General features: G+C 39.0%; 4 protein-coding genes, 2 long non-coding RNA genes and 1 other non-coding gene across 8 annotated transcripts; 3 read left to right on the top strand and 4 right to left on the bottom strand.

Annotated features, from left to right (window-relative positions):
• Positions 1–17,650: 17,650 nt before the first annotated feature.
• On the bottom strand, positions 17,651–21,470 carry LOC116787564. The gene is made up of 2 exons (XR_004357328.1): positions 20,706–21,470; positions 17,651–20,610 (listed from the first exon to the last, which is right to left on the bottom strand). It is a non-coding gene; the product is annotated as an uncharacterized LOC116787564 (long non-coding RNA).
• Positions 21,471–21,659: 189 nt separating this feature from the next.
• On the top strand, positions 21,660–111,676 carry CDK17 (cyclin dependent kinase 17). 2 transcript variants are annotated; one of them, XM_032689303.1, is made up of 18 exons: positions 21,660–22,073; positions 58,579–58,727; positions 63,229–63,267; positions 70,896–71,060; positions 77,568–77,701; positions 93,771–93,896; positions 97,725–97,781; positions 99,266–99,380; positions 99,914–100,008; positions 100,633–100,695; positions 103,416–103,539; positions 104,541–104,661; positions 105,193–105,290; positions 105,553–105,658; positions 106,436–106,478; positions 107,484–107,574; positions 107,801–107,878; positions 108,299–111,676. In XM_032689303.1, the coding sequence occupies exons 2-18, from the start codon at positions 58,610–58,612 to the stop codon at positions 108,334–108,336; spliced, it is 1,611 nt and encodes a 536-aa protein (XP_032545194.1). In that variant the 5' UTR covers positions 21,660–22,073; positions 58,579–58,609; the 3' UTR covers positions 108,337–111,676. The 2 variants fall into 2 exon arrangements, with proteins under 2 accessions (XP_032545194.1, XP_032545195.1); XM_032689304.1 differs by lacking the exon at positions 63,229–63,267 and having other exon boundaries at positions 21,662–22,073.
• Positions 111,677–115,678: 4,002 nt separating this feature from the next.
• On the bottom strand, positions 115,679–154,015 carry ELK3 (ETS transcription factor ELK3). Its single transcript, XM_032689306.1, has 5 exons — positions 153,541–154,015; positions 135,418–135,626; positions 125,006–125,800; positions 119,927–120,049; positions 115,679–117,280 (listed from the first exon to the last, which is right to left on the bottom strand). Exons 2-5 carry the CDS (start codon positions 135,622–135,624, stop codon positions 117,182–117,184), a joined length of 1,224 nt encoding a protein of 407 aa, XP_032545197.1. The 5' UTR covers positions 135,625–135,626; positions 153,541–154,015; the 3' UTR covers positions 115,679–117,181.
• A 23,029-nt stretch (positions 154,016–177,044) lies between these two features.
• LOC116787438 lies at positions 177,045–195,367 on the bottom strand. Its single transcript, XR_004357291.1, has 3 exons — positions 195,114–195,367; positions 190,079–190,166; positions 177,045–177,264 (listed from the first exon to the last, which is right to left on the bottom strand). It is a non-coding gene; the product is annotated as an uncharacterized LOC116787438 (long non-coding RNA).
• On the bottom strand, positions 195,059–195,130 carry TRNAD-GUC. The gene has a single exon. It is a non-coding gene; the product is annotated as a tRNA-Asp (tRNA).
• A 38-nt stretch (positions 195,368–195,405) lies between the features above and the next one.
• LTA4H (leukotriene A4 hydrolase) lies at positions 195,406–211,095 on the top strand. Its single transcript, XM_032689037.1, has 19 exons — positions 195,406–195,576; positions 196,524–196,654; positions 198,728–198,848; positions 199,333–199,401; positions 200,118–200,222; positions 202,513–202,565; positions 203,188–203,260; positions 203,562–203,702; positions 203,914–203,937; positions 204,808–204,878; positions 204,991–205,102; positions 205,993–206,137; positions 206,219–206,322; positions 206,732–206,802; positions 207,350–207,404; positions 208,234–208,329; positions 208,847–208,929; positions 210,171–210,275; positions 210,586–211,095. The coding sequence occupies exons 1-19, from the start codon at positions 195,430–195,432 to the stop codon at positions 210,704–210,706; spliced, it is 1,827 nt and encodes a 608-aa protein (XP_032544928.1). The 5' UTR covers positions 195,406–195,429; the 3' UTR covers positions 210,707–211,095.
• Positions 211,096–213,935: 2,840 nt separating this feature from the next.
• Positions 213,936–227,609, top strand: HAL (histidine ammonia-lyase). Its single transcript, XM_032688831.1, has 20 exons — positions 213,936–214,313; positions 214,735–214,795; positions 214,965–214,992; positions 215,289–215,363; positions 215,462–215,534; positions 215,617–215,683; positions 215,868–215,905; positions 215,986–216,111; positions 217,489–217,628; positions 219,131–219,178; positions 219,760–219,907; positions 219,992–220,087; positions 220,203–220,261; positions 221,037–221,117; positions 221,950–222,015; positions 222,114–222,279; positions 224,290–224,424; positions 225,421–225,529; positions 225,630–225,699; positions 226,737–227,609. The coding sequence occupies exons 1-20, from the start codon at positions 214,067–214,069 to the stop codon at positions 226,893–226,895; spliced, it is 1,992 nt and encodes a 663-aa protein (XP_032544722.1). The 5' UTR covers positions 213,936–214,066; the 3' UTR covers positions 226,896–227,609.
• Positions 227,610–228,649: the final 1,040 nt, after the last annotated feature.

The raw sequence follows: 228,649 nt of genomic DNA, 5'->3' as shown, positions 1-228,649 counted from the left end.
TATGATCTAGGAGGTGGCCATAGCAACCTATGTGTTTTGAAGTTCATTACAGACACATGCTAAAGAGGTTTGGGAGGGATGTGAAGGAAACCGGCTCCGTTGCCATGTCCATCATCATGATGAGCATAAGGGACAGCTTAATTGAAAACATGAAAGTGATTGCTTAGAAATGTGAGTGAGCAATGAGTGCCGGTAGCCAGGGCCAGCTGGAGGCAGTTTCTTGACATTGAATGGAAAACGATCAATAGAGAGGAATAAGGCAAAGAAGTACTTGAAAAACTCATCCACGGAATTCATAGATGACAGTAAAGGAACTACCCTTCGAACTACTGGAGAGATGCAGCATCAGCATGCTGAATGATTGGAATCAGAAAACACTGCATTAGCGAGGCCAAATAAACGATATGGGAATCATCTACATATTATGGGTAAGATGCAGAAATTTTAATTAACTTATGACTAACGTGCCTGACTCATTTTACACAATGATTTTGTATTGTATCCCACCTGCTGGGAGTTGTGTGGATCCATGCCCAACAGGTATTGTGCGACTATGGGAAGATGTTAGCAGGAATCATTACAGGCAATTTGTATGCATGAAGTCAATTCCAGTGACAATGGCTATGCATTTAGGTGGGAGCAATTTAGGCTGAATGCAAGAGGAAATGGGTTCCTCAAATTTCTGTGGAGGTAGTAGAAAACGGAGCCTGCAATGAAAAGATACAGCAAAAAGGTGCTGATGCAGGGATTTAGAAATCACTGGGTACAGAAGCAAATTTTACAGGATAAATGAAATATGAGAACTTGGCTTGGAGAGCAATTACTGCTACATTTAAAGATTTTGCCTGTGCTTTGCCATGCTAACCAAAGAGCTCCCTATGATGGATTCCAGATGAGTAATAAACACTGGCCTCTTGTGAAAGGCAGCTTGTGCCACCGTGAGTACTGCTGGTGGCATCCGTTTCAAGTCCCTATGAAGTTCTGAGCTAGTTTGCCTCACTAGGTGGTGCTGCATCCCAAAGGGCTGATCTTCACATTCACGAGGTGCAGAGACAGCGCTTCACAAACCAGCAGTGCCAGAAGCTTCAAGGGGAACTTGAGATACTGGAAACGAGACTGCTCAGTAAAACTTTGCATATCTCTAATATTTTGCTAGCAGATGATGGCATGACTGTAATATTTGCAATTTGGATTAGTGTTTCAGCCATAGAAACAAACTGAGTCAAAGAAAACAGAGAGACGGAGTGTAGTCATTCTCCAAAGGGAGAGATTACAGAACTATGTAAAGATAAAGCATTAATCACTGGGAGGTTAACTCAGGGCGTAGCTGGGTCACACATGGAGAGTTCAGTCTAAAATTTACGTGTGAGCTCGACAGGGTGCAAGTGTGCATTCCGTGCAGGTTTAGTGTAAAGAGGGCAGTTCTGACCCTCTCAGCACCCAGGGTGGATCATAGCAAGGAACTACACCGCAGCAAACGCTATAGTATGTGTGTCATTCAATTCTGGATGCTTACAATATTGATTCCTATTTTACTGTGCTGGGGAAGACTCAAATTTACACTTCAAAGAGCCTCCATCTAACATTTAATGGGTCGGACATTTAATGGATCCCAAAGACAAAAAGGCTTATGGACAAATGAATGGAACGTTTTAACTTTGGAAAGAGTATAGATTCTTCAGAAGCATTCAGCTTGTATAATCTGATCTTTACAGAGAAAAACCTGGTGTGTGCAAAACAATAAGAGAGTGATGGCTACTGAAGTTGTAAGAGATAGGATAAATTCCTCAAAAACTTAAGTTTATAGCAATTTTTTGAATTACATACATCCCTACACCCTAAAAAACGTGATCTGTTGATTGGAAGGCTAATGATTTATTCATCATTGGTAGATGAACATTTAGGTAGTAATTTGAATTACAGTAACATTAGGGAGAAAGTAAGTGAGATTATGGAGCATTGGCACAGACAGGCTCCCAATAAGTGGAATTTAGGTAAATCCGTTGAACCAAGCTGAGAGGTTGTAGCAACCTGTGATTTAACACCACCAGGTCAGATAGGAGAAAGCTGCCTCAGAAACAGAAGGACCCACAAAGAGTTAACTTAGTAAAACCCGATATTGGAAGTGTCTGCTCTCATGGCTATAGGACCATGAGTATGCTTGTGTTGGAAAGGGGAAAAACTTTGCTGTTAACTCATCAAGCTGCCTGCTTACTTCTCATGTTCCACTTGTGTGAACAGCAGTGGTTACTAAGAGCAGACAAAGGGGGGAAACATTGTATGATCACAGCAGAGCTGGGCAGGAAGAGTGTCCAGTGGTATCTAGGCACAGGAGCTGAGGTAATGTCTGCTGAGCCCGATTTGGTGCATCAGTAGACATCTGTTTCCTATGAATAATTCTGAGATGCATGATCAGATCCCTTCCTAGGTGCTTGTATCAAAGGTACACCTGAATTATGGTGATTTTGCTGTTTGATATTCAGAGATAAGAAGTGGTCATGGATGCAACATGACAGTCCTCATAGATTTGAAAAAGCTACATTTATGTCATCTCTTCCGTGATGCTTTCAGGAAAAATAGTCTGAGTAGAAGTGATTCTGGGCCATCACTTAGCATCTTCAGGCTATTAGGCTAATGAAGACATGACACTTTAAAATAATGCTTAACATATTTATGTACTAGCATATTCAGAACTGGGATCTGCATTTACTGTACTTGCAGTATGCCTGCCTGTTCCTAAGTGCCAGTGGGAATCCACTTTCAGTAGGGAATCCCCCCTTTGAGTAGGAGTGCGTTGTTGGATTTAAAAAATAGAAGTAAATCTAGAGAAAGAAGCAGTGGCAGATGTGTGCTGATTCTTACAGAGAAATTCAGTTTGTGAGTTAGTCAAGGAAAAGAAGGTCAAGGAAACACAATGTCTTGTATGACAGTACAGCATTTGCTATTCAGATGGTATAGGGGAATTAGATATGTTACAAACTAGTAGCTCTAAGTTACCTGATAAAGGTCCTTAAAAAGCCATCAGATAGCTGAAAGAGATGAACTAAGTTGCTGAATGCCAGGAGTACTGGCACTTTATAAATGTGATGGAGGGAGAATTTGTACTGAGCTTACAAGAGGCAAAACGCACACTGGAATCAATGTACCTTTTAAATAACTAACTGTAGAGGAAGCAGAGACGTGCAGCAGACCTGCATGTTTACTGCTGTTGCAGCCTGTGGCACTTGTCTATACCTGCAGCTAATGAGACAGATATGGGAATACAGGGCTTTTATGGGCACCTATGAGAGATTATACTGTCATCATTTCCTTCCCGCCTTCATGCTTTAGGGCTGTTTGGTAATGCTGCTTGTGGCAGCTGATAGTGTCTTTAGACTCAGATGCCTTACTTAAATCTACCTTTACATTCAATCAGAATTTGTGAATTCCTAGCCTTATCTAAGGGCTACCTGCTACCTTTTAATGGAAGAGTTAGTAAGGAGATGAGAGATATACTGTCATGTTTTGACAGCATTTGTGTATTTTTTGCTGTACCAGGAAGAAACATGTCCTGAATTAAGATACATGTCTGATTGCAAAGGTACAGAAATGTGAAAAGATGGTGGAAATGGCTTATTTGGAACACAATACAGATAACTTTTCAAAAAAAACAGCGGTTCCAGTCCTTTACTGAGACAGTGACACATATTTGTAAAATATTCCAATACCATTCCTGTCAGTGAGCATTATACAAAATTTGTCAGACAATGGAATGGTCTTTGACATCTGGAACACAGATTAACAAAGCAGCTGAGACGTGTGTGTCTATTGACAAGCAATTGGTGGTCTTTTAAGATACGCTGAAAGCAGATCTGGGACAGTTTTAATGCAAGCGAATGCTAGGAGAAGGAAAATGCTAAGTTTTTACTTGAAAACGGTTGTTAGCTTCTTTTCTGATCTAATTCATCAGTGTTGGAAGAAGAAGGTAAAGAGTGATCAACACGAGAAAGAACTGCAATGACTGAGAACTGTGCAAGCTCCAGGTTCTTCTGGAGCTGCGTTAGAGTTTGGGGTGACAGTTGTCACTCTGTTTTGATGGTATCGTATGAAAGGTTTCAGTGCCAAACTCTAAAGATGAAGTGTCAGCTTTCAAGGTTATAACATAAAAGTTGTTGGGTTTTTTTTAATGTGAGTGTGAATGCTCACAAAAAGGTTTTCTCAGTTTCCTTTTATCATTAGGGAAATAGGCATATAGGTGAATCTCAGTTGACTTGCAGAAAATATGTTATCTGGGAGAAGTGACCTCGTTCAGTTGAATCCCCCCACACACACATAAAGAAAGTTGTAGGAGTGTGTAATACTTGTGTGAACAATCTGTGAGATTTGACTCACCCACTCAGATTGTATTGTTATGCACTGAGTGGGTTAACCAGTCTTCGGGAAGCGAGATGCAGCAGCGTTTTTATATAGCTGCCTGAGTTTGTCAGAGATTTAAATTGAAACACATCAGATTCTAAAATCTGCTTTACGGACTTAAGTACCAAAGGTAACTGTTGGATATATTAAAGTCCATTAGTGACTTTACAAAAATAGAAATCTTGCTTCAATGAGAGAGTTTGCCTACAATTCATGTTATTTTCTATATTTGTTTAAGACACTTTTCCAGTTTACAAGTAAATTCTACTCAAATAGACATCATTTGGTATAGTTTATTTTTTAAAGACTTCCAGGAACTTGCAAATATTCTGTCTAAGGATGTACTAATTTCAGTTCACTAGCAGACCATGGAGGAAAGTTCTTGTCTCACTCAGAGATCTTGCCTCAAATCTCAGGAAACTGTAAGGGTTCTTCTAATGAAGAAGCTATGCCTAAGGCTAGTTAGAGCAACAGTAAAGAAGTCTTGTGAAAAAGCCCTTTCAATCATGAAGAGGTGAAAGTCTGAACAAGATTTTTAGTAATATGCATGGAAACTGCATCTTAGAAACACACTAAAAAAGTAGAACACTTAGCTATCTATATAAAATCCTAGAGAGAGGCCTGAGCTAAAGACAACATCCAATTTATTGACCAGAGAGACAGGCAAGATGGTTCTGTTTTCTATGGAATGTGAACAAAGGAGTGGCAGAGAAGGACTGTGGAAATTATTTCTCTTTTAACTACATTCAGCTTAAGCTGATTGCTAGGTAGGCATCTAGTAACAAGATTAGATTTTGGAAAAAATGGTGACTTTTTTTTTAATGTATTTTCTTCATTTCATAAATATTCTCAAGATAAACTTTAAATGAAAGTATGGCCTATTCCAAGAAATAAATTCTGAAGATCTGAGTTCTGAAGATCTTCCCAAATTCTCTTGAAGCCAAATATGACAATGCATTTTTATTCATATTCTCCTGATGCACATTTGCTGTTTATAATTCTGAGCTGCTGTAAATGCTGTAAATAGAAATCTTCTTGGGAAAATAACACTATTGTTTGTATATATAACTCCTGAGTAGCCAAATGCATCCTTATCATAACACTTTCTCTGTTGTGCATTTGGTCTGGGAGTACTCACAGGATCAAAATAGACTCTTCTAGGAATTATCTATTGGCAACAAACAAAGGGTCGCTTAAAATAACCTGGTGATGCCCTTCAGTATTTTTAGATCAATGCATTTCTGTTCAGGCTATTTCTTACTGCGTCACAGTGTGAATTTTGAAACTTTTTGGCATCGTTACTTCCATTTGCCATTCTTATAGTTTCACACTCGCAAGAATATTTCACTCCAAGGTCAAAGTATCTGCTGATTGAGGTTTTTTCAAGCAGCTGACAGAAATTGTTTGGGGCAATAGCCTGACCTTGAACTAGGAGATTTAGCAGCCTGGAAGTCAGCAGTAGAAAATGACACAAAGTGGAAGAGCAGCTATTTGTTGATTATTAAGCATTGCTTATTCAAGGAAGTAGAAAAAATACCTTTGTTTTCACATAGTTATTTTGATTTTTCATATTTTTCAGTAATACTTTTTAAAATTTGCTATGTAATTATATTTCTAGTTTTTTCTTTCTATTAATATAAACCATTCTGAGCTTTTGATATATATTATTTCTAATAATGATATATGTAATTTTGTAATTGTGAGCTTTTATCTTAATACTTTAGAATTTTAAGAAAATTAATGTTTAAGAACAAGTAGTTGTTTTGCATTTTACATACACGCAAAAAGATTAAATAAAAATAAAATTGTAAGCTTTACCCTTTTCTCCCTCAGAATTTCAAATTAGCAAAACTGAACTATTGCCTTTTCTCTACATGATGACACTTTAGAAAAAACCAGAAATTGCTATCAGCACTTTACCATGTTTAATTGATGCAATAATAAAAAGTAGTTAGACATTGGCCTCACAAATGTAGATGAAATTTTGCTAGCGAGTTTTGAAAATTTTGCTAAAATGCTTTCAGGTAGACATATGGCTCTTCCTCTATTAGATATGGATATATTAGTTTTGGGGTTTTTTTACTCAGTGGATGTACTTCATATACTCTGGCACATTTTTTACATTTTGAGACAAAAACATGGTATTTGCCTTTGTACAATCAAAGTAAATGAGCTAGATTATATTATTCTTCTCTATTGTCAGCAATAGAGTTGCTTAATAAATTATGCTTAAAGAAGCAAATTTTGTTATGTTGTATTTGTATAATTCCATTATAAGACTGACAGAACGGTTCCTTAAAGAAGGCAGACAGAGCTTCCCTGAAGTAAAGCATTATACATCCGTCTGAGTTAGCATAAAGGTAATTCAAATATAATTTTACATCAGAAAAATAATCATTAGGTAGCAAACATGAAATACAATTTTAACATCGGGAAAATAATCACTAGGTAGCAAACATGAATTAAAAAAATCCATGATAATTTTTAGGTCTGAGATGCATCTACATTAGCAATTTGTTTGTGATCAAGAGTACACTTCTGAAGTACCTACAGTTCTGCACTTGTTGTATGTTACAGAATTATCGTGAGTGCATGAGTTGGACTCCTCTGAACAGACCTAAGCTGAAATGTGCACTCCACGAGCAAATGCAACATCTTCCAACTGGTACTGGCGATTCAGTTTCTGGGAATAGACTAGAACAAGTTCAAAGTAAAATCCCCCAAATGTGCATTATGTGAACATTTGGTCCCTGGAACTAGTTTCACAGTATAGATCTGCTCTGATTACACTGTTTTCCTTGTTAATACAGCCACAGACTACTTTGCTAACTGGGAAACAAAATTTTTTTGAAGCAGGATGAAAAACAATTATGCCATTTTGGGAGAGTTGTTTTTAAAAATATCTCTACTTGAAGACAGCCTTCTAAGACCTCCACTTTTCTTTGCAGAGAGAGGAGAGGGAAATGCTTACAAACTTTATGCCATAAGTTAAGCATTTTTTACTTGTGACAGAACTACATCTTCTGTTTGTCTTAAAGAGCTGAAGAGAAGATTTTCAGTGTTTCCTCAGTGCCATTAACACAGAGGACAAAACTGCAGTGATTATAAATACCTAACAAAACATGCCAGTGCATTGTGTATGGTATGGTATCAGTTTCAAGGTTAAAGTTTACAAATAGGGCCTATGCCCCTGGTCTGTAGTTTGTCTCATGGTTAAGTTAAGAAAAAAGGACCACTTCATTAAGCTCTTCTACAAAAAGTGCTCTCCAGCTCTGGAATTACAATGTCCTTATCTTGATATTTTTGGTTTATTTCCTTAAAATAACAAACTCTAATGTATCATGTACTTTCCTAAGAGCCTCCTTTTTTTCCAGGCTACTCTCCATATACCATCTACATATAAATGCTGTCCCTAAGCCAGAGACCACTGTGTCTGGGCAGCTCAGTTGGTAGGCAGCAGATCAGTCTCAGACTGTAAGGCTCAGTGTGACAGCTCTGTCCACACTGTTTCACTGCAATCATTTGCAGGGACTGAGAGACTAGAGAGCCTGCCCTCATCATACTGCAGAACAGCAGAGAACCCATAATAATTTCCTTAAAACACTTACTAAGAAGCATGTCTGAGGATAATGTTTATCCTACTATAATAATGGTCCTGCTGTTGGTTCAGCTATCGCAGCAATACCCACCTGGCCCTCACTCAGCAATATGTACATTCCAAGGAATGTGCTTCTCTGCAACTTTTCAGCATTTATATGATCTGTAGTTCACAGGAGCCTCATCACTCAGGAAGAGTATTCAGGTATGTTTTCAGGGAAGTGTAAGAAGAAAAGGAAATGAGTGGACCAGTGCCATAATGCCAAATCCCTGTTTCAGTGAGAGGTCAGATGACTCTGTTGCCAGTTCTGATCTGACATCAGATGCAGTATCTAAGCCAGCTCTAATCAGGCTTAGCCACTTGGCACATGCTGAACTGTGTGGAAATACCAAAACAATGTAATTACAGCAGAAGGACGTACCAGAACAGTCTGTCTCTGAAGTCGGTGTATCTGGGATCATGTTGTGTAGTTATGCTCGGGTGCTACTTTGCGTAGTGTGGGTGCACATTTAATGGCCAGTGTTCATAGTACAACAGGTGCACAGTGAAGGATCTGGTAAATAAAAGTAAGGAGATGACAAGATGGGAGAGACTTGATAATGGGATGCAGAGACTGCGATTTGATTTGGAAAGCTCAAGGGCTCTGTAAGATGCGGCATCTGGCATACAGGGAGAAGGGAGTGTAGTAGATGGTAGTACAACTTCTGTTGTAGTTGTAGAGGATGGAAAAGAGCATGTGAATGGTATTCTCTTTTGGTATTCTCAGGAGGACAGTCTTTCCTTAAGAGAAAAGAAATCATGCCTTGAACGCTGCTGGAAGTAGGTCTCTGAAGTACACCTCCAGAGGTTGCTCAGGGGAATAGTAAGAGACAGTCTAGACAGAAGAAGGAAATACATGAAAAATAAAAAATAATACCTTTTTCAGAATCCTTCCTGGAAGAGATACTTTCACTTTTGTATATGTTTGCTGTGGTCAGGATTTTTGGGCAAAGAACAGGATGAATTTAGCTATGGCAGTCCCTAGCCTTTATTTCTCAGATCTAAAATTGGGCAAACTTCCCTTTGATACCAGCAACACTGACTACTCTCTAGCTCCAGCTACAAGTATGATAGTCATGCTGGCTGCCTTCAGACATTAAAAGGGGAAAATGGGAGTTCCAGGCTCATTTTCTGGGGAAAAGGGTCTTAATTCCTGAGGTAGGTTTTGGTTTTTGTTTTGAGTTTCTTTGATTGGTTCGTTTGCTGGTTTTTTTTTTTTTGTTTTGGTTTGGGTTTTTTTAAGTTTTGGGTTGGGTCTTTGGTTGGTTTGTTTTTTGTTGTTGTTGTTGTTTGTTTGTTTTGGGTTTTTTTCTTTTTCTTTTTTTTTTTTTAAAGGCCTACAATTTCCATTATCTGAGGTGTTCTTTCGAGAAGCACTTGGAGTAGAAGTCAGAAAGTGGGAGTGCTGAATGGTAAGGTGAGGGGTTCAGGCAGCTCTCCATGCAGCAGGTGGAGCTCCCTCAAGCCTCACTTCCACTTTCAGAGTCAGAAAATTCAGGGATGACGGTGCCAATTATGTATGCTGGGTGCAGCAGAGATCTGAGATAAGGAGATAATGGTCTTCCTTATAGCAAGAGAAAGACAGTAGCTGAGAGCAATAGAAGAAGAAAGCAGGAAGAAAGGAAAAACATTTAGTGGGAGTAGGTCAAGGCATGATGGTGCTGGAATTTCAGGTCTTTAAACCTCTTCAACCTCTTCCTCTCTGGGGCTCTGTAGCTATTAATATGGAAGCAAGACACTGAAATGTAGAGAGACAGTCTGGCGCTTAGTCCCTGAGAAGTTTGCAGAGAGGGAGCTAGCTGTGGGAAACGTCCTCAAGGAAAAGTGTTTTGCCCTGAGGCTACAAATGGTGGAACATATTTTCAGTGTTGTTCCTAAGCAAAGGGACCTAGGGAGGTTCAGACCAAAATGATCTTCTCTGCATTAGTGAGCTGTAAGAGGTCCCAATGTGTTTTGGAAGGCTTGAAGATGTTGCTCTTTGTAAGTGTCATGGGATTACTTTTCAGGTTCATCCTGTTATAGCCTGAACGATTTGATAATGTCTACACTACACATCTCTTACAGCCTAGGGATGTCAGGATGTCTCTGTACTTCATTAACTTTCTTGGTAATAGGTTTATTACCGAGCTTTGGTCTGGTGACTGCATTTTGTGTCCTTTTTTTATTTCATTTCATTTTATTTTACTTTTTATTTTTAATTTTGCCATCTAGTGTAAAGTGGTTACAGCACTTTAATAACTGAAATTACTGCAGCATTTGGGAAGTAAAGAGTTGATCAGTAGTTAGGCTGAATCCAATTCCCTTTAAAAGGCCAGTTACCCAATGACAGGTCACCCACGTTTGTTACAAGCACACTGGTGGCTAAAGAAGCCAATACGAGATAGACACGTCCAGTTGCAAAAGGCAAAGACTCCTTAGGTGGTATATTCTGCAAGACACGATTCTTTCTGCGTTGTCTTTTTTCCTCAAGAGTGATCCTGTGTGCTTTCTCAAAAGCAGCAGCAGCGTTAAAGATAGTGTGTCTCCAGACCTCCTGATTGGAGGCCAAGACACAATTAGATTACTGAATAATGCAAACCACAAGAGACATTTACAGAGAGGAAAAAGAAAATGCAAGCTAATGGCTAGCTCAACCCTCATTAAATACAAAATACAAAATTTATGGTAAAGTTTCCAAATTCCTTAAGTGTCCTATATAGACTAAGGCCTTTGTTTCAAGCCTAGAGCTGTGCAGCCCTTCCATTTAATGTGCACAATAACTGTTCAGGGGAAAGGAGATTTTTGGATTTGCAGACGCGTATTTATTCAGTAAAACAGTCTCCAGCAATTGGTGAGTAAAGCTCTCCAGATTCTTTCTACCTCAGTAGGACCCGCAGAACTTAGAAACACAGTGATTTCTGAATTCCCTTCTAAAAGTCACTCTGATGTTGGAGACGTTTTTATTTTATCTCAACTCAATTTATCCTGGTCAGCACCTCAGATGTCTTCTTTGTTGTAGTTATTTGACATCCATCATCAGTGCACACTATCAGGCTGTTGTATTGCAAAGCACTAAAAATCATCATGGTGAATACTTGTATCCCTCCAGAAGACATTATCATTTTAAAAACTCCTCGCAGTGCATGCCACATGAGTATGTTTTAACAGGATAAACTGAAGCAAAACATATATCTTAATTTTACTTCTCTAGTTTCTGAGAGAAACAGGAAATACAAAAGGAAATTAATACATCCAGCACTCTTGGGTACAAATTAGCTTAGGCATTTGAAAAGCAGTCACACAGAGAAGAATATGTGCAGAGTCAGAGACTGCAGTGACCTCCCACACTGCGAAGTTCTTTAGAATTACTGAAATTATAAACAAAGTAAAAGCTCTTCTTTCTGAAACAGCCGCCTCGATGTCACTTGTTTCCACATTCCGGCTTCTGTCGCTGCATCCCACACTCTCTCTGTTGCTAAGTGCTTTAGGCTTCTGCAATATGTTCCAGCAGCTCCCTGTATCTCTCAGATCTCCAAATGTGCTATCATCTGAGAGCAGAATGTCTAGGTTTATCTGACATAGTAAGAAAAAAAGATTAAACTGTACAAATTACAGCTTCCTAAAGAGCACTAGAATTTTCCATATGAAAAAGAAAGGTCTTTGTAATCTTGCATGTCCTTTCATAACATTTTGTTAGAACATGTTTTCAATTCACTGTAGGATATGTGAGGGACTGTGGCACGTAGTGGCTCCTGGGAGCAGCTGTAACTAAATCTTGACTGTGACAATAGCTGCAGAGCGGACTGGGTACTTGCGAAAGCTTAGATCGGTGCTGCCACTGAACTGTGCAAATAAAGAAGCTCATAAATAAATGGAAATCACAGGAAAAGTGAAAAAAAAGAAATACAACATTTAAGAATTTACATAATTTTGTAATTATATTAGTAAATATAGACCTTACATCTATTCATCAGTCTGACTTGAACAATTGTTTGGTTTCTTCTACCCTCGTAGCAGACACAATAGTAGCTTCCATTTAGGAGAGAATGTTGTCACAGTTATTCACTTAGCTATATCTGTCTTTTTTTTCTTGGTGAGTAGGCATCTTACCAAGTGCCATTGTCAGCTTGTGTGCCTTTACCCATCCTAGGGTACAGTTCCACAGCTCTCCCTGTATCCTTGGCTACGGTACCAGTATTGTGATTGCTGGCAGGTTTTGCTGTATCTCTTCCATTCAAGTTAAGATGAGCAACATCAGCTCATAGTGATTGAAGAGCTGTTTTTAGTGATTAAAGAACTAACATATGTAATTAAACTGTGTGGGCATCCCCCTGATCAGATACAAGTACATTCTAGGTACATTTTTAGGTTAGATTTGGCATTTCCCAGAGCCAGCTCAAGGTAGAGGCAAAGTAGGAAGTATTTTCTTGAGAAAGTAATCCAACACATAAGGAATGGATTGCTAGAACAAAACAGTTGATACTAAGGCACCTCATTTTTCCATGGTATGTGTTTTGGGGTTTTTTTCTGGATTATATTTAGCCTGGTCACCAGAGCCAAACACCTCCACTATACATGTGTTTCAAAGCTTTCTGAGAAGAAAAGTGTTAGGTATGTGCTAGAGGACCTTGAGACGATGCAGCTCACACACTATTTTGGAACCTCTTGTCCCCATTAGCACTAGGTTATAAGTAGAGCAGATTTGAAGCAGAGCTGCTGTTTTCATTTCCTCCTTAAGGAATTTAGTTTGTATGCACCAAAACCACTTGGAGAACTGAAACACCACATGGTAAGTGGAGACAATGCACTATTGCTTTGAAACAAGTTACTAATGTAGACACAGCCTTTGACAGCTGCTGAGGCAGCAATCTGCTGGTTCTGCTAGGGCCTAGGAGAGAAGATCAGCTGCTTTAGGCTGAACCTGTTCCCTCTGTATAGACCACCTTTCAGTATCACTGCAGGCCTTCCTGCTCTTCTATTGGTGCTCTGTCTTATTCCTTTTCCCACATCCATTCTCACATGGGAAAAGGTCCCTGGCCTGCCCCATTACCATCTGTGTGGAAGGTAAAGGAAGTGAACTGTGGCTGCTGAAAGATGGTGCAGGCTGTAGAGTGAGGACCAACAGCTGCATGAGACCTGAGCATGGAAATGCCGTAGACAAAGAGAACTGAGAGAAGTGCGTCTCTTATTCTGAAATAGCTCACTTGCTAGTGCTGAAAATTTAGATTAACTACACAAATACAAAAGTTTTAAAACCATGTTTCAGCAAGATGCTTTCTCTCTGCCTCATTCTCCCTACATGGTTGGTAAGAAAATTTCTTGTTAAATCTGTCTGGTTTCTCCTGGTTCCTGGGCCTCTTCTTTGCCTCCAGACATGTTCTTTTAATAACTGTGTGCTGAGACAAGAGATATCTTGCCTCTGTCTTCATTCCCTCAGTTAGTCTGAGCCTGAGACCAAAGCTGATAACCACTCTTTTCCTTAATCAAAACCCAGGATGAGATGTTCTGTTGCTTGACATCTTAAAGCTTCTGTGAAGGGCTGGGATTAGGACATCCTCTACCCTACCCACCCCAGGTTACTTTGAAGCACAGAAAAATACTAGCCAAGGCAGGCAATATGAAGCAAATAACAACTACAGAGCAGTGCAAGAATCAGCTGAAAAGCACGCTTCATCCCTTTCTACCTGGACAAAGTAATGGCATGGCCCCCACCAACCATGTAAGGGACACATAGTCCCTGCACCACACTACTTCCTGCTTCTTTTCCCCTGAAGCACTGGTTAAACTATGTGGATTTTACAGTGTACTCATATACTCAACTTGCTAATAATCAGCTCAGTGTAAATAGTGACACAGTGCTGCAGAGAAGCCCAAATATCATCGTAACCATTCCCTTGGATCACTTCAGCATGGTGAGAAACAGAGAGAACAAAGATGCCAGAGAACAAACAGGTATGCTACAGCAAACATGGAGGAGCAAAATGGAGAGAAGCAAAACTGTGACAGAGCTGGTAAAGCTAGGGTCACCTGAAGTCACCCAGCTGGACCGATATGGTGGAAAAGTAATGCCCTACAGAGCAACTACAGATCCACAAGAGGTGACAGCAGTGATACAATTTTCAAGATTTTTCTATGTTAGAAAGAATGGGATGGAAAAAAATCAGGGGCAGTAGTCAAAACAGTTTTAATTCAGCTGACAAGGGCCAAAAGCAGTAAGTGTTTGTGTAGTTCATCAGCTAGCATCCAATTAAAACAAAACCAAAAAATAAAACTCCAGCTGTAAGGGACAGCTGTTTGACATCTTTGCTGATATGCTCCTATGAAGGGCAAGGAATAATGTGGGTAGAAGCAACCTGCAACTCACGTGTAAGATCAACCTAGGAAGCACCGAGACATGTTGTATTGCAGTGCTGTACCTGCTACAATTGCAGAAAGACAACTCTCCCATTCCCTTGTAACAACTACAAATGTCTCTTTAAAGGCAGTATACACAGATGCAGTGTATTCCCTGGACTCTATTCTTGGTATGTTACTAAGATACGCCTGTTTCTATGGAGAGCTTATTGGTGGGCAAAATAAACTATTTTGATGAATTATAAAAAAGATAAATTAATTTTTCAAAACAAAATATTCCATGAGAATGCTAGTGATATGAAATCACACTAATATAGACTTTCACGTACCTAGTTGCCTCTTCTATTATTTTTCTTTTTAATTTCTCGTAGACATTTATCCTAAATTCTGTATTGTCTAGAAACTGATATAAATTATTATCAGTCCTGCAAAATAGTTAACTAACTGTAATAGCCACCTATGTAGTGGCTACAAAAGCTCCCACTGAATATTTCTTTGTTTTTAAAAGGTAAGTATAATTGTACAGGAATTTACTGTGGATTATGAGTATCTGCATGACCATGAATATGCCACGTTGTGAAGTGAATAAAAGAGCTTTGAAATAAGAACAGTAAAGGCAAAGGAAGAGCGAACAAATAAGTATGTTAAATAAAGCTCAGCATTTAATTTTAACATGCTTCTGTGGTAACAGCTAGACTCTACAGATGACAAGTAATAGATATGTGGGGGGTTTGTGGTATTCCTGCTTCTTTTTTGTTTGTAGCTCTAATTATTTTATTCTGTGCTGAAACAGACATTGAAAAATGCTGCTCTTGACTTAAAGAACAGTTTACTTGATCAATCAGCGATTTGGCAAAGTAAGAAGCTACACAAAAAGAAATCAGTGAGGAATTTCACAATTAAAGCAATCGGAATTTATGAGTGACCTCTTTTTTTTATCTTTACATCTGTAAAAATTATTAATCTCATTTAAAGATGCACTTTGGTATTTTCAGTGTCAGAAATATTCTATAGGTTAGATATCAGTTTAATCAACCCTAAATGCATATGTAGGTATGTAAAGTTTCTCACTGGTACCTATGAGGCAGCATTTCTTTCCATGAGCAGATAGAAACTGCCATCTATATCCTTCTGGTTTTATGCCACCCTTTTTTCTCTCTCACTTGGTTGGAGTTTTCCTAATCTAGCACCAACATATGAATATACACATGGCTGCCTAAAGCAGGAAGATTCATAGAACAGCAAAATTAGTTAAGAGAAGCCTGACTGATCTGGCTGTGCCGATTTAAAAAAAATTACAGACCTCACAGCTTTTTCCCTCCCATGTGCCAGAGGGTGCCATCCCTGTAGGAGGTGTGGCAGAAGAAACTACAGGCATCTGACTCACCTGCCTCAATGTCCTCACTGGTGGTTAAAGCTAATTGCCACACTATACAGGGAAATAGATATGGTTGCCGTCTCCTCTCCCTCAGGGTGTAACAGCTTGCAGCAGAAGGGTAGGGCAACTAGCTGGGGCAGTAATGCATTAAAAAGTAACATCTTAGTTCTACCTATCTCCCCTGCATAGTTAAGTGTTGATAAGATTGTAAGACAGTAAAGGCCTTTGGCCTAGACTGCCAGATGAAGCCCTACATCTACTTACCTCCTAATTTCCTGCATCCTTTTTCCATATCTTCTCTTTTGCATTCTCTTTCATCCATCCCAGCTCTCCTTAGTGCTTGTTTTGCAAAGGCTATTTACCACTGACATCTCCAAAGCTACCATTGTAAATTTGAAAGCAGTCTGACAGCCAGCTTCCCATGCACAAAAACCCCCAAAATGTAATTGATTTGAGCATGCACACTGATCTCTAGAATACATAAGGAATTCTCTGCACATCAACAATATATTGTATACCCTTGTCTTGTGGCACACAGAACAATGTGTGCAGTACTCAGTCCTCACTGAAGTAGCCTATGTTTCCCTCAGCCCATTTAATTATGTCCCAAGATTTTCTACACCTCGTTTTATCTCCATTCACTATGCACACTGGTTCCATTTTCATGTACCTTTTCTCATAGTCTTCAAATTCTCTTCATCAGATTTTAGCTCCGGTCTCACTTCTTTTATTCCCATTCTACACCTTCCTGTCCAGCCTAAAAAAGATTAATTTGGGAGTGATTTGGTTTCATCTTCGCTGGAACAGATACCATCTTTCGTACAACAAACTTAGGTTTTATGTAGCAGGATCAGAGGAAAGTCATGACTGAAAGCACTTTCACTTAAGTCCTAAAATGCTCTGGATGGAGCAACCATTACAATAAGGAAAAAAGAAGTTTGACACCTATCGTCTTGTAACTGCAGGAGTCTCTGTGTATTTAGTACTTAAATTTCAAATTCACTAAGTATTTTGAATTGGCAATGTTACAAATGTTCTGAGATTCACTGATGGCATTTCTAATCAATTCAGTGAATAATGACTGCAAATTTCTATGAAGCAATTTACTTGTAATGAAGAAGAAAGAGAGATGCTTGCTATTCTGTCTGAGACACTGAACCTGCATGAAAGAAACAGAGGAGAAGAATAGGAGTCTCTTCCCTGGACATTTCATAAAGGGAGAAGTGTATCCATGAATGGTACTTGAAAAGGAGAAGCAGCATACACAAGTGACTAGTTTTCATTACCTGCAGATCTTCATTGTTTTGCTCAAAATCTTTTCACCAGTTTTAGTCTCCAACACAAAATGTAAACAAAAAATATATATAAAAAAATCTTTCTTTCACTAGGCTAGAGTTTAATAATGACCTATCATCTACAGCACAAACGATCTACAGAAAATACTTATCCATTTCCTATCTGAGTATGATAATTGCACTGGGTTGAGGTAGGCCTAATATCTTGTGTTTTGCAGGATGTCCTGCCTTTCAGAGCAGTAGAGAAATAAAGGAGTGCCTAGTGTCTGTTTGCAAACCCAGGCAAAACTGTACAAAAAGTCTCTCTCCATGCTATTAACTTCCTTCTACAAGGATTAAGCTGATTCTTGCTGAAGTCAATAGAAAGACTTCATTTACATTAGCCAGAGGAATCTCCAACTGGAGAAAAAAATAATCAAGATAAAGCATGCAATGAAACTAGATTTTCCACTAAAGCAATGCTAAAGATCCCACAACTGGTAGACATTTTGAAAATTCAAGTCCCAGAAACGCCAGATAAAAATAAAAGCATCAACTCGGTTATTGTAAAGATACAAAAATTATTATCTTCATGAATGATAAATATTCTTCAAAACTTAGTAATACAAGGTGTAAGGAAATGAGAAACAATATTTAGGTAGCATTCTGATAGGATATTGTGAAGTTACATACGGTAACTAAAAGGTTAAGCAACATAAAGCAAGAAAACAGTGACAATGATATGTCATATGTATGTCATGTCATATATTACAAATAATTATATGCTAATAAATAACAAAATAGAGATAGGGAATATGGATAGGATGACACAGACCTTCCAGTAACGGTAATTTCTCCAGCAGTTGATCAGTCTCCAAACACCTGTATTACTACATAAATGAAAATCTCAAGTGCAGATAATGACTACTCCACTATTTGCACTTTGAGAACACTCTCCTGCTTGGCAAAAAGCAAGGTTTACAAGAACAAATAGTAGCTTTCCCTCCTTCTATGTGAAGTATACAGTGCAACTAAGTCAATGACCAGTTATCAGTGGTCATTGTAGAAATGATGGTAGAAATCATGGTAGAAATGCTACAGGTCTTGTTAGCAGAAGAACCTTTTGTTTCTTGCAAGGGCAACCTCCTTCTTGTTGCTACTTCCTGCTTCCATTCATTCAAAGAGGAAGGGGTTTGGTCTTCGACTGAGGTAAGAGAATTTTACTTTTTTTAGCCTAAAGGCCTTGTACCAAATCCAAGTAACCTAGAAAACACTCTATATGAATACCAACTTGGTATAAGAAAGCAAGAAACTATCTTAATTTGATTATTTTAAATGGATTGAAGTTTGTGTAGGTAGAAGACAATCATTACACAAAGGAGTGCTACACAGACTAATATAAAAATAGCTCCTGCTGTGAGGAGAACAATAGCTCTGTTTCTTTTCTCGGAGCACAGATACAATTAGTTAGAGGATATTGCATTCTTCAGAAATTTTTGGCATCCAATAGAAAAAAACAATTGCATTTCAAAACAGAATATTGTATTTGAAAATCATTTCCTCTTTTAATAACCTGCCGAGACTTTCAGTCTTTCCCCTGCAAATGAACACATCCCTTGTAGTTTAGCACAATGCTTTCCCACACTGCTGGCTGATTGTGAGGTTGCTGACTCCTGATGCTGTGACACAGAATCCTGAGTTTGGCTTTTGGCAGGAAAGTAACTGCTTTCCACATACATTGTGTGAAAAATGCATACGTTTCTGTAAGGTTTCCATCTACCATTAAGTGAACTCCACTGATTTAACTCCTATACTTTTACTGTCACAGAAAAACTATGTACTTTTGTTCAATAAATGCAGAGGTAAAGCCAGTATGTTTATTTTCAAAGCAGGAAATCTCAGTCCCCTGACAGCACTGTATTCCTGCTGCTGGATTTATATTCTAATGGCTGATGTAGATTTCATCAGATTGTCCAGTGGCAATAATTCATTGCATGTAACCTGGGTGTATTCCATTCTCACTAGCTTAGAGAGCAGACCTATTGCACTCACCAGCCAATCCATCTTAAAACTAGTTTAAAATATTAATAATCATGGTTAGCTAGATGGAAATATGATTGATTGCTACATAATCTACTAAATAGTAAAACAAAGCAATAGATATAAAAGCAGGCCTATGGGATAAATTAATCAAAATCAGTGCCTACATTTCAAACTTATGTCTGTCACTCTGTCTTGCTTATGTACTATCTTTTGCCCAGATGTGAAAATCTTTGTCTCGGGACATGAAGTAGTGGCAGATACAATGACCAAATGGATATCAAGTGTTATACTGTTACAAACTCTCCTCTCTTAACTAATTATTCTCCCCATTACAAGTGAAAAACCTTAAAATACTCTGATTATACTGCGATCAGTGTTGACCCCTTGTTTCTTGGGTTACTCATCCTAACAGCTCTTTTTTTTAGTTTCTTCTTTTGTTTGCCATAATTACTTTTCCTGTCATAACAGAAGTATCAACAGCAAACATGGATATGTATCAAGTAAAACAAGCATATTTTACTGATATGTTTAATACTTAAAAATATGGCTTCATAAACTTCCACTTTCTCTCTGTACCTCATATATGGAACAGCATTTACTTGGATGTGCTGCAATAAATGCACTCATTGCTGTGCTGGCTCACGAACTTGCTTCACAAATCATGTATATAGTAACAAACTTGCACACTATCATTTATAATTATATTACTTACCCAAAATTGAATAAGATAAAACAAAACACACATCATCTTGTTAGCATTCAAAGATTAGGAAAACTGGTAGGTCTAGCTAGAACTGGTAGTTCCTGAGCTTTAAAGGAGATCCATAAGGAGTATCTTTGCATTACCAGGAAGTTCAAAGCTTGTGTGTCTGCTTTCCCTGTGTTATTAAAAATCCCACAAGTTTTGCAAATGTAAGGTAGCTATCCTACATCTTGAAAACATTCAGAAATACCTTGGTAGTCATGTTTTGTCTGTAGAAACAGCAAGTGTGTTTCTGAGTCATATTTACTTCTTTTTTATCCTAAACCAATTTCACCAGAGGCCTACATCAGTATGAACAAAGTGAATTTCTGTGCATGTAAGAAGTGGTTTCATGCTTGCACTCTTTTTTTAGGCAAGAGCAAATGACTTCTGTTTACTGGGAAACATACTCGTCTGTGTTCTGGTTTCCTCGTGCTGCTGGAAGGGTCAACAGAGCTGGAAGCAGGGGAATTTTCAGCTGGCTCTGCTCCTGTGAAGGCAGCTCCCACTTGGCCCTACTGTGGAGAAGGACTGGCTAGCATAAGCTGCGCATGGAGTTCCTCAAGATCAGGAGCTTGCTGCTGCTGCAAATTAATATATATGCTGGTCTCCACCTAGACAGCATAGTGCAGATCCACCTGCAGAATGAAGGAGCTTCAGCCTCCCTCAGCACTCACAGCAGTGTGGTGAAGCGAAGACCTGTAAGGCCTGTGAGTGAGTTCAGAGCCTGTGACATGACCTGGCATATTCAGCCAGTAACTCTGGTATCCACGAGGGTGGGCAAAGGCCCTGTGACACTGAACTTGAGCTGAAAAAGTAAGAGAGCAGGCACACAGTGAGGATCAGCAGATGTCCAAAAGGAAAAAAAAATAAACAATTTGCCAAATTCTGGCCTAAGTGTACCTATGATCTGGTACTTGGAGTTCAAACCCATGTCACTAAAATCACTTCAGATCTGGCCTTCCTGATAAATCTTGCTCTTTGCGTGGTGGAAATGTGAAAACCACAGATAGTGCAGAATAGTTGGACCTCAAGACTACCATTTAGGTTTTGTTCATTAACACAGAGCCTAAGAAATGTAGGGGTGGAAAGGGTTGAGCAGTGAGGAAACATACTGGATCACTTTGAAGGGAAAAAGATTCAAAGCACAGGAGGGCAGCGTAGTTGGTGCTGGCAGAGCGATCACAAAGCAGACAAGAGGGATGGTACAGGAACCATGAATGCAGGACATAAAGGAAATAAAGTACCGTAAGAATAAATATGGGGAAACGTGAGTTAGAAATCGATCTAAAAAGCCACACGGCTTCCTTTCAGTTACTGATGTCTCAGCCGTGGGAAGGGGGGAGCAGGGGGATGCCTCAGAGATGACCTAAATCGCCCCACAAACCCAAGACGAAACGCTGCCAGGAACCGGAAAAAATGAAACCAGCAAACGCCCCTTTCCCAGCCTGCCCTCCCCGAAACCGCTCGGGGAGACCCCTCCGTCGGCCACCAGCGGGAAGGGCCTCGGGGCGGCTTCCCGGGAGCCTCTGCCGAGGAGACCCACTTCCTCCCGCAAGAGGAGGCGGCTGCGCAGGGCCGCTGAGGAGCAGGGAACGGCAGCAGCGCCCCGCTCGGCTCGGCTCGGCTGGGCTCCCCCGCAGCGGGGAGGGCTGCCCAGTGAAGCGCTGCGACAGCCCCCGCTCCCCGCCCGAGGCATTCCCCGCGGTGCGGGCCCTGCGCTCCGCCCTGACCCCCGCGCTCGCCGCGCCGCCACCGGCTCAGCCGGGGCCGCCGCCAGGTGTCGCCGGCGCCCGGGCGTCCCCGGCCCCTCCTGCGCCCGGAGCCGGCGCGGCTGGCTCAGTGCGAGCGGGCGGAGGCGTCAGCCCGCAGCGGGGACGCGCAGCCCAGCCCGGCTCGCCTCGGCTCGCCCCTTCCTCGCACACCCCCGCGGCCCGGCTCGGCTGACGCTCTCGGCAACGTCAGCGGCCGGCCGGGAGGCTTCCGACCGCGGCCTGCGGCCGCTCTCCGGCGACGGCGGCGGGGAGCCGCGGAGAGCCGCGGCGAGGCGAAGGCTGCTGCGGCGGCGGGGGGAGCAGCCATGTTGGAGCGGGGAATAAAGTGACTTTCCTCGGGGAGGGAGCGCGGCCGGCGGCGGAGAAGGCTCTCAGGGCAGCCAGGGGACGGAGGGGTTCGGCTCCTGGCGGCCAGATACCGCTTCTGGGCGGAGGAGAAGGGGAAGGAGAAGGGGAGAGGAACCGCCCCCGGACCCGCGGAGCTCCGGCGCTGCTGGTGAGTGGTGGCTGCTCATTGTCTCCCGGCCCCGGGGTGCGCGTCCGGCTCGCGGGGGCTGTCGGCTCTCGGCCTGCGGTGCGTGGGACGTGGCGGGGGTGAGGTGACAGCGCGGCCCCGCAGGAGCGGGGGCAGCGGTGGGGGAGCGCCCTGCGGGGGGGGGGCCGGGGGCCGCCCGGGAGCCCTCGAGGACGGGCAGGGCCGCTCGGCGCCCCCGGCCGGGGTCGGGCCGGGCTGTGGGGGATTTCCGCTGCCCGGTGGCCGCTGGGAGCGGCTCCGGGGGGCAGCTGCGGGAGGCTGAGCCCTCTGCGAGGGGAGCCCGGGGAAGCCGGGCCGGAGGGGTGAGCCGGGGCTGCGAGCCCGTGAGCACCGCCGGAATTTTTTGGTGAGCCTGCGTTCGTCACCGTCCTTTCCCACCGCCTCCACTGCTTCAAGCGAGGCAGCGTTCTCCTGACAGCTCTTCTCCTCGCAGCCTCCGCACGTATGACACATTCGCTCCTATTGCAGGTTTCCCCCCACACGCACACCCAAAATATATAGGTTTCAGTGCGTGGTATAGGAGTTTTTGTGCCCTGAGCTTTGAGTTCGAAGATGACAGGATACGTGAACACTGGCTGACCCTGAACTTCTGTGAACTCCTCCCTCCTCTTCCTTTCTCAGATATGTAATGGCTTGAGACCAGTGAGAGCAAAATGGTTCTCTCTAAAGGACGGGGGAAAATCTGGTGGAATTACGTTTATTTTATATCTCATTGCTGTATTTGGCACTTTACTAATAGTGGTTAACAATATTATGGGTGTTATGAGCAAAAGGGGTATGAGTTACGTCATAGTCCAACTCAGTAATTTAAAAAGCATCCATTTCCTTTTTTTTATTATTTTTTTTTTAATTTTGGTGATTAACTTATATTCTTTTTATAATTTAACAGAAGATCAATAGCAACTTTCTTGTAGCTATCACGGCATAGATATAAGGAGAAGCCTGGTTGGACATTCTTCCATTTCTTCTCTTCCCCCTCCCTTCTTTTTTAATTGTATTAATTGAACTGGAAACTAGATCACCAAAGGTTAAATACTGGGAAGATGCAGGGCAGAAGAAAATGTTTATGAAAGGAGACTTAGTACCGCATTCAGCTTTGTTTTCTTATTAGAACTGGGTTAAAATGAAATAGGTGGGTATTTTATGTGCTTAAGATGTTAAAGAAATTGCCATATTGCTTTGTTGTAAGAATTCTGTGTTCTCGTACACAGCTCTTGTTATTTATATCTGCACTTCAATAAGTGACATGAGGAAAGCTTGTTTTGAATAATTAACACAGAAGTAACAGATACGAAAATGTCAAATTGCATGTTTGAAATGCATAGTGAAAAATTTCCTTAAAAATTGCTTGTGCTTGAAAAACAAACTGGATTTACTTCTCCAACATAGATAAACCATTATAATATTAACTTGGCATTAAAAGTGATACATAAATTGGAAAGATGAAAGCATCTTTTTTTTGGTGGCATTATTTAAATACTGCTTTAACAATAATGACTCTGACTTAGAAAAATCTGTAGGAAGCAGTGAAGTTCATACCTTTATTTTGCATATTGTGTGGTGTAACCCTGTGTTTACCTGGGATAGAGCTCTACACAAATCAGGAGGTGGGTTCTGCCTACATCCATACCAAAGAGTTTGCAAATTAGAGCCCGTGTTGTCTGAAGCAAATTATAGTTCAAAAGTGGCGAGTCATTTATTTTAAGCTTGGCTAAGGATGTGCATTAATTGATCTTTTTAATATGTAAAATGCAACTAAGGTGTAGTGAAATACTTGATCTATAATTACAAATATAATTCAGATTGAGAAACAGATCAGGACTGTGTATTTCCCCGGAATGGCTCTGGCTTCAGTTTCTGCCTAGCACTGCAGTGTGAAAATATGATACAGCTTATGACAGGGATGTTAACATGTTCTATATGCCTGTGTTACTGTTATGATCTGGAGCTCTTACAGTAAAATGGCAGAAATTTTTGAATGGCCTACTAACATAGAAAATCTTTGAATTTCTTAAATGACTACCTGCTGCTAGGGAAAAAACCAGAATGCTTCACTCCTCTTAATAAGTTTTGGTTCAGAGCAGTACATTTGAGTATTTACACCTAATAAGTGCAGTCGGGAAAGGCTTCTTTGGAATCCAATTCAGTGAACAGTCTACATTAAAATCTTTCCATGAATTTAGTCTTTACCCTCTTATCATGTTAATGGAAGCTGTTGATATTTCACATACTAATCAGCTTTTATTTGTTGTCCAAGGAAGCTAATCAGCTGTATTCTAAAAATGTGTATGTACTAGTTGTGTCCTTATTGAATGCATTATCTGGTAGGATGTGAAAATGGACAAGATCACGTCTAAAAATCAAGCTCAATAATAATGAAGCTTTTCTAGCGTAAGTTCACTAAACATTGCTTAAAGTTCTTAAGTTACAGATATCTTAGATTGTTAGCTGCATGCGTGTTAATGCTTACTTTTTTTAATTTTGCAGCAAGCTCTGAATGGCTGTTGAGGCAGCTGGACAGAACTGTGATCAGTGGCACTTCAGAATTTGATATAATGCACTACTGCACAACTTTAGCATGTAAAAGTGCTTTTAAAATGCCAAATGTTTACTTGACAGTTAGGCTTCACATCTAAAGAACAAACTAAACCAGTCTATTGCTGGTGATCACTGTCCTTTTTTTGCGGTGCATGTAATTATAGCAATGGCTTTCCTTCTGAGTATAAGAACTAAATTTTTTTTTTTTTGGTTCCTGTTCACATATTGATATAGAGACTTGGATGTTAGAAGTAAAAGTATTTTATATTTAAATATGTTGATCACTAGACAAAAATTTTACTTTTAAAAAAACAAGTCTGGGCCTAGGAGGCTTTTTAACTTTTTGAATATTTTATATCCTCTGTGTATATCTTCTGGGTCCTAGTAACATTTTTCCCCATGAAGCAGGAAAGAACAGGGCTTCCTCCAGAAATACCTGCTAATGAGGTGGGATGTTTTCTTTTTTCTGTGGATTTTGTGAAGAGTTGTGATGCCCTTTTAACAGCTTCAATCTGAAGAGTGAAAGTTAATGCTTGTTTGGACAAATCATTTTTTTATAATTCTGTATTAAATACAAATCCATATATACACACTTTTAACTAACTTGATGGATTGGCAATCCTTCCAGAGTTGTTGGTTTCCTGGATTCCTTTTAGCAGTGATGTCAACTCCAGAGTTTAGTAGAACTGGCTAATTAGAACATCTACAAACAGTGGTTTAAACCTCGAGTGATTAACCACTGATGTCACAGGGAATAAACAAAACTGGAACTTGGGCTAATTTGCTGAGTTGGAGCACAAGGACATTTGGAAGAGAGAAAAAAAAAGAATTCTTTAGTTCTGTGATCCAGTTATATGGAAAACAATAACGTTAATGGATACATAGATCAGGTAATGTGCATTGGACTGGCTTTTGATACATCAGTCCTGGCTTTTGCCACATCCTTGAAGATCATTAAACCCTATATTGGGGTGTATTATGAAATACTATAGACTCATTGATACTGGACATCACTGTAATTCTGTTTTACTGGCATATTTGGGCTTTTGTAGTCTAGTGCCTGCTTTTAAAGGATTAGAAATGTCATTCACCAGGAAACATCAGTTTATCTGGTATGGTGTGCATAAGCATGAATGCTGGAGAAAAAAGAAATGTGACAGCAGCATGCTCAGTGCAGCAGCAGAAGAAATAACTGTCAAGTCACGTTTAATTTTTCATGTGGTAGGACAGAATTAGGCTTAATGATTTTAAGAAGACTGAAAAGTATCCACTTTATAACATTTTTAACTAAACACTCAAGGGCTTCTCTGAATTTCGGGACAATTTTCTGGTTGCTTATTTCAGTAATACCTTGAAAATGCAGTAAGCTGAAGGACAGTTTTATCCTAGGTTTTGATTCCGACCTTTTTTCCCAATTTTTTCTTTTTAAATTTATCTTCTCTGGAGCAACTTGTTTTGCATATATTACGTTGATCTGGGCTATGTTATTATACCAGAACAAAGAAATGATATATCTTCTAGTTGCACTCCTAGCTACAGTTCTTACCTGTCTTTGATTTTAGGTTGAACTTGTCAGGTATCTTGCATAAGTGAATGTTACTTTCTGCCCTCTAATCATATTTCATTTAATTATAATCTGTACCTCGTAATTGCACTCCTTTCTCTGACTGCTGTTTTTTCCAAAGGTTTGGCAGAGTTGCACGATGGTCTCTGATTTTTAACATGTGTATTTTGTCAGCTTCACTAAGGATACTTGCATGCTTTCAGTTTGTGTTTTAAGTTGTCAGAATCATGACATTCTTTTCTTTGCTTGGTGGATTAGAGCATTTTGCAGGCACATAGCTGTACTGCTACAGTAATATCACAGTCATAGGCCATAACCTGCATAGTCTTTCAGAAATTTCTCTTCCTGAGTATTTCTGACTTCCTATTCTTAACCTATACGGAAGTATCTTTGTTTACATGTTGTTCAGGTACGTGCAATATGTCTTTATACAGCAGTCATTAAAGTTAACATTTAATGAGGTTTACAGTAATGCGTATTAATTAGTGTTCACTGAAATAAATATCTTTTTGAGATATGGATTACTGAGAATTAGTAGTCATCAGCATCATTATTAGTCATCAGCAAACCCATTGTCCTGTAGCTGAGAGAAAACTGTTTGGGTTAAAAAGTTACAGTCTCCTATAGGTCAGTTAACAAAAAATGTAAAGAAGCCAGTTTACAAAAGTATGAAGAAGTTGAAGTTGAGATCAGTTAATATGATTGATAAGAGAGGCCAAAGGCTGTGATGAGGAAAACCTGTTCTATGGCCAGCTATTGCAATAAGGCAAGGTGTATTTTAGGAGGAAATTGAATTCTAACAAAGCCACTAGCCTTTTAGAAGTGTAAAGAAAATGTTAGTGTTTGATGTTCTTAGAATAGTGCTGTATAGGTTGATGTTCATTAAATAGTGCTGTATTCATAAGTAAACCAGCTGATAGTCATATGTGGTTCTCTGAGACTTCCTTAGAGAACCTGAAGGTTTTAAACAGCTGCCACTGAAGTTGTGTGGTAAGAATTGTAAAAGTTGACAGGGCATTTTCTGGAATGGTAATGCTGCTTATATTTCTCAGTATGTCTCAGAACACTGAGAAATTGTGTCATTTTTGCACAATGTAAGGTTTCTTTCAGTGGTTTTAAAAGTTAGTAATATGCACAGTAATGGATATTGACAGAGCAGGAGTTTAAGTAAAGAAAACAGCTGTTGCTCAACATACATTTATAGAGGACCGATCTGGTTAAATTAACTTCTGGTTCTCTTGATAAGACTAAAAAATTTGTTTGGTATGTTGTTGATATTTCAGACAGGCTTCTCTGAAACTTTTTACTCGGCTGTTACATGGCACTCTGATTATAAGGAACTAGAATGACAGATCGAGTGTCTACATATGACATGGTTTACAATCTGGTGGATAATATGAATCGAGTGGTTAACTATAAATAGTTGCTGTTACGTAACTGGGTGTGATGAGGGCTCCTCATCATCAGAGTACGTTCAGGAAGGAGTGCGGGGAAACCTGCTCAGTGCCGGCTGCTGGGCATTGCCGCTGATGAAGTGAAAGCCAGGGACAATTGCTGGTCATTTTTGTAACTGGCAAAGAACTGCGAAAACAATAGATACTGCCGAAGGGGTAATTAGCACAGGGTTGGATGCTTGGTAAAATGGCAGTTTCCTGATTGTTTGCTTGATGTGGTATTTTATATCAGGCTTTAAAAGACTGAATACCATGTGCTAACTTTTTAAAATAAATTAGTTATATTTTGTGATTGAAACACATATAAGCAGTTATTAATATTACCTTTTAGTTTGGGAATTTATTTTGTAAAGGTTTGGAATAGTTTTTCGTGTATAATAGAGAACAGGTATTAAGTGTTGATCTGCATTCAGTGTGTGGGTTTTAGAGAAAGCTTTTATTTTGAAAATATAGTAATAGAAGTAATGATATGCAAGAGGAGAAAAACAGTTATGAAATAATAGATTGCATGTTATATTTCCATCACTTTTCTGTATGTCTTGGAGCAAAGTTGAATTTCTGAATGTAGAATTTGTAAATGCTCTGTGTAGGCCGAAAAAGATGTGGCCATATTTATGTTTAACTGGAGAAAATTAAGAAAGCCTTTTTTCAGTCTGTCCTTAGTTTATTATGAGCACAGCTTCCGCTGTTGTTTCTTTCCTTGTCAGGATCTGGTTGTCATAAACAGCAGTAGAATATTTACATATGGAAGGGGCTTGTTTCCTTCTTAACCACCATTCAGTCTTAAAGCCGTGTCATAAATATGTTGCTAAATTGTTTAAGCATCTCCTTGTAGAGCGTGAAGCTATTTCGTAATTCACTTTATTTATGTTTGCTCTGAAAGCTAAATGTAAAACTAAAGTCTTCTTATATGACTATGGGAGACTAAGTTTGAGCTGGTGCTGCCTGCGAATGACTTTGTTGCTCCACAAACAATTCAGCCTCTAATAACTTTGGCACTATTGCTCAAAGCTGTGGTGGTTTTCCCCTTCTCTGGCTACTCTCTCATCCCCACACTCCTGCCTTTGTACCAGCAGGTGTGTTGTGACTGTCAGGGAACCAAGGAGGTTACAATAAATATTTAGGTTCAACTTTACTTTTGTGTTTACATGTAAATAATAGTCACTTTCTGCAGAATCAATGGAAAACCAGCAGTTTGTAATTATTTATTTTTTTTAAATATCCTGAGCAGATGGGAGGGGAAACTTCCTGTGTACAGATAGGAAAGGAGGTGCTCAGCTGCTAAATATATCAATCATATATTCTCTACTAAAGTCTTTTAAAAATCATGTGTAAAACAGCAGCTTAGAAGCTTACTTTGGTACTCAGTAAGAAGGGAAATAATTACTGATAAATCTTACAAGATATATTCTTAATTTTTAGTATGAGTACATCTTTGAAGTGAAAGTTATAAAAGGCAATAGGAGTTTTGTTGTGGAAAATGTCAGTGCTGGAGGAAAGAAATCTAAGGAAACTAAAAGTTATATTTATTCTTACAAATAATATTTAAAAACTTAACTACATAAGCTGAAATTGAGCTACAGAAGGAGTTTGAAAAATTTTGGAACATGCAACAATGAAAAATCAATAACTATAGTATTCATATTTTAAAGGAGCCCAGTAGTGGAGATGTCCAGGGTCCTTGTTTTTTTGTTTTTTTTTTTAATTGATCACCTCTAGAGAGACCAAATGAGATCTTTGGCTTCATTGAAGCTGCAGTTTGGATGTAAAACACTGAAATTTACACTGAGCGTTCTTAAAGAGTGAGAAAAATGTCCTGTACAAATACTCAGGTAAAGCAATTTCAGAGGCAATTCCAAAAATTTAAGATTCTCCATAATGTTTCATTACCTTTGTCAATGTGATTCAGTAGGTTATGGCAAAGAAGCAAAATATTTTGAAGCTTATGCTGTTTACCTTCAGGATTAAACAAGATAAACAGCTTACAGTGTTCCCATATGCAGAAGTCACAGTATTTTTAAACCTGCTGCTTGTAATTCTGGGTTGTTTATCAGGGAATGCAGTTAACCTAAATGTTTTTTGGAGGCTTGTTTCTGATACATCTCAGTATAATTCTCAAAAACAAAGTGTTTGATCCATGAGCCAAAAAAACAGCTTTAAAATGTATTTAGGCAGAAGGCAGCTTTTCGTTATTAAGCATACTCTTTTTTATTTATTTTTTTTTTTGTTGTTCTGGACAGCACAGGAGAAACAACATAATTGGTTTGCTCAGTAGTTAAATGCTTTTCTTCTTGAATTATGCAATTTTAGTAATTTAGGAGCAAAGTAGATTATGAATTCTGAAGGTATGAATTTGATGTGCTTTGGTAGTAAGCTTAGTTACTGCATTCTAAAATGTTTTTGGTTTTAGTTTATGTATGAAGTGTTGAGTGCTGTTAACTAAGAGTTCTGAACCTGCATCCTTTAAAATGGGCTTGTTCTTTTTTTTCTGGTGGTTTTACATAATGGGAGTTTTGGTTTCCTGGTATTTGTGAATATTTCTTATAGTGGAAGAGGCAGACATTAGTTGAAGGCTTTAAGTCATTAGTTGTTTGTCATTGTTAAAAGTTATTTTGGGGATGAAGGGATAGCCGGTGATCATTTTCACCTGTAGCTGTGTCTTAACAAAATACCTATATTCTTCTTAATGATCTGTTTCTAGGAGTGGGTAGCTAAAACCTGGGTTTTTTTCTTAAATGCATATCTCTATAATCAGTAGAGAGAAACAGGTTCAGAGGGTAATCCAAAGATCTTAATATAGAGCTGTCTCTCTTTCCACATTTACCTTTGAGGGAGCCCATCACAGCCATTGTTTTTATATTGCAGCATTACAGTTGGAGCTGAATTAGGTGCTTACTTCAGAATAATTTTTCTTGCACGGGTAAGTGGAAGAGGTTTCCACAACTATCTGCAAAGTACTGGAGGGAAGAGAGAGGGCAGGCATTACACAGTCCATGGTGAAGAAGGAAGAGAGAGTGGCTGGGGGATGGAGTCAAGCATTTTTTTACTAGTGATGGGAAAGTGTAAATTGACTCTAGAACTGGTATGAAACTTTCTAAGTGCTTCAGGTCCCTAAAGATGAATAGAGTCCCACCCCCCTGCAATTTATGCATTTGGGTCTTTTAATATGTATGCAATAAAACCTGCAGACTTTCTTTATTCTTCACTTCTGCTGGCAAATGCTTAACATGAATTAAAATTCTAGTCATGTGAGTATTTGTGATAATCCATTTTAATGTTGAAATAGGTTCCTGAATGATTTGTGTTCATTTTATGTTTTGTGGCAATTTCAGAATCTAGGGTTGCAAAATAATAACTCTCTGGTGTGGGTTTTTTTGTAGTATGAGAACCTGGTTCTTAGAATATATGTGCTCTGTGATAAAGTAAGCCTAGTGAAGATTTTGGCATATCCTACTCCTGCAGTTGATGTTCGTTATTGACTTTTTAACAATATAATGCTGTATTAAGCTAATGGTAAATTTACATCCTTTCCATGATTGGATTGACATATCTGCTCTTGGTAACTGAAATTGTATCTTAATTCAGAGTTTGTTTTTTTGATTTTACTTGGAAGATAGGATATGAAGTCATTATTTTACTTCAATATTGAGAATTATTTTCTTGAGCTGATTGACATTATTTGCCAAGTTCTATGCTAGTTTAGATAACCTGTTGAAGATGTTATTTTAGGATATAACTGCAAGAGGCTTTGTGTAGTGACATTGCCAGTTCTCATGAGAAGAAGTGCATCACTACCTAAAGAAGTATGTAGGAATGGATTCTGACAATTTTTGGTTGCTTGACTTGAGGCTTCTTTAAGATACTGATCTTCAGGGTGTGAGTGCTGAGCATGTTTTGAAAGTCAGCCTTAACAGGATTGTCTGCAGAGGCCTGTTAACAGAGATAATACCCCATCAGGGTCGGAAAACTTAGTAAATTCTAGTAAATACTTCTAAGAAACAACTAAAGGAGAAGCAAAGATCTATCAAATACTAATAAGCCACCTCTACACTAACAAAATAGGCTAGCTTTCCTTTTTCTATGGCTAGATGTTATCTTGCTCTCAGTCTTTTATACCAATGTAAATGAATCTAACTGTGATTATTTAATCTACATTAATACTTTATGTCTCAGTCTAGGTAATTGCACAGGGCCTCTTCCAGTCGTATGTCAGATAGAACTAACACATACGTAACCTCACTGCTTCCAACAGGTCTGAAATACAGATTTGGAAAGCAGCCCTATTGACTGTCTTCTATAGGGAGTATTCTCTTTTAACTGCATTTGGTATACAGAGCTTCCAGTAGTAGACTGTTAAAAAAAAAAAAACAAACCACAAAGGTCTTTGTCACTGAAGGAGGAAAAAAGCCTCAAATGTCTGATAAAGCACAGGAAGCAAAATTGTTGACAAAGAAAATTCCTTTTCTGTATAGTCACTTTTATGAGAAGAGCCACACCCCAAAGGTAATATATTTAACTGTTGGTGGATCCTAGTAACATAATAGATTTTTTTTTTCTCTTGTATTCAGAGGTTTAAAAAGGATAAAGAAAATTATGTGGGTTTATATCCTTCCCAAGTTATTTGTGGTAGTTGCCACATTATTTGTGTTATGTTCTAATTATAATGTTTGCCTCTCCTTGATCGTAAGAGGCTTTGGAAAAATAACGTGTACGACTTTGTGCAGAAGTGGGAGACATTTATGGTGGTCCTATTATCTTGTTAAACTCCTGTCAAAGCTCCTTCCACAGTGTGTACAAGCCTAGCTTTTCTGCTAGGTGGTAATATTCCAGTTGGATTGAGTTATCATGGCTCTTTATCATGAAGTCTAGGAAGCTTTTTGATTAAGCAGTATGAAATACAGAGGAGCTGCACTCTGTTTTACAGCATAGAGATGCATTTTTATGTTTAATAATATTCCTCTCCCCTCTTTGGATGAGTAGCTTTGCTGTATTTTTGAACCAAACCTTAGGGTTAGCTGTGGTTTTATTGGGTAGCAGAGGGGCCAGACCAAGGTGGGGAGAGGAGTGCATAACCGGGGCCAAATGAGAGCTTTACAAGTAGGGCATAGTATTGCTGTGCACAGATATTACTGCAGCATGTTCTTGTGAAATACTGGGAACCTGGTAGGGTGGGGGCTTTGGGGTTTTCTTTTGGTTGGTTGTTCTTCATTTTTGGGGAGGGGTTGGAGGGGGCCTTCAGGTTTTGGTTTTTTGGTTGGTTGTTGGTTTTGGGATTTTTTTGTTTGTTTTTTATTTGGTTGGTTTGGGGTTTTTTGTGGTGTTTTGTTGTTGCTGTGGGTTTTTTTTCTTTTTTTTCAGTGGTGATTTTTAAGCCAGAGGAAGACCTAGGGGTTGTCTTAAAGCTTTGCCATCTGTGCTATCAATAGTATTTAGATATAAAAAGTCAGACATCTATGTTTATCTAGTGAAAAACAACATATGTAAATTTGCTCTTAGATCCTTGCAGGTTTTCTTTGAGAGATGCTGCATACAGTATTATTCATGATATATGCTGATTATGTGTTCTAAGGATAATTAAATGTTTTGAACTCAAGTAGGCCATAGGAATGTATCCAGGTATTCTTTTTTTTTTTTTTTTTTAAATTCCAGTCATGAAATGCTGTAGATTGAATAATAGGATGTAAAAAAGCTAGAGGTGATTACTGAATTGGTGGTTTTGATTGATGTCAAACCCATGCTCTGCAGCATCTAAACTTTTATGACGCAAAGTTTGAATTTAGACTAAGAAATGTTTCGTGTGTCCCAATGAATTGTCTTGTAGTGATACTTATTTAATCTTATCCATGATTCTGACACAATTTTCCATTGACCAGCCCTTTACCAGAACACTGTTCACATCTGCACCTCTATACCCATGAATGGAGTGCTGGGCTCACAGTTATGCTATGAAGTGCCTTGTACTACTCTTTTTTTAGTACCTTGAAGCTTTAAGTGTATGCGAGTTAAATACTGAGAATTCTGTTATTAAGGTTTAAAGTTCTGAAAGGCAAAAAGCAGCTTTTCTCTTTAATTTCTGGTACAGTTTTGTTAGCTTTTTTTTTGTCCAGCAACATTTTGGGAAGTGCTGTGTTTCCTTAAAAATGTTGGTAGGGAACATCAGAAGAGGCAAGCTATATTTTTATATACTTTTATATACCTAAATCTTTGCAGCTTACCTCTTTTTTTGTCCTTGACTTTTCTTAGTAATTTGACTTCTACTAGAAATGACTAATATTTGAATTTGAATTTTAAATGTTTAATTTTAGAGTTCTTAAGACCGCTTAGAATATGTTTTTGTCTGCTGTGTTGATCAGATGTCAAATCTGAAATTTTTGATGTTACTTCAACCATCTTAGATCACTGAGAGGCAAAGTTAGTCATAGAATCTTGTTCTCAGCCCAGGTTTTCCATACTGTATTCTGTTTTTTTTCCTACATACATTGTGCAGAAATTTATTTACTCAGATAATTCCATGAGATTAGCTGTAAGAATTTGTATTATAATAAAGATGGAAACTTGTAGCTTCTGATCTGGGAAAGTTATGTTTGAAAAAAATAGAAGATTGTAGAATTAGTTAGTTCTTTGTCATTTTGAGACACTACTTAGAGACTGCCATCTATTCTGTTGAAGGGATTTTTTATGTTGAATTTTTAAAGTGGTGTGCTATATAACTCTGAAATTCAAACAACTAGAAAGAGAAAACATGATCTATCTTAAATGTTAAATAAATTAATAGAAAAGAGAAAGGCACCTGATGGATAGAAGAACATTCTGACCTTGTAGAAAACAGAAGGTATTTAGGATTATAATAAGCATTAGTAGGCCTTTGCATATTTTGCTTAAGGGATCTCAAAGTAACTTTAACAAATGTGACCTATTTTTAGAGTTTGGTGTATTGAAAATCCTACTTATGATGTATTTGAAACTGTTTTTACTTGAAAAATGAAAGTTTCAGATATTCCTATAGTGAAGCATTCACAAAGAAGGAGATTGAAATTGCAATTTTATGCCTGGGTGAAATTTGTATATAGGAAATGAGATGTAAAAAAAGGCAACCACAGTTACTTTTGTTGCACACTTCATGATTAGTTAATGCACACTGGGCATGATATAAATGCATGTCTGGCATATCAGAATATGATTTATACTGTGTAAATCATAAATACTTTATTCAGTATTTTCACTGCTCATTACACAGAATTGTCTAGCAGCACTTGAGAGAGTAAATGAATTCTCCTAAGACACTTCTAAATGCTGTCATCAGCAATATCTACGTGTTTACATTCTCAACTGCATGGACCACTTTTTGAAATAATCCACTGTGTGAATAAAGAATATTCAAGTCTTTGTCATGCTAAAGTAGAAGTTTAATACAAGCACTAAATAAATTAAAAGTACTGTTCTTTTTTGGTAGTGAAACTGTCTCAAATTTAGACATCCAGGCTCAAAACAGCAGTTATTAATCATTTAGCTGGGTTAAAGAGGTAGTTGCTTTTAAAAAGCTCTTTGTAATTATTTAAAGCTAATTGTTTATTTTAAAGGAATAGGAACTTTCCTTGTATAAAGTGGTGTACAGTGCTGAAATTAACTTAATTTATACCAAGTGATGTACTGTTTATCAAAATGATGCACTGTAATTTAGAATCATTTAATGAAAATAGTATCTTCTAGGTGTTTTTATTTATACAATCAGATCAACATAAAATAATATGAATTAAAAACAAAAGGCATAAAGATGTTTTTGTTTGGTTTTTTACAAGACTTTATGCCTCTCTAGGTGTACAGATATCTGGGAGTGGCATTCCTGTCCTGGAGGGTGTAAGGCTGAATGAGTCAGGGCATGGCAGGAAGGGGGCTCTTTGTAGCCTGGCTGTGCCACGAACAGTGACCTGGCCACCATTGCTTCCCTTTTGGTGGCTCTAGTAGGTGCATTCTGCAATGATTAAATTAGCTTTAAAGCTCAGAAAAGCACCTTAAATTGTTGCATTAATCTTTCTACTAGGGATATTTGGTAAATTCCTGAGTTCTTGTTCCTGTCTGTATTCTCACTAACTTGGTCATTTGGTCTTCCTAGCTGGCAGACCAGTTAAAATGTGATGTTGGTACCACAATAAAGGTTTCTGTCTCTAACAAAGAGACTAGGTTGAGCATAGTGTGAGCTACAGGGAAATGAACATTTGCAGGATATTCACCTGTTTGCATCATACTTGTTTTAAGGATAGGTTCGAGAGTAGGAAAGTTTTGAAATGAGTGTGTATTTACTGTTACATCCAGAAGTCTTTGCTGGCTAGATTATATACCAGTATGGACAGGATCCTGTTGTGGTGAAGTATTTTCTTAGCTCTACCTGTCCATACAAAAGCTAGTAAATCTCTGTGTTACTCTGACTTAGGGTTTTAGTTCATCAAAGCTGTAATGTGAGGCACAAACAAAAACTTAGCTGTGATACTATAAAAAGGTTTCTTGAACTGAGGATTTATGCCTGGCACTATTCCCTGCTATTCTACAGATCCAGCAGAAAAAGTGATTGAAAGCCTGCTTTGATGGCACTGGTAAAGGTCTTTGTGTATAAAGTCTGGGCAGGAGTGTGTGTATTTGTTTTTTAGTACAAGGCTGTTCCGAGGCTGAACCAAGTTGAGTAAATGTTTTTTCCCCTGCTGTACTGTGCATGAGGCTGAAAACAAAGTTTTGAAATGGTTAACTGGAGATGGCCATGGGTCATTGCTTTAGTCTTGTCTCCACACTATTTTCCTTTAATGTGGTGGTCATAAGACTGGAGTAGAAAGATGGCCTTTTCCGTTATCTGATGCTCCAGGACAGGTTTCCTGCCCCGCAGACTTCAACAGAGAAGGATTCCCACCACAGGGTGGTAAATACACAGTGGTTTTCTCTCTGGATGGTAGCTTAATTTAATGGCGTTTAGAGGAGTTCATGGTTACCCATCTCTTTCTCTTAGCTCAGTTATTTGCTCTATATGCTCGTTGACCTAAGCATTAGTGTGCCGAACTGCTGATAATCAGACATGTACATTCCAAAAAATTGCACATTTGCAATTTGTCCTCCAAGATGCTCTGTACAGTAAGTGCAGTGTACTACATAATGGAGGGAGATGGTTAGGTCTTCTAGTTGACTTGGTGATTAAATTAGGTAATTCTCACAGAGGATACTTTTGACACTGGTTATAAATTAAGTGGTCACATGAAACCTGCTCATTATAAGACTAATTAATAAGAAACATTCTATACTTACACCTCATAACCTCATCTTGTTTTACTAAGTGTCACTTAGTATAATACATAATTAAAATATTTTGAACAATTTCTGGGGCATCATAATAAATTGTAAAACAAATTCTGTCAATCCTGTAAGTCATATCGAAACAAGCTGCTTTTTGAGCTTATTGTGCTGTCTTAGTGAGAATTTTTGCTGGTGGTTTACAAAACATGAATTGGGGCAGAAATTAAGTTCCAGAAGTCTGTTGAGCTGTAGATAGAGTAATTCTCTTTTGATAGTAGTAGAAAGACTCTGATCCTTATTCTTGCTTTTATGTCATTGTGAAGACTCAGTGTTTGAGTACAAGGGGTTCAGCATGGTATTTGCAATAGGATGTGTTTTTATTATACCTGAGAATGGAAAGTTTACTGTCGCATGTCTTGCTAGTGTGAAAGGCAGTATGTGTTTTGATTCTTTGCCTCCCCCCTCCTTTTTTTTTTTAATGTTCAGTTGGTTCTGTGTTACTGTGAAGAAAATATAATAATGTGTATTTTAAAGAGTTGATACTAGATACAGAGTGTATTTCAAGTGTTTACAAATCGTCAGGTTTGGCTTAAAAAATTAACTTGGTCTATGCATGTACCAACTGCATTGGAATGCCACTTGTATGTAGCTTAGATTCCAATTTGGGTTTTTTTATCTCAAAAGTTGTCCTTCTTCTACCAAATAAGGGCTTAGTTTGACGTACTGTATTTTGATATTTTATATCATCTTGCTGGGATACTCATGAGCCTTTAAAATGTTAATTTACTTTATATTGGAATTTCTAAACAACTGGAAGTATTTTCTGCTTGACTTTTGTGCTTCTTTCTAACTCTGTCATGTTTCAGTGGTAAGCAAGAGCTAATCTAGTCTGGAAGGAAGCAGGATACCTTGTTTACATAACTCTGTTGTAACAGATTTCCACAATATGCAGAGAGTATGTGTAGCAAGAATAGGCTTAAAAAGAGTTGGTCCCAACCTTTCTTTGCATTGTAAATCATATTTGAATGTTTAACCTGCAAATTTAATGATGAACATACATTTGAAAAACAAATCAACGGTAATTTTATTGACCCTGTAGATGGAAGATTCTTTAGTGGAATGATAGAGAATTTTATTTTGAAGTCTTGTTAGAGTGATCAAGAAGTGCGGAACACGGATGTAGAAAAAAGGGCGGCTCTAACAGACCGGTCAGTCTCATTCCTAGGGCACCCTGACTCTGTGTATGTTACTGACATTTAGCATGTGAGCTCTGCGATTTTTCTTTCCTCTGATATCTGATTTGGGATACGTAGTAAATTTCATGATAATTTTAATTTTTTTTCAAATTCAAAATTTAGAGCTTTTTCAAACAGGTTGTCAGGTAGTTACTTCAGCTCAGAAGTTAACTGTGCAAATATGGTAATTTGTTCCCTGTTGAAGGGAGAAACTGCTCTTCAGGCATCAGTTTATCAGATGGAGTATAAATGTGTCAGCATGAGTCCTGTTCTCTACATGAGTCTAAGATCTTGTATCTGTGTAGGCCTGCAAGCTCCATGTAGTTATGTTTGCATGTTCAGGATTTTTTTTTCCTAGTCTCTAATACTTAATGAAGTTCTTCAGGCCTACTGCAGGTACAGATTAATTCTTCAGAATATAGTTGATCTGTTCCTACTGAATTTATGCAGCATATGGGAAACATATTATCTGTGTTAAGGACCTGATTAGAGTTCATGGAAGCATGTAATGGCGAATTAGATGTTGGGAAAAGAGTTACCTCTGTGCTTGGCTTGTTTCAGATTTGCCTCGGTAATGTTTGACTGTCTTTGCTTTTTTGCTGTCAAAATGTCATTATTTGGATCTTTCCCAATGTTTTTATTCAAGTGATAGGGAACAGAAGGGAAGGAACTAATTGGTATGAGTCTGGAAAACATGCTCTGAATACCCATGCAGCATTTGTGCTTTCTTATCCAGATTTCCAGCATGTGAGATATGTGATGGCAGAAGCATCACTGACAATATAGTTACAGCTCGTGGGGAGTCCAAAATGTATTTTTATCCTTACTGCCACTAAAGCAAAGTGTGTGTATTTCTCTCCTTGCGGAGGTTCTCTTAAATTCTTGCTGTATAATGAGAAGCTTGTCTTGCTAGTTCATTAGTAATGGCTACATCCTACCATCTCTTTTGCCAGCAGGGGTAGGAATTCTTCCTACACCCAGGAAATAGGCCAGATTAATCACTGATCCTGTAAGACAGCAATTTGTTCTTTAGATTTTAGATAAGTGGTATCTGTAGGGGGCTAAGCAACACTGATGTTGCTGTGCAAAGGATATTTCCACGTAGGTCATCTGCTTGTGTTTGGACTGGCTTGCATGTATTGACGTTACACATGTGATTAGGGCATAGTGGAAAGCTACCTGCAATTCAGAAGCACCTGGTACCTTGGTTGCTTCACTGCAAGAGGCCAGGGCATTTCTAAAACTCACTAAAATCCTAAACTGTCAAGCTTATAATTCTGTTTGTGCTTCGGCATATTGCGAGGGCAGTATAGGTGGCAACACTCTGAACAAAAGCATGAGAGGAAATAGCTTGTGGTGGGTTGTATATAACTTTCATTATTTTCTGTCTGTACTGCAGTCACAGCAGCAGTGATACCTGAGCTGGCTATAAAGTAATTGGTTTGCATATTGCTACTGACAGAAGTCTTTCACTGGAAATGGTTGCAAAAAATGTTATAAAACTTTCTATGAAGTCTTCCAGTCACCTCCCTCCATGACTTGAAGGGTTTTATTCCCTGCAGGCTAAAAACCTTTCACTTTTCTGTGTTCCATTTAGCTTCAACTTTCAGGGACTAGAGTCAGTGTTTTTTCAAAGTTAATCTGTTTCTGGGTCTGTGCCAGCAAGTGATCAGTGAATGTTTATTTCCCCCTCACCCTAAGAATTTGCTATACAATTTGAAAATACAGTCTATTATGACATGTCATGCTAAGTTGAGATGTTTGCTGAGGCTGTGCAAAGCAAGAGCTTGTTTGGAAAATGTATTTTGTTGGATTGTCATCACCTGCTATCATATTACAAGTTTTCAAATCTAAAATTAAACTATTCCACAGTTGGTACTGAAATACACAATATCAAAATGTTATATGAGAAATAATATTTGACAATCCTTTTGATAGTCTTTTCTGTTCACTGTTATCATGCTAGTAGACATTTTTCTTGTGGGGATAGACAGCTTAAAACATCCTTATGTGCTCAGAGAAGTGTATGAGTGTAAGTGGTCATGAGCTTAAATGGTCATGATCTCCACTTGAATCATCAGTATGAGTTATGTTATAAAACTGGTTGTGTGGCATTGCTGACACTTCATTCTACTGAACAAGAAAATAGCTTGCAACTTCTTGCCTGTAGACCAAGCCTTCTTTTTTTTTTTTTTTTTTGCGCATCTGGGATGTCAGGTGGTTGGTTTTCAGGCAGTCAATTTTGCCTTTTTTCTTCTTTATTTGTTTAATAGCTTGATTATTTTGCCTTTCTCTAGACACCAGGTATCCACAAGCATAATGACTGTTAGCTCTAGTTGACTTTCATATTGTCAATCTAATGGCAAGATTGAGATAGAAGTTCATATAGAAAAGACAAATAATACTTTGCAAAAATGGAGAGGGGAAAAAAAATTAATCGATTTTTTCTTTTTTTTTTTTTTTATGTGTCAAGAGTATGAAGTGTATTTGTTTAAATTCAGATGACTTCTAATATTTTTAAGGTTAAGGTATAACATTTCTGCTGATTTTTCCAGTCTATAGGATGGATAATTATTGGTTCTTGGGGATCAGTACTTGGGCTGAATGTTTTGATGGTTGATAAAGAAATGGATTCAATATTTCAAATTTGCTAACAAGGTGGAAGTTACAGATTTTAGCCAGAAAAACTAAATCAAACGTGATCTTTATTTTTTTCAAAGAACTTGACTGCGTATATCTGTACTGTGATCCCTGTTCATTTTTTCAACTTTTCTTCACAATAATTTATTTGACTCAAGTTTGGGAACTTAAGAAAAATGATAAGATTTCTTACGTATTTCTTACGTATCCTGAAAAGGGTAGGATTTCCTACATAATTTACTCAGCATCTCTCAACACTAAAAATAGATCTGTGAAATTCTTGGCAATTTCTCATTGTAAATGTAAATTTTGGGTATTTTTATTTATAATAAATACTGTAGCTGATGTTTACACAAACTTTAGGCTAGCTTGGAAGTGGAAATTTTTAAAATCAAAGCTAGAAGAGGGGAAAAATCACTACTAAAAATATTTGTCAATATTTTAGCCTTAGAGTAGCTCATTTCTGATACTTTCAGTAGAAGCCTCTGTCAGATCATTATTTTGTTCTTTAGATTTCAGATCTTTGTAGCTTTGTTTATTTGACTATATCTATTTCTTTACATCCAGAAAGGTTACCTTCAGCAGTATGGGAGAACTTAATCCGTTGCCTATCTAGTGCAATCAGAAATAAGCTTTGACACACAAGGAAGAGTAGGCTAAAGAGCAGAAATGCATATTAAAGTACTCTTACATAAGGAGAGTATTTTTAAATGGTGCTGGCTTAGTGCTGTGGATTTTGTAAAAGCACTCATATGGTCTTGTAAACACATGCAGTTAAAAAGCAAGACTGTCTTAAGCATGAGAATTTTGGTTCTGTTGAGGTCATGGAGGGCTGAAAGACTGCTAAATCCATTGTCAGTGTTCTTTCTCATTTTATTTGAAAGGTTTGAGGGTTATTTACTGGGGTTTTTTTATTGTAGTTTTTACTTCAGAGCCAGGTTCAACTTGCATGCATTTTGCAAGAGCTTTCACAATTTCCTTTTTTAATGCTTCTATTAAACACGTTAAAAAATGAGAGAAAAAGACAGGCACACACCTCCAAGGCATACTCAGCATTCTGAAAATGCTTCTCGAAGTGGTGTCCATCATAATGGAATCTGAATCAGACCAGAAGCAACTGTAAAAGGCATTTACTTTCTTCCATTGTTAGAACAGCAAGATGTGAACCTCAGCCATAGAAAGAGACTTTTTCCAAGGGGTTGTAGTGATAGGATAAGGGGGAATGGATTCAAACGGAAAGACTTTAGGTTTAGATTAGATATTAGGAAGAAATTCTTTACTGTGAGGGTGGTGAGGCACTGGAACAGGCTGCCTAGAGAAGTTGTGGGCTGCCTCATCCCTGGAAGTGTTCAAAGCCAGGCTGGATGGGGCTTTGAGCAACATGGTCTAGTGGAAGGTGTCCCTGCCCACTGCAGAAGGGTTGGAATGAGATGATCTTTAAGGTCCCTTCCAACCCAAACCATTCTGTGATTGACAGAATCTTACCATAGAATCATAGTGTGGCCTGTTCTATAGTTCTAAATATGGCTTTGATATTTGTTTATGCTATTACATAAGATAAAATAATTGTAGCTTACATAATGAGGGAAAAAGATGGAAAAATTAATTAGAAAACAACATTAATATTTTATGCTTTGATATCAGGCTAGTAGTGGAATTTGTAGCAAGGTAAACTGTCCTGAAATCTGTGGGGGAAAAATGTTTGTGTTTCTGTAGTATTGATTTACTGACCACTTTACACCGTTTCTTGTTTGATTTTGATGTGTAACTATTCTGAACATCTTGCGTGTTTCAGTTCCTTGAAAACTTTCATCCTAGCATTGAATCCCAATTTGTCTGGTGTATGACTTAAATGATCCCTACGGAGAGCTGAAGATTGCTACATACAGTTGTCTAGAGCACATCCCTCTTTGAAGATTAGTATATAGATTCATTGTTTACATTATTTTCTTTCCAGAAATACTGTTTGTGATTGCATACTTTTCAACAGTAGCCATGCAAGTACAGTGAAAGAAGTTATGATTTTTTTGTATTAATATTTTTCTTGTTAAATTAATCCATTTGTGGCAAAATAGTGAGACTATTCACCTTTAGGGAAAAAAGCATCAAGTAGCTGTTTAAGTGTCTGTATTGCTATATATTTTTCCATCTATTCTTTAGCCATACTTGCTCTTATATATAATCAAATACTGCAAATGTTTTGAGTAAGTGTACCTTCAGTAATAATGCATTTATTTCCAAGCAGTCTTGTTGCTGTTGACTGACATTAAAATAATTTATAAAATGTGCAGCATTGAGAAAATGAACAGATAAATCAACAGTGATGGCCACATAGCCTTTAGCTGTAGTGTATTACTTTTCTTAGTGAAAAAGAATCTTTTTTGCTCCCAAGAAATCAATTCCATCATTAATATTTAGGCTTAAGGAATTTGCTATTACATGACTGTTACTGTATTCATCATATTTTATGGATTCAAACAAAAATTTATTGTAGGTTAATAACTTTTTAGTTGTAATTGCTTCAAAACCAGATAAAAATATGCATTGTGATAATGCTGAATTATGTAAAATATCAAACGTTCCTGTCAAATTGGCTGAGTCACATATTTCTCTCAACTTTTCTTTTTTTGTTATTTCAAATTTTAAGGAACTGTTGTGCAGGGTACAAGATAATTAGAAATAATAACACACTTCAGTAATTTTACTTGAATAGTTTCAGCTGCATGAAATTTAAATTGGCCATCTAAGCTAAGGGGCTGAACACAGATGGCAGAGTAATGGCTGGCTAGTGATCTACTTCAGAGTCGAAAGGAGTACTTTAATTTTACAGGCAAGAAAGTATAGTTTTGAAAACAGACTAGAACAATTCATTTTTTAGAGCAAACAGTTTGAGTAGAACTAAAACTGAATAACTTTCAAGTGTTTTGCCTTTCCTTTAAAATGTATCTGATTCAACAAAACCAGTAAATTTATTTGCAGCACACATTGAAAATTTCATCTAGACAGTGTAAGAAAGAGGTTTGTGTACTGCTCTGTTTCTTACTCTGTGTAAGAGCTGTCATTTGGTTTTGTGCTACCATCTTCATGTAAATCACAGCATCTGTCTTTTGCTGTTTCTGAAAAAGAAAGAAATTGTTTTTGGTTTACCTGCAAGGGGATGAGTTACAATTTTCTTAAAGAGACATTTTGAATATCATCTTATTTCTGAATAAAACAAAATTCCTTTTTGGGTTTTGAGGACTTTTGATAAATCTGTTCTTGTTCTTAGACTTTATTCTTCATTTTCTCATGGCCTGACTTCTGGTTTCTTTACACTTTTGGTCTTCCCACCTTTTTTGAGGATGGGATAAGTGAAGAGGGTACCAAAATAGAGCTTGCATTTGTGTTTTGGAGGAATTAGATAATTTCTGTGTATCTGTACTTACTATTCCTTTGACTAAATGTTCAAATGATTTTTAGATAGTAACCCTGCGTTGACTTAAGGCTTCCTGTGTGCAGTAAAGGAAACCAGACAGAAGATCTCTGGAGATCTTCTGTCTCATTCTCATTTAAAGATTAAAACTTGCCATAGGCACTTAAGGGCTCGCTAACTGGATGTGGCAGATCATTAATACATTTTATGATAGAGTAAAAGTGATGACATATCTTCAACCTTTCTTGAGTTATTCTTGTAAGAAGACTGCACAACTACAAAGTAGCCCAAACTTTGTCCTTTACTCTTGTGTGTCCTTCTTAGGAGTAATTTCTGAAGGAATAACCCCTTGAAACTAGACACATTATAGATATCTGACCAATTTTGCGAAGTTAAGAAGTAAAAATCGTGACATTGACTAAAGAGGAGAATGGTATCTTGACTGAACACTTCAGTTTTTGTTCCTATGCAAGACAGAGCCTTGGTTTCGAGATGGTCTTGGTTCTTAAGCTTAGGAGTGGTTCTAGTACATTTTTCCTGAAAACACTTGAGAATTGGGAAAGCACAGGTTTGGAAAATAGAAAATTTCATATTTTACTATAAACCTTCTTGAGCTGATGGAAATTTTTGAAAACTTCATTCACAAATGAAATTTAAAGGAAGGCTTTTAGTGTCTGAGGTGTCTTATGTTGCAAGTTGATGGAAGTTTTAATGCCTTCAGTGGGAGAGTAATTAAACCAACAATAGAAATTTAAAAAAAAAAAAGGAGAAAAATTTTAATCAGGTAATGGTGGGAAAGATTTTTTAAACAAAATACTAAGTAAGAACATCAGCCTGTAATTGGACTTCTTGAAGACCCTTGTTTCTTTGATGCCTGGAATAAGATTGCTTAGGGGGCTGTAGGGCTTTCTGATTGCTGTTTTACTCCAGAAGGCTGTCACTACAGCTATCTCTGTGCAAGCTCCTGTACCTCAGATCTCAGCTGCACCTCTAGCAATAGCTGATTTGTTCATTAGTCTCACTGCAGGATCACTCATCAGTGCAAACTTGGTCCAGATAAAGTGTAAGCAAATAATAACACTTCTGTTGACTTGATCAGAACATGGAACAATGCTGCTTTTCAGCTTTCTGGTGACTTGTACAACAGTTGATCCTCTGTTTAGTGTAGGTTTGGAACAGAGTTATACTTACAGTGTTTTGGACAGATTTTTGCAGAAAAGCTGGAGAATTCTGCTGCTTTGCATTGTGTGAACGTGTGGGCTTTTGATCTAGTAATTAGGCAGCATAATACTCAGTTTACTGTCTTGAAATGTAGCTCAAATCTCTTGTCATCGTTTTCCCTTTTTATTGGTGAGAAGACTTGTTGCATGCAGCTTACTCCAGTCCTTTCTCTCACTTCTTTTCAATACCTTGTGAGTCTCCTGTCTTCTTCAGTTTCTCCTCTCTTGTAATTTCATAGTTTGTGCCTGTCATTCATTGCCCATTGCATTTCCTTGCTCAAGCGTCATTCTCCAGTGGCTCTTGTTGCTATCTTATGGAAGCATCAATATATGTTTAACCTTAAAACTTGTTTTGTTGCAACTCTTTAAATTGTAGGTTCCAGAGTAACTTCTCTTAACAAGAGCAAGCTTGTATGTAGTGCTTCCCAATCTTTTCTAACAGATGTTTAAATATAGTTAGGATACTAACTGAAAATAGCTGATTTCTTTTTTCTTTTCCCTAAGACTGCAAGGTGATTGTGCATAATTTCTCTTCAGTAGCTTGTATGCTTTAATGTAATTGAAGACTGATAGGCTGAACAGACAATTGAAATAGCTTTTATATAAATTATAATGTGGAAATCGAAGTAGAGGTTGAGCAGTTCAAGTGAAGATCACAGCAAGTTTAGGAATGTGTTTTGATCATTATAATCTGTGCAGTTCTTGTATGTTTACCTGGTTGCTTGCCACCCTCAAAGATTTAGCTCTCAATTTTTTCTATGTTGTTTGGTTTCAGTAACAGTATACCAAGATAATACATATTTTTACTTGTTGTTTCTCTGAATTATTTTTTTTTAACAAACCCTCTTTGATTTAGCAAATTCGGTCTTCAGTCTTGAAAACCACCTTTGCTTTCATTAACCTGAGTTTGTTCTATGTTTTTTGTATAAAGCAAAAGTGAATATGCTTCTACTACAGTTTTAGCCAGGCAGAAGCACTTTATGCCTAGCACATCTGCTACCATCAGGATTCTCCTACAGCTCTTTTCTCAATAATGAAAGGAAATATTTCATAACCACATAACAGTTTATGTCTGTTTTATCTTTATTCTTGATAAATGGCTCCATTTTTGACCCTGCTTCCAGCAGTAGAGATAGCTAAGTTGTGAAGATCCAAACCTATAGGATCATAGAATGGTTTGGGTTGGAAGGGACCTTAAAGATCATCTCATTCCAACACCCCTGCCATGGGCAGGAACACCTTCCACTAGACCAGACTGCTCAGGACCCCATCCAACCTGGCCTTAAACACTTCCTGGGATGGGGGTCTACAGTGTCTCTGGGCAACCTGTTCCACTGCCTCACCACCCTCACAGTAAAAAGTTTCTTCTTAGTATCTAATCTAAATCTGCCTTCCTTCAGCTATAAGGCCATTCCCCCTTGTCCTATTGCTACATGCCATTGTTAAAAGTCTCTCTCCAGCTCTCTTGTAGGATCCCTTTAGGTACAGGAAGGTGCTATAAAGCCTCTCCAGAGCCTTCTCTTCTCTGGGTTGAACAACCCCAGCTCTCTCAGACTTTACGTGTAGGAGAGTTGCTCCAGCCCTCTAATCATCTTGGTGGCCTCCTCTGGACTTGTTCCAACATGTCCACATCTTTCTTGTGTTAGGGGCCACAGAGCTGGATGCAGCACTCCAGATGGGGGTCTCACAAGGGCAGAGTAGAGGGGGAAAATCCCCTCCCTTGACCTCCTGGCCACGCTGCTTTTGATGCATCTCAGGATACTCTCTGGGCTGTGCGTGCATGTTGATGAGACACGGTGAGTTCTTGTCCACCAGCAGCCCCAAGTCCTTCTCCTCAGGGCTACTCTCAAAATAATTTTTCTGAATTTCTGAAACAATTTTTGTAAATGTTCATTATCTTACTGTATTTACATTGGTTTAGTCCTGTGGTGGATTCTATTTTCAAATGAATTATGAGAACTTAAAAGTAGATGTCCTGAGCAATTCATGTGCATATTATGCAGAAGGCAAGTGTATGCATATCTGACCAGATAAAGGAAAGCGTGTCAACCTATAGTCGTTCCTTGGCAAGGAATCTTACAGTCTGTGGTAACCATAGCATTATATTGAACGAAGAACCTGAATTGTTGAGACAACAAAATAATTTTGAAGATCTAGGTTTTCATATAACCCTCAGGTTACTTAAATACTCTTGTAAAAATCCCTTCAAAAAGTGTTCCTTATAACCTCTGCTAGGGACATACAGGGTCCAGAGATGGACAGCGGAGAAACATCGTAAGTTTCACCAACAGTGTGGAATAAAAGATACAAATATCCCAAAAAACTGTTGGAGCAGTTAGATGGTCCCAATTGTTTTAAATGACAATACTAAACAAAACAGAGTCCTGAGAGAAAAAGAGTCCATGAGATTAATGAAGTCAGCTGATACCTAATGGTATTTAGATTTGCTCTCAATAGTCAAAGGCTGTGGCTTGTTCTAGTGAGTCATTCTGGTGCAAGAAATGGTAATGCCTAGAGAATTACTGTTAGAAATAGTACCTATATAACATGTACCATGTTGGGAAGAGAAAGGTTTGAGTTTATTTTGCTCTATGAATGTACAATATACTTTTATATGGGATATTGGCTGGACTGCAATCCAACAGTTTACTTCATATAATTAAAATCAGAAATGGCACAAATGAAGAGTGCATGTCAACAGTTGAGCAGAAGGAAGCATACACAGTTCAGTAGACAGATATGGTTGCTGTAACTAGGCCTTCATTAGAACTACTATTTCTTTGTAACTAGTGTAACTTAGTAACTAAGTTTACTTATTGATACTGAGCAGAAACATAAATTTGTCTAATTGTGTGTGTGTATCTTGTTTCTATGTGAAATAAACCTGTAGTTTACTGAAGTAAATAATAATAGTGGAAGCCTCTGCTGTTCTGTTTTATCATTCAGCTGATGAGAAGTTTAATTCTCAAGTCATGTTATAAAGATGTACTAAAAACACAGAGGACAGGGAGATAAAAAAATGACTTCACGGCAACAGTCTGGCAGATTTTTTTTCTGATGTAGCTCAGCTGGACTATATTGAGAGTTACCTCGTCTAGTGACATTATAATAACAGTTAGGGCTCTTTTTTCCTCCCTTGGAGTTTTACAGCAAAACTGCTTCAGTACTTCTCCAAGTGAAAAACTTAGTTTCGATACAGATGTGTATTAGACTATGATATTAAATGATGCCAAAGTAAGTTTCTTTAGGGAATTTGAGTCTCTGTAGAGGCAGCAATTTAAATTTACCTTTTCATAAAACATTTTCTGTTTATTAAACAAATCTTACAGTTTGACAGCTTTATCCAGGTCACTGACAGCAATAGCAATATCAGCCTATGCAATGTGATTAACATCCAGAATGGGAATTAGTTTGCTGTGGAAGAGTTTTTGGCCCAATGTTAGTCCTTGCCAGGATGAGACTCTGTAAGCATTAGGCTTTAACAGCAGAAGAATGCTGGTGTTTATAAATCGGAAGAAATTATTTTGAAGACAAATACAAAATGTCACTTCTTTTCTTCTTGCTCAAGAAACAAAAGAAAGCAAATGGATCTGCCCAGCACAAATACCTATTTCAGACCAGTGCTCTGTACATACCGTGTGATCCTTTCACTGCTGCTTTACAGAGATTTTTTAATAAAATATCTGTCTGTCCTTACTCAACCTTAAAACTGTAGCTTGCAGGGTCCTAGAGAAATTCTGATTTGTCATGTATGTGGGCCTGCTTTTGTTGACAATATCAGTGTTGCTTGCCTGGTATTAGTCACAGTTATTTTACCTTTTTTAAATTCTGTTAAAAAGAAATCTGGAGACTACTTGTCTTTCAGGTTTTGTTTGCTAATTCTTTGTGTCTGGTGTAATGGTATTGACTGACATTAATAGTTGTTACTTTCCTAGGTTTCCTATATATTAATGCTGTCTTACTGATCTGACGGTCACTTACAAATACATATTTTTTCCTTTTTTTATTTGTTGCCATTTGTCTCCTCTTTACTGAGTCAAGCTGAAGTCTTGTCACTCTCTCAGTTCTGTATAACCTGTTGTTGTTTCCTGATCTTCAGCTGGTCTCTGTTCGAGGTCCAGAAAACTTGTTTGGATACCTTCAGGTAGAGAATTGTTTATAGTAAGAGAAGGTAATGTGATGTTTTAGTAAGTGTCCTTTGATGTGCTAGACTGTTTGCTCAGTCTGGGAGGGAGTGGCCTCTCACACTGATTAACCAGAGTCGCCCAGATTACGTAGCTGTAATTTAGTTGTTCTGCTTAGTTTCAGAATCTGGGAACCTTTGTCTGAATAGCCTCAGTTACCTGGAGGAAGACCAATATGTAAGATTGTGAAAGACACATAGGGAAGAATTACCTGCACAGGCAAAGAAAAGGAACATCAAGTGATCTTTAGTCTCTGTATGTGTTAGTCTCCATGTAGGGTTCTTGTTTTTTAAGCCAACAGTGGCAGTTGTGACAGCTTGATGCATGGCAGTTGCTTTATTTTGTATATTTAAATGAAGATATAACTTTTTTTCCCCTGGCTCCTTGAACCCTGAAGAATACCTGTTGTAAGGCTGTCAGCTGCTCAGACTTAATATGGGAGCAGGATGTTGATGCAGGAGAAGTATAGAGACAGAAAAAGAGGCATTTGCATGTAGTTATTGTGTGATGGGAATCGTAAGGGGCTGAACCTACTGCAGAGAATGAAGCCACTTGTGTTTCATTCTATTTCATAGGCATTTGTTCTTGTTTTCCCATGTCATCTTTCCTCAACAGCATTTGCTGTTGTTCTTTATTTTGTTCACAGTTTAGTTTTATTTCAGATCTCAATTTTTGTTTAGCTAAGCTAAAAAAGCTTAAGGCAAAACTGCGTTTTTTCAGGCGACTTTTCTGGTACGCAGCAGTTCTGTCATAGTGCTCCCCGTGAGGACAGTCTTACCTTGGATTTGATTTGTAGTAGTGATCAGTACTCTACTTCTGTGGAGGTATTAAATTGACTTAAGCAGGCTCGTGCTTTCCTCTCTGCCTTGTAGGGCATATTGCCACCACCTTTTTGTTGCCAACGTAGCTATTTGTGAAGCCACTTGGAAAACATATGTTAAAACTCTTCTTTCTTTCCCAGGTTGTCAGCTAGATAATAATTTGCATTAGGAACAGTGCCTTACATGTTTAGTATCCTTGGCAGTGGATACTAAAATGATCCATGTGTGCATATTCAGTTGACCATTAAATGGCAGCATGAATACTTCAGACAGATGTAGCAACATTTGTCTGAATGTTATAACAGAACAAATTGGTGCCATGCTGAGATATCTTGACTGCTATGTAAAAATCAATACAGCAGAAAAAAATTGTAATTTACTTACTGTTCAGAGATTTTCTGTTACTGAGGAGTCTCTGAAGTTGTACCAATTACAAGATTGGAGAAGGGAAGAAACTACGGTAATTTGCGAGTTTTAAAAAATGTATTAAATCAGAGCAGTTTATAAGTTTAAGTAAAAGACATTCATGAATTCGAACAAATTTTTGAACCACAGTTCAAAGATTGTTTATTACAAGAATAAGTTTATTTACTGCTCCTTTGGAATTACCTTTGAAACACCTCAGTGGAGGTATTAAATGTGCTCAGCCTGACTATAAGAAACCTGTTTAGGCTCTTGTTTCTGTCAGTAGTTGCTTTCTTAGTTGTAGCTAAGGTATTCTATCTGTCTCTCTGTTACTTCAGGAACAGTAATTGTACCATTGACAATATTTCTATCATCAGAAATCTCTAGAAAAATACAGAATACAGAAAAGACTGATAAATCATATGAATTAAATGTCTCCAAAGTGTCAGTTTTATCATACCATTTTTTTCTGAACATCTTGTTTTATGTAATGCCTTCAGTGCATCAGATCTGATATGTTGCGTGTTACTTGTTGGAAAAATATACATATATGTCATCAGTACTGTAGAACATGATCTGTACCATGCTACTTATCGGTCTCTTAATTCACTAATTGAAAATTCTTCCAGTGTTACTATATTGTCCTTTCTTAAAAAAAGACAATCAACCAAAAAAAAAAATCAATAAAACCAAACTGTCAGTTACTGTGAAACAACTTTCTCCTGGGCATTTTTTTTTTAATCTTTTGCATGTACGTAGAAATGTAACAGAAATGCATTCAATGCTGTCTGTTTTTAAACCATTCATGGCTCTTTAATATTACTCTTAGGCACAGATGTCTGCCTACAGTAATTGTGGAAGGGTTTGATTTTACATTTGCTTTGGGGGCTTTTATGTCAGGCCTTTCTCTCTGGTTGCTTGGTGGGGATTTTTTTGTATTCACGACTATACAGAACGTGTACTCAGGTTCAACATGTCATAAACCCAAAAATTTGACATTTGTAGGAGAAATTGTGAGCTGTAAATTTATATAATGATTAGCCACAGAAAACTAATTTTTTATGACTGCCTTCATTTTGTCTGCAGTCTTAACAGTTACAAAGATTTTTTTTTTTTCCTGGGGTGAGCTCTCACTTGGTGGTGGTTAATTTCCAGGCGGGCCACCATAAAGTTTCCTCAACAGCTTCCCCACTTAATGAATTTTTGTTTTAAGAGCAAAAAGCCAAACTGTTTTTTTTATCTTGTTTAGAAACTTGTTCCCCTCTTCTTTGTTTATCCAAATCAGGTGTCTCTTTAGGTTTTTTTTGTTTATGTTGTTCTGGTGTCTTTGTTGTGTCTCGATGGTTGATCCAAGAATATTGAAGTTGAAAGCTTGTCATTGCCTTAGCTCTGGTGTTGTAAATAAAACTTTCTTGTTAGCATAACAAGAAGCAAATGTGGAAGACTCTGGTCATGGGAGTTCAGATGCTTACAGGACGGGTGGTGCTGGGCTGAGAGCTACTGGAGTTTGGGAGAAGGATCTTCAGTATGAGATTCTTTGATTTGATGCCTGAATTGTAATGGGGGGGGGGAAGGCGAGCCTTGACAAAATTGCTCAGGCTCACAAAAGATTGCAGATGCTTTTCAGTCTTAGAACCAACATTGTCTTCTAGAACCCAGAAGAGGTCTTCCGCTCAATTTTCTTCCAAAAACTTGCTGGTTTGCAAGACTGAGGAAAGTTGTCCTAGATGGCTGCAACATTGTAAATATGTTACTAAAATAATCTCAGTATTAGGGAATAGCAAGCTTTGTGTGCACAGCTTCTTTTTTTTATAATATCTTTTTCCTGAATGCTGCATTAAGGCTTAATACTTACTAATCAAAGCTCATAAAATTACAGATATTGCTTTTGGCTTCCACTGCTCACTTATCTTCCAGGATCTAAAGTTCTGTGGCTCTCTGGTAGTATTTATGCTACATCCATGCATAAATAGTTTTTGCCTTTCCCTTCAACAGAAAAAGGACTTTCAATTTATGGATCTGACAGCAAGTGCAAGAAGCTTTGCCAGTCAGCTCATTTGTTTTGTTGGCTTAAATGTCAGCCAATTTAACCAGACTCATACTGTGTTTTTTCACTTGGCACTTGAGAGAACAGAGCCTTTGATAATTAACATGGAGTTATTAATCAGTACAATCTATCTAATCTAGGGAGATCTATCAAATAGTATGTCTCTGGTGATTTTGGTGTTTGGTATGGCTTGAATCTGTGTGGTAGAGAATACATGTCTATATTGTAAAGAATGTAGACTTGCAGTGATTACTTGAGTAAAGTTTTTTGAGTCCAGAGAAAGAAGCATAGAATATGAAAAAAGGACTGCAAGATTGACCCTGTTGGCAGATTTGGTGGTTTCGTTGATTTTTTCATTCTTTTAAATTCTATACCAGTAGTTAAATATGCCTATGGTAATGATCAATATGCTTTTTAACTTAAAGGATTAATTAAAAAGAAGCCAAAACTCCTTCTATTAATTTCTGTCCTTTGCTACTCTTTAAAGGCAAAGGGATTGGGGGGGGGGTGAAGATACAGAAAAGTATTCACAGGCTAAATTAAATTAGAACAGGGTAATTTCCATATATTTCCTCTGTTTGCAATGGTTCTTCCAGCTGATGATCTAGATCAGGAGCTGAATATAGATGCTCTCATTCCCTTTGTGAGGAGCCTCTTTGCCTACATTACCTAGTAAAACTATCCTCAAGATAAGAAGTTAACCTTTCCTTTCTACCTCCGATTTTGAGTAATTGTTTGGCTGTGATTCTATAAGTACATAAAAAGGAGCTTCACCTCAAAAGTTTAGTTCCATAATGGATATTGTTTTATTCATAAGAAAAAGGCTCTGAGGGTCCTTTTGCCCTTTTTGCACTTGGGAGGTCAAACTAAGCTGTGGTATTTGACTTCACAGTTATTTTTCTTTCATCAGTAACAAAGGCCTTGTTTGTCAGATGTTTATCTGTACAGTGTCAGTTCTTTGACCCAATGCAGCATAAAGCTAATAACTTTTTAAGTAGCTGTGTTCCTGACAAGAGAGTCTAATTGCTGAGTCTGGTATTGTTTCTAAAGACTAGAGGTAGAAAAATGCAGTAGAAAATTTTCTTCATTGAAGTGAACAAATGTAAGTTGAAACAAATACGAAGAACAGATGCAATGACTAAGATGCTGTATTTATAATCCATTCTTGTAGAGTAGAATTGTGATTGTAAGGAAGTGTGTCTGTACTAGATGTGAATTTTATGTGTTTAAACTGATGGTTCATGATCTTGGATAAATTATCTATATACTTCTCATTAGTGTAATTAACAGTTTGCTCTGTATTTGATGTGCAACATGCTGATGCGATCAATAGTTTTGTTTTTCTAATTCAGGTAGATCAAGAACAGTTTATTAAATATAAATTACTTGATGGAAAGCTGGTTTTCTTTTTAGAATTCTTTTTTCCTTGACAGGTGTTTCCTGTTCCTGTTTTTAATTAATATTGTTTGCAGCACTTTAAGCTTTTCAGACCGCTCTTTCTGACACAAGGATTTCATATGGTGTGCTGTTACCTGCTTTCTTTGATGGCTTCTGCCTGTGGCTTTAGTTTGCCAACCTCCTTAGGGGCCATGATGCATCCATGCTGTTGCTCATGCTGTTAGGTAGGGTTTCTGATCCTCTCCTTTCCTCCCCACTTCAGCTGTCATCTTACAGGTGAGTTTTCCAGAACAAGAACTGCCTTTAGATGTTTGGAAAACACCTTATTGCCTTGTAAAGCAGCTTGTAAAAGCAGTCAAATAGCAACTTCAGTGTGTATCTAAGTTGAAAAGTACTTTTATAATGCTTGATTTCTATGTAGATGTATCTTAATGCAATATAACTTCTGGAAGCAGAAGAGTCAGCACTTAGACTGATGCAAAGCTTGTTGAAGTTGAAGGACAGGTTCCCTTTGACTTCAAAGGGCTTTGAATCAGCAAAATCTTAGTAATCTTGGTATTTGTGACCCTCCTGAAATAAACTGACTAAAATTTAAGCTGTTAAATAACTTAACTTTGAACATTTTAGCTGAATTTTTTTAAACTTACGGGGATTAAGCACACATGTTGTGTATGAAGGTCTTATGAATTCCTTTTTTCATTATCAAGGTACCAGGGGTCTGGGAGATTGAAGGAAGTGGTAGGGTTTTTTGAGGATTTTAGCCATTGGCAATCTAAGGCCTCTGATTTTTGGTGAACATACGAGTGCGGCATCTGATTGAGTTACTTCTTTTGGAATCAAAATGCTTTAATGTCTGTCTGGTATATAGCCAAGGTGTTGTGAACATCTGTATGTGCTGAATGTGAAGTGCTATACTACAGGCACTGTGGGAAGGATTGGTCTGATTCAGAGAAGGTGAGCCAGAACCCATATGTTTAAATCTGATCTTAACCTGGATGATTTAAAAGCTGGAGTTTGTTTTCAGAACTGTATTATAAAGACCACATTTAGAGACTTTGGGGTCAAAGCAGGGGTTTAAGACTATTGAAGCAAACAGTTAATGACAGTGTTGGAAAACAGAAAATGTAAATTTTAGCATTTTTTTCAAGGATTAACTTATGTTGCTTTTAAAGACAAAAAGACCAATTTTTCAGGGTTATACTGCAGATCTTCTGTAAGAAGCGGCAGTTCCTTTAATACATTGTTGCTTCCTTCATTTCATATCATATCAGTATAAGGATTGAACAAATATGTCTTTGCCAGCTTTTGTGGGTTGTACCAGATAGTATCATATGAGATTGCTTGTCCTCATTCTGTCTGCAGAAGACTAGAATTTGCCTTAGTTGCATTCAAGTGTATGCATCTATCTGCTCTGACATCTAAAATATTTGATTTGCATATTATGTATTCAGAGTAGGTAAATTTACAGAATAGAACAGTCAAGCTGTGGTTTCTATTCTAAAGCTAAATATAAAAATAACAGTATATTCTTCTCACAATTTTTAAGAATTTGGAGAAACAAAATTAGAAATTACTACATCTAATCATTGCTATTACATGTCTGTTACTAATCAAGTAACTCCAGTTTGGATTTAAATTAGATTTACTGTTAAAAGGAGGTAAGTGTGCATCTGTTATGAATTGGTGAAAACGAGTGCCAAGCAATCTCCCTTCAGTTTTGTTAAACTGAATTAAAAGGGACTTTTCTGCAAAATTGCTGTCATTTTAGAGAAACAGTGCTAGCTTTGGTTTGTATAGGTGACATTTTCAAAGCTCTGTTCACTGATGTCTGGTCTCAAACTACCAAGACTTAGCAGGCTCTACAACTTAGGCTGTGAGAATGAAGAAGTCAAAAAGACAGGATGTTTCCAAGTGCTCGATACTAGTCACTTCTCCTTCCATTCTTTTTTCCCCCTCTCCTTTACAAATCTGAATTAGCAAAAATACTAGTGCTTTAAGGGAGGAAAATTTGGTTTCATTTCTGTGAGCATCTTTTCCTTTAAAAAAACAGAATTACATTTTAGTAGAAGGAAGCATTCACTCACATGTACATTCCCACTCCTTATTCCTTTTTACTGTTAAATTCTTGGAAAATCAAGCTGTGAACTTATTCAGAATCCTAGCTGCTCCACGAAACATTCCTTTAACAGGAGAAATGTTGTAACTATAGTTAACAAAATACTTCCTTTTTTATTAGCTTGAGATTTAGAATGTCTCTTAGATTTTCTAATCCACCCATCTGTTAATTTATAGGTAATATTCTTCAGCAGTAGACCTTCTTTTTAATTAAAAAATTGTATAAACTTAAATACTTGCAGAATCAAAATCCAGGAACAGCCTGTTTCCCTATAAAGGCACCTGGTTTTTTGGTTACTGCCCAGGTGGAAAATTGGGAAGAAATTGTTGTGCTGTCAAGTAGCTTTAGGGTATCACATACCTAAAAATTGCATGTATCTTTTTGAGAATAATACATGTAGGAAAATGCAGGTTTCAAAGAAAATTGTGGGAGAATTGAGAAAACTACATATAAATGCTGTGTCCTTCCAAATATTTTACAAAACTAGGTTTTTAAGAGAAACAGGAGCCATTGTTTTTGAAAAGTTAAATGCAGAAATAAAACCGTTACAAGTAAGGTCTTTAAAACTGGTCTTGAACAGGAGATTTAAATGTTCCCCTTGGAATGTTTTCTGAAGGCAGGTTTTTAACAATAAGCATATCCTGCTTTTGAGCAAAATTACTTACACTAAGCCATGGCTTTATTGCACATACAGTAGTACATTAAAGGGACAGTTTAGAAACTGCTGTCTTAACTGTATCTCCATCAGTATATTTTATTTCCTATATATCTGTACCCAGTGCCCCACTATTTCTGCTTATACTAACTGTGGTTGTCTGAGATGTTACCGTTTTGTAATCCACCTCTTTCCCTTTGAATGCAGCCGTTGCCTTGCCAATGATTTTACTGTTCATCTCAGACTTTGGAGCTTATATCCCAAAGGTCTTCTTTTATCCATCCCTAATGTGTTTTTCTCTGTCCTAAGCAATCAAGTGTTGTGATAGTTTAGTCTATGTATGCATTCTCCCACCACCCGCAGCCACTTCCAGGTTTATTCCACCAATTTGTTCTCCTTTTTATTATGGAGCATCTAAACAAAGAGTAAGTTCCACAGCTGAAATGTGTATGCTTAAGAGAATGCTGTCAATACAATAAATGTAGATTTGTGGCATACTACTTCTTGCATTTCTCTGTTTAAAGGAGAACATCGAGGAAAATTTGATTTTGTATGTGAATTATGCATTTTGTAATGCAAAAAAGCTGACGGAGGGGAAAAAATACATGAGCTCAGACTTAAAACTATGCTCTGCTTGTGTCAGACACTGCACATGTGAATCTTGGAGGTTGTGAGCAGATGAACAAGTTACTGTGAAATAACATCAAGGCTGAACTGTCCATATAGACTGAGGAAGGACTCGTGCCTCTTGTCACGCAAGGGCAAACATATGGCACACCACAAAGTTCACTTACCAGCTTAGACTTGTGGCAACATGTTTATTGACCTAGACCTTTGTTATTACAGCTTGTTAGTTTACCACTTTCGATGGAGAAAGTGCCTTCTGCTTTGTTCCCAGTTTAGTCCTACTGCTCAGCTTTAGAGAAATACCTGTTTTGGTCACCACTGTCAGGCCTTGGCTGTCTTATTTCCGTAGGTGGGATCAGGTTTGAGAATTGCTTTTGTGTTTAAGGCTTTCAGCGTTGTCCCCTTCCTCCTTTTGTGAAAAGGGCAAAATATAGAGAAGTTCAGTAAGTGATCATCATAAACAAATGGGCTTAAAAAGAGAAGGTTACAGCCTCTTTCTGCTCAGTGGATTTGGTGGAAGAGGCTGTGGAGAAAGCGATGGAGCACACGCTCGTCAAGTTTTCAGATGACTGTTTGTTTTATTATCAGACTGTAAAACTAGTGATCAAATTAGCTGTTTTGGTTTTTTTAAAAAAACACAAAGATTCTCATTTTCCCAAACAGAAATAAAAATTGCAAAAGTGTGTGGGCATCTGCCTCTCAAGACATTCTTCTTCTATCCAGTAGAGTAATCTTGTTTTAAGGATATTGTTTTAAGGATAACTTGGATATTGCCTAAATTTTCTGTAAGCCTTCTTGCATTTTTATGTCAGGCAATTAAATTTCATTTTCTACTTATTTTTTCTCACTTTTTGTTGTTTATTTTTGTTTTCAGGCTTCCTTAAGCCAGACTTAATATTGATAGAATGAAAAAATTTAAGAGGAGACTTTCCTTAACCTTGCGGGGAAGCCAGACCATTGATGAATCACTGTCTGAGCTGGCAGAACAAATGACAATTGAAGAAAACAGCAGCAAAGATAACGGTAAGCATGTCTTTCACTTTGTAGAAAATGTAAGAATTTTGTCAGGCCCTGCTCAAGTGAGTGTTGCTGGGGTTTATTTTAGTTTTCGCAGCTGCAGGGACTTCCTTCCTAACCATTTCTTTTGGTTTATCTTATATTCAACTGCTCTGGTTATTTCAACAGGTTGATATTTATCAAAATATCAAAAAATATACAATATTTATCAAAAATATCAAAACAACTATTTATCAAAATCTACCTAAATTTATCTTTTTATGTCATGTGCAACAAGGCTCACAGATGCTCTTTCAGTAAACAAACCCATTGTATGAATTTACTGGGTCCCATATCAGCTCATATGGCTTCAAACTGAGTCTTTTCTCAAAATCATTATTTAGTAATATGATTGATACTAATTGCTTAAGTATTATACATAAAACTGTTTACCTTCCCATTGGTGGTGCAGGGCACTAGTCTGAATTCTGTCATCTCTTCACGTCTCTGTCGTACTTCTCTTCACCAATATCAAGGTGACTAGAAACATTCAGGATAACCAGCTTGCACCTGTGTATCTTACATAAGTCTTTGGCTGATCCCATAAACATACTAGCTGCTGTAAAGTCCACACTAATGATGATACAGCTTTTGAATGCAATCTGCAGTAATAATGACTGGAAGGGGTTTTGTTGCTTGTTCTGTTTCCTGGGCTGAAGCATTTAAGTCATATTTCATCTTCAGTGCTGACTAGTGTTATTTTTTACTCTGCCGACATCTAAGATTTTTCTCAATTATCAAGTGGTCTGAATTTTATTTTTCCCCCACTTCACAGCAATAAATAATTCTGAATTTTCTCACTGAAAACTGACAGGGCCGGGAAATTTGAGCAGAGGTAGAGGCAATGGAATTTGCCTTGCAGACATTTAAAACCCCATTCTAGATAAGTTGCATACCAAGGTTTTGGAAGTTGCATTTACCTTTGGCAAAACAAAGTTAGTTATGTTTTTCGGTTTTGCCCTTAATCCCTGGTATATTCGTGCTTTTGTCCTGTTTTTATCATGGACCTTGCCCAGTATTTTGGGAAACAAGGTTTATTACAACTTTTTATGTGTTGATACAGCAGGTCTGCTCTGAAGCAACAATTACAGTATTTTTACACTGATATTTACTAAGTCCTTTCTGAGACACTGGGTTGTCCCGCGTGATTTTATTTGTATTCACCTTAGTTACTGATGCATATTTTCTTCAGACCTGTATATACTTCTGCAAGATTGATTTCATTATGTAAATAAGTGCTAAGAAAACTATTTTCACACTAAGAAATAAGCATGAAAAATTGTTACCAGCATCAGTGAATGTAGTGGACTGGGTTGCTGAATTGATTCATTTGAAAACTGAATTCAGGAAGAATAAAAGCATTTTACTTTAAACTGGACCATGTCCTGGCTGTTAGCTCAAGAGACAGAGAACACAATAACTTGTTTACAGAAATGTGAGCTTATGCCATCTTAAACCATGTGTGAATCCATTTGCGGCTTGTAATATTTATCTGAGAATTATCCCAAACAGCAATACTTAGATGTCTTCTGCATGTTTGTTGCCAAACTGTGACGAGCAACTTCTCAGCAGATACTTAAAGTGATAAAAATACAATTCAAGAAAATATTTCTAATTGCAAATTTTTTGTTTAGCTTTTAGTGCTCCTTTTATTTTGCTTTCCATGTTATTTAATTGGCCAAAAGGAACTTCATATGCTAATATTATGATACATTATATGCTATGCTTATACATGCAGAATGTTGTTGATGCCTTAGTAGAGTCTTTTCGGATGCATTCGAGGTGTTGTTGGTCTCTTGAAAGAAGAAGAAATATAAACTGTACTTTTGCTGTGTGTAATCTTTACTCATCGTTTTCTGTCACTAAAAAAAGTTTTACTGACACTTGCTATCTTTTTTGGATTCTTACAGAATGCATTTATTAGTATCTGTCCTATCTTTGATCTTGCAGAGATGAACAGGATACTACATTATGGATTTTTATTTTCCTTTGTTTTTCCTGTCCAACCCTACTTTTCTTAGAAAGTAGGGTTGGAAAATGCTTGCTAGTCCTGCTTTTCTAAAGGAAGCTCTAACTTTGCCACAGATGAAGAGATTTTGGAAAGAGTAGGGTTTGGGCAATGAAAAGTGCTGGAAAAACAGTCAAGTAATGAGTACTCTCTTGGTGAAAGACAAATTTAGTAGAGAGCATGGCCTGGAAAAAAATCCTTCAGTGGGCATTTAAAAAAGTTGCTTAAAAAGGATTGCTTAAATGAGGATGGTTTGCCTTGGCATCTTATAAAATCAGAGTGATAAGAAGCCTGTACTAACTCTAAATATCCTGCTGGGACACATGAGAGGATGTAGTCTCTTGAAGAATATTTTATAAAGTGATAGCTGCATTAAGATCTTTAAAGTGCATCCTTTACTGCGATGGTGCTGGTCTCAGAAGGCAGGAGTAACCGTCTCCTTAGTTCTGCTTTTAGGAACAAACAGCTCTTTTACCTTGTGGAACAGAGAAACCCAAATGTGCCCAGTTTACAGGCTTTGAATCTGCTCTTAAAGAAACTTTAAAAGCACAGTTTAAAAACTTTAAAAGGCATGCCAATATCTTGATCTACAGAGAATCAAAGCCAGAGATACAAATAGCCTTCAGAAAGTGGTTCTTCATATATGCTTTATTTTCAAGCATTAGTACATCATCAGCTTGAGACGTGAGAGTTGAAGGGCATTGCAACTGTGCATTTTATGCCAGAAGTCAAGGCTAGACCCTGAACACTGAAGACCTTTACAGCAGCATTTTGTTCCGGTGTTGTTGTCCAATTTTGTTTTATTTTTTTTCTTTCTGGCAAATTGCTCATCTTGTCTCCTGTCATTCCATGCTGATGGCTGTGTTCACTGAAGGTTATAATTTTATACGTGCTAGCTTTTTTCCTTCCTTGGAAACAGCTGTGTTAATGGACTGTAGAGATTGTAGAGACTATGTCCGTAGAAAATCACATCTGTGCTGACCTAGTGTCCACGCTCATGTCCATCTGATTTTCACGTACATATCCCGTAAAATCTTTAAAATAAAGTTCCAGTTCAGTGCTGCCATTCCAGGTGTAGATCACCTGTACATAGTACCTTTTCTCATGATCACCCTTTTGCAATAACCTGTGTTGTTCAGTCCCCTGTCAAATGTTTCTTCTCCCAAACAAGTGCCTGTGATTTCAAATAACTGTTGCTCCCATCCAGAGGCCCACCTTGTCATTAGCTCCAGCTTTGAGTGGGTTGTTTCAAGACTGAAAGCACAGTACTCCTAATGCAGAACAAATTGTCCCATTTGTAGTTCACAGACATAAAAATAGATACATAACTTTTCATTTCTTTGCAGTACATTGATACCATTGAATCAGCTAACCTTTTGTATGCGATCTCATTTCATACACATACTCCTTCATCATGTGATGTCAGTACAATCTCAGTATGCATCACTCATCCACGAGCAGCAAAATGGGATTAGCAGGGATCAACCCGCATTGTTCAATGCAGTAGCACAGAGCTATTGCGCTGAATGTAGAATAACCATTAGGTTTGGTTTGTTTTGAACATCATCAAATTATTTAGTGACCAGAAACCTATATGTAATTAAATCTTCCTTACAAATTATGTTCATCATAATTGGCTTCTGGGTGAGGAAGCATTGCCAAATCATATGCATAAACCATAAAAATAAAGTGACCGGTGAAGTGCATAATAATACATCTGAAGCCTTATGAACTGTGGACTGTATGAAGTATACTTCGGGCTAGCCTTTTAGCTAAGTACAAAAGCTTTTCATGATCTCTGATGTTTCAACATATAAAATCAATTAGGTGGATTTGTTGTTTATTTTTCATTTTGCCATATTTTCATTCAGCATACTAACAATGTACCGGCTTGCTTTTTTAATTCTAGGTTCTACCTTAATGTATGTATTCAGATTAATATTAAAAATACTAAATGGTAATTTGTAGAAGTTGATGACTAAATTTGCTCCTGAAATTTTCCTTTGCCAATGACATACTAGTATAATTTGGCTAGAAGTAATATCCAAATCATGCATATTTTAAGCCCAATTCGGTGTAAAATTTATGCAAATACTTTAAATACATATGCTCTCTAATAAAAGCAGAAAATGTGGCTGTATTGTCTAATGTTATGAATTGCATTATCACAAACTCCAAGCATGCTTTTAATAATAATTGCAAGACGTGTTCCAAAATATGTCCACAGCTCTTACATTTATATGTAAGTAACTTGGAAAGCATTCTATTTTGTCAAGTTTTGGTTTTATATATAGATAAATACACACACACATAATAAACAAAACAAGTGAAGTTCTGATAGAAATGGCTATGTGAATTTGTAGAATAATATTTATCCCCATTTAGTCTGTTTTAGCTCGGTGATGTGATCATAGGATCCATTCTCACGAACACTTGCATAATTTTTTTGTAATTTTACAGGTGTGAGTAATAATGGAAGGATCAGCTACGGTAAAGTGCGTAAGTGTTTTTTAGGTTTAAGGCATTAATGACTAGTTAATACTCTGATAAGAGGGGTGAATGTTGATAAAAATTGACACATTGCAATACTGTCTTGGAACATCCAAATGCCTTTGTAGCTGTAATCATGTCGCCGCATACAGAGCTGAGAAATTCCCATTCCATCTGCTTTGTGTGATTCCTTGAGCGTGGAAGTAAAACAGTGTGTTGCAACATATTTTCAAGACAGTGTTCTTGAACTGAAAATATAAGCATAGAAATGCTTACTGGTAATAAATCAGTACATTTTTTCTGTCGATGTTGGAGGGAAAGTATCAGTATAAAAATGTGGGGGGTGGGAGGGAAGAAATCCCCAGAATTGCTAGAGCTCATTCGAGAGCTACAGATTACTGCAAGTCACTGGCAGTTGTCACAGCTAAACACTGCACCTTGTACTGTCCCTTGCACCATACTGACAGTGTTTTTATTATAGTCTGTATGTACCCTTCTGTGCTATGGTATACATCCATTTTTATTATTACTGTTCAGTGTGGTTTCTCCATCCCACGTACACTGCACAACATAGTGTTCTTCCCTTCCTGTTTTGTTTCTTCCCACAAAAGGTAGAGGCTCTGTTCATGTGTGGAAGTGCTTATGAAATGAAATGAGCATGAAAATTCAGTGCCTGAAAGCATGCTGCAGAAATTCATAGTCTTGGAGGGCTATGTGTAGGTCTTGTCCACTCATAATTGTCCTCCTTCACAAGTAGAATACAGGTTTGGCAGGAGAACATGATGCTTAGATGCAGAAGTGGACTCTCTAAATACACCAAATTTCTGTTAGCGTAGGCTCACTGATGTATATGTAGAGATTTGTTCTCAAAAGGTGCTCAGATGGAGTTTCTAAGTACAGAAAAGTAAAACACACATAACTAGCCAACACAATTTATTTCTGAAAGTAGGGCGAAAAGGAGCCGGATCCTCTGTTTCCTGGTTTGGTTGGCAACGTGGTCTCACAGATGTTTGCATTGGGAGTTACAGGGTAGCTGTGTGTGTGGATGCAAGGATAGAGGCCAGGAATGCTTGTATCTTGGCTATGATGCTGCCTCACATTGATCTAAATTGTAGCTAAAACAGTTTTCTGAAGGATTTGGTGTAGCGTGATGCCTTCTGCAGTTACGATTTTAAGCTGATGGTTTGCTATGCTTATATGATTTGAGGTACAGAACTACCATGCTTGTGTTCCAGTGCAGATCTGATGAGCGAAAATACTGCCTGAGAATTATTTTCTCAACACTATGAAATATGTAAATCTCAAAGGCAGGTTTTTGGCTTTGAATATATTTCACTTGATTGTAATCTTTGTCCTGGTATCCAGACCAGAGGCAAAACCTCACTGCGTGTGAAGTCAACTTTGAAAGGCTTTTTTTAGAGTGTTTTTTTTTTCAGATGGCTTGATCTCATTCCTTGCCTTGTGTATTATCTCTTGGTTTTGTAGTTTAAACAGAAGCCTTGGAAAAATGTCTGCCCTTTTTGTCCCAAATTAAAAAATAAACTTTAGAGGACATTACAGTGCCATTTTAGTAATTGATGTACTTCATTTCTCATCAAAGGTTGAAGACTGTGTTTTTCTGGGTTTCTGTCAGCATATTTCTTCAAATGTGCTGCCAAATTTTTTTTGCCCTGTGTCTTCCAAGTGAAGAATATTTGCTCTGGACATCACTGCTGCACTCAGATGGATAACTTTGAGCAATGGGAGGAATCCCTTGAGGTTTTGCTAAGTTTTTAATATTTTAATAGTCAGTATTTCAGAGGTTTCATCTTATTATTTAATGAATAAATACTATTTTAAGTGATATTGAGTGGTTGCTCTGTTTTTAGAGTGACTTAATGTTTTCCTGGGTATCACATATTGGAGCCCAAGGAAACAATCCCATAAAATAATGTATAAATACACAGTATTTTGTAGTGTTCCTCATCCAGCTCCTTGAGAGTACATATATAGAAAACATATTGCTGCTTTGAGTTATTTAAATATATCTTATATGGGAGCTGTCACCTGCAATCAAGTAATTTTACTGAGTGGATCTGACTGCCTTATAGCAGTATGATTAAGTATTGTACAGCACAGCATGCCAGCTCTAAAATGTCAGAAATTCACCTGCTTACGTTCTACACTTTCTGAAGAAATAAAGACCTACTTGACAACAGCTTCTTCAACAGTTTGTTCAAAATATTTTGTATTTCCAGTAAAAAAAAAAATCCGTTTTTATTGCTGAGGCACGGGTAAAATTTGAGTAATTATTAACAGAGCATACATTCAGATCAGTTAAGTGAATGTGTAGTAGATGATGCCAAAATATGATTAAGCTATATGACAGTGGCATTTGAGAGGCCTATATAAATAATCTTAAACAGTTGTCATAATGCATCACAAGCTTCATGAATGCAAGGCTGTTTAGAGAACGAATACTTAGTTTCACAAATGTAGATTTTTGACACTTTTTCATTCTCTATCAAAATGGAAAATTAAAAAAAACCCCAGCCTTCGAAGTTTTCTGGAGCAACGGTGAGGTCAAGGTGGGTGGAAAAGAAACTACGTAGCATCCTGACCTATAAAAACCGGTAGGGGATTCTCGGGACATTTACTGAGATTTTGTTATAGTTGAGCCAGTCCAGAGTCAAGTCGCAGCTAAGAGTGGTGAGTGAGGTTCTGCCCCCACCTTTCTACCAGCACACGCTGTGTGTACCCCATGGTCATCTAGTTCTAAAACCTAAGTCAAAATTACACTTCTTTACTGTGAGAGGAGGACCTTGAGCTACGTTTTAGGTAGCAGCAGTGAATTGTGGCAGGCTTGCTGTCACCCAGAGTTCATCCTTATTTAGAATACATGCCTGGGTTCAGTCCCCATTCTGTACCCAAATCAGCAAACAAATTCTATGTCTCCAGTATCACTTTTTTTGATTAGAAAAAACTCCACTCGTGTACTTTATTTGTATGAAGTTAAAATACATATTTATGTATTTGTATGGTTTCCATGTCCAGAATGGATAACGGTTATGGAATAAAATATTTTTTTGCAGACTTAATTAGCTCTGTCAGAGATGTTTGATTTAAGGGATAATGTCATGCTGTATGACAGGTGATTTTGGTTCTTTATTAAAGCTAGCTGAAGCAAATATCATTCCAAAATTTAGGCAGTGAAATCTGAAAACCAGCTTGGTCTTTTTGTCACATAATAGAGATACTCATGGGACATAAAAAAAAGAAAGAGGTAGTTGAGTATGTGATATTATATATTCATAAAATGTGTTTTAAAATGCATTTACATTCCTAATGAAAACACTTTCTTTCTTTAATCCACCAGCTGACTGATGTGTGACAGTATGTCAGTTGCTGAGGCCTTGCCAAGAAATGCCAGGCAATTCTGCAGGCTCTCTGGAGCTTAGATTAAGTAAATCCAGTTAAGTAAATCCAGCACAGGAAAGAAAGTGGTAGTGTAGGCCTTTGTTCTTATAGATGGACAAGGAAAAGAAACATCATGGATTTATTGAAAAATTGCTTAACTCAGGAGTAATTTCAGGTCAGGCTTTGTGGTTAATTAAATTGCAGTTAAAGGAAAAATCTTTATGAAATACTTGGTTTTAGCTAATTCCTCAGACAGGCTACTTAGTTATATACACCAATGTTTTACTTGATTCTGGCAGTTCTCATAATTATGAAGTAATAAAAGACAGGTCCACTTATGTTAAAACATGAATTTATGTAGTTTCATAACTGAAAGATTTCAGTGTCTCATTTGAGTTATTTTCTGGGTTTGTATGTTTATTAGCATTAGCGTTGGCATTATTTCAAACTTAGCAAAGCAGTGGACCTTACTGGTTACTGTATTTTCTTAAAGTATATGTATGTATTCTAAAACAAATCAGTAACATGGTCTAGCAACTCTTACAAGGTTAATAAGCCAGGCTTGGTTGTATTTTATACAGTGTTGTCTTTGGATAGTGCTGTTGTATTTATTTTGGGTCATGCTAATAGTAACGGAAGTTTGAGTGATAGAAAGTGAGAAATACAAGATAATTATCCAAATGAAATAAGTGGTCAGCTCAGCATTCACCAGACTTGAAAATTGAGTAATACAACACTGCATAATCACCATGCATTGCCCAATCTTCAACCTTGCTGAAGGTGTACACTTAAACAAGATAACATGAACATGGCATTAAAAAAGGGGTGTGTATGTTTTTATAGATGTAAAATTAATGTGTTTATATAGATATAAAATATTTTTTATTGTAAAAAGTGTTCAGAGACTTTGAAAATAAATACATGTGGTCATCCTGTACATCAGTATAACACTTACATAATTCATGATACATAATTTATATTCTCATTGAGAATGTTAACTTTTTCCACACTTAAAGACTAGATTTGTGTGATAGCTTAGTAGGCTGCATAAGAAATGTAAGAGTTGAAATGGCATTTCTTGAAAGATGAGTCAAAGATCTCATGATTTTTTAGCCAAAATAGGAAGAGAATATAATAACAACCAAAGAAATACAGTTTAAAAAGAACCACTGAGAAGTCTCTGCTTCAGCTTCTTTCCATATCAGTTTGGACTTACGAATTATAGAGCAGGATAAGGAAAGAGAGCTAGAGATAAATAATTGACAAGACCCTTGCTGGAATGGTTGTGGCAGCAAGAGCCAACACGAGTGAACTGCCCAGGTGCTGCAGAAGTCTTGTGCTGTAAGGACAGTTGGAGTTCTACCTGTCTGTTCTCCAGTCTCTGAGGATGACATTTGAGGGCAAGTCTAAGATTAGAGCTCAAAATATAACATCATTTCCCCAGAGAACTGTACTGGTTTCTAGTTCAGAGCCTTCGTGAAGTAGGCGAGTCTCTGTGTGGTTAGTAACCCTGAGCAGATTTCTTGTTCAGTCTCCCCTTGAGCCTTGTAAGTTCCGATAGTTGTAGTAGTTGTAGCCTCCTGTGCTGAGGAAACACCACAGACTGTGTGGTGTGAAGAATCATTTCGTGTGCCGTTTGCAACCTGCCACAGCTGGCTCTTTCACTACCCTCCCTCTTGTGCTGAAGGAGGTAGTGGATGCAGCTGATTCCTAAGTGCCCTCTTCAGTCCTCCACAAAGTCTGTGGGTTGTATCATATTTCTACTGGTTCAGTCTATATGAGAGAGGAAGACCAGACTGTGTATGATACCAAAATACAGTAGATCCATACACTTGCACAGTGAATTTTCTGGTGTTTTTTTACTCCCCTTTTAATTTCTATCATTCATTTTGACTGTGGCTGAATATTAAAGCAACAGTAGCATGAAAATACCTACTGTGCTGCTGGAGACACCTCCGTCATGTCAGCTAAGCCTTTGAGTGGTTACTTAGTACAGTGACACTAAGGTAAGGAATGTTTGTGAGTTTTATATAGGGAACCATTTTTTTAAAGGCAAATCAAACCTATAATCACAGAGATAAAATTATAGAAGCAGTTTATAGATGTATATAGTATATGCATTTAACTTTTACAGTGTCATGTGGAATAAGTAATAGATTCTATTAAAAAAATTATAAGGAATTTGCTGCCTGCTGCCCTAGGATAAACATGCTGTTGAAGGAACACAAGAAGGAAGCTTATACCATGCTTAAGTCAAAAGGAATGATGCAAAGTATTAGAAACGTAAATAAGCATTTGGGACAGAGATGTGCAGAGTTTTGAAGACCCTGATTATACTTTATGAGGATATACATGGATTGGTGGTGAATTCTTCATCATATTCACCCACTTTGAAGCTGTATTTATGAAGGATGCAGGCAGGTTTATAAGTGCTGACATGTCCTTTCACATTTGGTTTTCTGCCTGCAGCATGTTTTTTTTCCCAGTTGTTTGGGTTTTTTTTCTGCAGCAACTGAGTTAGTCTTTTCTTGGTGTTTCCTTTTGGGTTTTTTGTGTTTGTTTGTTTGTTTGTTTTGTTTGTTTTGTCTCACTGTGTTATACATGTTTATTTGCAAAAATCTATTGCACAATTATTTCTTAAAGTCACTGCCCTGTCCTTGGATAGTTCTGTGTACTTCTATCTCTTTGCTTCAGACTAGTCATAGTAATATATGCACAAGGTTTTTGTATATGTGGGGAGAGAGTGGGTTCCCATCAGGATCCTGCTTTTATTAGAATAATAGGTATTTCTTGCTGTTATTTTCCTTCACCATTGAAATTCTGCTTTCCCTACAAAATTTTCTCCTAGCTATATTGTTCTTCTTATCTTATTTTGGAAGGGAAAGCGAGTTTTTGGGGTCCCTGCATGTGGGAGTATAAGTTGGGGTGATGAAATGGCATCCCAGACTACTCCCTGTTCCAGTAGGCCAGAGTGGAGTTCTGAGAAGATCCTGTCTGTGCTACACTCTGGGAGCAGTGGCTCCAGTAACACCTTGGTGGGTGCTGCTCTGTTCAGTAGCACTGCTCGTGCTGAGGTTGCTCAATGCGTGGCTGCTGCGTTTTCTGTCTTCTGAATAGTACCAAACAACACAAATCTGTAATGTTAATAAGAATCAAATGATGGAAAAATAAAATTAATTGAATCACAAGTGGTTTTTGAGCGTGTCTTCTGGTCTTTACCCTAGTACAGGGACAGTGCTTGCGTGTAGCTGCCAAATGACTCTGATCTCTTTTTCTGAAGTGAGAGTATTTCTCCTTTATTTTCTGGTATGAATGACTTAATTGGTGGTTCTGATAAGTCCAGTTTTGTGACAGTCAATGCAAGCTGACATCTGTTCTGCTGCTTCTTGGGGTAAAAAAATCCTCTTGCGTTTTTACAGTTAGTCTGCTTCTAGTGCCATGTCGATCCTTTGAGTGCTAGTCCATGTGTGCACAGTCAGGTTACTGAGAGAACATGAACATTCTATTTCTGGGCACACTTGTAAATAAGATTTTAAAATTTATAACATTTTATCTTTTTAGAAAGTGTTTATCAGTAATAATAACTTTTACAAAAATCTCAAAATCCTAGTTTTAAGTACTATGAACTGTCTGAAGTACAATCCAGTAGAAAGGCAAAATAACAAATCGAACACTTAATTTTTCTGATATCCTGTAAGTTAATAACTTTAATTATGACATGACAGCTCTGGTAGGTATAGACAGGTATGTTTACTTCTAAGGATGCCCAATAGCAAGACCTTGCTACTAGTGACACGCCAGAATTTTGAGAGGGGGAATGTTTGCAAAGGCTTGCAGTTGAATTTGCTCATCATGGTTGATCTAACAGCTGTTCGGTTTAAATTATAGTAAAGATTAAACACTGTGCAGTAAGACAGTAGAAAATAATTACAGTGTTCTCATTTTCTTGAAGTTCTAAGACTGTATATTCAGCTCATTTACTCATCCAGCATCAGAGTGACAGAATTTAATAAAATTAAATTTGTGTAATACTTAATGCCATGTTTTGTACTCATTTGTTAATAGAGAAATGGCAGTAGTATGATGGTCTACTGTTAGCATGAAAGATAATCTTACCAGACTGGTGATTTCCTGTTTAGTAACTGGTTTTTTTCTTTTTCTTTTTTTTTTTTCCTTCTGGCCTGTTCCTGACACTCCTACTTGCTTGTGGCAATGAATATTTTGATCCTTGTGAATTGTAGAGCCTATTGTGAAGAATGGCAGGCCTCCAACATCTCACAGCATGCACTCGTTTCTCCACCAATACACAGGATCTTTCAAGAAGCCCCCTTTACGGAGACCACATAGCGTCATAGGGGGCAGCCTCGGCTCCTTCATGGCAATGCCCAGAAATGGGAGCAGATTAGGTAATTTCCTACATTGTTTGTTTAAATGAAGTTTTCTGTGAAAAGTAATGTTTGTATTGATTCTTAGGAAGATATATGATTATCCTAATGCTTTACTAAATCTCTGGGTATGCAGTAATTTTTTCTGGAATTGTTCGAGAATTTTGTTTTTGAGGCACTGAGTGTCTCCTAAGGTTTTCAGGAAGAAAGCAATCAGAAGAACACACAGAAATCACTCATGAATTTTTGACAAGTTGCAGTGTTACAAAAGTTACAAAATATTCTTTCTAAATACTTTGCAAGGAATCTGTATGTCCATCTCAATTAAGCATTGGCAAGAAGTACAATAAATGTAATATGTTAAAAATAGAGAATAATCGTCCTATATGTGGAATTTTAAAAGAACTTCGCATTATTATAAGGAAAAAATGTTTTTTTCAGTGACAAATTAAGACCACTCAACTATAATTATCTTTTTGTTGAGCTCCCGAGGTATATTTGTGCCTCTGTAAAGCAAAAAAGTTGTGAAATATTTTCTCTTCTACAAGTAATTTGTCGTGTTGCTGCCTCCAGTCACCATTAATGTTTTACCCTGCTTTTATGTTATTTTAAATTATGCTTAATTAATTGATTCTAGAAAATGAGAGCAAGTCACAGCTTAATTAGAATTTTATGATTTTTTCAATCTTCTGCCCTCCTTTAGAAGTGTGTGATAAACTGATCTTCAAGATTAAGCTATGAATCTTCAAGATAGTAGTCAAACCACTTATATCCTACTCTGTTGTAATATCACTCATTTTCAAAAACATGCCTTTTTACTGCGTGTGCTACCATTCAGACTGAATCTGTCTTCTTCAAACTGTCCTCTTGAATTGACTATAGCAGCTGTCATCACACAAGAAAATGGGTATTAGTGTGCACAGTTTGACTGCTATATCAATTCCTGATTTCACTCAAGTACTGTACACAGTATTTTATTTTTTTTTTTCATTTTTTCCAAGCCAGTCTTTAGTTAACTTGCCAAGAATCTAAGAGGAAGACAAAGTTTAAAAAAATTATTGTGTACTTAAATTTGTCAAAGTAGATAAATATAAACTGTGTGCAGGAACAGCAGAGGTGTTGTTGAGTACAGAGGTGCTTGTACTCTTGTACTTGTGTGTTGACTTTACTATCATTCTCTTAAGATTTTGAAATGTAAATTTACCAGTGACTTATTCCTCTCCAGAATTTCACTTCCTCTTCACGAACTTCAAATGAGCTTTGCAAAAGGAAAATTCATACACAGAATGACAGAATATTCTGAGTTGGAAGGGATCCGCAAGGATCAAGACGAACTCTGAAGTGAATGTCCCATAACAGTTTTTGTTTTCATTTAATGATCCTTCAGTTTTCTCCAAAGCTTTATTTTTCATCTGAAAAAATATGCTAATATATAAGTATTGTGGAAGAATGACATTAGTTATATTTTTCTCAGATGATCACATTTTATAGGTGAACTATTGTTTAAATAGCACGCGTGATTTGAATATGTTAGTCTGTACAAAGTGCTATAATAACATGTTTTAAATAGTTACAGATAGCTGTACAGTTTGTAATTTTGTCGAAGTAGTATGGAATAGATGCACAGAATGTATCATAGAATCACAGAATGGTTTGGGTTGGAAGATCACATAGTCCCAACCTCCCTGGAGGTTGCCATGAGCAGGGACAACTTTCACTGGACCAAGTTCTTTATGTGTACATTAAACACCGCTTTTTGCTTTGAATATGATGATGCCATTTTTTTACTCCTTATTTGATGAAAATGTAAGCTACTTATACATGTTATACAGTGGTAGAAAACACAAGTACAAGTATATGCAAGCATAATTACTCTTTCTGCTCCTTTTTCCCATTTTTCCTCCTTTTGTTCCTACCATGTTAGAATGGTTATTGCTCAACAGGAAGCTGAGGTTTTGCCTGTTGGGATAATGACATCGCAAATGAAACAAGTCAAATGTACTACACTACTTTTATTTTCTTTGCTTTCTTCATCTGTCCTCTTTTCTTTACAGTTTTTCCTCTATTTCATAGGTAGAAAAATGTGGTCAGAGAGATATCCTAGAAATATCACAAAGTGATGGCAGTTAAAGGATGATTATTTGGTTAAAAAACAGATGAAACTGAAACCTGCCACAAGTGCATCTTCATGGCTACTTGTTTTTGAATAAGATTTTCAACATAATTCATTGAAAAACCAAGGAGTGTTTTGGAGTTTTGTTAGCTTTTTGAGCACTGTGCTTGAGTTCCTGCAGTTGTCGTAACGTGTAAAGTCCAAAAATACTTTAAAAAGAATTTCTACTTGGAAACTCTCTGTTAGCTTTAGGTTTCATAAAATGCTGAGTAAAATAAAAATTTTTGAACTGTACCTCTGTTTAAAATTTGTTTAGTAGTTATTTCATTTAGTATTCAGTTATCAGGATATTTTTAAATAATGTAGATGATTCCCAGGCCAAACTGTGAAACCACCAAATGAGGGTCTAGCTGAGGGATTTTTTTTTAGTTCACTTGGATCTATACAGCTTCTACAGTCACGTACCTCTGGAAACATTTAACTGCTCCAGTCCATGATGAAACCAGAGCTAATAAACTCTTTTTGACCCTGACCTGGCTGAATGCAGAGCAAACCTGATTGTCCTTGTTCCATGCTTACGTTAATGTCACCTCTGGAGAGGCACCTGGAATGTGCAGAGCCACCTGAAGCTGACCCTCCTGGTGAACTGTAGTAACGGCCAGGAGAGAATTTATCCTTGCTTTTGCCAGTCGAGCTGATATAGTTGTGGAGAAGTTTTCATTGTCATAATTATTAAATGAAAGGAATGAGGTTCCCATACAGTTTTTGTAGTTCGATAACATTAACAGCAAAGGCAATTTCTATGGCCTTCCTCAATTTGAATCCTATTATTAGTGAAACTAATCTTAAAATGTAGTTACTTCATAGAAAAGTAAGCTTTGGAGAAGTGTGCCTTGGAAGGAATCCAATAATCCATGTGATTATTTTTGTAATAATTTGAGATAAGGTAGAAAGATCATACAGTCTGACTCACTACTGACTAATTAGTGCCTTTGATTATGGCTCACTTGGAGGAGTTCTCCTTTGCTGCACTATAGGTTCCATGTATTAATTTCTTCTGTGATGTGTTCCTTGCACACCCTGAAATGAGGACTTCCCTGAAATGAGGACAGCCTTTTCTGAATTGAGGACAGCCTTTTCCTTTAAATGTACTTCCATAGTTACCCTGTTACATTGTAGTCATCTACAGCTTTTCATTACATGGCCATACTGGATATTTAATAAGATGTGTAGAGTACATTGAAATAAACACCTGTGTAAGAGAATGGCTTTGATATTCAGTGAAAGCAGTTCAATACATTATTGAATGTTTAAAACCTCAGAAGACCATTGCAAGTAGGCTCTGATGCAGAAGAACTTATCTATAGAAAAGCTTAGTGAAATTAAGGAAATATTTGCATGATTTTTGTCATTGCTTAATCAAATGTCATCATGCACCTGTGTAAAAATTATTAAAATGTCTAGGTTAATACCTTAGTCTGGGGTTTATGCTATTAAAATAATGAACATAAGGCTCTACTAATGCCTTTTTACTTCAATAAAATAAAAAGATGAATTTATATGAGATGATGACACAGTCAAATTATTCCTAAAAAGCTTAAAATTATATCTGTTTAGAAAATAATTAAAACATCTGCAAACCCTTACAGATAAGAGCAGTTGGGTATTTAGCCCATTGGAAACTCAGGCATGCACTTAATGATACATTTTTGGATGCTACAGCCAGTATCCTGCTTAAGCCTGCTTGGTTATGGGTATGTAGCTTATCCAGACTTACCAGAATTAATCAAATCACAACAGTATTCAAAATCATCATCTTATATAAGTCTGAAATACTGCATGTTTAGACTTGTGTGGTACAGACCACTTTGTCTTCACATTCCTGATTTATAAAGAGCAGAATCTCCTTGCAGCTACATTTTTTGTCCCAAATGTATGGGTTTGTGTTACTGGTTCTTGAAATAGTCCTCAGTTGTGTGTCATTACATAGGTAATCTTCTTAGTAGAAGAATTACCTTTGTCAGCTGGAGTGCTCTTTGTAGTTCTGCGCGTTGCATTTTGAACTGCCCTTTTTTTACTAGTAACTTCGTAATATGGATGCTTTTGTGAATTGAACGTGAAAAGTATGACAGAATCAGTCCCATAATTACTTTTTAATAAGTGTCAGTCTTTCTAAAAAAGGAAATTATGTAATTGCTCCATGGTTTAAAACACAGTTTTTTAAATACAGTCTTTTATTTTGTGGAATTGCTGCGATAACTGTCTCTTACCTAGCTTCCATAAAGAAAATAGACTTTGGGACCCAATCAATGGGCTTGTGCTAACATGAGGATAAATAGGTTGGGGAACAATTGTCGGTAGGTGCTACACTTCATTTTACAAACAGAATCTTGAGAGCTGTAATTGAAAAGAGGATATTTATTAAATAACTGATACTGTGAATGTGCTCTTTACCAGATACAACAGCACTGTCATAACAGCTTTGCTGCAAATAATGTTTTCAATGATGCTTTTATATTACTAAAAATAATTTCCCACCATTTGTTAGAGATTTTTAAAAATACAGCTGTCAAGTCTGTACAGAGGGTAAGAGAGATTTCTTAGCGATCTGGCAAAAGAGAGTCACATTTTGTTTGCTTAGCTTAAAGGTAAGGCTGATCTTTAGGAACCACTTTCTGGAAATCTCTTCCTGTGGTTCAAACTACTATGCCTTTAGAAGCATTGATGAATATTTACCTTGTTTGAAACCAAAAGATTGCTTCTTACTATGTAAGGAGTGCAGGTTAATTTTTCTTATTCAGTCCAAATCTGAGCATGACTTGCACAGAAAATTCTAATACAGTGTGGATTTTTAATCAAATCCAATATAAATCCACATCACTGCTGGAAAATATGCTTTGTGCATGAGATGCATGCTTAGTTTGTGTGTTTATTTGCAGTATTTTGTGTTAAAATATGTGTTGCTAATTCCTTATGAGTTAATCTTTCTTTTTATATCCATTCTATTTTCTGTAAAAGGAAATTCTTTGCACTGAAGAAGAATTTGTTCCTTTGAAGTCTACATGATTCTGTGTGAGACAAACTAGACAAGTGAAGATGTGCTGATAAGAAACATTGGCCTAATGGCTTTTTTCCCCCTAGAAAATCCAGTTTTCTTGCTTGTTGATAGTGAAAAAACTTGCAGTTTCTCTTTTGTTTTGGTTTGAGGTTTTTTTTAGTTGCTGTAAGGCTTTGCAAATGATAGATACTTTCATGTGTGTTGGTGGTAAGAGTGAATTGATCTCTATGTGTTTTCCTAATATTAGCATTTTTTTAGGGGTAGAGGTCTGAGGTTTTTAGTTCTTCAGGTTCTCTTTTACCTTGTACAAGATAATGCTTAATATCAAGGATCAGGAGAGGGCAGGGAAATGGGTGGTTTTTGAAGCACCTAGTATTTAATCGCTAGAGTAATTTTGAGTTCAAGTATTTAAGAAGTAATAATGGAGCATTACTCACAGTGAATTGCTTGTATGACCAATTTCCCACGTGCGTCCTTTTGCAAATCATTTGGCTCTCTACTATTAATGACACCACCTTGATTTCCTCTTGTCATTACGGTGTCTTCCAAAGTCTGGAAAATTCTTTGGTGCTTAAAAGTAAGGTATATTATACACAAAAACTCTTTTGTATGGATGAATCTAAAGGATTGTTTTAAAAATACTGATTTCAGTTGACATGAAGATCCTGCAACATCAAGTAACTCAGGCAGTCTGTTATGTAAATTCCTCCATGAGGTCACAAGTTTCACTTAATTGCTCTTAAATGTCAGGTCCTCCACTGAATGCACTTGTACGTTGTGGGCCTCTATTTAGATGATCATAATACATCCCATCCCTCCACACTTGGACACCAGAGCATTTTATTTCTGAAGTTCTGGTATTTGTCGTTTCTGAAAATAATACCTATACCTCTCCATTTTGGGTTTTTTTAAAGCTTTCTGAAGATACATTTATATCAGGTATCTTATTCTGAAGATACCTAATATCAGGTATTCTGATTTGAAAATGCTAAATATTCTCAGTAATGTTGTATATCCAAGAGCAGCTAAAAGAGAAGAGGTACTGAGGGAGTTTAGCCAGAAGGACCTTTGGGAATTAAAATTGGTATTGAAATGTTTGTCTTTTGTTTTGGAAAACTGAGTTCTGCTGCAGTCCAAGTAAGAGAAAGAAAGATAAAGTCTGCGTAGAAGTCCTGTAAAGTAAACCTGTTCATTTTGTGATTATTCCTGAGCCATAAAAAGTGTATATCAAGGCTACCATGGCTGTGATGAGCCTTTGACTCTGCCATGTAATCCGAAGCGCAGTAATGATTGAATTGTTTTCCATCTCTTCAAAAGAGCTGATTAACTGTTTTCAATTCTTTGGATTATTTTTAAGATATTGTTCATGAAAATCTGAAAATGGGGTCAGATGGGGAAAGTGACCAAGCTTCTGGAACATCATCTGATGAAGTTCAGTCTCCCACAGGTGTTTGTCTCAGAAACCGGATACACAGACGAATCTCCATGGAGGTAATTTATTTTTCATATAAGGATCATTTAAATTGACAAGAGAGTTGGGGGTTGCTTTAATTGTTTGTTATAACTGGTTGTCTTCTCAATTAACTATAATTGTTCTGACATAAAATAGTTTCAATTCTGCACTAAATACGTCCTCATTTGTCACACAGAAAGATGGTTATCTTGCACTGTTTATGAGCTGTTAATTTTGAAAATCTACATATGGTTTAAAACTTGGTTTTTTGGGAGGAATTTCTTGAGTGTAGCATTTGAATAGCATTCCGTCACATTCTGTGCAGTTCACTGAATGTATTCAAGAAGATACATGGTTTAGACATTTTTTTTACTTAACACTGTTTTCTGGTTTTTGCAAAACTAATGCTACAGCAGCAGTGGTCCTGACTGCTTCAGCCTTTTCCTTTCTTCCTGTTTTTTTCATAAACGGAACTTTACAGGATGGTAAACAAAAGGAGGAAAAGTACCTTATGAATAACTGTGCACATAATTTCCTTTATTTATGAGTCTCATTATGAATACTAGCCACCCTTGTGCTTGCTTTGTTGTCATTTCCCTTTGTGAACTAAAACAGAACACTTCCTTTTTCTTGAGTGTATAAAAGTTACAATTATAATGATGTCTTTGTTACAGAAGCATGTAAAATTTTTTCGTTGCTGCTTTATAGTATACATAGCAATATGCACAGTTTGTAGGATTTTAAATCTTCATTCAAAGCCTCATATCAAATACTGGATTGGGAAACAGATTTGGATAAGTTACAGTAGAGTGGACGTGCCAAAACTTTTTTTATTTGTGAGGCATTCTGTTATGCTTGGAATTCCAAGACTCCAAGCATGTAATGCAGATATGAATCCAAGAATGTTGTGAATTAGCTGTATTGATTATTTATATAATTTCTTGCATGTGGAAGATTTTGTCTTCAGAAGCCTGAATTTGTAAATTAATCTCAGGTTTGATCTAAAGACTTCATTCTCCCAAGTTTGCTTGCTGGAGTTTGCTTGGGAGAACTAAGGTGGGCCTATTGGTTTATGAGGGATACTTAAATTAAGAAAAAAAGTCATTGTAAAAACTTGCTTGTCAGAATGCATGCTGGAGAAACTAAAAATCAAGGAAATTATTTAAAAGGATTATTTACTTTTTGTTCATTGTCTGTTTCCTCTGCATTTTGAAATGCACACTTAAAACAGGAAAGAAATACAGAAATTAATGATGCATGATGAAATTACAAACTGAAATGGAAATCTGTCAAGTCTTCCGGAGAGGGCTAAGAAGCATTAAAGAGTTCTCTTTTATATTAGAATTTAAGAACTCTAAAACAAATTACAAAAGAACTCGGGAAGAGTCAATAAAGTTAAGGAAATTTCTGTGTAGTTTTTCATAAGGTGTCAAATAAAAGCATCTTTTCATTGACCTCTTTAATTGTGTAACAAACCTAATATTACTGGTTAAGAGGCTTTGGGAAGCTTCTAAGTTTTGTTTATGCAGTGCTGATTTTCTTGTTTTCCTCCAAATTCCAATGCTTGTTTCTGACTGTTGAAATTAACATCATTTCTTTATTGACTGGCTCAGTCAGTGAGAGCAGGAATGTTTCTTTGGCAGCTGTTCATGTATATTCTGTAAGAAGTGCAATGTTTCCTTCAAATCCCTTTAGTACTGATATGGTGACTTTTCCCATAAGATTTCATGCTAATGTCTGCCAGCAACCTCAGTTCTGAATTTTAAGAATGCTACCATTGAGAGATATTTTTGGTGGACTTAAGTTTACTTCTTAGAAGTGCTTAGGTGGGACTTTTACCTGTTTGTGCATTCCAGAGGGAGAAAACTATAACAATCTTCATAGCTTTGGTTAAATTACCTTTCTAATGATAATCTTTTCAGTCAACTTTCTAATTTCCTTAGTGAAAAGGCCTTAAGTGATTACATCGTCTGCCTGTCTTTCCCTCCTCCTGTTTATCCCGTGGGTCATTTTTAGTCAGTTTTGACAAGTGGGTAGAAATCTTAGGTGCTAATTCTCTATTAATTTCTGTGAAAAAAAAAACTCTGCATCGGGAGACATTGTCAATGTATCCACTGCTAGGAAAGATGCAGACTTTATCAAATGCCACAACATCCATATATGAGTTGAGCTTCAGGATATAAGTCAATAGAAAACCCAGTTTTACTCGTTTTGCTGTTTGTGGAACGGGATCGCTTGCTTCCTTGGCCTTTGAGGGAACCAAAGAAAGGTTTCCTCTTGCAAAAATCATGCCTGCATGCCTTGTGTGATTTGTGCCATGGAGCTGGCTGGTTCAATAGTAGCAATGTGATTATATAAAGAGAAAGAAACATCTTTGTTGTTAATTAAGTTTCTGTTATTTCAGTTTTATTTTGCTGGCTTGTGGGGACAGTTAATCTGTCATCTCTAGACATCACTGAGTAGCCTATACTCCCTTTATAGCCATTTAGGTTGAGTTATAGCTGTGTGCTGTACATACACGTTGGAGTAAATTAGTGTATGTGTGACAGTGTGTTTTTGCTGTAGTCTGCTGAAGTCATCAGTCCCACTTGAAATCCACTGTAGAATGTATTTGATTAAATGTACACAGTTGGATAAACGCGATAAATCAATACTCTTGTTCCTCCACATTAAGGTGAATGTGCCTGTCACACTATGGCTATGTGCTTTTTTTGTGTTTAGTTTGGCCAATATTCACTGTATTTATAGTGGTTTTGTTCATAATTACTTTGTTATATATGTTTGTTTCTCTCTGCTGAATTGACAGAGACCCTGAGTTGTTTTGAAGGTAACTAATCAGGTAAAGCTGAAACCTTGGAACAGTCCTTTTTACTTGAAAGAACTTCGTGTATATAACCAGATTTTTCATGCTTAGCTTGACCTTCCTCTAGAATTCTGAAAATTATCAGCCCATCAAAGAAAAACTCAACCCTTTTTTAAAAGTGCTTGCTGAAAGCATGCATACTGTACTCAAAGTGCTAATTAGAAAAACTGAGTATTAATATTCCTGGCATGTTTTGTCCATTAGAATACACATTTTGATTTTTAGTGCCTATCCCGACTGCAATCAAATAATACAGAACTACAAATAAAATGCTGTCAAAGAACAGACATATTATCTGCTACAGAGTATATGAAAGACTCTGTTGGGAAATAAAACTTGATGTTTCTAAAATTTTTGTATAGAAATATCTTGGAAGATAGAGAAATGCGAAATAGACAATGGAGAGAGAAGTGGAAAACATGTTTGTTGTAGCAGAATCTCCATAACAATAGAAAGCTGAAATTTCATAACCTTAAATTGCCCTGCTTTAGATAGGAAGTCATCATACTGCAATGTAACCTAAATATGAAGCATTTTAGATATGAAGTGGTGATAGTGCAATGACAAAGAATCCTACTCTGCAGTGAGAAGTCTGCTGGGGTGAAAACTTTCCATACATAGAGATACCAGCTTTCAATTTGTCATATCCTCCCCCATCCGCCCCCCCCTTTGACATACAATTTAGGCCAGCGTGACTGCTGCAGACAGGGAGATGGTGTGCATTTGCTTCTGAATTCGACAACACTGCAGTTGAGGTTCTAATTTTTTTTTTTAAATGATTATTTCTTGTTATCATGTGTTTAGAAAACAAAGAGAACATACCAGAATCTCACTGTGTTGCCTAGATAAAGTTTATTTTGCCTGTAATCCACAAGCTACAAATTGTTGGTAAAGCAGTTGTGAGGTCTATTATGTGAGGACTTTGGCTTCAAACAGCTGTTGGGTTTCAATTAAAATGTCTACTATTCTCATGCTAATATTAATGATTACTTAGTAAATCAGTAAAATTATCAAAACAGTTGTATGGAATAATTTTTTCAAGTGTCAGAAGCAGTACAGCTTAAGAATGACTACATGTGTATCTCTGTTTTAAGTGTATGTGCTTTCATCATGTAATGAGAAACACTTCTCTAGATCATGGAGCTACAACTTAAAGCATTTTTCACTTTGATTTTGCTTGAAAAGAAGACATGGGCAGTAAGGCATCAATATAAATTCATGTTTCAAGCTGTAAGGGTTCGCTGGGGTCCCTGTACCCATGCACTGCATAGTGAGTGCATCATTAAGAGCTATGGTGGATAAAAAATACAGAGAAACAGTCTGTGCAAATTGAAACATCTGTTTCCCTTTCCCAGAAGTCCAAGGTCTGTAAGCTGTTTTAGCATGTGAACTGGCGGAGGGCCATAACCCACTGTTCACCAGCCTGTTTCCCAGATATTTTATCCTGAGAAAGAGTTCCTATCCATAGGACTGTCACATTAGTGACAGAAGTGTGTTCCAGATCAGACTGCTCCTACCACACTGCTATAGAGTATAATTCTCCCCTGGGAGGATTAGCTGAAGGGTCATGCTTTTAGCTGAACAGAAAGAAATAACAAAGGCTGTGAATTGATGCTGTAAAGCAGGTGAGCATTGTGCTGGTCACCTTCCAAAAGGAAGAGTGTGGATGAGAAAGAAGTTTTCGATTAGCTTCACTCTTTTACCAGGGCTGTGACTAGTTTAGGGGGTCTTGACACAATCTGAGTAACTCCTGAGAAAACCCCACAAAATTAATTGGTGTTTCAGCTGACATAGTGTTAGGATTTTGTTCATAGGCTTCAGATTAGAATGTGATTTATAGATCCCCATTCACATGTGCTAACAGGGCACTCTTGGATCTGTTCAGTTGCTTGAATGCTTGAACAGCAGACTGGATGGCAGTACTGACACAGGTTTTTGGTTGGGGCAGTGCAGTATCTTCTCCTTCCATTAGTTTTGGAAGCAGGAAGCCACTGTATCCAGGAGAGCCTGAGCTTTCAACCCTACATATCTTGCCCCTCGAGAGGCTCCCATGGATCCCCAGCAGACATTACTGCATGATGCCTTCTCTGAGCAAAGTTTCTTCCTTCCCTCTTCCTTCTGTGCCTGGCAGCTGCAGAACTCTTTCTGCCTTACTTACTGGGTTTTGCCTAATTTCCTTCTCTTTGGCTCCTGAGAATGCATAGCTCTTTCTTCAGTTGTCTCTTCTGAGAATCTAAGCATGTAATCACCTACCAGAAGATTTCAGTACTAGACAGACAAAAAGTTGAAGCTAAATACAATCAAGACTTTTTTTGATTTTCAGTGGTCACTGTGTTATCTCCATTCAGTTATGCTTGGCAGCTGTCTCAGCCTTTCTCAAGGTAACACTAGAAAATGTATTACCATCTTTGTAAACTCCTGCTTTCAAGTTCACAGGAACCTTGATGAATTCAAAGTCCCTCTTCTAAAACCACAACCGTACGTTCTAAATTACTAGTACAGTTTTGATGAAACTGATGGACCTCCTTTTGATCTGTTTGATTAGCAGACTTTAATTTCTTTTGCTTAAAAAAACTGTCACTGCAACAAGAAAAATAATTTCAGTTTGGATAACGGAGGACTTTAACCTGTTTTTTGCTAGATTTTTTAAAGGATAACTGTCTTTGTTGTAAGCAATTGATACTTTTTTTGCCTTTCTGTTAGGAACCTTTGTAATCCCGGTGCTAAAGTTCTTGCATTCCACTTGCAAATGCTTCTTCCTTTAGAAAAGCTACTGCACTAGGCAATACTCTTTCTATAAGGAGGGACTGTATGCTTTTTTGGTTTTGCATTTTCATAACTCGGATTTCCTTTAAAGTTCCATTTAGGAGTAGTCTGATATAACATTGGGTGTGTTCAGCCATCTGTAAAACACATCTCTAGTAATCACTGGAATGCATCGGATGAGAAGTAGTAGGTTGCAGTTTCGTACCCTGCACTCCAGCCACACTTCTATCCAGGAAGGTCAGATTTCCCGTTCTCACATTCAAGAAGTTGGTTTGTTTTGAATTAGCTAGTTTCTTCATGGGACTTTCCGTTTGGTACTTGAAACTTTGTTGATGGTGTGAATGCTAGTGTTAATAATTAACATTACACAGAATTGTTTTAAAGGTCCAAGTTTGCATTTTTGCAGTGGCATGTTCTATTTCATTTCTCATGGTATTTTTTCCTTCCTCTCTGCCTCATTCACCTGGCAAGCTGATAAATTTGTGCTACCTTCTTTCTTTTGGACAGTTTCTCCTATTACTATGTTACAGAAACTGATGAAAACATACAGAAATCTATATTTAAAAATCAGGGCGGTGTAGTAGTAGATGAGGCAGAGCTTACTTTATTAGCTTCTGTTACTGCCCAGCACCTACCACTGAGTCAAACAGCCATCAGACCCTGGATTTCAGCAGGGTTTATGTTGAGGCTAATGCCACAGAGTGATATCTTGATAGGTGATAATTTAGCCAAGCAAACAAAATCAGACATGATCTTTTTAGGGTTGTCATTATTTTTTTTTCATAGTCTTCCTTATATTCTGTAAGTTCACTTCCTTACAAGCTCTCTGAGATGCAATAAAATAATAACAAAACAAAAGTAAAAGAAAAAACACAGAAGAACTTTTAATTATTTCTGGCATAATCTGTCACAGATTTTCTGTGTGTTTATACACTTGATGAAAAGAAAGTTAATGTCTCACATTTGAGTTTCATTTCTCCTTTCTCAGATTTTTCAAAACTGCTTTTATGACACATGTACTTATTTTGTTTGTTTTTCATTGGTTGTGAATAGAAACTCCTGGACTGCAGTTTCTGAATACTCTGTGCTGAACAGTTTCAGTCTTTCCCTCTAAAACTACTGGGAGATATGAAGTAAATAAAAAAAACTGCCTGTGTTTTTTTTTGAAAAAAGAAAGAAAGAGTAGTTTTTATTCAGCCAGTCATTAGTCTAAGGAGCATATCCATGAAATGAAAATTCTTGCTAAAAGTATTTTGAAAAAGAAAGTGTTCAGAATTCATATATTTTACTACTTCCATGAAAAAAACCTGTTGACCTATAATTCTAATTTTGTGCCTTCAGAAATACTAATTGTTGCAAATACTACTGAAAAGATATTTAGCACATTTCATAAGTTTTTCATGGTACTAAAGTAAATTAAAGCAAAGATAACCTAACTTTAACCTAGTTTCTGTGCTTTTTATTTTTATATTATTTATTTTATATTTTTCTTTGGCCATAGCTACTGTACATATTGGGATCAATTCTGTCCCAAATATAAAAAGCCACTTGATTCAGTGCTCCAGATTGATGCTTTCTTAAATTGTGTTGCAATTAAATAGACTGGCTGAAAACCAGCATGGATTTATGGTACGAGAAGTAGCAGTGATCCTTTGTAGTCTTAAGATTATATTTTCATTATTGCTTCTAACAGAAGAAAAGGTTCTTTGATGACCCTTTCCTCAAGTTTACCAGAATACTAATTGATTAATTGTGATTTAATGTTTTCAGTGAAATAATAACAACAACATTTAAGTATAAAGAAAAAATGTAGTATTCAGATAGAAATCACTCTGCTGAAGGCACTTTATCCATCATAATGAAATTATAGCTAAACCTGTCTGTTGCAGGGGGGAATGATGATTGTTTTATACACATATAAGGAAGACTGGTATAGATAACTCATCCCAGCTGTTAAAATAGACTTTCTGGCTACAGTAATTGAGGCCTATTTATAGAGGAGTTAAAATAGCATCCTACAAGGATGCTGTAGGTTTCTTTTGAATGTGTATACTGGTGTTTTTGATTCAACACCTCAGAGGTCTACAGAGCTGTAACCAGTTCTTCACAAATATGTTCTCTGATTTGGGGTTAGTTTTTTTTCTATTTGCTTTGCCTCTAGCAGTCTTGTTGTATGTCATAGTTTCATAGAGGATCCAGTTGGCTTCAACTGTGCTGTCATTTGACAAAAATGCACTGAAATTTGATAAGGCAACCTTCAGAAAAAACTCCACAAGCTGAAATATTGCAATAAGTATGCTTAAAAGGTTGTATATTAGAATGTTTAAATTCTTACTGGCATAAGCAAGTGTTCTAAAATTAATGTTTGCTTTATGTATCATGAAGTAGCACCTAATACACATTTTTAGTTGAAATATGCAAGGCAAGAATAGAGGGAAAGGTTGGTTGTTTGGGGGTTTTTTCCAGTAAGCATGTCATGAAGTTTAACTACATTGCATAGAGGGTTATATGATGTAGCATCGTAGATGTCATTAAGCATTCTCTAGTGAACAAAAGCTCTGTGAGTTACTAGTGAACAGCTTGTGGTTGCAGCTGACACATCTCTCTGGTCCTTGCTAAAACTGGTGAGAAGGCTAATTCAGACCAATGCTTACACAAGAGAGCATTTTCATTTGATCTATAGTGGATTGTTTGGCTGTCAGACTGTCTGTATTCTTAGAAGAACAATTCTTTTTTCTTTGTGAGGCTGTAACAATATCTTACCGATGGAATTTAGCAATATTAACTCTTAAAAGATGAGGTACAGTTTAAGGGAGAGATGGAGAGCAAGTTGTCTGCTGCCTTATAGTAAAGTAACGATTGGTCTGGAAATGTAACTTATCAATGAACTGAAGACCCAAAACAATAAGGATTGGTATATAATGATGTAGCTTGACAATATAGTTTGTCATGCACTGACAAAGACAGCTTCCTTCTTGGCTTCTAAGCTTATATCAGTGGATAATTACTCACTTTGCTTTGAAGGGGTAGTTATCTGATAGTTCACTTTCTTACACCATATCACTGCATCATCACCTTAGAGACCATTCTCCTCCAAACCCATCTGGCCACACGTAAGGAAATACTGGGTTTGGAGGTACTCAGCTGTTAGGTTGGCTAAATGAAACATTCAAGTAAGAGTCAACTGTGGCTGATGTTATCATGGTTTCCCATTCCAGTTTTTCTAACAAGTCATTTGGTATTACAGGATTACCCTTCTTGTGTTTTATTTGCATCCTACTGCTTCACTGGCAGAGGCACGAATCTTTCTTCTCTTGTTGTAGTTTTGAGTGCAGTGCCATTTGTAGCCCAGTAGATTTGAGAGAAACTTATTGTTGCAGCAAGATAGAAGCAGTCTGCAAAGTGGCACATTTGTTAATGGATAAAAATAAAAGTAGCCTTGTTTTTTCTGCTTTTTGTAGTGTTGTAAAAATTGGGTTCAGGAAGACCTTAACAAATCCTTCCCTGGGGCAATTTTCTGGTTATGTATTTTATTTTTGATTGTAGTTTTTCTGTTTTGTCAAAAATATTAGTATCTATTGTGTAAATGTGCTATGTAAGTCAAAGACATAATGACTCGAGTTGTCAGAAGACAGACTAAAAGGTGTGAATGTTTCAGATTATTTCTTTTTTGAGCAGTTTCAACATGTAGAGTTCAAACATTCTCTGTCCTGTGTTAGGTACATCTTTTTTTTAACTTTGGTGAAATTTAGTGAAGTATGTAGTGCATCTTGGCCAAAAAAAAAAAAAAGGTGAGTTAAGCATATCCAGAAGTTTTTTGTTATAATATCTGATTTAAAGAGTGTAAAGTTAACAGTTTTCTTTTCACAAATAAAAGTAGGCTTATCCTGTGGAAAAATGTACTTTTTTGACAGGGTCTAAGAGAAGTGAAAATTGATCTGCTGATCAGGAATGAGACTTTCTGAAAAGTGTCATGCTGTGACACTAAAGAATATTTTATGAGTCAAGTCAGGAAACTGTAAAGGGGAATAGCTGGTAAGTTTTTTTTATGGACAGTAGGAGATGAGAAAAGGATAAGTAGAAAAGGAGAAGTTTGACAGTCAGATGTGAAAAAAAGAATGTGATAACAAAATTCTAGTATTAAAGTCTTGGGAATGGCTTACTGTTGGTGCCAAGTCAAGAAGCTGATATTTGCAATAGTATTTTAGGCCATCCGAAAGAGGACTATAAGTAATGAAATAAAAAAGTGTTAGGAGTTTTGTTTTTCACTTTAAACTGTGGGTGAAAAGCAGGCTAAGTTTGGGGGGTTTGGTCTTGGTTTTTGTTTGTTTGTTCATTTTTAATTTAGAAGACGTTTTGTTTACTCTATAATGTTAAATTCCTCAACTCACAGGACCTACAGGATTTAAGTTGTGCCCAAGTGTAAGTAGTCAGTGGTAGACAGAACATGCACATCAAGTTACAGCAACACAGTTGGGTGCTAGCCAGATGAAAGAAAAGGCTCCACGAACTGTAGCTCTTCTCAGAGCATTTGCTGTAGCTGGCATTAGAAATAGATGGTAAAGACAAGCACGAGTTAGGGTAGTTTTTCTCCACAGAAAACAAAGTGATATTAGTGTCACAAGTGCTTAAATGTTTATCTGCCATCAAACAGGGTAGGACAAATGTGATTCTCATTTCAGACAAATTATAAAAATAGATTGCATTTCTCTGCCAGTAATACCAGTAGTAAAGGAAAACTGAGAATAAGCATTGCATATGAGGATAGAAAATGTGTTTTTAAGTTTTAGAAGGAGGGGGGAAAATGCCAGAAGCATTCTGGTTTCCCTAGCAAATCAAATGGTGCCTGAATATGCTCTCCAGAGTGTAGTCTGGAACTGGATCAAAAAATAACTCATTAAGTAACATACAGTTAACCTTAGGCATTTCAGCATTTACAGTACCACACTGATATATTCTGTTGCAAGTTGACCCTAAAGATAACTGTAAAGGAATTAACTAGAAAATGCTATGAATTGACAAGCTTTTTCATATATCTAGACCTCATTTGGAGAAACAAATCTTAAGTGACATGCAAGAAAATAATATAATTTTAATTTTTTTAAAGAAAAAATTGTTCTACCTGAAGTACTTTGCTGTCCCTAAAAGCTAAGGTTCCACATTCCAGTAAACCTTTGCTTCTTAAGAGTTATAAAGGAATGTACCCAGATTCCCTCTGCATAGTTGAGGGTCTGTGTACACTACTTACACACCTGTTACGTTTAAGAAAGGATATATAAAATAACATAGAGAGTTGCTCTGTTTTACTACCTTTAAAAATTAAACAAAAATTTAGAACGTTTATAAAGGGATGCAAAATTAGTGTTAAAAATGGACATTTAACTCTGAAGGATTGACTGTCTCAAACTCTTAAGTATCTGAAGTTAAAGAGGATAGGAAAACTCAGTCCTGCTGTTAATTTTACATGCTTCCTTATTCTTTTAACAGCATTGTAGCAAGATCTTCTAACGGCCTGCATTTTTAACAGCATCCTAATAGTTTCAATTATAAAAGCTTTCTTGGTTTTAATTTGTTTTTTTTTCTTATGAGAAATGCTAACAGGTCATTGCATTCAGTTGGTCATTGAAATTAGTGTGGACAAAGTCCTTTGTCCAGAAAGTCTCTTTTTCATTGTTTCACGGAATTCTGCAGAGATTTAAGAGAATTAGAAATTCTTAAAAATCACTGTTTCCTACTGTTGCTGGCACCGCAGCCTGGTTCACACCAAAACAGCAGCAAGCTGTGGGGTTTGGAAGAGCAGGTTTTGCTGCTAGTAAAGCAGCAATGGCAGGACTGTGGTGGGATGGCTGCATGAGCAGAGTGAGGGAGCGGAGCTGGAGATTGCATCTAACATGCAGCTCTGGGCTTCAAACTCCAAGGGCAGCCTCTCCATAAAGGCTGTTCAGCACCAGCAGGGAAACAGGTCTCCCCTGGGCTTGACAGCCAACCCAAACTGCCCAAAGGGCTATTCTGTACCATCTGGCATGGCACTCAGCAATAAAAGCTGGGAATAGGAGGGAGGAAGGGGGAACATTTGCAGGAATGGGGGAGGAAGGGAGGACATTTGTCTTCCACTTCTTGAGCCACTGCCATGCATACTGAGGCCCAACTTTCTGGGAAACAGATGGACCACCTGCATGCCGATGGGAAGCTATGAATCAGTTCCTTCTTCCACTCTGCTTGGGCACACAGCTTTTGCTTTCCCTGTCATTCCCTACACCCACAATCTCCTCACCACCCTTCTGTCTTCTCTGCATCTCACGGGAGCAGGGAGCGGGCACTCCTCTGGGTGCAGGCTTGACTGTGCACCGGGGTCAGCCCACAGTGGGAGGGTAAGTCTCATGCTGCCATCAGATGACCAGGTTGCCCAAGCATCAGCAGACTGCCTGGTCTTGAACTTAAGGCTCAAAATTGGTGGGTGTGTGGTCGGGTTTTTGCTTTTCTTTTAATGTTATCTCAGTTAAATTAACTGGGTTTTTCAACTGTGTCAGACTGATGTGATTTCAGTTTCCAGTTTTTCTGTTTAGCCACTAGGAAACGTTATGCTTATTCCTCTTATGCACATCAAATGAATCCCCTTTCATGTTATCGTATAGCATTTAATTATAATTGCTTGCTTTTCCCAAGAGGTGGCTACTTCAATTATTGTGAAAACTGGGAGGAATTAAGGTGGTACAGAGAAACAAGAAACAATAATTTCCATTTTTCAGATATCTGGGGTTCCAGTCTAAATTACTTTCTTTAATTTTGTCTATTTTAGGTAGTTAGATAAAGGATAATTGTAATACAAAAAAGACTTCTTATTTATGATTCTATAATCTTTCAGATATTGATGTCATAAAAGGTTTCTGGCTGGGAGGTAGCAGTCTTAATACATGGTTTTAAAAAAGAAGTCTTGGCTTGGTTGGCATTTCACCACAGCCAAATGTGCATGAGTATTGCAAGTAGAATAGTAGTATAAATCGTTAGGAGGAAAAATCTATAAAGTATCTGCTGCAGTTTTCATAAAATCATTATGTTTTTGTCACAGAAAAGAACCGTTCTTCAATTCAAAGAAGTTAAGGAGAATAGATAGTGTTTTGATTTTATTTACAACATGGCAAAGATTCAGGCTTCCAGCACTTAATACTTTTTTTTTTAAGGGGAAAAAAGAATGATTACTATCATGTATAATCCATTATATTACATTCTGTTAGAGAATAAAGGAACAGGAATTATGTAATAGATTTACAAATACCTCCCATTATAATATTTTCTGGTACTCAAAATATTATCTCTATTTTTTTTTTATGGTACCTGGGCTTCAAAGTAAGGAATTCTTAAAGAATCTTAGACTTGTTTCCCTTTCTCTCCATCTGAAAAGTTATGTTTACTGATGGCAGACGCTGTGCACAGTTAATGGCATAATTTTCAAATTGCCATCACAGCCTAAAGGCTGCCTTTGCTTCCTTCTTCCTGTATACCTATCGACTTTGTATGCTTGGAAACGCTTCTTGGAGGCTGTGGAGCCAGGTTTGAAGCACCACTTTGGCTGCATTAAGAATTAGTGCTGTAAGAGGAGAGAACATGCAGATTGAAAGCTTTGGGGTACAATCAACTCGGTATTTCATGAGGCCTTTGAGTTGTGGTCTGTGATTTCAGTGTCCCTATAAACATTCTCCGTTAAAATCCCTAGAAACAGACTGTGTTAAAATACATATTGTCAAACAAGCACTGTCAACAGTGAGAAGAGAGCACTGCATAGCAGATTTCTGTGCCATAAGAGTTAATGGATAGAAGTAGGAGAAAGCTATTTTGCCACACGGTATATAGGATGTTCAGAAGGTTACGTTGAAAAATTCAGCTCGGTGCTCTTTTCTTCTGCTGTCTTGGTATTTACCAAATTGTTCTTGAGCCATCAGAAAAAGAAAATGAGGATATTTGGCCCAGTGTTGATCTGGGATTACAATAGGAAGGTGGAGTAGAGTGACGCTGCTCCTTCTTCTGTCATCCCCGTCTTGTTCCAGCAGTCTCACGGTTTTACTCTGCAGTGAGATGTCAAAGCTGCTTTCCTTAAGTCAACATGGCACGCCTTCCTTTGTGCTCAACTGTTTTGAAGGGCTACCAGAATTTTCTGAAAAATGCAGTAAATTATAGGATGAAATTATTTTTCATGATCTGAAGCCCTCCTCAGTAGGAGAGAGGCATTTCTCTTTTCAGATGACTTTAGCTTCACTGAATTTTAGTTGCTTATTACAAAAATGGCATTTGCATAGCCTGGCAAAAAGAAAGAAAATATTGTAGTGGAAAATGCCAGCTTACTGTAGGGAATACTTCTAGCTCCTGTTATGATTAGTTAGTTCCACCACTCTCCCAAACACCACACAGGCAGTTTTACAATTGCCAATGTTTTGAAAAATTTGAAATACTCAAGTTGAAAATGAGTTAATAAACTTAAACTAAAAGCTGCCAGAACGGAGCCATCCTTTTATTTTCTTTTGATTTAACTTCAAAATGTTGGTCAGAGCTGTCATTCTGTGAACAGCACTTTTTTGTTTAAAGAAAATTTAAAAATTCTGTACCAAATGAGAAGTAGACACTTATTTTTTTCAGTTATGCAAAGAAACTGATATTGGGCAGCAAAGCAGGAGCTGACAGACTTTGTGCTCTGTACCTAAGGAGGTGTGAGGAGCAAAAGGAGAAAAGGAGGATCATCTGCCAGAATTTGGAGCTTTGCTGGCATCTCTAAAAATTTCTGCCTGTATCCAGTGGCCATAGTGAATAGCATACGTAAATCATTGTGGGGGGATATATATTAGCACTTCAGTCCTACGTGAGATTCAACTAATTGCCAATATGTATAGAAAATATATATCTTTAAGTGATACTTCTCGCTTAGCTTTTGCTCCAGGTATGTGTGCAGGTCATGAATATACATGGCTCAAATACATTCTCATCACTGAAAGCTTAGGAAGTAGTTCACCAGGATCTTGAGTCTTGAAAAGTCTGACGATCCAGTTCTTTTGTCAGCCTAAGCCAATTTGGCTGTCGGCTTCCTGGGCTTGCCCTGCCTCTCTTGCCCTGCGTTCAGGCTATGAGCTTGTGTGACCTTACACTGAACCTGTTTGGAGCACAAAGCTGGCAGGAAGCTTTTGCACTTTGCCTGAGATAGTTTCTTGATGATTTAGCATGCTGAAATAGTTCAAAGCTGCTGCAAAGACATGAGTAGAAGCACATGGTCAAGCCTGAGGGGAACTGAACTGGGATGTAGCTGCCAACATTTTAGCTCAGGATGCCCATCTGGAGGTGACTGGTAAGATAGAAAAGGGTAACTTCCAGAATGCCTTGCTGCCCTCAGGTCAGTATTGATTAAATCTGAGCTCCACCAGCAGAAATCTGGAGTTCCCCTCCTGTGCTGGAGAAAAGTGTGAAAACAGTGGTGCTTCCAGAGGTGTCCTCTTAACTTTAGGGTAGAATCTGTGGGAGTGGATTGTATACTGTGACGTTCTGCATGATTGTCTTTACTTGGATAAGCTACCTTCACCAAAAAACAATTCCTGCTGTTTTGCAAAAATACTTCCCATGTTTTGTGAGTTTGGATATGTTGTCCTTTTATCTCTGTCATGGCGACTGGCCATTTTAAGAGAACATTTGATATTTTGTTTTCTGACATGTTTGAGATTAAAGCCAAGCTAAAAATAAGAACAGTAAGAATGTACAGTCACCCCAAAGAAATCTTCTCCCTCCCATTTGCTGAAATGTGAAGTAATTTTGTTTCCCTCTTGTCTTAGAAATAATGTGTGTTGTTGTTGAAAAAATTTACTAGTGAAAAACAGAATCTGGTTTAGGGAAAACTGCTTTTATATAATGGCATTTTCATTTTCTAAAGATCCTATAGTAAAGAGTTTGAAATAGAAAAAATGTAATAATACTTGTTATAGTTGGCTCTAATAATGAAGCAGTTCTGTTTTGTAAGACTGGAAAAACTGGAAATTGAAGGAAGTCTGTGACTTCCAATAGTCAAGAGAAAGAGAGGGTGATATATTTTGAATCATGGAGATCTCTTGTTATTCTAATGTAATTGCTATAAGAAAACAAATGTATTTACAAGTCTCTGAATTCTCAGTCTCTAGTGTTCAAGGTATGTATAAGTATCCAAGTAAACTCAATACATTTGTCCACAATGTAATTAATTGCATTTTAATATTTTATTCCTCTTGTTTGATTAATGAGTTTACACAGGGTTTGTTTTTTTCTAACCTGTTATCTAAGCAAGTTGAAGTATTGTTAGGAGAGACTATGTTTTTAAAGCAATTTCTGCGAGATTATTTTTAATTGTATAAATCTTTCAGTTTTAAATAGTAACACTGGAAAACCAGTAACACTACAAGTGTTAAAAAATGTTTGACAAAATTATGAATTGTATTTGACCCTTCTCTTCTCAACATTCTTTGCTGCAGGATTTGAACAAGCGCTTGTCCCTGCCCGCTGACATCAGGATACCTGATGTCTATCTTGAAAAGCTGCAGATCAACAGCCCGCCCTTTGATCAACCCATGAGCCGACGTTCTCGTAGAGCATCACTAGTAAGTGTAATGCATCTGCCTTTCTAAACCAGCCTCTCGGGTCTTCAGAATCCATTTACTGCACGTGCTTGTATTCCATGGGTATGTTTCAGCTTCATTTGCACCTTGGCTTTTATGTCCTGTCAAAATCCAATTAAGAATTTAATTTCATTTTTCTCTTGCGATCTTGGTCCTGTCGTTTCTCACTGAAGGTCTTGACCCATGGAAATCAGTGGCTAAACGCAGCTCCTGAAGTACATATTTAAATCCTTTTGCTTTTTAGAGCAGGGATGATCTGTTTGAGCAATAGGCCTCACAGTCTTAGGTCAGGGCTGGGGCCTTCATATGATTTAGTAGGAAGACCCTAAAGCAGCATAATAGGAAGGCAGGTCCTCTTTACTGTTCTTTTTGTGTTGGATAGCAAATTTTCTTTCTCAGAATTGCTGTTGAGATGATAATGGGTGTTTTGCATTTTTGTTGTTGTTGTTTTAAAGCATATGTGATTTCCTAAAAGAACAAATGAATAAATTCACATACATCTTTTTAGATTATTGAGTTACTTTAAAAAATAAATGTTTTTCTTGGAGATGGCAGAATGAGTATTTCTATACTGTAATTAGAGTATAAGTCCTAGAAATGCTGGATACTTGTTCATAGAAAATATGCACATCCCTGAAATAATACAAAAAGCACCATTATTGCCTTATTTTACAAAAAATTGCTACATTTCAGCCATAATTTGGTCTATCGGCTTTCTTAATGTTAATTGAGGTTTTAAAGAGTTGCTAGACTGTTACTGAATTCCTGAGCAAATTCTTTAGTGAGAAATTCTTCACAGAGAAAAACTAAATACATTTTTGAAATGCACATTGATGTTTTCTTGATTTAATACCTTATTTGCTGAAAAATTAATATCAAAGTACCTGTAGTGAAATAGTTTCATTAACTGTGAAATATCTTTACTCATCATGAATAATGTTTTTAACAAAGCAGTGGTTGAGATTTCATGTATTTTTACCCTGAAAAAAATACAATTTAGTTCACTAGACTGACGAAGCTCTGATATGCATGCCACCTTTTACAGGAACAATATTAAAAGGAAAGAAGATTGGAGTAAAGCTCTGGAAGTAATAATAATGTAGCTAGCTGAAATATTTATGCCAGAATTTTGTAGCTCATTGACCCCTTAGTTACTGATGTAGCATTGAACTGAGGAACAGACTTCTCCAAACCTATCTTCAGATACTGGCAAAATACCTGCTCAGTAGAACCTTTTCAGTGGAGTCCACTATTTGGGGACTGGGGGAATTCTCCTGTATGTTTAAGTCTCCTTGCTCATTTAACATTGAGCCCTGAAGTTCTCTGTACCTTCTGGAAGACTGACAGAAAAACAGTGCCCTCTAATGAATATGGTTTGTGTGTGGAATCAGCATGCTGTCATAAGGTTGTTTCATTTCACCTTTTAAAAATGCTTTCATTTTTAATGGGCTTAAAAGTCCAAAATGAAACCCGCCAGCAGTGTTGTGGAATGCAGGCATGCATTTGCTGCATTGTCCTTTCATGATTTCAAACTAAGCTTTAAGAAAGAGAAATTCAAGGACTCGTTATTCCAAAATTGTCATTGAAAGCCTGGTAGCAGACTATTAATTACAATATATGAGTACTATGCTCTGTTTCAAAGGCATGTTTCTTTTCAAGGCTTAATAGGAATCAAAGGAAAAAGGCTATAAAAAGTACCAAGTGAGGACTTGTTATACTTTAGGTCTGGATTTTGTGCATACATGTACAGTATTGCATGCACAGTGGCATAGGTGTAACTTCTGCACCAGTTATTAGAAGTCAAAGACCAAAAATGCAGTGCTTCAGTGTTTCTGTGTAAGTCAAGGTAGATGCATATTGCAGAAAAAAATGAAATAGTTCAGAAATTATTTTGAAGGAAAAATGAAATTGATCTTAGTTTGAGGAATGTAAAAATTAGTTTTTCTTAGGAGTAATAAGCAACCAAAATGTGATCAAAAATTTAAACACATAAAAAAGCAGGTCTTGGAGAATATCTGTCTTCTGTATGTAGGAAATATATTATGGTTTTATTGTATAAAAAAAGATAATGAATTTATTTAGTCTTGGCGAAATCATCAACGTTTCTTAGTAATTAGACTGTCTGGCAATAATAAGACTAAGGGCTATGAGTTCTCCTTTAGTTTCTCCTATAAACTAAGCAGCCTATCTTTTTAATTCTAATAACATCTAATACTCACTTCAAGATATGTTTGTTTAAGTAGGTCAAAATGCACTTTGGAAACATAATATTTATTTTGCTGACATCGTACCTGTATAAGTGGTATGTTTAAAATCTCACTGGAGCTATAATCCCTAAGGCTTGCCAGATATCAACTTTGCTTGTATTTTGAGATAAACAGCTTGTCTTTGACAAGCTCCTAAATATGTGTGATGCTAAAGTAAGTATCACTGCTTAGGCAGTTCTAAAACATTTCATTTCTAGCAATAATTTAATAAAGCAGATCGACTCTTAATGCTGTGTTGGCATAATTATATACCCTTTTTTTCTCTTAGATATATCAAATATGTTTACAGACAAGATCTTATACTTACTTCAGATGTATTTTCTTCCATATGTTCTGAAAATTAAGTATTAATCAAACTTTTCTTACCTTCATATTGTATTGTTGTCAAATCTGAATACAGTCATCAGTATTTTTGTTACACTGTGTTACCATGAAATAATATAAAACTTTAATACCCATCAGATTTTTAGGAGCAAATCAGTGTGTTCCGATGTGTGTACCTGGGCACTAAAGCCAGACCAAGATCAAAGGATTGTTCCTGGAAATAAATAGCCAGTGGAGGGCTATGTTTGGAAGTGAAAGGTGATGCTAGGGGAGAAAACCTGGCTTTTTTGTCTTAGTGTGTGTCCAGTCATAATCCCATGAAGCCTATGAATTTTGGGGTTTGACAGGATACAGGCTATAAAATGTTGTAAAATGGTTTAAAAATTTACATGCTTACATGTTTACTTTCAGCATTCTTTACACTGCAAGAACAATAGAAGGCTTTGGTGTAGTTGACTATGGTCTTATGTGAAAATAACTATTAGAGACAACCATTTTAAATATGAGAGTAGCAGTGAATTCGAACAGGAAAAGAGCAATGATCTTACAGTCTTCGGAAATAAAGGTGTTATATAGGCAGGCAAAGCCTTCTGGCTTGCATTGAAGAGCTAAGCTGGTGACAAAAAAAGAGAAGGTGAATAGATCCAAGTAAAATACACAAAGATGTGGAGTTATGAGGTAAGAAATATAAATTGTTGAGACAAAGCTGAAGCTTGTGGAGGAATTATGTTTAGGGATTTTCTTAGCGAAGTTTTAGTCTGAAAAGCATTGAGAGTCAGAACGGGAGAGGAATCTCAGAGCTGGAATCTTGAACATAGCAAATAAATTTACTTTGAAAGAAGCAGCAACATATGGTTATGCTGAGCAAGAGAAAGAATGGACTAGTTCAAGGTGACTTCTGTACTTTGAGCTATAACAACCTCATTAGTAGTAATCGGATCAGAAAAGTGGAGAAGACCTAAGTAGGAGGTAGGTTAAAGTGAGGGTTTGGTCTAAGTGTAACTCAATACATAGTCCTTCCAGGATACACAGGAGACTAGCCTGAGCTGAGCATTAGATGCATTTATATCATAACATGCTAAATTTTTTTTAAAATAGCAGAGTTATGTGGTGTTTACTATCAGGTAATTTTCTGAAGTGACATTTGGCTTGCTCGTTAAATGATGTATAAATTAGGTGTTCGGTTTTAGTCATGAATTTTCCATTTATTTCATTGCAGTCAGAAATTGGATTTGGAAAAATGGAAACCTATATCAAGTTAGAAAAGCTTGGAGAGGTATGTATAGCTTTCTTTTGGAATGATCACTGCTTTGATGACAATGTCTTATATAAAATTTCGCATACGTGTTAACCGAAATTCACCATATCCCTCAAAATAGCAGTTGAATTTATCTTTTCAGTAAACCAAACATATTCAACACATGTAATAATTTCACAACCACACGAATGTTCTGTGCATATATAATAAGCAAAAAAAAAAGGAAAAAAAAAAGCAGGAAAACTGTCGTAGAGCTGAGGAAGAACAAGACTCCATTAGCCAATGAGCTGAGACCTTCTTACATAGGCTGGCCTTTTGTAGTATAGACAAAATTATTCTTTTGATAATAAAACTAATTAAGTCCGGTGTCCTCCTGCCAGGAGTTAGGGAACACTCATGATGGACTAGAGGCCAGTGCTTGCAAGGAGCAGGCAAGTAGCTATGTGTGTTCTGGTAAAGAAGCCTGCATGCCTGAGCTGGGCAGCCAGCCAGGTGCTGCCAAGTGACGTATGGAACACTTTGATTTTGCCTTTCCATCTGGGAGGGCAGCAGGCTTTCCACCTCCACTCAGCCTCTGACTTCCAGAGAAATAGCAGGTGGGTTGCCAAATGTCAGTCCTGTACCGACGGAATCAGAAATGGACAAGGAGCACAGGAAAGGGGTGCACTGAACATTGCAGAAGGAGGCAGGGCTGGTCAGCATCTCTGCTGTGAATGTTGCGGTCCTCCATTTGCAACATTTTAATTTCCAAACACATTTATTTTCTTATTTTGCCTCTAGTGTTTGTTAGATGGATCACTAGACATGACATAACAATGCCCCTCTCTAGAGGAATATTAATTTAATAGCAATCAAGTGATAGTTGTGGGTGTGCATAGTCTCACTTGCTTAAAAAATATAGTGAACGGCACCAGTTTTGTAGAATCACAGAATTGTTTAGGTTGGAAAAGACCTTTAAGATCATCGAGTCCAACTGTTACCCAGCACTGCCAAGTCCACCACTAAACCAGGTCCCTGAATCTTTTATCTGTCATCTACACATCTTTTAAATACCTCCAGGGGCAGTGACTCAACCACTTCCCTGGGCAGCCTGTTCCAATATGTTTTCATTAACGCTGTGGAAGAGTATGTCTGCAGCATAGTGTAGAGATAGCCAAGCTAGGTATCAGTAGTCTAACAGAGACTTTCAGGTGTGTAAATGATCCCAGCAGTGAACTTCGTAAACTCAACGCTACCTGATCTGACTTCTTTGGTAGCTCTCTGGTATACAGATTTCCATGTAATTTCCATACACACCCCATGTGTCTTCTGTGAGTTCGGTCCTGTGCCTGAAAAATACTTCTGTACTTTTACATAATATCAAAAGAACATAATGTAAAAACTATTCATATCCAAAATGAAACCTCTTAGAACCTCAGACCAGAAGTTTATATTTTTTTATTTAACTAAGGATTCAGTGAAGGAACAACTTGTAAAAGTTTCCTTCTTTTTCCATTTTATAGGGTACTTATGCAACAGTTTATAAGGGGAGAAGCAAATTGACAGAGAACCTGGTAGCTCTGAAAGAAATACGCCTGGAACATGAAGAAGGAGCACCGTGCACAGCCATAAGAGAAGGTGGTAACTTTTTCTTTAATTCTTGGAATTTCAGATACTTCTGGATTTGTTTTTTGACCAAAGAACCATCAGTACTTGGAAATACATAGACTACATGGGAGATTAGTGAAATTGATATTAGTATAGATCAGGAAAATTTTAGTGCAAACATATTTAGAGATTGTGTTTCAGATTTATTTGCTTTATGGGGGATGATTGTGATCTCATATGCAGTGTTATAAATGGATGATTTGATACTGAATTAGACGACTATTCATGAGTAACTTCCAGGGACTCAGAATACATTTTTATCAAATTACATCTGTCTGAAACATATAATTTGCAGAATACTTACAGTTTATTACTCAAGTGTATGTTTGATGCTTTGATTAAATACCTTTCTTATTAGCTTAATCTATGAGAGTATTATGTTCCTAAAAATAGCTTTTTAAGTAAAAAAAAATCAAATAACCTATATGTATGAACTTTTTAGAAATGCACTTAATGCTTGTGGGTTTTGCACTTATTTTTTTACTTACTATTCTCTTTTGCAGTGTCATTATTAAAAGATCTGAAGCATGCAAATATTGTTACATTACATGATATTGTGCACACAGACAAGTCTTTGACTCTTGTTTTCGAATACCTGGTAAGTGCTTAAACAATTAGTGAACTTTACATTCAGTTTATTATTTCTAAGAAATGGAAACATAGTGAAACTCTGTACTCTTTTTAAAAATACTGGGGCTATTCTAATTTACTCCTGCATCTACAATCATTCTGCTGAAAATGAAGAAAATGTATTCAGTTCTTGGATTGCTGTAAATTAGTAAACGCTGTTGTGATCATTTCAGAGTTTCATTAATAGCAGGTAGTTGTGGTCTACCTGAGCAAATGGCCTACTTGTCCAAAATCATTAGAAAAGGGTAATCACACTACTGTTCCTATGATATTTTTCTCTTATGATGTATTCACTTCCAGAGTAATTGGAGAATATACCAATTTTATAAAATACTGTGCCACACACAGATGGAGGAGAAGGCAGTAGCAAATAATGTTGCCTGAGCTGATGCAGCTTGCTGAAAAACATGGGTATTTATATCCTGTGGAAAGCCAGAATTTTCTGTGCCCAGGCGTTTGGGTTTTCTATCATTGAATATCTTTTGCAGAAAACTCATTTTTCTGATGTATTATTTTAGTTCTACCAACAAATAATATTCATGCAATCTATTGTCCATAATTTGACTGAACAACAATCATGGTGTTTTGATAGGACAAGGATCTGAAGCAGTACATGGATGACTGTGGTAACATCATGAGTATGCACAATGTAAAGGTGAGTGTTTTTAGTGACAGTCACTGCCTTCAACTTTGTCCTAAGAATCTCAGAGAATTTAATAATCGGGAGCTATATGGTTTAGTCTTTTTGAAAACAAAATAAAGAAACAACTTCCTTTTTGACCTTTTGGCCTACATTTGACATCAAATGGAGTCTTTATGATTTTGATGGGGTTTAAGTGTTTAAAACATTGAAAAGAGATTATGTAACTTCATGTATTTTCATTCTCTTTGAAGTTATATATCTAAAATTTAAAAATTCCTAAAAAATAATACACTCATAACTCTTTTGGCCTCTTCTTGTCCTTCCATTGTTTTATACTCATTTATTAAGGCTGTAATTTAATATATCCTCAAATAAAATTTATATATGCACACTATATACATGCATACTATATATATGCATACTATATACACAGAAAAATGTAGCCTTGATCATTAATGTGGTTTTGGGTGCCACTGCCTACCACAGAAATAAGAAATTAAAAATATATGTTTAAGAATGAGCTATGTTCATCTTTCCATTAGTAAGAAAATGAAAGTAATTTTCTTTAAGGCTTAAATTGCCTGTTTCTTTTAACTATGGCTATGACCTGGTCGAGTGACTAAGTTTTGAATCTGGCCTGCTGAAAATGACTCAAGTGTTACCTCTCTCATAACAAGCAGGTTTTGATTTGGAAAACTGGAATAACTCTTTATGTTCATTAATACTTACGGCTTTATAAACAAGGTTCCAAACAGAGGTCAGTGCTATCTTGAAATGAGTGAAGTGAGTTGGCATTCAGTCTAGATACTGGTTACTGTTTGGTTAGCTTTCTCTTTTATTCTGTTGTCACGTTACAAGAAGTATCTCTGTGGAAAGACTTCTGCCCTTAACCTACTCTGTTGCTTCCTTTGAAAGTCTGCAAAAAGAAATTCTTTAATTTGTTTCTACTTTGGAGAGACAACAAAAAAACATAATTACATTTGTGTTTTTAATTATCTACAAATTAATAAGTAAAGCTTTAAGCCTAAAAAACGTAAGGGAAAGCTGTAAGTGGGAGCCTGACTCCTATAATAGGTGCAGTTAAAGAACAAGCAGAATCTGGTTGTGGTAATCCAAGCTAAGCAGAGGAACTGTTTTTCCTTGTTTGCCTATGGTTTAAGCTGTGCTTGAAGAGCAGATTTATATGGTCACTACCTTTGGCACTGATAAAACAGAACAGTTTCTTAACTGTGGTAGCTGGAGGTGCTCACCTTGCCATAGCTGTGGGGGTTCGAGTCGTCATTAACATTTGAGAGACCTCCCTGTCATCACTCCCCTCACATTCCTCAGCTAATTTTAATTTTTTTGTGTTTTGACAACATGAAGATGTGTGTGATTTCTGCAAGTATTAGTTTCAACGAAAATTTTGAGCTAATACATGGCATCCTGTGCATTTCCAAAAGAATCCCTGCCAAGGGTGGTAAAGATGCACAATTTCTGTAGAATAACCTACTTTTCATTCTTGACTAATCCTTGCAGTCCCAGTGTACACTAAAGATTTCCATAGCAGTCCTGCTAATATAGCTTGGGACTGGCTACCCCTGTAACAGTATGGACATGAGTAGATTGAACAAAACTTGTTGCTCCTCATTCTGCTCTTATAAAAAAAGAAAACAAAGAAAGAAATCAGTCCCAATTCCTGTTTTTTGAGAACAGGTAAATCCCACGTCAGTAGACTGAGAACAGATGGATATAACTACACCTGCTGTGTATTTACCCAGTTCACGAAAAAGAATTTGGTGGTGTCACTTGGTACAAAAATAAACTGATGTGTTAGAAAATGGTTATATAAAAACATTCTAGTGTTTTCCCTCCAAAGGTCCAGTTCTATGATGAATGTGTCACATTGGTAAACATTGCTTTCAGTACTGCTCTATGTTTTGTCATTGTATATTTGATCACCTGTGCTGACTGAGGGCCATTGTGTGGTAAATGCCAGCAGTGGCTACCCAGAAGTTTTTCATGGTCAAGATCAGACCCTTTATGCATAGAGAAACTGCAGAATAGTTCTTAATGCAGTGATATAGTAAACTTGTTTGGCTGCCAAAGCTTTCTTCACCCCTTACTACTTTAATATCTATGTATGTGCAGCATTAATATGCATAACTGGAGCTGCTTGCTCGGCTTGCTGTTGCAAAGGACTCAAACAAGCCTGTGTGTGTCAAGGTGAGGGGATGAATGTAAATGCCAGAGGCAGTTGGGCTGTTTTAGTAATCCTTATTTCCCCATCTCTCTGTGAGAGAATCTAAGTGTATTTTTCCAGTAGCATGCCAAAGCATTCTTTACATAGTTCAGCACAGTTGGATAGAAAGGATGCTGTGCTGCATTTTCAGAAGAGATTCTATGGCAGAAGGGAACTTGAGTATATAGTCAGAGACAGTTACCTTTAAAAACATCAGTGTGTGGAAGAGCAGTAGTAAATGCTTACTTTAAAAATAAACAGGCCTGTGGTTCTCTTCAGTTAAACAGAACAAATTGCAGTGCATTAGCATAAAAGGATTTTAAATCTCTGAACAATAATGAAGATGTTCAGAATGTGTTCATATGGAAAAGTAACTCACCTTTTGAGAAGTGTTTTTGTCCTGCTTACAATACAGAGACTTAACTCTCCAGTACCCAGAAGGGCTGTTACAGTTGTGTAATCTGTAGACTAACATTCTTTGTCTAATTTATCTAAATGTTCTCTTTTGTAGCTATTTTTATATCAGATTCTTCGTGGTTTGGCATACTGTCATAGGAGAAAGGTGTTACATCGAGATTTGAAGCCTCAAAATCTACTCATTAATGAGAAAGGAGAACTGAAGCTTGCAGACTTTGGTATGGCCTGAAATTATTCTGTAGTAGATATTTTTATCTCTCAGCAAAATAAACACTTTTTTCCTTATGAAGGAGAAATGAGTACATTGGGTCTGTAGGGAATTTGGGTGTTCTCAAAGGGAAAATGAAAGTCAGTCTTTTACAGGGAATCAGTAATCAAAGTAATACCTGTATGGATAATACCATCACTTGAGTTGTGGTTTGAAAGTAGTCTTAACAGCTTCCTTTGAAATTGATACTTAGTCAAATCTTTAAGGTGGAGCTCAAGTTGCTTCTCCTAACCCTCCACAGTCACTCTAAAGCAGGGTAACCGTGACATGAGGTGAGAAAGAAAGGGTCATATGCTAAATTGTCAGGTGTTGCTCCATCACTTGATACACCAGTTCCTTTGGGATTTACAGTAGGTGGGGCATGCACATTTTCCTGTTACCTTCCGTGTCTGGAAGATCCTTCAAAAGTTATGATACCACTGGTTGTTCCCCTTGTGTGTGAATGAAAGTTGCTCAGAAGATTGCATCTAACATGATAGACCTGATTTTTATTGAAGATATTACTGACAAATTGAAATGTTAGGATGGAAGAACCCTGATGATCCAACACTGATTTGGTCTGTTTCCACTGTTTCATTATTCGTTTGTTGCCTTCTGCTTTTTGCAATGTAATTTTCGAACAGAAATAGAGCAGCAGGGTTTTTGCAGTGGGGAGGTGTCATACTGATCTAGTGCTTTGTTGATTTAACGAAATGTATAGGATTAGCCCAGAATTTGATCTGTTTACTGATCTTCTGTGCTTAAAAATGCCGACCGTGAGATTGCCGTAAATACCAAAAGACGAATCACAAGTTGTAGAAATGTATTTATTAGGGCCTTTAAATGAGCATTAAGGGAAGGTATTTAGCAAGTATAATAAGGTTTATTTAGTTCTTAAAAATATTTTGTCAATTTCATGCAAAAAGGATTTCAGCAAGCTGCATATGACTCTTCCTTTCCCTATTTATCAAGGATTGGCAAGAGCGAAGTCTGTTCCTACGAAGACCTATTCCAATGAAGTTGTCACATTATGGTACAGACCACCTGATGTTCTCCTCGGATCTTCAGAGTATTCAACTCAAATTGACATGTGGTTTGTATAGCTTTGTCTAATTTAAAGTTTTGTTCTGAGTGAAGTTGAAAAAATGTTAACTCTGCTGTTATATAGTAACATTCAAATACTCATATACTCAAATCCTTTGAATTTTTGTAGGCTACAACTGAGTTAGATGCTTAGAGAAAAAACTGGTAGACTGGGAAGGCGCTACTGTTCCTCTCTGAAAATGCAGAGTACCTTTTTATTGCTCGGAGTAAGCAAGCATTAGGCCCACAGTGTTAGGGGGAAAAACAAACCTTATTCTCCTAATGACATGATAATGTGGTATTTTACTGTGAACTTTAATACAGTTGATTAACTTGACATCTGAAGGAAGGGGATATAATATAGCTATGACACAGGTTTTGTTCAGTCTTTGACAACTCTTTTGTTGCTACACATCTTTCTAAACAGTATTTTTAACAACTAATTTAATAATTTGTTGTAATTGAAGAGAAGTTGCAGAAGTCTTTAAGAGCTGAAATTTTAGGATTATTTCTGCTTTATCTTTTTCCTGTTTTTATAAAGGGGTGTCGGATGCATATTTTTTGAAATGGCATCAGGAAGGCCTCTTTTTCCTGGTTCGACTGTTGAAGATGAACTGCACTTGATTTTCAGACTTCTTGGTAAATGAATACTTTTAGCAGTAATGTTGATGCTTTATGTTTGTATGACAACTGTAGATCTTTATAAACAATGATATTTTATATCGCATTGTAATCAAGGTGATGGAAGATTATTCAGCTGAGTGTACAGCTGAGTTTGCAGAATATAGACTTACTGAATGATTTTTTTTCTTTTTTAAATTACAAGATAAATGCTTATTCATGTCAAAGTTGTTTGTTCGTTTACATTTTAAGCTGAATTTGTTGCTGCTTTTAAATGCAGGAACTCCGTGTCAAGAAACGTGGCCAGGCATTTCCTCCAGTGATGAATTTAGAAACTACAACTTTCCTAAATATAAACCACAACCTCTCATCAACCATGCACCAAGGTACTTTGTGTTTTATTAATAGAAACTACACGTCCCTGTGGCTTTGCATATTCGTAAATGGGAACATATTTCCAAGTACAGTCTGCTACTGAATTCTGTAAAACTGCACATCAGTTGTGTTATTGTGGGGAGATGCTAATGTAAAGCAGAATCCTGGTACTATGTGATTACTTTGTCTAATTTCATTCTAGGAACCACAGCTCCTTAATGACCTATAGAACTATAAACTCCAATTAATAATGTCTTTATAGTAGGAGTATTCACACAGCATTTCCTAAATAACCCAGATTCTCTTCTGGTTATATTATTATGGTCCATGCCATTTGTTTAAATAGCCAGATTTCCTTGGGTAGTTTCTTGAAATAATGTTAAAACTATAATGAGGGAGGTGAAGGATCTGTACAGTTAATATAAATAAACTTTATAATATAGACTACAGCATTTTTTGTTGACGTTGTTTCCTAGTAAGTGAGTAGTATTAAGCTTTAAAAAATAATAAAAAAATTTCAAATAAATAATCCAGGTCAACCTAGTAAATCACAATTCAAACTCAGGATTTGTCTATCCCCAGTGTTTTCCAAATAGTCTTGTTCCGACATACTGGTACTCATAAGTACACAGTTTAACATAGGTAAATGTTGTGTAGGTGAAAGCATTTCTATGTTTCAGTTTAATTATCAGATTTGTTATAATTTAATTGTTAGTTCCTCAGCGGTTTTACTTTTGTAAATATAGTTCAATAACTGTTTTAATTTTTTAAAATATTTTTATTTTTAGGCTAGACACGGAAGGAATTGAATTGATAGCGAAGTTCCTTCAAGTAAGATGTGTTTTGTGGCTTTACTTTATAAAAGTGCAAGTTTAGAGTTTTAATATATTATTTGCAAAATGTATTAGAAGCGATAGTATCTGGTCGATCTGTCTCAAAGAGAAATGTGTAGGTGAGTCTGTAATGGATGATGTGAGAAGAATGAGTTTTGGAAAGCCAGTGTACTGTGAGAATTAAAAAGCTGATGTTTACTTTTTTTTTCCCTCATAACTGATTTCTTTGCATACTACTACTTGTAAGAGTAGAATTTTCTGTGTTAGCAATACCCTGAAAAAACTAAACCTTTTGTGAAATACAGTATTAAATCAGAACTTTTAAATACAAATGCTATATTTCCATAGTGATGAACTGAGTCAGTACTAAAGAAGGAGTTACTGAGATGTAACTCTTCTATTTGCAAACTGCATTCAAAAGGTGAAGTACGTGTGCTTAATCTTTTAATCTGTATTAAAAATGAGCCAGAACAAGATAGAAGGCCAGCTCCTAAGTACATGCAGCACTTTGACTTCACAATGTTAAAAATTCTTGTTACCTAAGGTGGAGTGCACTTACTCTGCTTTGCAGCTTGTGATTTAAATTCTACAATAGGTCTTCTTCTATTTACACATTGTTTTAGAACAGTACTTGCAGTCCAAACCAGAACTTCGTTCAGGATTTGTATACATCATTTTAAGTGTCTGCATCATTGTCCAGAATTGCATGTATGCCAAGCAGGAGACATCTAAGCATTGCAACAGCTATACATAAAGTATATTTTTGACTTGCATCCATTTACAGAAGTTATTTTGACTATGTTAACAGTCTTGTTGGCACTACTGATTCAGATAACATCTTAGATTTTTGTGCGTGCAATATAAGTAATGAAAACAAATTTGTCCAAGTGCATTATGGGAAATACTGAGCAAATAGAACTCTGTTTTTCCCTTTGATGAAATCACTCGGTGCAAAGCGATTTTAAATGGAAACCAACACGCTTGTATGCTTTTATATTAATAGTATGAATCAAAGAAGAGAATTTCAGCAGAAGAGGCCATGAAACACGCATACTTCAGGAGTCTTGGAACAAGAATACACACTCTGCCTGAAAGTAAGACGAGTAGTAAAGTAGCAGAGTATTGTTAAGATAGCACATTAGAGCTAAGTATGTTGCATAAGGAAAAATTCTAATCTATTAAAGAAGTCTGATATATATTAACTTAAATATTTGTTAATAGGAAACTTTTTTATTCTGAACTATGTAATTAAGAATATAATTTTGTTTATTAAAACATAGTTGTGTTTGGATGTGATTGAATTTCTTTGTTACGTTCCAGGTGTTTCAATATTCAGTCTAAAAGAGATTCAATTGCAAAAAGACCCTGGCTTTCGAAATTCCACTTACCCAGAGACAGGTATGGAAAGCTTGATTTTTTTTCTTGTATCTGCTAAAAGAATGCTGTGCCAGAGGCATTTGTAATTGAAAAACATTTTGTTAAATTAGCTTGTATAAATGTACTCAAATATCAAGAATGATTTGCTGAGATTCCTGTAGAGACATGCAAGCTAAAGGCACAGAAAGAGGTGAGTTTTGCCAGGGATGGGCAGAGGGACTGTTAATCTGAGAGTATCTTGGAGATTCAGACCATTACTGTGTGGGTGTGAATGTGGCAAAGCGAAAAAAAATGCATTAAGTGCAGTTAAAACAAAGATGCTGATACTGATTTAAGCACAAAGAATATTCTCTTGAAATAGAATGAAGATGTAGATAATAACTCAGTACTTCTCTTGTGCAAATGCTTAGCTTTCTTACCATGGTCCGTGTTCTGTTGTAGGACATGGGAAGAACAGAAGGCAGAGCATGCTTTTTTAAAGTAGGCAGTGCAGAGTCAAGCCCAAGACTATCCTGTCGATCAAGGACTCGGATCCAAAGGCAGTGCTTTCTGTTGGTGGACTTGGAATCGCAGTTTGTCTACACTGTCCTCTTCACAGTGGAGTCTTTTTATTTCCAACCTGCAAATTATGTTTTTATATTTGTTGTCACAGTGTGACAATTTTTTGTACAGTTGGTTTTAAGGTCTCCTCTGCCACTAGAGCCAGTAGGTTACAGCTGTTGATGTAACTGTAGCTGCAATTTTTGTGCAGGACTGAGAAACACAGTGCATTATTTATTGCGGAATCATTGCTGCTAAATAACTACTGTCTGTATAGTTAACACAACAGTTCCATGCCTGAAAAAGTTGCAATGGCTTTATAATATGTGAATGCATCTGTTTCTCTTGATAACATGTTCTACTGCTGCGGGGTTTTTTTCTATTTCTTAAACTGCAGTGTTTCCTGGAATGTAAACTTAGCTTTGCTTGGCTATAGGTGAGCCATCTTTAATGCTCTAAGTTCTTGGCACTTAATTCCTTATTTAACATTGGAAATATGTGTTGAAATAGTTGAAAAATTATAATGCATATTATATTTTTGAAAAGCACATGGTGTGAAAGTTGATTCCAACAAGTGAACAGTAACTATGATTTGCTCTCAGATCCTACGTTAGTTATTGATAAATTAAAGCATGGAGGCTGGATGATAAATTTTGTCAGGCTTACTCCAGCATAAAATATTTGCACATTGTTGTGCATATGGGGCCTGAAGAAACAATTACTTTTTTACCTTATTTTTAACTTAGAAATACAGATAGTAAAAAGATAATCCATATACATTGGACCCTGACTTACTTTTCGTTACAGAGGAACAGGACAACTAATTACAAGAACACGGGAATAATGTCACACTTTTCCCACCTTGTTGCTCTGCCATTTGTGCATTATTCACTTGAAATCAACTGGAAAGATGCAAGTTTGTACTTGATAAGAACTCACTGTGCTACAGAGCTTTTACAGTGGGAACTTAGGGAGTTTTTCAGATCTTAGATGTTATCTGTTTTCCAGAGATAGTAAACATATTACTACTATGCTTATGCATCTCAGTGAGTATCATAAGTACACCTCGGTGATGGTTACAGTATTTTTAAGCATTTGTGTTCACCTTTATGAACCTATTTGTTTAGTGCATCTTAAAGAGACTGTAAATCTTTATTGGTATATTTTGAAATGTTCATGTAAATCTTTGGCTGGTATATCATGAAAATAGTCATAGGTAACTTAATTTTTCCTGACATTCACTGTAAAACGTTCAGGGGTCCTACCATTTCTGTTCAGGAAATCTTGTAGTTTATTGTTATTTAACAGTATTAAGTGAATTTTTGTATATTTCATTTTAACTTTATTTGTGAATAGTGATTGTGGCATGTTTGGGGGTGTTTTATTAATATTTCATTGATACTGGTAAATTTGAATTGGGATTTTTTTTTTATTTTCTGGAAGAGAGAAATTCATGTGTAATGGTGACTATTGGACCACTACTGCTTTTCAGCATTTGTAAACTGGTTTTACGTTAAATCTTGTAGACCTAACAAACTGCTGTTATTTCTAACTGACCGACCTGTATTAATATTGTACTTTTGAAAGTATAAATATTATGTGGAATTCTTTGGTTTTGTTTTGAAATTTATAATAAGAAAAGCCCTGTGTTGTTAAAAATACAGACTAAGTGAACTTGCAGTTCTTGGGGCATTGTTGGAAATGTTTCGGTAGGTCCGTGTGTTGTGGGAGCCGTCAGTTTGAACTCTGGCCGCTTCCTTGATTCATGGAACGCAGAAGTAGTGGCAGTGGAAAGTAACGTGGCTCATCCGTGACTGAGGTTGTTCAGGATCTTACCAGAAGCACGGCCCACAGTGTCATTATTGGTGAGCAGGTCCTGCGTGTCACACGGTGTCAGAAGTCTTGCCCAGGTCTGGGAGCGTAATACATGTCTTGGACACGCGCATAGGTCTCCACTCTCGAGTGGGAGTTTTATGTGTGTGTCAGAGGCAGACGTGGCACTGATAAAAAAACCTTGTCCTGAAATAGTTGTTATATATTTTTTTATAGTTGCTATGGATATGATCTAGATTTTATACTGATTAACTTTGTAGGAAATACATTGTAGATGTGATGGTGTTGAAGAAAGACGTATCAGAAAAACATCTCCTTTTTTTACAGAAGTAGTGAAGATATAGAGTAAATGTTCACTGTGGATAAATGTGGGATTTAGCATTTCTAGAACAGTAATATTTTATAGATCATAAAAGAACAAGTAACAATGTGACACTAATGAGTAAAGGACTTAAAGGTTTAACTGGTAAAATGAAGTGCATTAATACATTTAGAAAGGGATCTGCTGCAGTTAACAAAAGGATGTTCCATTTTAAGTAGGAGCTCAGCTTTTTTGTAACAGATGCAGATGAGAAGATCTTCCATAAAATTAAAGCACTCTGCTTATAAAGAAATTTTTTCTAAGGACCTACAAGTGAATCTGTTTTCTTCATTAGGAGGTAGCTTTAAAGAATGTATTTCTTAAAAAGCAAGGCATCTGTGGTCAAGCCAGCTTGGGGGTTTTTCTTTATTCTCTAATTGAAATTCCTGCATCAGCAGAGACAGTTCTGTGGCAGCTGCCTATTTGGGGCAGTAGTCAGCAAGTGTGAGGTTTCTGAGCATCTCTGTGACATCCTTGTTGTGCAGTTCAATGTTCTGCCTCCTGTCTGGCAGAATCAGGTACTATGGACTTGGTTTCATTGTCCCAAGAACTGTAAGGAGTGTTGGCCTTTTTGGGAGAAGACCTCAAGCGTGACAAAACCCAAGCAGATAGTCACCAAAAATGGGTGACTTTCAGTGTTTGGTATGACCACCTTTGGTTGAAGATGAGTGATCAGTTTATGAGAAATGGCCTGCAAGTTGTGGCTGATTTGAAGTAGTTCTTTTTAGAAGGCACCTGGTGTATCCCACCTACCCCAGTGTAGGAAGGCCAGGGAGTGGGTGCAGGTCCGTGTCAGAGTAAGGTGGGCTCGGAGACAGGACAGAGGCAGGTGGTGGCGATGTGGGTGTGTGCACGCACAGGTGGAGTTTGAAGGGGAGAGAGAGTGGGTGGAGGACGGGGATTGACAGGACAGGATGGGAGATGGACAGGGCAGGGCAAACCAGCTGCTCAGCAATGCTCTAGAGGAACGTGCATCTCAACATGGCTGTGTTATTTTTGTGCTGCTTTACCACAGCGTTAAGTAGCCAGAGTGTATCCCTGAATTGGGCAATAAAAGTTAAAATAAACAATTGTTAAAGAATCAACATACTTTGTATTTGCAAATCATTTGAAAAACTTGCGAGGTAGCGTTCTCTGGGCTGCTTGCTCGTTGTTTGTGCATGAGTTTTTTCAGTGTAATAAAGGTACATTGTTTCTGTTTTGCAATGTTAAGATGGAATTAAGGTTAAGAATACATTCAGTTATTGCGGACAAAATATATGAAAGGTATGTTGTAAATATCCCCAAGCTAAGTATTAGAAACCCAGGAAATACTCGGAATTAAGGTCAGATTTGAAAGAAATCCAAACAAATCAGGGTATGGAAACGTGCAACTATTATAGCACATGGTGACACTGAAGCAAAATCAGAACTTACTTTGTCTGTGACAACATGATGATTTTGTCTGGTTACTGATGAGCAGAGTTGAAGTAATTCTTAGCACATTTCAGTACCTTTTTTTACTATAAGAAATTTTGACTTTAAAACAAATGTAACATTTCTTTGAAATGCCTTAATTTTTGGAAGGAACTTTATACAGTTTTTTTGTTTTTATTTTTTTCCAGAGTTTGGACTTGTTAGAGGTTTAATGCTCCCGTTTGGTCTTTGTGTTGTTCAGCAACATCCGTGTATCTCACCAACATCCATGTCATACCAATTTAGGAGATTGGCAGCATGTAGAAATTATAAAACATAAAGAAAGCACCATGAAAATGTGTAGCTAGTTGGAACATTGTAAGCTCTGGCTGTACAGGTGGGGTGATTATGAACAGTATAAAAATCAAGCATGTATGTGGGCTTTGTAATTCCTACCATGCACCCGTTTCATCTGTGGAGTTCAGTTGCACAAAAATCATACTCTTTTTCTTGGCCACAGTGAAAATTCAGTTTTTCAGAACTGGGATAAGAGTTTAGCTATTCTAGATTGTTTTTTTAATCTTTTGTATGTGATTTTTGCTAGGCAGTACTGTGCTTCTCTGAAAGAAGAAGATTGATGTCAGTGGAAAATACACAATTTTCCATAATTTTTGCATGTTTTCTAAAATCCCTTAACTCATTTAAGTTCTGTAATTTTTGAGCCAGTTTAAACTGCGAATGCACACACGTGCACATGCTGTCGTGGTAAATAACTTCTTAATTTATTGTCCTGGCTGCATCCTCCAAACTCGTTCAAGAAGCAGACCTGCCTGAGCACATTGCTTTTATGGTCCTCTTAATGAAATGTGAGTCGTACTTGGCTCAGATGCCCTGCCTTGAGACACATTTTTCCCCAGAGAGCTATAAAGTTTCTTCATTTGATGCGGTAGGATCTCTTTGCGGATGGAATTAGCATTGCTGCAGATTGCAAACCAGGGAGAATGCTCTTCCCTGTCTCCTCTCTGACATACTGTCGCAGAACCCCTCTCTCCAGGCCCTGTGTCTGTGCTGCCACCTGCCCCTCCTCTTTCACACCCTGAGCTTGTTTTTCAAAGACTGTTTTTTCCTTTCTTCCCCATCCTTTTACTTAATTTGCAGGAGGAGGGAGCTGGCCTGGAGCCATGTTAGGAATAATTAAGGTTACATTTATTCATTCGTGCATCTCGTGGAGTGAATATGAGCTGATGGGAATCTTTCACAAAAAACCATCAACGCATCCTAACACCCTCTATTCTAGGATGCTTTTCTACAAATACCACCACTCACCTAAGGCAGGCCATGATGCTGATTGTTCCAGAGTCCTTGCTTGAGGTTCTTTCTCCTTTTTTCATTTAAATAAATTTATACTGCTCCTCACTAGTGCTGTCAATCTCTTTGCCCTCAAGAAGTAGGTTTGCACTCCATCTTGTGTAGGCAGAGCACTCACACATTAATTGGTAAGAGCAGTTACAGTTTGGGGCTAAAAGGGATTTCAAAAGTTGTAGTTTTCTAATAACTCTGTAGGGATCTGAGGGACCTGTGTGTGTTTGTCCTACAGGATATACAGACAGTCACAAGATCAGAAGCGAACAGTGATGCCCTTACATAAAAGACTACCTGTACTTACTGTGCCTTTTCTAAATCTGTTTGGATGTCATGATGGCTTCTGAAGATTCTTCCTGTAGGCACAAGATCACACAGCCTCGTAATGCAGAGACTTGTTCCTTTACATACTATGATCTGTTTTAAAGGACCATCTCCCCTTTAAACAGTCATCTTGTTGACAGTTATTTACTTCTTTGGTAGGTATTTCCAAATAGGCAAGTGCCTGTCTGATAAGACTAGTTTTATTCAGACAAAACAAATTGTTCTTTGTTGACATAATCGATGTGTGTCAAATCTTTTTCTATAGTTTATCACCCATCACTGTTTTCCCCACCTTGAAAGTTTTCTTTAAAACTGAAGCCACTTACTGGTGCCAGGGCAGAAGGTGTGCACAGTCTCTCGACAAAGCTGCTCTGAAGCTGTGACCCTACTGGTGGATACTTGGCCTTTCTGTACAGGTAAGCCAAAACCAGCCTAATCGTGCATCCAAGCCTATATAATCTTGGAAGGATTTTGTGTATTGCTGAAACATGAATAAAGTGTAAATCTTAAAATAAATCCCTCAATTGTGATCAAATTGCGATTACTACTAAGAATACTGAAGAGAGAATAACTCCCCGTTTACTCCCCAGGATTGCTGGCTTGGAGCTCTCCATGCCACTGGAAATACTGACACTTTCACAGTATTTATTTTAAAAACATTTATTTGATTTTTCTCTACAGTTAAAAAGATATCTGTTAATAAAATTCAGTACAAGATTAGCAAGAGAGTTTTTTCTTCAAAGCGTAAGGCATAACCATCTAGTGTTTTATGTAAGTGTTAGACTTGAGAGGCTGGACTTCATTTGTGTAAATTCTTCTCAATTGGAAAAATTTTTATTCCACATTATTGACCAGTTTAGAAGGCAGATTTCATTTTGATAACCTGTTTTTTTAATTGAAAAGTCAATTAGCAAAAGATGTGTTCTTTTGCTATTTTTATTCTCTCAAAGAATAGAGAAGAAGACAGCGCTGTTTCCCAGTTGCTGTCTGTCTTCCATTAAGTTTTACTGGATTCTCCCATATCCTTTAAAATAATTTGTTGAAATAGGATTTTTTTTTTCCCAGAACAGCTGTTTCCTCTTATTTTTAAAAGAAATCCACAATCACTCAAGAGGCTGGAGGGTAGGAGGGAAGATGTAGGTGTGTTGAGACTTTTGAAAAGAAAAGAATCTGCCTTCTTAGTAGTAAAACTTTGGAAGAAATAAAATCATGAGAATCTGAAGGATTTTTCTTTTAAGAATCTCTTCTCTGTCACATACTCCCTACTCTCATGTTTATCTGGTTTTTTTGCAGTGTGATATTTGATATTTAAGTTTTCAGGAGTATCTGCCTCCACTTTTTGAACTCACAGTGAGAAACACTCCATCTCTATGCTGTGTTCTCCCGTTGGCTGTACTGGCTGGTACAAGGTGGAACTATTTGCTGCTCATGCCTTATAGATATAAGTAGGTATGTATGCTTCTTTTAAAATGAGGCAAGAGTTGGCTCTAGAGTGCGAAATATTTGCCTCCCTGTAGCTTAATTATTGAAAAAGATTCCATGTACCTGGGAGGAATGCATTGGAAGAGAAATGTTTGATCTGTGAGCCCTTGTGATTTATCTCCACTAGCCTAGTCAATCCCATCAGTTACATTCTGCCCTTTCTTCCAACCTATTCTGATTTCCCTTTGTATGAAATTTGCCCTCACTCATAAATTTAGTGTCAGTTCATCTTCTGGTTTTGACCCAGTGGGGTGGTGCAGCTTGGAGCTCTTAAAACTGCACCATTTGCTGAATGGAGCAAATGACTTCCCAAGCATTTCATCCGTTCTCCTCATGTCTTGCATCTAATTGCTCTGTTTATCAGCTGGTACTTCTTAGAGATACAGCAAGTTTTTATCTTGTTAATTACTGCAAGTGGAACTGAGGAGTCATTTTTGATTGTGCAATCCAGGCGCCTGAGGAAAATTCTTGCTGTCTTTTGTCAGACCACCTCTGCCCCAAAAATGGCTTTTCAACGTCAGAACTGCATTAATAAAATGTTTATTTAGCACCTTTCAGGTTGAAGGATCCAAAAGCACTTTACAATTAACTACACACATCATCACTGAAATGCATCCAAGCAGAAAATCAGCAGACAACTCACTGCATACATTTCAAAAAGAACGGTCTTTTGGCCAGAAAGCAAAGTAGAGGCTCTAATGACCTGTCGCAAACAGGATTCTGATTTTGGTTTGGTTTTTGAAGGTCTCATCTGAAAAACCTACAAGGTAAAGCTGCATTCAACCCAATTTAGCCACCTCAGAAAAATGAAGATTTGCATCAGCCCTGCCAAGATTAGAATCTGTGGTGCCAGGGAGTCTGGCCTAATCCTAACCTGACATTTAGATGACTAAGCCATCACCTCAAGGCAGAGAACATACCCAGAAAGTTCAAGTTACAAATATATAGTAACACTGTGCTGTTTTTTCATCCAGAATTCAGCTGTTTATACATAAACATCCCACATGTACAGTCTCTGCCTCTTTGCAAGCACCAGGCATTAATTTACAGACCTGTAACTTTTCCAGCTTTGGGGGAAGGGGAAATGTGACCTTCTGAGCTTGAGTAGCTACAATAATCTTTCCAAGGTAAGTAGTAGAAGGCACTTGGCATGGCTGAACAAAGCACCTGGAAATTCTCTATCAGGAATGATCCTCATTCCCTAGGAGGACAGAGGTTACCTGCAGTCCTTCCAGCTTGTTCATAAGAAGTATAGGCCAAATAAATTTTGAGCAATGTCTCCTTTTCTACAGAAGTATTCTCAAATGCTGGAAATGTCTCGAACATACACAGCCCCGTTCTTCCCTGTTGCAACTCGCCAGAAGAACCTGGGCATAAATGTGGCTTTGTTACTCCTAACTACATCTCCTGACTGTAACGTGGATTACGTTTTTCATTTCTTCAGCAAACAAAAATTATAAGGCTATTTTTATACAATTTGAAAGCACTTAATACAAAGTTACATTAATACACTGCATCATATGGCCTATCCGTGGAGAAAATACTGAAATACTATCATAGGGCTGTTCAATACTAGTTTTTTTCTTTCAACTTTTTATCTTAATACTAGAAAATATATAAATCATTTACATGACTTTATGCAAAAGAAGGCACAGCCGGTTATAGTTTACACAAGCACAATGCATAATATGCAGGAAAAGGGATTAAAAAGAAGCTTCACATCCCTATTAGATACATTGTTGCAAAACATTAAGAAAAGTACTTCAACAACAGAAGTGTTCAACACTTGAGAGCTATGATATAAAAAAATTATAATTCATTTAACGCATAACAGATTTATATATACTTTTATATATAAACACTGTTGAAAAATGCTAACATAATAAAAGTAGATTATCCATGTAATGAAAAGTGCAAACCGAAGTAATAAAGGGTTTCACAATGTCCTTCTCATAACACAGGAAAAACTAGCCCATAGGAATGAAGTGTTAAATCCACCAGTACATCCTTGGTGTGATGAGGCATCATCAGGATTTCTGAGCGTTTGGAGAAAGCAGTACTGGTGAAGAGGCTCTGTCCAGACTGGGGAGTGGCACTGGTATGTGACCATTTAGCAGAGTTGGAAACTGTAAGAGGCCAAAAGGTAAAAATTACTCTTTATCTCAAAGCATTCAGCCCAGAAGCACATGGATTTAGCATTAGCAACTGGCTCCAGATGGTTTCAAGGCTTGTGATGTCTGTACAGTAAGATATATATCCCAAATGCCTGCATCAGCCATTAGGAATGCAAAATAGAGGACAAAACATGAATAATTTGTAAATATATGGGGATACAGAAACCTATTATTGGCTATATTTTATATAAAAATTCACATAATACATTTATCATTGCCCTGGGAAAGTGAACACTGTAGAGAAATCTTTGCCATCCATTCTGTTTCCAAAAACGTTTTTCAGCCTACAGCCTATTAATTACAATACATCCTTTTTGTCTGCCCTTCTTTAACACTATGCAGGAAAGACCTTAGCAAAAGTGAAAGTCGAGATGTAAATTTAGGGCAGAAAAAGTACAATGGGGAATACAAAGCATAGGGAAAATTACTGTCAAGTAATTACAATTTCTCTCTGTATTCACTAAGAAACTACAGCTACACCAAATCATTCAGCAAGTGAAGCAGAACAAATTATTTATATTAATCTGCTACTTCTGAAATACCATGCAAAAAAATACTTATTCAGTACAGAAGCTGTATATTCCTAGTTCATGACAGCATCCTGACTGTAACTTGCCTGCAGTGATATTTATTGACTAGTTCTTAACATCTGACCTGAGAAAAAGTAAAGCAAGTAGGTGGAATAAACTTGCTGCAGCATGAGGCAAGAATTATCCCAGTGGTAAATACTGATCTGGCCTCAAAGCCCAGCTCTATGAGCTTGAGAGAGGCAGAGCTGAACAACAGAGCTCTCAGCTTCAAGCATCTGGTGTATTTTTACCTCTTAGAAGATCAGTCCTTCAGCAGCCAACTCTGCTGTAATCACTCCCTATACATGCACATAATCTGCTCATAACAAGTTTACTCTTCCACTAAGATGTCAGTTAATGATACCTGTCTTCCACCATTCTGTTGAAAATCAGGCAGAGCAGCACAGGCTCAGCAGCATGTGCTGCAGAGGGGCTGGCACCATGCTCCTGGTGTGGCCAGGACTGCCTGATGCCTCTCTTTTAACCAAACCAAATTTCAGGAAATGTTTCCCTGACTTCTGCCAAGATTCATTAGAACACAGACCTTGATTACAAGCTCTTCCCTGCCTAGCTGCATGGAGTGTGGGCTGGCTTTGCAAGGAGACTGAGGAGGGCTCTGCCTTGACACCCACACTGCTGACCCACCAGTTCTCAGTGGGATTGGCTGGGCTTCAGGCTGTGGTTTTCATTTCCAATTTGCTGTTAAATAAATCTTTGTGCTCTACAACTTGTCATTGTGGCCTTTGACTGAATCAAACATCGTTTGTAAGGCCCTTGGGGTCTCTCAGAAGGGAAAGCCAAGGCCACTCCTGACTTTCAGTTCCCACAGGAGGTGGCCAGTGTGTATCCATAGCTGTCCAAGCTCATTCCAGGCCTTGGCGCAGGCACTTCTCTCAGATGAACTGTCTGGTTGATTTAACCACGTGTGCAAAACTAGGGTCCAATACAAATTACTGAGCTTATCTGAAACACAAATAAGGAGCCCTGAGCTCCATGTGCAGCTGTCCCACTGGAGGCAGAAAGGCTTACTCCCCCAGTGCAGACTGTACCTGAGCAGAGCACTTGAGCTGAAGCCCAGCCTTGGATTCAGGCAGTCAGTTTCCCTGAAGGTTCAGAGACTAACACAGGGTCCTTGTCTAGCAGTATCTTCCTCCTCTGTAAGTGCTGGCCCTCCACAGCAGTCGAGGTGTTGATTCCAGAGGTGACCCTGCATTCTTCAGCTGCACAGATGGCCACTGGGTTCCTGTGCTTCTTGCCAAGCAGCAGAACAGCATAATTTCTTCTGATTTAATGAATGGGCTGTTTTGCAGCAGCTACAATTGGAACTGCTCATATCATCCCCACCATCTTCTTCCTAAGCCTCAAGCAGATGCTGCAGCTGAGTGCTGTGGCCATCATGGTTTACTCAATAACTTTTGAGATGTTTACTCTGCCAATACCCATGAGAGAGTGGACACAAAGCTGCCTTTCTGCTGTTACAGAGAGGTCATGCTCAGCAGTATGTCCTCGGTTGAGGACACATGGATAATTTGCAGGGGAACTGGAAATGGAGCCTTTAGGTTCAGAGTGCCCTTACTGTAAATACAAATATGTCTTTCTAGAGTGAGAAGTAGCTAATTAAGACAAGAGGATAAACCTACACCCACCTTACTGTGTGAGACCCAAACTGCTCTTGGTTTTCCTGGAGCTGTGTTCCACCCCTCTCCTGGCTGGTCCCTGACCGGTTTCCACTCTCTTCCAGAAGCTCTGAGAGCTCTGTTACCTTCTCTTACTAGGGTCCAGCATTTATTTCTGTTTCTCTCACACAGCATGTGTGTGCTTGCTGCAGTGGACACTGCCCTGTAGGTTCTGACTGTGCCGCCAAGGATTTAAAGAAGGTACAGGTAAGTAGGCAGGCCTCTCTATAAGAAAGTGCCTGTTAACTCCTGTATTTTCTTAATCTGTTTGAAAAGCTCCAGACTGGTGTAAGGAGATGTCTCTTCCACATGTGCACCTTTAGCAATGAAACCTGTGCATTGGAAAGACCTACCTGGAAGAGAGTGTTTGGTCCCTGCAGCCTGGCAGGACTCAGAGGAGCAACAGGACTGAGGCTGCTCCAGAAATGAATGCTAGACAGCAGCGGGCTGGGGGTCAGCAATAATCCATTGGGGGTCTGCAAGACAAAAAAAGACCCCATGACACATGGCTCAGGAGTTACAGCTCCATCCAGCAGTCACCACCCCTACAGTCTTACACATCACCTACTGGCTCTATTTCCCAGTTAATTCCCACATACAGCAAGGTCAGCAGCAGCTGCCCATCCAGCCCTGCGTCCTGTCTCGTCAATACTGGATACCCGCACATGTAATAGTCCTTCATATGCAAATTGATTTAATTTCTGTTTGCTTAAGGAGAAGCAGTTATTGTTTACGTGAACCACACTCATGCAGCTGTGTAGAATAATACCATGTGTGCCCCAATGCCTGCCAACCCTGCCTAGGCTTTTTCAGATTCGGTCTTTACCTTTTGAAGGGCAGCAATTGCTTGACCTGACTGCAGCTTTTCAAGTATTAATGCAATCATGTGTGGAGCCAAAAGAGTCACTTGCCGCTTTTGAAGTTTAATCCCCTGATGGCGCCTCGTCATAATGGAAGAGGCTTCAAGAAACTGGCAGTGCCCAAGCTGACACGGGGAGGGGCAAGTGTATGGGCTGGGTGCCCAGAGGGACAGCAGAGAGCACAGCTGATTGTTTGAAAAGACTCAAAACGGCAAGAACTAAGAATTCAAAGCTTTTCCCAACTCAGAGGTGTCTCATTCCAGTGCCGTGGTGCCTAAGAATTGCTGGGAATGCATTCAGCATTTCTAAGCACAATTGGAGGGGAGGTAGAGTTAAAGCACATGCAAATCTTGATTGAAATGAAGAATCACTCAAATTATTCTGTATACAGAGTAACTTCTATCATTCCATTCCAAAATAGAACATGGAAGTGATGTGACAGTTTTGAAAAAGTATTTGGCGTAATGAGTTAATCTCACCAGTAATCTTGATGCCAATTATCAAAATCAGTCCTATTTACCAAAGCACTTAATGGATTTGAGTACACACTTAGCAAATAAGCATGTGCTTTGCTGGGTAGGATAAGTGCCTCAGTGCTCTGCTGAACTGGGACACCCATTTTTCCAGACTTTAAAATATGTACAGAGAAGACAGAAGACAGAAGATAAGAGAGTATTTCCCATAGTAACCAGCACACCATGCATTCTGGTACCTGCTAGCTTCCCACCAGGACAGAAATATAAATTCCCACATGTGGCAATTGCAACTGGGGTCACACTTAACAGCTGCTCAAACCACGGACCATCACACCCCGTTACCAGGATTCTGCAGTGAGCAGGCTCACACAGGCAGCACCACAGGTCATGTGGATTTTCAAATATGACACATTATTTGCATAGCAGCACCTGAGGGATCAGCTGTGGTGTTTGAGGCTCTGTGCAAACACACGGGAACACAGACCTGCTGTGACGTGTTTGCACTGGAATTCACAACAGGGTCAAACAATTAGTTTAACACTAGCAGAAGGGATAGACAAGGAACAGCAAACATTAAAGCCCTCCCAGTGATTCAGGTGTCTGAAAGGCAGTTTAATACAAAGGGATGATTTCTCTAAGGAATCTCAGAAGAAGCAGGGTTTGTGGAGAAACATCTGCAGGGAAAGGACACTGCCACCTTCCTTGTGCTGAAGAAGGTGGATCAGAAACACCAAATCCCATGGAAGAAACCACAGTTATGTCCCAAGGAGTAATAAACCTGTGGTATCACTGGGAAAGCAAAAGGTGTTGATGCAGTAAATCAGCAGGTGTAGTGGTCACAGGAGTACCAGTGAAGTCAGGGTTGGGATATATTTGCATGACAAAAAAAGGGGCAAAGAGTGGGTGGAGGCCTGGAAAGGAGAAGACTTCCGTCTTGATCTCACCAAGTGACAACTCTTGTCAAGATAGCTGAAAAAACAACCTTGACAAGCAGGCACCTGTGAACAGCCCCCTTACAGTCGTTCTCTTCCCACGACCATGGTGCTTTCATGGGGCAGGAAATCAGCAGCACCAGCAAGAGCCCCTTTCCTGTGCTATATTACAGGCTGGTGCTCCATTGGCAGGCGGCTATTGATGGAGATTTATGGGACTGACAACACACTGAATTAGGTCAGGATAAATACTCAGATCTACTTACAGAAGAGCCTACTAACCTTAAAACCAGATATGTAAGCAGCAAAACCCATCAACATTCAAGTAAGGACACAGTACCAAGAGCTCCAGTGAGCAGCCTCAGTTCTTTACTTTTGCTCTAAGAAACTGCAGATAACCAGAACTGAAAATGCTGCTCTCTTCAAAAGAGAGGGTCTTTTGAAAATAATGAGGAAAAGTTGGAGGTGTTTATTCCTACCTAGATACAGCCAGAGAAGGTCTTTGGAGAGAGAGGGATTTGAAATTTAGTTGCCCTCGTTCATCTCTGGAAGCGTGCTAACGTGCCTACCAGCAGCGCTAAGCAAAAGCTCATGTCCTCTGATGAGGAGAGCACTAGTGTCTGCAAGTTCTGCCAGAGCCAAGAGCCAGCCAAAGCAAGCCTCCAAATCTGTTTAATATTTAATGCAAAAAGAACACAGAGCCTCCCAGGCTTGTTCTCAGTATCACCATCAGCCAATCATCAAAACCACCAGAGGAAACATAAGTGTAAACAACACCACAGGGCAGGCTATCCCTAAATTACATGGGGAAATTGATGTGTCACTTCATTTTCTGCCCTCATGCAGCTGTACATTTGGTAGTAGATGTGGAACCCATTGGGAAGTTCCTACTTAAAAACATCATTATAACCTAAGTATAGGAACAGTTTAAATAGAAATAATTCATTGCACAGAGAGGATTATGTTAAGTGACGATGCTCATGGCTCCTGACTTCTGAAAAACAATGTGTGTAAGTACAATCTTGTCACTTTTAGCTGCTAGATAACAGACAAGTGCTGTCACACATACATTACTTCCCAGATCATTAGGCATGTGCTGGAGCCTGGGTGGTGTGTGTGGATACAAAGCGGAGCTGGCTGCAGGCACACTACTTTGTCCCTAAGGAAATGGCATGTTGTAAATGTAACAAATGCTAAAGCAGAGGCCTGAAGAAAGAGTGCAAGTCAAAATTATATATCCACATTGGCCAAGGGAGAGACAACAAAAGTAACAAGTCTAAGTAATCTGCAAAAGAAGCAAGTGCTGAACAAAACCTAAGTATCTCTCTTTGAAGCTAACCAAATGGAAAGCTAACATTTCTCTACCAAAGTAAGGTACTGTATGCTCTGACACCCTCAAACCTATTTTTCTGTTCTGAAATACCCTCTCAGGCCACAGGACCTTCTCTGAACCTACATTACTACTGGAGTAGACATCCTGTTCTGCACTTACCCCATGGCAGCAAGTGTATCCTACTAGGATCTGATAAACCAGGGAATGTTTGAGATATGATGCATGTTCTTCCTTGCATAATGGGATGAACACCAGATCCAGTCTAAATTATCCTTTAGTTATCTTGCATCATGGTGTTACAGTCATCATGGCCTAAGCAGCCATCCCGCTGAAGGAGCACCACAATCCTAATTCCCTTCTACATCTTTCAGGGCAGTAAGTACACTAGTTTATAGATGAATGGCGAAATTGAATGTTTAAAGATATAATTACAAAATGAGGAAATAAATCTCTGTTCATACTGTGTTTTGGGGCAGCAGTAGATTAAAGTGGGTTTGTAATAATTTATGCTGTCATTGTGTCTGGTTGGCATCTGATATGATTTGTCAGATTTTCTCCCTACAGGCAAAATACTGTGGTTATACCACAGTTAGAGGTTATATGAGTTTGTCAATGCACCTCAGTTTTGGTTTGCCACACTTCTGTTCTTCCTGCCAAACGTACCTTCACTTAAAGGCTTTATGATGTCAAAAATTACAGGTGACAGCCTTTCTTGGTGACACAACTTTGTATCTTGGTGGTTTACAGATGAGCCTGAACTGCACAAACTTGCTCTGCAGCCAGCTGAAAATAAGAGCAAGTGCTGTGCTGGCTGAGAGTACTTGCTGACGCTCTCGCTTCTGCCAGGCCTTTGTGCCACGGGCACACGACGCTGCCTGCACCAAACACCTCCAACACCCCTGAGAGGTGCTGGGTAATGAGGTAATGGGATTCTGCATACCATATGCCTCCTAGACAGCCTGAAGTGAGTGATGGCTTGTAACACACCTTTGTATTTATTTATTTGCCGTTTGGTTTGTTACATTCAATGCTAGTATTTGCATCGTTATTTCAGGGCTGGGGATCTTAAGGGGTGTTCCTCAATTGGGATAATTTTACTCTTGGAATTTTTGTCTAATTTTGCAGTGGTACTGTAAGACAAAACTCACCAATGAATGCACTGAGTCATATCTATGTGATTTTCCTCTTCTGCTCTGAACTTCTAGATCTTTTTTTCATAGACTGGCATGAAAATGAGAACTCGCTCTTGACATTACCACAAATAAGTGATTAAAAAGAACAAAATAATCTTCTGGTTATTTAGTAGGTCTGTGCTGAAAAGCAGCTCTGGCAAGTACTTTGTTGATCTGCACAACTTCATAAATCGAAACTGGCTTCAGAGCCTGTCTTAGAAACCACTTCATTTGCTCCATATTCAAAAATTAACGAAAAGGTCACACCGTTTGAATGGATACAACATCTAGCAGAGGAATCTAACCAAGCATCCCATAATGCACGTGCTCAAGTTGTGATCTACAAAACCCCTGTGGTTTTCTTTGTGGCTTTTTCCTGTTTGTTTTGTAGACCTGGAGGCTGGTTTGAACTGATAAACAATTCACTAACGGCTCCCTATCTCCTTAGCCCTTCAGGCAGTCTGTCAACTGTGATGGCTTTTCCCACACTCATGTAGGAACAAACCCCAGGAGGAACCCAGTTTCTACCCCTTGTTCAGACCACTGCTATGTTTCACTCTTTCCCATATGTTTTTTTTTCCCATCAGATGATGACAGGCCAATAGAGCTAACAACTCTTGGCTACTTGGAGTGAATGCCTGGAGACAAGCAGGTATTACCTGTGCAGTGAAGAAAGCTGGAGTCAGGGATCCCGAAGGAAGCGCAGGGCTGTTGAGGGCGATGGAACCGATGTCGGTGCTGGAGAGAACCATAGGTGGGGCAGAAATTTCCAAGCCTTTGGGTTTTTTAGCCTTTGGGGGAAGAGATGAAGATTTTGCCTTGGAGCCTGAGGAGAGGTTCAGAGGCTCAAGGGAATCTGAGTCGTGGCAACTGGACTCAAGGAAGAAGCTCCTGTGTTCTGTAGGGAGGGGTGAGGTGGGAGACAGAGAAGGCGACCTAGAGGAAGATGATGATGGAGATGAAATGCTGGCACTGTTGGGTAGCATTAAGGAAGATATTTTAGCTGATACTGAAGAGCTGAGGAAAGCAGAGGCAGCTGCTGTTTCAGAAGTAGAAGGCAATGACACCACAGGCCTCGTAACTTGTTTGTCTGTTTTGTTTGTCACAAATCTGATAACAGTCCGAACTTCTTCGACTGGTATGTTTCCTTCTGACTTCTCCTCCAGTTTTTCTGTTTTGATTGGCTTGTAAGGGTCTGGCTGGTTCTGCAGAGAGTTGATAGTGAAAGAGGAGTACAGGCCAGAGTGGATATATTCATTACGGCTTGTGCTTTTCAGTGCTGACAAGCTGTGCTTGTGCTGATCCCTGCTCTCAGAAGGCATATTACAGTCGCTGTCCTGCAGCAAAAGGCTCTCTCTGCTGATTTCCACAGCATGTGGATCCATTTTTAAAATCTCAGGAAAGGAGACAAACTTGTATACAAATTTTTGTCCGATCACTTTCTTGATGATGTTCTGCAAATACAAAAGAAGATGCTAGAAATATCAGCATGTCAGAGGCACTCGGTATAGCAAACACAAGGGTACGGGGGCACTGCTCCCTCATCAAGTTAAGCAGGTCATTCCTTGGGGCTCTTAATGCTGATCACCTCTGGCTCATTCCAATACCTCTGCTCTGCCAGGGAGTCCACCCCCCTGCTCCTCATGTGTCCAGCAAAATCTCTATCACTAGGTGATAAAAACCTGCTGGTGGTCTCTTTTACTTCTGCTTCCTCTGAAGCAGCTTGGGAATATTTTCTTTCCAGTAAAAGAAGTTCTGCTGCCTTGCAGACTTGAGCTATGCCATCATTTGCATTCCACAGCAAAGGCAAACTCCTTCACTTATGCCTCCCAAAACCGACACCAACCACCCTAAGTATGAAGTACTCTCAGAATGTCCATAAGGGACAAAACCACCTCAAGCCTTCTGGCTCCAGTCATTTACCCTCTCTTCCTTACACCATGCAGAAGGATTGAACTAAACTGATGGTGACTGACCTTCTTTCAATGGTCTGTGAAAAATGCAAGCGCTTGCATGGGCTGGAAAAGTATTGGCATCCTGCTGTATCCCCAGCACTATCTCCAGGCTTGCATTAGGCTCTCGATGCTCACTGGTACAGGCTGTTTTCATCAGTCTAAACTGACTATTGAAATTAATGATTGAAAAAATCCCAAACCTCTCAAAGGTTTGTACAACTATTTCTTTTTCTTTAAGTGTCCCATTTATGTAAATAACTGATTCCCTTTGAGATCTTACTTCCAGTCCTAGCTCTCCTCCTGCAAACCCAGGTATGCTGCCTGCTCTAACACAATCCTTGCTATCGCCAAGGACATGTGAGTTCCTCCACAGAGGCACTTTATGGCACCAGGCTGGGCCTAGGAAAGGGACTGGAACACTTCATTTACCACCCTAAGCCAAGTGTGGTACAAGAAGCAATATGTCCTGAGATTTCCATGCTAATTTCTCTCTTCTTGAAGCCCCTGGTGGAGAGTTTGTCTATGAGTCACCTCTGAAAAACCCTCTTAAAAAATAAAAAAGAGGAAAAAAAAAGAAATACAAACATCATCCCTTTTTATATATGAACAGTACATAGTGCTAGGTGCTTGTAGTGCCTGCACTACACCTTGTTTTGTCACAAAAGCAAGGCTGATTTTGTGAAAGAAGACTCTGCACTTGGGTATCAGAACCTCTTCTGTCTTTCAGCTGAGCTACTGCACCCTGTAATTCATCTGTCCTGACTGTCCTGGCATTTCATTCAGGGCACCTTCTTGAATACAAAACTAATCCTACAAAGAGCCCTGAGATGTGGCTTTGCATCACAGGTCAGGAGCTGTGGCACAAATGGAAAAAGTTGTTTCCCAAGTTAATAACAGGGATCTGTAGCAAGGAGGAGAATTAAATTCAGCAAACTCAGACTAAAGGCGCAAAGCTGCCCCTCTTCCATGCTGAATTGTACACGTATCTACCCACCTGACAGATGCTGCAATGCCTTTTTTTTCCCCTTCAAAGGTTCAGGACAAATAGTTAGCCCACAGGATCTCAGTCTGCACGAGCTTCACTTCCCGTGGCTTTGGGCTTGGCCTAGATTTTTTTTTCCTGCTAATTAGGTGAAACATTGGATGGGTGCACATTCTGTGCACTCTCAGTATTGCATTCTTTTTCAAAAAGGCAAAACCTCCAAACTACTCGCATATGAAAGGAAACACCCCAGCTGGATTTTTGTTTTCTTTTTCTAATATATATATTTTAATTCAAAATAATACCTCCTCTCTGCTCCTGGCAGCTTTGAGTTATTGTTATATCAAGCACTGGCAACTGAGATCCTCCTTGGAAAATGTGACTCCCAGCAGAAAAAGAATAAATGTATTTAAGGATGGCACTTTTTCACTGATGCAGGCTTGAAATGGGGGAACATTGCTATAAAAAGCAACTGAACAGGCTGGTGAGTTTATACTTCCTTTGTTATTATTAAATGTAGTTATATTTTAAGAAGGTTGCAGTGTCTCTCCTCTGACTCCACCAGCCTGCAGCAAAGACCCACTTAACGATGGCTGGAGATGAAAAGGATTCAAGTGCAGATCCCTCAAGCACTTTGCAGGCTTCTCTTAAATGTGTAGCCTGAGGAAATCTCCATCAGTGTGCAAGAGAAAATAAGGACACAAATTAATGAAGTGCCTCTGAAATGCCACTGACTTTCTTATATTTTTTTGACAAATAATTGAAGTGAAGGTAAAAAGCAGCTTATTTCTACCATCACCTCAGTGATCTGTCAGAATCATTCTGAACTGTGATGGTTCAAACCTCAAAAGACAGTGACAGGCACCATGACAAGAAGGGGTTTTCCTCCCTCAGTTTGAAAGGGCAAAGAATGCTTCCTTATATTAAGGACTGCATTTGCAGGAAGACTAGACCACTTGCTTGGTAGCAGGAGAGTCGGTATATGTGCACACTTAGCCCCTTTTTTTGTTGTTTGAATTTTCTAGGTAAATTCCCTTATGAGCAGGCTTGCAATGAGTGCTAGTGGCTGCCGGCCAGGGCTGCTGGGAGCTGGGGAAGGTTGGGGCTGTGCAGCTGGGGAGGAGAAATGGGCAACCACGCCAGGAGCAGGGGCTCCAGTCCAACAGCTTAAAAAAAAAATCTTACCAAGAGACAGCGCTCTTGGACACTCAGAGAGAGGGCAGGGAGCAGGGAATACCCCTCTTTTGTTGACTTCTTGACTGTTCTTTACACTTTCTCTCCTCTGTCCCCAGTCTGCAAAACAGTGACTACAGGAAACATGATCATGCCACCCCATTGAAAAGTGCTTTGAAAGCTGGGTAGAGCCCTGCCCGATGTTTGCTCCAGTGCATCAGCCGTGTTAGGGAGCTCAGGCTTATTCACACCCCAGCATTTCAGGCACTTGCTTCATGAGCCCCTCCAAAGACAGCCTCACCCAAGAGCTCTGAATCACCACCTGAACAAATAGGTCTCTCCCTGTCCTCCACAGAACAGCTGGCTGAGCTGGATGCCAAAGGCTCGGTGGCCTGGTTCACCCTGCAGCTTAAACCAGGCTATACTGTGGGGGAATTTGTGTCAGCTATGCATATGCACTACTACTTTTGGAAGCCCTCCTGAAATCTATCATGTGTTTGTGTTTTATTTTCATCAGCTCTGACTCCTATTCTGTGTTTGAGCCATTTAGAGCAAAGGCGTAACTATACTACCAGTGTGACTGAAGGATGTTAGTGGCTTGGCTCAAAGCTCTTAGCTAGCAAGTTTGCTGGCAGGAGCCACTCAGGAAACTGAGCTGAGAAATGGGATCCACCTTCTAGTTGAAGACTAATGAGGGGTCTCAGGAGCAGGAAGACCAGATTGGGACTTTTCTCTCCTCCTAAGGTGACGTATAATCAGGGTGCCTGAGATCTCAAAACTTATGGTAGAGCAGGATGAACTTGTCTGTAAGTACTAAATATCCCTGCTCAGGAAAGAAGAAAGACCACAGCTGTAGCTGCTGCTCATAACTCCCACTTGGATGTGTTGCAAGTTCCCTAGCTCCAAGGGTACCGAGGGATGCAACATGTGTAGGGACACTTAGGCTACAAATTCCTCACAGGACTCTGTCCAGGCTGCTTCCAGCTATTGGGATCCCTACCCAGAGAGAGGGCTGCTCAAACTCCATTGTCGGAAGTGCGTAAGCTGGCAGGAGGTACCTGTAGCTGCACGGTTTGTTCTGAAAGATGGGGGTGTGCCCATATCAGCATGTGCAGGCAGGCAGATTCTGCTAACACCACAGATTATGCAGTTATGCTTATTATACCATGTGTGTAGAAGCTGGATTTGTGAAATTCTTGATGGAGGCACAGGTGCTACTAAACTGGGCACCTATACTGACCTTTGGAAGATCAAGGCTCTCATTTAGCTGTATTTTGGTCTTTCCTCACCCACCTCCATCTAGAAGACAAAGGCCATTTCTCTGGCTGGCACCTTTGGCCAGGGTCTCTGCTCTCTCTACTGCAATTCACTGGACATCCCTTTCCTCTCACATCAAACATGAACAATTTTATGACTCTTTTCAAGGCAAGTGTTCTTGGTTTTTCTCCTCTACCCATCACCTCTTACTGACTATCAAATTCTTTACTCTCATCTCTCCATATGGACAGCACAATATAACCACCTTTATGCCATTTCAGTCAAGCACTTTCTTGACTTCCACACATCACTCTCAAAAGAAGCTCCTTCCAGTTTTCCACAGAGGTATTTTCTAATGCTCCTTCAAGTATTTCCTGGTAACACCTCTGACTTGTGCCACTACAAAAGGAATAGCCAGCACTCTAGCACCATCACACTGCTATTGTTTCTTTGCAGGATTCTATTTCCCCTGCGTTATCTTAAAAGAAAACCTTGTCAAAAGCAAAATAATAGTTTCCATTATCACTTTATATCCTGAAGTTCTGTAAGCAGACAAGAAAAGGACCCTCTTCCTAAAACAAGTCTTCCATGCTGCCACACACACTTGAGCATTAAAAATAGGAACTAGTAACCAGGATACTGGGTTTGACCTGTTATAGGAGGGGAGTGAATGTGCTGGACACCCCTGAATCTTGAGGGCACCTAAGCAGCTCTGTTCCCTGCACCATCATGAAGCAGCCATATTATTTATATATAATACATCATACTGCCAATCCATCTAAACAAGTGGGCAGCCATTAACTGAAACTAAAACTGAAACAGACTGAATAGCACTCACTGAGTAAAGCCTGGGGCCACATACTGTTCAGAGAGGATGCAAAATTATTGAATAGCTGCTCATCACAACAGTATGTGGCTGTGTAATTAAAGATGCAGCATAACTCATGCAAACATTAAGGTTACCCAGGGAACTGTGATTCTTGTATTTCCTAACTTCTGAAGGCTTGACTTCCATAACTGCTACATCCTATTAAAGTTGGTATCTGCATGTAATTTCCTGGATTTGCCCTCCTTCCCTCAATAAAAAACCCTCATGGGAAAAACTCACTAGGTCCCCTCTTGTGTTCTCATCTTGAAATATTCATGGGGACTTTTAGTAGCCCTGAAGCCCTTAGAGACTTCCAAAAGATATCTGCCATTATAGCTATCAGAAAAACAAAGTAACTGGGCAACTTGAACAAAAAGAAATTTACTAACCCTATTTATAAAAGTATTTTACTCTACATATCAAACTAAAGTGCTCTGTGTGGGAATGGCATCGAAAGGTTTTGTTCCCTAAAAGCATCAAAAGGGATTTCTAAGCAGCAGAAGTGTGTGATGTGATGGACACAAGCTGTAGGTAGAGAGAGTGCAGGAGGCCAGCACTATCTGTCATCTGTTCTGCTGTTCTGTTGGAGCAACAGGGGAAATGCATTAAATAGAAATAATGGGGGGGGCAGAATTTGGGTAACAAATGAAACAGGAAATGGAATCTTCAGATTATCTACAAACCTTTAGCAACCATAATCATGGTAGCAAATTACAATCAAGACATGCCATACTCTACATTTCCTGGGGTGCTTTTTATGTGAATTTAGCATAAATCTAGCCATCAGCCTCAACAGCATGTCATGCTTGTTTTCAAAGCCAGGCTAAGGAACTTGTCCCAGTTGTGTTATTTTTCTCCAGTACTGGAATTAATTTACTTTTAAGTTCAGATTAATCAGATGATGAATTTTAACAAGCCAGTGTTCCCCCAAGCAAAATGCAGAGCTCATAAACCCCCATTTATCCAGTGATCAGTTTTTATTTCTCCATCGTGAATAATTCCAAAGACAGACCATGAAGCATTAGCTCAGTGTCAGCTGTATGCAGTAGGAGCAGAGGGCAGTCAAGAAGGAAAGGTCCAGCCCATGTGCCTTGAATGGACAGCTTGTGTCCATCATTTCTAAAAAATCACTGCCCTTTGTCTCAAACTCACATGCTGCCAGATCACTTGGGTTATAGGTAGAAAAGTCCCTGTCGATAATTCCACAAGGCAAACCGAGTCTTGTCCTGAGTTCTGCCTCTTGTCTTTCCTGCTGCCACTCCCTTGTCTGCAACAGTGTTTATCCCATTTGCTCAGTGTGCAAACCATTTGCCCCAGCACATCCAGCTGCCAACATATCCATCACTGCCAACAGCTAAGAAGGAAACAAGGATCTCAGAAGGCTCCTTAAAGCTACCTCAGAGTCCAGACTGCTCTTGGTTTATCCAACAAATTGGTGAATGGTCCTGGGGAGAAGAGCACAGAAGTCTGAGAGGCTCTTTCATCTCACCAGCCCTTCCACTTTTGTTGCAGAGGGGAAAAAAGAATGTCAAGGAGCCTTTCCTTCCTTTCACAACTTCTTCCCTTCTGTGCTATGCAGTGTAGACTGAACTGAAGGCAGAGGAAGTGTTTAGGACTGAACCCACTGCTGAGCACTCACTTGCTGCCAGTCTACTAGGATTCATTACTATCTTATGCCAGTATCTCTCACACTTCAAAACCCACAGAAGTTGCCCTGTCCCTTGGCACTCTCCCAGTAATCCATCTTTTTCTACTGTCTGGGAACCTACAGGACACAACACACTACATCCACACAGAGAGTGAGAAGCCCCCATTGTTTTCTACTAAAGGAGTTACTCCTTCAGTTTGAAAAGCAATAGCCATAGGTTTGGTTTGGGGTTCAAACCCTGATCACAACACATCCAGGAGCTATGACCTCCATTGGGCTGCAGAACTCCTGGAAAAATGGCCAAAATCCTTGTGCCACACTTAGATAAAACTGTCAGACAGAAGAGAGTGCACAACCCAAGAAAGCAGCTGTAGGAACAGCAAGTAATTGCCTCAGCCAGAGCCCTGATGAAGAAACTGTACAGCCACTCTGGCAGATGCTGCATGAGCAGAGACAAAACAGATAACAAAGGTACATGTGTGCTGGGAGGGGGGAACTGAAAATAGAAGAGGGGTTAAGAAAAAAGTTAAAGCTTAAAAGAAGCAAGGGAATCTCAAGTAAGGAGCCATTATATTCCATTAATTCGAAGAGATCAGAGAGATCTCAAAGGACAAGTGCTACAAATATCTGGTCCTTTGTTTTAAAGTGATGTCTGTTCAGTCAGTAACTGCGTATCTGGGCTCTGCCTGGCTATGCTGTTCATGCACCAGCAGGCACTCTGTCTCCATTGATCCCAGTCAAGTTTATAATCAGAGGGGTTGGAGTAATATAGTGAAGTGAGCTTCCCCATGCTGAGCAGAAGCCTTTTTAGCACTTAGTGAAGGAGAATTCATCATACCAACTGCTCAGAACAGCCACTGCACTGTCCTCGCTGAATCCTTTTGTGCCTCCTCAGTCAGGCCACCTTTGAAACACGTTAAGTGGGAAAATCTGACTTCTAGTGGACAAAACACTAACAGCTCTAAATCTGAAACTAAAAAAGGAGTCCTTGTGAGTAATGAAAAGTCTGATCATCAAATTGTTCATAGTTAATTTGCAGTCAACATGATTTTGGTTGCTGTGTTTGACTGCATAACACCCAGCCCAACTGTGCCCTTCAAGAATTAGTGCACTACAAATAATGCATGACAACAGTACTCTGAGCTCAGTCCAGAAACAATATCTAGTTTCCTCTGCCTTGTGCAGGCAGCAAGCATGCCATAACTGTGCTGAACACTGGTGTTACTCACTGCGTAATCTCATATCACCGCCTTTTCTGAAAATCGAGATGAGAACAGACCACTAAGCATGGCTATGAAGTTTTCCTTTTTAGTATACAAAATCTGTAAAAGTCTTTCTTTTTAATATTTAATCTACAAGAATATAGGAAATAGTAAAACCTAGTAATTTAGAATTTAGATATATTGTAAAAAATATCCATTTAAGGGGAACTAATCCTGAAAAAAATTAATATTGGTAAGTAAAAGCAATATAATGTTCATCCAAAAAAGGTTCCTTGAATTTACTGGAGTCTAAAACTGAGAAAGGTGAATATGCAAGATTTGTGTTCTACAAGATTTGTGTACCTGTGTTCTATAATTTTTTCCTTCTAGTATCTTGACATATCTGAGAGATTTCCTTTCAATATCTGTTACAGCAATCTAATACATATCCTGGCTACTCCCTGTTCTCATTTTTGCATTCTCTGTTGTACTGTTGTCACCTTGCTTCATGCTCAAGAATAAGACCAAGGACTAAATGTCAAAGTGAAGGAGAGTGACAGTGATCTTACGAACCCCACTATACTGCAGAAATTTTATTTTCAGAGGTGCTAGCTACCAGCAACCTCTACTGACCGCTTCTAAATTGTGGGCATGCTCATGATGTCTGATATTCAGAAGCAAATAGAACAATCTAACTGATTCCAGATTACTATGTTCATATGTTATTATTTCAGATTACAGTTTTAAATAAAGAAGTAGAAAATGGAGTGGCAGTAGCTAATAGCTCTGCACTAAGTGCATGCCTATCTATCTACCTGTAACCAGCTTCCAAGAGTGCACAAAAAAACCGCAGCTTGCCAGTTAGTTAAGGTCTTATTAGTTCTATCAAACCCCAACAGATGTACCTGTGGAGGAGGGCCAAAATCCATTAGATCTAGCAAGGGAGAAAAATTGGATGAAGAAACCCATATCAAAGCACGTTTCACTATTTTAACTTGAGATACTCGGAAGGTAAGTTCTGAAGTGAGAGTAAATTTAACATTCTACAGCAAGTATTCAGCTGAGATGAGCTCAGCATGAGACTACTACCTTGAGAAACAAACCCAAACATATCACTGCTCTGTCACCCACCATCTCACCAGCGACCTTTCCCTGCTTGCTACTCTAATTCTGCATCTTCATCCAGTAAGACATCACATTAGTGCTCTTTCATATATATTGCTGCTAATTAAATGACAGAAACATGTAATTTAGACTAGCGTTGAAGCTAAGTCAGATTTTGTCCTAAAGTGATATAGCAGAAAATTTGCAAACTCTTAGAAACACCGAGCATTAGCAGAGGAATAGTTACAGTGAGATCCTGCTGAGGAAATACTGCACTGTCACAACTGTAGAAGTGTTTCAGCATTGTATTTCCAGCTAATACAACTGCAGTAAAAATATACCAAAAAGCTCAGGCAAGACTAGCTAAAGCAGTGGTCAGCAGGTTCTATGGTCCAAAAAACGTGTCCCATGAAAACGCAACCCCGCCCTCTATGCTGTTGGGTCATTTGTTTTTTTCCTTGTTTCTGACTCAGGCAATACTTGCTAGTAAAGCTGCCATTTTGCCTGCTGCATTGCAGAATTCCTGCTTTCTACCATTCCAGAAGATCTTATGCAGGCTCTAATAATCAAGCAGTTCTCCGTTATCAACAGTTATTTTATTGTTGTCAAAAGCTACAGAAAATATTGGGCAGCCAAACGCATAAACACATAAAAGCATCAGTAAGTGTAAACCCAGGTCAAAACTCCCCTCCTCAGGAAACAGGATGTACAGTGTTTTCCTGTGCATCTTTCAGCCTCTTATCTCCACTGTGATCATATTCAATACTGTTGTCTGTTGTAAAGACTAGTTAGAGGAACTTCTGAATGGCTTCCACTGAGAGAAGAAATGTTAACTGGTAGTGTTTCAATTTTCTTAGTTTGCATGAGAATAACAAAATTTACCTTGTCATAATAGTATCTGAGCGCTCGGCTCAGCTTGTCATAATTCATATTAGTTTTGTTTTTTCTGAGTCCCCACAGCTTAGCCACTTCTTCTGCCTTGAGTAGCTTGAATTCTCCATCATTAGACGTCCAGCAAATCAGGTGCTCATGTTTCTGGTCTAGCAGCAACTGCAAAAGGAACTGCCACAGTGTGATTGCACTCTCCATACCTACAGGGGACAAAGGAGAGCAACAGTGTGAAAAACATCTGGGAGCAAGTGTTCCACCCAACGCTCGTTTCAGTAATAAGCTCTGTGTAGGAGTCATCCTATGTAATTGAGAAAAGGGAAGCTACTATATAATTTACAACCAAATATCCACAAAACCTACAGGTCTTCCACTCCTCTCAGTATTTTTTCCCACTGCTATTTTCTGAAGCAACACATAAAATAGAGGAAGTATTTAGAAAAGCACTGCCCACATAGTTCACGTGGTACAAGGTCATCTCCAGTTGGTGTCTTCCATTCAATGTATGCAATCACACTTCAAAGGAACATATGGGAGAGGGAGAAAGACTTGATGTAACTATCCACTGAAATGGGACTGAAAACCTGCTCTTTACTGTCATGGGGAGTATACTGACCTTGTTCAGGTACGTCACTGTGAAAGAGGGGTGGATGAGGGAAGACCAGAGCAGTTGCCTTTGATTAGAGGACCAGAAACCACACTCATTCCCCCCTCCCACCACACACACTTGTCTTCCCAGTATCATATAGCCTTTGCCTATTTTGTTTTTTCCAGGGCCTGAAATTACTCTTGCTGCTTCTGTTTGCCAATTAAAATAGCTCAAAAGATATTCTTTATTTGTCAGGAATGCTGAAAGTTCAGTACCCTTAAGCGCAGTAAAATAAGTGATATTTACCCTGAACCTCTCTCTAACAGGGATCTTTTATTATCATAGGTACTGCTGAGAACTATATTGGAGGAATATTTTTAACAGTGCCTGAGTCTCACATCTAAGGTTGTTTGAATATTTTTTTTTCTCTGCTAACTGCCTGTGCTACTGAGCCCTTCCTAGAATAAACCTTTTGTTCAGGCACTGCAATAGAAGGATAAACTGAAGACTAGCTATATTCAAACTCAGCACAGGCATATACACAACTTAAAAGATGGGATCATTATCACTGATAACAATTTATCATTTTAATGAAGATGCAGCTAAAATTGACCTTTTAAACTAGAGAAACAAAAAAATAAATTTTCACCCACTTTCAACACTCCTGTCCTTCACATGTTAACATTGGATCAAATAATTTTTTCTTGGCTTCTTCTGATTCTTAATTTGGACATGTTATGTTGCACAGATTTATTGCTGGTATTGCTGGGTTAATTGACTATGGTGTTAATGGGGCTAATTATTACCTAACCTACCTCTCTGCATGTAACAATGGATATTTTTGTTTTTATCTAGACAAGCTCGCGATTTTTGCTTATTTTGTTTACCAATACACTATTGTTTGTGCCCTAACAGATGACATGGACAGGATGCCAGGCTTGCTGCCTGACGCTTCCCTGGATGTGAGGACCACAAGAGGGCACAAGACTTCCAACTATCTACCACAGGGAACAAAACAGCAGGCGGCTGCAGGAACAGCTGCTTCTCCAGGTCTGCCCCAGCACAAAGGAAATCACGGCGCATAAGGTTCACTAGTATAAAGAAACATAAACTACATAAACTTCACTAGTATAAAACAAGTTAATGATACTAGAGAACGCTGTCAATAGTTTTACAGAAAAACAGGATTTGGAGCTGTGTTTTGGTCCAAATAATTACTAACTACACTGGCCAAACAAGGGTTTGCAGAATTAATAATGGTTTTACTATCCCTGCAAAATCCTCAGTTCCCTAATTAACCGAGAATCCCGCCGGCATGACAAGGACAAAAACACCTATTCCTGATGCCCAGCTGTATGACAGAGTAACTACACAGCACCTCCAAGGGTCATTAGAGGACTCCCAGGACTGTTACGGATCCTTGAAACAGAACTGCCTATATGGATGGTTTGGCACTTTCAAAGGTTTGCATTTGCTTCACTGCAATTCTATTCAAATATAATACAAATTATACAAATTTCATACAAATCCTTTTCCACATAGTGCAAGGCAAGAAAAAAAAAAAGTATAGCTAGAATTAAATACATCTGAAAATTACTCACTTTACAGTCTTTAAAAGTTCCTTTAAACTACACCATCTGAGCAAGTATTAACCTCTTTCGCAGATGATTTATCTATAACTTCATTGATAATAAAGTGTCCCTGTACACAGATACACATCATATATACTTTCTAATTAATATTTATAAATTTTGCTATTTACTTTGCTAAAAAAGTGTAGTTATATACAACCATATTCCTTCAAAATAATCTTAGTTTCTGTATATCATGTATTATGCAGTGATACCCTGCACAATCTCAGCTTGTATCATACCACACTTCCAAACAAGAAATCACAAATGGAACTTTTTTTGCCCTGGAAAATCATTAGTAACTCATAAATATCTTTCTTCAAAATTTCATTAAATTATGTACAGGTGTTCCATGCTACAAAGACCTGTCAGTGAACTTCAGCTGAGGAAAACAAAGATGGAAGAGAATTATAGAAGCACCAATACAAACTTCAGCGCTATATCATTAACCAAAACAGTATAATGCCTCAGAGACACAACTCTCTCATCCAGATCTTAAACTACACCTTCCTTCAAATGATCAGCAATTGTGGCTCTTGAGAGAGTTTAGGTGGAACTGAACTCAAAGGGAAGAGCATTTTGCTGCAGCCTCTTCCATCCTCTGCCTAAGTTCACCTCTGCCTAAGAACACTCATAGGGTAACTACAGCTAACTTTGTACTACACTTTCTATTATAAGCCTTGTTTTCTGATGCTTATCATTTGTAAAATGTAAACAGTTTGGGATTCCATTTTAGCTACTGAACATGGGCCTCAAGGTGACTCAGCCATAGGCATAATGTAAAACGCATGAACAGCACAAGCCTGGGCGAGAGCATCCTACTGGAGTACTCACTCCACAAATCACATGTCCTGGTGAGTAAGGAGATGTGACTTCCATCAGGTTATTACATAAAATGATACTGCCGCCTTTTTCAAAGTGGTTCATTTCTTCAGCCAGCTGAGATGCACACATAATCTCGGGGGGTCACTTCAGGTGCTGGATCAAGGGCAGATGGCTGTGGTGGGATTAGATTTAGGCAGCTCCTCACCACCCTGCTTGCCTTACCATCAACTCTCCCAAGTGAATGGCTCTCAATGGGCTTTATAAAGGACCTGTGTACCTCAGAATTCAGCATCGATGTGCTTAGTTGGTATATGCATAAATCTTCTACTGGGTATGACCTAAGTCTGCCCCTACAGAAATGAGATTAAAACAGCTCAGTGCTGCATTGTGCTTCATCCCTCCATCTGCCACCGAGTTCCTGCATAAAGCTTCCCATATTGCTGGTATAGCAACTATATGTATGATTCCTACATGAGGCAAATCATGCTAATTACATTTTCAGCTGATTATTAATTGTACGGTCCTTCTCTTCTAAGCACCAAACTTGAGGCGTTCAGGTCTGAGTTGCACTGAATATTCACAGCTGTAAATTTAACACAAGCCTTGTGCTAAGCATATATGGTGATGTAAAACCTCAGATTCCTTAAATTCTGTAAACTGGTGTTAATCTTTGCATCTCATTTCCATTCTGTAAAATGTGATTTGCAGGGGAGTAGTTATAGCAGGATGCTTTGCCTGGAATGGGGTAAAACAAATAGAACAATGCCCTGTTTGCAAATCCGTTGGTGGTGAATGGAGAGGGGTGCTTCATGCTGCTTTTCGTGTTGAATAATGCTGAAACCAGACTGTATCATCAATCCCAGAGTTAAACATCTTGATAGTGAGGCAAAAATGTAGAAACAAACAAGTGATACTACTGATAACTTACCCAAAGCTGCTGAGCTGACACAGCTGGCCTGGAGACATCTGATCACTTTGTACTATAAAAGCCCAGTCATACCTTTTTAAGGGCAGGGTTTTCCTTCTTGGAGTCTGTGTCTCTTGAGTGGGGATGCTCCTCAAGGTTACTCCTCGAGGCAGAGCAAAATAGAATTGCCCACAATTGTTGGTATGGGTGAGTAACTTAATAATTGGGTTTTTGCCAGCTTTAATATAATCGCTTCAATATTGCTTCAAAATAGTGCACTATACTAGTAGTTATAGCTTCTGTACTGTGTAGTAAATAATCCTGATTTAAGATCTTTTTGTCTAACTGGTATCATAATATATAATTTATTTTTCTATAAATATATCTAGTATAAAGGTTTAATTACACCCATATAATCCTCTAGAAATAAACTGTTGACAAAGTCTGGGGCTGAGACTGGATCCAGCCACACCTAGACTCTGAGGAGTTTAGAAAGCAAGGGGGTTCTTTCTGCACCCTGTGACTCAGCAAGAGGGCTTCTCTCATAAACTTTCCCTGAAGCTCCCATTCTGCCTACGACCAATTCCCATTCTTCCTGTGACAACAGAAAAAATCTAAGATTCTGCGGTGACAGGATTTCTTTACTGACGCAAAACATTTCATTTCCAGTCAGGTCAATAAAAGTATTAGCCTGTCTTTCTCTACAGGCACCCTTTTGGGTTCCACAATATATTAACTATCCTCTTGGGAGGACAGCATGGCCACACAGTGTACTAAGGCTTAACTTGTGCCTCATTTGAGTGGTGGAGCAAAGGAATCACATGACAGATGTATTAGAAGACATGAAATTTAACCAAAAATCTGGTACCTGTATTAAAAGTCATTATACATTATGACTGAGAGGAGTTGGAAATCTTCAGAAAACACTGAGTTTCATTTATGTATTCTCTAATTCTTTTGAATTTTTACTGACTCAAAGGGAATTCAGTGTCTTGCCTTAGTTTGACAGAAAGGGGTGTTAGGATGTGGTCACTTCCTACAGTGACCACATTTCATTCAACTCTTTATTAATACTAAATGGTAATAATAATAATAATAATTCCTGTTACTTCTGTGCTCAGTACAAGACTTGAAGGCGGGGCAATAAATAATACATGGAACCACACACTGAATTACATGGATTAGAAGAAAAATAGTTTTATAAGCGCCCTTATTTAGATAGTGACACCCATCAACGGTACAGAATGGGAAAGGCAACCTATGTTAGAAACATATATTCTGTGTCATGGAAAGCCTAATCAAAATTCATGTAGACAAAAAAGTCAATTTTTTAATCCATTAACTTTGACACATCTGATTTTGCAATCTTACCATTTTTAAAATACTTATACAATGCCTTTGACAGTCAAAGATGTTTTCTAAGCCATGAAACAAAATTTGACCTGACCTAGATAGCCTAGTAATTTTACTTTTTGATCAGTTCCATTGATCCACCGCTGATGCAAATAATCACAGGCATAGTTAGAAGGAACTACATTTGGAAATGCTGTGTTAGACAGCAAAACAGTATTTCAGGACTGAGTTTTCTGAAAATCCATTTCTCAGGCGGCTGTGACAGTACACTAACAACATCTGCATTAACAATTTACATTCCTTCCAGTGTGCTTCCCCCCATAAAGCCTACCAACTGCATGATCAGTGTGATACTACATGCTCTCCACACCCCAAATTTTAAGGCCAGGACTGATGCTAGAAGGAGGCTATGCAGAATATTTGTGCTGATAATACTGCTCCTATTTATTTCAACCAAATTGAGGTACTAACAAAAATGCCTACACTTGGAGCGGCAGCCAAGTTAACACCACAAGCTCCTCCTGAAGAGGATAATAGAAAAGGACAGAGACAACCACAACAAGTGTTCCATCTGAGAGGATGCTCCTGTAAAGGGGGTACCCAAATTCCTCACTTCAGGAAGGGGGTTACATGCCAAACACTGTCTCTCCCTTTAGTGCATGGAGACTGCCCTCTACCAACATGAACAAACATTATGAAAACATTACATAAGTAAGTTACACTAGAAATAGTTAAGACACAAGAATACATGTGCTGATGAGCCGCATTAATTTTTGTTTTTACCAAGACAATACATATGAAATTCCATATGAAAAAATGTCAGTCAGTAAAGTGGCATTAAGGTCCAAAAATATAGTCATTAACCTGCTGTGCAAAATAAAGCAAATAAGCAGGCCACCTTAAATCCAGGCAGTGGAAAACCAGGAGGCTCAGAGACAAATCTAGCTAAATAAAAACCTCAGTATTAGAAAGATTTATGGCATGAACTGTGAGATAAGCAGGATAGTCTTTGAGGCATTAAGTTTTGTAGGACTCTTGCTCAGAAAAAGCTAGATGAAAAGGGCAAAAAGCTGGAAAGCAGCTCTGTAGCATTCACGACTTCTGCAGAGCTCCTTAGCTTCCATACAACTATGTTACAGCTGTAATATATGTTCTCACACAAAGTCCAGGTTTCCTACTTGGATTCTTTCTCCCACTCTATGCTAGCTCTCCCATAGCCTTTCTAAAATGAAGAGGTGTACTGCTGATCCCGGATAATCAACATGAACAAGTTCTGAGGGCTAAAACTAAGAATCCGCCAGGCATTAAGATCAAAACCAGCCCCTTTTGCTTTAGAGGGTCTGCAGAGGAACAACATCTGGAAGTCTGAGCTACAAACCACGTCATGGGACTTGGAGCAGAGGGGGGACAGCTGAGTGGGACAAACTGTCTGAGGAACTCAGCAGCTGAAAAAAAAAACAGCTGGAGATCAATTAAATCAAGAAGACATAAAAGGTGTTAGCCAGCATTATGCCCTATAGGTAGTCACAGAGAGATGGTGATCAGACACGTACAAAAAGGATTAAGAGGCTGAGTCAGGGCAAGGAAATTTATTTCCCTTAGCATATGAAGAAAATGCTGATTCCTTCTGTAGCCAAAGCAGCTGCAATAGACTCAGCTCCTTTTTGTATGCCCCATCACAGCAGGCACACACCTCCACTTACATTTCCTTTACAAGCACGTGTGCTTTTGCAAGCACACAGCATTTCTCAGTAACAGACACCTCTTTTTACCACTTCAACTACTCTGGAAAACGTATGTATACTTTTTGAATGTCCACGTACTGGTTTTGTATCCTAATTCTGTCCAGCACGTTTCTCTGAGCAGCGTGACGCGGGGCATTGTTAAATTTCTCATTCACGTTAGCATTCAGCTTCCTTTATTTCTGCAGGTTGCAGCCAGGAAACTGGAAAATGGGCCACAGGAAACCTGGCCTCCTACATCTGTCCCAGTTTGTAATAGCAGCTCTGGTTTTATTTTTCTAAGTGTCTCAGGTTCATTTTAACCCTTGAGAGGACTACTGCAATAACATGTGCAAGAATGTGACTGTTCTGACATTATTTTTTTTAACCATCATTTCTCAGTAGTAGAAATAGAGATTTTTGCTTAACTAAATGCATGTAAAATTATATTAATACTTAGAAAATAAACAGTTATGTGAGTTTTTTAAAAAACTCATGTTGGAAATCACCAAAACAATTCCATTCCATAATAACAAATATCAAAGAGTTTATATGGAATAAGGTAGACTCTATATACATTCTAAACATAGTTCTACAGTCTGTATGAAAAGTTGAACAGCTTATAAATCCTCTAGGACAATTTTTCTTTCCATAAAAAATTGAAGCACGCTGGTTTTGCATTTAATTACAGAAGCAAGAGTAGCAATCAAGAAAAGAAACTTTCCTAAAATAATCAAAAACTCTGTCAGCCATAACATTTTTCACTGAAAATTCATCCGTATAACAGTGAATATATCATGAGAGGTTAAAGACAATTGCCAAATCTGCCCAAGTGTTTGCTCAGAAACATTTGAATGAACAAGGCAAAAGGCTGAGTCAGTCCTAACACTTTATTTCTCAACAGAGATGCTTCAAGGGTGATAAATAGGATGTGGTTGGTGAAGAGTTAGTAATTCTGCCAGAAAGGAGGAAAAACAAATATCCATTTGTTTACTCAAAGTTTTCAAATACGCATCAAAGGAGATCTTACTACTAATTTAATTGGGGTTGAAAAAATAAGCTCACAACTAAATGTGTAAATATACCTCGTTTCATTTGATGCAGAACTTTCTCTGGTAAAGGTAGTAAATCAAACCAGTGGTGTAACCCATACCCAGGACACTTTAGAGAACCGACTATGTGTATGATACAGAATGCCGGTAATTTTTCCACATCCAGCAACCAGGACATTTCCTGTCAGAGCATCCTCCAAGTCCTTCCATTGTGTTGAAACTGCAAAAACTTTCTAAATCAGGACTTCCTCCTATTATATTTTAGAGGCGTCTTTCTGGGAAATGCAGATTCAAGTGGAAAAAAAAAAAAAAGGAATTCCTGCAGCACCACCCAGTGGAAACATTAGAAAAAGCTACAGGGGTGCCCCAGCACAAAAGTTCCAATTTACTGCAAAATTACAGTAATATTGCCACACAAAGCCGGACTGGTTTAAGGATGTGCCAAAAAAGCAGAGAGGATTTTGCCACCCAATCTACTTAAAAGAGCCACGTGAGGTATGCCTACTCTGCCACTCCTGCATATTAGTCTTCTCTTAACTTTAAATTCTAATTTAAAAGATTATTTACAGTAAAAATCTACAAGGTCTCCTTCTCAAGCAAGAATACCCACTGTTATGGCCCAGCACATTTAAAAAAATAAACAGCCTCCTGTGGTTAAGAGCAACATAAAAGAGACAGCAGCAAGATCTAGCAAAATATTAAGGAATAACATCAAGTTCCACTGCAGAAAAAAAAGCCTTCACACACATGTCCAGTAATGCTTTCAGTAGGTACATTTGGTAATAAAATGTTTGCAGTTTTTAATTGTTTTAACTAAGTCAAAGAAAGCCGGAGGCAGATGTCCAAAGGAAGAAAGTCTGCAACCTTTAAATTAATACAACAAAGGACTGGTTGCCTGCCAAGCAGAGGTGTGATGACACCGCCTTTAAAAACACGAGTATTTTCACATTCTCTGTAAGGATGCACTTCAAGAAACAGTTTTAATCCCACTGGACTGAAAGCTCTTAGCAGGAGGGAATATGGCTACTTGCTTCCCTGTGAAAGGCTTAAAAATAACCTCCTCAATTATTTCTAAAGTGAGCTGTAAACAAAACTACAGAAATCCGTAATGGCTCCAACTGTTCACCTTGGGACAGACATAAAATGAATGCAGACTCTTCGCACTGCTTTCTGTCTGCTCATGTGGCGCACATCTGCGGCATGCTGGCAACACGCTATGCTGCAATCCAAGGGACTCCTGCTTTCAAAGCCAGCCTTACATGTTTATTTTTCCCATATGACTTTCTCTTACATTTTTGTCGGCATCGATAGGACACAGGTCATGATTACTTGACTGTCCTGTATAAAATTTCTGACGGTCCCAGAGCTAAACAGGGCAGAGGTTACAACCTCCAGGAACAGTGGCCATTCTGAAAGTTTACTTGACATATTAAGTGATGATTACTCTCAAATGTAAATGCTTTTTCCTTATCTGAACTCCCTTCTTTAATTGAAATATTAAAATTTTTGATTTTGTGACAGCAGACTGAATGCTTTGTAACTTATGCCAGTGGCCCTAATATTTTAAATGGTGTATTAATACTATCTGCTGTCTCAAATGTTGCTTTAATACATTTCATATTCAGATGTTGAAACTAATCTTCCCCTTGCCACTGATTTTTCCTAGACTAAAACTTAGATAAACACAAAGGTCTTTTTTTATACTGTGAGCAGAAAGGAACCTGGCCAAAAGGACAGGAAAGAGTCTTCAGAGTTCTGTTCAGACAAACCAAGGGGGCTGGCAATTTTCATGAGACCTGAAGCACAGCAAGATCATCACAGCTTAGACTGGCAGTCAGAGCTTGCCTTACGATGTATGCTGAATTTTCAGAATTTGCTGAATTAGCAAAATGAGCCATTAAACTACTAAATAACATACTGGCTTACCTGTATATTGCCATGTTGCAAGGAGTCAGTCATAGCATTACACCGAAAATGGTGTAACACAATTCAGTGGATGGTAACCTACATATATAGAGTCATTTTACCTGGACAGTTTGTTCACAAAACATTAGTGCTATTGCAGTAGTTCTTGGAGCACGAGCCAGAGTGTAAGTTCTTTAGTCCTAAAAAATGAGCAACTAATCACAGCACTAGTCAAGGTCTGTATTTTTCACTTTAAATGCTGTTATTAACTCATAGTAAAAACCTAAATTAAGAATCACTGTTACATGTAAAAATCTCAAAGGTCTGCTATTCTTCTTTCTCAGCGCTAATCAAAGTTCTGATATGCGTGTTTATCATGTACTAGCTAAACGAAAATCCAGTTAAAAGATTCTTACCTTCAGACATTATTCACTTGCCTACTACACCAGCAAGAACCTGCAGGTCACACCTACACATTTCCCCTAACATAGTTCATTAAATATGGGAATATCCAACCAAATGTACCATAGAATACATGAGATTTCAGCCAACAGAAGATTTGGCTGCTACTCTCCTGTACTGTCTGTGTCCTGTGTGTTTAAACTATGCTGCTGCAAACTGTGGATGAGAGACAAATGGGACACTATTTCAATGATTACAGAAAACTTTGCTGTATACAAAATGCTCCCTCTCCTCAACTTGGATGAGACTGCACAGTCAGTATTATTGCACCCTACTCCCAGGGAATCAATCTAGCCTTGATACTGCTCTGTTTGGAATAGTTTTCATCACAGAATTTCAGCACTGAAGCAGCAGTACTGAAGGAGTGCTGCAGTCATTCTGATTACAGAATCACAGAATCACAGAATCAATCAGGTTGGAAAAGACCTCTGAGATCATCGAGTCCAGCCCATGACCCAAGGCCATCCTGTCAACTAGACCATGGCATTAAGTGCCGCATGCAGTCTTTTCTTTAATACCTCCGGGGACTGTGACTCCACCACCTCCCTGGGCAGCCCATTCAAATGTCTGATCGCTCTCTCTGTAAAGAATTTCTTTCTAATGTCTAACCTAAACCTCCCCTGGTAGAGCTCAAGATGGTGCCCTCTTGTCCTACTGCTGGCTGCCTGGGAGAAGAGACCGACCCCCATCTGGCTCCAATCTCCTTTCATGTAGTTGTAGAGACTGATGAGGTCTCCCCTGAGCCTCCTCTTCTCCAGGCTAAACAGCCCCAGCTCCCTCAGCCTCTCCTCATAGGGCCTGCGCTCGAGTCCCTTCACCAGTGTTGCCCTGCTTTGGACACTCCCCAGTGTCCTTCCTAAACATACTTTCTATACCAGCCCTATTCTACACTCACAGTTTGCTAAACTAACCACACATGCCAGTTGCTCTGAGTCTGCTCTGAGTCACTGGACTTCACAGAGGTCTCTATCTAAAATCTGAACACACATTCCCATCTCAGCTATGTTAGTGTAGCATGGAAGAAATTCTCTGAAGGTAGTCAACTTTCTCCAGATTTCACTAACTGAGCTGCAATAGGAATTTGTTCTAACTTTCTAAATGCTTTTAAAAGATGGTTTCTTCTCATGAATTACTGTTAATTGCTGGGAAGAGATAATGGTGGTACTTCAGTCTATAAACTTTTTGTGCTGTATTGTGACTTGATAAAGCAAGGGCCTCTCAAACATTACCACAATATAAACATTTAAAAACAAAAGCAGTCATTAGCATCCTTTTCAAAAAGCTTAAACTGAAATACATTTGATCAATTTTCATCAAAAAAACCAAACAACAACAACAAAAAGAAGAAATATACAGAGATACAGTAAAGAGGTGCTGTCACCACATTAGAGGCAAATGGATGCAGAATAGAAATCTGTTTTCCAGATGAACTATCAGCTGTGTTGCAAAATGAGGATGGGAAACTTACAGGAGGATATCTGATTAAAAACATTTAGATTCTTTAGATGAAGTATATAATACCAGTCTACTCTTTTATGTACAACTGTGGAAGCGTGTCTTACACAACATCTTTCCTGGTTCATTAATGTTTTCAGAAAAAGACCCATCTTGTAAAATTGTATTAATGGGACTTAATTCTTAAGTTAGTGCCTAGAAAGCTTTTAATTATTTTGAATGATTGTTAAGAATCATAAAAATTACAAATGATTCATCACATAATTTAATGACAGCTAAAACTAAAAAACAATGTGTAAGATGCAAGTTTTCCTCTCATAGTAGTTCAAATGATCTTCAAGTTAGGATTCAAAAGGTAAGAAAATTGTATACTTTAAAGCTCAAGAAACTAAGACAGGGTTTTTGCATGAGAGCCAAAAAACATTAATATGTAGTAAACTAGTATTTGCAAAGATCATTCAAGTTATATTCTGAATCTTCATATAATGAGTAGTAAATTGATAAGCAGAGACACAGATGTGTGAAATGACTCCTGAAATGGGTCTGGGAGAAGCCACAGAATTGGCAGTATTGTTCAGACAGTATATCCTGACACTGCAAAATGTAAAGTAAAGCTATGGAAGACTTGGAGGACCCTTGCAAGAGCAAGCAAAAGCTATTCCAATGCCTTAGTTACATTCAGCATGCAGTTGGTCTCAGTGCATTAACACACACTGACACACTCAAAAGTAAATACATGCCTAAGTGCTTTAAAAGATCAAAACAAAATGTGTAGCTTCCTACAGAAATTCTTCTCCTGAAGATCCTGAGCTGTATCTAACTGCTCAGATGTAGACAGATCATGTTATAGTCTTCAGAAACCTTTCTTTACATTGATTTAAATTGGTATTTATCTTAAAAGTTCATAGGTGTCATCATACAGGTGAGCAGTTTTCAACACATGGCCATGCCCACAGGGGTCAATGGACCTTTCTCCTGAAGGCAAGGCAGAAGCACCACAGCACTACAACAGTAGGCACAACTGCTCAGAAATAATTATGGATCCACAGATACAAAAAGGACAAACCCCGCTACTCTTGGTAAACACAGCAATGCTACTTAAGCAGCCCAAAATCATGGTGTTGGAAACTGTAACTCCGTAAGAGTAAAAAATGTATCATTTCATTACCTGCCTAGGCCATGGCAAAATTTGGCCTCTGATGTTCTTAACTGCATATAAAATATTACTTAAATATTTAGTTGCTCAGCACAATATGAGACACTGCCCATGAATTACATTGACTAAGTAGATCAACAGCTCCAGTGTACTTTTTTAGTACTGCAAAAGACTGCCACAGTATTCATACAATATTAGAAACACAGAAAGACTATACAGTTATTAAGTGGTAGGTAGTGCCTCTGTAATATTTTCATATCAATGCTTATGGCAGGTGTTTTCTTTAGTTCTTGCTTTTATAAAAGCAGCATATGTCCTTCAAAGAGCTTTTGAATTAAAATCCACTCTTAACAGCAAACCCTTAAGAACCTGAATTCTGATATAATTACTGACATATAAAACCACAATGACTTAAAGTAAGTTTTAAGGAAAAAGATGAATTTCTTCTTGTGAAGTGCACAGATGAGAGCTACTTTGTGCTTCACCTGCTTTGTTTCCATCCATACAGTCTTGTATTTTGTGGTGCGATGAGCTGGACTTCCTGTGCCTACACCTTGACATTCCCCTCAAAATCGTGACTAAATCTTTAATCATTCATTATTCAACAAAATACTTCAACATGAGAACAGACATATTCTGTCTTTCAAGAGCTCTCAACAGCCTCCAGATACTCGTTGATTCATTTAACAAGCCACAGACAAAGTAAACATCTGTCTAATGATTCAAGACTATGAGATTCCCTATTGTGGGAAACACTGAGAAAGCCAGGGTGAATCAATCCCGGGATATACGGCGCAACAGGACTTTCACAGGCCCGTCGGTGACAGCCTGTGGCATGAACCATTGGGTGTGACTACCAGAGATAGACAGCAGCTCAAAACCAACAGTACTCTTTGAAACTGGCCCAGGCTAACTGTCCTATAATCAGTGTCACAGCTCCAAAATTGATTCCAGCAACAGCATGCTGCGCATTGGACCCACCTCCACCAGAAGAAAACCAGGGACTGATAAATCACCTCAACTGCACAAGTGAGTCCAACCTGCCATACCTTTATGGGAAGTAGTAGCTAATTTATCAGTTCTTCGCTCTCTTAGATTATTTAGCACTATGACAGGGAACCACTCACAGAGATAATGGTAACTACATGAGCTTACAAAGTTTACATGGTGTCACCAAGACGCATTAGCTAAAATACTTTTTCATAAACACATGCATCACAAATAACCATGTGCTGGTGCTTCCACTCTTATCCTGTGCTCCTTTATCCTTAGTAGCCAAATGTCTGTTTATTTTGGCACCTATTTCTTTCTTCTGAAGTAACATGTTGTCATGTCATTGCATTTCCAAGGCTAAGATTTGTATTTTCTATACAGCTGATGGACCTCTATGTCCATTTTATGTATACCTACCTTCCTACATTTAAACATATGAGCCTCAGAGAAAGCAACAAGCTCCAGGCACCTTGATGAACCTGCAAATTGACTTTCATTCTGTGCTAAGTCCTTCAGAACCAGTTTTTGATCAGTATTTGTGATCACTTGATTAATAACACCTGCCTCTAAGGATACCTCTGTCATAAGAATGCCTTCAACCCAAGAAGGGCATTACAACGAGTAGGTAAAATTTACATAACTGGACTTTCTGCACAGCAAAGAGGGAATACCTCAGTCTTTGGAGTGAAACATTTGATTTCTTTTCATGATTGAAGTTTAATAAAGTAACATTAAGTAACAGGAGCAAAGAACCATTGTGAATCAGTAAGCAGTGAGAACTGCTAATGAATAAAACAAATTACGTTTTTGTTTCTACATATTAAAATGTCCATGTGCATATTATTATAAACAGTTACAAGGAAAGCTGTAGCTGAGTTTCTTCCCTGAGACCGTGTTGCTTATTTCAGATGTTGCATCCAGGTAGAGTCAGCGATACCAGAAAGGATATAAACCTGTAGATTTTTTTCTTTTTAGGACAACCCACAGAGGTGATTTGAAAAATCAAGATGTAAGCAAAGATGATAGTATCTGAACACTTAACAGACAATATATATTCTTCTCATACACTTTTATACTTTGTAAATTAAAAGAGGTAAAGAATAAAATACTTACAGTAAAAATGCCTTTAATACTTTTTTATTATTTGAGTGGAAACTATCATACATTATATGATATTTGGATTTTTTTTTCTATTTCAAACAGAACCGCTGTTTTTTTAACACATCTACAGATTACTTCTCATTCAGTCTTTCAAATTTACAGAACATACAACCATTACACTATTACTACATTTGTTTTTCTATAGGACATCAAGATGTTTTATACTTAAATTGAGTGAACACAATATATGAAATTTGTGTGGATAGACTACATATATATATATATGTGTACGTACGTATGTATGTGTGTGCTTCATGTAGATGGCACACTGAAATTCCAGCAACATTTAATGCAGTAAGTGGACAATTAAATATCCATATTTCAAAGAGAGATAATAAGAGCTAGGAAACATTCTTCAGTAAGAGGTTTATTATTGTACATCACACTAATTGTTCTATAATATATTCAAAAGACTTTTGATCATTATGCCCAGTAATGCACCACTTTCTCTAAAATTTAGAATTTTACAAAAGAAATAAACCTACAAAACTGAAAAAATTCCCTTGCTTCATGATAACTGCATTTGATTGAAACAGATCAGGCATTTTCTGGTTTGTATACTATTCTAAAAATTCTTCATTGCCTGGCTAGAAAATCAAGAGGCATCTGTGTCTGGAGATTGTGTCACTAATCCACTAATAAAAGTCCTCTGTAAAGTGATGTTAATGAAGAACTTTTCTGTGCCACTTGGACATAGGAAGTACAGGAAACACGGAAGATCCTCAAAAGTAAACACGTGGCATACTGCAAGTACTACTTTTTTGCATAATATTTGCTAGTTTAATGCTATCACATGATAATTCAATTAAGTAGCTAAGTGTTATTTCCTGTTACGTGCCATTTTATTCACATTTATTGACATTTCCTTTAGCTAAAACCCACTTGCAAGCAAGAATCCATTTTCTTTGTTTGCTCCAGGCTTTTTTTTTTTTCTGCAAAAAGTTTGGTGGGGCATGGCAAAAATCTTTCTAATTCTGAACATGGACTTCTTTCATGACGGCTGTGAAAATAAATCATCATGAAATAATTACACAAACCACTAAATTAAAAGTGGTACGTACAAAATCACTTGAAAATTAGACATGTAAAGCACCAATACAGGAAGGCTACGTGAGTGAATACGCTTTTCAAATATGCCCATCACCTCAGTATCTTGGCTCAAAAGTCTTTTAATCTTGCAGTTACATACAACTGTCACAGATGGATAGAACATGTTTCTCATAACGCAGCCTTCTGCATACTCCATTTATGTGCTTCACCCCATGGAAATATTTATGGATAAATTACATTAACCCAAAATAATTGAAAAGTCTATATGAGCAAAATATGAGATAAACCACGACTTTCTGCTAGAAATTAAATGTAACCATTGACTTCTGAAGTTGGAGTCCTCATGACCGAAAAGATGCTGCATTGTATAAAATTGCCTTAGCACTACAAACGTAAGTAAATAAAGATGTAACTTGTCTCCCTTTCAACTGCAACGTTAGAAAGGCTGACAGGGCTTCACAAAACCCTCCTGTGTTAGGGAACGGAAACTCCTAATGAGATTAGTTGGTGTGTGTGCAGACATTACTTAGCCATGACTAAATGGGCTCTCTTCCTGCAGCCAGTGGAAAATTCAGGGAACTTTTTCCCCCTGCAGCATCAGAGTCCCTCTAACCTTCAGTAAAGCCAGATCCAACAACAACTCTCCACTTTCTCTCCCTTTCTCTCTGTCTCTTTTTTTTTCCTTCCCTTACAAACATTTTTTTGTGGGTTTTTTTTTTTTTTCTTTTCTTTTCAGTTGGTCGTGGAAACTATCCACGTCGGCCAAGGGGGTCTAGGGGCAGGAGATGGCTAAGGAAAGCCGAGGGGGGAAGGGCCGGGGAGAAGGCAGAAGACTACAAAGGAAACTGTAAAAAGGAGCAAATACATAAACCTGAGAGGGAGAAAACCACAGAGTTTCTTTGTGAGCTGCAGTGACTCATTTTCAAGATGTTGTCTGCTGCCAGTTTCAAACCGGAAGCGCATGGCAATTAGTCTTGCTGTTTCCAGACAAGCCAGAAACTCTCCCGACACTTTTTTTTTTTTTTTTCCTTTTAAAAGCCCCTTCTGCAGTTTCTGCAGGGGCCTTCTCTTCCCTCCCCCACGCCCTCCCCGGCCCCGCTCGGCCTCGCAGCGCCGCTGGGGACCCCGCGGCGCCCCCGCCGCCGTGACAGGCACCCTGGCGGCCCCCGCCGCCCCAGCGCCGTTACCGGGGAGCTGCCGGGACGGGGCAGTCCCGCGGCACCGCCGGCCGGGCACGGCCGGGGAGGGGGGCACGGCATGACCCGGTACCGCCGAGGGACTGCGGGGCGGCGCGGAGTCCCGGGGCTCCCCCAGACCCGCGGCGCCCCCCTCCCGGCCCTGCGCCTCCTCACACCCCGGCCCCTTCTCCCGCGGCCCCCCCCTCACCCTCCATACGCTCCGTCCTCTCACCTTCACCCGCAGCTCCCGGGGGGCGGCAGGGTCCCCGGGGCAACCTTCCACTGGGGCGGGGGGCCCCCGAGGCGGCGGGAGCCTCCTCCGGCGTCCTGCCTCCCCGACCGCCGCCCCCTGCCCCGTTACCGCCGCTGTGGCCGGGCCCGACCCCGGGGCAGGACCCCTGGGCTCCCCGGCTCCGAGCGGGGCTCCGAGCCCCCTCCCCGCGCTGCTCCCGGCGCTGCTCACCTCCAGCCCGCCGTGTGCCCCGCCGTGTGCCCCGCCGTGTGCCCCGCCGTGTGCCCCGCCGTGTGCCCCGCCGTGTGCCCCGCCGTGTGCCCCCCGCGCTCCCACCAGCGAGCGGGGCGCCGGCCCCCGCAGCAGCCGCCGGCTCCCCCTTCCCCTCCCCGCAGCCCCCCGAAACTTTGCGGGAGCCGGGGCGGGCGCAGCAGCACTTGTACCTACCCAGCGGCTGAGGGACTTTTCCGCTCTCTCCTGGTAGTTTAGAGGGAGCTGGGTAAAATCCCCCGGTTCTCCATGCTGACAGTCTTCTGCAGACGCTCTGTTGCTCTAGTAATGAGATCCTGATTTTTTTCCCTTTTTTCTCTCTCTCTTTTTTTTTGTCCCTTGGGCCGGTGCGTGTGTGTATGTGTGTGTGTGTGTGTGTGTGTGTGTGTGTGTGTGTGTGAGCGCCTGCCCGTGTGAGGGAGCGAGCAGGAAGCCGGGGCAGTCAGACAGCGGCCCGGCTCACTTCCTCTCCCGCACTATTCCCCGGGCGGTTTGCAGTCTGTGTAAACAGCCTTTTCCTCCCCGCGCCCCTCGCTCTGGCCGTCGATGTGCAGCATGGCTGTAACACAAGACACACGCATAGTAAGACGGGCAGCGGTAACTCCGCCGGCTCGCAGGGAGCTCCACGGCTCCCCCGACCGCCACCTCTTCCTGTGCTACACCCCTGGGAGGAGCTTCCCGCCGGCCGCCCCAGCTGCTTGGGACAAAACTGACCCGCATTTCCCCGGTGGACACCGGAGGGATGCTTCGGAACCCCTTACGAACCATCCCGCAGGATGGTGAGTGCCCTCGGCGAGGCACTGGCCCCTGGAGAGACAGTCGCCTTTTCCCACCGTGCTGGAGCTGAGGTCACGGTGGAGGGGAGCATCTGGTTGGAGTCATTGGGATCTGAGAGGTTGGTGGGGTGCAGTAGCTCACTGGATGCACTGGCCGTTTTCCGAGGTGGACCTCACATAGATAGCAAAGTACATGAGCAGTGCAACATGGCCAACACTTTAAATTGAGGGAAATAACATATTAAAAGTCAAATGGGGCACTCAAATCATAGGATCATAGAATGGTTGGGGTTGGAAGGGACTTTTAAAGGTCATCCTGTCCCACCCTCTTGCAATGAGCACGGACATCTTCCACTAGATTGGGTTGCTCAGAGCCCTGTCCAACCTGAACTTCAATGTTTGCAAGGATGAGCATCTATCACCACTCTGGGCAACCTGGGCAACCTCACCACTGTCACTGTAAAAACTATCCTCCTTGTATCTAATCTGAAACTGTCCTGTTTTAGTTTAAAACTATTACCCCTTGTCCTATCACATACAGTAAAATCCAAGCTGTATCTTCCAGCTCCACGTCATAGCTCAAGAGACAGACCAGTGGTAGCTTGCTGATTGGGATTTAGGTTTTGACCCTCAAGCTGCAGACCACAGATCTAAACTGTTGGTTTGGATTTACTAAAAGGGACACATTTCCAGTATTTGTAGTTTACATCAGTTTTGTCTTTTCTTGTGTCTCATATGTCTACATTGTACTATTTCTCTAACTTTATTGGGAAATCCTCAGAATGAGTGACATTATCTTCTGTCTGTGTAGTACATCAGTGACGTTCAATGAATAATACTTCAAAATCAATACTGCTTTTTCTTTTAATAGTCATGAGATTTATCATCCCAGCACAATAACTGCAGTTAAGAATGTTCTTGACGTGCAATGACACAGAAGCTACGATAATTTTTTATCACTATTGGGTTGTTGCTTGCTATGTCATTGGGAACAGAAGTATGTTTTGATGAAGCTAAAGAGATTGTCACAGTTGGCCACTAAGCAGCAGTCAATAGCATCTGAACAACTGAATATGAGCAAATTCAGTCTCTTGTGGAAGTCCTTCAAGTTTCTTCCTTCTTGTCTTCCAACATGCCATGGGGGAGCAAGAACATGTTACCAGCACACCAAATAATGTCATTTTGTTATTTTTCTTAAATCATTCCCTTTTAGAAGTCATTCTGAACTTCAGAATGCAGATCTGAGGTCTGCTAAATCCTCTTATTGTGTTTCCCAAATAAAGAAGCAATAAAATGTTGAATGTGAGATAGTACATTTCCTAGATTAAAATGCACAGTGGATAAAGTCTTTGCTGTAAGTCAGTGGGATGCAGGAATCAATCTTTGTTTGGGAACTACAACTGAAGACCCAGTTTTGTAAAAGCAAAACAGTCAGAGAAGCTTTTACAGTACCGAAATGCAATGTTGGACTGACAGTTGGGCATTCATCTTCTATATTTATCTTTCACTTGACCAAGAGGCAAAGCAGAGATATTCCAGAGTTGCCTTGACCAGTTATTGATATGGAGATCTGAGAGAACAAACTCTCAAAACCAGTACAACTTATTTTCTTCTACAAAAAAGTAAATAACATTATGCCTTTAAAAATATTAACAAAATTTTTCTTTAATTTCCTATGCTATATCTTGGTTTACAGCACTAGATTTTTTTTTTACTTTTTGTTTTATTTTGTTTTTACAGCAGCAGCCCTTTTTTTGTTATAGTGAGGTAGAAACCTAAATAAAACTGCCATGCTGGAAGTTGGATGACCACTGGATGAGGTGTCTTCATATTACCCTATGAAAGCTGGATTAAAAAGTGCAGAACTTGTTTAATGGAATGAAGCCACCAGGATGTGTTGGAAACACAAACAATTCAGAAAACTCTGCAGGAACTGGAAGAAAATGGGAACTTTTGACCAGGGCTACTGATCCTAGCAATATGGATGTCATCGGGAAACTATTTTTGGAAACTGTCTTGATAAAAACACTGTTCTTTATGGAATGATTGCTGAAACTCTCTCATCTACAATATCTGCCTGGCTGAATTAATCCACACTTATAGTTATCCCTAAGAATTATCTGATGCAAAAATACAAGACAGTGAATGAGGAAAATTGCATGTTTTTATTGTGCAGGAGCTTTTTTCTTCTGCAAAAACAATTCCACTCAGAAAAACCTCTTTGTTGACATGGTCATAAAAATGGTAGTTATGTTTTTAGTAGAGTTGGTAGTCAACTTCTCTGTCTCAATTCACATCGATTCGTCAGCACATATAATCATTGCAACTGTTAACTGTAAAGCCTTAGTTCTGTCTTCAAGCTGTGAAGATCTGAGGGTTTAGCTTTGGAAATTGTTGTTCCTTGCTCAGAGTTGGTCCAGACAACAGCTGTTGCACTCATAAAGGACTAAATGTAACTAAGACAGCTCCCCTTCGACCAGTAAATCAGGTTACTGCTGCTGGAAGTTATCATCTGGTGGGTTCAGGCAATCCTTGAACAAACACTCACCCAGGATGTCTCTGTGTCCTGTTTACCTATGGACAGTGCAGTTTGTAGAAGAGCCTGTATTTATAAACCTCTCCTTTTGCTGAAAAAATTGCCCCAAAGCATTCCTAAGAATAGTGACTATAATTCTGCCTCATTTTTATTAGATTACATCAATTAAGAAACCAGGCTTTGTCTGTCTCTTCAGATTGTTTCTACTGCATTTTTAAACGGTTCATAAATCTCATGTGCTGCTGTAATTTAACAATCTAAAAGGAGGAAACAGAGAAATAAAGGTAGATTTGCTCTCCTCCAGATCTCTGTTTAAAGCTCTTCAGGCTGAGACTCATATCAATGTTGGTCTAGGTTTTAGTGTAATTTCACTCTGAGCCTTGAGACCCTCTGTAATTAAATTATTAAATTAAATTATATAATTGCACTGTCACTTTGCAGTATACAATTTTCCTTAAATGCACATAGATGCTTATAATCATGTGTAATTATCAAGAACAAAGTTGAAAGCAGTTGGAAATAACTGTTGTTTCATTTAACATTTTAATTGTGAATATATTTAATGAATGTATACATTGTTTCCTCCTCTCTAAACATTTTTTATTTCTTTCTAAATTACAGTCTCTGCAGAGAAGAGGCTTCAGATTTGTGTCTGCCTTTATGACAACTAACACAGTAGGTTCTGTGGAAGAATCACTTGTAACCATTCTTCTCTCTTACTTTCTAGAAATTTTACCTTGAATAACCACCTAACAGGTTACAGTAGGATTTCTAGGGAATATTGGAAACTGGGTAAATAAAAAATAATTACCTGAGTTGGAATGACAGCCTAATTTGCGTAGGATTCTTGGCTGCCCTTCCTGACATGTTATTTAAATATCTTGCAAATGTTGCATCAATACTGATGAATGTTCCTCTAGCAGGTTTGGCTTTTCTCTTTCACACTTTCCTGTTGCTGGACAAGCATGGGCTTTAGAGCCAAGCAACCTAATTATTGCAAAAAGTCCTTGGGGATCCATACCACTCAAAAAGTGGTCAGGTACTCAGTATCTCATCACACAGGCAGCTTCACTGGCAAGAAAAGTGCAGTGTACAATACTGTACAGCACTACCTCTGGGATGTAACACTGACTCTAAACCTCAAGGGACCACACTGCACAGTGTTTCCCACAAGCAAGATTTCTTCCTGAGCTTTTTGCTGAGCTATCTAGAGTAAAATTGTGAGGTTTAGAAGAGGTGATGGCAAGACATCAACAGAACTGTGTTTGCTCTTGAGAAACCTCTTGGTCAAAGTTGGTTCAGATTAGTGGGAAAAACAATTGCATGTCATCATCAAAAGGTTCAAAACCTCATGCCACATTTTCTAGAACAAAGAAATTCTGCAAATTTTAACCTAAAATGTTTCCTGTTACAGTCAGAAGGGCTAAGTATTTCTTCACGCTATGAAACATGTATAGTGTGCAGATGGTAGGACATTGGCAAGGAAGAGGGAGGCTCTTCTATTTTTCCTGGGACCTTTTTTCCCCTCAGGGAACATGTTCTAGTCCCTCGTGACAATCTGTGAATGAGGATTACTGCTGGGTTGCAGTTAGAAATCTGCCCTCCGTCTTAAGAGAATGATGTTTCAGAGACCCCAAGGTTTTCCTTTTCTCCCCTATGCACCCCCGGAAGGCTGTGGTGCTTTATCAGGAAGGAGTGTTTGGGGGAAATGACTGCTTTTACACTCCTCTTCCTCTGGCACATTTTGCTTTCCTGAATGTTTTGCTTTCCCTGTGTGTTGTGGAAGAAAGCACATGACCCAACATGTTTCAAGTAAAAGCATCATTGCGTGTACACTTTCATTAGGTTTGCCTTCTTAGTGAAGGATTTATAAGGAATTACATCCTGTGTGCAGTGTGATTGCCTATGATTTTTTGTCATTTAAGGAATGTTGTGTAACTGTGAGTTGAAGGAGTCTAGAGCACCTAAAGGAGCAACCCATGAAAACAGGGAAAGAGGATTCCAAGAACTATTGAATAATCATGAGGTTTAATCTAACTGCAAAGATTAACTATTTCAGAGGTCACCAGGCTTGTCTTAAATCTTTCAATCTGTTCTACTGCAATTTCTTTTCCAGGCTAATTACTTAAAGGCCTGAGCTAGAACTTAAGTTACATTTTATTGGTCTTTTTTTTTTTTTGCCAGTGTCTCCCATCTGTCTGTTTTAGCCTAATCTAATCTCTAAATAGAATGGATCCAGGGTAATTCTACTTCCAAATATCACCATAGCATCTGAACACTGTTAAACTGGTTTTTTTCTTCTCAAATGCTTTTGGTCAAATGGAGCACAACTCACTGCCACTTCTCTTCAGCCCACACTAATTCTAAGATTTTTAAATGATGAATGAAATTGCACAGATTTTATCTTCAACATGTGACCTTATAGTTTTTATGTTTCTCAGTATGACATACACTTTGGGACACAGCTCTACTTAGCAATTTTCAGATAGGTGCAAATGACAATATTTTTTTCTCTTCTAATTACTGTGTATTTGATTAGGATGTTCCAATTATTGTATTTTTGTGTTTGTATTTCAAAATTAATTATGCATGTTCTTGGTGATGTGCATTTTCTAATAAAATAATAGATTTTTTTTAAAGCCCCTCCTGTTCTTATACTTCATAGCCATAATTATAAATCTCATATAAAAGACACTTTGGAAAAGCAAATCTTCAAAATATCTTTGGTTTTCTGAAGTCAAAACTAACCTCTTAACCCGTCATTGGTGCAAACCATAGAGTACACAGATTATGTGTTTCTTATTGGAAATGACTGCTATTAGCATAATTGTACCTGCCTTCTGCTTGCTAGAAAATCCTTTTTCTAAGTCACATTACACGAAAAAGTTTAAAAATGAATGTATCTTAATACCTTTATCTTACATGTGCATGTGCAATCATTTTGCTTGAATTGTAATGAAAAGAGATTTCAGAAAACAACTCAAGGCATGTGAGTTAAGACCTTGTTATAAATGATCTGGAGGTGCTCACTTCTCCCCAGTGACTACACAGAGATTCTGAGAAGTGTCTCCAGCTAACCCAGTCCCCCTAATTAGGTGCTTAGAGTTGGAAGACATCTTTGATTCATATTCTACCTTCTGTACAGCTGAAATGTGGAATCACTTTTCATCTGTCTATAAGGAGATTTTATTCAGATTTTATTTACTATACATTTGAATTGCAAGTATGGAAGGTTTTCAGTGTAGACGTACTCATGTCTAAGTCATTTAAAAGTGACAGCATTTTGGTCCTTCTACAAACTCAAGTAATGTAGGCTTGCAATGAAAGCTTGATCTTGTTCCTCCAAAAATTCCCAGTTCATACATCTTTCATTTACTGGCTTGCTGTATATTAGATCATGACTGTTGTCCTGCCTGTACCTCAAATATCACGTTGAAAAGCTGATACCCATTGGCCCATCTGATACCCTTTCATCACATACTAGTAGTAGTTGCAGTTATAAGAGAATTGATGATGTGCAGCCAAAACTACGGTTCTATGAATATTGCCTTGGCTGTTGTTTCATGTTCCTGACTGATTTTATAAAGAGATGCCACATTTACACGGAAAACATTTTTGATACAAACTGTAGGCTCCTTTACAGCCAGACTTAGCAAAAGGCCATAACACAAGCCTAAGTCCATACTTACTAAACAAATTCTTAAGAGCTAACCGTGAGCTCTTATGTTGTGCTTAACACAAAATATATTCAAGCAATTACATGCTGAGGAATGCATTTACTGCAGGTAGCTCTGTGGGAGCTGCAGGTTGAGCTCTGGGTGGCAAGGGCTGCCGACCCTTTGAATAACAAAGGGCCTGGGGATCTGTGGCACCAGCCAGGGGACCAGACACTCAGAGATATGGCAGCAGCCAATGACCCCCAGATTTTCCTGCCTTTAGACTGTAAGGGAATAAAAGCCATGGGGTTTCTTTTTTTGGAGTTCTTCCTTGGAGGCAACAGCTCAAGCTGTTATTTTGTTATTTAGTTATTGCTCCTTGATTAAATTATTTCAAGTATTGGGACGTCTGAGAAACATGGACGTCTATGGGAAACCTGGTCGAGCTGGTAAGGAAACCTGGTCTGACTGTGTGAGTGTGGGGTGTGTCACTCCGAAGGTGCCTTGGTCTCAGCTCAGATGGTGCGAGTGTGACTGCCAGAGCGACTCCTGGATGGTTGGATAGGGAAGTTTTCTTTACAGAAAAATCTATGGTAACAGCTAACACAGATGTATCCCACCATTGGCACCATCCAGTGGCGCGTGGCTGCTCCAGGTGAGAGGACAGGTCTTCGGATATAAACCTCTCATGCTTGTTTCAGCTGCCTGCAACACCAGATTTAAGCACATTCTTAAGCTCTGCTGAAGCAAGATCTTACATCCTTGTATAAAAGGGGTTGAGGTTATGTCAAGTTTCTTTTTGGTGGGTTCCAGTCATGGGTCTGTTGTGAAAATGGTCTTCAGGGGGACTTCGGTTAAATACCAAGTTTCTTCAAAGTCCTATATAAAGAGTAGTATAAACTTGTTAGTCCAACACTTGCTTATTCTGTTAAAAGGAGGATGCTGTACCAAATAGATTATTGCATACATTGCTTTAATATAGCTTGCACAATTCATGTTAAAAATTACTTTGAGATATTATTGCAAGAGTAATTGTAAAAATACATACACATAGAAGTATGTAGTAAACTATGTTGTAATGTAACTTGCTTCAAACATTTAAAGAGAAAAAGGAAATGTTATAAAGTGTTGGTAAATTTTTGGATGCTGTTTATGTTTGAACTTTTCTCTGTTTTCCTGTAGAAACTTCCGTATCCTCTTCCTGTGTCCCTACAAAGTTTTGTACAATGCAGAACAAAAAATGCTACAGGGATTGTGCTCCACCTTTCTCCTTCCTGCTGGGATATCCTTTCTGTAGAGAAATGTAAAGTATGAAATATTCAAGTAAAAATGTTATATTATTCTTTATCTCAGTGTTCATATCAAGTTGAATGTACATTGGTTGCAGAAGTGTACCGCTATTTTTACATTTTTATGACATGTGATTTTGTCAGCCAAAGGTAGCTAAAACCTATTGCAAAGTTTCTTGTTTTCCAGAGTCTTATCAAGGGTTCATGTCTAAGCCAAACAAGACAAGACTGGGTTGGGTTTTTCTCTTCATTGTTTTGACTGAATTAACAGGAAGGGGGGAGTGCTTTACCTGTCTGACACTGGAGCAATATTCATTAGCTCCCACTTTTCACTTGTCTGTCTGTCCAGACTCTGTCTGCATCCTTGTAGGAATTGTACAGGGAATTTCTTAACTCCAAGTAATAAATAAGGAAATTAGTAAAGGCCTTTGATCTGAGTTCCAGTCTTAATTAATTCTAAAAGTCAATACTTACAATAAAATAAAGGAACAGGACTTTAAAATCTTCTTAATGTTAATGGACTGTGTTCTTGAGCAATCAGTGTAGGCTTTTACTATTGTACTGTTCCTCTGTATGTTGGAAGCCTGTTTTATAACCCTCCACACATATAAATGCAGGTGTATATATATGTATGTTTCTCATTTGGATCATTTAGAGGTGCTTGCCTAGCAATAACAAAAAGGCATGATGGTGGTTACAATGGAAGAGAATTTTCTGTCGTCTAGTAGACAGGGAAGATCAGAAAACAAACTGATTATTCATTGTAATTGAAGTTCATGTATGTAAAATTATAAATGATCCACAGGGCTGCCAAGCTAAAAATAATGTAAAAAGGCAGAAACTTTTAAAAATATGCAAAGGTTTCAGACAATTTGTTGAAATACATAGCAAAGAGTAAGTAGATGTTTTAAAATTTACCTTTAAAATAGTACAGAACAAATCTCCTACTTCTGCATGGATGAGATCTGCTGAGTTAAGTTTCCTACAGTTATCAGTCTTCTATTTTCTCTCCACCTTTTCTGGTAATGTATATATTTTGTTGTCTTAGTTATCTTTCTTTCTGTGTTAAATAGAAAAATCAAACAGAATAAATATGACTTGTAGGAAATAATTAACATGAAGAACAATAAGGATGTTGCCAGCAAAATTCATGATTCAAAATTTGTGCCCTCGCTGATTACCAAACTGAAGTATACATCAACTTAACATTTATTTTATTTATCATACTTATTTGTATTATAATGTTCTTTATTTCTATAAAAATTATGTCTTTAATAATAAGTAATTAGCACAAGGCTAACGTGTAGCAAGGAATGGTCCCTAAAAAAACCCTGTGTTTAAAATTGGTACAATAACACTGTAGATTAGCAAGTGGGAGTTTTTTCTAAGCAATTCACAAGATTGCAGTTAGCAGTGAGAACTATAGTTTTGCATATAGCAAACATTTATGATTGTGTTAGAACATCCTGCTTTTGTGGTTAATGGATTTGATTCCAATTCCTGTTCTACTCAGGCTCCCTCATGTCTAAATTAACAGAACACTACCAAAATCATTGGTGTTACTTTGAATTTTCATTAGGCTAATTGTGAACAATTTCAGAGCCTTGTTGGTGTTTCAGAAATAAATATTGGCTTTCTAATCCCAAAGAGACAGAAATAGCTTGAGCCCATTTTTTAGAAACATGACTCTTTTATGATCACACACTGCGAGCGCAAGTGAGAGAACCTATGTCTGTGTGACTGTAGATTTGCACATTTTGATGTGTTTTCATGATATCTGTCAGTTGTCCCTGATAGCAGGTAACCCAGGCTTCCCATTTCAGCCAAGCTGATAAATGGTCTCAAAGGTCCAACCAACATTAGAATCATAGAATCACAAAATGATTTGGTTTGGAAGGGACCTTAAAGATCATGTATTTCCAGACCCCCTGCCGTGGAGAGGGACACATCCCACTAGACCAGGATGCCTAAAGCCCCATCCAACCTGGTCTTGGACACTTCTAGCAATGTGGCATTGACAATCTCTCTGGGCAACCTGTTCCAGTGCCTCACCACTCTCACAGTAAAGAATTTTTTCCTAACATCTAATCTAAACTTACACTCTTTCAGTTTGAAGCCATTCCCCCTTGTCCTATCACTACAGTTCCTCTCAAAGAGTCCCTCTCTGGCTTCCCTGTGGGCCTCCTTCAGATACTGGAAGGTTGCTATGCAACCTTCTCTTTTCCAGACTGAACAGCCCCAAGTTTCTCAGCCTGTCTTCATAGGGGCAATGCTCCAGTCCCCTTATCAACTTCATGGACCTCCTCTGGACTTACTCCAACAATTCCATGTCCTTATGTTAGGGGCACCAGAGCCAGATGCAGTACTCCAGGCAGGGTCTCACAAGAGCAGAGTAGAGGGGGAGAATCACCTCCCTCAACCTGCCGTCCACGTTCCTTTGGATGCAGCCCAGGATTTGGTTGGCCTTCTGGGCTGTGAGCACACACTGATGACTCATGGTGAGTTTTTCATCAACCATCACCCCAAGTCCTTCTCCGCAGGACTGTTCTCAACCACTTCTCTGCCCAGCCTATAGGAGTGTCTGGGATTGCCCCGACACACCTACAGAGTGGGCGGAGAATAACATTACTTTAAGCTCCATAAAAATCCTGTGAAAATTAGCTCTTAGGAAGAAGACCCCGTTAATGCTACAGTCAGGAGGAAGCATAACTGAACTCAACAAGTCACAGATACCAGTGAGTCCACATGATGATAAGCTACATCATGTGATTAGGGTCAATTGGTTTTTGCACTTATTAGGCACCAAAAAACACAGTCAAAATAGGTAAAGCCATATGAAGCCAGACTTCACTGTCTCTTGATTTCTGGAACAATTTGGGTTTTTGCACAACTCCACAGAGATACAAATTTCTCTCTTCTTGTCCAACCCACACAAGAGGCTATTAAGAAAGACTGAACTGTCTTGGGGCCCAGTGTTATGCCAGTTAAACATAGATCACTTTACAGTCTTTAATCTGCTTCTCCTTCATTTTATCTTTCTCCTTTGGTCCTTCTGGTTGTTTTGATAATCTTGGTTTGCCTATCAGAGCCTCATGAAACCACATTTCAGAAAGTTTAGATAACTGTTCTGCTCTCTGGATTAACCTCAAAAGCAGTGCAAACTGTTCAATACCTTCCCCTAGAGGCTGCAGGAGTCTTTTTTCCTTGAGGGCATCACTGTAAAATTACACATGAGATCTTAACAAGAAAAACTTTTACTAAAAACAAGGTGAAGACTCATAGAAATGTGTATTTTACCCTAATTTATTAGTTACACTTCAGATCAGCTATAAGACAGTTTCAGTTGAGTTTTATAGAAGGGAAAAAAAATATAAACAAGTAGCTCAGTGAACAGCTTGTTTCAGTCTCCAGAGGGTTCTCCTGTTGCACAGCCAGGCAGAAATGGTGAACCAGTGTTTTTCTGAACTAATTTCCCCACTTACCTGTATGCATAAGGCTGTAAACTCTTGCTTCCTTTAGGACAAGTGGAAACCTTTATGTATGCAAACTAGAATTAGTAAAAGGGTACTTATGAGATGCATAAGTGGTTGGTTTCAAGTGATTTGTGTTAGCAGATTTTTATCACAAAGTTATTGCTTGGTAGTGTCGCAAGGGGAACCTGGGCTCTGTGGAAGTGGACAGCTCTAGTGAAAGACTTTTTACTGAAGGTAAAGAACAGTCCTTGAATGTTTAACAGCTATTTCAGAGCCTGCATTTACAGGTTGGTTTGTTTGTTTAAACCTGATTATAAGTGATTCCAAACAATTATTTCTTCACCCCAGAAAAACTGTTTCATAGTTTGATTAAATTAAAAAAGATAATGTGTGTGTTTCTATGAGGATTTTATTGAAGTAAAGATACATAAAAAAGATGAGTGCTCTGTATAATTCTGAAAACAGTGAAGTCAGAATCATGGCTTGTGTCTCCTGTGGGAGGTAACCAAGCTGGGCATTTACCATGATACTGATAGGGTTTCCTTCCTCTTCCCTGTGCTTCCCCAATTAGCATGGGTTTGCAAGACCCCCATACACTCAACTGCTACATCATTATATCAAGGGTCTAAGTCATATTTAGTGCAGGGCTGCATCTGCCTCTTCAAGTTCCACAGTCTCCATTTCTCTCCCACAGCAAAAACCTTCCTTTGGGGCCTAATACTTTCTCTAGTTGAGCAGAGCAGCTGTAAAGGGAGTTTATGTTTCTGAAGAAACAAAAATGAGTCACAGGCAGAAGATTAATTTAATCATCTAGAAACAGATGCCCTCAAGGATGTGTAGTACAGTAGAGGAAACAGCAACTTCTATGATGCCTGTCTTTCTCTCAGCAAGAATCACCTCTGTCTTTCCTCCTGCAGCTTTGCCAGTGTCTCTTAAGGTAGGTCTGCCAGTTTAGAGACATCCGGGCACAAGGCAAATCTGGAATTATACCATTTTGGTCCTTTTCAATGAATTTTTCTGCTCACAAAATTGTTTAATTTCCATGAACTATAAGGAAATAGTGTCTTTTTTCCAAGATGCTTGTTGTTTTATCACCTCTCTTCAAAGTTCTGCATAACTGTTGAGTGGCAAGAAACAGGGAACTGAGATGTTCTGGGTCTCATGGCAAGGGTTCTGGGAAGTGATGACCAGCTATTGATAATGCTCCTTTGCTTCAGGAATGGAGAACTTAGCTGTTTTAAGATCTTTGCTGAACAGTGAACATGTTTTATATATCTTTTGGGGAATATTATCTTGCAGTGATTTGCATTGTCAGTCTTCTTGGATCTGGAGAAAAATGGAGGTCATCTGTCTGGAAAATATATATTTGAGAAGGTAGAGCCCTGGTTGTTTAAGCTAGGGCTTCTGGCATTATCTGTTTTTTTCAATGAAATTGCTTTGAAAGGGGTAGGCAAACCCTGCGGGTAAGGTATCAATCACACTGTCACTCCGTAACAGGTATTTGCTATTTAAGTGACTTCAAGCAAGCCTTACACCGATTCATCCATCTTGAGATGACAAGAAGTCATCTGTCTGTGAGCTGAGGATGGAATTCTTCCAGGGTTTAGAAGAGAAAAATATCAAAGACAAAAAGGAAACAAAAGACATTTCATTAAGTATCTCCAGCTTCCTTGACTGCAGCATGAAAAATATCTGCTCTGAAGAGCTGTAAAGCAAATGGCACATTCGAGGAGAGGATTGAAACTGTGTTCAGCTATATTTAACACTACATATACAAATACCCTAAATCAGGAGTTATACCCTCAAATGTAGCAGTTTCTAGGCTTATACACCCAATAGATATTCTATGTGTTCACTAACTGATGCTTATGTACAAGGTTGCTCTGTACTGATTGTGCAACTATATGAAATTACAGTGCATTACTTGGTCCAACCTCAGCAATATTAGGGGTTGCTAAAAATTATTGGTCTGTAAGATATGAACTGAAAACAGTTTAAAAGTGTTTGGGTTTGGCTGTCATGATTGCTTAAGAAGTTTCATGAAGACCTTGCTTTGATTCCTAATTAAAACACTTTTTTTTTTTTTTTTTAAATTTTTGGTCAGTGGCACTAATGAAATTTCTGCAAACAAAACGGAAGCTGTTGTCACATTTTCTTTCCGATATTTTGAGAGTTGACATTTTACGTATTGTAAGCCAAATGCATTGAAGAATTAGAGTCCGTACCTGCATGCATAACATCTTACATGTCTTAAAATGGTGAAGAAGAAAATCAGGTAACAACCAAACCCCTGTATTCTGTCAGATACATACTTGGGATTTTTGAGAGAGCCTGTATTTTGAACATCAAAATTCACTGAGAATGAGGATTAATTTGCTAGAGAGAATAAGAATTGTAGCTGTTTCTTCTAAGTGTTCAACAGATAAGGATGAAGACTCTGACCCTACAGTTTTTCTGTGTGGGTTTTCAGGTGTGGTTTTTATTACGTTCTTCTTCAAAATAGTGAGGAAAAAAACCCCAGTTTATGCTGTTTATGTTAAATTGATTAACTTAAATAATTCATTGGGATGAATTTTATGTTTAGCAGTTCACTTTTACATTTTTTTAAATCTTTCACAACACACACACTGCAAGGGAGTGTATGTAGTGTTACTGTCTGGAAACTTCAAAATGGCCTTACTCGCTGATTTATAGAAAATAAACAAACATCCTTTTAAGTAGCTTGATGACCAGCCGCAGAAATTATTTACTATTATTTACTCTTTACATTTACTGTGGCTTTAGGGTCAGAATTTAGCAAGGAAATTCTTGATGAAGATAACAGATCATCTTTCAAAGTGTTATTTCTCTATTTTTTTTTTCCAATTATGATGCAGAGATTACCTTTTCCTAGGTAGGATCATTTTATTTGCTCTCTTCAAGTCCTGTCAGCACTTTTTTGGCTTCTGCAAATCCTCATTCACTTTGTTCTTTCCACTGTTTTTTTTCGGGACTATGATGCTGTATTTGCACCTTATTTTTCACTTTTCCAAGTCTGTTGTTTCCATATTTTGAGGATATATCAAAATATCTGGCTTTACCAAAAAAAATAGGATTTATAGGTCTGGATTTTATTTTATATTCACATATAGATTTTTTTCACATCTGTGTCTTTTTTTGCAAGTGTTCTGAGAGAACCACTTTGCTTGAATTTTTTTCCTTTATAAAAGCCCTCAAATTCTGTTCCTATTTATTTTAAATGTTTTCATACCCAGTTGTCTGCAAAATAAAATTAGTTTTCAGCTCATTCTTGTTTCAAAATAAAAAAGACGAAGGTTTTAGGAAGCAGACAGGAAGTGATGCCCTTTTGACCCAAAGAACTAAGAGGAAGGTTGGGAGGAAGGTGATAAAGAAAAAGCAAAGGAGGATACAATTTGTATGCACCGGTCATAGACCTCAAAAGTTCTAAATTATCCCTGTAGGAGGTATTTGGGGAGCAATCCCATGCAGAATGTGGAAGCATGCTGTAGTGCACCATGCTGCATTGACTTTTTCTCCTTGTCCCCTGGAACTGTAACTTGGTTATAGGTTTTCCAGCACATTTAGTAGAAGACTGGGTTTCTGTGATCCTTTCAACAGGTTATGTGTGAAATTAGTTTTTCTGAAGACAAAAGGCTCCTGCACAGTTTTGTCAATCTAGAAAGTGCACATTACTGTGGAAGTGGAAGCCTCAGCTATGCAAATACTTGGGCTTATGATTTATTTTTCATACTTTCCTCATCTTTACTCTTTGTCATTTAATACTTTCCCCCCTTTTTTTTCCTGTAGTCTTCTCTGGCTTGCAGCTTTTTATCTTTTTTTTTTTTAATCTTTTTTTCCTTAAATATTTATATTTATCCTTTTTATACCTCCTAGCCCACCTCTTCCAGTGCCTGTGGGAAACAAAAATGGGGAAAAGCTTATCTTTTTTCATTTTGCAGATGAAAATCCAGAAGTTGCATGCAGAGAGATTCAGAGAGATAGAGGAAGGAATGCTGCTGTTATGGGAGTCTTTACTTCCTCTTTTCTACAAGAGCTTATCCTTGGAGAGTCCTTCAGGATCCTGGGGACTCAGGACAGGAAAGGGCTCTGAAACTCTTGCCAGAAATAGAAAACAGGTAACTTGATCTTCCTTTTATCCCTCAGGAACCTGAGGGTGAATGGGTGTGCCCAGCAAGTGTGTCAGCAAAGCAAGAAATTAGAAACACTCCCATGGAGAAGGAGGCTAAAAGAGATGAATGGGCAGGGACGACAGGACTGCACTTTCTGCATCTCCCTGGCACGTGGAAGGACAGGGAAAGGCAAGGAATGGCACTAACCCTCTTGCATCAGCCCAAAAGTACTGCTGGATGGTGAGATAAGTTACTCCTACAACCAAGTGGATGAGTCTTACTGTCAGCCTGTCCCAGTGATCCTCTCGGCCCGGGACAGCTGAATGCAGAGTCCTCCTGAGACCTTGGATCAGGCAGAAGGGCCTAGCTAGTAAAGCAAAGTGACAAATGTGTATGGGCATTTCTCGTGAACTTTGCAAGATTTTCAAAGTCTATGTCATGATTTTTGCCTTGCCATAGATAGATGTCAAACACCTTGTACAAGCAAACCATTATCTGCTGCAGTGTGCAAAACTAGTCTTTAATTAAAACTTCTTGCACACATTTTGGACATTTGAATTTATAACCCTTACATTTATTAAACCAAACTTTCATACTCTGTTGGATTGAAGTGCTATCGGAGCTCACATTTTCAGGCACATATACCAGGCAAATATGAGCTTAATAAATGTCTGAAGACTGTGATGAAACTTGTAGAGAAGAATTTGGTCCAGTCTCTTCAGAATCAGGAAAGCTATAACCAGGTATACTAACCCTACTTTGTATTTGCATGGATAGATGCACGAGTTTCTCATAAATTAAATTACTTCATTGTTATTAACCATATTTGACAACTTTTACATATACCTTAATACCTTCCCAATGCATCTACCAATAGATAAAATGTAAAGTTCCCGATAAGCTGAATTGCATGTTTCCACTTAAATCCGCATTCCTTGTTGGGTTCTTTTGTTGTTTTTCTTTAGAAATGTCCCAGTATTTTGCCTACCACATTTGCAGTATACCTGCACTTAATGCTCTTTCATTTCCTTTGTCTAGCACAAAATGCTGTTATTCCACAAAGTCCCAGGGAGAGTAGAAAAAAAAATAAAAAGAGAAAATATGTTAATTTAGGAAGTAAATCTGCTCAGTGTTTTATCCCAGCATCCTGTCCTCCTACTGCTTTTTATATGACCTTTTGCACTGCACAGAATTCATTACTATTGTAAAAAACACAGTTATGTTTCTTACAAAATTTCAAGAAACCCATGCTCTGTTTTAAAGTAGATGGGATTCACAAATGACAAACCATGCTCTCTTCCAAATCCTTTTCATTCAGTAGCAACTCTGGAAGTTTGCTGATTAGACCCACTAAACCAAAACACCCCAGCAATAACACTGTGTAAAAGGAAAGGAGAAAACCTCATTATCACTATTTTATTTACCATTTCACTTCAAGACATCACAGGAACCCTAACCACATCACAACTACATTGTGACAGGTGCTTTCAGGAAAGGTGATATTTGTGAATGTATTTATAGTCAGGTCTGTGGCCCTCACATAACTCATTTTGTGATTACCTCTACAAATGCTAGTGTAGGCACCCAGAAATGTTAGTTGCAGGACATAAACACCTGTGGTTTTCCCCAAGCTGAAGTCCAGTATAGTTTCACCTTTCACTTCACTATAGAAGAGTAAATGGAGAGGAATAAGACCCAAGACACTTTGCGTTCTTTAAACTAAAGATGCTTTATTCATGTATATGTTTACTAAAAACCCTTTCAAAGAGGCACAACTACACGGGCAACTCTGTAATTCACCTGGGTCATTGCTAATATTAGAAAGTACTTAATCAGTTGCCCTTGGCCCACCTGTCCATAATAAATCACTCTACCGAAGAACTAGACTAACCTGTATCCGTCTCAGCTTTTTTAATTGCAGACCACAAACACTGATAGAACCTAAAATGTTTGCTTGGTCTAGACTGAACAGAAAAATGGAGAAACACACTGAATTTGCCCTTTGGGGAGCACCTTTGGCTCTTTTTAAGGAGATGAAGTCTATGCAAGGCACCAGAAACCTCAGACTGTGTACAAAAGCCACAAACGCTAACAAATGATTCCCTAAAAATCATTTAGAATAATACAAAATAATCATGTTTGTGTGTGTATTGTTAGAGTTTGGGAGTGCATTTAGCATCTCTGGAAAGTGCAGGTTAGACTGTCCACCCACAAATAGGAGCAGCAGGTGAGACACTGCCACCTTCCTTATCCCATCCTAGAGGGGACAGGTCCTTTGCTTGCTGAAATGAACCAAGGAGCTGCAAAGGCTGTCATCAGAAACACGCCAAGTCATCCCATCTCCAGTGTCCCTTCCAGCATCCCCAGCTCCCAGAAGGGCAGGCATGCAGGAAGAGCCACCCCAGCTGGCCGTCCAACAGAGATGAACCTGTGACCTGAACTGGCAGCCTGTGATCACACCACTGCCACAAGGCCTCTTCCTGCAGACAGGCAGGGACGTGTGCCCACTCATCCAGAGCAGAGGGTGAGAAGGCCCAAATGGGTTGTGGTGGACTGGGTCTGCTGTGGCTACTGCCTTCCAGCTGTTGGGAATCTGGGTGCTACATTAAAAACGTCAGCCAAGGCCAAGTGCTGGGGTATTTGCCATCCAAAGCCCTCATGGCACCCAAGAGCACTCGGGCTGTGGGTCAGTCTCGCTCTCCTCAGCAAGCCTATGGCTACTCCTTGAGGGAGACAGTCTCCACCTTGAAATGCAGTGCAGGTGGTGGGTGGCCTGGTCTCACCCTTTCACTGTCTGCCTGCAGCTGGTGTGCCTGCCTCAGCACCTCAGCTCTTCTTGGTGCAATGGTACCTTCCACTGGATGCAAAAAGTCACTTTCTGGCTTTGACATGGCTGGAGAGAAGCCTACGACGACTAAGAGGCTCAGGAGCCAGAAGGTATATGAAAACAACTCCAATTGCCATTGTTATTTTGGCTTTTTTTTGTAAGAAGTCTCCATCTCAAAGAAGGCACAAGGTTTCCCAAAAGTAGGGGTGGCTATAGCATGGCTTTCACCTTCTCTGGGCTGAGATGCTGCTGGCAGAGAGGCAGATGGTGTAAAAGTGTGTTGCTTTGTTGGAGGTGAGGGGTGCTCGGAAGAGGTTGCTCATGGTTTTGTGTGGCATCCATCTTGGACAACTGTTGTGGGCATGGAGTCACAGCTCCAGCCAGCTGTCCCTTTTCCTGTCATTTCCACCCAGGGGCCCCTGAAGGCTTTTCTAATAGTCCTCAAAGCAGCTGCTTAAGGGCAGTGCCAGCAACTGTGGGAAAGTACCTTGATGGAAGTGTTCCACCCAGGAGGCCTGAAACTCGCAGCCCTGATGCTCCTATCTGTGCCAGCCACCAGCACTAGCCACTGTGAGAGTCTCTCATGCCACAGAGGAGCTGGAAGCCAAAGGCAGGAATTCCTGACTTGGCAAACCTGAATCCAAAAGTCTGAGATTTAGAATGAAAAAAAGAAGTAAATAAAAAAGCAGTTAACTCTTCCCAATTGAGTTAATAATGGATGCATTTTCCAGGCTTGTGTCATCTGACTGAGAACAGGAAGCAATGCCCTTGAAAAACTTTAAGACATAATTTTCACATGTTGCCCTTGGCCCATGAGGGTCACAGAAACAGCCTTCCACCTGGGATAACCCAGAGCCACTCAGCCAGTGAAAACACAAGCAGCCAACTCCCCCACGTCCCTCCCCAGTGCTCAGGATCACTAGGCATCAATCTGGAGAAGGCTTTAAAGGGTTACTGGGCTGTGAGAGGGAAGGGTGGGGAGCGGAAGGCACGGGGGAACCACAGTTCTCTTACAATCATCAGATCAAGTCACAGGGTGGAGGAGGATTTTCCAGATCCTCTGACCTTAAGGTTGGGGAGTGAAAGGAAGAGGAAGCACATTTGCACAGATCCTCTGTCAGAGCTTCCTCAGGGAGGGGCTCGGCCCTTCTGGCCCTTTGCTACATGCAGGGCCATGCACACACATACTCACAGCTAAATAAACATGGGAATGAAGTTCAAAGTAGACCCACAAGAGAAAACCTAATCCATGGGAACCTGTAATTAACACTTGTGTTCACCAGCTCCTCATATCTTAAACACTCATAAAAGGAAATGTTTGCTGGGTAGCAGGAAAACCTTCAGTCCCATAGCACTTTCTAATATCTTTCAATCACCTTATGAGCCATTAAGCCTGATTATACCTTTGGGCAGCAACTTTAGCATACTCGAGAAAGCAGGGAAACTGAGGCATAAAGCGTGAATTAGTTGGTGAGGTCACTTTGGAATCCTGTGGTAGACCCGGACCGGGAGTAGAGGCCCCATAGTTCTGCGTCACTTTGTGCCTGATTCAAAGCCCATTGAAAACACCAGGAGTTTTTTATTGATTTTAATAGGTTTGGGCTTAACCTCTGCTGCCACATGGACATCCTCATTTGTATTTTATAGAACATTTGTCCTGCAGAACAGATATCTGAATCCTCAGCATAGGTTTCTGAGACAATAAGACATATTAAAAATAAGCAACAGATTTTTTTTTCTCAAAAAGTGATCAGGAAAAATAGCAATTCAACTGTTCATTAGCGATACAACCAAATCTCTCCTATGGTTTTCTCCTTCTTTCTTGTTTCACCCCTTGGTCTTGTTTTTTTTCCCCTCCTCATTTTGTTTTCAAGCTGCAGGAAGTGTTAGCATAGACCATTTTAGATTAGACACAGCATTCGGTGGGTGAGTACCTCCCTACAGCGTATTTCAAAGAATATTATCACTATGAAGAGGACTCAGACCTGCAAACCTGATCAGTAGTTTAGATTTCCTAATACTGAATAATTCACCTCCTGAAGAACATTAACAATAATAACCTAGCATACAAGGAATTCATCTCCTTACAGCAACAGAAGTAATACCCCCGCTGAAGTGTCAAATTCAGCAAGAGCTCTTTTCAACAAGCATTTTTTCCTGTTACACACATCATAATTGTGTGTGTGAGTGCCTGCATCAATGTGGTCTCCTGGTAGGTGAGCCAGCTGAAGGAAGCTGAAACTTTATTTCTGGAGTCACTAAGGTAATTTGTCAAGGGTAGCAGCCATGTTGGCATCTCCACTGGCTCTGTGGTGGGATCTGCAGGTTTTGCAGGTGGAAACCAAAGGCAAATTTAATTTATTCAACTCAGCATTCCTTTACTAGCATTTGGTCATATACCATAATTTCTCATTACATATTCCAAAGCTTAGTCCTATGAGTGAGGGGAGGAGGAGGACAGGCAGTCTTTTTTTCCTGAGGCTGCTATTCCTCTTGCCATATCATGGGGAGGCTTTCCTGGACCTGGTGTCACAGCCTCTCCCATCAGCAGCCTCTGCAATGACACTGGTGACAGCTTCCTCTCCCATCTCCAGAGTCACAGGGAATGAGGCACTGCTTGATGGGGTTCCCACAGGAGGACTTTGTGATGTGAATGACCTATTGTGAAAACTAAAAACCAGTGCAAAGCTAAAAGGAGCTTGGTGCTTCCTCCCCAAGGTCAAGAAGAAAAGCTTCCAACTTGTCATCTGCATGGTTTTGCTCTGCCTTGTGTGGACAGAGTAGTCTTATTTGTCTTGCTTCAAGGCTCCCAAGAGAGGCCAAAACTAAATTACAACAGATTTTTACATTTCAGCAAGGACATGTTGTGGTCTTTCAAGGAAACAATGCTGCTGTTCACATTTTGAGCTGCCACTGGAGCAACATGGCAATGTCTTTTTCACAAACCAGCCTGTCTTTACTTGCTAACTGGACCAGTAATCTCACATGAAATCATACAGCTTGTGTGTTGTGCTCCGTGAAGCTTGCACAACTATTCCATCTTGTCACCTACAACAAGCACTCCATGGTTCCTCTGCATGGGGTCCTCTACTTTCTGCCAGTTTATGAGATTTCTAATGGCATGCGGGCAGAAATTTGAGGAAAAATCTCAGATCATACTTTAGAAATATTTTGTTTGCAACTCCAGGGTCAGATGCCTACTGCTAGTTGAGCATTTTGAGTTACAAAAGTGGTAGAAATTGCTTAGAGGGCTTATGTTCTTAAACAATTTTCAGAGAACTATTATGGTGTTGAATTAATTTTTGCAATGCTTTCTGTTTTCTACTTGATTCCCATATGACCACCCTTACAAGAGCTAAAAGGCAATCTTCTAATAGTGAGGTCAAAATCTAATAATATGGTCAAATCTTCTAATAGTCCCAGCTCTGAAATATTGGTGTACAATCAATTAGAGCTATCAAACATCTGGAAATCTGAGATAAACCTTAAAATTTATTTGGGCATAATTTCTAAGAGGAAAGTGTCTGCAGAAATCTATCTGTATGAATCCTCATTCCTCCTAGCTTGTCTAATCTTCTAATAAAAAAATACTGTGAGCCAGACTTTGCTAAAATTTTCATTTTCAAATTTCCAGTCCTAGTAGAAGACCTATCTAGATGCTGACTTCTCAGGAGTGGGTTGAAGCATTTAAAACTGTTCCTGATGAAGCAGCAGTGCTTGGCACCCATGATGGAGGGTAGAACAGGCTGGAGGGACGCCAGCAGGAGTGCACAGAAGGGAACAGGCCAGTACTGCTGCCCAGGCACACTGCTGAGTTGACTTGCACTGAGGCAGGAGAAGGCAGCAACAGCCCCAAACTGGGAGTGTGCTGGCAGACTGCCTTCCTCCCCAAGTGCTGGAAAGGTGGATGTGATTAAGCCAACTGTCCTGCCCATTAAGCCCACTGGTACTATAACTGCTGAGTGAAGGTGAGCCTGAGCTCCAACTGTGGGGTTCTCAGATGTGGTAGGTTTGTTTAGCTTGTCACAGGAATGGAGGCTAATGTTAAAATTTGTAGTGTACTGGTCTCTGCAAGCACTACATTTTTCAGTCTTGTGATTTCCAATAAAAATATCCTCTTTTTGTTCGTTTGGGGGGTTTTTTTGTTTTGTTTTTGGTTTGGTTTTTTTGTAATAGCTAAGAACACTTGGATACTGGCATTGGAAAGGAGAGGGAATTATCCTGTAGCAGGAGCCAATAATGAATGATCAATTTTTCTTTTGGAGAGGAGAGAACAGAGGGTAGGGAGAGAGGAGAGGAAGCCCTAAATGTTCAATTAATCAAATGAACTAACAGGTTCAAATTTGGGGGAGTGCTTTATATGTCATATTACCATGCAATTAAATGGCAGTATGATATTATGGTTTACATCAAATTCCACTTAATTTCCTGCAAGCTCTCATGACAAGAATGCAGGAGAAAGCTGATTCTGTTGATCTCTCTTGCTCTAACCTACTGGACAGCTCTTCAGTAGACAAATTACTGTTTTCCTTAGGATAGTTACATGACTGTCATTTGGACTTAAACACTGTGAGGGAATGATTTGCTTGTGTAAATGGCTTCACTGCATGCCTCCTGAGGCATATTTAGGATGTCATCTTAGTGAATGTACAGTGTGTATAGCATACTGTGTGACGTTACATTTTTGTTGTTTTTTTCTTTCAGTGTTGCCAAAATCCATGATAAGGACTAATATTTTTCCCAGTGCAGAAATGAGTCACTGTTTAAAGTGGTTGAAAACTAAAGATTGCTGTGATACGTGCATGTGTGTGTAATTAGTACTGCAGTCTTAAACAGGGTCACTTTGCCACCTTGTATCAGTCTTCAATCACTAGCCCACCCTTCATCTAAGAACCAATTCTTACAATCATATTTGCCTGAAGTATAAACAATCAACAGAGCTGCGTGAACGAAGAGAGTTAAACTAACATAGGAATGCATTGCAAAGTAGGTATGTAGCTAATTGTATTCTTAAATGCTCAAGGCTTTAATGAAATTCTTGGTTGTTGGCCAGTTACTACAATGCTGAAGTATTGTTATTTCATATTCCTCTCATTATAAGGAACTTGACTGGGTTTGCTAGCCTTAAATTACAAAGTGTGTAGTTCTTCAGTTTCCTTAGCATCTGCAGTTTCTGTGGTGCACCACCAGCATCAGTCTTGAAAAGAGTGTAACCTGGAGAAAGGAAGGAGCGCAGCAGGGCAGGACTGAGCTGAGAAGAGCTGTGACAAAGACTACTCAAGATACACTGACACCATGTTAGCTTCTACTTACTGATATTAATTTGTAATTTTCATGAGCACTATGATCAAATAAATTCACAAAAACATAATCCAGATTGCTGGAGCAGAGAAACACTGAACACAGAGCTGCTTTAACATCCTGTGTATTATTGGCCCAGAGCCACTGCCAGCTGCAACGTTTTTCTGTTAGAGAGATGAAATTGCTGCTCCTGAATGCACACAAATGTTTAAACAACCAACACAACATTAGGCAATGGATATAAGGATATAGAAATAAGCCAGCCTTTTGGTGATATATCTTGTTGAGAGAGCAATAGCCTAGTAAATCCCACCTGACTTTTAGGAGAGCCTTAGCCCTAATGCTGGCCTCTGTCAATACATTTGTGTATAGATTTGATAGCAATCCCAACAGCTTAGGTCTTGGTTTTCCTTTCACTCAGCTATTACTAACATAGCACATATTTGACATGACTGACCCACTTATTCTGAGACCTGACAAATAAAAATTCTCTTTTATTTACGTTGAGTAATAACTATTAATATTTTGCATTTACAGCACCTTCTCTTGAAAACTGAAAGTACTTCATAAATAGGAGTATCAGAGCCCCTTAATACCTCTGAGAGTCAGTGTATTATCTTCCCTATTCAAAACCACAGAAGCTATTGCAGAGAAGGCATCACATTCAGTGTTATGGCTGAAAGAGAAAGGTAAAGCCTTGAGGAGACTTTGAGCCCCTTGAGTGTTTTTGCAACAAAACCACCCAGCAGTAAATGAGAAAGCTGCATGCATCATAAAAAGGATAGTCACACTGAATGAAGTCAGTAGCTGAGGCTCTGAAATACTAAACTATTTTAGAGTAAAAAAATTTTTATGAAACCTGTTCATTTGAAATATTTCTGTGACGCATTTTGAGTCAGATTCAACCTGCTAAATAGAGGGGGAAAGTGCTAACTCGCATTAAGGGAAAGGTCAAAGCTACACTGACTAGCAAGTGTGAGTAATAACCAGGCTGTCTACAGTTCAACCCGAGGAATGCTGATAACTGGACACTCCGTGTGCCTCAGCAGGCCTCTGCTGACTCGATGCTTCTTGCAGAGGCAAAGATCTTCTTGCACAAAGGCACTTTATGGCACTGAAGTGCTCAGAAGGCTCCCTCTTCCGCATTGTGAGAATGGAGAGAGCTGGGCTGATATGAAGCTGGGTTTGTACCATCTCAGTGCCTTGTGATGAGAACTACAGCAATATGTTGCCTAGTAATGCTCTTTCTAGGGACTCAAAAGGTTTCATAAATTTTTAATGCTCCAAATTCTTTTTCTGATAGCCTTAATATAGGTTTATGATTTCAGTCCATGAAACAACAGCTGGTGCATGTTCCCAGTTATTAAGGTTTTAGTTTTTTTTTTTTTAATTTTCAGTAGCATCTCAGTTTTGTGCGAGGTCACTTTTTAAGAAGAGACACATCAACTTTCATCAAACTCAGCTCAGTATTATGTACGGGCCACAAGACAGGATGATTCAGGTCTTGTGCAAATCAATTTTAGAGTTCAGAGGGTTTAACTTCCTGAGCTTCCTGTGGAGTGGTTCCTCCTTTACACCAGGGCAGTTCAAGATAAGGATCAGGCTATCAGCATTTACAACTTCTCTTCCCAAGGATCTCTGCATCAGAGTCTACCTCTGCGACATGGGTAGTGAATATATCCATTCTACTCCACTGCCAGGCATTCATTTCCTGTAACATAATTTTTAAGGCAGTTAAGTGGAAAGAGATTTTTTTTCTTTTATCTTTTATCTCTCTTAAAGCCCTATCACCACTTTTAATTACTGTTGTTGAATTTTGAGGACAAAAAAATTGTGAGACTTGTTGAGCTGCTTAAGTCTCTCATTAATCACTCCAAGTTTAGCCTGTTTTGTGTCAGTTGCAAGCCTAATGCAGAAGAGGGCAGCAGAGGCAGGGACTGTGCACCTACCCATTTGTTCCTTTGCGGCATGCTTGTGTTCTTCCCTGAATTTTTTTCTCTTTTGTCTTGTGTCATGGACACACTGGCACCACAGGTCTGCAGAACCAACACAGTATTTGCGTCTGCTTCTGGCATATAAAGACCCCAGCCCCCCCCCCCCCCCCCCCCCCCCCCCAAGGCCAGCTGTGGTGCCCCTTGCTACCTATGCTCCTCACACTGCCATGGTCATCAGCACAGCTCAGTTACCCTGCCCCTTCTGGGTGATGAAGAACCCAGTGTGTCTCCTCTTCCATCTCTGAGTGGGACTGGTGATACTGGGAATGCCTAGTCTGGGCACTGGGGCTGACCCAGTCCAGGCTTTGGTTGTTCCAGCCATCTCGTGACCCTGATGGACAGGGGGTCAAGTGAGCAAAGTCAGGTACAGTGCCAGAGAACAGAGTACACAGCAAGAAGAGACAAGCACAAGAGAACACAGCAAGAGGAGAGGGGGGAAAAAGGGCTTGTCTTCATCCTGCCTGTCTGCAGCAAGCTGTGAAGCAGGTGACAACACTGGGAGAGCATTATCTACAACACAGTAGGTTTGCTCCTGCCTCCTACACGAGTGGTGACAGCTTGCCCCCTGTAGCCAACAGTCTCTGATCATCATGTATACAACCTCCTTTCATCCCCTGAGGAGGAGGAGGATGAATGCTCTGCCACAGGCAATGAAATGCTCATAGAGATGGTTGGTCTGTGGTGTGTTGTCCTATCTGAAGGGCATGGATAGAGGTTCCCTGTCTGCAGCTTTCCCCTTCCTTTACACTTCTTCCTTTCTCCTCTTAAGAAGACTTTATGGAGAGAAATGTATGTGTTTGAGGCAGTTGCTCACTCCTATCAGTGCTTCTTGAAGAGCTCATGATTTCTGGTTATTTATCTGATTTGTGTAAATGAGAATGTGGCATTTGAGTTGCATTTGAATGGAGAGAACAAAATAAGTGACATTATGATGTGTTGGGCAGCTTTTCCTCTTGAAGAGATAATGAGGCTGTTTACTTCTGGATCATTCTTTCCTGACAACTCTGTTGTAAAATCTCTTACTGCCACCATCAGGACATCAAAATATAAAATACTTTTTTTCTATACAGAACACAGCATCAAATAAGTCAGTACAACCAATAAAAATGTGACTAGAACATAAATCTTTTGAATGTACACAACAATATGTACTGGATTGGAAATTTTAATTGTGTGTCTCTCCAGAGAGATGTCCATGAGGAAAGTGTGTGTGTGTGTGTGTGGCAGGGAGTATGTCTGTAATCTATGCAACAGTCATGTAGTAAATAAAAATCTAAGTAAAATAACTTGCACATATTCGTGAACATGAATTAAAGGGGCACTGTAAAAATGTTAAGAATATTTTTGCCTATATTTCAGAACAGGATGTATGGCTCATTGAATACTGTCATTTTTCCACATAGATACCAACTGCATTCACGAATTCTCAGACAGCTTTTGTGTATAACCTGGAAACCTAAAGATACAAGGACTCCCTGAAACAACATCTCAGCCTTGGCCATATTGATCACCATAACTGGTCTACTCTGGTCTCAAATCGGGAGGCCTGGAGACACACCATCTATAATGCAGCTGTCTCCTTCAAGAACACACGCAGGATCACTCTCGAGGAAAAAAGGCAACGCAGAAAGAACCGTATCTTGCAGAATACACCATCTAAGGAGTCTTTCTGCTGCGCCTTTTGCAATCGGATATGTCTGTCACGTATTGGCCTCATAAGCCACCAGCGTGCCTGTAGCAAAAGTGGATAGTGCCTTCCCAAATCTTCGTTCGCGAAGCCCAGCCATGAATGGAAACCTAAATTCTTAAAACATTCTTTCTGCAACTTTGCAAATTCAATCACTTTTTTCTATGAAATATTCAACTATCTAACACTAAATACAGCCAGGAAGTACCATATCTACATCATTCGACTATCATCAGGAAGTCTTGGTTGAGGCTGGACTGGTCAGGGTGTCAGGAGATGGAAATGATCTTGTTCTAACATGATTTAAATTAGCATAGAATTTGGTATTCTCTGTATAGTTTTGTGTAGTAACAAATAAAGAATCACTAATAAACAATAAATAATAAAGGAATTTCAGAGTATATTGCAACACAACATACCAGTTGGCTTTTACAGCGAAGCATGTCAGCAGAGCATGTGTTCTACTGGCCTATCTGCATTAAATTTTTGTTTACTCTTATTCACTAATAACTTTTATCTCATTTCAAGTGAACATGGTTTGTATGTTTTTAATTAAAATTGTATCAGCCTTAAATTGAACTATCTTCCTTGAAAAACTTAAGCTACCCTCCTTTAACAAAGGCACTTTTCCCCTCAATAAAGACACTAGTAGGATTTTTCTTCCCTTCCCAGTTACTTATTTTCATTTAATTATACTGAACATCATTTCTTCATCTCACAGTAGCTATGGTAAGTGTAGTTGCTTGTGACTATTCTCAGGCACACTGAGAGTGGTTTCATTTTATAGGCGCTCACTCCGAACCAAACGAACCTGTCTGCCTGCACCAGCATACTGACTACGTGCTAAACTTCCAGCAAAGAGCTAGAAGAAGTCAAAATTAGAAGAAGGCTGTATTCCTGACATAGCAGAGTAACAGATCTCTAAGTGGGTGTTTGTGACCCTGTAGGGCTGCTCTTTGCAGGAAAGGTACCCAAGTAATCAAAGTACTACTCTCAGCTCTGGAAGACACATTGGGGTCATACTAAGAGTAAGGCTGCAGGAAACTGCTATTCTCTGCACTGAGAGCAATGCAAAATTTTAAGTGGGAACAACCATTCTTGTTTTGTGCTTTCCAGAACCAGAGGCAAAAATGCATCCTTCTTTTATTAAGGCAGTGGATATGTGAATGGTTCCCTCTGCTCTCTTCCCACATTTCAGGTATGTTTGCATATTGTATTACAATTATCTGCAAATGGATTTTATATTCCAATCCTGAATATTTATGGACTCAGACTGGACTGATGTATCAAGATTCTCTTTGTTTCCATACAAAGGCATAGAAGGGCAGTGGAGGAAGGCAAAGGAGAATGTGGGAAAGGTGTGGAAAGACGAGGAAAAAAGCACCTGGAAAGGGCAAAGGGAAATGGAGAGCGCTCCCCACACAAGCCGCCTTTGGCTCATGAATTTACCATGTGTGTAATGTTTCTTATGAGAAGTCATGTGAGCAATTCAAACTAGCCCCTAGGCAAGTCTAATCTGAACAAGCTGCTCTGAGACAAGCTACAAATTGCAGGATATAATGAAAAGGGTTAGCAGAGCAGAGGATAACACAGGAGGGGAAAGGGCTAGTATAATATCAGAGCTTGAAATGCAATCTCCATGAGCAGATCTTAAAAATACATTATATTGAGATAGCCAAGGCTGAAAAGGAAATATTGTATCAAAATTATGCACAGTTGGGAGTGTAAATTGATAAAATATCCTGACATTGACTTCCTATTCGTGAAGAGTGACACAGTTCTTTTATCTCATTTACACCCCTGGTGTGTTCATGCCTTGGATTGTGTCCCTACCATTAGGTGTCACCACTCCACAGCAGTAGATTTTTGAGGAGGTAAATCTAGAAACTCTTGTCTAATATGGCAGATGCAGTCTTTCTTTCTTAAGGCTTCCCAGTCTACTCCTACAAAAGGATTTTCCTGGGTAGCAAGCTAAGCTACTGCAGCAGACAGCAGGAGTGGCACCAGATGAGACTGAGCAGATCCCGAAAGCCCTGGCATAGTTGGAATGTTTTGGTTTCAGGCTCTTAATATTGAGGTTCAACTTCTGTTTAGATTCAGCCTCAACACCGCAAAGCAAGGCTTCAACATGGCCTTCAGAGTGCCTTGCTTGCCTTGCTCCTTGGCCTGTTGTCAGTGGACAATGAGCCAAGGACTTGTTTGGCTGGGACAAACTGGGCCAATGTCTTTGTCACTGCACCTGCACGTGGTGCAGCTTTGCTTCATACCATCTGTGCTTGTCCGACAGACCACTATCTCTGGGTTTGTAGGGCCCAAAATGGCGATGGGGTTAACATGGCAGATTTTGTTTCATGAGGAAAACACAGCTGTAAATGTGTTCCCTCTTCTCTCTCATGTGCCATAACGCTCAACAGCTTCCCCCTGAGAAGAGACTACTACACAGCAGATTAACCACTGGAACAACACTACTCCTGGGACACACAAGTATCATCTGCTTGGCAAAACAGATTTTGGGAATTGTGGCTGTGATGTGTTAACTGGTCACCATTATGGGACTGGCCAGCAATCCTCACTGCAGTTTTCATGGAGCTAAATAACTCTTTGCACAGAAGTTGTCATCATAAACTGGAAACAATGGCTAAAATATCTAGATCAACCAGTTTAGGTCTGTGCAAGTTTGGCTTCCTAACAAAATCTCAAGCAAAACCAGTAAGTTTTTGGTTTCTACTGTCCCTGCCTGACCCCACTCCCTGAAGACTGGGAGAGGTCCAGATCCCTAAGCAGAGTGGCCAGGGCAGGGGCATGAATTGTCAGACTGCAACCAGCAATGCCTTGCCAATTAATTCAATAGCTTCAAAAACCCAAGAATTCTTTGGAAATTCAAGGTTCAATTTTCTCCTGTAACTCATATGTATGTAACAACATAAACAGGTGACTGAAGAAGAGAATGTGAGTCACAATGTGCAATTAAATATATTTGTAATTTTTGCTGAGGGATGGGTGCTCTGTCATACTAACTGCTGCTGACAAGCTCATTTTAGTCCAATAGTGTGCAGACTTATTTCTCAGATGTGAAAACCTCTTCTGTACTGTTGGGAAAGCAATGCTGACTTAGCAGAGTGTGAAGGCCCCATGGTACTAGGGGGTAATGGCCTCCTCCCATCAGGGGAGGAAGCTAGAGGGGTTTCTTTCCTTTCCATGTTCTCCTGCTTATCAAATTGGTCATATCCAAAGAGGTTGCAGAGGTCCTGACTATACTCCATATGCCTTCCCCACAAAGCTTTGTAGTCAAAATCCCAAGATAGACATCGGGGAAATTACTCTCATTTAGCAAAGCTTTCAAAAGGAGTTACACAAAGAGCCCATGACAGAGCCCAGATGTGCACGATGTTCTCTGAAATCCCAGTCAGTGTCTGCAATAAGATCCACACTTTGCAGACCTGCGTTCTTCCAGCCAGACACTACACTTCTGAGTCTGAAGGAGCACCTTGTGGGATAAAAACAGGGACAAACCCAGTATATCTAATTAGGAATACAGTCAATTAAGAGACTCCAGAAGCAGGGCAAGTCAAAGGCCCTCTTCACTCAGTATTTCTCCCTGTTTAAGGGAACACTGAAAGATGAAGTAAGGAACAATTTTTTTCCCCTGGTATAATCTCCTAGGTTATGGAAATCTGGACTTCGTAGATTTCAGGTGCTGGAAGCTGCATCCACTTAAAAATGTTTTAAAGTCACTGTTAGATCTAATCTTCACAATTGTTTAACTCTTTTGAATATGTTTATAGTCTCAGCATCCATGATATCCTGTGACAATGAATTTCATAGTCTAAATGGCTGCATTTAACTCATCTGTATGAAAAACTCCTTTCTTTTTCATTCCTGTTTGTCAAAAATTTCATATGTGCCTCCTAGCTCTCCTTTTATGAGGAGCAATAAATAACCATTCCCAGTTCATCTTCTCCAGACCACTTGTGATTTGATAGAAATTTCTTTTAAAAAGTGTTTGAAAATACATTCCCTGGACTTTCTTCAATGTCTTCATAGAGATATACAACCTGTTATATTACTTGGGGTGAAGTCTGCCATGGCTATTGTCCAGCTACACATTTTAGCAACGAAAGTAAATACACCCAGCTGAGTCTCTTGCATCACTTTGTGTATTTTTCTGGCAATATTGCTTCCTCCTTTTTAGGGTTTTGTGGGAAGTATTTATTTAAAAGCAAGACTTCCCTCAATGGACTGTCTCAACACTCAAGGGTACTCCAGAGATTAACTGGAGGAAAACTGGGGAGGTGGGGGGAATCCTGCTGGATATTGGCAGTGGAAGAAGGGCAAGCACTGCATTGCCTATGAGCTGGACTGATGGCTGGAAAATGTCACCTGTACCAACAGGTACAGGTGAGATTTTCCAACCATTGGTGGGCACGAGTCCCCAGTGGGTGATTTAACCTCCAGCACCTCTTTGTGTGCACAGGGATTTGCATGTTTGAGGTTTGCTGCCAGCTCCTCTCCCTCCTCTTTCCTCCCCTCCCCTCTTCTCCCCTGTGCTTGCTCATTTGTTCATTTCTGCGAGGGGCTAGGTAGACTTTTGTCCTCCTTCTGGTACCCCATATACTGGTAAAATTTTCCCTGCCAGGGGGGGTGCTGGTAAGTTAATGAGGAGAATCAGGGGAAAAAAACCCACAAACAAATCAAAACCAACCAAACAAAAACCCCCACCACTGAAAAGAGAAATCTGTCTATTCCCAGTAGAAATTGTGCTTTCTATATTCTGGGGGTGGAATGATATTGAGAAGGCTTTATGTTGTGCTTTCTAAAAAGCAGGACAGAAGGGATACTGGGAAAGATTTAAGCTCTTATACCTGCACAAGACCAGCTGTGGTCTGTGCAGTGCTTCGGAGAATCACCTTGGTTGGGAATGGCCAATGCTCAGTGGGTCTGTGAGCACCTTGGAGGGTGGCTGCCAGACCCACATGGTGCTGCCTGCAGCCCAGCTGTTACTAATGAGGCACCTAATGGGTAAAAGATGCCAGTCTGGGGAGCTGGAGTGCATGCTGCATTCCTCACAAAACTACAAATCATTCATTGCTGACTGCTTTCCTGGCTCGCAGAGGGCATGGGTGAAGGAATGTCTTGCCACTGGTCCTGATGCATACCAATTCCCAGAGCTACAAAGGGGATGCAGACCCCTTGGCCACCCTGGAGTGCCTGAAACCAGATCCCAGACAGCTAAATGGGCTCCCTGGGACTTCAGCCAGAGGTCAGGCACTTGCAAAATAAATGTATTTGAGCATATCTTCTGAAAGAGGTCTTTCAGACTTATTATTTCCTCTTAGTGAGAATATTTGAGCCAAAATGACATCAGCTTTTGCTAAAGAGAGCCACCTACGCTATTTCTTCAGTCCAGGCTGTGCAGTATCTGCCCAAGTGTCCTGGTGCATGTTCAGGACAAGAGGATCCCACTCCTCAGAGAAGTCTCAACAGTTACAGGCAGTATTTCTTAACATGCCCTGCCTGTACCCCAAGGCTATTCTCGTTCAGCTGGAGTTTTCAACTCTGATCTATGGGCTGTAGCAACATCAGGCTGAGGTTATGCATGGTGGGCCAAGAGGAGATGGATGCCTCCGCTGAGAACTCTACATGTGTGGAAACCTGGATGGATGGGATATTCCATAGGTTTTTTGTGAAGAGACTACCACCTGGATAGCATATTTAACCGGCTGCATGTTATCCAATAAGTTGGGGGAAAGTGGGAAGACACTTCTGCCTTATGAAATATCCATGACAAAAAACAGCTATGCAAGAAGTATGGAAATCACTGCCTGTGTTGTGAAAAGCTGGCAATGCCTGTGGTAAGCGTCTACAGTTGTTCTGAGACTTGTGGCATCTCCATTACAGACAAAGGGGGAAGTGTGCTAGTACATCTATTTTGGGAGTCTTCCCTTTATGGCCAGAACACTGCAGGCTTTGTGGGTATTCCTGCAAAGGCTCCAAGATCTCTGGGGCAAAGGAATAGCAGAGACAACTAAAGAAAGAGCATTGTAAGCCGTTGCAGCTGTTGACCAGTAGCTTAAACGAGGATAAGGAAAGACACACCTGGGTTTGAGAAATAAAGAGGACAACAAACTGCAAACAAGCAGTTCCTCTTCACACCCTTACAGCCCTTCACTAAGGAGTGATGAAGACACATTATCATTTGGTGATTTTGGAGAAATCATTTCTCTTTGATTCTTTTGACAATGCTTTTTGTTTCCTTTCTCTCTTTTTTTTTTCTTCTCCTCCATGATATTGTTTGAGTAAACCTCTTTTATTGCTTATTGTGAAAAAGCAGAGTGTGTTAAGTAGTGGCATAGAATAACTCATTTTTTCAGCTTGGCCTCTACAAGTTGAAGCCAATGCTGCTGCCAGGCATAACCTAGCAGAAGAGTCACAGAGGCAAACCCAGACTTAAAAATATGAGATGCTTACGTGCCAGACACAAAGTCTTTGAAATTTGGAGAGACTGGCAACATTACATAAGCATGCATAGTAATATAAACATTGCTCTAATGAGTAGTTTTCAGATCGCACTCCAAGTCTACACATAAGAGGGGGTAGAAATGTAGTATCAAGTGGTTTGCAAAAATTTCCATTGGTTGGTGCTGCATTAACCACAGAATGCTGCAGATGATGTGACTGTAGTACACCAGGCAGAAGAAATAAGTATTGCCTCTGCAACCTCAAAAGTTATAGATACTATCAGGTCGGGGTTGACAGAGAATCTGTCAGCAGCCTGGCAATTAGTGATGAGGAATTTAAACAACTTTTAGGAAATATTTACTGTAATGGTGGACGGAACAAACATAATGCAGCCCAGACCAAAGGTCACCAATCAAAATGTGTATAGTGTCACCAATAGCATGTCACAGCATGCACAGTGTCTTCAGTGTCACCAATAAGAGTGTGTGCAGTGTTTTATGCTTGAGACTTTTGACCAATTGTGTTGTGACACCATAGTGTAAAAAGAATATAAGAGAAACACTTGAGAGCAATAAACAGCTTCCTGATCACCTTGCACCTGGACTATGTCTGACTCTGATATCTGTGTCGCATTGGCCGTTCCGACATTATCAGCGACACTATCATGCTTACTGAAAAGAGGAAACCATATGACTAAGTTTTTCTTGCAAAATTGTAATAGAAGCTTTTGCTGTTTAGTAAATATTTCTTCTCTGCTCCCACTGTTGAGTAAAGACATCTGTAGTTGAGATGTATGAGACTTCTGATTTTTGATGAAGTCTTTGAGTAATATAGTATTTTTCTGCACAGTTATTTTGTTTCTACTTGTGTTCTTGCTCTGGTTTGCATTCCTGCTCTGAATTTGGATGTGAGGGACAAATATTCAGATAATTACCTGCAAAAGCACTGCACCATCTCCCTCCAAGAAGCCAATCTAAGTGCAAAAAACCCCAAGGCTAGCTAAGGGAAGTCCAACCAACTGATCTACAGATGTATGCCTGACAAAGAGCTTAAAAGCAGCCCAATTACTGCGTATTAAACTGACCAGAAGCCATGGCCTGGTGTGGAAGTAGAAGGTGATGGATGTCTTTCTCTGCATCTGTCGGTGAAAGCCACCACCAGATCTAGGTGCAATTTAATAGCACCCCTGTTAAATGAGGAGTTGCTGCCCCAGCATTCTTGCACCATTCAAGGAGTCGAACAACCACCCGAGACTTCCACTGCTGGGACCAGAGCCCCTTCACAGTGAGCCGATGAATGCCCCTTTTGACTCCTTGCTCACACACACACTCACTCTCACGTGCACTTCCTCCTCCTTCAGGCTCGACCACAGGTTTCTCATAGAAGAGTTTCAGCCATCAGATTTATAAAATAAATGACTTAATAGAGTGATACAGCACCAGGTTTGAGCTGGATGACTTCAGAGAGGGACCCTGAACAAATAAATCCCTGGGCAATTATATCTATGTCACTTACATACCCACTCCTCACAAGCTTGTCACACACCCTTCTTGGTCTAATGGTGATTTTTGGCATGGGGTCTTCTAACACCTTACTGGATTCTTTCTCTGTGTCCATGCAGGCAGGCCATTCACCACTCTTATCCTGTCAAGTTGCAGCTTCTGCTCCTTATCTGCTGGTTTGCACTTCTGGTGCACCTGCTCACTAGTAGAGCATGGGAAACCAAAAGAGCCCTACACTTAGGATAAACATTACTTAGCAATAACCAAAACATCAGGGTGTTATCAATATGCTTCTCATACTAAAGACAAAACACAGTACTTAACGAGCCACTAGTAAAATTACTAAGAGAATTTTATGTCTCAATGTCTCAACACTCTTAGCCCTAAAACAATACCCTGAGTTTATCCAGGGGCAAATTTTATTGACCTCCAGTGAAAAATCTCTTAAAGCTGAATCCTACAGAAACAAACATGAAATCTCATCTTGAAAACCTTTAGATATTAAACAATGGAAACAAACATTCCTTTTGTAATCATGGACTTTATTCTTTATTCTGCAAGAAGATGAGCATCTGCACCCTATTCAAGTGCAGTGCTTATAAACATGCTTTCTGTGAAACATATATACTCTTTTGTTTCAATGTTAATTCTTGGATTCTTAAAGGTTAGTATGAACTTGTTTGTTTGGTACCTCATAGAAAAAGGACCCAACCATCCAGAAGCAGATGTTTTTAAAATTGATGACTGAGAAGATTATGAAGCTAATAATAGCCATACGTACATAGAAAACATAGGTGATTTCTTCATATACAACAATTCTGTCTATATACTAAGTTTTGTGTGCACTAGGGTTCTCAGATAGAGGAGTATGCTGTAACACACTGCTGCTAAATGTGAGTAACAGGACCAAAAAGAGGAAGTGTTGTCATCCAGGGGATTTCAAAACATTTACAAAGAAAAGAATCTGAGAAAAAGCAAAATGCTGACTAGGGTAAGTGGTGTAATAGATATTTAGCATCAGGTTAACAGAGGATTTAACTGTGCATCATCTAGGTTTTTGGTTTTGAGGCAGGAATTATCTTTACCGGAGCCCATCATGATGACACCCTGATGTTGCCAGATCACTGAGTACAGTTAAATAACATCCTCTGGAGAAGAAAATACACTGCACACCTAGAAATGACAAAAAGGACTTGTATCTTATCTGTGTAGAAATACAAATATGGCCCATTCAAGTGGCAATTTTAAAGTAGTTACTTAAGTTGCAAGTTAACATTTTCATATGTGTATCGTGATTTTTGTCTGCTTTACTTTTGAAATAATATGAGTGACCCAGAAGACCAGGTCTCTATAGTACCTTAAACACAGTCTAAAAACATAACCTAAAAGCTGAGGCTAACTGTTCTGGTGGTGTAAGCTGTGTGCATGTCTAGCAACATGGAAGTTAAAAAAAAGGAAGACTGCCTGTGCAAAAGTGTTTTAACAATCAGAAGAAAGGGGAAACTGAAAAAAAAAATACAAAGCAAGCTCCCTCCAGATGAAAAGAAGGATGATGCAAATTATATTTAACAGACCATCTGACAGATAGAAATACAATTGTATGAAGTGGTTATTGGGTCTTACAGGGAAGACGGGACTGAGGTGATATCTTGCTCAGGAAAAGAAAGAAATAGACATTCTCAAGCTGCTAAAAAATAAATGCAGGATAAACTACCAATAATATATTGCTTTAAAATATTTTCCACCCTGTATGTCCCAGGAAACTGGATCCACTAATGGTCATTCATGTACAAAACTGAACAGTTCCTTGTAAATCATTATGCTGAAGTATTAAGATGTTAAGATCTACTGGAGAAAAAGTGGACATCTAATTTACCCTTATTATAAGCTAATGTGGACAGATGCCTGGCTAGTCTGGAGGAGTCATAAAACCACAGCATGGACTGGGATCAAATGCCTGATGGTGGCCTGAGTGTTTTCTAATTGGCGGGTAGGTCACATCCCATCTGGTTTATATTAGTATTGTTCCACTGACCCAAGTGGAGCTGCAGTAATGTGCAGCACCTGTGTAAAGACACAGGAAATTTTCAAAGAAAGGATTCATTTGCCAGCTCCTTGATGGCACGTCGTGTTTCCAGACCCATATCCCGCTCTGCCACTGTTGGTGTGCCAGGGAGCTGCAGCACTGGAGCTCCTCAGGGGCAGTGGAGGCATGCTGCCACCAACAAGGGCACAGCACCACAGCACCTGCACATGGAGAGCAAGGCAGGGATGGTGGCAGCAACTGAGGACAGCCATGGTCCAGCTGTCATCCTCATGCAGCTCTTTTCCCAGGAGCTGACCCAAGGCTGGCACCATCACAGAGCTGGTCAGGGCCGCTGGCAACCAGACTCCCCAGTGGAGAGAGAAGACTGCAGAGCTCGTTGGGGTCCTTGGGTCCAACAGTTAGTGGATACTAATGATGACAAGCTAAAACTTCTCAAATAAAGATTAAATTCTTTTAAGTTGCTTTTTGTATTTATATGATCAGCTGTTTCATCATGTGTAGGGATCAGCAGCATACAGCAGCTATTGGTGTAAATTGCTTCAGCACCTTCTGAGGGACAAACACATTCCCCTCTTCTCTTATGAGCCAAAAGGTTTATGACTAGGAGTCTCTGTAGAATAATCAAGGTGGAGCAAAGGGCTTGTATCCTCCTAAATTGTCAGTTCATCATGCTTACACTGGATGTCTTGACCTGCAAAAAAGCTTGTGAACAATTTGCCATTGTCTATTCCTGCTATTACCCATTGATGAGCATTTATAGTGATGTTTTTTAATCCGCTCTACCTGATCTCCCTACTTAATGATTAGTTTACTTCCAAGTGAGACCACAATTAGCAGATTTTCAGTATCTGGCTCTTTTTTAGTTTCCCCATTGAAACTGCCTAAAAAAATTGCTGAAAACTTATTTTTAACCAGCCTTAAAACATGAATTTATTGCTATAATTTGAGTTTGAGAAGGGGGGCCTCTCTTCTTTTCCTTGCCCTTAGAGTAACCACCAATACAAAACTTCCAAGCTACTCAGTTCTCCTAAGTTTGTGTTTCATCATTACTAATGACATAAAGTAGTTTGTAACATTTGAAACCAATATTTTGCTTTCCAAAAATCTCCTTTGTAAAGGTTAATTAAAATGTTTGGCAGAGTTAATCACATATAAAATGCACTTATGAATACAACACACAGAGGACAGAATATATGGAGTTACACAGTCCCCAGGGCTTGAACATGCAGATGCTTTAGCAAAATGCCATTAACATGCTCAGGTCAACCCTCCAGCCCACACCTCCCCTCCGCATTACTTTGATATCACCCTATGCATTCAGCAAGGTTGCAACTGGCAATTTACTTTCCAACCTAATCTTATCTTGCTGGTTTGGCCACAGCTTTCTCTCCTGGCCATGATACTGGCTGTTCTTGAGATTTTGATAAGTTAACAAATCACACATGATGGCAAGCCAAGTGGAAGGACTAGAATCATCGAAAGAGATGCAGATTAAAGCTGTGTGCGAATAATTCTACAGGCATTTGAAGAAGAAATCAGGATCAGATTTCTGCTATCAATACAGAAGTGTTTGCTCCTCCAGATTTCATTAGTGCTAGCCCTCATTCAAACTTCCTTTCTGAAAAGACTGCAGGAAGCCTGCTGACAGTGATCCCTCACCTTGTGCTTCCTGTGGACTTTATCCATGGGGAATCCATCCCGGACCACACCAGAATTCTCAAGGAAGTCTGAAGTCGTGCAGGCAGCTGTGTCTGGGCTTGCTGGTATTCCAGCTGTGCTGGCTCCACACTGCCAGGTGGGGTGTGACAGCACCATAGGGGTGTGTGGGAAGGATTTGGTACTGTGGGAGAGGGGAAAGAGGTTGAGTTGAGCTAACCCGGATGAGACTTAGGTGAGAACAAAGTACCGTGTAGGTGGAGAAAGGCTGGCCTTGTAAAACCCTGCTTAATGCCCTGAGCTCCTTGTTCCTCATCCTCTCACCTTTCCCCAGGCACAAATGAGAATGACTTCCTAGGACTTTAGAAACTGTATGTCTATAGCAAAACTTTGCATCTTGGGTAGTTGCCTGTGCACTATGAAAGCTAAATCTGAAAACAAGAACCACAACTAAGCAGGTGTGGAATTGCTTGCAAGACTCTTTTTTTATGACTACAAAACACTGTCAGCACATTTCTGTTTTGAATTAATTGCTTTTCTAATCCGTAATTGTTTTATGACAGCTGAAATTGCTTGACTGGACGCCAACACGTACGAACTACTAAATGGTTCTTGCATCTTATTTTATGATCTGACCTCTGTTTTGAAATAAACTGCCTACTAAACAAAATAAGTTTCCTTGGTTTTCTGATGACATGTATATGTGGATTTTGAGAAAGGGAAGTGGGCATGGCAGTAAATTCAGAATCACGAAAGGAAATATGTTGTGGTTATTTTTTCTTTTTTCTCTAATACACACAGCAGTAGACCCACTGCAACACCTTTCCCCTCCTGACTTAGTTTATCTGGGCTTGTCTGCATATAGCTCTAGTCTTGCCGGTTTATGCAAAGTTCTTGGGTGTCACTGCAGATGATGCTCCATGTCACATCTCCTCTTTTTCATATGCTTCTTACACTCCCATCTCCAGGTACAGCTAGAGCAGTGGGATGCTCTCAGGAGGCCCATGGGCTTTACCATCAGCTGGTGAGCCCACAGAAAGCACCTTTGGTCTTGCACTATACCTCAAGCCTTACATCCCTCCCGTGCCTGCAGCTACCCACAGCTCCTGGTGCACTACTCCCATGGCTGTGCGTGCACAGGCTGAAGATGCGCTGTTTCAGGAACTGATTTCTAAGGATAGCAAAGGTCAGCTTCTGCATTCGTCATTACATGCCCATGGTTTGCAGCAACGTTTTTGTCAAGAGTAATCACCCTTTGTTGCCAGACTTTGCTGTCAAATTGGCTCTTGGCTCTTATTACACAGAGAAAATTTTTCTTGTGTATGTCCTCACTTGAGTGCTTGCTGCTCTGTTTGTGTGGCTGATGCAGGGTCACCCATGGTACAGAATAATTTGCTTTCAGTGTCTGACTCAGAGCATCAAATTCGTATTATTAAAACTGTCTGAGTGCACAAACCCAGGGTCAGAGCAGGGCCCACCAACCTCCTGCTCTGAACACCAGGCGTACATAGCCTGAGCTCCTTGCAGCTGGGTGTCCTGGCCTCCTCTTTCAGGTCCTAATCCCTCTCCTCTTTTATGTGCGGTCGGCCATAGTGCTCTTTCCTGACTTGGAAAAAGAAATTTTGGGTGATCACATTTATTGCTTGGTATCTGCTGACCTCCCACAGACAGGGAGGTCTCTTTTAGTATTCTTGTGCTGAACTGCGAAAAAATAAATAAATAAATAGTACCTTTTGGCAGAAAGATTATGAAAAACAGGGTGCCTAAGAAAGCATTTTCAGTGATATTAAGTAAAGGCAAGCAGGGATGCTGGAGCCTCACAGCTGTTCTGCAATGTACTCTTGGCTAGTGCAGCAGATGGCACTGGCCTGCTGGCTGGATGTACAGGCTTGGGTCAGGGTCCAGTGCAGCCTCGGGGCTTTCTGGTCACCAAAGTTCTCGTTTCAAGAGTTAAAATGATGGGCTACAGTCATAACGCCTCTGGCCTTCCACATTCCCTCTTCTGCTCTGCCCATTTGACCTGTCCCTCTTCCCATTGTTTCTATGTCAGGTGAGGCTGGGTTTCGGTTTTTTTCCATTTTGGTTTAAGAAAAAGGATGAATGTTTTTGAAAGGCTTGATCCTCCTGTTCAGCTGTTTGAGCACTTTAAATATGGAAATACTTTTCCTGAGCTTCCAAGACCCTGCAGCCACCTCCAGCCCGGTGCAGGGGAAGTGGGCAGTCATGCCCCCAAGACTTTTGCTCTGTTCTATGTGTTTTAGAGATGCGGCGCTCTTCCAATAGCAGCGCGAGAACATCTCTGATTTCCCAAAAATCTGTTTCTGCCTGGGGGGTACACGCAGTGAGAAAAAAGTAGTTACACCTCCCCGTCGGGGAATCGAACCCCGGTCTCCCGCGTGACAGGCGGGGATACTCACCACTATACTAACGAGGAACTGTACAACCCACCACTTCGCAGCAGTGCCCACATTGTGTTGGTCGCTCGCAGCCCGGCAGTAGGGTCACGCCGTCCTTTCGAGCCAACCACGCTGCTCGGCGAGCCCGCTCCACCCCCTCCGCACTGCACCACGGTCGCTGTAGTTCCCGGCGCGATGCCCCTCCCCGGCGCGCAGAGAGCGGCACTACACCTCCCAGGGGCCGGCGCGCTGCCCGCCCCCGCTCCCTCCCCGCGGCGGGTGGGGCGGCCGCGGTGCTACTCGCGGGCGCGCGGGGCGGGCAGACGGCGCGCGAGCGATGGCGGACCCGAGCTCGTTCTCGTCGCCCGCGTGCTGCCTCACGCGGCACCTCCACCTGCGCTGCCGCGCGGACTTCGGCGCGCGGGCGCTGCGGGGCACGGCCGCTCTCACCGCGCGCGCCGAGCGCGAGGCGCTGCGCTGCCTGGTAACGGCGGGAGGCGGGGGGGGCTCAGGGGGTGAGGGGAGACCCCCGCGCAGCCCGCGCCCGTGCCGCCTCCCCTCATCTGTCTCCCACGTCCTTCCCCTCCCACGGCCGGCGTCCCGGTCCTTCCTTCTTTCCTTCCTTCCCTCCCGCCGCTTGGCCCTCCCCGGACCCCCGGGCTCGGCGGCTGACAGCACCTCGCAGCCCCCGGTTCCCGCCCGGCCCCCAGAACCGGCGCGGTGGGCAAAGGAAGAGCAGAAATGTGTCTTTTCTCGTTGAAACGGCGAAGAGGGTGTTGCCAAAAAGATGGGAATAAATCAGTGGAAAACTACACTTAGGGCTTTTTCACCTGTGTGTTTCCTTATGCCAGCTGCTTTCTCGGTTATCCTTGCAAATAAGCGTATGAACCTCATTAGCTCCGCTGTATGAGAAGTTTGAGGTTTATGGGTTTCTTCTCATGCTGACTCCTTAAAATTCTTATACGGTTGGCACTTGTTTTTTTAAGAAAAAAGCCTAATCCTGTAAGTAATAAAAAGTAACACTTCACTCGAGCTACAAATGGGAGTGTTGCACTATTTAGATCATCTTCTGTTGAGTGAAAGCCTGGATTTACAGTGGCTTGTTCCACGATGGAAGCCTTGGCAGAGGCTTTTATATCATTTTACACTTCATTGCAGTACTGTGAAGCCCGCTGCCTTCGTAGTTCACTTAGTAAACTCCTGTTTCTGCTTCCATGATCAGAAGTTGGTTTTTTTCCTCTTTCCCTTCCAATTTTCCCAGTTCAGTGCTGCTCTCTTAAAATGCTTGTTCCCAGTGGTCAACATAGGCAGTTTTTCTGGTTTTACTTAGTAAATACTTGTTCCTTTGGAGAGACTTGTTTTTAAGATTTCATAAATATTGCATTTATTATTACACTATTTAACAGGTATGTAATGTTTTCTTCGTCACAGGTCTTGGATACCAGAGATGTACAGGTATTTAGAGTGACCGTAAATGGACAGGATGCACAATTTACTTTTGGGGAAAAGCACAGTTTCAAGGGGACCCCCCTGGAAATCACATTTCCTAAGGAATTAAGAAGGTACACACTTTTGTCTGTTCCTTTAGATAGTTTCCAAAATGCACTGTATAAGCTGCTTGTCTGCCTGTAGGGTTGTTCCATAAAGCTTGCAGAGGGACTTAAATTAGGGTGTTGCATTCATTTGATATGATCTTGTAGATTAATTTGATATTTGATTTTCGTTAGGCAAAACTTTGGGAGTCTTTTTACCTACTCCCAGGTCATATATCATGTACAAAATTACTTGCTAAACTGAGTAGCAAAGTAACGTGAAATGTATCAAATTTTTTCCAGTGCTTCTCATCAGTAATATTATTTCTGCTTCAACTACCTGAATTCTGTCTTTTCAGAATTGCTACAGTGTAGTGCCTACGGAGTTACAGCCCCTGTTTGCCATTCTTTTACACAAGGGCTGACTCTGCATTTCTGTAGAACTTCAGGTTACCACTATGATTAGATAGAAGTATGTTCTCAAATAATAAAAGTTTTATTGTGTTGACTACACTAAGTCCCTGAAAACTGGGACTTGAGTTTTCTCAACATGATGGAGAATTAACTAACCATAGTCTACCTCTTAAATTCCATTAATTTAAAGGCTGTTGCCAAATTACAAGATGCTTTTTGGTAGTTTGCTTTATATATTGTAACTCCATGGTATCTTACCCCTCTATGGTGCCAAAGCTGTGACTGTATGAGAAAGTTCCCTTGTTTGAATACAGTTACATACTAAGTTGCTTCTTACTTTTTGGGTTTCAGAACTAGTTACTACCTCTAAAAGCTCTTGTCTGGTCTCTAATTTTTTTATTCATGTTACACTTTGAATTAATGCAATTTAGAAACACACGTAACGTGAAAGAGAAAGGAATGTTGTACAATAGCTGTCCCTTCTGGGAAGCACTTATGATCTAATATGAAACTGTACAAATTACGTACTTGAACAAACAGTCCACACAAAAACATAGGCCTGTTTCTTTTGTTTGACTTTCAGATGCCTTTTTTTTTTCTTTTTAGTACTAAATTTCCTTGTAAGAAAAAAAGGGGAGTTAGAGTTATGAGTTGTGATCGTAAGAATTTATAATTTTGTGTGAGATGTAGTCCCCCATGTAAGTATTAATAAAACAGTGATAAGAAAGGGTAGGAGTTACAACTGACAGTCTGACTGTTCAGAAAGCAATGTGTCTTTATGGTAATATGAAGTATTTTCTCTTTTCTTTTTGAATATGTACTTTGTAATGCTGGTTATAAACCAGATATGTGTACCTGGTCAGCTTATCTAATGTCCAACTCCTCTGATTAGCTGAAGTTTGTTCTGATTTATGGTTGGATTGTTTATTCCAGAAAGTTGCATGTATAACCTGAAACTTTCTGAGAATAGAAGCAAGTACTTCTGTGTGCTTTTGGTGTGGTGGTTAAAATATGGTTTTAATAAATAAGAGTATGAATGTGTCAGGTTTGTGTGTGTTCTCTTGTGAGCAAGCTGATACGTGTCTTTCACAGAACTGTTAGTTTTTACTTTACACAAATTCTGAAACCCTGAAAGAAATTTGAACATTTTTTATTTTTCTTCTTAACCCTACTGTTAATAGGGATTTTCAGTAATTACTGAAAATTTGCAGGCTTTTTTTTCTGCTTAAGGATCATACTTACAGAACATTAACATCAGTAGCAAAATCTAATTTTTTTTTATTTACAGAATACACATTCTGTATTTTCCTATGTAAGGTTTTGCACTTTTTTGTCTGAGCATTTTTTATAGGTATATGTGCAATGTTAGATAGTTGTGACAGAACTATATATATGTAGCTGGCCCAAATAGTTCAAAGAAAAAATCCATGTTCTCCTTGAAGAGAGGAAAGGAAAAGTTTATGGTTAGTAAAAACAATAATAGAAGTGTTTTGACATAAAAATTGAAATAAACTATCTAATTTTTACTATCATAATTTGAAGGGAAAAGTTGTACTTATTCTGCTACTTGTTCTCATTTTTAATGAGTTTGATACAGTGCTGCAGACCTAGTTTCCAGAAGTCTTTGCCAGAGGTATTTCAGTGTGATCAGGATTTGTGTCAAAACAGTCTATGTTCTTTATTACACAGGGGACAAGAAGCAATTGTTGAAATCTCTTTTGAAAGCTCTCCACAGTCTTCAGCTCTCCAGTGGTTTACTCCAGAGCAAACTTCTGGAAAGAAACACCCATTTCTCTTCAGCCAGTGTCAGGTTGAGTACTTTTCTTTTTTTTTTTTTTTTAAGCTTGTTTACATACCACTATAATTTTCCTCTGGTTTCTACAGAACTGGAGAGGAAGTCTGCTAAGGGAAGGTACAGTAGCCCATAACTTCTAATTGTGCATGTCAAAGGTCCTAAAGGGAGACACTTAATGCCAGGATACTGATGAGATTTTTTACGTGTTTGCAGTTTAATAATTCTGTAAGTGCTTTACGCTCTCCAGTTGTTGAAGAACATACACTACTTTTTAATCAATATATGTGGCTACTGATCAGTCTTACCTACCATTATTTCTTTTACAAAAGCCTTAACTATGAAAACTACTGTCAGCTATAAGTGATAGAAGTATTGGTTTGTGGATAATGAATTCTCTGGAAGAGCTGTATAGATTTCCACAATAACAAATTAGTTGGTTTATTTCTAGTCCTCTGCATTAGAAAGGCTGATACAATGTTTTTCTTTTCTCCCTCTCTAGGCTACCCACTGCAGAGCCATCTTTCCATGCCAAGACACACCTGCCATGAAACTAACCTACTATGCAGAGGTAAATGAACCTAAGTCAATGTGTATCTTAACTAAAGACAACTGCAACAATGGGAGAACTTATATTCACTCATTTTTGGGGGATTTTTTTGTAGCTGCCAGCATGTGGCCCAAAATAAAAACAGAGAATGTTATTTTTAGCTTAATGTAAGAGCCAAGAACTGTTTATCTTCCCTGTTTATCTTCTCTAGCTTTTATGTTTTCTGATATATATATATATATATAATATCTTTTCATTCACACATATCTATTTCCAAAAGAAAGAAATACAGTAGTAAGAAAGAAATAAGTCCTAAAATTAAGAATGGCAAGAAGTAAGACAACAAAGAGTGAGCGTTGTAGCATAAAAATTCTTGAAATTACTCTTATGTGTTCCTCTAAGTATATCTTTTGCTGTGTAGTTAGGGGATCTTTGCAGTTTGATAGTTTGATTGTTTTAAGGAATCAAACAGCAAAATGTGCAATATGACATTATAATTCAGTTGTCTGAAGAAAGTGAGACTTTTAACTTCTGGTGGAGGTAATCCTTTGGCTTAATTAAATATTACCAGTCTTCAAGACAAAATTTTCCACATACATTATATTCTACTTGACGGAGATGACTTAACCACAGAACAATCTGGGCTACTCTTTGTTATCACTTTGTTACTACTGCTTCTAGTCTGTTGTGTAATCCTATGTGCTGCCTGCATTGCTTATAGTTGGGTGACCTTTCAGATATCCGTTCCAAAAGAGCTGGTGGCTCTCATGAGCGCTAATCGTGATGGAGAGATGCCTGACCCAGAGGACAGCAGTCGGAAGATATACTGTTTCAGTCAGAATGTAAGTGCTCCAGGAGAGTAAATGGATGCCCACAGTCTTATTCCTGATTCGTGCAGTTCACAATCACTTCGGAGATGGTTTTCATGTCATCAGGAAATCATGTGACTACTCATGGTAGGTCTTTGCTATTCTAGAAATAGGAGGTATTATGGATCTGGAGATCATAATGCCTCCTATTTCAGATACCTCAGATCTTGTTCTGAGAAGACAGCCAGTAAGTGCTGGTGGTGTTCACTGATCTTTTTTGGCATTCCCAGAAAAGCCAGATTCAAGTATTGAAAACCTTTGGTGTACTCAAAGCTAGCCCTGTCAAAATCCTTTCTGTCTGCACTGATTCTTGGAAAATAATGCAGACACAAATAACATGAGAGTAAGTTTTAGAGAACATATACTGCAAATTTTAAGCTCACCAAGATCTTAGCAGTGAAGCTCAGCATTGGAACCAATTTTTAGCTTGAAGTTAGGCAAATTCTTACAGCAGAGATCCTGAATTTTTTTTTTAATGTGAAAACTTTGGCTTCTGTGGGAAGTATCTTCAGGGAATTAAATGTTACTGTTGTCTGGATGAAATGCTATTAAGTGGTGCAGCTAGTTTAATGATTCCACTGCTCATAAAGCAGCAGTCTCAATTTACTCTTCTGGCATTTTTCTTCTCACAGGTGTTTGGATTACAGTTCTGATGCTTATGGGATCTCTTGGTGATTCAGTATCTGCTGAACAAGCAGATAAAATTAACATAAGTTTGAAATATAAATTGTTTTTACAGAAGATCTGGGCTATTGAGAGACTTAATGACTGCAAGGAGGGATGGAATTGTGTGATTGGAGGAGAGGAGGGGAGCCTACTCTGAACTGCAGCAGCTCTTGGGTTTCATTTGGTTGCTCTGTGAAACGTGAGGGAGGCAAGAGGGCAGAGAGGGAAAAAATAGTTACCTTATCTGAGAGCTCCTCAAAATGCAGTGTTTTGCCTTCTCTGTGGAGCCAAAACATTTGCCGCTCACAATCTAGTACTTAAGGTTTCTATGTTGTGTGTTATGCAGAGCTGTATGTTATCTAGAAATACATTGTTGATAAGTTTGGTGAACCTGTACAAGTAATGACATTTAGTCAAATTGAAATTGTGTGACACTTTCTAATATAGAAAACCATTATTTTTTAGAAAAGACGTTTTCCTTTTAACAAAAAATTGTATTAAGTGCAAAATATATAAATGAAAAAAGACAGATGTGTTTCCTGATATAAAAGAGGCAAATGCATCAAGCTTTTGGATATGTAAGTGTGCTGAGCTTACGTAGAACTACTTTTTTTTGCTCTTGTGTGGACAGGCTGGTAAGAAGTGTAGTGGAGACCAGCCTCTGTAAAAATGAGTTTACAACCCAAGAGCCATTGACATTTGAATTTCAGAATGTCGAAATAGCAAATTGGACATCAAAATATAGGGATATATTGACGACTTTTTAATAACTTGTCTATTACATAAGTCAGTGGACTTGGTTCTTTTCAAGAATATGTTCTATGGATTAATAGGTAAAATTAAAACACACATGATGATATGGGTATTTTAATAAATGATATTTAAATAGTTTGGAGATAATGGTGGAATAAAATTTTCTGAAATGTTGTCTCCAACTAATTATGATGCAAAGTATTACTTACTTATTTAACAGTGTTAATCAGATAAAGTGGAACTCTTACAGGGATGGCTCTATTATGCCCTTTTCTTTCCAGAGCACTCAGAGAAAACATTTCTCTATAAAGATACTCCAGTTTGAAGTTTTTTCAAAAAAATAACAGATACTCAGAGTTTGTTTTAATTACAAACATGGAAATCAAATACATACATTTTGATTTTTCCTGAATTTTTTATATCCATAAATATTCTTGTTTACTTCATTAGCACTCTTCCTGCATCCTTCTGTGTGATAAAACTGCCCTTTATCCAAACAGTGTCTCTTAACTTCTCCTTCTATAAAATTTAATTTAACTGAAATGAATATAGAAAACTGACTTTCTTTTAAACAGGAAGCAAACCAGCAGCGTTTTGATATCATATTTTTCCAAACAGAGATCATACTTACAGTTTTGTAGCTTTTGCATGAAGCAGCTTTGAAGCAAGTACATCCTATGAAATATTATTTGGGGAGTGCCTTTAAAAAAACAATACCTTCCTTTAAGGCAGGAAACTGTAGAGGAAAACTTCTTTATTTACATATCTTTGTTTTTCTCTGAATCAGTGGTCTTGATAACTCACATTACAAATAAGATTTTTTTTTTCTCATGTTCTTCACTAGGTTCCCATACCTTGCTACTTGTTCGCTTTAGTGGTTGGAGCTTTAGAAAGCAGGTGAGTGAATCTGCACAGTATAAATATTAATAACTATAATAAATCTTCAGAGTTAACTTTTAAAAAAATTTGTTTCCTGGTCTTTTTTCTACTTTTAAAAGGTCTTAAAGGTTCAGTTAGCCTGTTTGTATCAAACTGCATGTATATTGATTTGCTCTTGCATAATCCTTTTACTTTTGCCATAAGTTAGAGAAGTGTTTGGAACTGAAAAAGGTCTTAAGGGTTTACAATTTAGCACAGGAGATAGATCTTTCTCGGGTAACAGATAAGCCTTGTCATGTACAAAAGGCAGATAAGTATAGCTTCACTTCATTTCTCATCTGCACAAGGTTGTGTTAATCTAGGCCATAATAATGCATTTATATTAGGGCTTTTCAGCATTTAAAAATCTGTAAGTGGTTTTCCTATTCTTTTGTGCTGAACAGTGGATGTGTGTTGTTTGGTTTGTTTTCTAAGGATTTACTTTAGCAGTGGAGAGGAAAAACAGATAAAGACTAATAAGTTTCTTCTGCAACATGGGTTACTCAAGAGCAAAGTTAAACATATGCTTTCTATATTGGTTTCCCATAGAATTATTTCTGGTTCATAGTGTCTTATTGGCATTTATTTTTACTTTCAACAGAAAGATTGGCCCAAGGACACTGGTGTGGGCTGAAAAGGAGCTAGTGGATAAATCAGCCTATGAGTTTTCTGAGGTGGGTAATCAAAAACAACAACAAAAGTTTTGTAAACTCTTTCACATAGTATTGGAAAAGGAACAAACTGAGTTTAACTGTTTTGTTCATCTGTAGCTCTTCTTTCTCTACTTCCCACTCCCAAAAATGTTTGCAGCACAAAATTATTACTGCAAATACATATTGATACAGTCTTGTACTCATTTTGCATGTGGGACTCACCAAGGTGACAGAGGATGAAATATGGGATCCATTGCTTATTGTTTGTTCAGTGTTTGTAGTCAGAATTCATCTTAGAAACTAATGTGGATTCTTGTTTCAGGCTGAAGCTATGCTGAAAACAGCAGAAGATTTAGCAGGACCTTATGTATGGGGACAGTATGATTTGTTAGTCTTACCACCTTCTTTTCCTTATGGTGGTATGGAGAATCCTTGTCTCACTTTTGTAACTCCAACACTGTTGGTAAGTATAACAGTGATAAGCAAGGCCTAAGGATAAGTTGACTTTTACCCATCAAGTGGTGGATACTAACGTACAAATTGGATTAATCTTCTTAGACAGACCTGTTCCTACCTCCTTTGGAGTTAGGGATCATATTAGAAACTGCATTAAGTGGTCTATTTTGAGGTTTACTTGACTGACAACTAACTTATCTTTTTCTTTTCTTTTCTAGGCAGGTGATCGATCTCTGTCAAATGTAAGTCCAAAATAGGTTCTTATTTTTCATTCTAAGTAAATTCTGGAAAACTGGAGATGTTTGTATTTTGTTTAATGGACAGATGGTGCCTGCATGTATAGGGGGCTGACTGAGGTTAGCTGCTCTGTAGCTCTTTTCCTGTCCTGTTAAACCACAACACCTGTGTATAGATATGTTTAAAAACAACAACTGAATTGGCCTAATTGAAATTGTTTCTAGGGAACGTCTTCCTCTACATGTGTATCTATGAAGTAGAACTCATATGATGTACAATTTACTATAAAGTGAAAGTAATGAGTACAATTTGAGTAATTTTTTTGTTTTTTGGAAAGTTGAGAGCTCTGAGTATTTTTTTATTTCATATGTCTTTCTACTAGACTGATGTACTGGTAAAGAAAAAAAATATTTTCTTATACCAAGAATACTGAAATATGGATACTTATTAATGTGTTGTGTGCATCATTAGCTTTCCAGGGGTGACTTCCTGTTTGATATTTTGGAAAATCACAGCACTGCAGAAGTCGCTTAGGTGGGAAAGTAGTACTAGCCCATCACTTGGTATTCTGTATTCTGAAATGTGATTTCATAAATGAGTTACCTACACCAAGCTATCAGAGAATTTTTGTTGATCAATGTGACTCTATGGCTTGCAGGCTGGGCATTCAAAGTTATTTCTGTAGAAGGTTTGTTAGGGCAGTTAGTCCTCTACTTGAAATTTATATGGATAGGTCTACAGAACTATGAATGGTGGCTGACTTTTGGAATGTAATGTAGTAAATAAGATCCCATCAGGATTTTATTCTTTCTGTTAGGATTTGATGTTCCTTTTCCAGAGGAGTCTAAATTTTAGATCTGTTGTCTGTGTTTTAGGTTATTGCTCATGAAATCTCTCATAGCTGGACGGGAAACTTGGTAACCAACAAAACATGGGAGCATTTTTGGTAGGTATGATGTTCAGTGCAATGCATATCATATTTTAAATTTAATCTGTAAAGAGACCAACCAAATTCATTTTGCCATCCTATGGTGCTGACTTTATCAATGTATTTCCAGGCTGAATGAGGGTCATACTGTGTATTTGGAACGCAGGATTGGTGGTCGGTTGTTTGGTGAGCAGTTCAGGCACTTTCAAGCCCTGGGAGGCTGGAGAGAACTGCAGAACACGGTAAATATTTTTAAAGTTATCACAACTTTATGCTTAAGCCTATATCTAAATTAAAAAAGCTGTTTTCATGTGTTTCCCACAAATAACATTAATTGAGTCAGCTTTCCTAATACTTTCTTATTAGATGATGAACAGCTTTGATTCCAAGGTGTATGATTGCTTCCCAAGGTAATAGCTTAATACACACAGATTAGATAAAGCTTTTTAAACTATTTTAAACTGTCCTGTAGGGATTAACATCTTTTAGAGACTCCCCTGCTTATTTTGGGTAAGGCTAAATTGCAGTGTTACCTGTTGCCATACTGGTAGGCAGCTAAAAGCTTGTCAAAATTATATGCATGCGTGACCATCCAAATTTCCAATGCCTCATGCAAGTAACTGGTTGGGGTTTTTTTCTGTGTCTAAAAGGGTTGTTTAGTTTTGTGTTTAAGTAGCATGGCCAAACCTCAGTTTTCAGATTTCAGTCTGTGATATTTCCAACCCTCTCGTTCTCTTTGGTGATGCAGTGTACCTGGTTTTCTATGAATATTTCCTCCTTATATTTTTTATTTCATATCAACCGTTTAAATCAGGTGGTTAAATAGTTTATTAATAAAGGGATAAATATGGATAGTTTAGTAGGTGCTTATGGTCATGACAGCTGGAGCACACAGTGATTGATCATAACATCTTTCTGTTTGTTACACGATCAGGCACTGATAAACGAGAAAAATTTTAGTAAACTGTGTTTTGTGCAGATTCAGAACTTCAGGAAAAAGAATGAGAAAGAATGCTTTAAAATGAGGCTGTCTTAGTTTTGGATGGTTTATACTTTATAGAGAGAATTAGTAGTGATTTGAAAGAGTGCTAGTTTTACTAGATGAATATCTTTTGTTGTGTTTTTGACACAGATAAATACTCTTGGAGATAAAAATCCTGTAACTAACCTTGTCCTTAATCTGGATGAAGTAGATCCTGATGTTGCCTATTCATCTGTTCCGTATGAGAAAGGCTTTGCTTTGCTTTTTTACCTTGAACAACTTCTTGGAGGACCAGGTAAGTGTTAGTCAGACCTTATATATTATTGTTTTCCATTTTAATTTCAAACACTGAAACAATTTGTTTTTTAACTGTTAGATGTCTTCATGGGCTTCTTGAAGGCTTACGTTCAGCAGTTTGCTTATAAGAGCATAGTAACAGAGGACTGGAAGAAGTTCTTGTACTCCTACTTCAAGGATAAGGTTGAGTAGTATTTAAAACTAATCGCTTGAAACCTTTTAATGTGAAATTACGGTATAGCTCATGATTTATCATCTTTAAAGACCAGTTCTTTATTTTTCTTTTCTTTATTTCAAGATCTAAGTATGATGTAATCTGGCGTCTTGTAAAGATAGGTTTGCATTATGATACCTTTTTTTTTGCTTTCCATAGAAGGGAATATTTTGTTTTGAAGTAATCTGTATAGGATTCTCCAGGGTAAATGGAGTGATGTTAATAAAACAAAAAAAAAAAAGGTTAAAACTAGATTTCATAGGGTATGCTTTTCTCAAAAAACAAAAGCAACCAAACAAAAAACCAACCAAACAGAAAAGAACAACGAAACCAGTAATTCACATTTAAAATTTAATAAGATTTTGTGTTGCTTTGTAGGTAGATGTTCTTGATAAAGTTGATTGGAACTCATGGTTTCATGCTCCAGGAATGCCACCAGTGAAGCCTACGTAAGCTGCATTCTTCTGAAGTTCATCTTTTCCTTCTTCAGATTGCATGTGATTTTTCCAAACAGTCATGAAACAGTTTGTAAACAGGGTTAAAGTCTTCTTACAAACATTTTGTTAGAGAATACCCTACTACTATGTAGGAGAAAAAAACCGTCACCGTTAACATTTTCAGTCTTTTATTCTGGTGGAAATTCATTTTGCTTTCAAAGTTGCCAGGAAAGATTGTTTTTTTCTGGCACATTGTTACAACAGTCTTCTCTTTTCAGCTTTAAGCTGTAATATATGTATGAGCATATATGCTGAGTATTAATCATTTTGAGAGTCTGTGGGATCAAGGGATAGTGTCACATATGCACAAAGTGCTTCTAACTAAAACTGAAATATATTTTGTGATATCTTTTGTAAATAGTGTTGCAGTATTGAGTTGGAGCATACAATGAACAAATGTGGAACCGCTTGAGAATAATTTCTAATTATTCTTGTAAAAAATATTACAGGTGCTTTTTCTGTTTCCAAAGTGTGATCCTTTGTTTTTAATATTTGACAGGTATGATATGACACTAGCAAATGCTTGCGTTGCCTTGAGCCAAAGATGGATTGAAGTGAGTAGTTAAAGAATGCTGAGGTGTCTGTATCTTGTAAAACTTTGTTGTACAAAGTGAGCCCTACTTTTCTGAAATCTGTTGTTTGCTGAGAGAGTGTGTATTTATGGTGATAGTTTGGCTACCAAGGATTCTGCATTTCCTAGACTAGCCTTTCATCAAAGTTTGTGGATTAGCTATGACTTATGTTGGTGAAGTGTGGTACATATTTTAACAAGGCACACAGCCAGCTTCTTGTTAAACATATGTAGTAACTGAACTGAGAATATTCTTTTTGCAACCCTGATATTATGACTTGATTTAAAAACAAATGCCAAGATATCTCTGCGTCACTGATTATATGGTATCAGCAATAGTTATAGTGGAGTTATGCATTTCCCATCAAAAGCTGAAATACATAAGTTATAGTAAGTAACTAATACCACATAATTTTCTCCTAATTTTAACCATAAACAACATACAACTAATAGAGAATTCAGCACACCTTCCTTTTGTTAGCTCTATGGCTTTTCACTGTACTTGTATGTTATCTTTTAACTTTCTTCTTAATGTTACTTTTTATAAAAAAAAGTATTTGATTTTTCACCTAACTAACAGAAAGACAGTGGAGATAAAAAGATCAGTGGAGAGAAAATAAGTGAAGAGTACAAACATCAGACAGCAGCTTAAATCCCTCCCTTCCCCTTATTGTAACATCCTGCACAGATACAAATCAATATCTTCTTTATGTGAAATGCCTCAACAGTAAGTGTGGATGCCAAAACAGAAAATTACACCCTATTGTACTTTTTAAATACATATTAAAAATTAAGTAACCATTCTCTTTTAGGCAAAAGAAAGTGATTTGGGCTCATTCAGCTCAGCAGACCTGAAGGAAATGTCATCTCATCAGTTAATTGAGTTCCTGGCACTGTTGCTTCTGGAGGTAAATGTGCACCTGGGGTGACTTGATTCTGGTATCGCAGAAGCAGACACAGAAGCCCTACTGTGCTTTGGAATTAAGTTGTTCTTTTAAGTTTTGCTAACTTAATCTGCTCTCACCATACATAGTTATTAAAACCTTCAACCTTGCCTCCCTGATTTATATCTGGCTCTTCAGTTAACAAGGAACATACAGAGTATTTTGGATTGAATCCATTGGATTCAATCCATGAGATGCTTGAATTTGTCTGTATTTGATGTTATAGCAAATAAGCTATAAATCAAATGGAATGCAAATACTTTGTTTTGATTGTTTTGATAGTACTGGATATGGGAGTTAGCTGACATTTATTCCTTGCCTGTTCCCTAATACTGTGGAAAGGTGAAAGGAACAAATAAAATATTTGTAAGATTTCAGTTTCTTTGTAGCATCAAATCTTCTTGATTACCCTGTTTATTTTTGGAGTATCTGGCTTGAAGTGTTCCTCTGGCTTATTCTGACTGTGCAATTTCTTTTTCAGGCACCTCTTCCATTGTCACATGTCAAACGCATGCAGGAAGTATATGACTTCAATGCTATAAACAATTCCGAAATAAGATTCAGGTTGGTTCTACTGTGGGCCCTTTTCTAATATTAAATGCTTTCATAAAACAAATTGTCCTGCTTCATAAATGATCTGAGACATCCTTTGTACAGAACTGGTGCAGGCTTTGGATTTGGGTTTTTTGTTGTTGTTGTGGCTTTTTTTAAAAGTACATGTGCAAACATACTTACCAGAGTCATGTTCTGTTACTGTGAATTGGGCAAATACAGTCTGGTAGAAGAACTCAAAGTGGGCAGTGGATTAGCTGTGCCTTATTTTAATCTGTCATGCTAGCAAAGGAACCTGACAACCTGGTAACTTATTTTGGGGGTGGTCTTGAATAAAACAATAGTGAACAATCTTTCCAATATTTAGTCAGCACCTGGTCTTCAGGACTTAACCTAGTCAGTTTTTCTGCTGATGTGCCAATGTTTTTTTCAACACAACTTGAAATTTTTTTTTGTCACATTTTATTGCTTACTATTATAAAAAATTTGTCTCGTTAAAAAAAGTGAATGTCAAAGGGGAAATTTCTAAACAAGCAGTAAGTACTTCTGGCTAAATTGATTCTCATGCCACCCTAATTTCTTCTATTTTATATTTACAAATTGTGTTTACACATGTTACTTGTTGGAAAAAGGTACCCCATGGGGATATAAGTAATCTCAAAAGGTATCTTGAAGTATTGCATATTTTGCTACTGTTACCTACTTGGATACATTTAAAATAGTTACCACTGTTCTGCCTTAACTGGGAGTAGTTCTTAGTTTCTTATTTAAAAAACTAAGTATTTTAAACATATAGTTCCAACTTCCTGTAACAAGATGAATTTCTTCTCTTTTTTTAAACGAAACAAGCTCATGCCAGTAGCTTGTGATATTTTGTTTGGATTTTTTGCTGGTTTGTTTTTCGGGGTTTTCTATAATCACTTGGTCAAATATGACAAGGGCTGTATAGTTCAGCTCTAATTCTGAGTGATACAACTAGACACTACTGTAATATAAAAAATTACATAGCTTCAGAAAATAATCAGACCATTTTGGAGGAACTTGGCTGCAATTTTTTCCTGTTTTATGGAAAAGTTCACCTTTGTACTATGCTAGTCAAACACTAAATATTTTATGTTGAATTTAGCTGGACTCTCACTCCTGTGAAGACAGAGCAGTGCCCAGAGTGTTTATGGGAACAGAATCGTAATTATAACCAACCACCACAAATGAAAATAAAAGAGTGAATTTTTTCTTTGCCCCCCCATCTCCAGATGGCTGCGTCTCTGTATCAGGTCCAAGTGGGAAGAAGCTATTCCTCTGGCTCTAAAAATGGCAACAGATCAGGGCAGGATGAAGTTTACTCGACCCTTGTTCAGGTAAAAGTAATCTCCAAATTGTAGGAGCTCATACTGTTGGCATTTCTAGTATAATGGAATGTATAATAGAAATGCATTTGTGGTACACATTTAAGTGATATAATAGAGAATTCTCGGAATACTGTGACCAAGCTTATCTTCTGAGTTGCTTTCCACTTGCTGACTTTTTTTCATAGAAGAAAGCTTAATCCCAGTATGCACCTTAAGGCGAGGCTTTCAAGGGAAAAGTAAAACCTTGAGGAAATCCCTGGTGTACTATTTTTCTAGATTTTTGTAATGGTGCTTCCCCTCTCTCCTCCTTCTTTTACAGGGACCTTTACAGTTTTGACAAGAGTCGAGATCTGGCTGTCAAGACATTTCTGGAGCATAGACCCTCTATGCACCCAGTTACTTCAATGCTTGTGGGCAAAGACTTGAAGCAGGACCAGTGAAATTTTCTTGTTGCTGAAAGAAGAGACTTATTGCCCAAACTGTTGATATGCGTGCTTGATTATGCCATTAAATGCTCTACTGCTTTGGTACTGATGTAGCTTAAAATTAATTTTCCAAATCAAATTCAGTACTTTCTATTTTGCATTTCCAAGTAAAGCAGCAAAATTGCTACATCTCTGGAATTGGAAGAATGTTTTTGTTACAAGCAATTTTTAGAACACACAGAAACTGTTCTGAGATGTCAGTCATTTGTCAGTGATAGAATTGAAAAACATGAAAAATTAATTGGTGGATGGTATGACACTTTGTGCACAGCATTCTTTTCCATAGCATGGTGGTTGAAACTTCAAGTATCTAAAGACTACAAAATAAATCTTTTGTTTCCCTACTTGCCTGTGTATTGATCTGTGCAAAAAGTTTTGATTTAATACTTTTGTTTTATTTATTGTTTTGTTGTGGGAGAAATTTTTGAGTCCAGAAGGACTATGAAGATGGTTTTCAACCCACTCACTATATATTTTCAAAACTTATTATTGCAGAGGAGCTAAAGTCCAAGTCTTTCCTTACCCAGTTTGATATTTTTAATATTTGCATTTTTTTACCGATTCTGGGCTCTACCCCTTGTGCTAATATAACAACTTAGAGGTAAGTTCGAATACAATGGCAGAGCTGCGTTTCTTGTATTTGTTACAGCGCTGCAGTTGAAGGTGGTGGCATAGGTGATGCTGTGGGGAATGCTACCATCTCTAGGCTGGGTTTTGCAGTGAATTTGGTAATGACTACTTTCCCTGGAGATATGTTTGTATAAATTAAATCTGTTGACATAGGGATAACCCCGTGCAAAGAAGCAACAAACAAAACCAAAAAGTGCTGATTTACGGGAGGAGGATAGCAACTACAGGTCGTGACAAAAGGCTTGGATTTAATAACAGCACTTAGGAGGGGAGAACCTGACAATTGATTCATTTATGTTCTGAGTTTTGATCCTTACAAGCTTTCAAGTTGTCATAGTTTAACCCCACCCAGCAATTAATCACCGGGCAGCTGCTCACTTGCTCCCCCCAGTGGGATGGGGGAGAGGATTGGAAAAGTAAAAATGAGAAAACTCATGGGTTGAGATAAATACAGTTTAATAGGTAAAGTAAAAGCTGCACACACAAGCAAAGCCAAACAAGGAATTCATTCACTGTTTCCCATGGGCAGGCAGGTGTTCAGCCATCTCCAGAAAAGCAGGGCTCCATCACACGTTACAGTGACTTGGGAAGACAAACACCATCATTCTGAACATTTTTCCCCTCTTTCTGCTTCTTCCCTCCTCAGCTTTATATGCTGAGCATGATGCCATAGGGTATGGAATGTCTGTTTGGTCAGTGGGGTCAGCTGTCCCATTTGTGTCCCTTCCCAGCTCCATGTGCACCTCCAGCCTCACTGGTGGAGTGGGGTGAGAAGCAGAAAAGGCCTTGGCTCTGTGTCAGCACTTCTCAGCAATAACATCATCCTTGTGTTACCAACACTATTTCCAGCACAAATCCAAAACATAGCTCCATACCAGCTACTCCAAAGAAAATTAACTCTACCAGAGCCAAAACCAGCACGCAAATAGATGAAATGTTCTTCATCAGATTAGTTGTTTTGTGGAGGCAGCTCTAAGATAAATTAAGGTGTGAACATACCTTGCTGACTTTTATTCATTTAAGGCACGCTAAGTGCTTCACTTCAACTCTATCCCACATATGTTTAAGTAGTTTAAATAAAAATTATAGAAAATTTAACTCGTAGGTTATTGAGGCTGAAAGATCAGCTTAAAATCTTTCTATGAATGTTGTGACACTCAACTTTCATTAAACACAATAAAATACTGGCCTTGGGGAACAAAAATAACGTAATTTCCTTATGTGTGTAGAACTTACAGACTTTTTTCTGTTAAGGATGTAATGAACCATTCACTCTCTTGCTGCTCCCCTGAGTGAGTGGTAACTTCTGCTGGAGAACCTCACCGAAACAAATTTTTCTATATTTCAGCTTAGAAATTCGTGCAGTTCCTTTCATTTGCTCCCAAAATCTGATTAGGCTTCCGCTACAGCATCACCTTAGTGAATGAATGGAAATTCTTTTGGGCAAAGCTCTGGTCAGAGGCAGGGGTATCTGGGTGTCAGCAGGCTCAGGTTTGAGTTATCAGATTGCAATGAAAACTTCCTGTGTTTTATAAAAGCTTTATGTCACTAGTTTTGGGGTAACTTACATTTTGTTATAAAAGCCTATGTATCGTATACAGTGCTTTGGCAACTGGAGTTCATGCTGCCAGATAATCCTGGTTTCTTGCTGTCAGAGCCAGAAAAAAGAAAGTTGTGTCAGGCATGGCTTTCACTATTCTCATTACCCTGTGCTGCTGGGGCAGTCTCCCACACAGAGACTCCCACCCATGGGTCCCAAGCTAACATTCCCTACAATAATTAAGCCCCAAGTAGTCCCTTTGTCTGGGAACACTAGTATTGGTAGCATGGACTATGAGTGTGTTACTTTTTTTTGCCTTTAAAGACAAAGGTACTTTCAGCTTCTGTGCAGACATGGTTATTGCTAAACTTTATTTTGACACCATTGTAACAGGTACCTCCACATCTTTTCCTCTTTGCATCTGCCTGCAAAGTAAGCATGACATAGCAGCACTGGGCTTGATAGTGTGCAGCTATGACCTAGTATTTGTTGCTACCTGTTCTAGTAACTTCTTTCAGAACATAAGGGAAAGGGCAATGGAAATTAATTGATCTTTTCCTCAAGTTTTCATGCTTGATCATGGAACCAGGCAAAGCAGGTTTGCTTCCTCTACTGCCTGCTTTTATCCTGCTCTGGATAAAGATGTAAAAGCATAATCCAGTCTTCTTTCAATCCTAGCAGTCATGAGCAACCCATAATCATAGGTGACTCTCTTGCAGCCCTGTCCCTCATGGAGGTTCTTCTTAGTGTGATTTACTGCCAGGTGTTAACTTTAACTCTTGTTAAACCCTTATGTTTTTAGAACAGTTGCACTGCATCTTAGTCCAATTTATCTAATCTTGGTACATAGCTCCAGCTCCTGGATTTTCATTTCTATATTCCTGATGTGATCTTTGGGAAAAAAATGGGGGTTGTGTCCTGCCGTGAGAAGGTGTGTTCCCTGGGTTTGGTTTGATTGGATGAAGTCAGCCAAATACATCGATCTCGCTTATTTACAAAGGTGGGGATTTTGAGGGTGGATTTTTGCCTCTTTCGGATTGCAACACTGGACTCCAGATAGGCACTTCAGGCCATCGCGTGGTCAATGTGAGGCTGCTCCACACTGCAGCCCTTCTTGGTCAAGGAATAATTTTTGGAGAGAAAGCATGCCGAGATACACAGTGCATGTCCGAGGAGAATGGCTGGCAGTGCCGTGCCTAAGATCCACAAACACCATTCAGTGGCTGGGAAAGGAAGCTGTGAGGCGATACATGAAAAACAAACCTGACAATGGGGGATTTGCCTCAGTGGAAGAAGTGAAGTTTTACATTCGAAGGTGCAAGGGACTTGGCTTGTTGGATCTTGATGATACAGTGGGAGATGCTCTAGAGGACAATGAATTTGTTGAAGTTGGTAAGCAAAACCTTAAGCAATGTATTGCAGGGTGACTATGTTGGCATCTGAGTCAGCAAACGGTGGCTTTATCTAGATTCATCTAAAATTGTGCCTGAGATAGTCTACAGTTTTTATGGAAAAATGCCCAATCATTTAAGAATATTTAGTTTTTGGAAACAGACTTATATAAGGTTTAGAAGGTACAGGATTCTATATACATCATCTGTATATGCTGTTATATATAGTATACGCTGTTCTGCTTTTGCCTTTGGAATACCTTAAGTAATACATACTTGTTATTTTCCCAGAAGCATATAAATATGTTTGGGGCTGATAACTGCAAGTTAGAATTCTTACTACTGTATATTGTAATGAATAACAACTTATATAAAGAATGCAATTTAATCCTCTTTGTGTTTATTCTGCATATTTCTTCTAGTTATAGAAGGAGATATAATGTCTCCAGATTTCATACCATCTCAGCCAGAAGGAGTTCATTTGTATCCTTTTTTGAGTGCTTTATGAACTTTTTACAATTCCAGATTTATAATTCTCTAGATTCCTCATTTTTTTAGAGTTCTTTTGTTCTTAAAACATATTTCCAGCTGTAATCAAGTGGTTACTACCCATGAAATCTTGTCTACCCTTTTTCCTTTACAGAACTTTCAGATACAGCAAATACCGAGAACCAGAACAGGTAGGAATCACCAATGATTTTATAACTCAGTAACAAATCCTGCTACTTACCAGAACATGCTGAGAGTTAAGCCATTGCAGCATTCAGAAGAGCAGGGGCTGTTAGATTGGCTGGGTCTAGGAAACTAAATTGTAATATGTTTATTATGTTTTTGTTACCGAGTTCCTGTCTTATGAATGAGCATGCAGAAGCTTCCTGTCATTGCTGAGTTTTGGCTGTATTTTTTATTTATTCTGATTATTAAGCAATGTTATACTTATCTATATCCCAAAATAAAAAGTGATTTTTTGGTGTAGTATATTTCTTTAGATGGCAACAGCTTAACAACAGAGGACTTGGTCAATTTAGGAAAGGGGCTCTACAAGATAAAGGTAAAGATTCTGAACAAACACAGCTAAAAATTACATGTTTATTTTTCTACAACTAAATAATGATAAATAAACTGGTATTTAAACTACTTATGTTTTAGCTTACACCTGAAGCTGAAGCTAAAGTCAAACAATCACGAGAAGTGATTGAAAGCATCGTAAATGAACAGACAGGTAAATATCTTTACCTCTAACTATTAATTGTTTAGAAAACTTCATCGGGTTCCCTTCTTAACCAGCAGTACATTTCTTGCAGTTGTTTATGGAATCACCACAGGGTTTGGGAAGTTTGCCAGGACTGTCATCCCAAACAGTAAGCTGAAGTAAGTTGTTTGTGCAGCTTTCTCTGTCCTTTCTTCTCAGGAAAGGAAGAAGAGGGAGCAGTTCAACCCTATACTTTTATACTGTGGGGTTTAATGAGAGAGCTGCTTCAGCATTTCCTTCTATTTTGTGCAAAATAAAACCTGATGAGACTTTTGGGGAATTTAACATGTTTTTTTTCTGTAGGGAGCTTCAAGTGAACTTGGTTCGTTCTCATTCTGCAGGTAATGAGAGACTGGCTTGATGTTTCCCTTTTCTGCCTCTGTTGGTAGTGGGTTAGTAACTGAGAGGGTTACTGTTTCAGGTGTGGGGAAACCTTTGACCCCCGAGAGATCTCGCATGCTGTTGGCCTTGAGAATCAATGTCCTGGCCAAAGGATACAGTGGAATATCCCTAGAAACCCTCGAGCAAGTTATTGAAGCATTTAATGGTAAAACGATGTTTAAAGAAAATCCTGATTTCCCATTTTTTTTCTTTTAACTATTTTGTTAAATGGTGTAACTCAATGAATCAAGCTACAGATGTTGGTCTTTGTACTTGGTGGTTCTGAGAGATCAGGACCAGAGCTTGGCTGTACAGGCTCACAACTGGAGACCATCCTCTGTTGAAGGACGTAAAGCATGAGATGAATTGACAGGAAAGGCTGAAAGAAAGGCATGCAACAGACAGAAGTTTGGAAAATGAGCCTCTGAGAGGTCAGATAATAATTAGTTCAAGATTAAGCTTGACTTAGAACATAACTCTGGGCAAGCACTTTTGCAAAGCCTCAAATCTTTAACTTCTGTCCTGTCAGGTGCTAATGTGTGTGACACCATCTTTAGGGATACTGGGTTTTGGGGGAAAGTGGGCTATTACCATAGAGAAAACTGCATGTGTTAGTGTTTGTCAAGCAGAGCAGCTTAAGCAGCACCTGTTTTTGTGAGTAGACCCCCTGAGACTTACAGAGGTGTTTGTAAGCAAGGGCTACAAGGCAGCCACAAAGAAGCACATGGCTAGTCAGCAGCTCACGTAGCCACAACTGTCACAGCAGTTCCAGCTGGGTGACCTTCCCTCCCTTGCCTGGTGCTGTGGCAGGGAAACTAGAGGGGTGGCTGTGTTCTTCATTACCTGATGACTATTGATGGTCCCTCTGGTGAGGCATGACAGTATGGCAGTGATGAGCAAAGAGCACCTTCCCTATAGTCAGTGTTAGGTTCAACTCTCCTTCTCTCCTTTCCCTAAACTGTAGATTGGAAGATTGTTCTGAGACTATAGACCATATGTATGAGAGAAGAGCCATGTTCATTTATGTGAGCCCCTAAGAATACAGTCTTTGTGCTGCCCTCTGTTTTACCCTTCTCCTGCAACAGGTGAAGGAGCTGCAATTCTGTGTTTAGCTCTGCAAAAGAAGAGGAACAGACTGGTCCCTTCCCAGCTTTTTCTGCAGTTTCCCAGGCTCTGTTTTTTCATTTTCACACATTTCAGTTCCCTGAGGATTAGGATGGGGGGAAAGAGAGCTCAAAGATGGTTTCTAAGAGTAACCCAGTGTTTAGTGGAGTCAGAAATTAAGAGAGAGCTTTGTCCACAGCAGGTGGTCACCCTGTGATGGGGACCTGAGAGGAGTGATGTTGTAACTGCCTGGCTACATGGCTGTAGATGCAATCACCCTGGGCTGTGGTCCCCCAGACTGCAACAAGAGTAGTCCTGTTGGTGCTATTGTCCATGATTGCAGGATGTTACTGTGACCACACTTATGAACTGGCTTCTCTGTTTTCCAAAGCGTATCAAGGTGAAACTCTAATAGTTTGTTTTTTTTTTTTCTTTCTAGCATCCTGCCTTCCTTATATCCCAGAGAAAGGGACAGTTGGAGCCAGCGGAGACTTGGCCCCCCTCTCTCATCTTGCTCTGGGATTAATTGGAGAGGGAAAGATGTGGTCCCCAAAGAGTGGCTGGGCTGATGCTAAATACGTAAGATTCGTGCACCTGATTGTTTGGGTTTTTTCTGCTTGGTGACTCACTTTCCGAACTGCATGTAGCTTTGAGAGAAAGAGAGCTTTTGCTCAGATTAATAGCATGTAAAAGTCTTCAGAGTTTCTGTACCAGTTTGAATTGGGACTAGGCTGCCTTTAGCAACTCATCCTCTGCCTTGAGGAAGGTGGGTCCATGAGAATACAATAACTGACTCACATGTCACTGGAGCAGATATAATAAGCAGCATATTAATAAGTCCCAAGAAATATAATGCCATAGTATTGCAATACCACAGTGACGTCATTTATGAACTAGAGAGAGGGACAGGAAATTATACCAATTATGAAAGAACTATTACTGCATCTTCAGCTCCATGAACATTAGCGCTTTTCTAACAAATCCAAGGCCACTTCTCAAATTCAAAATGTCAGATGCTAAGAGTACCTGGAGATTTATTGGAGGCAGGAATTTAGCAGTAATATTTCTACTGATTTTATAATTGCTTTAAGCAAATACACAGGTTTTTTTGTATTTATCATTTTATCACTTATTTTATCATTTTTGATAAATTAACTAGGGTTACAAGGAATCTTTATATTATCCTCCTCCACAAGATGAAAGTGTTATAGTGGAATTAGTTTTTAATCAATTGTTCTTCTCTCACTAATACATCAATAGATTGATCTTGTGTTGAGTATCTCAAAGATGGGCCCCTCCAAAGTCATGGTAGTTTGTGTCACTACACCTGCCACTCCTATCCTGAATATTTGATTACCAGACTTATTCATGGAGTGATAGCTGTACATCACTATAGGCTGGAGAAGTATTGAGGACTACTGAGGCAGAGGAGTAGGTATGAAGCAGACCAGTGTGTCCTGGACCTTCAGGACCAGAAGTTACAGTTGTACACCCCTGAGATGCGTTACCTCTTCAGTTGGAAAGGTTGAGAGATTCTATTCAGAAACAAGATTATGCTGTTTCTGAATTTCCCACAAGAGTAATTGCCCTATAGAACAGTCATGTATAGAATAAACTGAGTAGGATGACTCCTGTCACTAGAGATTTTCTACAGAAAGGATTAGGGAATCATTTATAAAAGAATAATTTATGCCAAGCCAAAACTGCTATGAGGCAAGGTGTAGGCAAAACTGCCTTCCCAAGATGTTTCCAGTCTTCTTTCCTATTACCCTCTTCCGTCATCTAAAATACAGAAGATGTTAATGGGCTGTGACAGTATCTCACTTCAGTGCTCCTACTACCTTTTTTTACTAGGATTAGGAAATGAGGTGCTAGTTTGGAAGCCCAAAATGCTATCCTTTATTTAGCCCAGCAGAAAAAAATATGTTAAATGTTCATGATGTAAAGCTCTTTTCCCCCTATCACTTAAGGAATTTGTTGATATTTCTATTCATGGAAACATTTAAGATTTAAAACTTTTAGCGATCAAATTACTGAAAAGTATTTTTCATTAATTACCTTGTCATTAAACTCCTTCACAGGTCCTGGAAGCCCATGGACTGAAACCAATTACCTTGAAACCAAAAGAGGTAATAAAGTATAATGATGTCAGCTGATGGAAAATGAGCATAGTCAATCATTAGTTGCTTTATGCATACAATAACAGCATTAAATGAATTAGTAATTCAAACTTCAGAAGGATATTAATGAAGTGTTATTGGGAGTGGGATTCACCTCTCCTAGTGTCACCCTACTTGACTTGAAATGTCAGACCCAAGCTTGGTATTTAGATTGGCTCTGTGGTCAGTGGAGAGAGACAGGCCTCTTCAGAAAGCACTTTATATCACTCTGAAACGGCTGACTAAAAAGCCTATCTGACCTTTGGCCATAGCAGAGCCCAGATGACTGACTTGAACCATGTATCTGACTTGTTTGGAACTGCTGGAGTTCCAAAGGTGCTTACTGTGACTTAGTAGCATCATGAGCAATGACAGTTTACGTAGCAAAGATGCACCATCAAACTGTGCATTTATGATTTCAGGATGGTCTAGAAAGCTGAACAAAGGTCTTTCATTCAAATGAGAAAGAGAATTATCACAGAGATGGGGAATTGTCACAGTGTGTGAAATAACTGCAGTGAATTTGCTCAACATCTGCTATCTTTTTGAAGGGCCTGGCCCTCATCAATGGGACACAAATGATCACCTCACTGGGATGTGAGGCGGTTGAAAGAGCCGCGGCTATAGCGAGGCAGGCTGACATAGTCGCTGCCCTCACACTCGAAGTCTTGAAGGGCACAACAAGGGCCTTTGACACTGGTGGGTACTGGCACGTCCCTGTCTGTTTGCTTAACAGCTCTTGGCAAGAGAGGCAAAACCTAACAGTCTAACTTGTATTACTAGACATCCATGCAGTACGACCACATCGAGGGCAGGCTGAGGTGGCATTTCGATTCAGGTCCCTTCTAGATTCTGACCATCATCCATCAGAAATAGCAGGTGAACAACCTTAACCTTCACCATCTCAGATTACCGGAACAGGCTGGGTCCTTCAACAGGACAGAATGCTTTTGTTTAAGAAATATTTGTCTTTTGCTTCCCTTGTTCCTTCTAGAGAGCCATCGATTCTGTGACCGAGTTCAGGATGCATACACTATGCGCTGCTGCCCTCAGGTAAACACTGGCTTTTATCTCCTTTCCCAACAATAGACAGTGAAGTTTCCCTCAGAAATACTGTCAGTTATGTACTGTCTGACTCTGCTAGAGGAAGTGGTTTTATTTTGTTTCTTCTTCACTTCAAAGTTAGTGTTAATGGAGACATATAATTTGTTGATCCCATGCACACACGCATCAGGCAACGTCTAACTAAGCTGTGTTCAGATGTGGAGGAGGCCAGGTGTTGGAAGCAGAGGGAAGGTGCTGGTTTCCATGCTTGTAGGTTTTGTAGGAAGTTTCTTCTGCATTGGTGTTAAGACCATGAACTGGGTGTTTCCAAAAGCAGACAGAGTGTAGTGTCTCAAACATGTTGGAAGAACTCAGTCCTGTGAGTTTTAACAGGAGCAAAGCTATTAAATCAGTGGAATTAATGGAATTCAATTAATTAATGAGAGATTTTGTTTTCTGTGGGGTCCTTGTAAGGCTACTTCTCCCCTAATAACACATCTGCCTCTGAATAAATATCTTATTTTCCATTTAGGGCAAACAAACCCAAACAAGTAAAGAATGTCATATTCAGATTACTCTTTCGGCAAAACTGCCATAATAATAGTAAATATAGTCTTTCAAGTGTCCAGGATGGGCAGTGTCCCACAGTGATGCAAATCCAAGACTATCTTCATGTGTGGATGTGGAGTGGGATGATGGGAAAGAGGGTCCCTGCAGCTCAGTTAGCATCCAGAAGATAAACTAATTGTAGATATAAGCTCAGGTGTAATGTCTTTTGTTCTAGGTCCATGGAGTTGTAAATGATACAATTGCTTTTGTGAAGGACATAATGACAACTGAAATCAACAGCGCCACGGACAATCCTGTATCTTTTTGATAACTTTATTACTATGCAAAATTCTTCTTGGCCTTTTTTATCCTTTTCTTCTGCATAAATTCTTGCACAGGAGGCAAAAAAGTCATAGCTGGCTTTGGGCAATAACTGCCACTGGCTGCAAGAGCAGCCTGTCTCCCTTTCCCCATGACTGCATTGGGAAGGGAGTGTGTGTTGGGGCAAGGAAACCATGTGTGCATATGCTTTGGTGCATGTTAAATGTTTCCCAGATGAGAGTCCATATACTTTGATTGAATATGTCAGATAGATGGGACTTGGCAACCAAATGGATGATGACTTGGTGTATGAAGCATCTGTTGGTGCAACATGAGCTACAGAGCAAGATTTGCACTTGGTCAGGGAAGACAGACAGATGTGTGATTGGTAAGCACCATGGTGGCTCAGCCTGGTAAACTCTGTGCACAGTTTTTGCACTGGCACTGAGGAAGGCTGGATTTCTTGTCAGTAGTATAATGATGCTGTGCATAATATCATCTATGAAGAATCTGTCAAGGAGCTGAAAAACTACTCTAGCATCCAAACAGATGTGTTTCTTTGCACCCCTCCCTACCCTCAATCAAAGACTTCATTTTATGTAGCTTATTTGAAAAAAAAAAATGTCAAAATTGAAACTAGAAGTTTGGAGAACTGAGATTGGGTCTTCATTTCCTGAAAAGTGAAATTGCGGAAGTAAGATAATGTGCTTGCAAATAAAAGCCTATTGGCACAAACATTTCTTCAGTTAAGATATTCCAGTTACTGGCAGATATCTTTCATGTAAACTGTATTTCACTCATGCGTGTGCCTTAACTTCTCCTTAAAGATGGTGTTTGCTGAAAGAGCAGAGACCATTTCTGGAGGAAATTTTCATGGTGAATATCCTGCAAAGGTAATTAAGCATTTGGAGAAGGGAAAAAAATATTTAATTTCTGTTTTGGTTTGTATGTTTGTTTCTGTCATCCAGTCTAATGAGGTTTTCTTTTGTAGGCTCTGGACTATTTGGCAATTGGTGTGCATGAACTCGCTGCAATTAGTGAAAGAAGAATTGAGAGGCTCTGCAACCCCTCACTCAGTGAACTGCCTGCATTTTTAGTCACTGAAGGAGGTCTGAACTCAGGCTTCATGATTGCACACTGCACAGCAGCTGCCCTGGGTGAGTGCTTGAGCAGTATCATTGAAAGAGCAAGACAGACCAATTTCTATCAGGACAGATGTAATCTAATAGTAGATACAAAGGTATCTTGCTCCTGTTTTCAGTCTCTTCTCCATATTTTGTGCTGTTTGGGTGCAAAGTCTGAGCACTGAGTGCAGCTGGAATTATTTCAGCTCAGGTTTCTTCCTTGTTCTGCACTGACTCTTGGGCAGGTTAAGTGCTCTGAGCAGCCCCAAAAGTGGAAGGTCCTCAGTACTCAGTGTCTCCATTTGATGGCCAGGTCAGTACATCAGTATCAGACCCCATAGTCCTCAGAAGACTGGAGTTCCCAGGGCTAGTTATCGGAGGAGCACACTGAAATTAAGCACTAGTTCATTTTTTCCTCTGGCACTCATGACTAAGGCAACGAAAAGCCTGCTGGCTGCTGAGATATTACAGTTCAGGAAAGCATGAGCCAATATAAAGGTAAACATGCTCTGAGAAGACAGTAAATTTTAAAAGATGCAAACAGACAAAGGAACAGAGGATGTCAGATAAATGAGTAGATAAATATCCTGCTGAAAAAAAGTGAATTAACTAAATTGATGTACTAAATAGCCTGGAGGCTATTTTGGGAAGTGAATCTGGTCCCCTTGTTTGAGGGCTGGAAACTTACCTTTTGTTTGGGTAGAGTTTAGGGTGGCTCCAGGCCTCAGCTGTTGCTTGGCTTCAGGTTTCACAGCACACTTCTGCAACCTGGAGTGACCGATTCTGGAGTGTTTGTGGTCTCTGCTGACACCAGGAGTCCAGGGGTCAAAACCTTCTTTTCCAGGTCAAAACAGACAGGATTTTATCTAAACTGAAGTTTGAGTTCCTTTTCTTTTTTTTTTAACAAGGTACTACTAATATTTTTTAAATCACTCTGCCAGTTTCTAGGGTGTTTGTGTACCAGTTAATCTTGTTCACTGGCAGGATTAATAGATAAAGCTGCAAAAAATTTGCAGATGTTTTGCAATGCCACTGAATGTGTCTCTGCCCCCTCTCCAAGAGCTCTATGCTGCTGGACTGAGCTGTTTGCAGTGGCCACATGCAGCCTCTCTACGACCTGCCATCACCTGCTTGAATGTGCCAGCTGGGCTCTGGTCCCGGACTGTGTCACTCCAGCCTATTTGTGATTGTGTCACCACCTCTCTGTTGCTCTTATTGCTTTTCTGTAGCCACTAATTTGGCAAGGGCATTACACAGCATCCCACTGGGATTCAAAAGGAAAAGGCCTGAGTGCGGCCAGAGCTCTGTGAATGCAGACTTCACTTTTTCTCTTCTAAAGAGCAACTCTCAACCTCAAATTGTCATTGAACAGTGCCCAAAGCCCCTCCTGCAGCCAAATTCCCCTTGCTTTGGGGTGCAGCTTGAGAGACTTACTCCAGGGCTCACACCGGTTTTCAAAGCAGGAATGCTGTCACTCTCAGGGACGTGAGCAGTCTTGTGAAATGAGGATGGGAGAGGATTCATATCAAACTCCTGCATCTTTCGAGAGGAAGTTCTTTGAGTGCCTCAGCTCCAATGAGGAGACCAGATGCTGATCTCTAGGTGTCTTCTTTAAAGCAGGGGAATGGTGATATCTGTGACCCTAAAAAAAAAGAGGGAACCAGTGATCTTACAGGCCTTGGAGAAACAGGCAAGAACAGGCTTGTGTTTTGGTTATGCTGTCTGCTCTTTTTCTTTAATGCCATCAGGCCTTTGAGCCAGAGCAACTCAAGCCTGAAGATGGGGGAGGGAAGAGTGAGCAGTGTTTCTATATTTGGCTAATATTTGCATCTGAAGATTGATATTGTTTGCAATATAGAGGCAAAGGTTATCAGGGTGGTTATTATGAATAATTCAGTCCAGGTAAAATATGGATGCATCCTTGAAAGAGGAGCAACAGTTGGACCCTAAGTGGCAGACAGGCTTTGTGCTCCAGGTTGGCCATTACTTCTTCTGTCTCCTGCCCATTCTCTCCTACACTCATTGTGCTGGATTTTTTTGCAGTTTCTGAGAACAAAGCCTTGTGCCATCCCTCTTCTGTGGATTCCCTCTCAACTAGTGCTGCTACGGAGGATCACGTGTCCATGGGAGGATGGGCTGCAAGAAAAGCTTTGAGAGTTATTGAACACGTGGAACAAGGTAAAATTAAAATGCTGATTTCCAGATAGACCTCTGGGATGTAACCAGATGAAGATATTAGTGCCATTCATTCTAGATATATTATAAGAAAAAGGGCACTAATGCATCTAAAAGAACTGTCTAAAAATACTGTGTTAAGTACATATTAAGTACAAGCATTTAGATCTTCTGAATGGAAATGAGGTAAAAGCTCTCTTGGTTTTGATTTATTTATTTATTTGCCAGATGATGTGCAAAGATAAGATGTCAGCTGTTAGTAGGAGAACAGAGTAATACGCAGTACACAAATGCTGAACTCGCCCAGTTTATACATTTGAGAGCTCTGAAGACTTACTTCTACAGAAATACACTTTTTGAGTGCAAAGAAATGAGTTTAGGAAGCTGTGTGTTTCAACAGCATGCTAGGAAACTGAGTGTCCTAGATCCAGTTGGTTCACTCAGTTCCTGGGTGAATTGACTCATGAAAATGAGGAGTTATTACTGATAATGATGAGGTGTGAGGTACACAGATACAGTGCCAACTTCTCCAGACAGAATACTCTCTTCCAAAGTGCTATATTTTTACTGATGTTTTCACGTGGGCTCTTGCAAGCTTTATAGAGAGAAATTCCTTTTACAGCTCAGGCCTCTCTCTTCTCAGTGCTAAAAAGGTTTTCTGATTTATGATGGACATTAATTTGAGTATTCAAGACACCCTGGAAGAGATTCCCAGAGTTTTAAGACTCTGGTGACCAGAAGTTCCTGGTACACTTGAAAGGTCTGTGCAGCAGAGACCCAAAATCTGCTTGCTGAGGTGCTGGATACTGCTCCCAGCACCATCCATGAAACACTCCTGTCACTGGGGTGGCTCTCTGGGGTGTGTGGATCCACTGGTTTTTCACATTGCCTGAAACCATATCATATCAGCCAGAACAAAGGCCAGTGGTACCTTTATACAGGAAACCTCCCCTTGAGCTGTACCTGTCAAACATCCCTTTTGCTGTTCTGATTCCCTAGTTCTGGCTATTGAGCTTCTTGCCGCCTGCCAGGGCATCGAATTCCTACGCCCTCTGAGGACAACAACCCCATTGGAGAAGGTCTATGACCTTGTGCGCTCTGTGGTGAGGTAAGATCAGATAAATGCCTCCCCCAGAGATTGCCTGGGGAGCAGCTGCTGCTGGTAGTGGTTAATGTTTGGCCAATGTTTGCAATGTGTCTCGTTACAGGCCTTGGATGAAGGATCGCTTCATGGCCCCAGACATCGAAGCAGCTCACAGGCTGCTTGTGGAGCAGAAGGTGAGTGCTGGCTTTTGGCATGCACAGTAGTTTGTCCCAAAGAGCAGGCTGCAGCTCTACTCTGGAAACACCCCTCCATACGTGCCCTGCATGGCCTCACTAAAAACACTCCTCTGCCTGGGGCAATCCCACCAGATGTTCTGAGATTTGTTTTTTCTTAATTTCTTAGAAATCAGTTCCTAAACCTGCCCTGTGTAATAAGTAGCTTACACTTCCAAATCTGTCAGGGTCCAGACACAGGTCCAACTTTGAATTGTTTGAGCGCAGGGTCCTATAACCCCACAGATGTCCAGAGGTATCAACAGTCTCTCCAGATAGTGATCCTTATTCCTGGGGCAGTGATTGTTCCCTAGCCTGAAGGCCTTTGTGCATGGTCTCAAAGCGATAAGGGGACATGGCGCAGGGAATAGCAGTGGTGATATGTGTTAACCTGGGCTAAGTGTACACCTTTAGGATCTATCTATTTTATTGGTTTGTAAAATAAAAATAACAAAAGAATTGAGGAGAGTAAGCAAATGGGAGAAGAAAATCTTCCCCCTTTTTTTCTTGCATTACAGGAGGAGAGACAAAGGGAACTGTAGAGCATTTTCCTTTTCTGCCTTGAACCCCAACAACTATCCTTCCCCTTTTTCTTTGTCCATACCACCTTCTGTTTTGCTTCCCCAACCCCTTCATGATCAAGTGGTTTTGTTGTAAGTTACAGTAATTCTCTCCCAACTATTGCACACAGAGCATTAACCAGCTAACAAGACAAGGCAAAGTGGTTTTGCCTTGAATCCTTTCACCTTGTCCCCTTGGAGCTGTATCCTTTCCCATCCCCTGTCAACTCCATCCACATGCTCTTCCCCAAACCTTGCTCTCTCTGCCTCTCTGATTCTGCTGATCACATACAGTATATCTGCATAGGTCTGCCTCCTACCAATATCTACCTCAACCTCAATAATTTTTCTGCAGGGCTTCTTGAACTTGCGAGTTGTTGTCTTAGCTGACCTTTTGCTTTGCCTCTGACTCTGCTGTTTCACTTTCTTGTTTCACAGGTGTGGGAAGTGGCTAAACCTTACATTGAAAAGTACAGGAGGGAACATATCCCTGAATCAAGACCCATTTCACCTACAGCTTTCTCCCTGGGATCGCTGAGAATGAATGCTGATGTTAGTCATGACCATGAACATCAGGATGAACTTCAAGAGCTGTAATCCTCTGGTAGAGAGCAGATCCTTTCCAGACCTTGTCTGAGGGTGGCTGTTCTACTCAAACTCAATGTGGTTTCTCCAGGTGACTCAGGGGACTTGACTGTCTAGCTCAGGAGTACAAACAGATATTAAAGAAATGGCTCACTGCTTTCCTGACATGTGAAAGACAACTTTGTCCTGATAGTGTGGTTTTGACTGAATTTCCTGAACTTCTGAACAGAAATCCTTCAGACTCCTGCTGAAGCCAGTGGATGTTTTATGCATGGCCTCCTGTATTTGTTTTGTCAGCTCTTTGCCTGTTTTCTCTTCATTTGTGCCAATGATATCAGCCTATTTAGTATTCTCACTTTTTTTTTTCCACTTTGTGTAACTGCTGTGGTCCCCTTCATTTTGCCACAAGAAAAATTATCTTTACATTTAATTCTTCTTTCTTTTGCAGATCATATGTGAAGTACAGGTTCTTGTATAACAGGAGCATTTTTTAAGCAGGTACTTCACAAGTCAGAAAAGCTGAGTGCATAAGAATGTGCTATGGAGATTATTTCTCCAGAACAAATATTCTGGAGAAGTTCTGGCAGAAGTTCCTACGTCCATGTTACCTGTGTCTCACTCCCAGCCACTGTGAATGTCGTCACTGAAGTGAGCCACGCTAATGCAGCTTTCCAAGAGCTATGTACTCACATCTGCAATCAATAAACTGAGGCCTCACATAAGACTGTAGCAATCTATTTTCCTGTCATGTGTGATGATGAAAATGTAAAGCAAAAGCTTAATTTGTAAATAGGGAGGACAGGTGAAACAGGGGCCAGAAAAGGGGGAGGAGGAGGTGTAGGAATGGTGGATGTGAACCAGTGCTGAGGCAATAGCACCAAGAACTACACTCTCATGGCTCACCAGGTATCTACCTGGCTGCCAAGGGCTTATGACATGTTCTCTGTGTTACAACACTGACCTCTGGCACAGGCTTTATTTTGCAAGGGAGGAGTCAAGACATAGATTTCACATCATGGTGTAATGATGACATGGCACTACTGAGCTGGCTGTGGGGCATTCAGCATGAGCTGGAAATCTTCCCAGGCTGTTGGCTATGCTGCAAGGGATGGCCAAAGCACTAGTGTGGGGCTACCTTTGAGCTTTTGAGACCTGCCATGTTAAATGTACCCTGAGGAGGGGGCTCATGCCTGTTGGCAAGCTACCAGGGAGACACCTAACCTGGCCAGAAGACCTGAGAACTAGGGCACCCATGGCACATGAGCTCTCAGTTCAGGTCCTTCCATCTGCAGCTGATGTGCAGCATCTCCATCCTGTCTCTCTCTCATGTGCCAAGAAAGTCCCTACCCTTTCAGCTTGAGGCTCTCTGTAGCAGGCATATCTCAATCTCCTCCTGAAGCTGTTCCATTTTGTATAGAATAAGGTATTAATTAAAAATGAGTGAAAATGAACAGCCAAGCTTATTATATCTTGTAGGATCAACCACTTGCCCTCAGCTTTGTGTTAAGGCTGACAGTTCCTTCAGCAGCAAAGCTGGCAGAAGTTCCTACGTCCATGTTACCTGTGTCTCACTCCCAGCCACTGTGGATGCTAAAAGCAAAAAACTTCCTGCACTCCAAAGGGATGTGCCTTCCCTGGCAGCTGCACAGCCACGGTGGTACTAGTGCTGTAAACTGCAGAACCACATAGCTGGCTGTCAGGAACACTCAGGCCAGTTGTGCCACTGAGGGATAACCCCACACTCTAACTGCAAACTACCACTAATT

The sequence above is a fragment of the Chiroxiphia lanceolata genome, chromosome 5 (genome assembly GCF_009829145.1).
Source record: "Chiroxiphia lanceolata isolate bChiLan1 chromosome 5, bChiLan1.pri, whole genome shotgun sequence".
Classification (NCBI taxonomy): Eukaryota; Metazoa; Chordata; class Aves; order Passeriformes; family Pipridae; genus Chiroxiphia; species Chiroxiphia lanceolata.
Note: the sequence above shows the minus strand (reverse complement) of the source record. Positions and strands in the feature narration are given on the sequence as shown.

Coding starts and splice junctions, on each gene's coding strand:
- CDK17 (XM_032689303.1), top strand. CDS start 58,610: ATGAAAAAATTTAAGAGGAGACTTTCCTTAACCTTGCGGGGAAGCCAG. Junction 58,728..63,228: donor AAACAGCAGCAAAGATAACG/GTAAGCATGTCT, acceptor GTAATTTTACAG/GTGTGAGTAATAATGGAAGG. Junction 63,268..70,895: donor GATCAGCTACGGTAAAGTGC/GTAAGTGTTTTT, acceptor TGTGAATTGTAG/AGCCTATTGTGAAGAATGGC.
- ELK3 (XM_032689306.1), bottom strand. CDS start 135,624: ATGGAGAGTGCAATCACACTGTGGCAGTTCCTTTTGCAGTTGCTGCTA. Junction 125,801..135,417: donor TCAGATACTATTATGACAAG/GTAAATTTTGTT, acceptor TTGTATTTGCAG/AACATCATCAAGAAAGTGAT. Junction 117,281..119,926: donor GACCAAACACTCTCTTCCAG/GTAGGTCTTTCC, acceptor GGCCTCTTACAG/TTTCCAACTCTGCTAAATGG.
- LTA4H (XM_032689037.1), top strand. CDS start 195,430: ATGGCGGACCCGAGCTCGTTCTCGTCGCCCGCGTGCTGCCTCACGCGG. Junction 196,655..198,727: donor TTTCCTAAGGAATTAAGAAG/GTACACACTTTT, acceptor TTTATTACACAG/GGGACAAGAAGCAATTGTTG. Junction 208,330..208,846: donor TGGCACTGTTGCTTCTGGAG/GTAAATGTGCAC, acceptor TTTCTTTTTCAG/GCACCTCTTCCATTGTCACA.
- HAL (XM_032688831.1), top strand. CDS start 214,067: ATGCCGAGATACACAGTGCATGTCCGAGGAGAATGGCTGGCAGTGCCG. Junction 219,179..219,759: donor TTACCTTGAAACCAAAAGAG/GTAATAAAGTAT, acceptor ATCTTTTTGAAG/GGCCTGGCCCTCATCAATGG. Junction 220,262..221,036: donor CTATGCGCTGCTGCCCTCAG/GTAAACACTGGC, acceptor CTTTTGTTCTAG/GTCCATGGAGTTGTAAATGA.